The sequence below is a fragment of the Sparus aurata genome, chromosome 24, assembly GCF_900880675.1.
Source record: "Sparus aurata chromosome 24, fSpaAur1.1, whole genome shotgun sequence".
In the NCBI taxonomy this organism is placed as follows: Eukaryota; Metazoa; Chordata; class Actinopteri; order Spariformes; family Sparidae; genus Sparus; species Sparus aurata.
In genome coordinates, this window is record NC_044210.1 from 4,186,991 (window position 1) to 4,405,579 (window position 218,589).

At 43.0% G+C, this 218,589-nt stretch overlaps 12 protein-coding genes, 22 non-coding genes and 9 pseudogenes across 39 annotated transcripts; 33 read left to right on the top strand and 10 right to left on the bottom strand.

The window, feature by feature from the left end:
* Nucleotides 1-5,964: 5,964 nt before the first annotated feature.
* Nucleotides 5,965-6,091, top strand: LOC115577395 (uncharacterized; annotated as a pseudogene).
* Nucleotides 6,092-11,340: 5,249 nt separating this feature from the next.
* LOC115577393 (U2 spliceosomal RNA) lies at nucleotides 11,341-11,539 on the top strand. Its single transcript, XR_003983107.1, has one exon. It is a non-coding gene; the product is annotated as a U2 spliceosomal RNA (small nuclear RNA).
* A 337-nt stretch (nucleotides 11,540-11,876) lies between these two features.
* On the top strand, nucleotides 11,877-12,007 carry LOC115577416 (uncharacterized; annotated as a pseudogene).
* Nucleotides 12,008-13,389: 1,382 nt separating this feature from the next.
* Nucleotides 13,390-14,803, top strand: LOC115576792 (uncharacterized). Its single transcript, XM_030409359.1, has one exon. It carries the CDS (start codon nucleotides 13,578-13,580, stop codon nucleotides 14,367-14,369), a length of 792 nt encoding a protein of 263 aa, XP_030265219.1. The 5' UTR covers nucleotides 13,390-13,577; the 3' UTR covers nucleotides 14,370-14,803.
* A 2,753-nt stretch (nucleotides 14,804-17,556) lies between these two features.
* LOC115577388 (U2 spliceosomal RNA) lies at nucleotides 17,557-17,756 on the top strand. Its single transcript, XR_003983105.1, has one exon. It is a non-coding gene; the product is annotated as a U2 spliceosomal RNA (small nuclear RNA).
* A 337-nt stretch (nucleotides 17,757-18,093) lies between these two features.
* LOC115577399 (U5 spliceosomal RNA) lies at nucleotides 18,094-18,208 on the top strand. Its single transcript, XR_003983110.1, has one exon. It is a non-coding gene; the product is annotated as a U5 spliceosomal RNA (small nuclear RNA).
* A 178-nt stretch (nucleotides 18,209-18,386) lies between these two features.
* LOC115577379 (U2 spliceosomal RNA) lies at nucleotides 18,387-18,577 on the top strand. Its single transcript, XR_003983099.1, has one exon. It is a non-coding gene; the product is annotated as a U2 spliceosomal RNA (small nuclear RNA).
* Nucleotides 18,578-18,914: 337 nt separating this feature from the next.
* LOC115577400 (U5 spliceosomal RNA) lies at nucleotides 18,915-19,029 on the top strand. The gene has a single exon (XR_003983111.1). It is a non-coding gene; the product is annotated as a U5 spliceosomal RNA (small nuclear RNA).
* Nucleotides 19,030-19,206: 177 nt separating this feature from the next.
* LOC115577376 (U2 spliceosomal RNA) lies at nucleotides 19,207-19,397 on the top strand. The gene has a single exon (XR_003983096.1). It is a non-coding gene; the product is annotated as a U2 spliceosomal RNA (small nuclear RNA).
* A 337-nt stretch (nucleotides 19,398-19,734) lies between these two features.
* On the top strand, nucleotides 19,735-19,849 carry LOC115577402 (U5 spliceosomal RNA). The gene has a single exon (XR_003983112.1). It is a non-coding gene; the product is annotated as a U5 spliceosomal RNA (small nuclear RNA).
* Nucleotides 19,850-25,710: 5,861 nt separating this feature from the next.
* On the top strand, nucleotides 25,711-25,886 carry LOC115577387 (uncharacterized; annotated as a pseudogene).
* Nucleotides 25,887-26,223: 337 nt separating this feature from the next.
* On the top strand, nucleotides 26,224-26,338 carry LOC115577404 (U5 spliceosomal RNA). The gene has a single exon (XR_003983114.1). It is a non-coding gene; the product is annotated as a U5 spliceosomal RNA (small nuclear RNA).
* Nucleotides 26,339-26,515: 177 nt separating this feature from the next.
* LOC115577381 (U2 spliceosomal RNA) lies at nucleotides 26,516-26,706 on the top strand. The gene has a single exon (XR_003983101.1). It is a non-coding gene; the product is annotated as a U2 spliceosomal RNA (small nuclear RNA).
* Nucleotides 26,707-27,043: 337 nt separating this feature from the next.
* Nucleotides 27,044-27,158, top strand: LOC115577405 (U5 spliceosomal RNA). The gene has a single exon (XR_003983115.1). It is a non-coding gene; the product is annotated as a U5 spliceosomal RNA (small nuclear RNA).
* A 5,858-nt stretch (nucleotides 27,159-33,016) lies between these two features.
* Nucleotides 33,017-33,194, top strand: LOC115577386 (uncharacterized; annotated as a pseudogene).
* Nucleotides 33,195-33,531: 337 nt separating this feature from the next.
* Nucleotides 33,532-33,646, top strand: LOC115577406 (U5 spliceosomal RNA). The gene has a single exon (XR_003983116.1). It is a non-coding gene; the product is annotated as a U5 spliceosomal RNA (small nuclear RNA).
* A 177-nt stretch (nucleotides 33,647-33,823) lies between these two features.
* On the top strand, nucleotides 33,824-34,014 carry LOC115577377 (U2 spliceosomal RNA). Its single transcript, XR_003983097.1, has one exon. It is a non-coding gene; the product is annotated as a U2 spliceosomal RNA (small nuclear RNA).
* Nucleotides 34,015-34,351: 337 nt separating this feature from the next.
* On the top strand, nucleotides 34,352-34,466 carry LOC115577407 (U5 spliceosomal RNA). Its single transcript, XR_003983117.1, has one exon. It is a non-coding gene; the product is annotated as a U5 spliceosomal RNA (small nuclear RNA).
* Nucleotides 34,467-34,643: 177 nt separating this feature from the next.
* LOC115577384 (U2 spliceosomal RNA) lies at nucleotides 34,644-34,834 on the top strand. Its single transcript, XR_003983104.1, has one exon. It is a non-coding gene; the product is annotated as a U2 spliceosomal RNA (small nuclear RNA).
* A 337-nt stretch (nucleotides 34,835-35,171) lies between these two features.
* On the top strand, nucleotides 35,172-35,286 carry LOC115577408 (U5 spliceosomal RNA). The gene has a single exon (XR_003983118.1). It is a non-coding gene; the product is annotated as a U5 spliceosomal RNA (small nuclear RNA).
* A 177-nt stretch (nucleotides 35,287-35,463) lies between these two features.
* On the top strand, nucleotides 35,464-35,654 carry LOC115577383 (U2 spliceosomal RNA). Its single transcript, XR_003983103.1, has one exon. It is a non-coding gene; the product is annotated as a U2 spliceosomal RNA (small nuclear RNA).
* Nucleotides 35,655-35,991: 337 nt separating this feature from the next.
* Nucleotides 35,992-36,106, top strand: LOC115577409 (U5 spliceosomal RNA). The gene has a single exon (XR_003983119.1). It is a non-coding gene; the product is annotated as a U5 spliceosomal RNA (small nuclear RNA).
* A 177-nt stretch (nucleotides 36,107-36,283) lies between these two features.
* LOC115577382 (U2 spliceosomal RNA) lies at nucleotides 36,284-36,474 on the top strand. Its single transcript, XR_003983102.1, has one exon. It is a non-coding gene; the product is annotated as a U2 spliceosomal RNA (small nuclear RNA).
* A 337-nt stretch (nucleotides 36,475-36,811) lies between these two features.
* LOC115577410 (U5 spliceosomal RNA) lies at nucleotides 36,812-36,926 on the top strand. The gene has a single exon (XR_003983120.1). It is a non-coding gene; the product is annotated as a U5 spliceosomal RNA (small nuclear RNA).
* A 5,853-nt stretch (nucleotides 36,927-42,779) lies between these two features.
* LOC115577385 (uncharacterized) lies at nucleotides 42,780-42,957 on the top strand (annotated as a pseudogene).
* A 337-nt stretch (nucleotides 42,958-43,294) lies between these two features.
* Nucleotides 43,295-43,409, top strand: LOC115577411 (U5 spliceosomal RNA). Its single transcript, XR_003983121.1, has one exon. It is a non-coding gene; the product is annotated as a U5 spliceosomal RNA (small nuclear RNA).
* Nucleotides 43,410-43,586: 177 nt separating this feature from the next.
* Nucleotides 43,587-43,777, top strand: LOC115577378 (U2 spliceosomal RNA). The gene has a single exon (XR_003983098.1). It is a non-coding gene; the product is annotated as a U2 spliceosomal RNA (small nuclear RNA).
* A 337-nt stretch (nucleotides 43,778-44,114) lies between these two features.
* On the top strand, nucleotides 44,115-44,229 carry LOC115577412 (U5 spliceosomal RNA). Its single transcript, XR_003983122.1, has one exon. It is a non-coding gene; the product is annotated as a U5 spliceosomal RNA (small nuclear RNA).
* A 10,397-nt stretch (nucleotides 44,230-54,626) lies between these two features.
* LOC115577389 (uncharacterized) lies at nucleotides 54,627-54,802 on the bottom strand (annotated as a pseudogene).
* A 2,875-nt stretch (nucleotides 54,803-57,677) lies between these two features.
* Nucleotides 57,678-57,785, bottom strand: LOC115577396 (uncharacterized; annotated as a pseudogene).
* A 354-nt stretch (nucleotides 57,786-58,139) lies between these two features.
* On the bottom strand, nucleotides 58,140-73,470 carry LOC115577370 (uncharacterized; annotated as a pseudogene).
* A 5,608-nt stretch (nucleotides 73,471-79,078) lies between these two features.
* Nucleotides 79,079-107,922, bottom strand: LOC115576970 (proline-rich protein 12-like). 2 transcript variants are annotated; one of them, XM_030409699.1, is made up of 16 exons: nucleotides 107,412-107,922; nucleotides 101,878-102,035; nucleotides 100,124-100,285; nucleotides 95,507-99,864; nucleotides 94,717-94,929; nucleotides 93,622-93,696; nucleotides 91,269-92,088; nucleotides 89,975-90,579; nucleotides 89,772-89,888; nucleotides 87,360-87,493; nucleotides 86,192-87,195; nucleotides 85,979-86,098; nucleotides 85,197-85,294; nucleotides 84,835-84,966; nucleotides 81,426-81,521; nucleotides 79,079-80,039 (listed from the first exon to the last, which is right to left on the bottom strand). In XM_030409699.1, exons 1-16 carry the CDS (start codon nucleotides 107,492-107,494, stop codon nucleotides 79,905-79,907), a joined length of 8,310 nt encoding a protein of 2,769 aa, XP_030265559.1. In that variant the 5' UTR covers nucleotides 107,495-107,922; the 3' UTR covers nucleotides 79,079-79,904. The 2 variants fall into 2 exon arrangements, with proteins under 2 accessions (XP_030265559.1, XP_030265558.1); XM_030409698.1 differs by having other exon boundaries at nucleotides 95,507-99,903.
* A 487-nt stretch (nucleotides 107,923-108,409) lies between these two features.
* prrg2 (proline rich Gla (G-carboxyglutamic acid) 2) lies at nucleotides 108,410-114,863 on the bottom strand. Of its 3 annotated transcripts, none has more exons than XM_030409408.1 (7): nucleotides 114,845-114,863; nucleotides 114,513-114,613; nucleotides 111,453-111,625; nucleotides 111,029-111,062; nucleotides 110,410-110,542; nucleotides 109,023-109,166; nucleotides 108,410-108,796 (listed from the first exon to the last, which is right to left on the bottom strand). In XM_030409408.1, exons 2-7 carry the CDS (start codon nucleotides 114,595-114,597, stop codon nucleotides 108,754-108,756), a joined length of 612 nt encoding a protein of 203 aa, XP_030265268.1. In that variant the 5' UTR covers nucleotides 114,598-114,613; nucleotides 114,845-114,863; the 3' UTR covers nucleotides 108,410-108,753. The 3 variants fall into 3 exon arrangements, with proteins under 3 accessions (XP_030265268.1, XP_030265269.1, XP_030265267.1); XM_030409409.1 differs by lacking the exon at nucleotides 114,845-114,863 and adding an exon at nucleotides 114,692-114,806 and having other exon boundaries at nucleotides 110,419-110,542; XM_030409407.1 differs by lacking the exon at nucleotides 114,845-114,863 and adding an exon at nucleotides 114,692-114,806.
* Nucleotides 114,864-121,304: 6,441 nt separating this feature from the next.
* Nucleotides 121,305-137,810, top strand: dhrsx (dehydrogenase/reductase (SDR family) X-linked). The gene is made up of 7 exons (XM_030409745.1): nucleotides 121,305-121,457; nucleotides 130,106-130,213; nucleotides 131,275-131,346; nucleotides 134,174-134,275; nucleotides 134,433-134,640; nucleotides 136,161-136,368; nucleotides 137,256-137,810. The coding sequence occupies exons 1-7, from the start codon at nucleotides 121,358-121,360 to the stop codon at nucleotides 137,430-137,432; spliced, it is 975 nt and encodes a 324-aa protein (XP_030265605.1). The 5' UTR covers nucleotides 121,305-121,357; the 3' UTR covers nucleotides 137,433-137,810.
* LOC115576999 (zinc finger BED domain-containing protein 1-like) lies at nucleotides 121,321-129,298 on the top strand. The gene is made up of 2 exons (XM_030409742.1): nucleotides 121,321-121,457; nucleotides 125,919-129,298. Exon 2 carries the CDS (start codon nucleotides 125,968-125,970, stop codon nucleotides 128,014-128,016), a length of 2,049 nt encoding a protein of 682 aa, XP_030265602.1. The 5' UTR covers nucleotides 121,321-121,457; nucleotides 125,919-125,967; the 3' UTR covers nucleotides 128,017-129,298.
* A 3,982-nt stretch (nucleotides 137,811-141,792) lies between the features above and the next one.
* Nucleotides 141,793-154,835, bottom strand: LOC115577000 (ETS translocation variant 5-like; annotated as a pseudogene). The gene is made up of 13 exons (XR_003982992.1): nucleotides 154,705-154,835; nucleotides 151,732-151,797; nucleotides 151,519-151,603; nucleotides 150,850-150,897; nucleotides 150,677-150,727; nucleotides 147,469-147,577; nucleotides 147,084-147,356; nucleotides 146,719-146,995; nucleotides 145,682-145,747; nucleotides 145,493-145,555; nucleotides 144,873-145,024; nucleotides 144,312-144,413; nucleotides 141,793-143,096 (listed from the first exon to the last, which is right to left on the bottom strand). The product of XR_003982992.1 is annotated as an ETS translocation variant 5-like (transcript).
* Nucleotides 154,836-161,299: 6,464 nt separating this feature from the next.
* Nucleotides 161,300-164,380, bottom strand: LOC115577371 (gamma-crystallin B-like). Its single transcript, XM_030410410.1, has 3 exons — nucleotides 164,363-164,380; nucleotides 163,605-163,847; nucleotides 161,300-161,572 (listed from the first exon to the last, which is right to left on the bottom strand). The coding sequence occupies exons 1-3, from the start codon at nucleotides 164,378-164,380 to the stop codon at nucleotides 161,300-161,302; spliced, it is 534 nt and encodes a 177-aa protein (XP_030266270.1).
* A 4,869-nt stretch (nucleotides 164,381-169,249) lies between these two features.
* On the bottom strand, nucleotides 169,250-170,834 carry LOC115576757 (gamma-crystallin M3-like). Its single transcript, XM_030409321.1, has 3 exons — nucleotides 170,789-170,834; nucleotides 170,415-170,663; nucleotides 169,250-169,575 (listed from the first exon to the last, which is right to left on the bottom strand). The coding sequence occupies exons 1-3, from the start codon at nucleotides 170,801-170,803 to the stop codon at nucleotides 169,300-169,302; spliced, it is 540 nt and encodes a 179-aa protein (XP_030265181.1). The 5' UTR covers nucleotides 170,804-170,834; the 3' UTR covers nucleotides 169,250-169,299.
* Nucleotides 170,835-171,418: 584 nt separating this feature from the next.
* LOC115576756 (gamma-crystallin M3-like) lies at nucleotides 171,419-172,496 on the top strand. Of its 2 annotated transcripts, none has more exons than XM_030409319.1 (3): nucleotides 171,419-171,443; nucleotides 171,687-171,953; nucleotides 172,174-172,496. In XM_030409319.1, the coding sequence occupies exons 1-3, from the start codon at nucleotides 171,435-171,437 to the stop codon at nucleotides 172,450-172,452; spliced, it is 555 nt and encodes a 184-aa protein (XP_030265179.1). In that variant the 5' UTR covers nucleotides 171,419-171,434; the 3' UTR covers nucleotides 172,453-172,496. The 2 variants fall into 2 exon arrangements, with proteins under 2 accessions (XP_030265179.1, XP_030265180.1); XM_030409320.1 differs by lacking the exon at nucleotides 171,419-171,443 and adding an exon at nucleotides 171,544-171,561.
* Nucleotides 172,497-174,755: 2,259 nt separating this feature from the next.
* On the top strand, nucleotides 174,756-176,393 carry LOC115577372 (gamma-crystallin M3-like). The gene is made up of 3 exons (XM_030410411.1): nucleotides 174,756-174,767; nucleotides 175,418-175,660; nucleotides 176,118-176,393. The coding sequence occupies exons 1-3, from the start codon at nucleotides 174,756-174,758 to the stop codon at nucleotides 176,391-176,393; spliced, it is 531 nt and encodes a 176-aa protein (XP_030266271.1).
* Nucleotides 176,394-179,185: 2,792 nt separating this feature from the next.
* On the top strand, nucleotides 179,186-180,109 carry LOC115576754 (gamma-crystallin M2-like). Its single transcript, XM_030409317.1, has 3 exons — nucleotides 179,186-179,247; nucleotides 179,429-179,671; nucleotides 179,778-180,109. The coding sequence occupies exons 1-3, from the start codon at nucleotides 179,239-179,241 to the stop codon at nucleotides 180,045-180,047; spliced, it is 522 nt and encodes a 173-aa protein (XP_030265177.1). The 5' UTR covers nucleotides 179,186-179,238; the 3' UTR covers nucleotides 180,048-180,109.
* A 301-nt stretch (nucleotides 180,110-180,410) lies between these two features.
* LOC115576755 (gamma-crystallin M2-like) lies at nucleotides 180,411-182,055 on the bottom strand. The gene is made up of 3 exons (XM_030409318.1): nucleotides 182,047-182,055; nucleotides 181,689-181,931; nucleotides 180,411-180,748 (listed from the first exon to the last, which is right to left on the bottom strand). The coding sequence occupies exons 1-3, from the start codon at nucleotides 182,053-182,055 to the stop codon at nucleotides 180,473-180,475; spliced, it is 528 nt and encodes a 175-aa protein (XP_030265178.1). The 3' UTR covers nucleotides 180,411-180,472.
* Nucleotides 182,056-194,092: 12,037 nt separating this feature from the next.
* LOC115576847 (DNA-binding protein SATB2-like) lies at nucleotides 194,093-209,802 on the bottom strand. Its single transcript, XM_030409432.1, has 11 exons — nucleotides 209,598-209,802; nucleotides 205,612-205,797; nucleotides 201,817-201,943; nucleotides 201,388-201,511; nucleotides 199,987-200,124; nucleotides 197,798-197,838; nucleotides 197,128-197,605; nucleotides 196,828-197,028; nucleotides 196,357-196,509; nucleotides 195,906-196,097; nucleotides 194,093-194,943 (listed from the first exon to the last, which is right to left on the bottom strand). The coding sequence occupies exons 1-11, from the start codon at nucleotides 209,800-209,802 to the stop codon at nucleotides 194,341-194,343; spliced, it is 2,448 nt and encodes an 815-aa protein (XP_030265292.1). The 3' UTR covers nucleotides 194,093-194,340.
* Nucleotides 209,803-218,589: the final 8,787 nt, after the last annotated feature.

The window sequence follows — 218,589 nt, forward strand, 5'->3', positions numbered from 1 at the left end:
CCTTGCGGTACACCACAGGCAATTGAGGTTGTAGATGAGCAATAATTACCTGGAGTGACCGAGAAGGTTCTGTCTAAAAGGTAAGAATAAAACCAGCTAAAAGCAGTATCCTTGATGCCGACCCAGGTTTTCAGGCGGTCTAATAAAATGGTATGATCAACAGTGTCGAATGCTGCACTTACATCTAAAAGGATTAAAATTGCGCTATCTCCCCTGTCTGCTGCTAAAAGAAGGTCGTTGGATACCTTGAGGAGGGCAGTTTCTGTACTGTGTAGAGCTCTAAAACCTGACTGGAACTTCTCAAAGGTGTTGTTTTGAGACATGAAGGCTAAAAGTTGCGTAGAAACGACTTTCTCTAAAACCTTGGATAAATACGGAAGCTTTGAGATTGGCCTAAAATTATTAAGAGCAGAAGGGTCGAGGTTTGGTTTCTTTAAAAGAGGTTGGACCACAGCATGTTTAAAAGAGTGTGGGAAAGTGCCACTTTTTAGGGAGCTATTAATAATCAATAAAATACTGGGTCCAACAGTGTCGATAACCTCTTTAAGAAACTGGTGGGGATAAAATCAAGGCTGCACGTAGCTGGTTTCATTTGCGATATGAGTTTCTTTAAAAAGGGCAGTGAGACTGGTTCAAAGCAGCTAAAATAACTATGGATAACCCTGCTGGTCTGTAAAATTTGGTCTGGGGGGGAGATGTTTTGCCTGATATCATTGATTCTATTTCTAAAATAATTTAAAAAGTCCTCACACCTTTCTTGAGCGGCATCAAAGGGGAGAGTGGAGGTGGGGGAGGTTCCGTCATAGAGGTACCGATTCTATGACTTTAAATAAGATTCTGGGGTTGGAGTGATTTGCTAAAATTTGTTTAGAAAAGAATGACGTTCATGCTTCTTTAACTGCTTATTGATAATTTGTCATGGCTTCTTTCCAGGTCTGATAAAACACATGCAAGCCAGTCTTATTCCATTTTCTTTCATTTTTCCTGCAGTCTCTTCTCATTGCTTGAGTGTGGCTATTTAGCCAGGGTTGCAGTGCTCTACTGTTTTTTTTGTTTTTGTAGGGGGCGATGATGTCGAGTGCAGACAGACAGGAGCTGTTAAAAAAGGAGACCAGCTCCTCTGTGTTAAAATCAGGGTTAAAAGCAGTCAAAGCAGCACTAAAAAGCTCTGAAAACTTGCTGGCTGAACTGGTGTTAAAAACCCGGCCACGCACTGGTGCGCTGTGGATAAAAGGAGTTTGTGATAAAATGAAATTAAATAAAACAGCTTTATGATCCGACACACAAATATCCTTAACCTGTTCGCACCCACCTATTTTCAGTAACTTCACCTATTTAGCATACCCAAATGGAAAAGCTGATAACACAAGAACTACAAGTCCGAGATGGATGTATGATACGCCATTTGAAAGCTGACAACCTCTAGTTTCTGTGAATGTGTTTATTTAGCATGTACCATACACACAACCAAAATGACATCAGTTCAAACATGGCTCTAAAACATTTTTTTTGTCTTCGAAAATAATAGGTCATATTTGAATAACAATAACTAGGATGTGCTTTATGTAAGGCATATGGCAATATAGCACATACCTTCCTCATCTTGTCAACTACACCTGGGTGAAATTTTAGACTTCTAGGCCTACCCTTATGGGAGTTATGGAGGTTTTAGTTTGTGGTGTCACTGGCATCCACGAACCTCTCCAAAACGTCTCCAAATGGCCAAATTGTGCCAAATGCTTTTACTCACTTCTGTGACACTGGAAACATTACTGAAGCATTCTGGTGACTATAAAACCGTTCTCCATGATTCAAAACATAATTTATTCACACATTCATTTGATGGGTGGTTGGAGGGGTTTCCACACGCTTCTAGGTGGCCATATTGAGATATTGTCATGTGACAAGACACTACAGAATAGTTACCATTATACAAAAATGACAGACTATACTGAACTGAATTTCAAACAAGGATTGTATTATCTATCAATACACTATTACTGTATGTATAACTGTGCCAATATCAACAAAATATCAGTGTTTGCCATCAAAGTCCCAAGCACTGCGTCGGTGAAAAACAGTCTGAAAAACTGCAGTGGACTGGTTGCCACTCTGGTCTCCTGCTGTGGTCCGGGCTGTCTCACCGGCATGAAGGCAACTTGAGCAGGCTCAACGTCGTCATCCCCCACATCATGCCACTGTTGTTCCTCCGTGTGGGAGCTATGTGCTCTGGAGGATCCTCCTCTTCTGCCCCTCCCCCGGGCACGTCTGGCAGCACGGGAACGTCCAGCAGTTGCTGTAGAAGCTGCAGCTTCCCCTGAGCCAGAGGGGGCAGTAAAAGATGCAGCGGGGGAGGTAGCACTGGTGGATGCAGACGATCGTTGCCGCATCTGCCGACCACCTTCAGCAGGAGATGGGGTTTGGCGTCTGCGTGTCCTACTTTGAGGCTCCCAATCCACGTCACTGTCAGACTGTGACCTACAAAACACAATGCAATGCACAAATGTTACCAAATATAATGAAAAAATATATAAATGCATTTCAATGGGGTGTTATTTACATAGGAAACAAATAAACACGGATATGATATTATATATTACACAAAAACATCAGGGAAATAACTGTACATAAACAGAATAATTGAATTGGGGGAATATTCCCAGTGTTTGGTCAGTGAAAAAGATCTAGTTCAATTTGTTTACAAGCTTGAGAAGAAAAATCTAAATAAAAGGGAATTAGAGGATAGTCTGTCCCGGGGGGTGGGGGAAGAGAGAGACACGGACGGACGGACGCTCATCGCCGTCAGCCGGGGGACGGACGCTCGTCACCGTCACGCGCGGAGTATAGCGCCGCTGACCTAGCGGTATAGCAGGGTAGCGCCGCTGTTCCACCGTCTGGGGAGAACCCTGCTTAGGCGGGAGGCAAAAACGCTTGGGCGCCGCGCCTAAGCCGTATAATGGCAGGGAAAACCCTGACATTATAGAATAGGATTACAAGGATTACATAACTTTAGTTGAGTAGTTGAGTAGCTAGCTAGCTAGCTAGGCTTAGCAAGGCTAATTAGGCCCTGGGGCGCTAACCATTTAGCATCATTTATGACATGCTAATGTATACTGTACGGTCACTGTAATCATACAAAAAACCCCACCCACTAACTTTCTTTCAAATTTCACTCATGGCTAAATAAATAAATAAAACATGATCAAAGATAACGTTACTCACCGATCTAAGATGTCGTCAAGTCCCTGAGCGAACATCTCCTCTCTCTCAGAGTCATACTCACTGTCTTGACTCTCATCAGATGATGCTATAGTCCATTCCTGGTCATCTTCTCGAATATATTTGGATTTCTTCCTGGCTTTCGCCATTGTAAACTCTGAAAATGCCTACGAAGAAATGTAAATGTTTGCTGCGTCTCTTCACCGTGCGTCTGCTGCGTGAAGTCCGCCCACGAGTCGCCAGACGCACGGAAACCCCTCGGCTCATAAATACCTGACCTGGGCACGCCTGCCCTCATTAGAAAGGTAAAATAATTGGCTAGAAGCCTGAGTTATTGACATGTCGATAGCCAATACGCTATTCCTATACTAAGGCAGCGAAAAACAGTAAACAAAGTATATTGGTCCTTCAAACAGGCAGCGCTCGATCTACTTCAGGGGCTCTGCTGGGGTGAAAACTGAACAGAAAAAGATGGGGACACTTTTATTTTGTAGCTAGCAAAGTGATGAAAACAAGCATACCCAACATCACCATACAGGAACTAGAAAACATTTCGGTGCGGCCGGTAAAGTATGAACTTTATATGCCGGACAAAGTTGGCAGACGGTAAACAAATGGACTTTACAGGACGATATTCACAAGCTGGAATAATTTTATGAAAAACCATTTTGATGCTTTTGATCAGTGGATTCTTACGGACAACTGGAAAATAGATAATTGAGGAATGGACACATATTACGGCTTTATGGCCGCTTCAAAGGTAGGGAGTCGCCGTGTGTTTCTTGTGTCTCACGTTTACCATGCTGGTGAATATCAATGATTTATGGTTTGGTGCTCATGATTTCTGCAAAATCAACTGGATGAATGAATTGCGGAGATTCTCCTCTTTCTAACGACGTATAGTATGTCCATATTGATGAAAGTTGAAGCGGGATACGTCACTGCGCAGTGTAGACATACAGTCATTTATCTGAAATCGCCCGTCGGCGGGCGGGTGGGTGCGGAGAGGTTAATAGTTAGATTATCTGGGCTGAGGCCATTGGACAGAACCAGATCCAGAATGTGACCCTTTGAGTGAGTGGGTTCTTGAACTGCTTGGGTGAGGTTGAACGACTCCAGAATATCTATAAAATCTGAGGTGAAAGATTGAGGGGGACAACAAACATGAATGTTAAAATCACCAAGAATAAGAATTTTGTCGTACCTTGTCATAAAATGGGATAAAAGCTCTGCAAACTCTTGGATAAAAGCAGAGTTTGGTTTAGGCGGTCTGTAAATTACTAAAATAAATAGTGGAACCTTTGCGTGAACCATAAAACCAAGATGTTCAAAAGAAGTAAAACTACCATGTACGACAGGCGTGCAATTAAAATCTTTTCTGTAAATGACAGCAACCCCCCCTCCCCTGCCTGACAGCCGGGGTTGGTGGAGATGTGTAAAATCAGGGGGGGGTTGCTTCAATAAGAGGACTAAGATCTCCCTGGGACAGCCAAGTTTCTGTGAGAATAAAAATATCTAGATTATTGGCAGTTATAAAATCATGGCATAGAAAGGTTTTGTTGTTGAGGGATCTGATGTTTAAAAGTCCAAAATTTACAGGGTTACAGCTGGGAGCAGGAGGGGACAAAGGTTGTAGAGGGACTTGAATTTGGTTATTGTGATTGACAGCAGATGGGTGTGGTCTTGAACGTGTTGCAGACGGTCTATGATAATGAATGATGGAGGTTATAAATGACGGTGTATAAGTCCTGTTTGTGAGAGAGGGGAGTGCTGCTGGTGATGAGATTGAGTGCTGAGGTAGTCAATGTAAAGAAGAGTTTAAAATAGAGTAAAACAAGTTGTCTGTTAAAACGGGTTTGGGCTTAGCCCCGAGCCTTTGCCAGGAGTCATCTGGGGTAGAGGTCGGAGGAGGGGGCGAATCAGCAGGACTTAGGCGAGTGGTGACAGTGAACTCTGGAGGAGCGGCAACTTCAGCAGAGGCAACAGGGAGGCTGGCGTCGGGTTCATGGGTGCAAGTTGTGTTGGTTATTGCTGCGCCGAAGGTGATGGTGTCCAGGAGTTGTTCTGCTTCCTGGATCTGGTATAAGGTGGAAATTCGTCCTTCCAGTTCAGTGATCTTCTCGGCCAAGCGGGAGCAGCTGACACAAATGGGTGAAGAGGTGAGTGGGGCCATCGGGAGTAGACGGGGTGGCTGGGGAGCAGAAGTGAGAAAGGAGGCCAGTACAAGGCTAACAATGTAGGAAGGATGGGTGACGAGTGGAGCATTAACGTTAGCTGCAGACCGGCAGAGCACAGGCACTTACACGCATGGGCTCCGACCCGGAGCCCACAGCGCTTGATATGGCGTTAGCAGACATTACGGGACCAGAGAAAGGACATCAGGAGGCAAACAACTTACCGACACGGATCCAACAAGTGGACCCGCTGCGGAGATTAGGCTTCGGTTTGAGTGGGAAGTTGGAGGCGTCCTCACAGTCCTCACAGTCTGAGTGGTAGTGGTAGGCTGTTAGGATCAATGCTAAAAACAAACCGGCTTTAGCTAGGTCGCTTGTTAGCCTCCAGGCTGAGCCTCGTGCATGTGTGAAAGTCAATAAAGCCCCCCTTGACCACACCCGGGGCCAAGCCGTGGAGCGCTTGGGAGGAGCCGCTAAGCAGAGGCCACTCCACTGCGCAATGCGAACGGCACACCACAACAGGTATGAAGAGTGGCGGGAGGTGGGCTCTGGCAGCAGACCACTGGGGCTCATCGCTTCTCGGCCTTTTGGCTAAGATCAAGTGTAGTATAGGTTTTTGCCTTTTATCATGTCTCATTCATTTTAAAGCAATCATATGTATGGTTTTTATCTGTAAATAACTTTTTACTGTATCATACTTGTTTATTTATTTTGAATTGTTTTTACAGATAAAAGTGATATATGTGGTGATGCAAATGACATGTTGATTTAAGATGTTCTTAATTGCTTTTAAAGGACACATTGTGATGATGACTTGAAAAATGTAAAATGATTACTGAGTCAATAAATTTTTTCGTAAGAAAAAAAAATAGGTTTTTGCCGGAGTTGTGCGGTGTATGGGGCCCGGTCACAGATCAGCCAATTTTTACGGCTGGCTGGCGATCCGGTCTCAGTGATGGCAAGCAGCTCTACATCTCAGGCAGCCATGGCGGCTGGCCTGCGAAACTCCATACGCTTTGTGTGGAAAGAGAGAGAAGCGGCCGTCGGAAAGCGGGAGTGGTTCGTCAGGACCATGTTGATCGGAGCTCTCAAGATGGACCCCGGCCAGGTGTTTTGTCTGCAATGGAACGGTTCTGAAGGTTCGTACGATCTGACAGTGCACAGCCAGGCTCTCTATGACCGTGTGCTGGGGACGTGCAAGGAGAAGGCAGAGTTAGCGCAATTTTCATCTTTTCGTGTCGAGCCACTCTGTAAGAGGAACATTCGAATCATTACTGTGCATGTTTATAACCCATATGTTGGGGACGAGGCCGTGGCGATGTTCCTGAGCAGGTATGGCATGGTGGACAAGACAGCCAAGTACCTGAAGGACAGTTATGGTATATGGTCGGGGCGGCGACAATTCAGGGTTCATCTCGGGGATGATCCAGATAGCAGCGATGGTCTTCAGCATCCTCCTGCCTATTTTTATATCGGGGCGGACAGGGGTTTTTTGTTTTATTCAGGGCAGCCGAGTTTTTGCAGACAATGCCACAGCTTCGGACATTTAGCAGCTGGGTGTGCCTGGGTTCGCTGTCGGAACTGTGGGGGTCCTGGACACGGCGCCGCCTCTTGTGCTGCACCACGGGCCTGCCATGGGTGTGGGGCAGAAGGGCACCTCCTCAAAGAATGCCCTTCTCGCGTTCGCACGTATGCGGATGCGGCGGGGGTGGTGCAGGCACCGAGCCTCCGGCCACTGCAGGAGGTATTGGAGGAGATTCGGGTGACGGCAGGAGTCCCCCCGACTGAGGTGGCGGCCACGATTCCGGAAAAAGGCCCAGCGACCGAGATTGCTCCGGTTGGGGGGGCCGAGGCAGCAGCGGAAGGCTCAATTGCTCTCGGGGAACCAAGTGTGGATGCTGACCTTCTAGTAAGCTTGGGGGACTCCTTGCCTCTGGTTGGGTCCTGGGCAGACTATGGGATGCAATCGGAGGAAGAGCCGGTGGTAGAGACTGGGTCAGGAGGAGGGAGAAGACGGAAGGCATCCTCGGGAGGAGAGTTGATGGAGTCGTCAGCAGAAGTCGGTCGGCTGGAGCCGATGGTGCAGGTCCGCAGGAGGAAGAAGAAGAGGAAGGAGAACCGGGATGGCAGTCGAACGGCGGCTGCGGGAGCCCCTTTGACACTAACAGGCCGCTATGATGCCCTCTGTGGGAGCCAGGAGGAGGAGGGGTCCAGCGGAGGGGTGGCTGAAGGGGTAGGTGTGCCTGGCCTCATCACTGGGGACCGACACATGGGCCAGGATGCTGAGGTGATGGGGGCTGGTCACGTCATTGGTTCCGCCGGCTTTAGTTGGGCTGATGACTCCGGCTTGGCGCAGCGGCCTGTGGACCTGGAGCCGGTGTCGCCCCTGAGCCCTGCCCGCTCTTTCCATGGGGCCGGATCGCCCAGCAGTGTTGCTTACCTCCCAGAGAGTGAGCCCTCTGACCCGGAAGGCTCTCCGGGGGCCGAGACTGAAGGGACTGGGCGGGAGTCAGGAGGGGTTTTACCCAGCTGATGAGCTTGTTTTCAGTTCTGACTGTGAACGTAAGGGGTATGAGGGATCGGGGGAAGAGGACTAGTGTATTTCAATACTTGTCCCAGATTTCTTTCCAGGTTTGTTTTCTGCAAGAAGTACATCTAAAAGATGGTGGGGATGCACAGGTTTTTTCAGGGGAATGGAACAGGGGGGAGTCCAGGTGGGGGGTCAGGGGGGTGCATTCATCTGGGATTGGGGTTTTATTTGGGTGCCGGGATTTCCACCTTTCGGGTTGTTTTTCGGTAGTACAAGGGAGGGTCCTTGTGGTGGATGCAGAGTGGAGGGGAGTTCATCTTCGTTTCATAAATGTTTATGCCCCAGACGAGCCGCAGGGACGTAAGGACCTCTTTTTGGCCTTGACGGACATTTGTGTTTCTAACAGGATAGTGGTCTTGGGGGGGGGGACTTTAATGTGTCTTTTGAGGGCAAAGGGGATTTTAGTTTGCCATATCTGAGGGAGGTGGTGCAAGGGTTTATGTTTCGGGATGGGTTCAGGGCAGTGGACACTACGGGGGATGGGATTACATGGTCCAATTCTCGGGGCTCCCGCAGCCGCATCGATTTTATTTTTGTTCCAGTCAACGCCAATGTTCGGAGTGCTGTGGTGTCACCAGTGTGGTTTTCGGACCACAGTCAGCTCTTGGTTACTTTTACAGTTGCAGTGCCCCATTTTGGGCGGGGGTTCTGGAAATTGAACAGCAAAGTGCTAGGGGAGGCGGCTTTCCAAAAATGTTTTATTGCTCACTATGAGGTGTGGGTTCTGTTGAAGCCTTATTTCGGGTCAGTGGTGGAGTGGTGGGAGTGTGTAAAGCGCAACACACGGGTCTTGACAGTTTCACACTGCGCGGCCAAGGCACGGGCAGGTAGAGAGGAGTTTTTTGGGCTGCAACGCTCTCTACAGAATCTGGTGGTGGCAGAGAATAACGGGGAGGGAGTTGATAGGGAGGGGATGGAGGCTGTGAAGAAGCAGCTTGGCCATTATTTCAGGGAGAAGGCTAGGGATTTCTTATTTCGGTGTCAGAGGGAATGTTTCGAGTTCGGAGAGGTTTGCAGCGCATACTTTTTCAAACAGGTCAAGGCAGCCCGGACCAAAGTGTGTATTCCACATTTGCGTGGGAGGGATGGGGGTCTCATTTCTGATCCAGAGGGGATGGTAGAGGTAGCCTCCGGTTTCTTTGAGGAGGCGTTTGGGGAGCGTACAGTGGATGATTCTGGCGCAGGCCGTTTTCTGGGGGGTTTGAGGGGTAGAGTGCCAGGGGTGGTGGCGGAGAATCTGGAACGCCCAGTGACCATGGCTGAGGTAGAGAGTGCCATGATGGGGTTGCCAGCCGGAAAGGTGCCTGGTATTGATGGGCTGCCGACAGAGTTTTATGTTGCGTTCTGGGGGGTTCTGGGGAGGGATTTTTTGGGTGTTGTTAACTCAGTCTTGGATGGAGGCCTCTAGGATCAACAATGAGGGAGGGGGTCCTTACTCTTCTGTACAAGAAGGGGGATAGGGACGTCCTGGGGAATTACAGGCCAATTACTCTGCTCTGTGCAGACTACAAGATCCTGGCTAGGGTTTTGGCTTGTAGGCTTCGGGAGGCCCTTCCTCATGTGGTACATGAGGATCAGACATGTGGAGTAGAAGGAAGGAGAATACAGTGGAATTTAGGGTTGGTAAGGGATTGTATTCACTGGGTGGGGGAGCGTCGGGTGCCTATGATGTTGGTGGCTTTAGATATGGAGAAAGCTTTTGACAGGGTGAACCATAGGTTCCTGTTTTCGACTATGGACAGAATGGGTTTTGGGCCTTGTTTCTTGAGGTGGTTGGGGATTATGTACACAGATGTGGGGAGTAGGGTTATTGTAAATGGACACATGGGCAGGTTGGTTCTGCAGCGGACAGGGGTTAGGCAAGGATGCCCTCTGTCACCCCTACTGTTTGTGCTCTATATAGAGCCGCTGGGTGCAGCAATAAGAGCAGACCCAGGGGTAGTGGGGCTGCGCCTGCCTGGTGGGGATGTAGAAGATTTCAAAATCTCTCAGTATGCAGATGACATGACTCTATTTTTGACAACTGACGGTTCCGTGTCACGATTGGTGCATATCCTGGAGGACTTTTCTAATGCATCCGGGGCTAGGGTGAATTTGGGGAAATCCTCAATTAAATACTTTGGGCCATGGGCGGGGAGGAAGGGGGGCCTGGGTGGGCTGTCTCAGTGCCAGGGCCCGATGAGGGTCCTGGGGGTGGATTTCGAGGGGGAGGATAGTGGACGGCTGAATTGGGGTAAGCGCCTGGCAGCAGCTCGTGCGCGTATGGGGCTCTGGAAGGCCCGGCACCTGTCCTTGAGCGGTAGGGTGCTAGTGATTAAGGCAGACATTTTGCCGTCTTTTATTTATTTAGCTTCCCTTTGCCCCCCGAGTATAGGAGAGGGCTGGTGCGGGACATTTTCTCCTTTGTGTGGGGGTGGTACGAGTATGTAAGGAGAGATTGGATGTGTCAGGATGTGAGGGTGGGGGGAAAGGGGGTCCCGGATGTCCCACTTAAGTTGGATGTGCTTTTCTTTTCTTTCTTGTGCAACAGTGTACGTGACTCTACGAGTCATCGCTTTCATTTGCTTTTGTTGTTTTGGTTGTCTTTTCCTCTGAGAAGGCTGATAGTGTGGAACAATCTGAGGCCGAAGGGAGATGTTCTGCCTCAGCACTACAAGCAGGTGGTGAACTGGGCTAAACGCCATAAGGAGTGCCAAGAGGGGACATTGTGCCTCAACCATCGGAGCCTCTATAAGGCTTTGGCGGAGAAGCGGGGGCCTGTGGGGGTGTATGGGGTCGGTCCAGAGGGATGGAGTTTTATTCAGCAAAAGGATTGCCAAATAGACTAAGGGACACAAACTGGCTGTGCCTCCACAGGAGAATGCCGGTTAGGGAGGTCCTGCATAGGCACGGGCTGTCAAGGTTACGCTCGTGCCCGAGGACAGGTTGTGGGTTGGATGAGACTATCCATCATGTCTTTTGGGGTTGCAGGTTTGCCAGGGGGGTGTGGGGCGATTTGAAAATATTTTTCCCAAAGTTGGGGTTTCCGTCATACGACATGTTGATGTTGGGTTTGGGTTTGAGGGGGAGGGGAAGGGAAGGGTTTCTGTTATGGTTATTGCTGTCTGTGGGGAAGGCCGCATTATGGGACGCACGAGCGGTGCTGATAAAAAGCAATGTGAACTGGGGGGTCAGTGGAGTGGTGGCAAAGATAAGGGAGGAGGTAGGGCGGATGAGGAGAATGGAGGAGGACAAGTATGGGTATCATGCAGCAAGAGAGCGCTGGAAAACTTTATTTTTCTAATCAGCAGGTTTGAGGGTCATGTATTGCCTGTTGTATGGTGTGTAATGTATATGTCGCACAGATGTAATGATGTGATTTGTGTTTTTGTGGTTGAATAAACAAGGAAAAAAAAATAAAAAATCTGTTCTTATCAGTTTAATATCTGATATGTCCTCTATATGGGGACTACATATTAAATGGATTTTTAGCCTCGGGAGCTGAAACAGGGCCTTGCTCCGTTCACTCCACGCATCGACCCGGTATTGCAGCGCCGCCGGGAACGGTGCACCCCTCTCCTGCCTTGTTGAAAATCAATCACTCGTGCAGACCAAAGGCCTTGTGACGGCCAACTTGGCACCGGCCCAAGAGACTGGGCTCGTGGCAAAATTCCCGGGTGGCACACTGGCGTCGCTCCTGGAGCCACCGAGAGTTGTGTGACATTTGGCTGCCTGCGCCCGACGAGCAGGCTTTCCTCTCTCCACAAAGCGGTCGCGGACAGCCCGGGGTAATGTGGGGACGGGCGGGGGGAATGGGTGTGGCCACGGATCACGACGAGCCAAGTGAGGCTCACCGTGAGAGCAGTGCCTGGGGCCACGGCGGTCTTGCCCGCTGTCGAGGAGAGGAGCTGTACTTACTCGGGTTTCTCTTCATAACGCACAAGTCTTTCGCCTTTTACTAAAGACTTCCGTGGAGAGGAACACCAATGAGTTGAAGATAGAAGAGAGAAAATGCATTGTTTTGTACTTTGCTTCTTTGCACATTGTTTACTGTTCATTCTTGCATATTTGCACAGTGTTGGTTTTATTTTAGATACACCTGAGGCCAGTCAAGGTAAGTAAACTTTCAGTACTTTTACTTTTAGTTCCCTTATTCTTGACTGGTTTCTAGTGGTTCTTTTAGTGGTTTTAGTATTATTTATGGTTCTCTTAGCTGTAATTTATTGTATTTTACTCATTTTTATTGTTTGAAGTGTGGTGTCTCCAGCCATGTCGGCTGCCCGTGCCGGCATGCGGAGGCACCACAGTGTGCGGTTTCTGTTCAGAGAGCTGGATGGTAAGCTAGTGGAGATGTCCAGACTGGATTTCTCCAGAAAGCTCATCCAGAAGGCCCTTGGCTTTACACCTAACGAGTTAAATTGTGTACTGACTCTGCCCTTCAACAAGGGTTTTGACATTAGTTTTGTTACCGCAGCTGTGTTCCAAGATTTTTGGCAACGGTTTGAAAAGGTTAAGACCCAGTTTTCAGCATTTAATGTGGAGAAACTGACTGACAACTCCCTGAAAGTGGTTGTTGTTAGAATGTTCAATGAAATGGTGAATGCTGAAGATATCTGTATGTGGCTGGGTAGATACTGCACTGTGAAGGGCCAGGCTACCAAGGTGAGAGATGAAGACGGAATTTGGAACTGTGCATGGAGGGTCCCCATTCAACAATGGCAGGACCCTCATGGTTACCAAGGCCTGTGTCATCTCCCATCAATGATAGTCCTTGGTGAGAACAGGGGCTACATCCACTACCAGGGCATGCCCAAGCTCTGCCGCAAGTGTGGCGAGCATGGGCACCTGGCAGAGGCTTGCAAAAACACAGTCTGTGGTAAATGCAGAGAAATTGGGCACTCCTTTGAGGAATGTCCCAATGGCAGAAGGTGCAATCTATGTGGAGATTCAAACCACCTCTTCAGAGATTGCCCAAAGTCTTTTGCCAACAAACTGAAGGCCCAAAAAAGGACAGAAACTGAAATTGTAAATGGTAAAATTGCACAAGAAAATGGCCGAAAGGCAACAGGTGAAGTGTTAATTGAAGAGGAGGGGCTGGGAAATTCAAATCTCCCGCCAAAATCCGTGGTTGGAGGAGAGGAGCCCGGTGAGGCGGGACAAGGGGAGGGGCCTGGCTCCAACCCAGCAGAGGGCGACGCTGAGGGAGAGGGTGGAAGCCAGGCAGCAGGTGGAGCTGGACCAGAAACCTGTGTGTCAGACATGAGTGCCACCGATTCAACGGCTAGTCTGATCACAGTCGATGAAGAAGAAGAAGAAGAAGAAGGAGCAGGGTCCAGCGACACCTCCCTCCCCAATACCCAGCCCAACCTCAAGAGAACTGCATCTGAACTGTCCAGCTCGGAGGCTGATGCAGCCTCAGAGAAGAAGGGAAGGGCCGAGCTTGTTTCAAACAGTTCCTCTGTGGGGCAGCTCGGAGCCTTCCCTTCCAGTTCACCCAATCAGTGCTCTTTTCTTGGTATAGCACTACAGTCAACTCCATTGGAAAAGCGTGCAGACATTGCTTTCCGGAGGAAAGAATCTCAGGCCTCACCCCCAGATTGCATTGGGATAGTGAAATGAGATGCTTTTACATATCTGAAAATCTGGTAGTTGCTAAAAGACATATGTGCAATCACAAAAGCTGTGATTTTACTGTTGCTTTTACTAATGTACTCTGTTTCTTCATTCCACTCAAGCTGCTATCAATCGATCCCAGAGTACCTGTGTCTTTTAAAATGTTGATGGTCTATGATTTTATAAGCACTGTTTTTACAGATATGAGTATGGTACAGGAGGCACTGACCCTTTTAACCAACCACTGCTCTTTCCTCTTTCTTGTGCAGGAGCGGGAGCCAGTGAGTCCGGTGCGAGGGCTCGCTGTTGGCGATCCCTCGATGCCTAGGCACTTTGCAAACCATCCCGCTCTCCCAAACGGACTACGGGCCCTGTCCTGGCTGGTGGCTCATGAGGTCCTCCCGGTCAGGACCGCTATGCACTCCCGGGGCATGTCATCATCCGCCACCTGCCCCCGACCGGGTTGTGGCGCGCCTGAGTCGGTGAGGCACTTGCTCTGGGAGTGCAGCGCTGCCGTTGACCTGTGGGCAATGGCCGGCTCCCAACAATTCCCGTGCTTGCCAGCAGGGGAGGTCCCCGAGGCACAAGTAGTGCCCTACGGGGTGAGCCGGAGGAAAACGACGACAGACAAATTCTCACACCACTGGCTCACCCCCGCCGCCGCAAAGACGCCATTGGACCTCCACAAACCTGCTGGCAAGAAGGCGTATGCAGATCCCCCAAGTGGCTACGTCCCGAATGGCCGCAGCGACGGCTGCCTGAGCCGTCGCTGCAGGCGGCAGGCCAGGACGTAGCCACAAGAAGAATCGCCTCTGCGCCCATTCGGAGGTGGGAGCCGGAGCCACACAGGAAAGGTCATGGCAGCGGCGGCCTGATCCTCCGCAAACGAAAGGAGCAAGAGGTGGAGGACCTCCTCTGAGTGCCACCGGCCGGTCCCCGGGGCCTGATGGGAGAGTGGGATGAGTTCCCTCGATAGGGACTCTCCCCGCTTCTGCACAGCAAAGACTTGAGAGATTTAAAAATGCCCTCCATTTTAAAAGACATGCACATGGACTCGCACATTTACACTAAATCACACAATGGACTGTTGACACCAAGAGGAGCACTTTCTTTTAACATGTCTTATTCATTTTAAAAGCAATGATATGTGTTGTTTTTATCTGTAAATACCTTTTTAATGTATCTAATAGTTGTTTTTATTGTAAATGGTTTTAAAGATGAAAATATACATGTACTTTTACAGTTGCAGCGCCCCATTTTGGGCGGGGGTTCTGGAAATTGAACAGCAAAGTGCTAGGGGAGGCGGCTTTCCAAAAATGTTTTATTGCTCACTATGAGGTGTGGGTTCTGTTGAAGCCTTATTTCGGGTCAGTGGTGGAGTGGTGGGAGTGTGTAAAGCGCAACACACGGGTCTTGACAGTTTCACAATGCGCGGCCAAGGCACGGGCAGGTAGAGAGGAGTTTTTTGGGCTGCAACGCTCTCTACAGAATCTGGTGGTGGCAGAGAATAACGGGGAGGGAGTTGATAGGGAGGGGATGGAGGCTGTGAAGAAGCAGCTTGGCCATTATTTCAGGGAGAAGGCTAGGGATTTCTTATTTCGGTGTCAGAGGGAATGTTTCGAGTTCGGAGGGGTTTGCAGCGCATACTTTTTCAAACAGGTCAAGGCAGCCCGGACCAAAGTGTGTATTCCACATTTGCGTGGGAGGGATGGGGGTCTCATTTCCGATCCAGAGGGGATGGTAGAGGTAGCCTCCGGTTTCTTTGAGGAGGCGTTTGGGGAGCGTACAGTGGATGATTCTGGCGCAGGCCGTTTTCTGGGGGGTTTGAGGGGTAGAGTGCCAGGGGTGGTGGCGGAGAATCTGGAACGCCCAGTGACCATGGCTGAGGTAGAGAGTGCCATGATGGGGTTGCCAGCCGGAAAGGTGCCTGGTATTGATGGGCTGCCGACAGAGTTTTATGTTGCGTTCTGGGGGGTTCTGGGGAGGGATTTTTTGGGTGTTGTTAACTCAGTCTTGGATGGAGGGCTTCTAGGATCAACAATGAGGGAGGGGGTCCTTACTCTTCTGTACAAGAAGGGGGATAGGGACGTCCTGGGGAATTACAGGCCAATTACTCTGCTCTGTGCAGACTACAAGATCCTGGCTAGGGTTTTGGCTTGTAGGCTTCGGGAGGCCCTTCCTCATGTGGTACATGAGGATCAGACATGTGGAGTAGAAGGAAGGAGAATACAGTGGAATTTAGGGTTGGTAAGGGATTGTATTCACTGGGTGGGGGAGCGTCGGGTGCCTATGATGTTGGTGGCTTTAGATATGGAGAAAGCTTTTGACAGGGTGAACCATAGGTTCCTGTTTTCGACTATGGACAGAATGGGTTTTGGGCCTTGTTTCTTGAGGTGGTTGGGGATTATGTACACAGATGTGGGGAGTAGGGTTATTGTAAATGGACACATGGGCAGGTTGGTTCTGCAGCGGACAGGGGTTAGGCAAGGATGCCCTCTGTCACCCCTACTGTTTGTGCTCTATATAGAGCCGCTGGGTGCAGCAATAAGAGCAGACCCAGGGGTAGTGGGGCTGCGCCTGCCTGGTGGGGATGTAGAAGATTTGAAAATCTCTCAGTATGCAGATGACATGACTCTATTTTTGACAACTGACGGTTCCGTGTCACGATTGGTGCATATCCTGGAGGACTTTTCTAATGCATCCGGGGCTAGGGTGAATTTGGGGAAATCCTCAATTAAATACTTTGGGCCATGGGCGGGGAGGAAGGGGGGCCTGGGTGGGCTGTCTCAGTGCCAGGGCCCGATGAGGGTCCTGGGGGTGGATTTCGAGGGGGAGGATAGTGGACGGCTGAATTGGGGTAAGCGCCTGGCAGCAGCTCGTGCGCGTATGGGGCTCTGGAAGGCCCGGCACCTGTCCTTGAGCGGTAGGGTGCTAGTGATTAAGGCAGACATTTTGCCGTCTTTTATTTATTTAGCTTCCCTTTGCCCCCCGAGTATAGGAGAGGGCTGGTGCGGGACATTTTCTCCTTTGTGTGGGGGGGGTACGAGTATGTAAGGAGAGATTGGATGTGTCAGGATGTGAGGGTGGGGGGAAAGGGGGTCCCGGATGTCCCACTTAAGTTGGATGTGCTTTTCTTTTCTTTCTTGTGCAACAGTGTACGTGACTCTACGAGTCATCGCTTTCATTTGCTTTTGTTGTTTTGGTTGTCTTTTCCTCTGAGAAGGCTGATAGTGTGGAACAATCTGAGGCCGAAGGGAGATGTTCTGCCTCAGCACTACAAGCAGGTGGTGAACTGGGCTAAACGCCATAAGGAGTGCCAAGAGGGGACATTGTGCCTCAACCATCGGAGCCTCTATAAGGCTTTGGTGGAGAAGCGGGGGCCTGTGGGGGTGTATGGGGTCGGTCCAGAGGGATGGAGTTTTATTCAGCAAAAGGATTGCCAAATAGACTAAGGGACACAAACTGGCTGTGCCTCCACAGGAGAATGCCGGTTAGGGAGGTCCTGCATAGGCACGGGCTGTCAAGGTTACGCTCGTGCCCGAGGACAGGTTGTGGGTTGGATGAGACTATCCATCATGTCTTTTGGGGTTGCAGGTTTGCCAGGGGGGTGTGGGGCGATTTGAAAATATTTTTCCCAAAGTTGGGGTTTCCGTCATACGACATGTTGATGTTGGGTTTGGGTTTGAGGGGGAGGGGAAGGGAAGGGTTTCTGTTATGGTTATTGCTGTCTGTGGGGAAGGCCGCATTATGGGACGCACGAGCGGCGCTGATAAAAAGCAATGTGAACTGGGGGGTCAGTGGAGTGGTGGCAAAGATAATGGAGGAGGTAGGGCGGATGAGGAGAATGGAGGAGGACAAGTATGGGTATCATGCAGCAAGAGAGCGCTGGAAAACTTTATTTTTCTAATCAGAAGGTTTGAGGGTCATGTATTGCCTGTTGTATGGTGTGTAATGTATATGTCGCACAGATGTTATGATGTGATTTGTGTTTTTGTGGTTGAATAAACAAGGAAAAAAAAATAAAAAAATCTGTTCTTATCAGTTTAATATCTGATATGTCCTCTATATGGGGACTACATATTAAATGGATTTTTAGCCTCGGGAGCTGAAACAGGGGCTTGCTCCGTTCACTCCACGCATCGACCCGGTATTGCAGCGCCGCCGGGAACGGTGCACCCCTCTCCTGCCTTGTTGAAAATCAATCACTCGTGAAGACCAAAGGCCTTGTGACGGCCAACTTGGCACTGGCCCAAGAGACTGGGCTCGTGGCTAAATTCCCGGGTGGCACACTGGCGTCGCTCCTGGAGCCACCGAGAGTTGTGTGACATTTGGCTGCCTGCGCCCGACGAGCAGGCTTTCCTCTCTCCACAAAGCGGTCGCGGACAGCCCGGGGTAATGTGGGGACGGGCGGGGGGAATGGGTGTGGCCGCGGATCACGACGAGCCAAGTGAGGCTCACCGTGAGAGCAGTGCCTGGGGCCACGGCGGTCTTGCCCGCTGTCGAGGAGAGGAGCTGTACTTACTCGGGTTTCTCTTCATAACGCACAAGTCTTTCGCCTTTTACTAAAGACTTCCGTGGAGAGGAACACCAATGAGTTGAAGATATTTTTGGCAGGCTTTGCCGTTTGGCTGAGCCTCGTGCATGTGTGAAAGTCAATAAAGCCCCCCTTGACCACACCCGGGGCCAAGCCGTGGAGCGCTTGGGAGGAGCCGCTAAGCAGAGGCCACTCCACTGCGGCAATGCGAACGGCACACCACAACAGGTATGAAGAGTGGCGGGAGGTGGGCTCTGGCAGCAGACCACTGGGGCTCATCGCTTCTCGGCCTTTTGGCTAAGATCAAGTGTAGTATCTGTTCTTATCAGTTTAATATCTGATATGTCCTCTATATGGGGACTACATATTAAATGGATTTTTAGCCACGGGAGCTGAAACAGGGGCTTGCTCCGTTCACTCCACGCATCGACCCGGTATTGCAGCGCCGCCGGGAACGGTGCACCCCTCTCCTGCCTTGTTGAAAATCAATCACTCGTGCAGACCAAAGGCCTTGTGACGGCCAACTTGGCACCGGCCCAAGAGACTGGGCTCGTGGCAAAATTCCCGGGTGGCACACTGGCGTCGCTCCTGGAGCCACCGAGAGTTGTGTGACATTTGGCTGCCTGCGCCCGACGAGCAGGCTTTCCTCTCTCCACAAAGCGGTCGCGGACAGCCCGGGGTAATGTGGGGACGGGCGGGGGGAATGGGTGTGGCCACGGATCACGACGAGCCAAGTGAGGCTCACCGTGAGAGCAGTGCCTGGGGCCACGGCGGTCTTGCCCGCTGTCGAGGAGAGGAGCTGTACTTACTCGGGTTTCTCTTCATAACGCACAAGTCTTTCGCCTTTTACTAAAGACTTCCGTGGAGAGGAACACCAATGAGTTGAAGATATTTTTGGCAGGCTTTGCCGTTTGGCTGAGCCTCGTGCATGTGTGAAAGTCAATAAAGCCCCCCTTGACCACACCCGGGGCCAAGCCGTGGAGCGCTTGGGAGGAGCCGCTGAGCAGAGGCCACTCCACTGCGCAATGCGAACGGCACACCACAACAGGTATGAAGAGTGGCGGGAGGTGGGCTCTGGCAGCAGACCACTGGGGCTCATCGCTTCTCGGCCTTTTGGCTAAGATCAAGTGTAGTATCTGTTCTTATCAGTTTAATATCTGATATGTCCTCTATATGGGGACTACATATTAAATGGATTTTTAGCCTCGGGAGCTGAAACAGGGGCTTGCTCCGTTCACTCCACGCATCGACCCGGTATTGCAGCGCCGCCGGGAACGGTGCACCCCTCTCCTGCCTTGTTGAAAATCAATCACTCGTGCAGACCAAAGGCCTTGTGACGGCCAACTTGGCACCGGCCCAAGAGACTGGGCTCGTGGCAAAATTCCCGGGTGGCACACTGGCGTCGCTCCTGGAGCCACCGAGAGTTGTGTGACATTTGGCTGCCTGCGCCCGACGAGCAGGCTTTCCTCTCTCCACAAAGCGGTCGCGGACAGCCCGGGGTAATGTGGGGACGGGCGGGGGGAATGGGTGTGGCCGCGGATCACGACGAGCCAAGTGAGGCTCACCGTGAGAGCAGTGCCTGGGGCCACGGCGGTCTTGCCCGCTGTCGAGGAGAGGAGCTGTACTTACTCGGGTTTCTCTTCATAACGCACAAGTCTTTCGCCTTTTACTAAAGACTTCCGTGGAGAGGAACACCAATGAGTTGAAGATATTTTTGGCAGGCTTTGCCGTTTGGCTGAGCCTCGTGCATGTGTGAAAGTCAATAAAGCCCCCCTTGACCACACCCGGGGCCAAGCCGTGGAGCGCTTGGGAGGAGCCGCTAAGCAGAGGCCACTCCACTGCGCAATGCGAACGGCACACCACAACAGGTATGAAGAGTGGCGGGAGGTGGGCTCTGGCAGCAGACCACTGGGGCTCATCGCTTCTCGGCCTTTTGGCTCAGACAGCGATCACTCCCTGTTTGCAGGTTTGCTTCCTTTTTTGTGGATTTAAGCCGTAGCACCTTGGGAGATATTGTTTTTGTGTTGTATTTTGCGTTTTGCACTTTTCTGTCATTGTTTGTTTTGCGTATTTGCACATAGGCTAGTGGAAACGTCAGAAAACCAGCCGGGGTAAGTAGGCTTTTAGTACTTTTACTTTTAGTCCTCTTATCTTTACTGGTTTTTTAGTGTTTTTACTAGATTTTAGTCTTAATTTATTTAATTTATTGTATTTATTTCTTTTATCGTAGTGTGGTGTCTCCAGCCATGTCGGCTGCCCGTGCCGGCTTGCGGAGACACCACAGTGTACGTTTCACTTTTAAAGAAAAGGATGGAAAGCTCCTGGAGATGTCCCGACTGGACTTCTCCAGGAAGCTAATTCAAAAGGCCCTTGGATTTTCCCCCAAGGAGCTGAACTGCGTTTTGACTCTGCCCTTCAACAAGGGATTTGATATAAGTTTTGTTACTGCAGCTGTGCTACATGAGTTCTGGCAACGTTTTGAAAATGTTAAGACCCAGTTTTCGGCATTCAATGTGGAGAAACTGACTGACAACTCCATGAAAGTGGTTGTTGTTAGAATGTTCAATGAAATGGTGAATGCGGAGGATATTTGTATGTGGCTGGGTAGATTTTGCACTGTGAAGGGCCAGGCTACCAAGGTGAGAGATGAAGACGGCATCTGGAACTGTGCCTGGAGGGTCCCCATTCAGCAATGGCAGGACCCCCAGGGGTACCAGGGCCTGAGGCATCTCCCATCCATGGTAGTCCTCGGTGAGAACAGGGGCTACATCCACTACCAGGGCATGCCCAAGCTCTGCCGCAAGTGTGGTGAGCATGGACACCTGGCAGAGGCTTGCCAGAACACAGTTTGCGGTAAATGTAGAGAAATTGGGCATTCCTTTGAAGAATGTCCCAATGGCAGAAAGTGCAACCTCTGTGGAGATTCTAACCATCTCTTCAGAGATTGCCCTAGGTCTTTTGCCAACAAATTGAAAGCCCAGAGAAAACAAGAAAGCGATATTGAAAAAGAAAATACCCCAAAAGAAAATGGCCGAAATGTAACTGACGAGGTGCTAATTGAAGAGGAGGGGCTGGGAAATTCAAATCTCCCGCCAAAACCCGTGGTTGGAGGAGAGGAGCCCGGTGAGGCGGGACAAGGGGAGGGGCCTGGCTTCAACCCAGCAGAGGGCGATGCTGAGAAAAAGGGTGAAAGCCAGGCAGCAGGTGAAGCTGGAAAAAAAATCTCTGTATCAGACTCAAGTGCCACGGATTCAACGGCTAGTCTGATAACAGTCAATGATGAAGAAGAAAAGGCAGAGTCCAGCAACACCTCCCTCCCCAATGCCCAGCCCAACCTCAAGAGAACTGTATCTGAACTGTCCAGCTCTGAGGCTGATGCAGTCTCAGAGAAGAAGGGAAGGGCCGAGCTTGTCTCATACAGTCCCCCTGTGGAGCAGCTCGGAGCCTTCCCCTCCAGTTCACCCAATCAGTGCTCTTTTCTTGGTATAGCGCTACAGTCAACTCCACTGGAAAAGCGTGCAGACATTGCTTTCCGGAGGAAAGAATCTCAGGCCTCACCCCCCGATTGCATGGGGATAGTGAAATGAGATCCTTTTACATTTCTTAAAGGCCGGTAGTTTCTTAACAGTAGCCTTTTAACAATACTATAAATGTCATACCTGTTGCTTTTATCAATTATACTCATGGCCCTCAACATCTCCACCCTCAATGTGAGAAGTGTGAGGTCGGGAGTTAGAGCCCAGACTGTTTTATCCGCCCTAAGTTCTTTTAAGTCAGATGTGTTTTTATTACAAGAATGTAGTCTTCCCTTTTTAAAACATTACAGAAACTGGGAAACAAAGTGGCCTTTCGGTCAATCCATATGGAGTGGCTCAAACCAAAACAAAGCAGACGGAGTAGCCATTTTAATTAAAAACCCCTTAGTAGTGGTGAAGGGCAGCACCGTGGTGAGAGACGGACGGGCAATTTTAGCACACTTGACATATATAGGGCAGGATTTTAATTTACTGAACATATACGGTTTTAACGACAAAAACGATAGGTATGACCTTTTAAAAGAACTGCAGTCCCACATGCTCGGCAGGGTTCCTTTAGTGGTGGGAGGGGATTTTAATTGTGTTTTATCCAGAGCAGATAGGCGGGGAGCAGGGGATGATTTTAAAGTAGACAAAACATCAGTTTTATTGCAAGACATGTGCAAAGATTTTAGGCTACAGGACTGTTTTAAAATCATGCATCCTAGAGAGGAGGGCTTCACCTGGTTCAGTGGTGATGGCACCAAAGCCTCTCGCATCGACTATGTTTTTACACGGGACTGCCCACCAACCGATGCTAGATTGACCCCTGTTTTCTTTTCCGACCACGCTATGCTTTCATGCACCCTGACACTATCTTCGGGTGTGACTGTAGGAAGTGGTCTGTGGAAGCTAAACTGCTCCCTGTTAGAGGACAGGGAGACAGTCAGACAATACAGGGAGCAGTATAGCCAATGGCAGACCCTTCGAGACTTTTTCCACTCACGTGCACACTGGTGGGAGTGGGTAAAGACAAAGACGAAAGATTTTTTTAGGCAGGCAGGAAGTAAGAAGAAGGCAAAAGAGAAACGATGCATGTTGGGACTGCAGAAAAGACTACAAAGGTATTTTAAACTGATGAACCAGGGCTTTGATTTTAACGAAGATATTGTAAAAGTTAAAAAGGAAATGTCGCAAATACAAGTTATTAAGAGTCTAGGCATAATTTTAAGAAGCAAGGAAAGAGAGATTGAAGAGGGAGAAAAATGCACACGATACTTTTTTAAGAAAATAACTAGTAAAGGAAGGGTTTTAACAAAATTGACAAAAGACGATGGGACTTTTACTGCAAACACAAAAGAACTAAATGAAATGGTGGAATCATTTTACAGAAAGTTATATACAGAAAAAGAAATAGAAAATGAAATCACAGAGCAAGTCTTAAAACATGTTGAAAAAACAGTGGATGATAGTGTGCTTTTAACACAAGATTTTACCCTTTTAGAACTACATAAATGCTTAAAAAATTTTAAGAAAGGGAAGTCCCCCGGTCACGATGGACTTCCCTTGGAATTTTATTTAACCTTTTGGGACATCCTTGCGACAGATTTACTGACTCTTTTTAACGACTTTGACCAGATAGACCTTTTACCGGACAGTTTTAGAGTAGGGATAGTCACTTTGATCCACAAAAAAGATGACCAGACTGACCTGAAAAACTGGAGACCAATAACGCTTTTAAACGCTGACTGCAAACTTTTTAGCAAACTTTTAGCAACTCGTTTATCTCTGGTTTTAGGGGAGGTGATCCACCCGGATCAAGCCTGTGCCATCCCGGGGAGGAAGATCACCGACAGCCTCGTACTGATCAGAGACACCATCTGTTATGCGAGAGACAGAGATATTCGGCTTGTATTGCTAAATTTAGACTTTGAAAAAGCTTTTGATCGGGTCTCGCACCAGTACCTATTTCAGGTACTGCAAAAAATGGGGTTTCCTCAGAGGGTCATAGCGTGGGTGGGATTGCTCTACCAGAGTATCAGGAGCAAAATCCTTGTAAATGGGCAACTCACAAATGCAGTAAATATCTGCTGCGGTGTCCGTCAGGGTTGTCCGTTATCTGCCCTCCTCTACGTCATATGTGTAGAACCATTGGCACAGATCTTGAGAAGGGACAAATGGATCAATGGGGTGTCAATTCCAGGGAGTGGGGGCATGGTCACAAAATGCCTTTTATACATGGACGACATTAAACATTTTATGTACTGACATTTTATCTGTAAACAGGACCATGGACTTGACTGACTGGTACGGACGGGCCTCTGGAGCCAGACTAAACCGCGAAAAGACACAAGCGAAGTTTTACGGACCGTGGACAGAGACCGAGACCACAGGACTCCCACTGACTGTGACACAGACTGACATGAAAGTACTCGGGGTAAAATTTGACGGGGAAGGGGGTGGGAAGAACAATTGGCCAGACGTGATAGGGAAAGTTAGGAAAAGACTGGGATACTGGAGGCTAAGGGGACTGACGACGGAAGGCAAGGTTTTAATCATCAAAGCTGTGATTTTACCCTTGTTTTTACTCATCAGTGCTGTTTTTACCCCGCCTCGTAGAGTGCTTTTAGACCTAGACAGAGCCATTTTTTACTTCCTGTGGGGGTCCAAATGGGAACGAGTGACAAGAAACGAAATGAAGAAGCCAAAATTGAAAGGAGGAAGAGGCGTTCCAAACTTCCACTTGTTTTTATCAAGCAAGTACACTGCACTGCACCTTACATACGCCACAGCCCCATCCAGAGATCACAAAACATCTGCCATGGCACGATTCTGGATGGGGTCTTACCTCCGAAAACTGAAACTTTTACCGATCAACCTCCGAGTACCTGTGTCTTTTAAACTGCCTTCGGCCTATGATTTTATCCGCAAGTTCTTAATAGATTTTAAATTGGAACGGGAGGAGCTGACACTTTTAACTAACCACCGCTCTCTTCTCTCTCTTGTGCAGGAGCGGGAGCCAGTGAGTCCGGTGCGTGGGCTCGCATTTGGCGAGCCCTCAACAGTATGGCACAATGTTAACCATCCCGCTCTCCCCAACAGACTTCGGGACCTGTCCTGGATGGTAGCTCACGAGGTCCTCCCGGTCAGGACCGTTATGCACTCCCGGGGCATGTCACCATCCGCCACGTGCCCCCGGCCGGGCTGTGGCGCGCCCGAGTCGGTGAGGCACTTGCTCTGGGAGTGCAGCGCTGCTGTTGACCTGTGGGCAATGGCCGGCTCCCAACAATTCCCGTACTTGCCAGCGGGGGAGGTCCTAGACGCACAGCTCGTCCTCTACGGGGTGAGCCAGAAAAAAAGAACAAAAGGGGAATTCTCCCAGCTCTGGCTCACCCTGGCCGCCATAAAAGACGCCATATGGACCTCCAGAAACCTGCTGGTAAGACGGCGCATGCAGATCCCCCCCGTGGCTACGATCCGAATGGCCGCAGCGACGGTTGAGGCAGCCGTCGCTGCAGGCGGCAGGCCTAGGTCGTAGCCACAAAGAAGACTCGCCTCTGCGCCTATTCGGAGGTGGGAGCCGGAGCCACACAGGAAAGGTCAACGCAGCGGCGGCCTGACCCTCCGTACACAGAGGGAGCAAGAGGCGGAGGGCCTCCTCTGAGTGCCACCAGCGGGTTCCTGGGGCCTGATGGGAGAGTGGGATGATTTCTCCTGATAGGGACTCACCCCGCTCCTGCACAAAAGAGACCAGAGAGTTTTTTTTTTTTTTAAATGCCCTCCCTTTTTAAAAGACACGCTTATGGACTCACACACTTATACTGATTAACACAATGAACTTTTAATTGCACAGGGAGCATTTTCTTTTATCATGTCTCATTCATTTTAAAGCAATCATATGTGTGGTTTTTATCTGTAAATAACTTTTTACTGTATCATACTTGTTTATTTATTTCGAATTGTTTTTACAGATAAAAGTGATATATGTGGTGATGCAAATGACATGTTGATTTAAGATGTTTTTAAGTGCTTTTGAAGGACACATTGTGATGATGATTTGAAAAGTGTAAAATGACTATTGTGACAATAAATTTTTTCGTAAGAAAAAATCTGTTCTTATCAGTTTAATATCTGATATGTCCTCTATATGGGGACTACATATTAAATGGATTTTTAGCCTCGGGAGCTGAAACAGGGGCTTGCTCCGTTCACTCCACGCATCGACCCGGTATTGCAGCGCCGCCGGGAACGGTGCACCCCTCTCCTGCCTTGTTGAAAATCAATCACTCGTGCAGACCAAAGGCCTTGTGACGGCCAACTTGGCACCGGCCCAAGAGACTGGGCTCGTGGCAAAATTCCCGGGTGGCACACTGGCGTCGCTCCTGGAGCCACCGAGAGTTGTGTGACATTTGGCTGCCTGCGCCCGACGAGCAGGCTTTCCTCTCTCCACAAAGCGGTCGCGGACAGCCCGGGGTAATGTGGGGACGGGCGGGGGGAATGGGTGTGGCCACGGATCACGACGAGCCAAGTGAGGCTCACCGTGAGAGCAGTGCCTGGGGCCACGGCGGTCTTGCCCGCTGTCGAGGAGAGGAGCTGTACTTACTCGGGTTTCTCTTCATAACGCACAAGTCTTTCGCCTTTTACTAAAGACTTCCGTGGAGAGGAACACCAATGAGTTGAAGATATTTTTGGCAGGCTTTGCCGTTTGGCTGAGCCTCGTGCATGTGTGAAAGTCAATAAAGCCCCCCTTGACCACACCCGGGGCCAAGCCGTGGAGCGCTTGGGAGGAGCCGCTAAGCAGAGGCCACTCCACTGCGCAATGCGAACGGCACACCACAACAGGTATGAAGAGTGGCGGGAGGTGGGCTCTGGCAGCAGACCACTGGGGCTCATCGCTTCTCGGCCTTTTGGCTAAGATCAAGTGTAGTATCTGTTCTTATCAGTTTAATATCTGATATGTCCTCTATATGGGGACTACATATTAAATGGATTTTTAGCCACGGGAGCTGAAACAGGGGCTTGCTCCGTTCACTCCACGCATCGACCCGGTATTGCAGCGCCGCCGGGAACGGTGCACCCCTCTCCTGCCTTGTTGAAAATCAATCACTCGTGCAGACCAAAGGCCTTGTGACGGCCAACTTGGCACCGGCCCAAGAGACTGGGCTCGTGGCAAAATTCCCGGGTGGCACACTGGCGTCGCTCCTGGAGCCACCGAGAGTTGTGTGACATTTGGCTGCCTGCGCCCGACGAGCAGGCTTTCCTCTCTCCACAAAGCGGTCGCGGACAGCCCGGGGTAATGTGGGGACGGGCGGGGGGAATGGGTGTGGCCACGGATCACGACGAGCCAAGTGAGGCTCACCGTGAGAGCAGTGCCTGGGGCCACGGCGGTCTTGCCCGCTGTCGAGGAGAGGAGCTGTACTTACTCGGGTTTCTCTTCATAACGCACAAGTCTTTCGCCTTTTACTAAAGACTTCCGTGGAGAGGAACACCAATGAGTTGAAGATATTTTTGGCAGGCTTTGCCGTTTGGCTGAGCCTCGTGCATGTGTGAAAGTCAATAAAGCCCCCCTTGACCACACCCGGGGCCAAGCCGTGGAGCGCTTGGGAGGAGCCGCTGAAGCAGAGGCCACTCCACTGCGCAATGCGAACGGCACACCACAACAGGTATGAAGAGTGGCGGGAGGTGGGCTCTGGCAGCAGACCACTGGGGCTCATCGCTTCTCGGCCTTTTGGCTCAGACAGCGATCACTCCCTGTTTGCAGGTTTGCTTCCTTTTTTGTGGATTTAAGCCGTAGCACCTTGGGAGATATTGTTTTTGTGTTGTATTTTGCGTTTTGCACATTTCTGTCATTGTTTGTTTTGCGTATTTGCACATAGGCTAGTGGAAACGTCAGAAAACCAGCCGGGGTAAGTAGGCTTTTAGTACTTTTACTTTTAGTCCTCTTATCTTTACTGGTTTTTTAGTGTTTTTACTAGATTTTAGTCTTAATTTATTTAATTTATTGTATTTATTTCTTTTATCGTTTAAGTGTGGTGTCTCCAGCCATGTCGGCTGCCCGTGCCGGCTTGCGGAGACACCACAGTGTACGTTTCACTTTTAAAGAAAAGGATGGAAAGCTCCTGGAGATGTCCCGACTGGACTTCTCCAGGAAGCTAATTCAAAAGGCCCTTGGATTTTCCCCCAAGGAGCTGAACTGCGTTTTGACTCTGCCCTTCAACAAGGGATTTGATATAAGTTTTGTTACTGCAGCTGTGCTACATGAGTTCTGGCAACGTTTTGAAAATGTTAAGACCCAGTTTTCGGCATTCAATGTGGAGAAACTGACTGACAACTCCATGAAAGTGGTTGTTGTTAGAATGTTCAATGAAATGGTGAATGCGGAGGATATTTGTATGTGGCTGGGTAGATTTTGCACTGTGAAGGGCCAGGCTACCAAGGTGAGAGATGAAGACGGCATCTGGAACTGTGCCTGGAGGGTCCCCATTCAGCAATGGCAGGACCCCCAGGGGTACCAGGGCCTGAGGCATCTCCCATCCATGGTAGTCCTCGGTGAGAACAGGGGCTACATCCACTACCAGGGCATGCCCAAGCTCTGCCGCAAGTGTGGTGAGCATGGACACCTGGCAGAGGCTTGCCAGAACACAGTTTGCGGTAAATGTAGAGAAATTGGGCATTCCTTTGAAGAATGTCCCAATGGCAGAAAGTGCAACCTCTGTGGAGATTCTAACCATCTCTTCAGAGATTGCCCTAGGTCTTTTGCCAACAAATTGAAAGCCCAGAGAAAACAAGAAAGCGATATTGAAAAAGAAAATACCCCAAAAGAAAATGGCCGAAATGTAACTGACGAGGTGCTAATTGAAGAGGAGGGGCTGGGAAATTCAAATCTCCCGCCAAAACCCGTGGTTGGAGGAGAGGAGCCCGGTGAGGCGGGACAAGGGGAGGGGCCTGGCTTCAACCCAGCAGAGGGCGATGCTGAGAAAAAGGGTGAAAGCCAGGCAGCAGGTGAAGCTGGAAAAAAAATCTCTGTATCAGACTCAAGTGCCACGGATTCAACGGCTAGTCTGATAACAGTCAATGATGAAGAAGAAAAGGCAGAGTCCAGCAACACCTCCCTCCCCAATGCCCAGCCCAACCTCAAGAGAACTGTATCTGAACTGTCCAGCTCTGAGGCTGATGCAGTCTCAGAGAAGAAGGGAAGGGCCGAGCTTGTCTCATACAGTCCCCCTGTGGAGCAGCTCGGAGCCTTCCCCTCCAGTTCACCCAATCAGTGCTCTTTTCTTGGTATAGCGCTACAGTCAACTCCACTGGAAAAGCGTGCAGACATTGCTTTCCGGAGGAAAGAATCTCAGGCCTCACCCCCCGATTGCATGGGGATAGTGAAATGAGATCCTTTTACATTTCTTAAAGGCCGGTAGTTTCTTAACAGTAGCCTTTTAACAATACTATAAATGTCATACCTGTTGCTTTTATCAATTATACTCATGGCCCTCAACATCTCCACCCTCAATGTGAGAAGTGTGAGGTCGGGAGTTAGAGCCCAGACTGTTTTATCCGCCCTAAGTGCTTTTAAGTCAGATGTGTTTTTATTACAAGAATGTAGTCTTCCCTTTTTAAAACATTACAGAAACTGGGAAACAAAGTGGCCTTTCGGTCAATCCATATGGAGTGGCTCAAACCAAAACAAAGCAGACGGAGTAGCCATTTTAATTAAAAACCCCTTAGTAGTGGTGAAGGGCAGCACCGTGGTGAGAGACGGACGGGCAATTTTAGCACACTTGACATATATAGGGCAGGATTTTAATTTACTGAACATATACGGTTTTAACGACAAAAACGATAGGTATGACCTTTTAAAAGAACTGCAGTCCCACATGCTCGGCAGGGTTCCTTTAGTGGTGGGAGGGGATTTTAATTGTGTTTTATCCAGAGCAGATAGGCGGGGAGCAGGGGATGATTTTAAGGTAGACAAAACATCAGTTTTATTGCAAGACATGTGCAAAGATTTTAGGCTACAGGACTGTTTTAAAATCATGCATCCTAGAGAGGAGGGCTTCACCTGGTTCAGTGGTGATGGCACCAAAGCCTCTCGCATCGACTATGTTTTTACACGGGACTGCCCACCAACCGATGCTAGATTGACCCCTGTTTTCTTTTCCGACCACGCTATGCTTTCATGCACCCTGACACTATCTTCGGGTGTGACTGTAGGAAGTGGTCTGTGGAAGCTAAACTGCTCCCTGTTAGAGGACAGGGAGACAGTCAGACAATACAGGGAGCAGTATAGCCAATGGCAGACCCTTCGAGACTTTTTCCACTCACGTGCACACTGGTGGGAGTGGGTAAAGACAAAGACGAAAGATTTTTTTAGGCAGGCAGGAAGTAAGAAGAAGGCAAAAGAGAAACGATGCATGTTGGGACTGCAGAAAAGACTACAAAGGTATTTTAAACTGATGAACCAGGGCTTTGATTTTAACGAAGATATTGTAAAGTTAAAAAGGAAATGTCGCAAATACAAGTTATTAAGAGTCTAGGCATAATTTTAAGAAGCAAGGAAAGAGAGATTGAAGAGGGAGAAAAATGCACACGATACTTTTTTAAGAAAATAACTAGTAAAGGAAGGGTTTTAACAAAATTGACAAAAGACGATGGGACTTTTACTGCAAACACAAAAGAACTAAATGAAATGGTGGAATCATTTTACAGAAAGTTATATACAGAAAAAGAAATAGAAAATGAAATCACAGAGCAAGTCTTAAAACATGTTGAAAAAACAGTGGATGATAGTGTGCTTTTAACACAAGATTTTACCCTTTTAGAACTACATAAATGCTTAAAAAATTTTAAGAAAGGGAAGTCCCCCGGTCACGATGGACTTCCCTTGGAATTTTATTTAACCTTTTGGGACATCCTTGCGACAGATTTACTGACTCTTTTTAACGACTTTGACCAGATAGACCTTTTACCGGACAGTTTTAGAGTAGGGATAGTCACTTTGATCCACAAAAAAGATGACCAGACTGACCTGAAAAACTGGAGACCAATAACGCTTTTAAACGCTGACTGCAAACTTTTTAGCAAACTTTTAGCAACTCGTTTATCTCTGGTTTTAGGGGAGGTGATCCACCCGGATCAAGCCTGTGCCATCCCGGGGAGGAAGATCACCGACAGCCTCGTACTGATCAGAGACACCATCTGTTATGCGAGAGACAGAGATATTCGGCTTGTATTGCTAAATTTAGACTTTGAAAAAGCTTTTGATCGGGTCTCGCACCAGTACCTATTTCAGGTACTGCAAAAAATGGGGTTTCCTCAGAGGGTCATAGCGTGGGTGGGATTGCTCTACCAGAGTATCAGGAGCAAAATCCTTGTAAATGGGCAACTCACAAATGCAGTAAATATCTGCTGCGGTGTCCGTCAGGGTTGTCCGTTATCTGCCCTCCTCTACGTCATATGTGTAGAACCATTGGCACAGATCTTGAGAAGGGACAAATGGATCAATGGGGTGTCAATTCCAGGGAGTGGGGGCATGGTCACAAAATGCCTTTTATACATGGACGACATAAACATTTTATGTACTGACATTTTATCTGTAAACAGGACCATGGACTTGACTGACTGGTACGGACGGGCCTCTGGAGCCAGACTAAACCGCGAAAAGACACAAGCGAAGTTTTACGGACCGTGGACAGAGACCGAGACCACAGGACTCCCACTGACTGTGACACAGACTGACATGAAAGTACTCGGGGTAAAATTTGACGGGGAAGGGGGTGGGAAGAACAATTGGCCAGACGTGATAGGGAAAGTTAGGAAAAGACTGGGATACTGGAGGCTAAGGGGACTGACGACGGAAGGCAAGGTTTTAATCATCAAAGCTGTGATTTTACCCTTGTTTTTACTCATCAGTGCTGTTTTTACCCCGCCTCGTAGAGTGCTTTTAGACCTAGACAGAGCCATTTTTTACTTCCTGTGGGGGTCCAAATGGGAACGAGTGACAAGAAACGAAATGAAGAAGCCAAAATTGAAAGGAGGAAGAGGCGTTCCAAACTTCCACTTGTTTTTATCAAGCAAGTACACTGCACTGCACCTTACATACGCCACAGCCCCATCCAGAGATCACAAAACATCTGCCATGGCACGATTCTGGATGGGGTCTTACCTCCGAAAACTGAAACTTTTACCGATCAACCTCCGAGTACCTGTGTCTTTTAAACTGCCTTCGGCCTATGATTTTATCCGCAAGTTCTTAATAGATTTTAAATTGGAACGGGAGGAGCTGACACTTTTAACTAACCACCGCTCTCTTCTCTCTCTTGTGCAGGAGCGGGAGCCAGTGAGTCCGGTGCGTGGGCTCGCATTTGGCGAGCCCTCAACAGTATGGCACAATGTTAACCATCCCGCTCTCCCCAACAGACTTCGGGACCTGTCCTGGATGGTAGCTCACGAGGTCCTCCCGGTCAGGACCGTTATGCACTCCCGGGGCATGTCACCATCCGCCACGTGCCCCCGGCCGGGCTGTGGCGCGCCCGAGTCGGTGAGGCACTTGCTCTGGGAGTGCAGCGCTGCTGTTGACCTGTGGGCAATGGCCGGCTCCCAACAATTCCCGTACTTGCCAGCGGGGGAGGTCCTAGACGCACAGCTCGTCCTCTACGGGGTGAGCCAGAAAAAAAGAACAAAAGGGGAATTCTCCCAGCTCTGGCTCACCCTGGCCGCCATAAAAGACGCCATATGGACCTCCAGAAACCTGCTGGTAAGACGGCGCATGCAGATCCCCCCCGTGGCTACGATCCGAATGGCCGCAGCGACGGTTGAGGCAGCCGTCGCTGCAGGCGGCAGGCCTAGGTCGTAGCCACAAAGAAGACTCGCCTCTGCGCCTATTCGGAGGTGGGAGCCGGAGCCACACAGGAAAGGTCAACGCAGCGGCGGCCTGACCCTCCGTACACAGAGGGAGCAAGAGGCGGAGGGCCTCCTCTGAGTGCCACCAGCGGGTTCCCGGGGCCTGATGGGAGAGTGGGATGATTTCTCCTGATTGGGACTCACCCCGCTCCTGCACAAAAGAGACCAGAGAGTTTTTTTTTAAATGCCCTCCCTTTTTAAAAGACACGCTTATGGACTCACACACTTAAACTGATTAACACAATGAACTTTTAATTGCACAGGGAGCATTTTCTTTTATCATGTCTCATTCATTTTAAAGCAATCATATGTGTGGTTTTTATCTGTAAATAACTTTTTACTGTATCATACTTGTTTATTTATTTCGAATTGTTTTTACAGATAAAAGTGATATATGTGGTGATGCAAATGACATGTTGATTTAAGATGTTTTTAAGTGCTTTTGAAGGACACATTGTGATGATGATTTGAAAAGTGTAAAATGACTATTGTGACAATAAATTTTTTCGTAAGAAAAAAAATCTGTTCTTATCAGTTTAATATCTGATATGTCCTCTATATGGGGACTACATATTAAATGGATTTTTAGCCTCGGGAGCTGAAACAGGGGCTTGCTCCGTTCACTCCACGCATCGACCCGGTATTGCAGCGCCGCCGGGAACGGTGCACCCCTCTCCTGCCTTGTTGAAAATCAATCACTCGTGCAGACCAAAGGCCTTGTGACGGCCAACTTGGCACCGGCCCAAGAGACTGGGCTCGTGGCAAAATTCCCGGGTGGCACACTGGCGTCGCTCCTGGAGCCACCGAGAGTTGTGTGACATTTGGCTGCCTGCGCCCGACGAGCAGGCTTTCCTCTCTCCACAAAGCGGTCGCGGACAGCCCGGGGTAATGTGGGGACGGGCGGGGGGAATGGGTGTGGCCACGGATCACGACGAGCCAAGTGAGGCTCACCGTGAGAGCAGTGCCTGGGGCCACGGCGGTCTTGCCCGCTGTCGAGGAGAGGAGCTGTACTTACTCGGGTTTCTCTTCATAACGCACAAGTCTTTCGCCTTTTACTAAAGACTTCCGTGGAGAGGAACACCAATGAGTTGAAGATATTTTTGGCAGGCTTTGCCGTTTGGCTGAGCCTCGTGCATGTGTGAAAGTCAATAAAGCCCCCCTTGACCACACCCGGGGCCAAGCCGTGGAGCGCTTGGGAGGAGCCGCTGAGCAGAGGCCACTCCACTGCGCAATGCGAACGGCACACCACAACAGGTATGAAGAGTGGCGGGAGGTGGGCTCTGGCAGCAGACCACTGGGGCTCATCGCTTCTCGGCCTTTTGGCTAAGATCAAGTGTAGTATCTGTTCTTATCAGTTTAATATCTGATATGTCCTCTATATGGGGACTACATATTAAATGGATTTTTAGCCTCGGGAGCTGAAACAGGGGCTTGCTCCGTTCACTCCACGCATCGACCCGGTATTGCAGCGCCGCCGGGAACGGTGCACCCCTCTCCTGCCTTGTTGAAAATCAATCACTCGTGCAGACCAAAGGCCTTGTGACGGCCAACTTGGCACCGGCCCAAGAGACTGGGCTCGTGGCAAAATTCCCGGGTGGCACACTGGCGTCGCTCCTGGAGCCACCGAGAGTTGTGTGACATTTGGCTGCCTGCGCCCGACGAGCAGGCTTTCCTCTCTCCACAAAGCGGTCGCGGACAGCCCGGGGTAATGTGGGGACGGGCGGGGGGAATGGGTGTGGCCACGGATCACGACGAGCCAAGTGAGGCTCACCGTGAGAGCAGTGCCTGGGGCCACGGCGGTCTTGCCCGCTGTCGAGGAGAGGAGCTGTACTTACTCGGGTTTCTCTTCATAACGCACAAGTCTTTCGCCTTTTACTAAAGACTTCCGTGGAGAGGAACACCAATGAGTTGAAGATATTTTTGGCAGGCTTTGCCGTTTGGCTGAGCCTCGTGCATGTGTGAAAGTCAATAAAGCCCCCCTTGACCACACCCGGGGCCAAGCCGTGGAGCGCTTGGGAGGAGCCGCTAAGCAGAGGCCACTCCACTGCGCAATGCGAACGGCACACCACAACAGGTATGAAGAGTGGCGGGAGGTGGGCTCTGGCAGCAGACCACTGGGGCTCATCGCTTCTCGGCCTTTTGGCTAAGATCAAGTGTAGTATCTGTTCTTATCAGTTTAATATCTGATATGTCCTCTATATGGGGACTACATATTAAATGGATTTTTAGCCACGGGAGCTGAAACAGGGGCTTGCTCCGTTCACTACACGCATCGACCCGGTATTGCAGCGCCGCCGGGAACGGTGCACCCCTCTCCTGCCTTGTTGAAAATCAATCACTCGTGCAGACCAAAGGCCTTGTGACGGCCAACTTGGCACCGGCCCAAGAGACTGGGCTCGTGGCAAAATTCCCGGGTGGCACACTGGCGTCGCTCCTGGAGCCACCGAGAGTTGTGTGACATTTGGCTGCCTGCGCCCGACGAGCAGGCTTTCCTCTCTCCACAAAGCGGTCGCGGACAGCCCGGGGTAATGTGGGGACGGGCGGGGGGAATGGGTGTGGCCACGGATCACGACGAGCCAAGTGAGGCTCACCGTGAGAGCAGTGCCTGGGGCCACGGCGGTCTTGCCCGCTGTCGAGGAGAGGAGCTGTACTTACTCGGGTTTCTCTTCATAACGCACAAGTCTTTCGCCTTTTACTAAAGACTTCCGTGGAGAGGAACACCAATGAGTTGAAGATATTTTTGGCAGGCTTTGCCGTTTGGCTGAGCCTCGTGCATGTGTGAAAGTCAATAAAGCCCCCCTTGACCACACCCGGGGCCAAGCCGTGGAGCGCTTGGGAGGAGCCGCTAAGCAGAGGCCACTCCACTGCGCAATGCGAACGGCACACCACAACAGGTATGAAGAGTGGCGGGAGGTGGGCTCTGGCAGCAGACCACTGGGGCTCATCGCTTCTCGGCCTTTTGGCTAAGATCAAGTGTAGTATCTGTTCTTATCAGTTTAATATCTGATATGTCCTCTATATGGGGACTACATATTAAATGGATTTTTAGCCTCGGGAGCTGAAACAGGGGCTTGCTCCGTTCACTACACGCATCGACCCGGTATTGCAGCGCCGCCGGGAACGGTGCACCCCTCTCCTGCCTTGTTGAAAATCAATCACTCGTGCAGACCAAAGGCCTTGTGACGGCCAACTTGGCACCGGCCCAAGAGACTGGGCTCGTGGCAAAATTCCCGGGTGGCACACTGGCGTCGCTCCTGGAGCCACCGAGAGTTGTGTGACATTTGGCTGCCTGCGCCCGACGAGCAGGCTTTCCTCTCTCCACAAAGCGGTCGCGGACAGCCCGGGGTAATGTGGGGACGGGCGGGGGGAATGGGTGTGGCCACGGATCACGACGAGCCAAGTGAGGCTCACCGTGAGAGCAGTGCCTGGGGCCACGGCGGTCTTGCCCGCTGTCGAGGAGAGGAGCTGTACTTACTCGGGTTTCTCTTCATAACGCACAAGTCTTTCGCCTTTTACTAAAGACTTCCGTGGAGAGGAACACCAATGAGTTGAAGATATTTTTGGCAGGCTTTGCCGTTTGGCTGAGCCTCGTGCATGTGTGAAAGTCAATAAAGCCCCCCTTGACCACACCCGGGGCCAAGCCGTGGAGCGCTTGGGAGGAGCCGCTAAGCAGAGGCCACTCCACTGCGCAATGCGAACGGCACACCACAACAGGTATGAAGAGTGGCGGGAGGTGGGCTCTGGCAGCAGACCACTGGGGCTCATCGCTTCTCGGCCTTTTGGCTAAGATCAAGTGTAGTATCTGTTCTTATCAGTTTAATATCTGATATGTCCTCTATATGGGGACTACATATTAAATGGATTTTTAGCCACGGGAGCTGAAACAGGGGCTTGCTCCGTTCACTCCACGCATCGACCCGGTATTGCAGCGCCGCCGGGAACGGTGCACCCCTCTCCTGCCTTGTTGAAAATCAATCACTCGTGCAGACCAAAGGCCTTGTGACGGCCAACTTGGCACCGGCCCAAGAGACTGGGCTCGTGGCAAAATTCCCGGGTGGCACACTGGCGTCGCTCCTGGAGCCACCGAGAGTTGTGTGACATTTGGCTGCCTGCGCCCGACGAGCAGGCTTTCCTCTCTCCACAAAGCGGTCGCGGACAGCCCGGGGTAATGTGGGGACGGGCGGGGGGAATGGGTGTGGCCACGGATCACGACGAGCCAAGTGAGGCTCACCGTGAGAGCAGTGCCTGGGGCCACGGCGGTCTTGCCCGCTGTCGAGGAGAGGAGCTGTACTTACTCGGGTTTCTCTTCATAACGCACAAGTCTTTCGCCTTTTACTAAAGACTTCCGTGGAGAGGAACACCAATGAGTTGAAGATATTTTTGGCAGGCTTTGCCGTTTGGCTGAGCCTCGTGCATGTGTGAAAGTCAATAAAGCCCCCCTTGACCACACCCGGGGCCAAGCCGTGGAGCGCTTGGGAGGAGCCGCTAAGCAGAGGCCACTCCACTGCGCAATGCGAACGGCACACCACAACAGGTATGAAGAGTGGCGGGAGGTGGGCTCTGGCAGCAGACCACTGGGGCTCATCGCTTCTCGGCCTTTTGGCTCAGACAGCGATCACTCCCTGTTTGCAGGTTTGCTTCCTTTTTTGTGGATTTAAGCCGTAGCACCTCGGGAGATATTGTTTTTGTGTTGTATTTTGCGTTTTGCACATTTCTGTCATTGTTTGTTTGCGTATTTGCACATAGGCTAGTGGAAACATCAGAAAACCAGCCGGGGTAAGTAGGCTTTTAGTACTTTTACTTTTAGTCCTCTTATCTTTACTGGTTTTTTAGTGTTTTTACTAGATTTTAGTCTTAATTTATTTAATTTATTGTATTTATTTCTTTTATCGTAGTGTGGTGTCTCCAGCCATGTCGGCTGCCCGTGCCGGCTTGCGGAGACACCACAGTGTACGTTTCACTTTTAAAGAAAAGGATGGAAAGCTCCTGGAGATGTCCCGACTGGACTTCTCCAGGAAGCTAATTCAAAAGGCCCTTGGATTTTCCCCCAAGGAGCTGAACTGCGTTTTGACTCTGCCCTTCAACAAGGGATTTGATATAAGTTTTGTTACTGCAGCTGTGCTACATGAGTTCTGGCAACGTTTTGAAAATGTTAAGACCCAGTTTTCGGCATTCAATGTGGAGAAACTGACTGACAACTCCATGAAAGTGGTTGTTGTTAGAATGTTCAATGAAATGGTGAATGCGGAGGATATTTGTATGTGGCTGGGTAGATTTTGCACTGTGAAGGGCCAGGCTACCAAGGTGAGAGATGAAGACGGCATCTGGAACTGTGCCTGGAGGGTCCCCATTCAGCAATGGCAGGACCCCCAGGGGTACCAGGGCCTGAGGCATCTCCCATCCATGGTAGTCCTCGGTGAGAACAGGGGCTACATCCACTACCAGGGCATGCCCAAGCTCTGCCGCAAGTGTGGTGAGCATGGACACCTGGCAGAGGCTTGCCAGAACACAGTTTGCGGTAAATGTAGAGAAATTGGGCATTCCTTTGAAGAATGTCCCAATGGCAGAAAGTGCAACCTCTGTGGAGATTCTAACCATCTCTTCAGAGATTGCCCTAGGTCTTTTGCCAACAAATTGAAAGCCCAGAGAAAACAAGAAAGCGATATTGAAAAAGAAAATACCCCAAAAGAAAATGGCCGAAATGTAACTGACGAGGTGCTAATTGAAGAGGAGGGGCTGGGAAATTCAAATCTCCCGCCAAAACCCGTGGTTGGAGGAGAGGAGCCCGGTGAGGCGGGACAAGGGGAGGGGCCTGGCTTCAACCCAGCAGAGGGCGATGCTGAGAAAAAGGGTGAAAGCCAGGCAGCAGGTGAAGCTGGAAAAAAAATCTCTGTATCAGACTCAAGTGCCACGGATTCAACGGCTAGTCTGATAACAGTCAATGATGAAGAAGAAAAGGCAGAGTCCAGCAACACCTCCCTCCCCAATGCCCAGCCCAACCTCAAGAGAACTGTATCTGAACTGTCCAGCTCTGAGGCTGATGCAGTCTCAGAGAAGAAGGGAAGGGCCGAGCTTGTCTCATACAGCCCCCCTGTGGAGCAGCTCGGAGCCTTCCCTTCCAGTTCACCCAATCAGTGCTCTTTTCTTGGTATAGCGCTACAGTCAACTCCACTGGAAAAGCGTGCAGACATTGCTTTCCGGAGGAAAGAATCTCAGGCCTCACCCCCCGATTGCATGGGGATAGTGAAATGAGATCCTTTTACATTTCTTAAAGGCCGGTAGTTTCTTAACAGTAGCCTTTTAACAATACTATAAATGTCATACCTGTTGCTTTTATCAATTATACTCATGACCCTCAACATCTCCACCCTCAATGTGAGAAGTGTGAGGTCGGGAGTTAGAGCCCAGACTGTTTTATCCGCCCTAAGTTCTTTTAAGTCAGATGTGTTTTTATTACAAGAATGTAGTCTGCCCTTTTTAAACAATTATGGAAACTGGGAAACAAAGTGGCCTTTCGGTAAATCCCTATGGAGCGGCTCAAACCAAAATCAAGCTGACGGAGTAGCCATTTTAATTAAAAACCCCTTAGTAGCGGTGAAGGGCAGCACTGTGGTGAGAGACGGACGGGCAATTTTAGCGCATTTGACATATATGGGGCAGGATTTTAACGTACTGAACATATACGGTTTTAACGACAAAAATGATAGATATGACCTTTTAAAAGAACTGCAGTCCCACATGCTAGGCAGGGTTCCTTTAGTGGTGGGAGGGGATTTTAATTGTGTTTTATCCAGAGCAGATAGGCGGGGAGCAGGGGATGATTTTAAGGTAGACAAAACATCAGTTTTATTGCAAGACATGTGCAAAGATTTTAGGCTACAGGACTGTTTTAAAATCATGCATCCTAGAGAGGAGGGCTTCACCTGGTTCAGTGGTGATGGCACCAAAGCCTCTCGCATCGACTATGTTTTTACACGGGACTGCCCACCAACCGATGCTAGATTGACCCCTGTTTTCTTTTCCGACCACGCTATGCTTTCATGCACCCTGACACTATCTTCGGGTGTGACTGTAGGAAGTGGTCTGTGGAAGCTAAACTGCTCCCTGTTAGAGGACAGGGAGACAGTCAGACAATACAGGGAGCAGTATAGCCAATGGCAGACCCTTCGAGACTTTTTCCACTCACGTGCACACTGGTGGGAGTGGGTAAAGACAAAGACGAAAGATTTTTTTAGGCAGGCAGGAAGTAAGAAGAAGGCAAAAGAGAAACGATGCATGTTGGGACTGCAGAAAAGACTACAAAGGTATTTTAAACTGATGAACCAGGGCTTTGATTTTAACGAAGATATTGTAAAAGTTAAAAAGGAAATGTCGCAAATACAAGTTATTAAGAGTCTAGGCATAATTTTAAGAAGCAAGGAAAGAGAGATTGAAGAGGGAGAAAAATGCACACGATACTTTTTTAAGAAAATAACTAGTAAAGGAAGGGTTTTAACAAAATTGACAAAAGACGATGGGACTTTTACTGCAAACACAAAAGAACTAAATGAAATGGTGGAATCATTTTACAGAAAGTTATATACAGAAAAAGAAATAGAAAATGAAATCACAGAGCAAGTCTTAAAACATGTTGAAAAAACAGTGGATGATAGTGTGCTTTTAACCCAAGATTTTACCCTTTTAGAACTACATAAATGCTTAAAAAATTTTAAGAAAGGGAAGTCCCCCGGTCACGATGGACTTCCCTTGGAATTTTATTTGACCTTTTGGGACATCCTTGCGACAGATTTACTGACTCTTTTTAACGACTTTGACCAGATAGACCTTTTACCGGACAGTTTTAGGGTAGGGATAGTCACTTTGATCCACAAAAAAGATGACCAGACTGACCTGAAAAACTGGAGACCAATAACGCTTTTAAACGCTGACTGCAAACTTTTTAGCAAACTTTTAGCAACTCGTTTATCTCTGGTTTTAGGGGAGGTGATCCACCCGGATCAAGCCTGTGCCATCCCGGGGAGGAAGATCACCGACAGCCTCGTACTGATCAGAGACACCATCTGTTATGCGAGAGACAGAGATATTCGGCTTGTATTGCTAAATTTAGACTTTGAAAAAGCTTTTGATCGGGTCTCGCACCAGTACCTATTTCAGGTACTGCAAAAAATGGGGTTTCCTCAGAGGGTCATAGCGTGGGTGGGATTGCTCTACCAGAGTATCAGGAGCAAAATCCTTGTAAATGGGCAACTCACAAATGCAGTAAATATCTGCTGCGGTGTCCGTCAGGGTTGTCCGTTATCTGCCCTCCTCTACGTCATATGTGTAGAACCATTGGCACAGATCTTGAGAAGGGACAAATGGATCAATGGGGTGTCAATTCCAGGGAGTGGGGGCATGGTCACAAAATGCCTTTTATACATGGACGACATTAACATTTTATGTACTGACATTTTATCTGTAAACAGGACCATGGACTTGACTGACTGGTACGGACGGGCCTCTGGAGCCAGACTAAACCGCGAAAAGACACAAGCGAAGTTTTACGGACCGTGGACAGAGACCGAGACCACAGGACTCCCACTGACTGTGACACAGACTGACATGAAAGTACTCGGGGTAAAATTTGACGGGGAAGGGGGTGGGAAGAACAATTGGCCAGACGTGATAGGGAAAGTTAGGAAAAGACTGGGATACTGGAGGCTAAGGGGACTGACGACGGAAGGCAAGGTTTTAATCATCAAAGCTGTGATTTTACCCTTGTTTTTACTCATCAGTGCTGTTTTTACCCCGCCTCGTAGAGTGCTTTTAGACCTAGACAGAGCCATTTTTTACTTCCTGTGGGGGTCCAAATGGGAACGAGTGACAAGAAACGAAATGAAGAAGCCAAAATTGAAAGGAGGAAGAGGCGTTCCAAACTTCCACTTGTTTTTATCAAGCAAGTACACTGCACTGCACCTTACATACGCCACAGCCCCATCCAGAGATCACAAAACATCTGCCATGGCACGATTCTGGATGGGGTCTTACCTCCGAAAACTGAAACTTTTACCGATCAACCTCCGAGTACCTGTGTCTTTTAAACTGCCTTCGGCCTATGATTTTATCCGCAAGTTCTTAATAGATTTTAAATTGGAACAGGAGGAGCTGACACTTTTAACTAACCACCGCTCTCTTCTCTCTCTTGTGCAGGAGCGAGAGCCAGTGAGTCCGGTGCGTGGGCTCGCATTTGGCGAGCCCTCAACAGTATGGCACAATGTTAACCATCCCGCTCTCCCCAACAGACTTCGGGACCTGTCCTGGATGGTAGCTCACGAGGTCCTCCCGGTCAGGACCGTTATGCACTCCCGGGGCATGTCACCATCCGCCACCTGCCCCCGGCCGGGCTGTGGCGCGCCCGAGTCGGTGAGGCACTTGCTCTGGGAGTGCAGCGCTGCTGTTGACCTGTGGGCAATGGCCGGCTCCCAACAATTCCCGTACTTGCCAGCGGGGGAGGTCCTAGACGCACAGCTCGTCCTCTACGGGGTGAGCCAGAAAAAAAGAACAAAAGGGGAATTCTCCCAGCTCTGGCTCACCCTGGCCGCCATAAAAGACGCCATATGGACCTCCAGAAACCTGCTGGCAAGACGGCGCATGCAGATCCCCCCCGTGGCTACGATCCGAATGGCCGCAGCGACGGTTGAGGCAGCCGTCGCTGCAGGCGGCAGGCCTAGGTCGTAGCCACAAAGAAGACTCGCCTCTGCGCCTATTCGGAGGTGGGAGCCGGAGCCACACAGGAAAGGTCAACGCAGCGGCGGCCTGACCCTCCGTACACAGAGGGAGCAAGAGGCGGAGGGCCTCCTCTGAGTGCCACCAGCGGGTTCCTGGGGCCTGATGGGAGAGTGGGATGATTTCTCCTGATAGGGACTCACCCCGCTCCTGCACAAAAGAGACCAGAGAGTTTTTTTTAAATGCCCTCCCTTTTTAAAAGACACGCTTATGGACTCACACACTTAAACTGATTAACACAATGAACTTTTAATTGCACAGGGAGCATTTTCTTTTATCATGTCTCATTCATTTTAAAGCAATCATATGTGTGGTTTTTATCTGTAAATAACTTTTTACTGTATCATACTTGTTTATTTATTTCGAATTGTTTTTACAGATAAAAGTGATATATGTGGTGATGCAAATGACATGTTGATTTAAGATGTTTTTAAGTGCTTTTGAAGGACACATTGTGACGATGACTTGAAAAATGTAAAATGATTACTGAGTCAATAAATTTTTTCGTAAGAAAAAAAATCTGTTCTTATCAGTTTAATATCTGATATGTCCTCTATATGGGGACTACATATTAAATGGATTTTTAGCCTCGGGAGCTGAAACAGGGGCTTGCTCCGTTCACTCCACGCATCGACCCGGTATTGCAGCGCCGCCGGGAACGGTGCACCCCTCTCCTGCCTTGTTGAAAATCAATCACTCGTGCAGACCAAAGGCCTTGTGACGGCCAACTTGGCACCGGCCCAAGAGACTGGGCTCGTGGCAAAATTCCCGGGTGGCACACTGGCGTCGCTCCTGGAGCCACCGAGAGTTGTGTGACATTTGGCTGCCTGCGCCCGACGAGCAGGCTTTCCTCTCTCCACAAAGCGGTCGCGGACAGCCCGGGGTAATGTGGGGACGGGCGGGGGGAATGGGTGTGGCCACGGATCACGACGAGCCAAGTGAGGCTCACCGTGAGAGCAGTGCCTGGGGCCACGGCGGTCTTGCCCGCTGTCGAGGAGAGGAGCTGTACTTACTCGGGTTTCTCTTCATAACGCACAAGTCTTTCGCCTTTTACTAAAGACTTCCGTGGAGAGGAACACCAATGAGTTGAAGATATTTTTGGCAGGCTTTGCCGTTTGGCTGAGCCTCGTGCATGTGTGAAAGTCAATAAAGCCCCCCTTGACCACACCCGGGGCCAAGCCGTGGAGCGCTTGGGAGGAGCCGCTAAGCAGAGGCCACTCCACTGCGCAATGCGAACGGCACACCACAACAGGTATGAAGAGTGGCGGGAGGTGGGCTCTGGCAGCAGACCACTGGGGCTCATCGCTTCTCGGCCTTTTGGCTAAGATCAAGTGTAGTATCTGTTCTTATCAGTTTAATATCTGATATGTCCTCTATATGGGGACTACATATTAAATGGATTTTTAGCCTCGGGAGCTGAAACAGGGGCTTGCTCCGTTCACTCCACGCATCGACCCGGTATTGCAGCGCCGCCGGGAACGGTGCACCCCTCTCCTGCCTTGTTGAAAATCAATCACTCGTGCAGACCAAAGGCCTTGTGACGGCCAACTTGGCACCGGCCCAAGAGACTGGGCTCGTGGCAAAATTCCCGGGTGGCACACTGGCGTCGCTCCTGGAGCCACCGAGAGTTGTGTGACATTTGGCTGCCTGCGCCCGACGAGCAGGCTTTCCTCTCTCCACAAAGCGGTCGCGGACAGCCCGGGGTAATGTGGGGACGGGCGGGGGGAATGGGTGTGGCCGCGGATCACGACGAGCCAAGTGAGGCTCACCGTGAGAGCAGTGCCTGGGGCCACGGCGGTCTTGCCCGCTGTCGAGGAGAGGAGCTGTACTTACTCGGGTTTCTCTTCATAACGCACAAGTCTTTCGCCTTTTACTAAAGACTTCCGTGGAGAGGAACACCAATGAGTTGAAGATATTTTTGGCAGGCTTTGCCGTTTGGCTGAGCCTCGTGCATGTGTGAAAGTCAATAAAGCCCCCCTTGACCACACCTGGGGCCAAGCCGTGGAGCGCTTGGGAGGAGCCGCTAAGCAGAGGCCACTCCACTGCGCAATGCGAACGGCACACCACAACAGGTATGAAGAGTGGCGGGAGGTGGGCTCTGGCAGCAGACCACTGGGGCTCATCGCTTCTCGGCCTTTTGGCTAAGATCAAGCACCAAGTCAGATACCGAGGACAACAAAAGGAACGACAAGCAGAACGAAGACGAAATGGCAGCCACTGGCCCCACGGCTCCCAGTGACCAGCCAATTCCTAAAGCGGGGCTGAGGTTCACGCTACGCTTCCAGGTATCGTCATCAGATGTGCAAGTTCCATCAAGAGCCGACTACTGCAGGAGTGTCATCATGGGGCAGCTTCGCCTGAAGGTGGACGAGGTCATGTGCATCCAGTGGAACCAGCAGGAGAGAGCTTTCGACGTCACCATGAGGAGTGAGGACGTCTTCACACGCGTCACTGAGGCATGTAGGAGAGAGTCTGGGCTGGATGCTCTGGCAGGCTTCAAAATCACTAACCTGGACAGGCCCAACTTCAGGGTTGTCACAGTACACATGTACAACCCCTTTGTGCCGGATCAAGAACTGTCATCCTTCTTGGGGAAATATGGAGAGGTGGTGTCAGCAGCGAGGTATGTGAACGACCCTTTGGGGTTTTGGACTGGAAGGCGCCAGTTCCAAGTACTCCTCCACTCAGACCCGGATGGGCCCGGTGGCCTGAAGCACCCACCTGCCTCCTTTAGCCTCGGTGGCGATCGGGGCTATCTGTATTACCCGCGGCAACCAGCATTCTGCCGCAAGTGCAGGCAGTCAGGGCACACAGAGGCAGGCTGCACAGGGGCCGGCTGCCACCTCTGCGGACAGGGAGGTCACGAGGCCAAAAACTGCGCCTCACCTAGAACATGTCATGGATGCGGCGGGCCCGATCACTTGTACCGGAGCTGTCCCAGCCGCAGGAAGACCTTTGCGGAAGTAGCTAAACTCCCAGGGAGATTCACCATAAACATGGAACAGGGGAAAGGAGGCAATCCGGCAGGTGCTGTGGCTAAGGAAAGCTATGTGGGACAGGGCAGAGATGCGCAGCCTCCCCTCGATAACATAGAGGGAGCTCTCCCCACCCCTGCCCCCGGTGTGCCCTCCTCTAAGCCCAAGGACGGGGCTCGGAGGGGCTCACAGGTGTTTGGGGCAGAGTCCTCACCCGAGAGTGGACAAAGCAGTGTGGGGGGGCTTAGCAAAAAGGCAAAGGGTGAGGGGAAAGGGAAGACGGGGTTGCTTCTAGAGGAAAGGATAGGTGAGGGTGTGGGAGAGCAAAAAGGAAGGCCTGCAGAGGATACAGCTGCAGCAATAGACGGAGGGCTACAGGGACAGGAGACGGGAGAGGCAGGGCAGGAGGCGGTGAACGCAGTGTTGGACCAGATGAGGGAGTTCTCGGAAGAACTGCTTCCTGCGGGCAAGGGGCTAGAGTTTGACTTGTCACCAGACCTGCTCATGCTGTCAACTCCAGCAACGGACAACGCTTATGAGGGACCCAGCAGGCCACCAACATCGCCAAACCACGTGCCGTTTTCCTGGGCCGAGCAGGTGGACAGTGACGACCCCTACTCGTAGTAGGGACTGCTGAGTTTGTGAACACCTCTACCCTTGCCCATGTCTTCCTTTAAAGTACTTTCCATTAATGTGAGAGGGCTAAGAGACTCAGTCAAAAGAAGAGTTGTTTTTGATTTCATAAGGTCTCTGCATGTTTCTGTCCGTTTTCTGCAAGAGGTTCATTTAAAAGACAAGGGGGATGTTGGGATTTTCACGAGGGAATGGACAAATGGGGACTCAGTTTGGTGTGTGGGGGGGGTCCATTCTACAGGGGTTGGGATCCTTTTTGGGCAAAGGGAGATCGTGGTAGAGGAGGTCTTTGTTGTTGTTCAGGGGAGGGTGGTCGGCTGCGATGTTGCATGGGGTGCAAGCAAAATGAGGGTATTTGCAATTTATGGCTCGCACACTTCAGCTGGCAGGCAAGAGATGTTTGCCCTGCTGGAGCCCCATCTTGGAACAAATAGGCAGGTAATTGTGGGGGGGGATTTTAACGTAGAGTTGGGCAAGGGGCTAGATGCTAGCGATTCCTTTATTTCCAGGCTTATGTCCAGACACAACCTGGTAGACGGGGGGAAGATGGCAAGGCCAATGATTAGGGGTCCCACATGGCACAATTCGCGGGGATCAGCCAGCCGCTTGGATTATGTTTTCTTTACAAAGTCCTTTAGTTTGACAGCAGGTAGAGTGCTCCCAGTTTTCTTTTCAGATCATGACGGCCTGCTTTTTGAAGTGCGCTCATGTGCGCCCATCTTTGGGACAGGTTTCTGGCGCCTGAATAGTAGCATTCTAGGAGAGGACTCATTTACTCAGGCTTTTCAAGTGTTTTTCCATGGCCTTTTAGGACTCAGACCAATGTGTTCAGGAGTGATAGAGTGGTGGGAGGTCGCAAAGGAACGGATAAAGGGTTTTTGTCTAATTTATTGCAAAAAGAAGGCGTGGTTGGCGAAGAGAGGGGTGCTCCGACTCCAGCGCCTTCTCGAGCTCGAGTATTCCAGAGGAAACTGTGGTGGCATGGTAAACCAGAGGGCGTGTGACACCCTGAAGGAACAGCTCAGGGTTGTCTTTGAGGGCAGGGCCCGAGCATACCTGATTAGAGCACGCCGGGATTTTCTCGAGAAGCATGAGACATGCTCCTCTGCTTTTTTCAGCTCCATACGGGCAGACAGGAGAAAACAGGTAATGACCGGGATAACGGACAAGCAGGACAGGGTAGTGTCAGAGGCTGGAGAGATGGTGCGTGTTGCCACGGACTATTTCCGTGGAATCTTTACGGAGAAAGAGATAGATGTAGAGGGAGGGGAGGTCTTTCTGGACTTACTCACCCAGCGGGTGCCGGCAGACATAGCTCAGGCTTTAGATGCCCCACTCACCCTCGCGGAATTAGAGGGCGCCCTTTGCAGAATGAACAGACGGAAAGTGCCTGGCATCGACGGCCTGCCGGCAGAGTTTTATCTCAAGTTTTGGGACATACTCGGGCCGGTAATACTAGAGGTGTTGTCAGCAATACTCTGCACAGGCACAATGGGAGAGTCTTTGGCCACCGGAGTTATCTCCCTTCTGTTTAAAAAAGGAGAACATACCGACTTAAACAACTGGCGGCCGCTGACTATGCTGTGCGTGGACTACAAACTCCTGGTAAAGGTCTTAGCGGATCGCCTAGGCTTAGCTCTCCCACACGTGGTCCACGTGGACCAGACATGCGGGGTAGCGGGGCGCTCCTTGAGATGGAATCTCCAACTCATAAGGGATGCTATTGCTTGGGTGGAGGACAGGCACCTGCCCCTGATGGTGGTTGGCCTCGACCAGGCAAAGGCCTTCGACAGGGTCCACTGGGGTTTTATGTTCAGGGTTTTGGATAGACTGGGTTTCAGTCGTGTTTTTGTCGGGTGGTTGCGTTTGCTATATACTGGTGTGGGTAGCATGGTGTCAGTTAATGGCCACCTAGGGGATTTTTTTAGGCTGCACTCAGGGGTGAGACAGGGGTGCCCACTCTCACCACTGCTCTACATCCTGTATATGGAGCCCCTCGCTGCAGCCATTCGGGCTGATCAAAGAGTGAAAGGCCTCCTGGTCCCCGGCAGCGGAGGTTTGCGGGTCAAGCTGTCCCAGTACGCAGACGACACCACACTGCTGCTGGAGAGCGATGCTTGCCTGATGCGTTCATTGGAGATCTTCCAGGACTTTGGTCGGGTGTCTGGAGCAAAACTTAATCTTTCCAAGTCGTCAGTCAAGTTTTTTGGTTGCTGGAAAGAAAGGACGGATGTCCCAGGAGGACTGTCTTTGTGCAGGGGACCGCTGACGCTACTTGGGGTTAGGTTTGGGCCAGTCCACAATGCCACAGCCAATTGGACCGCACGTTTGGTGGCTGTCCAGAGAAAGCTGACGCTCTAGAAGAGCAGGTGCCTTGCCCTTATAAGGAGGGTACTTGTTCTGAAGGTAGACATCCTGCCTTGCCTGTTATATTTGGCCTACATATACCCAATGCCAGTCAGTATGAGGAGGCCTCTTATGCGCCTTGTGTTCGGTTTCCTATGGGGCGGGGGATACGAGTATGTGGCAAGGTCTCTCATGCTGGCTGGGGTTTAAGCAGGGGGGAGAGATGTGCCACACCTCCCACTGAAGTTGGACTGCATTTTTGTTTCTTTCTTGTGCAAGGAATTATCCGCTCCAGTTGTGCATCTCTCAGGCCATTTTCTCAGGCTTTACTTCTCTTACCAGGCCAGGAGGCTGATGGTCTGGAGCAATCTAGCGCCCCGGGTGGAGCAGCAGCCATGGCACTACCACCATGCAGCAAGATGGCTGAAGGCTCATCCAGAGGCAACTGAGTCAGCTGTGAGAATAAACCACAAGGCCCTTTATAAAGTAGTTAGCCAGAGAGTGGTCGCGCCTCCACTGGTGGGTACCCCCGCAAGCATGTGGAGGGAGATTCAACCAAAGGGGCTGGAAAACAGACTAAAAGACTTAAACTGGATGTGCCTCCATAAATGCCTGCCAGTACGCGAAACAATGTATCGGCATGGGCTGACAAAATCCCCTGTGTGTCCTAGGAAGGGCTGTTCTGGGGAGGAGACGGTTTAGCATGTCATGTGGGACTGTCCTTTTGCAGAGGGTGTATGGGCCAAAGTGGGACAATGGCTAGGGCAGATGGCCCCGGGGTATAACCTGACATGGGATAAGGTTGAAAGAGGGTTAGGGTCAGGGGCAGGGAAGGTGGCTTCCCCCACATGGATAATAGTCAGCATGAAAAAGCGATTTTTGTGGTTGGCTAGGCAGGAATTGACAAAAAGGAGGAAAAACAGGGAAAGGAGTGTGGAAGGGCTGGTGAGGAGGGTGCAAATGGAGGTCAAAGGGAGAAGAGAAAGGGACATCCGCAAGTTGGGGAAGCACGCCGCCCTGGAAAGGTGGAAAGGTGCGTGTGAGTGGGCTGTGGTAGGTAGGTAGAAAGTAATATTTTCCTCCTTGAGTATTTCCTTGCCAGGAAAGCACAGACTTAAGTTGGCCTCCCAACAGGATTGATGTGAGGTTGCCTGGTATCAGTGTTCTGCGTAACAGATGGTGTCTCGGATCAGTACCAAGCTTGTCGGTGATCTTCCTCCCCGGGATGGCACAGGCTTGATCCGGGTGGATCACCTCCCCTAAAACCAGAGATAAACGAGTTGCCAAAAGTTTGCTAAAAAGTTTGCAGTCAGCGTTTAAAAGCGTTATCGGTCTCCAGTTTTTCAGGTCAGTCTGGTCGTCTTTTTTGTGAATCAAAGTGACTATCCCTACTCTAAAACTGTCCGGTAACAGGTTTAGCTGGTCAAAGTCATTAAAAAGAGTCAGGAAGTCGATCGCAAGGATGTCCCAAAAGGTCAGATAAAATTCTAGGGGAAGTCCATCATGACCTGGGGACTTCCCCTTCTTAAAATCTTTCAAGCATTTATCTAGTTCTAAAAGGGTAAAATCTTGGGTTAAAAGCACAATATCATCCACCGTTTTATCAATGTGTTTTAAAACCTGCTCTAAGATGTCTATTTCTATTTCTTTTTCTTCATATAGTTTGCTGTAAAATGATTCCACTGTTTCATTTAGTTCTTTGGTGTCAGCAGTAAAAGCCCCATCTTCTTTTTTTAAATTTATTAAAACCCTTCCTTGTTATTTTCTTAAAAAAGTAGCATGTGCATTTTTCTCCCTCTTCAATCTCTCTTTCCTTGCTTCTTAAAGTTATGCCTGGACTCTTAATCTCTTGTATTAGCGACATTTCCTTTTTGACTTTTACAATATCTTCGTTAAAATCAAAGCCCTGGTTTAATACCTTTGTAGTCTTTTATGTAGTCCCAACATGCATCGTTTATCTTTTGCCTCCTTCTTACTTCCTGCCTGCCTAAAAAATCTTTCGTCTTCGTCTTTACCCATTCCCACCAGTGTGCACGTGAGTGGAAAAAGTCTCGAAGGGTCTGCCATTGGCTATACTGCTCCCTGTATTGTCTGACTATCTCCCTGTCCTCTAACAGGGAGCAGTTTAGCTTCCACAGACCACTTCCTACAGTCACACCCGAAGAAAGTGTCAGGGTGCATGAAAGCATAGCGTGGTCGGAAAAGAAAACGGGTCAATCTAGCAACGGTTGGTGTGTAAAAACATAGTCGATGCGAGAGGCTTTGGTGCCATCACCACTGAACCAGGTGAAGCCCTCCTCTCTCAGGTGCATGATTTTAAAACAGTCCTGTAGCCTAAAATCTTTGCACATGTCTTGCAATAAAACTGGTGTTTTGTCTACTTTAAAATCATCCCCTGCTCCCCGCCTATCTGCTCTGGATAAAACACAATTAAAATCCCCTCCCACCGCTAAAGGAACCCTGCCTAGCATGTGGGACTGCAGTTCTTTTAAAAGGTCATATCTATCATTTTTCGTTAAAACCATATATGTTCAGTACGTTAAAATCCTCCCCCATATATGTCAAATGTGCTAAAATTGCCCGTCCGTCTCTCACCACAGTGCTACCCTTCACCACTACTAAGGGGTTTTTAATTAAAATGGCTACTCCGTCTGCTTTATTTTGGTTTGAGCCACTCCATATGGATTGACTGAAAGGCCACTTTGTTTCCCATTTTCTATAATTTGTTAAAAAGAGCAGACTACATTCTTGTAATAAAAAAACATCCGACTTAAAAGAACTTAGGGCGGATAAAACAGTCTGGGCTCTAACTCCCGACCTCACACTTCTCACATTGAGGGTGGAGATGTTGAGGGTCATGAGTATGATTGATAAAAAAAACAGGTATGACATTTTATAGTATTGTTAAAAGGCTACTGTTAACCGGTTAGGCGCCGGGTTTTATTTTAAAAAATACTAGATTTTGACATCTAAATTTCAGAAGGCTCTGGCTTGAATGTAGTTTGAGATAGAGACAAAGTGTAAATGAGACAAATATTGAGAATGACCTAAAGTTTATGAAGGGAGTAATTTATCCCATCTAATTTGCCTATTATGACGTCATATGGTGGCGGCCATATTGGATTATGTCATTTCCATGAAATACCTGGTATTTTGAAAAAATAAATTGAAGCCAACAGTCGTAAACTAGAACTATTAGTACACCACAAAACTCATGTAAACAGTATGCGTTTTTTTTTTCCCACCATCCCCCCCCATTGGAGGACACTTTTTTTTCTTCCCTTTTTCTTGTTTTCTCTTCTCTTCTTCTTTATTATTATTATTATTATTATTATTATTATTATTATATGATAATAATAACAGTAGGCGTCTTTTAGCTGCAGAGGCCTTATCTGTGCCCATCTATCCAGATAAAAGTTTGTAATATTTGTAGAGTGTGGAGCCTCTCATTGCAAGGCACAGAGACAATAAGAACTACTATATATATATATATATATATATATATATATATATATATATATATATATAGTTACATTTACATCATACCATTCATGAAACCGTGAACTTGGAATTAGTTCATGTCAGCCTGTCACCACGATATCCAATTTGCTCATCAAAGGGCTTTATGCATATGCTTCATCTCTCAAGTAAGCCCAGCCACCATTACCATCATCATCATTTCCAGCCCTGTTCTGCCTTCCCCTGTTGCCCCTACGACACCCATCAGCCTTTCTACGAACACTTTGCCCACGTCTCCCCCTGCTATCTCCTCTAGTGTTGTGAGAAGAGTTGGACTCGTGTGTGCTTTGTGCTTCGTGAACACTGCTGCAGCGCATAGCTGCACCGCTGCCGCGGACGGAGGCTACGTGACCGTCGCGGTGGAAAGAGTGAACACTAACGCTGACACCCAGCGCTATTCTCACCACCACCGCTACTTCTACCACATCCATTCGCTTCCCTACTGATACTACGAGTTCGTGTATCATTTCCATTCCCACCTATTGGGCAAAAGATCGTGTGTTAGTGCTTGTGCGTTTTCCTCGCTCTGCGCGGCACCGCCATTGCTATGCAAAGACGCACCGCGACTAGCAAGCTCACTAATCAACCGACCGTCATCTCCCAAAGCTAGATTTTCCACTTCAGAATCAGAATCACCGAATAGGAGCTCAATCACTTCCCTAAGTGTCAACTTTTTGCATGCCATTGTCGTTTATTTCGTCTCAATAACTTCTGAATCCAGCAATACCCCTTCTGCAAAATGGCTTCCTGGCGCACTGTCTCCGCTCTCTCACCCCACAGTTTGCATGGGACTTCCTCGAACATTTTGCATTGAAGGAAGACGTTTTTATGAGCTAAGGTCTAAGTATAGGATGTCTGCCAACTAGTGGTGGGGAGTATGAACGACATGTAACACTCTATTGGGAGAAAACAGCTGTTTTGTTCAGTACCGCGGTGTGTCGCAAATTTGCGACTCTGGCGCCTAAAGGGTTAAGAAACTACCAGACTTTGAGAAATGTAAAAGGATCTCATTTCACTATCCCCATGAGGCCTGAGATTCTTTTCTCCGGAAAGCAATGTCTGCACGCTTTTCCAATGGAGTTGACTGTAGCGCTATACCAAGAAAAGAGCACTGATTGGGTGAACTGGAAGGGAAGGCTCTGAGCTGCTCCACAGGGGGACTGTATGAGACAGGCTCGGCCCTTCCCTTCTTCTCTGAGGCTGCATCAGGCTGCATCAGCCTCAGAGCTGGACAGTTCAGATGTAGTTCTCTTGAGGTTGGGCTGGGCATTGGGGAGGGAGGTGTTGCTGGACTCTGCTTTTTCCTCTTCATCATCGACTGTGATCAGACTGGCCGTTGAATCAGTGGCGCTCGAGTCTGATACAGAGGTTTTTTGTCCAGCTCCACCTGCTGCCTGGCTTTTACCATTTCCCTCAGCAGCGCCCTCTGCTTGGTTGAAGCCAGGCCCCTCCCCTTGTCCCACCTCACCGGGCTCCTCTCCACCAACCACGGATTTTGGCGGGAGATTTGAATTTCCCAGCCCCTCCTCTTCAATTAGCACCTCGTCAGTTACTTTACGGCCATTTTCTTGTGGGGTATTTTCTTTTTCGATATCATTTTCTTGTTTTTCTCTGGGCTTTCAGTTTGTTGGCAAAAGACCTTGGGCAATCTCTGAAGACGTGGTTTGACTCTCCACAGCGATTGCACTTTCTGCCATCGAGACATTCTTCAAAGGAATGCCCAATTTCTCTACATTCACCGTAAAGTCTGTTCTGGCAAGCCTCTGCCAGGTTTCCATGCTCACCACACTTGCGGCAGAGCTTGGGCATGCCATGGTAGTGGATGTAGCCACTGTTCTCACCAAGGACTACCATGGATGGGAGATGCCCCAGGCCTTGGTACCCCTGGCGGTCCTGCCATTGCTGAATTGGGACCCTCCAGGCACAGTTCCAAATGCCGTCTTCATCTCTCACCTTGTTAGCCTGGCAATTCACAGTGCAAAATCTACCCAGCCACATACAAATATCCTCTGCATTCACCATTTCAATGAACATTCTAACAACAACCACTTTCATAGAGTTGTCAGTCAGTTTCTCCACGTTGAATGTCGAAAACTTGGTCTTAACACTTTCAAAACGTTGCTAGAACTCATGTAGCACAGCTGCAGTAACAAAACTTATATCAAATCCCTTGTTGAAGGGCAGAGTCAAAACGCAGTTCAGCTCCATGGGGGAATATCCAAGGGCCTTTTGAATTAGCTTCCTGGAGAAGTCTAGTCTGGACATCTCCAGGAGCTTTCCATCCTTTTCTTTAAAAGTGAAAAGTACACTGTGGTGTCTCCGCATGCCGGCACGGGCAGCCAACATGGCTGGAGACACCACACTTCAACGATAAAAGAAATAAATACGATAAATTAGATAAATTAAGACTAAAAGGTAGTAAAAACACTAAAAATCAGTAAAAGATAAGTGGACTAAAAGTACTAAAATCCTACTTATCCCGGCTGGTTTTCAGATGTTTCCACTAGCGTACGTGCAAATACGCAAACAAACAATGACAGAAATGTGCAAAGGCAATAAACAACACAAAACAACTTCTCCCGAAGTGTCTCACGGTGAGCCTCACTTGGCTCGTTGTGATCCGTGGCCACACCCATTCCCCTGCCCTTCCCCACATTACCCCGGGCTGTACGGACCGCTTTGTGGAGAGAGGAAAGCCTGCTCGTTGGGCGCAGGCAGCCAAATGTCACAAACTCTCGGTGGCTCCAGGAGCGATGCCAGTGTGCCACCCGGGAATTTTGCCACGAGCCCAGTCTCTTGGGTCTGTGCCAAGTTGGCCGTCACAAGGCCTTTGGTTTGCATGAGTGATTGATTTTCAACAAGGCAGGAGAGGGGTGCATCGTTCCCGGCAGCGCTGCAATACCGGGTCGATGTGTGGAGTGAACGGAGCAAGCCCCTGTTTCAGCTCCCAAGGCTAAAAATCCATTTAATATGTTGTCCCCATATAGAGGACATATCAGATATTAAACTGATGAGAACAGATTTTTTCTTACGAAAAAATGTATTGACACAGTAATCATTTTACACTTTTCAAGTCATCATCACGATTTTGTCTTTAAAAAGCACTTAAAAACAATTTAAATCAGCATGTCATTTGCATCACTACATATATATTTTTTTTAATCTGTAAAAACAATTCAAAATAAATAAACAAATATGAGATACAGTTAAAAGGAATTTACAGATAAAAACAACACATATGGTTGCTTTAAAAAGAATAAGATGTTAAAAGAAAGTACTCCTTGTGCTATTAAAAGTCCATTGTGTTAATCAGTATAAGTGTGTGAGTCCGTAAGCGTGTCTTTTAAAAAGGGAGGGCATTTAAAAAAACTCTCTGGTCTCTTTTGTGCAGGAGCGGGGTGAGTCCCTATCAAGAGAACTCATCCCACTCTCCCATCAGGCCCCGTGAACCTGCTGGTGGCACTCAGAGGAGGCCCTCCGCCTCTTGCTCCTTTTTTGCGGAGGGTCAGGCCGCCGCTGCCTTGACCTTTCCTGTGTGGCTCCGGCTCCCACCTCCGAATATGTGCAGAGGCGAGTCTTCTTTGTTGCTACGTCCTAGGGCCTGCCACCTGCAGCGACGTCGCTTAACCGTCGCTGCGGCCATTCGGAGCATAGCCACGGGGGGGATCTGCATGCGCCGTCTTGCCAGCAGGTTTCTGGAGGTCCATAGGGCGTCTTTTATGGCGGCCAGGGTGAGCCAGAGCTGGGAGAATTCCTCTTTTGTTCTTTTCCTCTGGCTCACCCCGTAGAGCACAAGCTGTGCATGTAGGACCTCCCCCGCAGGCAAGTACAGGAATTGCTGGGAGCCGGCCAATGCCCACAGGTCAACAGCAGCGCTGCACTCCCAGAGCAAGTGCCTCACCGACTCGGGCGCGCCACAACCCGGCCGGGGGCAGGTGGCGGATGATGACATGCCCCGGGAGTGCATAACGGTCCTGACTGGGAGGACCTCGTGAGCTACCATCCAGGACAGGTCCCGGAGTCTGTTGGGGAGAGCGGGATGGTTAACATTGTGCCAGACTGTTGAGGGCTCGCCAAATGCGAGCCCACGCACCGGATTCACTGGTTCCTGCTCCTGCACAAAAGAGAGCAGAGAGTGGTGATTAATTAAAAGTGTCAGCTCCTCCTGTTCCAATTTAAAATCTATCAAAAACTTGCGGATAAAATCGTAGGCCGTTGGCAGTTTAAAAGACACGGGTACTCGGAGATCGATGGGTAAAAGTTTCAGTGTTTGGAGGTAAGACCCCATCCAGAATCGTGCCATGGCAGATGTCTTGTGATCTCTGGATGGGGCTGTGTCGTATGTAAGGTGCAGTGTGGCTTTTTCTAAGTCTAAATTTAGCAATACAAGCCGAATATCTGTCTCTCGCATCACAGATGGTGGCTCTGATCAGTACGAGGTTGTCGGTGATCTTCCTCCCCGGGATGGCACAGGCTTGATCCGGGTGGATCACCTCCCCTAAAACAAGAGATAAATGAGTTGCTAAAAGTTTGCTAAAAAGTTTGCAGTCAGCGTTTAAAAGCGTTATCGGTCTCTAGTTTTTCAGGTCAGTCTGGTCGTCTTTTTTGTGAATCAAAGTGACTATCCCTACTCTAAAACTGTCCAGTAACAGGTCTAGCTGGTCAAAGTCGTTAAAAAGAGTCAGTAAGTCGGTCGCAAGGATGTCCCAAAAGGTCAGATAAAATTCCAGGGGAAGTCCATCATGACCTGGGGACTTCCCCCTCTTACAGTTTTTTTAAACACGTATCCAACTCTAAAAGGGTAAAATCTTGGGGTAAAAGCACACTTTCCTCCACCGTTTTATCAATGTGTTTTAAAACCTGCTCTGAGATGTCTATTTCTATTTCTTTTTCTGCATATAATTTGCTGTAAAATAGTTCCACTGTGTCTTTTAATTCTTTTGTGTTAGCAGTAAAAACCCCATCTTCAAACCCCAAACCCTTCCTTTGCTTGTTATTTTCTTTTTTTTTTTTTAAATATCGTGTGCACTTTTCTCCTTCTTCAATCTCTCTTTCCTTGCTTCTTAAAATTATACCTCGACTCTTAATATCTTCCATTTCCGGCATTTCCTTTTTGACTTTTACAACATCTTTGTTAAAATCAAAGCCCTGGTGTACTAGATTAACATATCTCTGGAGTCTTTTCTGCAGTCCAAACATGCATCGTTTTTCTTTAGCTTTTTTCTTACTTCCTGCCTGCCTAAAAAAATATTTTGTCTTGGTCTTCACCCATTCCCACCATTGTGCACGTGAGTGGTAAAAGTCTTGAAGGGTCTGCCATTGGCTATACTGCTCCCTGTACTATCTAACTATTTCCATGTCCTGTCCTCTAACAGGGAACAGTTTAGCTTCCACAGACCACTTCCTACAGTCACACCCGAAGAGAGTGTCAGGGTGCATGAAAGCATAGCGTGGTCGGAAAAGAAAACAGGGGTCAATCTAGCATCGGTTGGTGGGCAGTCCCATGTAAAGACATAGTCGATGCGGGAGGCTTTGGTGCCATCACCACTAAACCAGGTGAAGCCCTCCTCTCTAGGATGCATGATTTTAAAACAGTCTTGTAGCATAAAATCTTTACACGTCTTGCAATAAAACTGATGTTTTGTCTACTTTAAAATTATCCCCTGCTTCCCGCCTGTCTGCTCTGGATAAAACACAATTACAATCCCCACCCACCACTAAAGGAACCCTGCTTAGCATTTGGGACTGCAGTTCTTTTAAAAGGTCATACCCATCATTTTTGTCATTAAAACCATAATTTAGTAGGTTAAAATCCTGCCCCATATGTGTCAAGTGTGCTAAAACTGCCCGTCTGTCTCTCACCACAGTGCTGCCCTTCACCACTACTAGAAGGTTTTTGATCAGATGCTGTTCTTGCGGTTGGGCTGGGAGGCTAAAAAAAAAACATTTAATATGTTGTCCCCATATAGAGGACATATCAGATATTAAACTGATAAGAACAGATTTTCTTCTTACGAAAAAATTTATTGTCACAATAATCATTACTTTAACACTTTTCAATCATCACAATAATCACATACGATTCTTTCAAAGCACGTAAAAACAATTAAAATCAACATGTCATTAGCAACAATACATTATTTTTTATCAGTAAAAAATGTTCACAAAAAAAACAAGTATTAGATACATAAGGTATTTACATATAAAAACGGCTATGATTGCTTTAAAATGCACAAGACATGTTACACCAAAGTGCTCGTGTTATGCAAAGTCCATTGTGTGAATCAGTAAACGTGTGCGAGTTCATGAGCATGTGTTTTAAAATGGAGGGCATTTAAATTCTCTCAAGTCTTTATTGTGCAGGAGCGGGGTAAGTCCCTTTCAAAGGAACTCATCCCACTCTCCGATCAGGCCCCCGGGGACCCGCTGGTGGAGCTCAGAGGAGGCCCTCCACCTCTTGCTCCTTCCCACCTTCCTGACCTGGAGGGTCAGGCCGCCGCTGCCTTGACCTTTTCTGTGTGGCTCTAGCTCCCACCTCTGAATGAGCGCAGAGGCGATTCTTCGTGTGGCTACGTCCTGGGCCTGCCGCCTGCAGTGACGGCTGCCTGAACCGTCACTGAGGCCATTCGGATCGTAGCCAAGGGGGGGATCTGCATGCGCCTTCTTGCCAGCAGGTTTCTGGAGGTCCAATGGCGTCTTTTATGGCGGCCAGGGTGAACCAGAGCTGGGAGAATTCCTCTGTTGTTGTTTTCCTCTGGCTCACCCCGTAGAGCACTACTTGTGCCTCTGGGACCTCCCCTGCTGGCAAGTACGGGAACTGCTGGGAGCTGGCCATTGCCCACAGGTCAACGGCAGCACTGCACTCCCAGAGCAAGTGCCTCACCGACTCGGGCGCGCCACAACCCGGTCGGGGGCAGGTGGCGGATGATGACATGCCCGGGAGTACATAGCGAACCTGACCAGGAGGACCTCATGAGCTACCATCAAGGACGGGGCCCGTAGTCCGTTTGGGAGAGAGGGATGGTTCACATCGTGCCAAAGCACAGAGGGATCGCCAACTGCGAGCCCTCGCACCAGACTCACTGGCTCCCGCTCCTGCACAAGAGAGAGAAAAGAGATGTGGTTGGTTAAAAGTGTCAGCTCCTCCTGTTCCACATTAACATCTATTAAAACTAGGCCGTCAGCATTGTAAAGACACAGGTACCCTGGGATCGATCAGTAGCAGCTTGAGTGGAATGCAACAGCCTCAAAGAAGGGAAGGCTGCAACAGCCTCAGAGCTGGACAGTTCAGATGCAGTTCTCTTGAGGTTGGGCTGGGTATTGGGGAGGGAGGTGTCGCTGGACTCTGCTTCTTCCTGTTCATCATCAACTGTGATCAGGTTAGCTGTTGAGTGTTCAGATTGGACTTCTCCAGGAAGCTTATCCAAAAGGCCCTTGGCCCCCCCAAGGAGCTAAATTGTGTACTGACTCTGTCCTTCAACACGGGATGCGATATCAGTTTTGTTACCACGGCTGTGTTAGAGGAATTTTGGCAACGCTTTGAAAAGGTTAAGACCCAGTTTTCAGCATTCAATGTGGAGAAACTGACTGACAACTCCATGAAAGTGGTGGTCGTTAGAATGTTCAATTAAATGGTGAATGCTAAAGATAGTTGTATGTGGCTGGGTAGATATTGCACTGTGAAGGGCCAGGATACCAAGGTGAGAGATGAAGATGGCATCTGGAACTGTGCCTGGAGGGTCCCCATTCAGTAATTATCAGGGCCTGTGTCATCTCCCATTCATGATAGTCCTTGGTGAGAACAGGGGCTACATTCACTACCAGGGCATGCCCAAGCTCTTCCGCAAGTGTGGCGAGCATGGACACCTGGCAGAGGCTTGCCAAAACACTGTTTGCAGTAAATGTAGAGAAATTGGGCATTCCTTTGAAGAATGTCCCAATTGCAGAAAGTGCAATCTCTGTGGAGAGTCAAACCACCTCTTCAGAGATTGCCCAATGTCTTTTGCCAATAAACTGAAAGCCCAGAGAAAGCAAGAAAGCGAAATAGAAAAAGAAAATACCCCCCAGGAAAATGGCCGAAAAGTAACAATCGAGGGCAGGGAAATTCAAATCTCCCGCTAAAATCTGTGGTTGGTGGAGAGGAGCCCGGTGAGGCGGGACAAGGGGAGGGGCCTGGCTTCAACCCAGCAGAGGGTGCTGCTGAGGGAGATGGGGAAAGCCAGGCAGCAGGTGGAGCTGGACAAGAAATCACTGTATCAAGCCCAAGCGCCACTGACTCAACGGCTAGCCTGATCACAGTTGATGATGAACAGGAAGAAACAGAGTCCAGCGACACCTCCCTCCCCAATACCCAGCCCAGCCTCAAGAGAACTGCATCTGAACTATCCAGCTTTGAGGCTGATGCAGCCTCGGAGAAGAAGGGAAGGGCCGAACTTGTCTCATACAGTTCCCCCATGCAGCAGCTCGGAGCCTTCCCTTCCAGTTCACTCAATCAATGCTCATTTCTCGGTATAGCACTACAGTCAACTCCATTGGAAAAACGTGCATACATGGCTTTCCGGAGGAAAGAATTTCAGGCCTCACCCCCCGATTGCGTGAAATGAGATCCTTTTACATCAATTTCTGGTAGTTTTTAACTGTAGTCTTTTAATTATTCTTTAAAATGTCATACCTGTTTTTTTTACCCATCATTCTCATGACCCTCAACATCTCCACCCTCAATGTGAGAAGTGTGTGGTCGGTAGTCAGAGCCCAGACTGTTTTATCCACCCTAAGTTCTTTTAAGTCAGATGTGTTTTTATTGCAAGAATGTAGTCTGCCCTTTTTAAAAAAAAAAAAAATGTGGAAAGTGGGAAGAAAAGGGGCCACTTGGTCATTCCATATGGAGTGGCTCAAACCACAACAAAGCTGATGGAGTTGCCATTTAGTGGTGGTGGCGTAGTGGTGAAGGGCAGCACTGTGGTGAGAGACGGATGGGTAGTTTTAGCACACTTGACACATATGGGGCAGGATTTTAACCTACTAAACATTTACGGTTTTAATGACAAAAATGATAGGTATGACCTTTTAAAAAGAACTGTAGTCCCACATGCTAAGCAGGGTTCCTTTAGTGGTGGGAGGGGATTTTAATTGTGTTTTATCCAGAGCAGACAGGCGGGGAGCAGGGGATAATTTTAAAGTAGATAAAACATTGGTTTTATTGCAAAACATCTGTAAGGATTTTAGGCTACAAGACTGTTTTAAAATCATGCATCCCAGAGAGGAGGGCTTCACCTGGTTTACTGGTGATGGCACCAAAGCCTCTTGCATCGACTATGTCTTTACATGGGACTGCCCACCAACCGGAAGTGGTCTGTGGAAGCTACACTGCTCCCTGTTAGATGACAGGGAAATAGCTAGACAATACAGGGAGCAGTATAGCCAGTGGCAGACCCTTCAAGACTCTTTCCACTCACGTGCACACTGGTGGGAGTGGGTGAAGACAAAGACAAAAGATTTTATAGGCAGGCAGGAAGCAAGAAAAAATCAAAAGAAAAACGATGCATGTTGGGACTGCAGAAAAAACTGCAGAGATATTTTAAACTAGTAAACCAGGGCTTTGATTTTAACGAAGATGTTTTAAAAGTCAAAAAGGAAATGTTGCAAATAGAAGATATAAAGAGTCGAGGTATCATTGTCAGAAGCAAGGAAAGAGAAATTGAAGAAGGGGAGAAGTGCACACGCTACTTTTTCAAGAAAATAACTAGCAAAGGAAGGGTTTTAACAAAATTGAAAAAAGATGGCTTTTTTACTGCCAACACAAAAGAACTAAATTAAACAGTGGAACTATTTTACAGCAAATTATATAGAGAAAAAGAAATAGAAAATGACATCACAGAGCAGGTTTTAAAACAGGTTGATAAAAAGTGGAGGAAAGTGTGCTTTTAACCCAAGATTTGACCCTTTTAGAGTCAGATAAATGTTTGAAAAATTTAAGAAGGGGAAGTCCCCAGGTCATGATGGACTTTCCCTGGAATTTTATCTGACCTTTTGGGACATCCAACACCTTACTAACTGTTTTTAACAACTTTGACCAGCTAGACCTGTTACCGGAGAGTTTTAGAGTAGGGATAGTCACTTTAATTCATACAAAAGACGACCAGACTGAACTGAAAAACTGGAGACCGATTGCTAAATTTAGACTGGGGTCTCGCACCAGTACCTATTTCAGGTATTGCAGAGAAAATTGGGTTTCCCCAGAGGGTCATAGCGTGGGTGGGATTGCTCTACAACAGTACTAAGAGCAAAATCCTCGTAAATGGGCAACTCACCAATGCAGTGAATATATGCTGCGGTGTCCGTCAGGGTTGTCCGTTATCTGCCCTCCTCTATGTCATATGCGTAGAACCATTGGCACAGATCTTGAGAAGGGACCAATGGATCAATGGGGTGTCAATTCCACTGAGTGGGGGCATGGTCACTAAATGCCTTTTATACATGGACGACGTTAACATTTATGTACAGACCTTTTATCTGTGAACAGGACAATGGACTTGACGCACTGGTACAGACGGGCCTCTAGAGCCAGACTGAACTGCGACAAGACGCAAGCAAAGTTTAGAAACACTCGGTGTAAAAATTTTATTGGGAAGGGGGTGGGAGGAGCAATTGGCCTGACGTGATAGGGAAAGCTCGGAAGAGATTGGGATACTGGAGGCTAAGGGGACTGACGATGGAAGGCAACGTTTTAATCATCAAAGCTTTGATTTTACCCTTGTTTTTACTCATCAGCTCTGTTTTTATCCCGCCTCGTAGAGTGCTTTTAGATCTGCATTGAGACATTTTCTACTTGCTGTGGCGGTCCAAATGGGAGCGAGTGACCAGAAAAGTGATGAAGATGCCAAAAACAAAAAGAAAAGATGTTCCGAACTTCCACTTGTTTTTACCCAGAAAATACACTACACTGTACCAGACATACGCCACAGTCCCATCCAGAGATCATAAGACATCTGCCATGGCACAATTCTGGATGGGGTGTCACCCCAGAACACAAGTTTTTACAGACCGATCTCAGAGTACCCAATTGCCTGTTTAGCAGTAGTCTTTTAATTATTTATTCTTTAAAATGTTAATACCGTTTTTTTACATATACTGTATATATACTCATGACCCTCAACATCCCCACTCTCAATGTGAGAAGTGTGAGGGCGGGAGTCAGATATGTTTTTATTACAGGAGTGTAATATGCCCGTTTTTAAAAACTACAGAGAATGGGAAGCAACCACAACAAAGCAGATGGAGTGGCCATTTTAAATCAAAAACCCCTTACTAGTGGTGAGGGACAGATGGGTAGTTTTAGCACACTTGACATACATCGGGCAGAATTTGTTAACAACATATACAGTTTTAACGAGAAAAATGACAGGTATGACCTTTTAGAAGAACTGCTGTCCCACATGCTAGGTTGGGTTCTTTTAGTTTTAGGAGGGGATTTTAATTGTGTTTTATCCAGAACGGCTAGGTGAGGGAAGCAGGGGATAATTTTAAAGTAGATGAAACATTGGTTTTACTGCAAGACATATGCAAGGATTTCAAGCTACAAGACTGTTTTAAAACCATGCATCCCAGAGAGGAGGGCTTTACCTGGTTTAGTGGTGTTAGCACCAAAGCCTCTCACATTGACCATGTCATCTGTAATGTCAAAAAGTGAGCCATAAACCTCAGCGTAATCATAGACTTAGACCTGAATTTCAGCAGCTATACTAAGACAATTACAAAGTCAGCCTACTATCACCATAAAAATATATGCAGATTTAAAATGTCTCGGCACAATTTGGAAAAACTTGCCCGTGCATTTAACTTCAGCATACTCAACTACTGCAATGGTGTCTTTACAGGACTCTCTTTAAAAAAACATCAGACAGCTGCAGCTGATTCAGGACGCTGCTGCTCGAGTCCTAAGAAGGACCAAAAAAGTAGATGACATCACTCCAGCTCTTAGATCTTTACACTGGCTTCCTGTCTGGAAAGAAAAATTAATAAATAGATATCAAAATCCTGCTGTTGGTTTATAAAGCACTAAATGGTTTAAGGCCAAAATACATACCTGATCTGCTGCCACACTATGAACCATCCAGACCTCTGAGATCACCAGGTACAGAAATGCTTTCATTCCCTAGGGTCAGGCCTAAACATGGAGAAGCAGCGTTCAGTTATTATACGCCACATATTATTGGGAATCTGGCCTGACTATGTGACCTGTCTTTACACAATATTAGGAAATAAGTATGATATCATATTGAATAAGCACACACACATAGCCATATAGAGATGCCAAGTCTATCCAGAGTTGCTAAAAGTTGCACAATTATCCAGGTAAAACATAGGAACACAGAGTACAAAAACAAAAGACCATCGTGACCTTTTGGTGTTTTTTCCAGACTATCACTGCGCAACTGTATAACCAGATGGACAGAATTAGAGGTATAAAATGTTTGGTCAGTCCAGAAATAAACAAACCCACTTTCTGCGAGCCTCATCTCTGTGTGATTCTTCTGAGAGTTTTTTCTACAGCAATATCTAGAACAAACTCCCTGAAAACTGCAGGTCTGCTCCAACTCTCACCTCTTTTCAATCAAGACTGAAGACCTTTCTATTTGCCACTGCTTTTCATTGAAGCAATTTTAAAGCTTTGAACTGCACTTTTACTTTTTAGTCTTCACTCTCTTAAATCTTTTCTATTTTAGCCTACTTCCCTATTTCTTAACTTGTTTTAATGTTTTGTTTCTTGATGTCTTCTTGATTTCTTCTTGCATTTTAAATGCAATCTTAAATTTTTTTTAATGTTATTTGTATGCTCCTGTAAAGCACTTTGAGTTGCCTTGTGTCTGAATCGTGCTATACAAATAATAATAATAAGAATAAGAATAAGAAGAAGAAGAAGAAGAAGAAGAAGAAGAAGAAGAAGAATAAGAAGAATAATAGCAACATGTCACTAGTAACAATACGTTAGTTTCATCTGTAAAACTATTCACCATAAAAACCACCATAAGTTATCCTAAAAAATTTATTTACAGATAACAGATTGTTGCATAAAAATACATAAGAAATATCAAAACAAAGTGCTCTTTTGTGGCATTAAAAGTCCATTCTGTGAATCAGTGCATGAGCATGTCTTTTAAAAAGGAAGGCATTTAAAAATTTTGCAAGTCTTTATTGTGCAGGAGCTGGGTAAGTCCCTATCAGGGGAAATCAAAATCCTGCTGTTGGTTTGTAAAGCACTGAATGGTTTCGGACCAAAATACAAATCTGATCTGCGACTACACTATGAACCATCCAGACCTCTGAGATCATCGGGTACAGGTCTGTTTTCAGTCCATGGACTCAGAACTAAACATGGAGAAGCAGTATGGGGCACTGATTCTAAAGTTGTGGATGCTAAAATAAACAGCAACTTTTCCCCACATTTAGCAACAAACCATGTTTAAAAAGCTAAAGGTAGCTAAAGGTAGTAGAGGTAAATATCAAAAAGTTCACAATGTTAAATCTAAATTAAAAATCTATATCTAAATGTTAAATATCAAATCTAAAAGTTAAATGTTAAATCTTGATGTTAAATTTAAATATAAATGTTACATTTAAATGTGAACATTAAATCTAAATGTTAAATTTAAATATAAAAGTTAATCTAAATGTCACGGGTGAAACTATATATTTAGCTAATATGCAAATCTACACTGCCTGGAAGTACCAAAATAAAAGCTCATTGACGTGAACAAGCGCTAGCCATGGTCTTCTTCGGGTAATCAGACAGAGTGATTGCGCTGCACTGTCACGTCTCCAACTTGAAACATTGGTAGGGCGTTTTTGGCGGCAATACAGTGTTTCAGCAATGCGTCTGCAACGACAGTGACAGTAGCCCTTTTCACAGAGTTGCTGCAGCAGTATACGTCATGATGATGGCATCTGTGTGTGTTTTCAAGGTGTTTCCCCAGGTGTCTACCTGTAAAATCTAAACATGTACCTGCTGACTATAAGCATGACTTTATAAGCATATGGATGCCGTCCTACCGATTCTCACATTTCTGCATGAAAAACTGCGTCTCACCAAAAACTTTTAACTCACCAAGTGTTTGTGTTGAAAAAAAATCACTGCGACTTCAGTCCTCCAGACCGACACAACCCGACACACAGCGTCCAGTTTACTGATGGCGATTATGCACCATCAGACCTCCCTCTCCGCAGCGCCTGATTTCTGTGTGAATTAATAATTGAGATTTTTTAGTCAGAATTAACATTGAAATTATATTTTTACAAGAGGTAAATATCACAAAGTTTACAAATATTGCTTTAAATCTGGTCAAAAGTAACATAAAAATTCACATGTTTTTTAAACATGGTTTGTTGCTAAATGTGGAGAAAAGTTGCTGTTTATTTTAGCATGCACAATTTACAATCGGCGCCCCAAAAAGCAGCGTTTAGTTTTTATGTGCCACATATCTGGGACAAACTCCCTGAAAAGTGCAGGTCTGCTTCAACTCTCACCTCTTTTAAATCAAGACTGAAGACTGTCCTGTTTGCCACTGCTTTTCATTGAAGCAATTTTAAAGCTTTGGACTGCACTTTGACTTTTATTTTCTAGTCTTGACTCTTTTAAACCTTTTCTATTTCAGACTCTTCCCTATTTCTTAACTTGTTTTAATGTTTTGTTTCTTGATGTCTTCTTACTTGTTTTTAAATGTATTTTAAATGCCATTTTTAATTTATTTTGATGTTAACTGTATGCTCCTCTAAAGCACTTTGAGTTGCCTTGTGTCTGAATTGTGCTATACAAATAAACTTGACTTGCCTCGAGGTTGGGCTGGGTATTGGGGAGGGAGGTGTCACTGGACTCTCCTTATTCCCGCTCCTCCCCGTCTGTAACAAGGCTGTCAGTTGAGTCGGTGTTTGTCTGACACTGACTTCCTGTCCAGCTCCACCTGTTGCCTAGCTTTCCCCAACTCTCTCAGCAGCGCCCTCTGCTGGGTTGAAGCAAGTCCCCTCCCCTTGTCCTGCCTGAACAGGCTCATCTCCTCCAACCAGGGATTTTGGTGGGAGATTTGAATTTCCCAGCCCCTCCTCCTCAATTAGCACTTCAGCTGTTACCTTTCAGCCATTTTCCTGCAAGATTTTTCAATTTCAGTTTCATGTTGTCTTTGGCCTTTTGGTTTGTTGGCAAATTACATTGGGCAATCTCTAAAGAGGTGATTTGACTCTCCACAGAAATGGCACTTTCTGCCATTGGGACATTCCTCAAAGGAATGCCCAATTTTTCTGCATTTACCACAAACTATGTTTTGGCCAGCCTCCGCCAGGTGTCCATGCTCACCACACTTGCAGCAGAGCTTGGGCATGCCCTGGTAGTGAATGTTCTCACCAAGAACTACCATGGATGGGAGATGCCTCAGGCCTTCGTACCCTTGGAGGTCCTGCCATTGTTGAATGTGGACCCTACAAGCACTGTTCCAGATGCTGTCTTCATCCCTTACCTTGGTAGTCTGGCCCTTCACAGTGCAGCATCCACCCAGCCACATACAGATAGCTTCAGTATTCACCATTTCATTGAACATCCTAACAATCACCACTTTCAGTGAGTTGTCACTCAGTTTCTTCACAATGAATGCTGAAAACTGGGTCTTACCTCCAGGAGCTTTCCATCTCTTTCTTTAAACTGGAAACGCACACAGTGGTGCCTCTGCATGGCTGGCACAGGCAGTCAACAAGGCTGGAGACACTAAACTTCAATGATAAAATACAACAAGTTTAATAAATATAGACTAAAAGGCCTTAAAAATACTAAAAAAAAACAGTTAAGAATGAGAGAATTACAAGTAAAAGCACTAAAAGATTACTTACCTTGAATGGTTTTCAGATGTCTCTACCAACCACAGTGAAATGTGCAAAAATGACAAAGAGTAACACAAAATATGCTAACAAGCAAACACAGAACAATTTTTCCCCAGGTGCAAAAGCTTATTTACACATTCAGGGAATAATCCTGTTTGCAGGGAATGATCACAGTTTTAGACAAAAGTCTCCAGTCCTCTGCTGCCTCAGCCCACCTCCTGGCACCCTTCATACTTGTTGTGGTGTACCATTCCCATTGCGCAGTGGAGTGGCTTCTGCTTAGCGACTCCTCCCAAGCGCTCCATGGCTTGGCCTTGGCTTTAATTGATTTTCACACATGCAGGAGGCTCAACCAAAAATATCTTCAACTCAAGCCTTCCTCCACAGGGGGCTTTAGAAAAAGGCGAAAGACTTGTGCATTACAAGCAGATTTGTTTCTTTTAAAAAGAGTTTATTGATACAATTCTCAATGTTTTACACTTTTTCATATCACAGTTCACAATGCATTTCGATCTAAAGCCCTTAAAACAATTGAAATCAACATGTCACTAGTAACAATACATTAGTTTCATCTATAAAACCATTCACCATAAAAACCACCCTTAGATATCTTAAAAGGTATTTACACGTAAAAAAAAAAACACAGATTGATGCTTTAAAATACACAAGACATGTTTAAACACAGTGCTCTTTTGTGGCATTAAAAGTCCATTCTGTGAATCAGTGTAAATGTATAAGTCCATAAGCATGTCTTTTAAAAGGGACAGCATTTAAAATCTCTCAGGGGAACTCATCCGACTTTCCTATCAGACCCCTGGGGACCCACTGGTAATGCTCAGAGGAGACCCTCAACCTCTTGCTCCTTCCCACCTCACACCTGGAGGATCAGGCCGCCGCTGCCTTTACCTTTGTGTGTGGCTCCAGTTCCCACCACCGAATGAGCTCAGAGGCTACGCCCCGGGCCTGCCGTCCGCAGCGATGGCAACCTGGACTGTCACTGAGGTCATTCGGATCGTAGCCACGGGGGGTATCTGCATGCACTTTTTTGCCAGCCGGTTTCTGGAGGTCCCTATGGCATCTTTCATGGTGGCCAGGGTGAGCCAGAGCTTGGAGAATTCCTCAGTTGTTCTTTTCCTCCGGCACCCTGATAAGCACTAGTTCTGTGTCTAGGACCTCCCCCTCGCCAATTGCGAGCCCACGTACTAGACTCACTGGCTCCTGCTCCTGCACAAGAGAGAGAAGAGAGCGGTGGTAAGTTAAAAGTGACAGCTCCCCCTGTTCCAAGTCAAAATCTATTAAAAACTTGCGAATAAAATAGGCAGTTTAAAAGACACAGGTACTCTAAGATCAGTTGGTGAAAACTTTAGTGTTCTGAGTCAAGACCCCATCCAGAATCGTGCCATGGTAGATGTCTTGTGATCATTGGATGGGGCTATGGTGTATGTCAGGTGCAGTCTTAGTGTATTTGCTGCCTAAAAACAAGTGGAAGTCTGGAACATCTTTCCCTCCTTTTGTTTTTGGCATTTTCATTGCTTTTCTTCTCACTCGCTTCCACAGAAAATAAAAAATGGCTTGATCGAGATCTAAAAGCACTCTATGAGATAAAGACAGAACTGATTAGTAAAAACAAGGGTAACATCACAGCTTTTAAGATTAAAACCAGTCCCCAGTCCCCTTAACCTCCAGTATACAAATCTCTTCCTAGCATTCCCTATCACGTCAGGCCAATTACTCCTCCAACCCCCTTCCCTGTCAAATTTTACCCCAGGGATTTTCATGTCAGTCTGTGTCACAGTCAGAGGGTGTCCTGTGGTCTCAGTCTGTAACACTTAGCTTGAGTCTTGATGCGGTTCAGTCTGGCTCCAGAGGCTCGTCTGCACCAGTCCTTCAAGTCCATGGTTCTGTTAACAGCTAAAAGGTCTGTACATAAAATGTTAACATCGTCCATGTATAAAAGGCATTTTGTGACAATGCCCCCACTCCCTGGAATTGACACCCCACTGATCCATTTGTCCCTTCTCAAGATCTGTGCCAATGGTTCTACACAGATGACATAGAAGAGGGCAGATAACAGACAACCCTGACGGACGCTGCAGCATATATTTGCTGCTTTGGTGAGTTGCCCATTTACAAGGATTTTGCTCCTAATACTCTGGTAGAGCAATCCCACCCATGCTATGACCCTCTGAGGAAACCCCATTTTTTGCAGTACCTGAAATAGGTACTGGTGCGAGACCCGATCAAAAGCTTTTTCGAAGTCTAATTTTAGCAATGAAAGCCGAATATTTCTGTCTATCGCATAACAGATGGTGTCTCTGATCAGTACGAGGCTGTCGGTGAGCTTCCTCCACGGGATGGCACAGGATTGATCCATGTGGGTCACCTCCCCTAAAATCAAAGTTAACTAAAGAAGTTGATTAAAGTTTGCTAAAAAGTTTGCAGTCAAAGTTTGAAAGCGTTATTGATCACCAGTTTTTCAGGTCAGCTCTCAGGTCTAGTTGATCAAAGTCATAAAAACAGTTAGTAGGTCATGTACAGGGGTGGAAAGTAACGAGTTACATTTACTCTTGTTACTGTAATTGAGTAGTTTTTTGTGTACTTGTACTTTTTTGAGTCATTTTTAAAATAAGTAATTTTACTTTTAAGTACATACTGTTGGAAGTAATTTACTTCATTACATTTGAAATAGCTTCCGTTACAAAGTAAAACAAAATAAAAATAGTTGAAGTAGCACTGCGTCTGCGTGCCAGTAACTAACTGTCCATCTGGACAACTGCAGCGCCAGAAGGTCAGAAACGTCGAGACGTTGGTGCCACAGCACAGAGGAGCTAGCTAAAAGATGATGGAGACGAGTGTGTGGATGGAGACAAGGGTATCTTTGGAAAAGGGTCGAATTTGGGACACAGAGACACACACGGAGAACGTGAAGCCAATCCCTGGCCATACTTAAAGGACTTCGAGTTCAAGTCCGCGAATGACAACAATTTCATCATGCAGTGTAAACGTTGTATGCCGAAAGAGACACAGCTATCCCACTACAAAAACTCTGCTTCCAACCTGCGCAAGCATGTACAGGTAAGATAACCTCATGTGAAGCTAAATAACGTTACATGCAATTAATCGCTTTACTTAATCATGGTATGCTAACATCTGTGTTAGCAGCCAGCTTTATAGTGCTAGTTAACATGAGCTAACTTGGTAGTAAACTAGCAAACTTCATTATCAAATCTGACTCAATCCCTAATTTCACACAAAATTATGCTAATATTACTATGATATGCGTTGAAAATTGCTTATGAGTGCATTACACATTTAAAAATGCACCAAAAAGTTATTAAGTTTTGGCTAATAAAAAGTCTTCTAGTGTTGGTCCCTGGTGATCTGGGACCACACTTAAAGTCTGCCAGTTACCCATCCATGAAGTCTACTCCTTCTACTTGACTCTTTGAAAAATATGAATTAATCTATTAATATAAAAAATATTTTAACCGCATGTTTAATGAAAACAAGGTGTTGATTATTTATATGATGATGTTTGTTTTTTGTTCAGAGAGGAAACATCCATCAAACATGAAAGTCTACACTGACCTCATGGCAGCACGGAAGCGGACCCTAGAACCAGAAAAAAACCCAAGCAAGCAAAATATCTGACTTGGTGGCAGTGGGTGGAATCAAACGTGTGCCGCAAGCAAAAGTTGAAAAGGTTCTGATTAACTTCATTTGTGATTGCCTCAGTTCTTATACAGTGAGATCTGAATGAAAGCTCAGGTATGAATCAAGTCATGAGTCACTTTGCAAAATTTGGATTTATTTGCGCAGTTTTTGATACATGTGTATCTCTGTACACCTGATTATGAGACAGGTGCGTCGGTGCAACTTGAACCTGAAAACCAGCTCCTGTTTAAACTAAACAGCAAGTTCATTGAGTAATTAAGGAGGAACTGTAATCTGGATCTGTGATGTATGTGTTATTCTTTTATAAAAAAGTGAGTTTGAGCTTTGCGTTTTTGTACTTTTTTATTGCATGGGGACTAAGTAACTTTTACTCTGAGTACATTTTAAATGAGCTACTTTTTTACTTTTACTTGAGTAGATTTTTACACCAGTACTTTTACTTTTACTAGAGTAAAATTTCATCAAGGTAATAGTACTTTTACTTGAGAAGATTTTTTTGGTACTCTTTCCACCCCTGGTCATGTGCAAGTATATCCCAAAAGGTCAGATCAAATTCCAGGGGAAGTCCATCTTTTCCTGAGGCAAGAGAAAGCCTCAAATGATGCCGATGGCCAGCCGCGTCCGGAGCTAGCGGAGCTAGCTGCTGCAGCCCAGGAGTTAGCTAACGAGTCTGAGCTGGAGTCTGAAAAGCTGGCGAGTCTCGATAACCGAATACAGGAGGTGTAACGTTAGAGTGCTAGCTCTGAGTATGACCGCCGCCTCTCGCTCTTTGAGCAGAAATGTATGAAAATGCAGTTGGAGTATGAAGCACTTCGCCTGAAAGTAACCGACCTGGAGGCTCGCTCCCGGCGGCGGAATATCAAAAATCATTTGCTTGCCCGGGAAAATCGAGAACGGACATCCGACGGAGTTTGTGGCAAAGTTCATCCATGAGCTGCAGGGCGTCAATAGCTTTTCCAAGCCGCTGGAAGTGGACCGGGCTCATCGGCTGGGAAAACGGCTCTCCGAGAACGACATGTGCCTGCGCGTAATGATAGCATGGATTCATCATTTCTAACTGAAGGAAAAAATACAACAACTGGCTCGCCAGCAGTTTCCTCTGCGCTACAATGGTAAAGCGGTTCACTTCTTTCCTGATTACCCGGTGGAGGTGATGAAGCAACGTCAGGCATTTGATCCCGTCTGCAAGCGACTCCGAGATTGCAGGTTTGAGGAGCGGCTTCATCTACCGGCTGCTGGTCTCCAGTGGCACCATGGACAAAGTTTTTTTGTCCCCGCCGGATGCTGAGGCTTTTGCAGAGACTCTGTCTTGAATATCCGCCGACATGGCGTATTTCGGTATGTGATTTTTACGTTGTTTGTATATCAACCGGGACATTTTTATGACAGTTTTTTAAGTTATGTGCGTATGTATGTTAACATATATATTTCTCGCTGTTGATTTTCACAAGAACTTGTCCTCATTATAGAAGAGGGCACAAGGTCCCGGTGTTAACTTAGTGGCCGGTTAGCTGTTCCTGTATGGTCCGGCAGCCCCTAAAAGAGTTTGGAGGGTCTGTAATCTCACTTTATTTGGGAAAGTGGAAGGGAGGGAGGAGGTAGGAGGGTGGTGTTCTTGTTCATTTACATGTGTTCCTCTTGTCTTTAGCATTATTTTATTAGGGCATTGTGTTTGTACACTGCTACTATGCAAAATCCATATTAGGGGTGTAATGATTCATTTTAACAACGATTCAATTCGTATCATGATTTGTGGTTGCCGATACAATTCAAGGCCGATCTTGGTTCATTTAGAACGATATGATCCTATACGATTCAGTGACTTGAAATCGATTCAGAAACTTTTTAACCAAAAATTCAACCAGTGTGACTGTGAAACTCGGTACCTTATCACCTCTGCTGTGGCTGTTTCACTTATGGATTTTCTTTCTCTTTCGGTGAAGGAATCACCAAACAGTGCATCTAAGGCTTTCTTCTTACAAGGAGGCGACTCATTTGAAGCTGCAATATGATAAAAAATTTATTTCAAAATATAGTCATGTTTTTCATTTCTCATTAATACAAAACAACAACAATCTTTTGTTGGTATTACATGAAACACACCTGTGGTCTCTTCCTGGGATGATGACATCTTTGTGCTTGAGCCTCCCTCATCTTCCTCCTGATTTCCCATTGCTGGTATCTATGGAAGTAATAATGTGTGAACTGTTCAAATTTCTGCTCTGTAAGACTGCACACAGAAATTTAGAGGAGAGAGGATAAAGAACAGATGAGAGTTGAGAGAGGACAAATGAAAGGGGAGAAGAAAACAGCGCAAAGGGGAGAGGGCAGAGGAGAGAAGAGTTACCTGTTGTGCCTTAAAAACCAGTTTTGCGTAGACCTGTTCTCCGCCTCTTTTTCCAGGTAGGGCAGTTCTTTAAATCGCGGGTACAACGCTGATGCTGTTTAAGGAACAGGAGTATTGCATTGCGTTATTAAATTAAGTTGACCTGATTAAACTTTTGTTTTTTTGTTTTTTTTTTATGAAATGTGGCACAGCAATGAGGTAAAGCCACCATGAACTAAGTATTTTATTGCAGATAGCTTGTTTACTTTTCCATATGAAAAAGCTCAACTTCAAACTAGAACACTCAAAGGTTTGGCATTTACAAATTAATACAGTCTAATTACCAAGGTTGATTTTAATTAAGAGTCCAAATTATTTACCTATGTTGAGAGCATCTTGGGTGCCTCTGTAGCATGTGGAGAAGTCATTGGCCATCACCATTTTAATCTCTGCAAGTCGTCTTCGCATGGCTGTTGGTGTTTCAGCAGTTTTGCTTGAAGAGGAGCAATTACAGAGAGAGTTGGCCGGTCTTCTTCACACATCACAGTGGTTGCCATTTTGACAGGACCCATCAACTGAACAATGTCCTCCATGTTGGCAATATCACTCTCACTCAGCGTGCCTACATCTAAATGCCCCTTTCGCAGATCCTTGGACATCAGAGTTGCCACTATAGCGGGCTGCTGTTCCAAAAAACGTTCAAGCATGTCGAATGAACTGTTCCATCTGGTCATAATGTCTTGGGTCAGTTTATGATGTGGTAAATCCATCAGGTTTTGTTTTTCCCATAGGACGTGACATGCAATAGGGCTGCGGTGAGAATATCCAACAATTTTTCACACTTTCGCCAACAACCTGGAAGCATGGTCCACCCCCAAACCCTTCTGTGAGGCTAGGTTGAGCATATGTGCGATGCAGGTAATAATCGGACTGAACTGGGCTTCTGCACAGGCCACGATCATGTTCCTGGCGTTATCTGTGATGATTGCAGGATTCTTGTCTGAGATTTTCCACTCCGTGCAGGCTTCACGCAGTAACATGCCAATATTTTTACCAGTATGGGCTTTGTTTAAAACTCTGTTTTGCAGAACAAATGTCTTTACGTTCCACTCCGGATCAATGTAATTAGAGGTAATTGTCACATACCCTTGATTTGAGCATGATGTCCAGCCATCCGTCGTCATCGCCACCAGTTCAGCTTCAGGAAGCAACAGCTTCACATCATTCTTAATACTTTCGTACAATGCAGGAATAACCGTTTCTGAGAAGTGTTGGTCGGCTCAGTATCTGGTACCGTGGCTCCAATGTTTGAATCATTTCACAGAACCCCGGATTTTCAACCACACTGTAGGGTCGCATGTCTTTACAGATAAACTTGGCAATTGTTCCTGTGATGTTTTTCACCCGAGCTGAGTTTCGGCCCGGTTTTGGAATTGAACTGTATAAAAAATTTTCTCTGAAGATTGCTCCCCTTCTTTTGAGGATGTTCAGTCATTCATTTGGAACCCAGAAATTTCCACCCACATTATATGAAGCTAATATTTCATTATTATTAAAAGAAGGTATGGATGTAACTGAGCCTTCATCTTTTCGTCCTATCGCACTATTGAACTTGGGTATGACATTTTTTACAAAGTTATTAGCAAATAGGTTAAATAAATATATGTCGTCCATTATTCACACTGATCAAACTGGCTTTGTCCCTAATAGATTTTCTTTTTTTGATGTCAGAAGATTGATGAATATAATGTTGTTACGGCTTCCTCTGATAACTTAAACACCATGGCTCAAAAGGGGTTGGAGGAAGTAACATACTGAATGCCACACACAATGTCCACAATTAAACCAACTTTATTATTTTACTGTGTTCAAAGAAAACCCAGGAACAAACCAAAAGGGGGACTGGAGACCCCGGCAAAAAGAAACCAAAAAGTGGGAAGGTGCGGGACCAGCTGCGCAGTGAGCAAACAAACTGCACAGAATCTTTCCCCCCATTTCCTCTTTATGTGACCGATGTAAATCTGTAGAGGGCTCTCTGACTCACCTCTTTTGGACATGTCCGAAAATGTATAATTTTTGGTGTAACATATTTAAATGCTTTTCTGACATGTACAGCTTTGTGTTTGGACCTGATTGTATTATTTTGGGTTTCTCCTTCTCTACTTAAACATAGAGTTTCGGTGCAAAGCACAATTATGTATGGAATGTTAATGGCAAAGAAAATGATTAGAAAACTCTGGAAGTCAGATACTGTGCCCAAGTTTACTATCTGGTTAAGTGAGCTCATTGGTATGTTGCATGTGGAGAAGGTTCGATATAATTTTCGGATATATGGCTGCCATTTCTGGCTCACCTTGATTTTTATTTATTTTTATTTAACCTTTATTTAACCAGGAAAAGACTTATTGAGATTAAAAATCTCTTTAACAAGAACGTCCTGGCCAAGACAGGCAGCAGAATAGTCATACATACACACAAACACAAGGTGGACTCAACATTAACAACACTGAGAATCCAAAACAGAAACATTTCAAGGTCAGCTAAAATAATAAAAGCCTCAGGCAAAACATCTACAGGTAGATGTTTCTGCCTCCAGGTCATCCAATTTCCCCTTAAAAGTGCTCTATGAGACCAACTCATTTTGTTTCAAAGTTTTCTGTAACATGTTCCGGGCAGAGGGAGCAGCAAACCTAAATGCTGTCTTTCCCAGTTCAGTTCTGGCTTTTGGGACTGACAGCAAGAACAAATCCCGAGACCGAAGATTGTAAGTCCCAGCATTACTTTGGTTAATGTAGGAAAAAAGATAAGAAGGAAGTAAACCTAAGATTGCCTTGTAAATGAGAATACACAGGTGTATCAGTCTACATATTGATAGGGAGGACCATCCGACCCATTCATATAGTGTACAGTGATGAGTCAGTGCTTTAAAACCAGTGATGAACCTCAGAGCTCCATGATACACAGTGTCAAGTGCATGTAAGCTTTGAGACGAGGCATGCATATATACAACATCACTGTAGTCCAGAACAGACATAAAAGTGGCAGCAACCACTTTAAAAACCCAGTTTCAGTTTCAGTCTTTTCACCAGCTGCTGAATATGATTTGCGAAAGAGAGGGATTCATCAATTAATATACCAAGATATCTGTAATTGGAAACACACTCAATCTTCAAACCCTGAGAAGAGAGGATTGAGGGCAGATTTTGTGGCTTTGATTTAGTATTAGAGAACAGCATGACTTTAGTTTTGTCAGCATTTAAAACAAGTTTTAAATTACACAAATGTTCTTGATCCGTGTTAAAAGCAAGTTGTAACTGGCCCCAGGACCAGGCACGTGCACACATAAGGCCAAAGGGGTGCTTGAGCCCCTGCCCTTTTTGCCTCGTATTATAAAGTGCCCTTTTTTTGTATGTTTTTATTGAATAAATAAATTCCTGTTGTGCATAGGGATGTAAAAAAAAACAAAAAAACAGCGGTATAAAAACGCCACGGTTATCTACCATACGAATTTCGTATGTAATAGGGTGTTGGGAGTGTGTTGAGCCTCAAGCCGCTTCTCTGTATGCTGCTCAGCTCTGTCTCTCACAGAGGGGAGAGAGAGAGAGAGACAGGGAGAGAGAGAGAGAGAGAGAGAGAGAAGGAGAGAAGTAGAGAGAGAGAGAAGGAGATGCTATCTCCACCACGCACGTAGATGAGACGTGACAGTAGAGCGACTTGAACCTTTGTTAGTTATAAAACCATTAACATAACTTCCTTGTGGCTGCTAACAAGTCGCCTTCCACTTATTCAACGTGCTTAAATATGAGTCATATTTCAGATGAGCACCCATTTGTGCTTGTTAAGCTAATTGCTTGTTAATGAGAGTTAAGAATAATCTGACAGCTGTCCATCTTGCCACAAATCTTAAAGTTCTTTCAGATATTGAGTTTACTGCGACTTTGCTGTTGTAAACATGCTGTTCCTAACTTACAGTAGCAGTCACAGTAGTCATTTCTTGGTTTTGTCACATTTTTAGATGTGTAGCATGCATAAACTACAAACCTAGCCAGAAACCTCAGCGTAGTCATGGACATTTTAAATGCAATTTTGTTTTTCTTTTAATGTTATTTGAGTTGCCTTGTGTCTGAATTGTGCTATACAAATAAATTGCTATCATTCTATTCCCTCTTGTTCAAGTAACACACATGCACAGACTGAACTTTCTCCCCCTTAAAATCCTCTCAACATTGCCTGATAAGAAAACACATGCAGACCGCAATGAATTATGACATGACACAATTAGGGGTGTAACGATTCATCTACTACATCGATGAATTGATTTATATTCCTACGGTCCGACTACATCAATCTGTGCTCGGTTATGTCAGTAATATCAGTGACCACCATTGTAATATACAGCCCTGTTATTTATCATATATAGTTTTTCCTTTACATGTTGTACAGCTGTACATTTTCCAACAGGGAAGGGAACCCTGTCATTGTATTTCATTTATTTTGTGTTTTTAATTCTGATCACAGTCTGTTTTAATGGATTTCACATGTGGCTTTCGCCTACAACTAAACATTGAGCCCACTTCATAGAAAAATACTGTGAGATATATCGTGTACTGCCATTCAGCCTGAAATAATTGAAATACGAATCTTTGTCCCTATCACCCAGCAATACAGTGAAATGTCATTTTTGACCCTAAGACATCAGGAGGGTTTTTTACACTTCAGACTTCATAGCAGCTCCTTTCTCTTCCACTGTGTGCCCTTGACTGAAGCAAACAAGCATAACAGATATGACACACTGTGCTAAAGCCTTGTTAGCACATTTAAACAAAAAACAAGATGTTCTGTGTAACTGGACTTTGTGATGATAAGGATTTGCATTGAGTTGGCCCATTATGATTTCAGGATTGTAGGTACAATGATACAGGGGAGATGTTTTTGTCAGTTTTTGCAAAGCCAGGGTTTCAAAAACCAAACTGAACTTGTAGTTTTGAATGCTTCAAACACTGAAAAAATTTAAGTCTTAATCTATAAAATGGAGTGTTGTGGATGAATAGAGGAGTCTCACAGCCGGAGGAAAGAAGCTTCTCTGTAGTCTGGTGGTATGGCAGCAGATACTTCATCTTTTCCCACATGACTGGGGTGAACAGACTGAGCCTGGGGTCGGCACTGTCTTGAAGTATCCTTTCGGTTCAATGCAGAAATCAAACTTCACTAATATTACTGATGCCCTGTGTATGTGTGTGCAGACAGGTATTCCTTTTTCACTTCTCTTAACAGAGCTCAAAACTAGTTCAAAGAAACCTAAAAGTAATTCAATCAACAAAACTTAAATTTCATTGAGCAGTCCTGCATTATATGGCAAAAGAAGCCACAACCTGAACCTACCCAATGGATCTTGTATCGGCTTAAATCACTTGCTTGTTTGTTGTGAAATGACTCAACCTTTCGGTGGTTCGTCTTCACGTTTGTCATTTGAAGTTTTATTTCATTATGTCAAATACAGGAATTTCATGTACAGAAGAGCAACTGGGAACAAGAGAATGAAACAGCTGTACACTATTTACACAGCAAAACAACTAAATTGCTCTGCAGGAATATCCTCTGAGAGGTCAAATAATAGGAAATATCCATCTACAACAAACAGATAAAAATGACTCACATTAAACACTGACATTTATGCTTTTGGATCACTTCTTTTAAGAGAGTTGCACTTTCTTTTTTCTCTCCTTGTCTATACAGGCATTAAATCCTCTCTCTTATTGTTTTTTTAACACAGACAGAACACAGCTTAGTTTTAAATACTTTTTTTTTCCAGAATCAACTTTATGACTGAGGCAGGTTGAAACAAGACACTACCATGGTCCTTTTAAACCTCACTGATGTCTCACTCAACTGTAGTTTTACCCCTTCAGTCTGACAGAATCAAATAATGCAGGGGGGCCATTTTATGTCTAGCCCTTTAAAAATGTTTTTATGTTGTTAAGGTTTTTCAATCTTTAAAAATAAATTATACAAACCACAGTTGTCAATACATACTTGAATTGGATTACTAAAAATCTCTAGTTGTGTAGATCAAATTATCTTCTTTGACTTTTGAGGAAAATCCATCACAGGTTTTTTGAAATCAAGAGGTACTTAAATAAAACAAATACTTTAAAATTTTAACCTCCCACGGTTGTTCTTGCTATCAGCATCCATATTGTTTTGGTAGTACAATGTTTCACAAACTCGGGATGCCTCCACCCAGGATGTGTGAGTTTGACAGCTGGGGCTGTTGTAATCCTTCAGGCCTTGGCACTAAGGCTTAGTAGTTCCATGAAGGAGTTATAGAGGCTCTCCAACCAGCCCTGGTTGGCCATGCACTGCTGCACCACCTCCTCCTGGCCAGGATCCTCCGCTGCTTGCTCAATACTGTGCGTCTGATCAGGAAACAAGTCAGTTACATACAGTCGAAAGAAAACACAAGAAGTCGGGCACAGCTGGAAATTATCCAAATAGCTGGAAAACTGAAATAATCACTCTCACAGTAGTTGACACTGTGCACTGTGCAATACAAACTCTATACATAACTAATTTCTAATTTTTGATTTGCACTATCTGTACAATTTTGAATACCCATATGTATTATTTGTTAATAAAAATACACTGCCACACTGTTTATAATTGTATGCAAGTCTGTTCTAGCTCTTCACTTTTTATTACATTGTTTATTTTTTACTATTATTATTGTTTTTGTGAAAAAAAGAATTGTCCTCGTTTGCAGGGCAAATAAAGGAATTCTGATTCTGATTCTAGAAATGAATCCAACAGTTGCTGAGGAACAGTTAAGGGTGGAGGGTCAATGCTAGCTGCAAATGCTATGCAACCTGCAAACCAGGTGTCTCTACCTCTCATGATGCAAACCTAACCTCTCAGTCAGGTAACAATCCTTTTCCCTCATTAACGATCCTAGGGTGAGCTAGCGTGTTGTTGATAACATTGTTGACAATAATCAGGATTAAGAAGATGACAAATTGATATTGTGTTAATAATAGGCATATAACTTTTAAATAATCCAGCACCTTTTAATTTCTTTCTTTCTTTGTTTCTGTTCTTGCTTTGTTATAATGGGTGGCGGAAATGTGCTTAAACACTGGTTGCCAACCGCTATTCAATGGAAAAAGAAGAAAAAGCTGCAGTAACAGTTAGCTCTTAGCTAGCTAGTTTGTGGCATGGCTCTGCGACTCATTGATTTACTACTGCTGAGCAAAATCATGTTGAAATGACATTACAGTAGGGTTACATAGACTCTCTATCCACCTCCCTACACTTGTAAAACAAATGTTATTAATTTGATGGAAGACAGACAGAACACACAATAGACAAAATTAAGATTAATTTGACTGAGAGCTTTTTTTTTTTCAACATTTCCATATATATCATGATAATATTATTATCGTGAATTCTTATGGATGCAATTATCATCCAGTGCGAACTTAATATTGTGACAGCCCTAGTAAGAACATAGTTTAAGTTGTTACTACATGCTATTTGGATGGGTCATGTGATGGGATATGATATCTTAGTCACTTCAAAACAATTATTAACTTCTATGGCACCACAACAGGTAAGACCCAAAAACCTCATCTACTCTTTTCAGTGGATGTTTGTATTCTCTGAATGATATTCAAAATGTGTAAATATGTCAGCTTAAGCAGCTTTAGTATAATATAAGTCCATTACAGACAAAAAATACAGACAGGACATTGGAGCAAAGTTCAAAATAAAAAACTAATTCATTTTAGCATTAATGCAGCTATCCTTACCTCCTTCTTGCAATGCAGGAAGGTGTGATACTTGAAGTGGTGAAGGGAATGATACAAACTGTAGATCCGGCAAGTTTCAATTGACAGCTTCAGATCCTGAAAAATATGAGAGTGAGAGAGAAAAAAGATAGAGGATTTTTTTTTTTCCAACATTTCCTTTCCCTCATGAATGATTCCCCAACATTTATAAAGCACATTACTCAAGGAAACTGAGAGCAAATTCAAAAACATTTGATCATTCCTTATACGTAACAAGTATTAACTGAGTTATCTAGAGGACTTTGTCAGAGATGACAAAATGCTTTAAAATATATATTTTTGAATTAGCAAGGTAAACATTGCACTGTATGACTAAAATGTATTATCTGCAATAAAAAAATTGTACTGTAAATTAAAAATGTTCTACGTTGTCTAAAGTTAATGGTGTATTTAATGTGTAATCTTTTCCCATTGAATATCGCTAAGATGTATATCCACAGTTCATTCATCTTATATAACAGGAGACAGGAGCTTGTTGGGGGGATAATTCCAGTACCCAAATGGTATTTATCTGAATGTAGCTATTTCACCCAATCGGTGGCAGCAGAGAGCTTATAGCTCCCGGTGCATCTGACATTAAATTAACCTGAATAAGAGTTTGGAAAGAGTCATCCCACACTGTGTCCCGATGAACTTCAGAGGGCAGCTTCAGAGATGAGATAGAAGCTACATTTTTGGTAAGCCCTTACAGGTAAGCCTTATCATCTAAGTTTATGGTGGTGCTATGTTAATTTGCATTGTACCAATCAAATAACAATAAAATAGATTTTATATTGTATTACTATGATATGTATTGATGTATTGTAATGCTGACTTCTATTCCATCAATCAGATTTCTTCATACTTTTCTGTTCCACCAATCCTTCATCTTGACACAGTAAGTTAAAAAAAATTTAATATCATAAAGAATGTGCAGTTATCAAAGTACCTTAACTAGACATCTATCATAGCAAAAGTTCATTCAGCTCAGCAAATACAAATACATTCCATTTATTTTAATTAATTTAAATACACTGGTGTGATACCTCAGTACATTTCTTTGCTTGTATCAGACACAAGTTGCTGTGACTCTTTTGTCTATGTAAATGTTTTAAATCCTCTCCCCCTGTTTGGAGGTACGTCGCATTTAATCCTGGTGATCAAATGTGAGCCAGCCAGGAAGTACAAAGATGTGTGTCCACTGAAAAGGGAGCATGTATTTCCTATATATTCATTACTCTAAGGTCCATAACTGTTTAAACCCAGAAAGACTTTTAAAAGTAAAAAGTAGTGTAAAAGAACGTGATGCAGTGTTTCTTTTCTTTTTTGTCTTTATGTTCTCCACAAGTATTTGATTCACCTGCTGCCACTGGACATTATATGTCGGATACATGAGCCAGTTTAGTAATGTTAGCCATCATCATATTATATCAGTAACATTCTGTCAGCAACAGCCTGACCACAGGTGAGCTGCAGATTGTTACAGATTAAAACTGTGGGTTCACGATTTGAGTAAAGTTAAGTTTTTGAGGTCAAATAAAGGTTGTAAGCACTCTGTTAAGAAGCACCTTTTTTTAAATAAACTCAAGAGTTGTCTCATCAAATCAACTGGCTGAGAACAAGAAAAGCATTAGAGTTGAGTTTTGAAGGTGGTTTATAGAGTAGCACAATACCTACATGTTATTCTCAATTTATTTTCTTGTAACGTTTATTATGAAGATCTGCATGTTATATAAGCAAACACATGTTGAATGAAGTAAACATTTTGCAGAGTAAAGCTGTGTGTGTGTATGTCTTTGCACGTATGTATGTTTCTGCCTGTTAAAAGGCTGGTTTTTCCTGAAACTGTCACCAATTGCTGGCTCATGGGGGGATGTTGGGTTTAATCAAAGAGTATGGTTTAGACCTGCTCAATTTGTAACGTGTCATGAGAGGACTTTTCTTCAAATCGAGTCATTGGATGGAATTCAAGTTGATAAACATCTTGGCCCGTATTCACAGAGAATCTTAAGGCTAAAAGGGAGGAGCAACTCCTAAAAATAATGGGCGTGTCAGTCGTAACTTTAGGACTCCTAATTTTTGAAAATAAGAGTTATTCACAAAACATTTTAGGCCTAAAAGTAGCACCTTAATCTGGGAGACCTTAGAAGTAGTCCAGAGGACTCCTAACCCGCTAAGACCGAGTCACAGCCGAATGTTTTGGAGATGCTAAATGACAGGGAATTATTAAAACGATATCGGATGGACCGCAAAGGGATTGAAGTTGTGGTTGAGTTGGTGAGGGACGCAATAACGTCCCCAACCAACCGAAACAATCCAATAACGCAAGAGTTAAAATGTTTGGCAACACTCCAGTATTTGGCTACGGGGAAAATGCAGCTCTGCAACGCGGGTGATTTAGGGATATCACAGCCATCAGTAAGCCGCTCTATCTATCAAACCATCAACGCGCTCTGTAGACCCCATATAATCCATCAGTTTATCCGGTTTCCTTTAGACAATCGCCAACAACAAAGAATCAAAGCCAAATTCATGGAAATTGCAGGTATACCCGGTGTGATCGGTGCCATTGATGGGATTCATATTAAAATAATTGCACCTTCTCAGGATGAAGACGTCTTTGTCAATTGGAAAAAGTTGCATTCCATCAATACACAGATTGTCTTTGACGCACGTTACAATATACTGGACATTGTTGTGAAATGGCCCGGATTAACACACGATTCCCGAATTTTAATGGAGAGTGGTTTGACACAGCTTTTCGAGCAAATGCCGCTTTTATTGACAATTCCTGTTTTTCATCGCAATCTTCTAATTTTTATTTGGCCAAAGCATTTTTGTTGGGGGGGGAGGGGTTTGCCCTTTATTCTCCTCATAAATACATTTCTTTGTCCAATATCTTTTCATAGGCTTTGTCATGGGCTTGTAGGCAACTTCCTTATTTTCACTTCATGCATTGCGTAGCCTAAATTACTTTTCAATGGGCTGCCCTGTCACTCAACAACCAATCACCGTTGTCACCGCTTCTAAGTGCGTCCTTATAAATTGACATCATCCATAGCAACAGAGAGTTACTTCTAGTTTAGCAGTTCACTGTTTTCATAAGTAAAAGTAGGTCTCAGCTGCTTTGTGAATTACTTTTAAGAAACGACTCCTACATCAAAACTTTTAGTCCAATTTAGGAGTACTCCTAACGTTAAGATAAAAGTCTTTGTGAATACGGGCCCTGGTCACTATCAATCTCCGAAACGATCTTAATATAGATGTGGTCTTTTAAACATGTTTATGTCTACCAAGGACTGATTAATCTCAACCCAGTACGATACCCAGTGTATAATGGTAGAAAAAGTGATGTAACAGCTATGCTGTAGCTGAGCTGACCTGACCTGACCTGTTGCTTAGGAATACTCCTCTTGACCCAGTTGAGGGTTTTGCGATTGTATCCCTCCCCGCCAAGGTGAACTTTGACAGCTCCGGATTCCAGCGTATCTGCCGTCAATCGGGGAAATATATGTAAAGCCTCCTGGAGAAGGGGAAGCAAATGCGGTCAAAGGCATGGAATACAGCTCAAGTTCAGTTTACAGATACAGATGTAATGTGATTGGTGCGAAGAAGCTCCTTGTTTAATTATCTGACTTCTCTATTTGTTTTAAACCTACACCAAGTTACTTCCTCTAAATAGTCATCAACATACAGTCATTTCTATCACTCTGCTTGCATGGTAAAACAAACTAGAAAGATCTGCAGTTTTACCTGGTGCTGAGCACTCATGTTGACCCTCCTCAGTAACCTCCTCTTCTGTTCACTGAGCAGGCTATCAATTCTCCTCATGGGTGGGAGGTACAACTCGTCTGAGGAGTAGTTGAACACTTGTTAACATTTAAGTCTCACATTTACTCACTGTAATTGTGAGATACCTGCAAAGGATGTTCAGGATCATGAAGTGGAGAAATTATAAATATTGTCAGATTCCCTAAGTTTATGAAATTTGACACTGGGAACACAGCATGAGAACATTAACTTAGCTTTTAAGTTTCCCACCTCAGCATGATGTCAGAAAAAATGGTGGCAGTGTGAATATAACCTATTGGTCCACTCTTCAATTCAAAGCATTGTATATTGTATTACTGACAACAACAGCGGGAGTAAAGCTGTTGTTGTGCCTTCCTTTCATGTGAGCACAAGTCAAATCCCCAAGTATCTTCCAAAGTGACTGAAGATAGGAAAGTGGTCATGACTCATTGAATGTGCCATGCAAGAAGCCAACCTGCTCAACAGGACAGATTCAGTGTGCTGCCCAAGGACGCTTCGACAGGTAGACTGCCGGCCCGACTAGTGCTGGGTGTTGACATTCTTTTAATGTGCATGTTAACACTGATTTAAGGTTGAGAAAATGCATACTCTGAACATTCTGACATTTTACAGCATGCCTTTGAAAACAGTTTTATGAAAACACCAATATAGTCCTCGAAAGTGTGGTAATCTGCTAACACACCTACAAAGGCCACTCTTTTAGTGAGTATCTGAGTGCTCACCATCAGTGTCCTGCAGTGCCTGGATCATATCAGGGTCAAGTGCTGTGCTGACCAACATTTCCACATAGCTCCTAAACATCTCCCTCATTGCTCGGCTGTCAGCCCCACCCTGCACAGGCCCTAAAACAGAAACAAGTCAAAATAATATTATGTGTTATGTTCATATGTTTTACCAATTATACAAATATAAAGAGGTACACATGAACAGCTGACCGTCCTCATCACTGGGTGGGGAGGAATCAGATTCGTCGGAGGAGGACTGCACCACCTTCAGCCATTTCATTCTCTTTTTGGGAGGAGGCTCCACATTGTCCTGTGAGGTCTTGGCTCTGGTCTGACACTCCATCTTCTTCTCTCTTCTTCTTTTATCCTCCTTCAACCCAGCAATCTCCATTGTGTCATCTCTCCTTCCACGCACATTCTCCTGATCCCTTTGTTTCTCCTTCTCCTTCTCATTCTCTCTTCTCTCTTTTTCTTTCTGCACTCTCCCTCTCTCTTCATCCCTCTCCTTCTGTTCGCGGTCTTTCTGTTCTTGTGCCTCTCTCTGCTCCCTTTCTCTCTTTTCCCTCTCTTTGTCTCTTTTCTCTCTCTCTAGGTTGTCGGTTTCTTTGTGCTCTCTCTCCTTCCGCTCCCTCTCTCTTTGTTCTCTCTCATGTCTTTCCCTCTCTTTTAGTTCTCTCTCGTGTCTCTCCCTTTCTCTCCTTTCTCTTTCCTGTTTCTCCCTCTCTTTCCGCTCCTTATCCTGTTTCTCCTTCTCTTTCTGCTCCCTGTTCCTTCGCTCCGTCTCTTTCAGCTCTCTCTCTCTTTGCTCTCTCTCATATTCCCCTTTCTCCCTTTCCTTCGGCCCTTTCTCCCCTCTTTCACTTCCCTTCTCGTTCTCCCTTTCCATTTCTCTCTCACTTTCTCTATTCCCCCTCTCATTTTCATCTCTGTCCTCCTTTTCCCGCTCCACCTTCTTTATTTCCTTTCTGTTCCTCTCTTTCTGCTCCTGCTCTTGTTTCTCCCTTTCTTTCCTCTCTTTCTCTAATCTCTCTCTCCTCTGTCTTTCCTTATACTCCTTTTCTACTTTTTCCCTATTTTCCCTCTCTCGTTGTTCCTTTTCTCTTTGCTCTTTCAGCTCTCTCTCTTTCTGTCTCTCCCTGTCTCTGTCGTCTCTCTCCACTTGAGGTGGGGTTCGATTGTGATTGGTGGGCAGCTGTTTCGGTAAAGACTGGCGCCTGTCAATCAATCAGTGAAAAAACAAAAGACAAAGTGCATTAAGCTCCAATTTTTGAAGGCCAAGGACGCTTGTCAGTTAACTGAAATGATTCCCAAATCAGTAGCTGACAGCCATATTAAATTTTTCAAATGGTTGACAAGACAATCTCACTCATAGCCTTACCTCAGAGTCAGACCAGCTCTATGCCATGGCTTTCGAGAACACACTCTGACATAATCTTTTTTGTTGACGTTCTCCAAAAACTTCACATACAAACGCTGGTAGCGCATTTTAGCATCACCGAAGTAGCCCAGATACTGAGGGAAGAGACATGAAGAGTGACAATTTAGTAAACATAATTATTCTTGGTGAAAAAAACTATATGTTAGACAGTGCATTCATTAAACTAGACAGTCTTAAATGTCCTTAATTTCAATAAGAGAGAACTGTCCTAATTAGGAGAATTTAACAAGTGTACAACTTGATGCAAGAGGAGCACTCACTGATATCAAGCAGACTGCCTGATATCAATCCAAACACAAAGTTAAAGTTGTGATGTGACACTGATGAAGTGATGTAGTGAAGTGTTGTGGTTGAGAACTTGAGTTCATGACTGAAATTCTTTTGGTTTGGTTATGGTTTCAGATATTGATGATTTCACTCTGGTAGTGATTTATGGGTTTTTGTGGATGAATCTGAGGTAAGGGCCAACGAAGCTACCCCTTTTAGAAGCAGAGGCTCCTTCAAGGACAGAGCGGGACTCCCTCAGGAGATGATTTTATAAAAAATCCCTGAGGTACGATAAGTCTCGCACCACCTATTACATCCTATTTTGTTGTTATCTGGATAATTATAGGAGTGATAGAGTGACGGTTTGGTGATTAGAGAGCCAGGCTGGAAGTTTCCTTAAAGCAAGTCATGGTTCAACTTGTGTGTAAATGGTTTAGAGAGTTTTAGCCCTTGTTCAGAAGTATTTGACAGGTCACTTCATTAATCTGATCAGGGGATTACTTTAAGGCAATACCATTTCCCTTCGTTTCAACATTGTCATACTGCAACACATACTACAAAACTTATCAAACGTTCAAATGACATGACATTCATATCTTTTAAACTTTTTAAAATATTGGGCTTTTGCTGCAAAATCTTTCCCATTCATTCTTATGGAGAAATCTTCAAATCCTCCTCAAACCCCCTCCATAGACTGAGCTACAGACACCATTTAAACTTTAAACAAGACCTTCAATTATTAAACTTGTACTCAGCATTTACTCTTTTTTAAATATTGCAGTTTTAGTTTTATTTATTTTCTTTACATATAGACACTTTTGTCCAAAGCGACTTCATTCATACATACATTATAAGTATGTAATATATAATATATACACAAACTTCCAACAGCTTTTTTGACCTTGTTGCATTGAGCAAACATGGTGGGTGGAAAGGAGGTCCTAAGGAATAAAGTTGACCACCTGCCTGTTGTATTGCTTTTTTATAAATATCTGACGGTGTTGACAAAAACAAAAAACAAAACAAGATTAAATATTGTAGAAAATTAACTGCTTCTAGTTTTAAATATGTTTTACATGCTACTCTTTATCTGGAATATGTGTTAAACATTTAACATTATTTTTTCACAGTTTTTTATCAAAATTAAATGTTAATTCTCTTGTTTTGGGACAACATCTTTTGTGGGAACTGGGCTGACACATAATCATAGAAGTTATTCAATTATGTTAATAATTTTTCATGGGACAGGTTTTTGCAGATTTTTAAGAATCAGTGAGCTACTGTCAGTTCATAAGACTGGCTAATGTGCATTTATTTACAGCTACAGTAAGTTCATAAAACTGGCTCTGACTCTATACAGAGTCTGTTCTACTGCGGAACACTGCCGAGATGCCATTGACGATGGCACCGAACCCCTAACTGCTGGCGCCTCATTCGGGGTGCGCTTGCTCACTCTGTCGCCTCTCCATTAATGCATGTGTATAGGTCCTCTCTCCTGGCAAAACAGTTACTGAAAATAGAAAAACGGCATTTCAGCCAGAGGACATATTATACACACCTAAAATATAAAATACTTTGTGTAGCCGAAGATCCTTTACCTTGATGCTACCGTGTGGATATACGTATAAATGTGGGCTCCAATTCAGGTCTGGAACCAGGCTCCAACAATGGTCAGTTTGGACCTGTTTTCTAATTTAGACATCATTTTACATCAAAAAGTAGCAGTGGACATGATACAAGTACAGACTTAAAGATGCAATTCAATTAGACAAAACAATAAATATTAACAGGAAGTTTAGGTTTCTCATGTAGGTTCCAGAGCTTTAACTCCAAACCTTCTATAAGCAGGTAGGGAGCCTCTACTCCATCTCTTTTTTGCCATCTTGTGCCTTTATTAGCCAGCTTACAGTGAAGGTATACACAGGAAATGAGTGGACATAGAGACAGTGGAAAAATGGGAATTGTGGTTTTTTTTTTTAACCCTTAACCATCAAGCTACTGGACACCTCGAATGCATGTCACAATTAAGATGCAAAGTAATGATATTTAGTATTCATTGACCCTGTGGGGGTCCTGAAAACTCACATTACTTGTTGCACAGAACTGCCTTTGACCATCCTTGATCTCTGGGCTGAATTTCTGGAGCAAGGCTTTCTGCACCCTCCAGATTGGTGGGGGCTCTCTTCCCGTCTGCAAGGCCATCTGGTGACAGAAACAGACAGTGAATATCATTAATAGTAAGTTATAATTCACCACACATACTTGCTGGGAGCTGTAGGCGTACTCACCTTAAGAGTCCCGATGTCCTCAGTTCGAACCACAAACTCGTCCCGTTCACGAAAGATTCCCTCGCCTCCACTCTCACTGTCCTCCTCTTCACTCTCACCGGCTATAGCAGCGTCAGCCTGTTTCTTTGCCAGGTGGAGGGAGGTAAGTCGCTGAGATGCTGGGGCCTCTTCTGGGGTTGGAGGTGATGGTGGTGGAGAGGACGATGAAGAGGGTGAGGAAGAGGAGGGTGAGAAGGGGGAAGGCTGCCCAACATCAGGTTCCTGGTCCTGATCAGAGGATGATGGAGGGGGTGTGGTGGAAGGAGGAGGGATGGACTGGCCCAGGGGAAGATTGGAGAGAGGTGAGGACGGGACAGCTGGAGGGGAAGTGGATGGGGGTGGAGAGGTGCCTGCTGTTGGAGCCCGCTGGAAGGAGTGCTGCTGCTGCTCAGAAGGAGGATAAGTTGGATTTTCCATTTCCTCTTCCTGACGGAATGGCATTGGGGAGGGTACAGAGAGACACAGGGGAGGGAGGGGTGAGGGTGCAGAGTAGGAGGGTGGTGAGGGGGAGATGGACAATGATGGGGATGGATGTTCAGGAGCAAGCACAGATCCTGATGGAGAATCTGAAAAACAATGTAGCAAGAGCAAATAAGAACATTACACTCTAACTGCCCTCGACAGTCTATCTATCTGAAGGGAGTAACAAGAACATGTCGCAGATCACAACCATCATTGCTTTCTGCAGGCAGAGGTAGGAATTTCTAACAAAGCAACAACACAATCTTTCGCCTGTCTCCCACTAATGAACACAGCCAGTGGATTTAACTTTTCTTTTTTTAAACTATGCAATCAAGGTCCATTAAATAGCTTTCTCTTGGTCCTCATCAGTGAATTTGGTTGTTTGCATTAAGTTGGTTCAGATGTCATCACACCCCAAGAGAACATTTGCATGACATCTTTACACAGAGACAGAGGTTCCATCTCAGCCCATACACAACCACTTACTACGTGACAGATCTTTCACAGTAACATCATTACACATTCTCGCAGGCGACTCCACCTGAGTGACTCCCTTTGCTGATGAAGGCCATGAGAAAGAGTTGAAAGCTCGGAAAAAAGCAGATGAGTGGACCATGAATTAAGATTATGTTGTCAAATCACTATTTCCAAGTTCAAGAAATACATTTTTTTTGAGTAGAGCGAATGTTGACTGTCAGTTAACAGTGCCTAGTTCCGTTTTGAAGAAAGTTAAGAGTGGAAGACATTAGAAAACAGACAGATAATCAGACAACATTTATTAAGATTAATTTACCTGAAACCTCGGAAACCTCCAAAATCTGCATTTCAGTCATCCTTTCCTCTTTCTCTTCCTCTTCCTCCTGTTCATCCAGGAGTCTTTGTAGACTGTGTGAATGTCTTATTAAATCTTTATTATTTACAGTCGTTCCTTCTCCATCCTCCTCTTCTACTCCTCCTTGCTCAACCTCCCTCTCCACTGCTTCTTCTCTATTTGACTGTGGGGAGTCTAACTGTTGGTCCCTCTTGTCCTGTATGTGTTGCTCATTGTATGTTAGGGCCTCCTCTTTTCCATTCTCTGTACTGGGAATGAGGGGAGGAATGGCAGGAAGTGGGGGGGTAAGAGGTGGTGGAGTAGGGGTAGACAAGGTGGGTGGGGCTTTCACCATGGCAGAAGCCATGGCAGCAGCCAACGTGTGTGGGGTGTCATAGAGGGCAGAGATGGCAGATGAGATGCTCTTCTGCAGGTCCTGATTCTTACTGACCGAGTCCTCCTCATCAGAGGAGAAGGAGGGCAGCGTTTCCAGGTTCCCTTTAAGCTCCTCATCCAGAGGCTTGCAGGGACTCGGACAGCTGCTGAGTGCCAAGTCTGCCCCCTCACCCTGCCCTCCCTCACTGAATGTTCCTGTAGGCGGCAGTGGAGGAGTCTGTGGTAGGGGAGGATGAGGCGAAGTTAAGGGCCTGATCTCCCCCTTAAGAGAGAAACAGGAGTTTAGTGCTTCTTGTTCACCTCCATCATGTCCATGCTCGAAGCCCGTCTGTTTTTTGCCTGTCTTCAGGAAGTCCAAAAATGAGGTTATGAAGCCAGGTTTTAAGTCGAAAGCCTTCTCATCAGCCTGCAAAAGAGCAGAGTCTCATTACTGATGAAACAAACAATTCTCTGTGACTTCATCAATATGAGAGAACCCTTCACATATACACATTTATTGTATGTATAAAAATATAGATTTTTTGCTATTTTAAACTAAATGCCTGAAGTGACCAAATGATTAATCACATTTATGTTCCAAGAATATACCCACTAGAACCTGCCACACTGTTCATCCTAAAAACAACATGAAAACTACTTATTTTCTTCAAAAACGTCTGTAATTTTTTCATAAAGTTTTAATTATTTATGAAAATATATAAATAAGCGTGAAATAAGAAATTGAAAAGATTAAATCAACAGAAAGAAAAAGACGAACACAGAAAAATTCTGACGTTGGTAGAGGTACATCAGGACAAATAAGTACAAAATGGCAGGAAGTGATGATGCAACAGTGTCAGATTCATTCTACTTTTTACCACTGAGGATGACATATTGATTGATTGATATTGGTCTTATTGTCCTTCCAAAGGATGCCGTGCACACCCTGACTCCCTCCCCTGGCATTAATTAAATCCCTGAAAACTTGTTCCCTGAAAAATATTCCTCACATTTCATTACACATTAGGTAACTTTTTCCATGAAAAAATCCCTGTGAGGCTTTAAAGTGGCTCAGGTCTACAACTTTGCCTTGTTAAGTATGCAAGAGTCTATACATATGCAAACTGACTGTGAATATAGCCCTGTTCCCATTCCACAGCAAGTAGAATGTACATTTTGGAAAGTATGGAAATTCAGAATGCAAAATACAGATAATTAGCTACATCTGCATACCCGACATCTTCTGAAAACAGCAAGATGGAATGCCACCACGCAAGATGACAGGATTGGTTACTTAGTGTTGTGACATATGAAACCCTGGCTGTATGACTCTTTTTTTTTTTTTTTTTGTTTTGTTTATTGGCTGTCAATGGTACACTTAATTTTTAAAGCAGAAATGCTCAGCCATGGAGTTGATTGGTTATTTTGCTCATGATGTGTCTCGCATAATTTCAAAAGCACCATTTGGACAGGTTAACAAGGTTAAAGACTTGATTTTCGTTGGAGCGGGTCTATAGCAATAGGTAATGAAGCTTTACAGACAGCAGGTGGCAGCAGGGTTCCTGCACTGAAAAATGAAGTAACCATGGCAACGGCTGTCCTGGAAACAACCACCTCTCTCCTCTCTCTGATGTCAGTCAGACAGGGCTGGCTGTCACTCAACCATAACCCCCTTCTCTCTAAGCCTCAAATCACAAAAACATAACAGAACATTTTAATACTGTGATTTTTCCCCTGGAAACTACAATACCTTAGAATTTCTTACGTTTGCATATACAAGGTTAAAATGCTACCTTTTCATACATTTATTGGCATAAGTTCCTTTAGGTACCTTATCTGTAAATAAGATAGGCAATGTGTAGCTTTCTCCGCCAGAGGGTTGAAATTGAACGGATGATGTATGAATTATATATGAAGTACCTAGTGTTGCTCGTTTTTGCAATGGTGTGAAGCAACTTACTGAACCAGAGAGTTTCTGCATAGAAGCCCAGGCTTCGGGATTCAGTGGATCATCAAAGTCTTTCTTCCATACCATCTGTGTTCACATCAGAGAAAACTGCTTTCAAAAATATATTGAGTGAAGGTTAGGTCAAGCTCTTTAGACATGGTTAGTTATAACATTTACTTTATCTTTACATGAACAACAATAAAACATCATCCCTTTGAGGATGCTCACAAATGCCAATTATTGTAAAGATAACACAAGATAACAGATTTATCTATCCCGATTAGGCCTGTAGTGTATACCAGTTTGACTTGATTTGGAAACATATGGTGTCACTTCACTTCACAATCAAAATATTGCAGATGTCTTACTGTTGCCAAGACTAGCTTACATTTCACCATAACATGAAATACAAAGTTGAAGTTGTCATCCACAGGTCCTCTGCAACATTCTTCATTTCATCTTTTGTTCTTACACATCTTGACATAAAGAAGTAAGTGACAGGCCTTGACAAACAGTAAGATGTGAGCAACCTGTGTGATACTACATAATCACACGTATGTAAGACTTCTGATTAACATGGGTGTCAATTATTCTGAATTGAATTTTTATTCAATATAATCTGCCTCCCTATATAGGTTTTCTTTGCATTTGTTTTCATTTAAAGAATTTTCATGAGACAAAAATATAACATCAAAGAAATTAAGAAATACGTATTTAGTCTGACAAACTGTCACAGAACAGCAATTCATACAGGTTGTTACCTTGTTGGATAAAAAAAAAATAAAAAATAAAAAAGGCTGGGAAAAACATACTTATTACATATTTATATATACATATATATATATCTTTTTTTTTTTTTTTTACAAATGTCTCTTTTAGGCTATAATTTACCCTTAAATTTCTCTTCAAACAACCATTTGTCAGAAATAAACTTATAAAGGAGCTTAGCCAGTGCAACTAATGAGCAGAACTTAACATTCACATGATAAGACTCATTGTAACTTATCAGCCAAAGGAGATCACAACTAGACCAAGCACTGAAATATCTGGGTAAAAATACAGAGATTTGATTAATTGTGCCAGGTGATTCTTGCGTGTGCTTTTTACCTCTGCAGCTTTCTCCTGATGCTTTAGCAGCTTGATGTGAGTTTGGCTCAGATCATTTCTGCTGATGTCCACAATGTTGCTGGGTCCAGGACTAGGGCCCAAAGATGGTGCAGACCCAACTGATCCATCTGAAAAAGCTGGCTCGATGCTGGATAGTGAATCTGTCCTCAACAGGGACTCTGATGGAAGCATGTCGGGAATGGGCAGTTTGATCTGAGATGTAATAGAAAAGGTAGATGGTTTAAGACATTTGGCTGGATTTACACCAATGAGCCACAACATTAAAACCGCTGACAGTGATGTAAATAACCGTCTCGTTATAATGTGATGTTCTGCTGAGCAATCATCCATGTGGATGCCACATGACATGCAACACTGTTGTGGACCAAATACAATCCCCAAGTTGCACCCCAGCAGGACAGTGTGAGCTGACATATCACAAAAGCTGCTCTGGATTGACTTAAGTAACAGCCCATCCCCCCACATACAGGACCCACAGGATTCACTACAAAAGTCCTTCTGCCAGACTCCCTAGTACACCTCCAAGGTCTTACGCCTGTGCCTTGACGGGTCATAGATATATTTACACAAAAGTTTCCACATGATTTGAGACATAATTTTTTCCTCTGTTTGATTTTGTTGCCCCTGAGGGATTGATGTATATAAAATCTATTTAGATCTACCTTTCAGCTTTTGTTATGATTTAAGTTACAAAATGTATATATAATTTAAGATTTAAAAACTACAACTATAAACAAAAACACCGAAATAATTTCAAGTCCACTTTTACCTTCATAGGTCTGATTGGATCTTGCTGTGGCTGCTGGGATAGCTGTTGTTGTGGCTCATGGTGATGATGTTGCTGCTCTTGATGATGCGGTAGGGGGTGAGGACAGGAAACATGCAGCTGATGTTGATGCAGGTGATGTTGTTGTTGTGGTGCTTGATGGTGATCTGCCTGCTGTCTGTTATGTTGGTGTGGATGCTGTTGGTAAGGCTGCTGTTGGCTGCACTGTTGCTGTTGATGCAGCTGTTGAAGATGATATGGGAGGCCTGCTTTGTTCATGTCTTGATGCATTTCCACAAGCCCTTGCTCCTTTCTGCCTCGACCACGACCCCGTCCACGACCCCGCCTACTTTCTCCAGCCACTGATCCCACAAGCCCCCTACAGTAAGGAGGCTCTGGAAGAGGACGTATGCGTGGTCTACCTCGCGGGCGAGGAGGGCCTTCACGTTTTGGTTTAGTTGGTTTCCTGCCTCTTTTCTTGGGGCCACCATTGGAGGGCGGTTGTGAAGAGTGTCCAAGAGAAGGGTAGTTGGAGGAGTGGCAGAAGTCCATGTCACTAATTAGTGGACTGAGCCCACTTACTCCTGATACCCCACCAGCCTTTCTACAACTAGAAACCAAGTCAGGGAGCAGATCAGGATGTCGACGACTGTTGAGGCGGATATCAGCTGGCACATCAGCTTTATCCTCATCGTCTTCAAATTCATACTCCTGTGCATAGTTTTTCTTAGTTTGAGGTTGTGGCTCACGCCGCTGTTTGAGCAGGTGAAATGAGCTTGTCTTCAGCAGTTTCTTGGGTCGAGAGGAACAGAAGATAGGTGACGTCAGACCAGGAGTGCTGCAACTTCCACCGACTCCCACAGCTCCAATTATCTTGTTGACTGAGCCATCCCCTAGAACTGTTGAACTCAATCCTATTGCCAGAGTTTGGGATTGGATGAGGCCAAGCTGGTCAGTATTCACAGTGGAGGGAAGCTTGTGGGTCTTCAGAGAGTCAAGGTCTGAGTGCAGATTATTATTTCCTGTTTCAGGAAGGCTGTTGCAGTACTGTCCATAGCCTTGATCATTGTGATGACCAACTATATCATAGCTCTCTCGAGCTACTCCTGTTTTTAAGGTTTTCATACCCTCTTGCCCCTGCCCATGATGCTGGGTAAGGCTTTCTTGAGCAGCCTGTCCAGCCCCAGAATCCCCAGCACAACTTGACTTGTAACCAGCTGAACAAAAAATGTCTTCCATCTCAGGAAAGAAAGGACGATCTTCATCTTGCAGGAGAGAGTCTGGAAAGCAGATGGATGTTAGAGGTGCAAAACGCTGTGGATGCTGAGCATGATGTTGTACTTCTTTACCCACTGGGTCAAACTGGTGTTGTTTGAGCTGGTCTATCTGGGAGTGTGACAGTTGGGTTACAGGCTCTCTTTGTTGGGGCTGTTGTTGGGGTGTTGCCATATTTGCTGCCATCCGGTGGGAGAGTGGATGAGCTAACTGAGAGTGTGACAGCTGATGATGAGTGCGTGCTTGTGGTTGGTGGTGGGCCTGGCGCTGGCTGAGGTGGTGCAGGTGTGCAGGGGTGGACAAGCCTAAATCTGGTTCAGAAAGGAAGTCGTGGATATCTGAAGTTGTTTGTTGGGGATGGTGGTGAGGTGTGAGTCTGTGCTGCTGCTCATGTCTGTCTCCACCAACTCCCTCCCCTCCTGTTACTGGCACCCCAACTCCAGTTCTGTCCAGAGATCTTCTATTGTCTCTGCTGTTCGTTCGGGAAAGAGATTGTTCCAGCATCTCAAGCGGAGATACCGAGTTCTGACCTGCTTGGGTTCCATCTCTTTGCTGACCTCCAAGGCTGTATTGGATATCCATACCCTGAGTTTGGAGCTGGAGTTGCAACTGTGAGGACTCGTTACTCTGCTGTCTCAAAGGATGCTGCTGTTGCTGTGAAGGGGGTTGATGGGGGTCAATCTTTGTGCGGTTGGTACAGAGGACAGACTCCGGCATTTGTGTTTGCTGGGGAGGGTCTGAGGGCGAATCCATCAGAGAGAGGGAGATATGGTTTTGTTGAGCATGCTGCACATCTGGTGTGTTACACAAGTAGGCATTGTCGTTTGCATCTGACGGTTTCTTCAGCTCCATATGAGGCTGGCTGTGTGAGTGTGAATGGGGATGATTATGCTGAGAGTGTTGAGTGTGCCGACAGTGCTGTGAGATTTGGGAGTGCTGAGAGTGCTGCTGACAGTGTGAGGACACATGTGAGGTATGATGGGAATGTTGAGAATGTGGGTGCTGTGTGTAGCGGTCCCCACTTCCATAATGGACCACAGAGTCTAGGGACTCATGCTGTTGCTGATGGGAGAGGGAAAAGGAGTCACTCACCCCACCTACCCCTCCAGCAGTGGACTTTGATATGTTCAACTTTGACTCTGTCTGCTGTTGTTTCTTCTGTGAAATTTCCAACGGACTGTTTAAGCCAATTGCTGCATCATCAATTGCCGTTCCATTGCCAGAACTGCTGGTGGTGCTACTGGTACGAATGACACTTTGAAGGTGGTAGCGGTCTTCCGAGATCTTGCTCATTTCATAAGTCATCCCCTTGCTTTCCCCATCCCTAGCCTGTGCGAGTGATTGGGTTAGTTGCTGAGAAGGTGGGTGATGCTGGGATGCATGGGGAGTGGAGCTCTGGGTATGTAATAAGTGGTGGATAAGGAAATCATCATCATCTTCTTCCTCACCTTGGGATTGTTCAACTTTTGTTTTTGGCTGGGGTGGCGTTGAGTGGTAGGGCTGGCTCTGTGCTTGCTGTGTACCACTGAAAACTTGTGGTGAGGACATAAAAGAAGGAGAGAGCATGGAGGACATGTATTTTGTTGCACCTGAGCCTCCAGGGGACTGTGCATGGCAGGCAGAATCAGGAGAGTGTAATCCAGGGCAGCTGATTGTAGAATTGATGGAGGGTGATGGACAAGACTCAGGCAGATGGTAAGAGTTGTTGCCTCCATTACCAACAGCAGCAGCCCTGCTCCCTGTTCCTGCAGAAGCAACTCCACTGCCAAGTACAGCCGCTCCTGGAATGGGTCCACATCCTGTTGATCCTCCAGCACCCCCATACCCTAAGGAAGGGCTGCCTTCTCTTCTAAGAGAAGCTGAGCCAAAGCTTGATTCACCAAAGACTATCTCTGCAGAAAATGAGCGTCCCCCAGAGCCTGTATCAGGGAAAGCCTCCCCTCCAGCGCCCGTTGCTCCAGAGCTCAGGTCTTGGGCATGAGGTGAGTTGAAGCTTCCATAAGACTGGGCCATGTGTATAGGTGGAGGCTGGCTGGGAGAGTGGGACTGGGCATGTTGCTGGGGAGGGGTCTGGTCTGGTAGGCCTGTGCTAGATTTGGCCACCGATGGAGAGCCATAGGTAGAGAGGCAATGTTTGGGTGTTGGCTGTTGAACATGGGTGGATGACACCACTGGCAGAGGAGGTGTCGCTGTTGCTGACTGAGGTGGGGGCTGCTGATGAGAGGGAGCAGACAGGGAGCCAGTGCTCGTCTTGGAGGATGAAGAGGAGGTAGAGGAGGCTGATGGTGGAGTGTGTGGGGTACGGGAAGAGGATGATGCTGAGCCCGAAGAAGAGTAGCCACTACTGGAGCCAGAACTCTTGGCTCCCTTGGGGCCAGATGAGGAGGAAGTGGAGGAGCTGGAGGGTGAGGATGTGTAAGGAGTTTGTATGATGGGTTGATATGTCTTCGACTCTATCCGTGGTGAGGGCTTGGAGTCAGAGATTGGGCTCTGCTCCTCTATTGGACTGCAGGGCACTCCAGAATGCCGATGGTGGCTGGCTATCTGCTGGTAGCACGGTGATCCACCGCAGCTTACATATTGCTGTGGGGGGAGTGGTGCGGACTGAGCTGGGGACGAGCGCTGGTAATGCTTAATCACACTGTCCTGCCGGGAAACTGCCAACTCTGGAGGAGGCTGGGGCAGCGGAGGTGGAGGGGGCAGAGGGGCTGCCGTAGGTGGTAGGGCTGATGCGGAAGAGAACATGGAGGCGTTATAGAGTTGGGAGGACTGGTTGTGTAGCTGGGAGGACAACAGATTGAACTGGGGAGGTGGTAGGTGGCAACTGGAGGAGGAGGAAGTGGCTTGGGTCTGAGAAGCACTCTGGGAAGACAACAAGCGATCAAAGCCCAAGCTGGACTGGGAGGGTGTTTTGATATGCAGAAGAGGATCATGGGGTGATAGCAAACCATTGGAAGTTGGACTAAATGTAGACGTGTCTTGAAGGGATAATGAGGGAGTGAAAGATCGTCCAGAGAAGGAGCCAGGATGCTGGTATGCAGAAAGGGCTGAGGAGGAGGGGAAAGAGCTGGAACTCGGAAGGGCCCCTGAAATAAAAAGCTCAGCTGGGGCCGGGGTATGCATTGCTACAAGACACAAGGTAATGAGCACAGTGTTGGTCAATGCAAGTCACTTTTCAAATTTGACAAAACAGCAAATTTTGAGTTTGGCACTGGAAAGTTATTTTGCAAATCCGATTATTTTATAGGAATTACAGTAATTCAATTGTTAAAAGTACAAACACAAGTTTAGTTTGTTTAATTTTAGTGTTGTTAGTGTTAGCTGTGACAACAGGCTGACACTTACCAGTTTGCCAAGAGGCAGTGCGAAATTGAGAGAGAAGGGATGAAGCAGAGGGTGGGGGCTGTGGACCTCTGGACTCAAGAGCTGAAATCAGATTCATGACGGAGGGGTCAGGACCCGAGGGGCTGGCATGGTGGAGGCTGGCATCAAAGAGCCCTGACAGGCCTGGCAACAAACGATAACCCTTACTAAATTCATACAAATCACATCAGAGATCATAAAATTGTCAAATAAACAGTTTGATAAAAGTTTTTCTTTCAATTTGTTTTTCTTTTTATTGTTTAAGTGTTCTACTTATATTTTTGGATATGACAGAGTCAGAAACTCTAAGAAATGATATATCACTGTTGCAAAATAAAACAGAATACACCCCAGCAAAACAGACCACAGAGATTTGCACACAAAGAAGTCGCCATCCTGCTTTGACTGTAAATTTGTGGCGCCATCCTCCTCCTTTGCACCATTGAGCCAATAATATAATTTTTCTGTCTGGACATGCAACTAGTCTCCCCTCTAATTTGGTGAACCAAACAACCACATTATTGGAGCCGTTATTAGGGCTGTAACGATACACCAAACACACGATTCGGTTTATATCACGATTTTTGACCCACGGTTCGATACAAACCTCGATTTTTTAATATATTTTTGTTTAAATTGAACATTTTATTTATGTAAGAATTGAATAACTTCTGTATATGATTCTCGTCTGATAATATCAGAGGCGCAGTATAGGCAAACTGAACCAGTGTGAATGGATGAGCCGGCTGCGTACATGGAGAGCGTGTCCATCGTACTGTCTGTTAACTACACAGGTCCCTCACTCAACTAAATAAAGAGAAATGTCCCACAAAGCAACGTTACAGAACCAAACTAAGGTAACATAGTAACTCTAACTGTCTTTGGCAACAAGGAAAATAATACTGCAACTGTACGTGTAGAGGTGTCCGTCCTCCCGCCTGTCCTACCGTCTCCTCGTCACATTTCTGCCCTAAAAACAGCGTCTGTCACCAGCAAAAACCTTAAACTCACAGAGTGTTTGTGATGAAAAAAAATCACCGGACCGAGACTTCAGTAAACTTTCCCCCAGAAAACAGCCTCTGTCCTCGCAAGTGACAGAGTCATGTATGATGATGTAAGTATGTAATTTAGAGCGAAAAACCTAACTTCGTCACTTTCCAGGATGTTTCGTGGGTCAGGATCTCAATCACGACACATTAAAACAGCATCCATATGATCATAACTTATCCGTGGTCTTAGATTGACAGGGGGGACACCGGCGAAACACCTTGAAAACACACAGATGTTATCGCCATGACGTGTACCGTCACTCCTCTTTAGGAGCCACAGCCCCGGCCTTCTGTGTGAATTAAACAGCGGTTCGTCTTTACTCCAGCGGTGCTTCGCTCTGTGTGAACAACCACCGCGGAGAAGTGGTTAACCACTGCTGTGGTGTTAATGTGGCGTCGCTGTGTAAAAGGAGATACTTATAGCTCATAGGGCTGGATCTGGACTGGAAGTTGTGTCGCGATTCTGCCTTCTCACACAGACAGGTTCGTGGATCTGAGTGTCATGATTTCAGTTTCGATATATCGTTACAGCCCTAGTCGTTATACATAATTTTTCTGATTATCGGTATCTGTGCCTTTTGTGATTGCAGATAACAATAAATGTATCTAAAAATGCAATAATTCAGCTCCGACCCAGCCTCCTTTCTGTCAATAGTCATATGTACTTACAATCCAATGAGACCTTACCAAGCGTGTGTCCAGCGCCACCCCAGGCGCCACCCTGTCTGGAACCTCCTGTGTGATGGTTGGTTGCATAGCCCTGGAGGGAGTGTGGGGTGCCATAGGCTTGCCGGTGGAGCAGTTCTGAGTCTGGGTGGGATGACCTGGAGCTCCCATACATAACGCTGAGGAACACAAGGTTATTAGATTTGACTCTATAAGGAAACTTATTGACAACACGTCCCTTTATACCTGACAGGTCAGACTGTTGGGCCTACAGTTTGGGAGTTCGTTTACCTATTTAAAGCAAATGCCAGCTTCCAGTCTTTACTGCAAAGCATTTTCTGAAACCTACCACAAGAAGTGTGATATGGTTATGAAACAGACTCCATTTAATTCTCTCATCATTCTGCACTGTGAGGCTCAAAATCAAAGTTAAGTCTTTTATGGATACACTGTCATATTGGGGATGGTCTGTATTGTTAACGTTCACATGGCCGCCTCATCCATCCATAACTACAATCCATTCTTCTTGACATAAATACATAATAATTCATATCACATCATTTTGGCAAATAGTAAACGATGGAGAGATAATTATTTATGTATTAAAAAATAATATCTAATTTACATTAGATCACCTGGGGAATGCCATACTTGAAATGATAGTCCATTAGTCAATTAGTCTCACAGAAGGTACTAAACTGCAGGGTTTGGGGTAACTTGTTCCAAATGCAGTAATATGTTTCATTTAGCGTAAGAAGAAGAAGCGTTAGAATAATAAAGGAGTCACTAATAATCTTCCAGTAATATATTATACAGTTAAGTCACGTAATGATTTACAGTCTCCTTTACAAACCAATGTGAAGCATTTTATTTTAGTTTAATTGTACAATATTAAATAGACAGCATGTAGGTTCAAAAGCCTTTTATTTAACACAGTGGTTCTTAACCTTTTCACAACCTGTCCCACCTCAGAAAATATCTGACTCTCCAAGTACCATCATTATGACCCATGTAGAAAATCAGTAGTAGAATTAGTCAACCCTGTTCAGCTAAATGTAGTTCAAACAGGAGTCAAAGTTATTCTCAATAGGTATAGGCTATTATTTATTGTTGAGTTGTCAGCCACAATCACACTGTGCACAGGAGTAGCTCTAGAACTGGTACTTCAACTATAACGTGATATTTGTGCCACATTTGTGAAGGAGAAACGGGAGATTTTGAGCACAGAAAAATATATCTTGCAAGCACATACATTATATTTTGAAGAGAAATTATGCAAGAGCAAAACAGAATTTCATTTCAGCAAACAAAAATATAGTTTGCGCTCAATAAATGAATGGAGCAAGAGTTCGAGAGCGCAGAGGTTTTTATTATTATTGTGCGTAAAAGCTAATAGATAAAAGCAAGCATGCAAATACATTTATTGAGCACAATTTTTTTTTTTTTTTCACCAGTGGTACGCATACCATAATTTGAGAAAGGTAGCATTAGACTCAGCCACAAACACTACAATTGGAGTCTACGGAGCTCAGCATCTGAAACAGTGCATCGTTGATTTTTACAAGTCAGGAAAGTCACTAAGAGCCATTTCAAAGCAGTTATAGGTCCCAAGATCAACTGTGCAAACAACTGTTTGTAAGTATAAAGCGCATGGCACAGTTGTGTCACTGCCACGATCAGAAAGAGAATGCAAACTATCACCTGCTGCTGAGAGAAAACTGGTCTGGATGGTCAAGAGTCAACCAAAAACCTCCAAAAAGCAAGCCTGCAATGAATTACAAGCTGGAGGACAGGTGTCAGTGTACACAGTCAAATGTGTTTTGCCATGCACTGAGAAGCTGCTGTGCAAGAAAGAAGCCCTTACTCCAACTGCAACACCTTAAAGCTTGTTTGCTGTTTTGCTGCCAGTGGATCATCTCCAGCATTATCTCCAAATCTTCTGGAAAACCTAAATTATCAGCCACTCTTGGGTCTTAGATGCAGTTGGGTGTTCCAACAAGACATCCATCCATCCATTATCTGAAAGCGCTTATCCTTTTCAGGGTCACGGGGGAACTGGAGCTGATCCCAGCTGACATTGGGCAGGGTACACCCTAGATAAGTCGTCAGTTCATCAGAGGGATGACATATAGAGACAAACGACCATACACGCTCACATTCAAACCTACAGACAATTTACAGTAACAGTTTAACCTAATGACAGCTTTTTTTGCATGTCTTTGGACAATTATCCCAAAAACACATCAAAAGTGTTGAAGGACTGGCCAAATCAGGCTACAATGAAGGTTATGGAACAGCCATCCCAAGGTCCTGACTTGAACCCAGTTGAGAGCACGTGAACTGTGCTGTGCCAGGAAGATAACAAATTTGCTGAACAGAGAGCTGAACACCAATTCTGATAAGTGGAGTGGTTAAAAATTAAGCTTGTGGGTGGCTATCAGGAGTGCCTAATTGAGGTGAAAATTAGTCATTTGACATTTAGTCAAATATTAGGATTACTGCATGTATATTTTTGAGCTAGCAGATTTGGTCACAATTTCGGAAGACCCATTTATTATTATTCATTATTCAACCAAACTATATTAAGATTTTTTGTGAAAAAGTAATATGTGTTCCATCTAGTTCATTACAGAGAAAAATAGACTTGTAGTAATCATTGGAACTCAAGACTGCTGTGATATACATATATAAAAGTCGATGTGAACTTGACCATTACCGTGACTATATACTGTATTGGGGCATAGACTCATGACCACCAGCATTTTTCCAGATCTAGGATCCACATCATATTGTACTCACTTATAAATATCAGCCACCTATATACGCCTGATTATTTTCATCATGATCCATGCATTTAACTGAAATACAGAAAAACAACCTATCTCACAAAGTTTAAGAAGGGTAGCAAAAATCCTGAATTCTTCCCTTTATCCCGAACAGCTCAGGGTTAGGTTAATGGGGGTTTTGCAGAAATCCTTCCAGTAGTTTTTGTGCAATCTTGATGGAAAAACAACCAACCAACTTACCAATAAAGGACACAGGAGAAAACATAACCGGCTTGGCAGAGATAAACATAGCAAGTTTAACAAAGTTAGGGACTTACATTTGCTACTCTAGAAACTATTTCATATTGAGGAAGACGACTTTCTTCTCTCACACGTACAACTTACTCCACAATAGATCTTTTTTCTCATGTCTTCTGTCTTGTGTTTTATTCAGGGGAACCACCTACAATTGATTACATAGTTTGAACTTACAAAGCACAAAAGAGAACAGTAATAAAGGGATTTGGGGTATTTATTGAGGGTTGTATTGATGACGTTAGAATAACCCAGAACGTCTTTCAAGCTTTTGTAAGAGGGTGTTTTATTCAGCACAGCTCTGTGATTTAAAAAGATGAGAGGGATGAATTACTGAAGTCACAGAATGTTGGAAATGTACTTTTATCTGAATGGTCTCTGAGAAGATACAGCAAGACATGTGGTAATTTTAATATTTAGATCTAAAAGCCAAACCGATTACTGCATGTATTCTTTAGGATTTAGGTTTATTTTCAGTCATATTTTCTTTAAGAAATGTCAACTTAAATATATAGACAATTGTAATTGTCATTTGAGTCTTTGTACAATAACTCACTGTATTGTTCTGTATTGTCCCTCTCAAAGGAAAGTAGAGTAAACTAAGGTACTTTTCATTCAGAAGAAGGCTTTGTGCTTGTTCCCTGGACAGTTCAGACTTTCCTCGGCTCATTTCAAGCACCAAATGGTTCCCTTAGTTTGCTTGTTTTACTCCAAACTTTTCCTCAATGTGGTCCTCAACCAATAAAGGTGTTCCTGGTTTGATTCCGCAATCAAGGGGGCACGTTTATTACTTGATATACCCATGTTTCAAATCAGATGCTTTGATTTCAGTCATTAACCAGGGAATTCTGTCACGTATGTTACTAAAACACCAAATCTACTATTGTTTTCTTCATGAACAACACTAGGATTTCCACGACTCATTCCATAATTTCTTCCTTCGTGCTGAATGTAGTAAAACAATTACTAATGATTAGTCAAAAAAAAACAGGAAATGCCACTGACGATTCTATTAATGGTTTAGTCATACATCCCATAAAAGTCCAAAGCATGCTCTTAAATTTGGGTATTGCTGTGTTTTTTAGTCATTGTTGTTAATTGAATACCTTTGTTTTATGGTGTCTGTTGGTCAGACATAAGCAAATTAGAAATTTGGACATAAGACTGGTTAATATTTGTGAATCTGTTGGTCCATACATCTTGTGTTTTAATACATTTTGGAGTTTTTGGCAGAATACCTGGATCAAATCTACCTGCCACTTCATGGTCGTTAATTTAAAAATCAACAATAGCCTATGCACCTTTTGACAACATTACCTGAACCAGAGCAGGACAATCTGCTGCTACTTTGAACATGTCTACTGTTTGTAGTTTAAAGAGAAGCATCATCCATACAATTCAATACACTGTGTCAGAGATGGAACTCTATCAGCTGGGGTACCGTGGAGATCTGATGTGGTTGCCAAGACGACCGCATACAGGGAGCCGAGCTCAGAGGAGCTAGCCAACTTTAGCATGTCTCGCAGGCCACAATTCCGACACACTGACGCTCAACCCGCTGTCTTTCATGTATTAACAGTGGCTGCCTGGATACAGTGAGTGAGTTGGTCATCATTTTGGAGTCTGCTGGCATGTTACAGCGCGTCACCTGTTACCTGTCCTACTGAGTAATGAGGCTGTTTGCTAACGTTCGTCGTGTTGCAGGTTTGATTTGAATACACTTGAACCAGCCGCAGCACAGACCAGCCACTGTCTGACACGTGACCGTCCTGTACAGTAGTGTTTACCGAGGCAGCCTGTGTGTCCTCTGAGCCCAACAAGTTCAGCTCAGCCTCAGACATGTGTCTCAATTCTGAATGAAGCTGCTGGTGCCGTGCTTAGCCGCGGTTACAGTTTGCACTGTTATTTCACCATCTCAAACGAAGACTTCTAAATAGGCTAAGCAACAACCACAAGTCTTATTTCGCGCATTATTTATTTTGCAGAGTTTTCTTTTCCCGTTAAATGGAGTGCAGGTCGTTTTTTTTTTTTACACCCCCCCCTCCTCTCTGCTAGGTGACAGGCAGCAGCCCATTGCATCGCAATGCTTTAATTTGTAGGATAGTCAATTAGTGTTGCACAGATCAGGCTTTCCCCTGTCGTGCATGTATTAAGTCTAAAGAAGACGAAGCTGCAGTGGAGGCTGGAACCTAGAAGTGATCTTTCACGGGGGTTTAATTATTTTTTTTAAAAATGTATGTTATAACAGGCTCAGCTTGCATCAACCCATCCCCCTGGTTTCCCCCCATGTACTGTCTCCATGCCACTAATAACCTTCCATCGCACTCCATGCATGTGTGGAAGGTGGTCACAGTGAGGCAGCATCCCGCAGCCCCGGCTGAATGCAGAGGTTCGGGCAGAGCTTGTGCCATTGTTATCTCCACTTCCAGCTCCCCGGTGCATCCAGAGGAGCATGCTCTGCGCGCCGAGGCTTACCTTGCTTTGGCCGATCTGTCGTAATTCCATCCCGTCCCAGCCCCGAGATCCCCGAAGCCTGCAGCGGGATAATTCCTCTCCATGAAATAAAGGGCTGGGTGAAGATGGGCAGATAGCGAGGGGGGGAGGGGAGGGAGTAACGTCTTCTCCGCGCTGGCTTCTGTTTATTTCTCCGCCTGACGAGCCTGTAGACTGTGGAAGGAGGAGGAGGAGGAGGAGGGGGTCACAGCAGCCAGGAGAACCTCCTCCCTCGTCTCCTCTACCCCTGTACTTCACTGTCTATTGTCTCCCGTGACACGCTGTGGATCCGCGGAACAGATGCTCATCATTCTCAGGCAGCTTTAATAAGCTCATCATAATTCATATTAATCCAGCCCCTACTACTGCGCCGCCGCCGCTGCTGCTGCTGCTGCTCACTCACTACACACTCAGGCTATTTTTGTTCATTTCGTTCACAAGACGCCATTTTTAGGAGGAATGACTGGGCTCGTGTTCATCCTATCCTTCCCTCCCTCGCGCGCGCGTGCACGTGCGCAAACACACGGTGCCATGCACAGCAGCGCAGTGTGGTGTAGCAGTGTTTTGTAGTACTGTGGTGTAGAACTGAGGTGTAGCAGTGTGACTGTGGTGTAGAACTGAGGTGTAGCAGTGTGTTGTAGTACTGTGGTGTAGAACTGAGGTGTAGCAGTGTGTTGTAGTACTGAGGTGTAGCAGTGTGTTGTAGTACTGTGGTGTAGCAGTGTGTTGTAGTACTGTGGTGTAGCAGTGTGGTGAAGAACTGAGAACTGAGGTGTAGCAGTGTGGTGTATCAGAGAGTCTGGTGCAGGAGCTCAGGTTCCGTGTCCAGCTGTGGTGCTATAACAAACAGCTGTGATGACTAACATACACATAAGTTGCAACATGTGAAGAACGTGTTGACATGTCGACACAATCGCACCTGTGTACTACAATTGTCTCAATTGCTCAACAGTTACAACGGATGAACAAAGTGTCTCGAGTCACCTGGAAGCGCTTTTGTGGTTTATTATATAAAACATAACACAAAACAATATTCTCTGTGAATCGATGGCCTTTTGCTATGCGCAAAAGTACCCTACAAACAAAACACAGCTGTGTGTACAGTACAACGAAACATCATACCCACCCCCTGCTGGATCCACTTTAAGGCATCACACCTGCACCAGCGCCAGCCAACATGCAGATCATACTGTCAGGGGTGTCGATATGTGACTGTGTTGTGACTTCACTCATACAAACAGTGTCTCAAAAAAACACAATATTTTAAAGTGCACTCAAACCATCAATTCCCATCACCCATACAGAGGAGCCTCTGCCAGCCCTCTCAATTGTTGTCTCCTGGATCAGCAATCTCTGATGGCACCCCCCTGTGGTCAAAGAGAGCAGAGATCTGTGTGAGGTTTATTGTATAATGATTCATGAGGATCCAACAGTCTCTGTTTCTGTTCCTAGTCTTCAAAAAGGGAACTGCAGCATACTGTGAGATTAGATGATGGTGTAATGGAATACACATGAAGAAAATAAAGTCCTCTAAATTACAATATCAGAAGCAGTATAATTACAAACACACTTAATCATTTCTGACAGGCTTACCCTGAATATGGAGGTGGTGGGGCATCGTGCTGCCCACTGTGGGCCAGAACCTCATTGTAGCTGGGTAGACCTGGCGCGATGATCCCACCCAGGGGCACTGTCTCCGGGGCTGGCTGCCCATCTACTACCATTCTAACCGGAGCTCTGGATCATCACACAGCACATTAAACAGAAAATGACCTCAATTGAATTAAACAATACAAGTTGCTAAAATTTGCTCAGTAGATTTGATGGATGATTTGATACGTTAGAATTCCTGTTTTTATTTATTTTTTTCAAAAAATTTCTTTCAAATTTCATTCAAAGGGTTCAAATTGTCACTGATGGTGGTGCTCAAGAAATGGTTACAGGGTCTGAAATTAGGATTCTTAAGACTCTCAATGAACTATGAAATGAAACACAATGGTCATGTGACCAAACCAGCATTTGCTGTGCATTCTGTTTTAGACTGCTATCATTTACTGTCATAGCATTTTAAGGACTGAGTTTTCATTTAAATTCCTAAAATGGTTATACTTTGAAAGGTAATAATAACTAGCAATTACGTTTGTTTGATTTTTGGCTTCTTTTCACTTGCAGCCAGCATTTGTTAGCCCAAAATGTAATATTGACTGAATACAGAATTTGAAATAGGTTGCATGGATGAATACATTACAACCATAGAATGAAGGTATAGTTTAAAAGCTAAATCGACATTTAAAAAAAATGTATTTATAAGAATTGATCTTAACAAGAAACAACACCAGGTCATTCTTATTGCTGTTAATCATTTTAGAGTTTCTCTTCTCTTCAACACTGACAGCTATGCTATTGTGGGACTTACACTTTTAAATGTCCTGACAACTGTCACTTACGTCACAACTGTCTCTGTCAGCGCATTTCTTTTGCTGTATGAAGCAATATATATTTCAGACGCGCACGTGAATGCTCTTTGAATACCATTTTGCACTTCCTGGAGCCAGTTTCGATCCTGCATTTTATTTCGATTGTCCATATTGAAGGCTCATTTCAATCAATTTTCAATTTAATATCAAAATCATGACATCCCTCCCAAGTACAACTACTCGAAAAATAAACCTACAAAAGGTTGAAGGTGTCTGTAAGACATGGGACCTTTGTGTAGGACACTGACATCGGTGATTTCTCAAATCTAAGATTAAGATGATCCTTAGGGACTATGAATTTGTTCAGTAAATTTAATATAAATGTGATTTTCATTTCGATTCTGAATGTTGGTGGTGCTAGACAGAAGGTCAGGGGAGTCACTGAAGCAGAGAAATCATTATTTGCTGGCCATGAATAACTTTACCAAATTTCATGGCAGCAGTATTAAAATGCAGTGGTTTGAGCTGGCTACAAGGACTAATGGATCAATCAATCAACGCACTGGGCTGACCTCCGTCCACCCTTGTTCTTGGCTTTGTAGCAGTAGATTCCCAGCACAGTTGCGATAACAGCAGACACTACGACAGCCAGGATCCCTGCCACCAGCGCTGACACATCCACTCTTGGTGCCGACTCTGCATAGACAAACATCACTGACATTAAACCATTGTCTCTTAAACAGTTCTCCTACTGTCAGTCAACTAATCATTACAGTGATGTCTTCAGTCATTACTGCCTTCTGTTGGTCTAATTGGCCTTCGTCATCAGTGATTCTCCATGCAATCAACTGTTGCTGTAATTTCTATACAGTTTTGAAACACACAACAGGTTTTTCTGTAATAATGAATGTATTCTGACTACACTCAGCAACCAAATATTCTCTTGGGGCTTGTGTTGTAGAAGTCAGTAGCATCCCCAAATGAGTTTCCCTTTAAGCAAGCAGATATATTATAATATTAGCAATACAGAAATAATGATTAAATGATCAGCATGAACTGTATTTATAATGTTTTATTGTTGCACATTACTGTACTACATTACTACAAATGACTATATTCTGTTGAATGACCCTAACACCAAGGCCTGCAATCATGGATAATATCAATCTGTGAAAGGGTTACCTTGACTGTTGACATATTTGCTCCAAAATAATTCCTAAAAATGGAAACAAAAGAGAATTTCATGCATAAGTTTAATTAAAATAGGGGAAAGGGGGGAAAAAACAAGAGGCAGCCGACGCGTCATGGTTTTGATTTGTGGTCGGTTAGTTCCTGTTTTATTTTATTGCAGTTAAATCCTCTCGCATTTGTGTCTTTTTTGTGTAATTCTGACACCACAGGATCACAGGACATTTCATTTTAGCCATTGTGAACATACCCGAAGAGTCCTCTTTCGCAAAATGCTCTCTGAAATATGTTTGGATGAAAAAATCTGTTGTTGATTGGTTCTCTAAATCTGAATGTGTACATTGAAAAAAAAAACCCTGGAGAATTCTACATTCAAATGAGTGTGCAGAATAGCAAGAGTGAATGCCAGCAGCATTACCGTCTGATAGTCGTCCTCAAACACCTCTCTGGCCTCCTCATAGCTGCACATCTCTTCCACACACTCCCTCTCCAGATTGTCACGCACCACTAACTCAAAGTCCCAGCTGTTATAAAGCAGCGAGCGGGAAAGGAAGGAGGTCGCTGACTTATCATCCACCAACATTGGATCTCCTAAATACACAGGCCATATACATTGATCAGCCACAACATTTAAACCACTGACAGGTGAAGTGAATAACATTGATAGTCTTAAACAATACATTGATCTGATGGGAACCTGGTTCCCTGTATTCATTTGGAAACCACGTCACCTGCACCATGCACCTAAACACCAATGTGGATAATGTATGTTGTACTTGTTTCAATTAATGTATTAATGTACTGTGTGCATTTTAAAGCCTGATCTAATTCGTCAGTGCCACAGAGTGCCATGCTGTTTGCCATGCAAAACTCACTATGCACACCAAAGTGAATTAATGTACTACATTAAATAGTCACTTACAAATCCATTTCCCCACATTTGAATACAATTTTAAACACCTAACGATAAGGGTACATTCATTAACATTAGCTAATGTAGTACACATTAACTTAACACTCAATTAATAGTTAAGTGATGTGACAATTAATCATTTACTAATTGTTTTCATGCTGTATTTTTATTCAATAGTTTAATAATATTAACAACAATAACAAGGACACATTAATTAACATTGATTAATGGGGTAAAAACATCAACTCACAGACAATTAAAAGTTGACTTATTTGTCAAATGTATTCATTGATAGTCTGGATGATATGCGAAAAAAACCTTCACTTTTTCAATAGCATTTAACTTGGTACACTTGTACAGTTTGGGGTCGTGAACATTTTCAACAATAGAGCCATGGCAAAAACGCCACGTGGCGGCCTTGGAAGCCATTCTACTTTCCACCATAACTAAATTATGAATTTTGCATCTAATCTGCAGAACCAAACATGATACCACAGAAAAAGTTATGTGTACCCCTATGTTTTGATGGTCAAGGATTACAATGATACCATATATTACATTATACATTGTTCAGGTTAATATGTAATGATGAATTCTGTTACACTTCTAGAATGAAACTAGAGACCATCTTGCGATGGGAACACATCACGATGCTCATTAACATGTTGACCCAAGAGTACTCAGTCGTCATTACGACATCATTACATAAGCTCTCAGTAATCATGGGTCAGACCAATCCATCTTAACTCAGCTTTCATCTTGATCTCAATTACATAGTGTTAGTAATATAGGTAATGTTCAGTTTGTTGTTAGATTTCTGTTCACTTAGTGCTGGTAAATTTATTGGGGGAACAGCCCCACCAGCTGGTGAGTTATAGCAATTGACGTCACGTAGTAATGTTCAGAGTGTTGGTCAAGGGACAGTTGTGCTGTGCAATATTTCCATTAGAAGTTAAATGTGTGTGATTGAAACAGTAACAGCGCCAATACAATTTGGAGCTTAGATGCTAGCCATGTAATAATATGCTAATCTGGGTGAACCCAGTGGCCAACCACAAACTAGTGTTCAGGCTGAGCCTATTTCTGTTCTCTCCGTTACACCTGTAGAATTTCATCACTGCATCTTGCACAGTTATGGTGCTATGATACTGACAATGACAGTACATTTAATACTTAAATTAATAATCAATATGAATTATTGATTAATTCATAAAGGTCATAAAGATGTTGATCTTGCTAGCACCAATTAATATTGTTAATACTGTTTTTTGTTTTTAAACACTCGTGTTTTCTGATTGCACATTAATGAAGTAATGTATCTATTTGTGTCTATGGAAGATGAATATATATGAATGCAAAATATGATATTGAAACCGGTTCTCAAGCTGTGGCATCGCTCTGTCCTTTTTCTCTTTTAAGACAACCCTCTGATCTAGGACTGTGTTGGATGGATTCAGTGGTGTTAAATAGGCACCCCCTATTGATTCAAGCCCATGACACCTTTGATGGGCTCAATAGAAGAACCAGTGCCCTGGTACTACCCACACTGTCCTCCACTCAATGAGATAATTAACATGATGGTAGTAAAACAAATACACTTTTTTTTCCCTGTTGCACTAATAGTTGTGATAAGGGGAAACAATATTTCACACCTCTGTATGTTTTTAACATATTGTGGAAGTGACAATTAAATTGAACTCAGACCTAATATTCTGTCAGGAGTTACTGTGTCACAAGAGGTATATGCAAACTAGCATATCCATCGAGTGTGCACTTAACAGGCTTAACAGGCTATTGTAAGGCTCATGACAGGCTGTAACATGTACATTGTAATGTACATTATGAACATAAACACGAAAATGCTGGATTACGTTTCCGTCTCCGCCAGTGAGGGAGTAAGTGCACGCTCGGCGGATTGACTAGTTTGGTCTAGCTACCGGAAGACACGGATGTCAACAAACAGGTAAGTAGCTCCTTGCACAAACACACTGTTTTAACTACTCCTTTTTTATTCATTTTGAGTCATACACGCTACAGTGCTGTGTGCTAAGGTGTCTGCTGATGTTGCATAACTTTTGGTGTGAGATGTGGAGCATGTTAAGATGCTTAAAACCCAGTGTAAAGTTCTGACCCCATGCTGTTAGCTGTCAATGCTAAGTCTCTGTTCACGGAGCTCTGTAATGGTTGGACCAAATGTGTTCGCGTCTTCGGTACTGGCAAGTCAAGGGTAGCTTGAGCAATGAAGCTGCATGTTTAAATCGACCGAAGTTCTCCTTTAAAGTGGTAGTATATGCTGTAGGGAACAATTTGCCTTTAAATAAAAATGAATAAAGTATTACATACATTTATTTTAAATAACGTGTACCATAAATTAAATATGTTGAGATTTTTTTGTATTGTTTTTTTTTTATACACTGAAAATGTTCAAAAAGTTTAGAAGTGTTTAAGTTAAATAAACGTGGTTTATTAAATATGTGTGCACTGGAACAAATAGATGTCTCTTTTTGTTATTTTGTGTTTTATGCTTTAGATGTAAACTAATGAGTGCAGTCTATTGTGGTTTACCTTGAGTGTGTCTGAAGGCAACGGAGCAGTGGGCAAGCTGCAGCAGGGATAGTAGGGAAATCCACACCGCTGACAAGGCTGCCATGGAGGCCAAATACTACCTGGAAAAGGACAAGGAAGGAAAATTATTCCAACATGAACATCTGACTCTCACCTGTCCAACACTGTTGCTTCCTTACTTGTATGCAGGTTGCTATGGCTGTCAAAACTCTCCTGGACAAAAAAACATGTATTCCTCTAGATTTTCAGCAACATGAAGGCACCAGTCTTACTTCAAACTAAACGTATGTATGCTGTGTTTTAAGTTGAAACCGACAATCCACATCACAAACCTGTTGGACAGCATACCAGCCAGAGGGAGGATCCTCCAAAAACCTGTCTGTCTGCCTGGCTGTGTACTCACAGCACACTGGCTCTGTTTACCTGGTCTGCTCAGGTGTGAGTAGAGAGAGAGAGAGAGAGAGAGAGAGAAGAGAGAGAGAGAGAGTTGCCACATTATTTTGCATTGCACGCATTGCAATTGGCTATAGATTGGCAATAGACTACAGAAGTAGTTAGGTATGTCTGTTAGTTGTTTCACATACTCGGTCATGTACTCATCAGTCCACAGGTTGGTATTATCGAGGTGTCAAAGGTAGACTTGCCCCTGTGGACATTGGTCTCCCCAGGAAGACCTTATGAGGAAAAATTAATTTTAAAATATAAATATAGATATACATATACATATATATATATATATATATATATATATATATATATATATATAGATATATATATATATATATATAGATAGATATATATATATATATATATATATGAAGCATTTATCTACATTTGTAGCACTGGACACCTAAAATACAATTAATGGCAAAATAAATGTTTGCAAACGACAGTCAAACATATTTAGCAGTCAAGGCAGCTCTTGTATGGTCATTCTACTGAGGACAGTAAGGTCGAGAACTACTTCCTGTTTTGAGCTCCAACAAACGGAAGTGAACCCTGTATTTTCACAACCCTGAATGATCAAACATTTGGCACTGGCCTGGTGATGGCACAGGACAATTAAAAGTTGGTTCTCTCAAACTAATCAAAACAGGCTTGTCATGGCCTCCAAAATTGGACATAGCAAAACTACTGGAGCGTGGCCATTACATAGCTGAATAACGTCCTGCTTAAATCATTCACTACTGGATAGTCAGTCAGTTGTGTGTTATCAGACGGACGAAAGGAAGAGCCGTCAGTATACAAGATCAGAACAGAATTGGTACTAAGTATGTTAAACTTCAAACTCTACGTGAGGGAGAAATGTGGCTGGATTTAGAGGTGATGAGCGTTTTACAGTGATGTGTGGCCTTGACAAAATGATCGTTCGTAACCTGAACAACGTGCAGCTGTCACGTGTTATGTAGCAGAAGTGTTAGCACTGAATGTAGAACATGTACAACACAGTCAGTGGCCAGTACAACAGGAGCAGATCTATCTATCATGATTGCAGCTGTAGCTACTGACCTGAGACACCCTGGCATGCCCAGAAGAAGAACAGGAGAAAGCTTGGACGAGTAGTACGCCACAGGTAGGTCAAACAATCTATGTCTTTGTGGAGTCGGGTAGGCTCAAAGCCAGGGCGGCTTGTAAAGTGGCCTCCAGATCCTGGAAGGCAGTGTGCATGTTTTCATTTCACAGCACAACAGAGGGGTTGGGACTTGCTGGTCAGAAGTTTCACTCTCTCAGGAGACAACAGTCGCTGACCGTCTCTGAACACGACCCAGATAGGTGACCTCAGGTGGACAATACTGCAATTTCTGCAAAGAAGCTTTGTGGCTGTTCTCAGACAGTCTTTTCAGCAACAAAACAGAGTCAGTGTGGCAGGCCTCCTTAGATGGAGATGCTATCAACAAATCATCCTCGTACTCCAACCAAGCCCTTCCACCAGAGAAGATCAAATCCTGCAGATCGCATCTCACTGATGCTGCGTATACTGTGGGACTCTCAACGTAACCCTGTTGCAAGCGGGTTCAGGTCAGCTGTCGGCCTTTAAATGGCTATCTGGATGCAACAGGATTTAAAGGAAAAGTTTTTGCTTTCTTTTCCCTTCTTCAAGGGTGGTGCCCCGAGGTGAACCAATGAAAATTGGATCTTATTATGTATCATAATTAATAGTTATCCCTGATAGTCAGTTGTTATTATTGATAGCCAAATTTAACCCAAAACTTCCTTTTAATGTTGCATGAGCATTGTGCCTCATGTGATGCAGTGTACAACACGTTTCACTTTTTTTTTCACTCATTTGGTTTTAAGCAGTTTAAAACCCACAGTCATGATATGCCATTTTTTCTTGGTTATTTGTTGCAGCTAAATGTGGACACACAAGCGCTTGTAGAGCAGGCACGCTAGCAGCAAATCAACACAGCACCTTCTTTCTTGTTAAATGCCAGTTGGCAAACCGATTTGAGGTGCATTACCACCCAGTTCAAATTCAAACGTCACATGAAAAGGACAATAAATTACACCACAAAACCCCTGTGGCTAATTACATCAACCCCTGGTTCTCTCTGAATGAAGCCATGGAGTTTAATGTTGACATGACAGCCTACAAGTGGAAATTTTGGCTGACAAGTGGACCACGTGACTAAACTACCAGGTAAAAAGTATATATATAAAATGATCCTACTATATTGTGTGGGTGTCATACATGTGAATGCTTTCCTTCCTGCAGCTGCAGATAACATGAAGACTTAGTTTCACATAATTGATCCCAAATTTCACTGACTCTGAAATATCAAGCTTATCATTGGTTTACAAGGTCCATATGTGAAACACACCCTGAAGGAAGAAAATGAACCCCCTCCCCACATGCATGAATGTACATCTGTGTTACAGCATGTTGAGACAAATGAGAATAATTAATGCTGAAACAGGAGCCTATTATATCAGTGGAATAAAGTTCAGTACACGTCATTCTGCACTTTCCATGTCTGCAAGCTGCAAAGATTCACGTGATCTTAATTTGTTATCTGCCCATCTCTGTGGTGGTTTGTACAGAAGGCCATATGTGTTTCCCAGGAATTTGAGGGTGTCAGAGGAATTTTATGTTTTTATAAACTTACACAAAAGGGCTATTGAAAGGCTGATTTTTCTGAGTATTTTCTGACAGATTTTTCTAGAGTCTGAAAAAACGTTTATGCGACAAAATGTATTCAGAATTTGGTAGGATTTCAATGAAACTCTGGAAAAAAACATAATTAGCCTCTAAACTAAAATGCTGCTATATATATGTTATCCAGAAAAAAAATCAAATATTTAACTTTCATAGAAAATTTCTATGATGGCTGGTCACATTTTCTGAGTGAGGGGGCACTTGTTTGGACCTCAGTATTTCAGTGGTAGCTTAAGACCTCCATCAGTAGGATCACAAACAAAACAGAAGTCTAGACTCAAGGCCCCAAAATACTAGGAATGAACCATATGGATTTTAATTCAGCCGATACGATATGTGATATCTTATAAGTCTAATCAAATCTTATTTCGGACATTTAACTGAAAACCCATTCAAAAAACTCACAGACTTTGAGACGAGGGAACAGAGTCCAAAAATCCAAACTGATTTCTGGGTTTTAGGACCCATTACTACATCACTGTATTGGCTGATTACAAACAAACTTTAAAGATGTATACAGCCACCTGTACTGGCATATTGGCTGTGTTATGTTTGTTAAATCAATGTTTCAAAAGAAAATGTATTTTCTGAGTTGGACCAGACTGCTCTCCTGGGCCTGTGAAGCTGTGGCCTTTGCCAGCCTGTGTGTTAACCTCGCTGGGGTGTAAGACGATCTTTTGGGTCATATAGATATTAAGCATGATCTAGTGATATCAAACTGCAACAACTGCTTTCTTTCTTTCTTTCTTTCAATCTTTCTTTCTTTTTTTCTTTCGTTCTTTCTGTCCTCTCTTTTGTTGTTAGGAAATTTTGAGTAACCAGTGGTTTATACTAATTATCTCACAAAAACTGTGGTTAGTTGTAAAGCAGAGTGGAGCAGATAGGTCAGGAAATTCCTAATTCCATATTTGGTTATTCATATGGAGTTTCCCACACCATGACAAAAAGACCAAGCCTGACTGAAAATTCCAGTTCCAGTCCTTTTTCAGAGCATCAATGTTATGGTCAAATTACACATACTCAGGAGTTTAAAGTGGGGAAAAACATTGATCAAAGATTCCCAAAGCCCAAGATGACAACCTTAAATGTCTTGTTTTGCCCATAACCCGAAGTTTTTTGTTGCACTCTCCAAGAGGAGGAAGGAAACAAGAAAAAATCACATCCAAGAAGTTAGAACCAGAGACTTTTGACGTTTTCTCTTCAAAACTGACTCAAGACAATTAATCAATTATCAAAATAGATGGCTGTCATTGAAATAAATGAAAACTAATAGATTCATCTATTAGTCACCGTAACTCTGAAAGATGCCTGTCATATTCCACCTCTACTTTCTAAAACCCTTGAGTGCAAAAGTAGGTAGCTGTTCTCTTATTCAGATGAGCTGCGATTAAAAGTGCTCTTTTTCACAGAACTTTAACAAAGTCCAGAAGCCTGTGACCTTTATGATGCATACTAGAGACAAATATTGATGTATTTTTCTGCCTATCAAAGATGCATCATATTGATAGTATTAGCACATGTTTTTTTTATATATAGAACATAATGCTGAAAAGATGCCTGGCGTAATTAATAATGCCATTTTGTCCTGGCAATTTGTTGCAGCTAAATGTGGGCACCCAAGCACGTATAGAGCAGACACGCTAGCAGCAAATCAACATAGTAGCTTCTTCTTGGCGCACAGGTGGTCAAGTGGTTAGAGCGCATGCCATAAAACGCAGCTGACCCCAGTTTGATTCCGGCCAGAGGTCCTTTGCTGCATGTCACCTCCCCCTCTCTCTCCCATGTTTCCTCTCTGTCTACTGCTAATAAAGGTGTCTATGCCACGAAAAATCTTAAAAAAAAAACATAGTAGCTTCTTTGTTGTTTAATAGCAAACTGATTTGAGGTGCATTACCACCAATTTCACATTCAATCGTCACACAAAAAGGTCTATAAGTTACACCACAAAACCCCTGTGGCTAATTGCATCAACATACATTTTGGCTTCCCTGTATGTCCCTCATAATCTCTTGTAGATTACCCTGTGAATATCAGTGTCATTACTTAGACACAAGACTCAAGTTGCTGGGATATCTAAAATCGTTGACAGGTGGACCACATGACTAAACTTCAAGGTATAAATGTAAATATAAAACTATAAAATGATCCTGCTATATTGTGTGGGTGTCAGACAAGTAAATGCTTCATGCAGCTGCAGATAATATAAAGACTTAGTTTCACATAATTGATCCCAAATTTCACTGATTCTGAAATATCAAGCTTATCATTGGTTTACATGGTCCAAATGTGAAACACACCCTGAAAGAAGAAAATGAACCCCCTCCCCACATGCATGAATATGCCTCTGTGTTACAGCATGTTGAGACAAATGATAATAGTTAACGCTGACACAGGAGCCTATTATATCAAAGTGGAATAAAGTTCAGTACACGTCATTCTGCACTTTCCATGTCTGCAAGCTGCAAAGATCATGTCATTTAATTTTGTAATCTGCCCATCTCTGTGGTGGTTTGTATTTCCCAAGAATTTGACGGTATTTAGCAAAATAAGTGAATAAGAGATCAAATGTATTCAGAATTTGGTAGGATTTCAATGAAACTCTAGAATAAAACACAATTAGCCTCTAAACTAAAATGCTGCTATATATCTATATATATTATCCAGAAAAAAAATCTAATATTTTACTTTCATAGAAAATTTCTATGATAAAATTAAAATTAAATTTTCTGAGTGAGGGGGCACTTGTTTGGACCTCAGTATTTCAGTGGTAGCTTAAGACCTCCATCAGCAGGATCGCAAATAAAACAGAAGTATAGACTCAAGGCCCCAAAACACTAGGAATGGATTTTATGGATTTTATTTCAGTTGACATGATATATGATAATTACCTGCTGATCATTGCTAATAATTCAACCAATAATTTCACTTTTTTGTAAATTTAAAACAATGTAAAAGTAAAAGTTATAATTCATAAATCCAATAAAAAATGTGGTGTAAAAAGTAGAAGCATAAATGAAATCTCTAGCAGTAAAAGCTAATGTCAGGCTATAAACAGACTATATCACGGGCACATGACTTAAACATCCCCAACACTAAGTGTCTTACTACTCAATTACTATAAAGGTTTTCTACAAACTGATCGGTGTACAAGTTGTAAACTTAGAGTTAGTAGTAGTTTGTAACTAAAGTTGGATCATACAGATATTAAGCAAGATCCAGTGATATCAAACTTCAACAACTGCTTTCTTTCTTTCTTTCTTTCTTTCTTTCTTTCTTTTGTTTTTGGAAATTCGATTTGAAAACTTTTAACCAATGACTCACGGTGTCTCTCTATTAGAAAGCTTTATGCAGTCTGCCTATCTATTTCAGAGGTATTTCATGAGGTGGCACCATAGAACAACATGTTTTTATAATCTACATTGTGCAAATTAAAGGGTTTAATAATTGAGTTAAGGAACGACACACGATACAATACCGTTATAAAATGGCAGTGGGGTCAAAAGAAAAGCCTAAAATTACATATAGTGTTTTAACAGTTAATCTCTAACCCTTTCAGGTATCTTGTGACGCAGTTTTCTTGGGGGCGGAACCACGAACACTACTAATACCATGCAGACTCCGAGCCCGGAAGGATTTCCGTGAAGCACCGTTGGACTCGGAAGCTGTCGGTCGGAAGACGGATTCAGCGATGTGGCTGATCTCAGTGTTGCTGCCTCTCGCCAGGCTCTACTTATGCGGAATCAAAGTTCTTCTCTATCAGACGTTCAACAGATCGTTCACACTGCCAGGTCTGTTCTGTTTTGCACTGTATTTACTGCATGTCTGTCACAATCTGATAATAACCTGTCCTCGTTAAAGGTAGCTTCAAGCACCTGTTCACACAAGGTTCTGTTTGCATGCCGAACTCCTTAGATAATGTGAGCGTTTTCAAAAATATGATGCTACTTATCGACATAGGAAGCTCGGTGATGGAACCTGAGTTACAAGCTTTTAATAACAGCGTCTTCCGGTCAGTTCAGCATACATGTTATACATCCAGTACGTGCAGTTCACAGTGTAAGGAGTGTTTCTCTCTACATAGCCTAGCATAAGCCTCCATCAAAATAAGGACAGGTGACCTGGTGAACCCGGTCTGAAAGATGTGGCGTCATGCTGCCGGAAGGATTACATGTATGTAGAACTGACTAGAAGATAGAACGAAAGTAATGCTGTTTTTTTTTTGTTTTTTGTTTTTTTCTCGTTTGTTTGTTAATTTAAATGAGCTGAAGCTTAACATTAGCCTTACAGTTTAGAGTTTCAGTATAACTAGTATTGCTACAGGTATGCTACTTAATGTCACCACTTGACATCATGTGATTCTAAAACCCAAAGTGTGATCCTCTACAATTCAAAGACCTCTTACACTCTGGCCTAACTTGTATAATCCAGGTGAAAACTACGAAGGGATAAGGCTTGGCACATAATATCCACTGAGCCCGGGACAGAGTCAAGTTTGGGGGCCGAATTCCATACAGATAATATGGGGGTTAAAAATGCTAATATTGCTTTCAGTTGATATTGGCCCATCACAGATAGGCCTGTATCAGACATATATGTATGTCTGGTGTGTGCATATATGAAAACGTTTGGTTGAGAGATTACAATGCAGACCAAAGGTGCTTTCATTTATAATTATTAAATTCCCAGGGGGAGTTTATTCAGCCTCTCCTACGTAAACGTCATTGTAAATGTATGCAAAATGACACATAAACTAAGTGTTGAGAAAGATGCCATGAGACCTAATTCGTTATAGATAGTGATGGTATAGTGACAAACAAAACAGTTAGCAACTAATTTGTTAATTTTTAATGACATCTTGCATAGCATTAGTCCTTAATTAACAGAGATTTGTTGAATGATATCAGATTGTATCATGTCAATGTCATCATACTGAAATTTGATGCATAGTAATGGTTGAACAACAAGACATTTTATCTGCTTATTAACCAGGTGTGACATTATTTGACTTTTTCATACGATCTAAAATATGAATGATTATGATTATTAGCCTAATGATTTCTTTGCAGGACTGTAAATGCTCAATAAGAATCTGTCTAACCATCATCCTATCAAGTGACTGTTTTTTTTTCTATCAAACTATCAATTGACTGATCGATAAATGAGATTTTAAAAAATTAAGAAAAAGGATAAATATATACATTACCTGCTTTATCATAAACACTTATCAAAACTCTTTGCTCTGCTCATACTTCACAAACTGGAGTGATTTTGAGTGCTCATTCATAATCTAAAACCATAAAACAAAATGACAAATTCTGTTAAAGCATGTGACCTTGGAGTGAGTAAGAACTACACTACACAAAGAGGTGATTGTGTCTCCAGACAGGCCAGTGATTTATACTCATAATCTCACAAAAAATGCAGTAAGTTGGTAAAGCAGATAGGTCAGGAATGACAAAAAGACCAGGCCTGACTGAAAAATTCCAGTTTCCAGTCCTTTTTTAGGACATCAATGTTATGGTCAAATTACACACACTCAGGAGTTTAAAGTGGTGATTCCCAAAGTCCAAGTTGACAACCTCAAATGTCTTGTTTTGTCAACCAAGAGTTTTTTGTTGCACTGTCATAGAGGAGAGAAGAAACCAGAAAAAAATCACATCCAAGAAGCTAGAACCAGAGACTTTTGACGTATTCTCTTCAAAACAGACTCAAACCGATTAATCAATTATCAAAATAGATGGCTGTCAATGAAATAGTTGACAGCTAACAGATTCATCGATTAGTCACTGTAACTCTGAAAGATACTTGTCATATTCTTCCTCTATGTTCTAAATATGGAAGCGAATCTGTTTCTTAAATGCAAATTAAAATGGATTAATAGAAATGCTTTTTCATTTTTAAAATATACTAGCTGCAAGAAAATGAAAATGCAATTTGGATGATTTATTACTCATTTTATTTATGAGTCACATAATGCAGCTATGACCTTGAAATGAAAAAGCATTTCTGCAAATTTTGGTAACTTTGCTGGGGCATCTTTTGAAAATTAAATCTTAAATGTAATTTTCTTTATCATTTTAATTAAGTTACAAAATGAGCAGTCTTGAAGAAGAAAATGAAAATGCAATTTGGATGATTTATTACTCATTTTATTTATGAGTCAAAAAATGCAGCTATATTTTGAAAATGAAAAAGCATTTCTATTAATCCATTTTAATTTGAATTATGGAACAGATTCGCTTCCATATCTAAAACCCTGGGTGCAAAAGTAGGTAGCTGTTCTCTTTAACACATTAACAAAATCTAGAAGCCTGTGACCTTTATGATGCATATACAGACACATACTGATGTATTTTTCTGCCTATCAAAGATTCATTATATGGATAGTATTGGCATATGTTTTTTTTTTTATAGAACATAATGCTAATAAATATTAATTGAATTCCCAGTGAAGTTTACTGTTTAAGAGCACTAATGTCCTTTTTGGACGATAAAGTTTATCCTCCTGGAGCAGCTGACAGTGTTTCCAGGCGATAGTGTATTTAGCCCTTAGGGCTAACGTTAGCAAGCATACTGCTGTTGACACAAATTTAAAATCTTACAAGACAAGGGTTGACTTTGCTCACTACTCATTCAGACTTGTTTAACATTCTGCTTTTGTTTTTTCTCAATGCAACTCGTTACAACAGCAAGTTTGTTGCACCACGCTAAACTCTATTTTGTTCACAGCTGTTTCCCCATGAGATCACGTGAGCTAGTGCTGCAACTAACAACTATTTCGAGTCAATTAATCTATAGATTATTGAAACAAATAATTGACTATTTGGATTATGAATAGCTAAATTACTATGACTCTCATTTAGCTTTCAGCTTTTAAATTTAGCATGAAGTTGTTTTTAGGCATGTGCTTTCTAACAATAAAGAAATGATAGATGAATACTTCATTCAAAAATATCAGTGTCAGGCAAAAGAGGAACATTAACATCCTCTTCAGATGCTCCCATGGCAGGCAGGGTCAGCTTTGTTGCAGTTCAAAACATTTTTGGCCAAGATAAGAGTGAGTGTTCAGTGTTTAGTGTTAACAGTTTAGATGACTTTGATTGTGAAGGTGTCGCCATGTTGCCATATTGTTAACTTCACTTCACTCTAGTAAGCGATGCCTACAGCCAGAGCCTGCATGAAGTTCACCCAATGATGTCAACAACTAATCGATAATTACATTTGTTGGCAACTGTTTTGATCATCGACTTTGACAACTGCGTTGATTATTCGATGCAGTCTTAATGTGAACCCAGCTTCAGACTGCAGTGCCATGAAGCCAGATCCTAACACCACAGATGTGTTCACTGTTTATTCAAAATAAATCAAAATCAAAAATGTTGTGTGACTAAAATGCACCAAATACGGACTTTTTGGGTCCTCAGCAACAAACCTTTCATGTGTGGAGTAGATCAGAAGAATGGTTCTAGTAATGCGCAAATAAAAGAGACAGAGATTTCTTGCTTTAAAATTCAAGATGCACCCTCTTTGCGTTCGTTATCTACTGCTTATAAATCTGTGAGCTGTATGCACATGTGTCTGGTTTTACAAAGTATTAAATGTGAGTGTATTCTTTAAAAATACACACTTTTTCTACATTTTAAAACATACTGAGCAGAAAGGTAGACTAGGTCAGAGTTGAAGCAGGATGCAGTTCCATCACATTTAATAAGACTTCACAGTAAATCGTTTTAGTGATCACTCTTATATCCAAAGTGGGTTAAGTTATTAGTTAAACTCTGGCACTATAATACCATGTAACATTATAGCTGAATGTGGTTCAACAGACCACACTTGACAACACCTACCTTGTGATGTTGGGTTTGGTCAGAGGTTTGAGAGACCTGTAACTTTCAACTTGTAGAGGCTAGAGCAGCAATATTTTCCTTCTTCCAAAATCTCATATAAAAGATAATTGACTTTACCGAGGGGACATTCTTGGCCATCCATCTATCATGTTGATAACTTTTCAGTCAGAAAATGTGGAAGGGTGTATGGGAAATCTCACTGAATGCCATTTGCATTTTTAAACAGGGGTTTTTGGGATCAGGTCAGCAGCATACGTAAAAGTAATCTAATTCCCTGCCTCAACCTGGTTTCAATCTTGTGCTCATGTAAACATAGCTGAAAGATCACGATCCTATATAAGTTTAGCTTCACAAATAGTTAATGTTTTAATCCTCAAATGTATATTTCACTATTCTTGTTAGGTACTCAGTTAATGAAGGCATCCAAGTGGATTTCTAACTGAAGGAACCAATGGAGGGTAAAGGTTCAGGACCTTCATGCTCCGGCCTCAATCTGGTCGCACACCCACGGGCAAAAAGCAAAGTCTGGAAATACTTTGGCTTTGACACAGATGCAGATGGCTGCATATTGCACTGGAAACGGATATACTGTCGTGTTTGCATGAGTCAGATTGCTTACTCTGGAAACACCTCTAATCTGTCATACCACCTTGAAAAGAACCACCCTGTAGAGTTTAGTGAGTTTGTGAAGAGTAACACAGATCAGATGCGCGAGGCATTTGCAACAGCATTCTCCAGGATAAAGAATGAGCCTTCAGGTCTACATGTTCAGCAACAATCCCAGGACTCAAACTTAAGACAGAGCTTAGACTATGAAAACAGACGACACAATGATCTGACTGCTGCTATCATCAACTTCATCTGTGAGGGCTTGTACCCTGTATCTGTAGTTGAAGAGCCAACTTTCAAGACCTTAATGACCACCGTTGATCCTGGGTACTGTCCACCAAGCAAAAGCGACCTGATAGTGAAAATGCTGCCTCAGATGTATTGCCGTACCCGAGACATGGTCTTCAGTGAGCTCGCTGGAGTTGTGAACTGTGGTGTTACTACTGACCTTTGGCAAAGCCAAACCCAGAATAGAACATATATTTCACTCTCTATGCATTCAGTTAATTACAGCAGTACAACTGGCTTCTCGATGACCAACAAGTGCCTTAAAACTTTTGAGGTGCAAGAGGACAACACAGCAGAGAACATCACCAGAGCGATGTATGAAACCTTCGTTGAGTGGGGGATTACTCAAAAAGTAAGTGGTGCCACCACAAATGGTTCAGTGGACATTGTTAAAGCATGCTCACTCCTAGATCTGTCTGTGGAAATGCCTTGCCTTGGTCATACCATCAACCGTGCAATGGATGAAGCCTTCCAGCTGCCACGTGTCGAAAGCTTTTTGGGATGTTGCCGCAAAATAGTTGACCATTTCAGAGAACCAGCAATGTATCTGCTGAAGGAAAAACAGAAGCAGCATGGTCTTGCCCAGTGTGCACTCATCACAGACAGGGGTAGATCTTGGTTGGCCACATTGGCAATGTTACAAAGACTGAAGGAGCAACAGATTGCTGTAACTGAAACACTTAGAGAGAGTTCCAACAACCATCAGTTCACCTTTGATGGTCCTGACTGGACCTTGTTGGAGGGCTTGGCTGAAGTCCTCCAGCCTTTTAAAGTTGTCGCTAACATGATAACTTCTTGCAGGTACCCAACCATTAGCATGGTTAGGCCTGTGCTTCATATGCTGTTGAACAACACCCTCAAGGTCAAGGAAGGGGACCTCAAAGAGATCAGCATGACCAAAGAGGTCATCTCAAAGGTCCTATCAAGCACCTATTCACACAATTCACAACTATCACAAGAAATTTCAACATTCCTCAACATTGCTACCTTTCTGGATCCTCGGTACAAGAAGTTGCCCTTCCTGTCCACTCAGGAACGCTCCAAAGTTGAGAACAACATAATCGAGGAGGCAAAAGCAATCCTTGAGAAGCAGATTGCAGAGCGACCATGCCTAGATGATTTCTCCTTGGTATCTGACGAGCCACCTAGCAAGAAGCAGACACCTCTAAGAGAATCCTCAGTGAGCTGCGTATCCCAAGATAACCCTTTGGCTGCTATATTTTGTCAGTCTGATGCAGACCAAAGCCAGGAGGAGCTGCATGCACAAGTGTTAGAGGAGTTGAGCAACTACAAATCACAGCGAGTCCTAGGCCTGAATGAAGACCCTTTACTGTGGTGGTCGAGTCATGCACCATTGTTCCCCACCCTCCCCAAGGTGCTCCAGAAGTATTGGTGTGTTCCCGCCATGAGTGTCCCTTGTCATAGGTTGTTCAGCTCCTCTGGGACTGTTTTATGTGGGAAAAGGAATCGCCTAACTCCAGTTTTAGTAGATCAGCAGGTCTTCCTGTATGAGAACTCACGAGGCTACTATGAGCCTGAACCCTGTGAGGATGATTTGGAAAATGTTTGGGAAGGAAACTGTCTGGGTCAGCCACTTGAATGACTGTGTGTTTAAATATGCAAAAGGTAAAACATCTTTGACTTGAGTCCCTGCCATACTGTGTTGCCTTCATTGAAAAATGTAATCAGGCAGTATGAGTTGTATGAAAATGTCTTGATCCTATTATAAGATTCTTTCTTTGACTTTTGGCCTTAAGTCAGTATGAAAAGATTTTGGCATTTTAAAATGCATATTTGTGTTTTTGAGGTTATCAGTCACATGTCTGGGCATTGCCATTCATAGTTAAAGCCAGGAGAAATTTAGCCGAGGTGGCATGGAAGCAGGAAAAACATTGTGCCTGTCCAATGTTAAAAAAAAACATGCATACCATACAGATATTCATGTTCGCCAAATGAATGCCAATTCTGACTTTTCTTCTAGTGAGCTGAAATGTAGTTTTGTCAGTGAAATGTCTCAACAGCTATTGGACAGATTGCTATGAAATTTGTGTTAGACATTTATTGTGCCAAGAATATAAATCCTGATCATTGACCATCTGACACTGCATCTAGTGCAATCATCAAGTCAAAGTTAGATTTTTTTCCAGTGCTTTGTAGGGTTATCAGATGTCTGTCAGTTGGCATAGGGCTGTAAACTATCTGTCTCGTAACATTTCTGGAAATAAGACAACCTGAGGAAATTGGTGAGCTTTAAAGGTGTTGTTTGAGTTTTTCTAGTTTGAGCAGAGGTAGACTAGCTTTTTTTCTTTGCTTCCAGTCTTAATGTTTTGCTAGGCTAACCTCTTCCTTAATTGTACTTCCTTGTACTTCAAACACAAAAATTAGAATAAGTCAGAAATCTTCCCAATCTTCTCAGTCACAGAAAGAAAGAACTTGAAGTTGGAAGATGTGTATTAAAGCCTGTAAGTAAACTATACAAATGACTTGTATATTTATTTAAATAAGAGAAATCCTTTAATTGCTATGGTGTACATCATATTTTTCCGTCAGCAGTCGACAAAATCTGTACAGAAAATGTAACTGAAATTAACATTAGAGCAGAGATAGCGATAACATTTTCATATTTGTATCCAACAAATGCGTAAACTAAAAGCAGTTTTGTGATGATGGAACAGTAAGATTGTATGTTGTCTCTATCTATGCCTCCTACAAACATCTACCTAGTATCTTGTAAGCTCTGTTGTGTCTGTGATTTTGTTTGGGATGTGCTATATATGTAAATATCTACTGTATATTGATATCAAAGCATAACAATTAACAATCTTTAAGCACATACTGTCATGTAAAAGAGCATTGGTAAAGTAAAAAATATGTTTTCAACATTAGCGGAGTGTTTTGATGTCAAATGTTTCCATTTTTATAGCAGCACTGATACACTTTTATAATTGTTCATCTTCAACAGGGACAAACAGTTTCAAATGTATAAGATGATTCTTGCCTTTATCAAGATGAAGACTGCCCTAACATAGTCCACATAGTTTACACAACTGTTTTGGTTCATGTGACAAAGTCATTTGATGCCTGGCATTTAGACTGCTCTGGACCCGTTGGATATCCATTCTGTCACTGAAAAAGGCCCTGTGACAGTATCTTATCTGACACATGAACTGCTGCAGAGAAGTCCAAGTCAGGAAGTGGATCAATGGCTAAATCCCAGTGTCTATACTTCTTTTAGAGTGTTCTTAGGGTGCAGACTTCACCAAGTTTTTAATGATTTAAAAACTCTTGGGTCTTGGCATTCATGTAGATGCTGCTTTGACATGCGGATCAAGTATAACCCCTCATGGTAACGGTATTCCTCAATGGCTGTGTTATTCACTTCACCTGTCGTGGTTTTAATGTTTTAGTGACTGGTGTGTATATAGCCTTGAAGTATCATACCATCGCAGAATTGACATGACAGTAAATGTGTCACAGCATGTACGGCTGAAGTCTGCAAATGTTCAGCCCGCAAAGTCCAGAGGTTGGACATTTGGATTCAGCCAATGAGACTAAGTAAACTGGCCGTGATGTTGCTGCATTTAACCCTGCAAGTGATTTACACAGAAAATAACACATTAATGTGGTTCCAAAACAAGTGGAAGTGGATTGCATATTGTTCTCATGTGGTCCCCTCTCTCCCTCCTACACAGTCTTGCCAAAGCAAAATGGAAGGGTTGCCATTGTGACTGGGGGTACCAGAGGAATGGGTTTTGAGACAGCGAGACACCTGGCAAGCCTGGGCATGCATGTTGTCATAGGTAGGCTACTGTCTAATCATATGCCTGAAGCCAGATTTTATACTGGACCTTGCTTCTCCCTCCAAATTAATACATCTCTCTGCAGTCCAGCTTTAACGGAGCAATTTATAAGATGTGGTCAGAATTTTAGGTTAAAATATTAAAATTCAAAATGATCTTACATCATCAGAGTGTGAAGAAACAATAGTGTTGATGTCATGTCAAACACGTCTGTGTACTGTGTTGCAGAAATGTCTACTGAAATTAGACCATTTCCATTCAGGGCGTTTATCAGACGCTTTTTTCCAAAGTGACTTACAGAAATCCATACATACATTCATACACTGATGGTGGTGGCTGCCATGCAAGATGCCAACCAGCACTTTAGGAGAAGTTTGGTTCCAGTATCTTGCCCAAGGAATTTTCTCTTATCCTAATTGTCCACTGAAATTAAATGAAGCAAAGACTGTTAACAGAAGACACTGGTTGTGCTCAATAATGTTATATGATCCCGTTTTGATTTGAAGACACACAACATAAGGGGCCCAAGATAGATTTCCAACCATCTCTGCCATGCTATCGTCACAACCATGTTTTGGGGGCTTTATGAGATTTTAGCTTCTAGATGCTCCTGATTGTTGTCTTACGTAAGTTAATGACTAAGCTTCACATGGCTTTCAAATTTGTGGTTCATTTTCCAAAGATTGGACTCATTGTTGAGCTGGTGCACATTTTGTGGTGTGTCTAAGAGACCCATAAGTGTGAAAGATCTGTCACTTTGCACCTCAACCCTAATCTGACCAAATTCTATTGAACTGAATAAAGTGATAATCTTACATTCCAGTCAGCACCAACAGCATGAACTATCCCCAGTTTTCAGATGCTTTGCGATTATATGTTCTGTCATTTTAGTTAATGCAGTGTTCTGTTGTCAACATGATTAAATAATAAAGCTCAAATTTATCATGTTTTATAATTGGACATAAGTTTGAGGATACATTGCTGTAGGTGGTAAGGTTTGTTGCAATGGATATCTGTTGGACATCTGCCCACCAAGCCTCTCTGATATCCATTATCCCCAGCTGGGAACGAGGAAGAAGAGGGCAAAGCAGCTGTCAGGAAGATTGAAGAAGAGGAAGGCAGCAAGGGGAAAGGTAATCATCTGTCTGTCTCCATCTCTTGTCTTTGGTCATATCTGTCATTTAAGCGTTTCTTCAGCAGGTATAAAGAAGTCAGGTATAAAATGCAAAATGACACACCAATGGTTCTGTAAGGTGAGTAACTGGTATAACTGTCAACATAAATACTGGGGTAAAAAGCAAGTTTATATGTTTATTATATTTTGTGACTAAAATCCTTCCCGGTGTACACAGTCCAAATGATTGCCTCCATTAAAAAACCTTCAGGCTCAAATACAAAATGGAGTAATAGAGTATCAGCGTGCCTTAAGATAGAAATACATAAAAGTACCCCAAAATTGTACTTGTAATTGCAGTTGTTGGATACATGATAACACTAATTTATCCTTAATGAATAGCAAATGTATACTATGTTTTTTTATTGCACTGTTAAAAAACAGTGAAATATTGTGTAGTTTATCTATAAACATTATTTGGATGGTCATTATAAAGTCGTAACTGATGTTAATAAACCATTACAATGTCTAATAAATGGTTTGTTACCAGTGCAGTAACTATTAAGTTTTATCAACTATACATTTACCATTTATTAATAATAGTTTGTGTGTTAGCAAATACAGAAATGCAAAAAATAACTGATAACATCACCAGGATGAAGATTTGTGTTGCAGGTTTCATTATAAATGAATATGTAAAATAACTGCAGGACATGGCTGTAAACACAAAGGTTCATGTGTGTGAGTTAATTTGGCTTAACTTTAAATTTGGTTGTCCAAAGCTCAAATGAGCTTTGTACTTTTGTTCTTCCCCTGAGGACTTCGTAAATAGTCAGTCTGTATCAGCAGAGATCTAACCTATTAAGTTTCATTCCAAATACCAATTGCAAAATATGGAATTTGTCCAAAGTCGCATGATCTGAACCTGAGCGCCCAATGTCTGCACAGTGCTGGTGAAAGCAGCTTTAAATGGGACTCAAATGAGAAGTGTCCTGAAAATTGGAAAAAACTTCTAGTCAAGTGAATTTCCTTCTCAACACAGGTGAGAGTGCTGCATGGACAGACCAGTGTAATGACAGCCATCATGCCATCTCCACACAAAGAGCTCTTTGTTTCAGTGCGACTGGGTGACAAACAGCGCTAATTAGTCCAGAGATGTGGTGGATTCTAAGTAGGCTTTCTCATGTTTGTCTTCACTTGTCAGGCATCTCAATTAGTGTGATGCACAATATTCTGCAATGGAGGAGTTTAATTGATTTAATAGGTGCTCGAGAGGTCAGTAAAGCCACAGGCAGCAGCAAGTGATTCATGTATAACATTCCTGCATTTGCTGGGAAATAAGACTGTACCAGGATTTAGCGAACACGTTCTAGTTCAAGGCTGTTCAGAGCTTTAATCCCACATTCAGTACAGATTTACTATGCCAGTTTAACCCTTAACGTTCCATTGTAGTTGAAATCAATATTCAAGTGTTTTTTTTTTCACTTTTTGCTTCATATCTCAACATCAAAAATAAATGTCCTTCGTGGTATTTTAAGAATTTGTTGAAAAACAAGTACAGAAAAATCCGTCAAAAATACCTCAGTATAACTTGTACAAAACGCAACTTTATAATCTTGCTGAAGCACAACTTTATTAACTGATTTGGGTGAAAAGTGCCCATATTTCACCAAGCAAATAATTCTGGTTTTCCTCCAGCTGCTCTGCATGAACACACACTAAAGTAACTGCTAACTACCTGTTACCACCAGCCTCCCAACGAACACTTCGGACTAGGGCCATATGCATTAGCTTATTGTAGACACCAAACAATATCCACATCAAGTCTCAGGAAATATATAAATATGACAGAGCAAATAGCACTCCACTCGGTGTTCAATGGGAACATTAAAGAGGCAATATGTAATAATTTTACTTTTTTTTTTTTATGGCTTTTTTTTTTTTTCATTGATAGTACAGCTGAAGATATGACAGGAAACGGGGAGAGAGAGAGGGGGAATGACACGCAGCAAAGGGACCCAGGCCAGGAGTCAAACCCGGGCCCGCTGCAGAGCCTCGGCACATGGGATGCGCGCTCTACCAACTGAGCTAAACCGCGCCCCGAATATGTAATAATTTTACACTAAAATGATCCTACGACGGTTGACGGTTTGGACGTTATGATATCTTTGTATTGTGTTACCACAATATCTACTGAACTTAGCATGCAAACCAGCAAGCCCCAAAGTATCCCGGTCCAAATCGCCCATGCGTACAGTGTAAACACCAACAGCCCCCTGGTCCCGAGCTCTCAGTCAGACACTAGCTGCATGGCTAACTAAGTTAAGTAGCTAATGGCAGCTACAGTGAGGAGCAGTTAGCTGAGTCTCTGGTGATATACTGTAACCTAGTTGTTTTGAGTACTTGACTTGAAAAGTGGCTAATTCTTACATATCACACCTTTAAATTCCCTTTAGCTCTTTAGAGACTCTTAACTCCTTTGTTTTTACAGGTTGGAGTTTACCACAGAGGCGCATTTGGAAGCTAATCAACCAGACTTTTTTATGGATTGCTCCCATTTTCCTCAGAGTAGCAACAACAAAACAAGTTTATTCCTTCATGTAGTCTTTCATGGAGATGATAGGAACCTCTTTATTGTGTAGTGTGATGCTTAATGCAAAAAAAGGTCATGTTTGGAACGCACAATATCTGGTTTTGTATCCTTTTCTGCATGAGGCGCAGGATTCCTTTTTGAATATTAATACCTGATTAATATGCTTTGTATTGCCTTTATAATATTTTATCTCTGTATTTCTTCGTCAGGCTCTGTAAAGTCTGTGCTTACGTGTTTTTCTTTCTGTTGACAGCTGAGTTTGTCTACCTGGACCTGACCTCAATGAAATCAGTGCGACAGTTTGTTAAGATGTTCAAGAACAGAGGCCTCCCTCTCCATGTTCTGGTGAACAATGGTAGGCTGCTCAGATTGTCTCTGTAAAGGCATGACAAGTCATACTGGCAATACATTTTTAAAGTCTAGGTGTTTGTCAAACAGTTCTTAGGTTGAGTGATTGCAAGTGCATCGTAGACTTAAAGCATACTTGTGTCTTCTGTCATCCTCTCATGCAGCTGGCACAATGCTGGTTCCTGAGAGACAGACAGAGGACGGCTTCGAGTTCCACTTCGCGCTCAACTACCTCGGCCACTTCCTGCTGACCAACCTGCTGCTGGACCTGCTGAAGAGGTCAGGAAGACACGGCTCCTGCTCCAGGATCGTCAACATGTCCTCTGCTACACACTATGCAGGAGTGCTGGACCTGGATGATTTAAACAGGAGGTAAGAGGAAAAATAAAATCCTAAAACTCTTGATGTCACATCAGTTAAAACAACTAAAATACTATTTTAAACTAGCTGCAGGGATTTAATAGCTGAAGAAGCTTTCCATACAGTATAAAGCTGCTTCTGATAACTGATACAGTGAGAATCACTCATATTATTTTTACTGATAACTACTGACATTCCCGCCTTAACCACATTAAACATTAATGCTTTTATGCTGATTTAAATGCAGGTTGACTAATTAGGAGAGTCATTTTTTTACATTTGGAATAGCTACTTTGGTTTATGGCCAAACGTTTGCTTTATTACAATTTGCTCAGCATCAGCAAAACCGAGGAGCTGAGCCGTTTTTTGAAACCTGATTTAAAAAATGACAATGTACCAAATAACTAACATAAAAGTCAGTCTCCACTGTACAATGTTTTATCATGCTAATTAGCAAATGTTAGCATGCTGACATGCTTAACTAAGGTGGTGAAAATTATAAACATTATACCTGTTTAACATCAGCATATTAGCATTGTCATTGTGAGCATGTTAGCATGCCGACGTTAGCATTTAGCTCAAACCACCACTATGTCTCAGTACAAACCTCACAGAGCTGCTAGCAGTGCTGTATAGCCTACTCCTATTTTAGTTAAATCTGTCCCACAAAGGCAGCGGCCGTGATGACGTATCCAAAGGTAGCACCGACAAGTTCTATGGTTTCATTCATATTGAAATTATTATATTGAAATGAATACGGAAATAAGATTTAAAAGAAGCATACAGTAACTGGAGAGTTAACTAAATAACTGAAATATGAAAGCTCCAAATAATTAAAACATTTAAAAACTTCTTTTTTGAAGTTTTATTATTTTTTTTTCCATAGATCAATGGAAGCATTTCTTAAATCTTGGCTATGGCCATGTGTACCAGTGCACCCAGGATGTGTCATTTGCTGAAATCCTAAATCAGCATGAAACAAGATAAAACACTACAATCTGGTGCTTGTGCAGCTATGTGGATGCAAGTTCTTTACTGATTTTCTTAGTATGATATAAAAAGATTCAATTCTTTTATCTCCCAATCATTTGTTCAGGTTTTTGTTCACACTAAATTAGCTATGTACATTATATCTATCCTCTGAGGTAATACTGTGGTCTAATGCAGTTGTAAATGGTTCATTTATGGTTTTTCATAACAATATTCCCTCTCAGAAAGAGGACTCCTTCCTCCAGGGGCTTCACTGTGGTGCAGCCTGACTGCACTCCGAGATCTGATCGATAGCATTGTCTCATCTCAGGAAGAGAACACGAGTGTTGTCTCTGCTGAATGTGGGGAACATTTTGAAGGGAATGTATGGAGTTTTAAAAAAAAAAATATTGTCTGGACTCTCAAACCAACATAGTCAACCCACAGCTCTGAGCTATAATCAACCTTCATGGCTCAGTCTGAAGTTGACAAATCTGTATGTCACACTGAGAATTTGTGCATGCTTTAATGATAGTGTCGTCCCCTCCCCTCCCTGTCTCTAGGAAATACTACAGTTCCCATGGTGCCTACTCCCAAAGCAAACTGGCTCTGGTCCTCTTCACCTACTACCTGCAGGAGCAGCTGATGGCCGGTGGTTTCCCAGTGATAGTTAACGCCGTGGACCCCGGCATGGTGGACACAGCGCTGTACGACAACCTGTGGACCCTCGCACAGGCAATGAAGAAACCTGTGGCCAAGATACTGTTCAGGGTACGTACATTTTAATGGCACGATAATGCCATGTGTAATATATCTTAAGGCTCGTGGATGTGGCCAAAACATATGTTTGTTTTGTTGAAGTGTTTTCCCCTGCAAAATGCAAGAATACAAAAGACTGCTTTCAGTATTTTAAACATTTCCATGTGCACATTAATGTCACTGCAGCAAATATCATGGCACATTTATGCAGCAGATCTAAAATCTGTTATTATAAAGGGTAGAAGAAACTCTTCAGAGAAAACACAATTAAACTTTTAGCTTCTGAAGTACATTTTTTGTAGTTGGCTCTAATGGAGCTCTAGCTTCTTCAGGAGTGACCTTTCGATTACCAGACGACCCGCTCTACCTCCTGAGCTACAGCTGCTCTAGAACATAGAGCATTAACATTACTGTAAATCTCCAGTGTCGGGAGATTTAAACAATCCATTAATGTAAACTGCTGTGCCTTGTGAGTAAATGTGCACTTTGTCTCTAATAATGGAGGGACTTACTGATTCTGCTGTTGAGGCATCAATGCAGCTAATATCATTAATATTTTCTTCATTGAAGCTGTATTATTTCACCCACCTGCATCCCATCCACTAATAATCGGAATACCCAATACGCAAAACAAGGTTGTTTTGCTGTTTAAATAGCAATGCGCCAGTAGCAGGCCCATGGAATGGGTGATTCCACACATTCTTTCACAACTTTCGCCTTTATTTGCCCCCAGATTATGTGCATGGAAACACGCTCCATAAATCATTTAAATAGGGCCTATAGACTATATGTGACTACCAGGTGAACAACAAGCACCTCAGATTTCTGAGGAACTCAACTCATTCAGAGACCTCTTTGTTGTATCACAAAATCGTTGATGGTCTTTCTCTTCCCGCCAGACTCCAGCGGAGGGAGCGTCCATATCTGTCTATGCAGCAGCTGCCTCTGAGATGGAGGGGGTGGGGGGCTGTTACCTGTACAACGGCGAGAAGAGGGAGTCCTCCGACTCTTCCTATGACTGTGAGCTACAAATGAAGCTGTGGAAGAAGAGCTGTGAGTTGGCGGGCCTTCCGTAGGCCTGACTATGACCCTTCACACAGGACAGCTCCACATCAGCCAGCGTCACCTGAGAGATGGTTCCTGCAGCTTACTGATGGTATAGAACCACTGCCGGACTTTATATCGTGCCAACACTTGGACATCTAGAATTTTATCTGTATCTGTATCTCTGTGCTCACAGCATATTCTCTGGCATAAATCATGAGAGCCTGTTGTTCACTGTAATTATAAGCACAAGAAAATGCTTAACGTCCTGCCAAATGCACATTTAGTGTCTGTTTACTGTATTTGACTCTCTAGCAGATCAGCTCTTGAAAACTAAAACGTACAGAGTTCTCCATGTGCCAGATGCACTTGTGTTTACGGGCCAAGTTTTTCTAGTAGAGTTGCGGTATAACAATGACAGACAATCTGTTCACCAGAGCAACCTCACTGCCTTACCAGTGCCTATTTTAGCCTACAAACGGAGGCTGTATTGATTTATTATTAGTATTATTTTTTTTTTTGATTCTGGCACAGTCGCCACTTATGTTACCATATGTGTGATATAATATGATATGTCAGTATTTAAATAGTATAGAGTTAGTATCTTGAATTGAGATTTTGTTCAAAAAAGAACAGACCCGGACAGACTGAATCTACTGAAAAAAAGACAAAAATGATTTGTAGTCCACAAAAGTTTTTGAAGCTTCACAGAAGAACAGTGTTGCAGTGTTCTGCTAAACCCCACAAAATGAACTTCACTCTGAATGAAAATTCATTCATTCAAATGAATCGGCATTTAAAATGCAATATTGAGTGCAAATAGTTTTTAGTAATTGACGAGCCCCCGCATACCACTGGCTCTAGTTTTAGTTTACATTCCAAAAGGGTTGCTCTTGTTCTTAATTCTGTGAACTCTATTTTAGTATTGTGCTTCAATGGTTGTTTGAATCTGTGAAATACAGTCAATAACAACAGTATTATTTATGTGATATGCCGTGAAGATTGTAGAAGACTTTCCAAAGTCATCGTGCCCTCCTTCACCTGTGCAGCAGTTATCGATCGTGTCTTACTTTCTTCATATATGATGCCGTCTGTAATCTCCTCCGCCCTGTCCTTGTTATCCCACTCTTCCTCCTGCATGCACTACAGTCAGACACTGTGTTTCCATCTTTTCCACTGGTCTGATTTATTGATTTTATTTTGCACACAAATATTTACAATGATTATTTCATCAGTGTTTTTTAATTTATAGATATTCAGTAGTATGTTTACATGTATCATATCAACCCATCCTCACTTGTGGCAAAAATATGTTGATCACTAATAAACAAATTGCCTGAAGTGTTTCTGAATTGCCAGCTTTTTTTCTATATGTTTTATATTTCTTTTTAATTTAGTCATTGTCATTGATATATTTCAGTAACTAGTATTCTTTCCTTGTTTTTTAAATATTTTGTCTTATTTTGGATTTTAAGCATGCGTCTTCTCTTGGCTTCCATACATCAGAGGTGAGGTGAAGAGAAACCCTCTACTTTGTGACGAAGAGCAGCTCTGGTATCCTAAGCAGATCATGAGCTATTGTCCTTTTTAACAAGGTACGGTATAAAGAACCAGGGCATTAAAGTCCAGGATTAGATGGAAATCAGGACAAAGTGATTAGAAGCAAACTGAATTTGGTCTACATGGACACTTCATGAGGTGTCAGCTCTGACAAGCGTTCATTAACTGAATTACCAAATACACAACAATTACCAAAAAGAGATTCCAAGTGACACATCTGATTTCTAAATAATAAAGCAGTAAACTATATGGTGATTACTGCAATATAAATAACACCAAACGTAGCACAGGCAAGATTCTTTATATGGCACCATTCAGACACCACAGAGACAGAATGCATTAAAATACACAAATATTATAAGGCATTGAGAATTTTTTTTTTATAGTTTTGATCTGCAATGTACACATCATTTGCAATGAATGCAACAGGAGAAATAAGACCATGACTATGACTAACGTAACAGGTGTGAAGAAACAACAGTGATGATGTTCTGTCATAGACGGACTGGGCAGGCTAAAAGTCCAACCAGGCTTCTCTTCTCTTTACAAAATACCTGTAAAAAACATTCTTATTTTTTCTACATACCATATCTGCCTCTGGTGTTGCCTGGTGAACAACAAACCAGTCAAGGGTCCACCTGGTTGTCCCTCACGTGTAGACCACTAGATGCATGCTGTTTCACGTCAAACAGTTCACCATGGGCTACAGAAAAAGTGCGCCGGCAGACATTATCTACACTTTTTCCAGCCATGTTTTCTTTTTCTCATTCGAGTCTGTATTTTTGCAGCCTTTTCTTTTTCTCTCGGGGGAGTAACGTTACTGCTCGTGGTGGAAGGCGTACCGTCTGCAGTGTCCTGTGAACCTGTGTCGTTGTGAGCCATGCTGGATTGTTTTGCCAGTTGCCTCAGTCTCTTGTCTTCCGGTATCTTCTTGCAAGCGACAGTACCTCGACCAATGAGAAGAGCGGATTCTGCATTGTTATTCTCGTGTGTGAGTGTGCTGTCGGCTCATTGGTCACAGAGCAGGAGAGGGCTGGCAGTAAGATTACCGTATATTTTCATATAAAACGCCCTGTCATTCATTGATTCCATTGACATTTTAAAGACCAATTTGATTCTCACGGAAATACGGGACAAAGTGCGTCCCTTTTAAGCTCAATACGGGACGCGTAACTTTGTTTCTAAATACGGGACGATTCCGTTTTTCAAGGGACGGTTGGCAACCCTACTTGAACTTGAACTTGACACGGAAACATGCTATCAGTTCAGGGCTGTGTGCACTACAACCAAACTCTTCCAAAACCAACCGGAGCTGGGTTTGAACTAGAACTTGAACTTGAAACCCTCTGCTTTAGTGCCATCTAGTGGGCGAACACACAACACACACATAGAGAGCCGCATGGCATCTTCCACTCAGCTTTGCGCTCTCTCTGCAGCGCTCTCTCGTTTGTGCTCCCTGCCGTTTTGTTGGCAGTTTTGGCAGCAGCGCGCCAGCTACCTACACATAGGTACTGAGCTGTGTGTCAGTCAAAAACTAATTAGCCAATGGGAACGCTCCGCTGAAAAAGCCCGCCCACATGAGAGGTTTGTGCCAAAACTGCTAACAAAAAGTCAGGGAGCGCAAACGAGACAGAGCTGCAGAGCTGAGAGTCAGCACAAAAGTCTGAGCGGAGAGAGAGAAGCAGAAAATAATGCATTATTAGAAGAGTAAAAGACCAATACTTTTCACTATTTGACCAATAATTTGATTGCAAGTTATGAGTTTTGTTTTTGAAATTAGTTTTGTGTTCTCTCAAATTCCTATTATTGTTTGACATTTAAGAAGTTTTGTTTGTTTCTTTTGGCACAAACTTATTCCATAACAATGAGTGAGAAAGACTCACATCCACGTTGAAAGATTGTCAAACTGGCTCCTCAAAACATACTCTATATGACCAAAAGTATCACTCCTGTCAAACCCAACCGGAGTGCACAGAGCCCTCACCTGACAGCATGTTTCCATGTCAAGTTCAAGTTCAAGTTACATTATTAGTACCCAGAGGTAGATTTTGTTTGCAGTACAGTCCTCATGCACACATATGAAGAAAAAAAAAACATAGAGGCACATATCACACATCATCCAATTTAGGACAGTGGAAATTAAAAAATGGCAAATTAAAAAGTTCTTACAGGTCCGAGCAAAGATTACAAATGTCGCTCCCTTCATCAGTTAGTAATTTGAATGTTGGTTAAATTACAGTGTTGAAAATGTTTCTATTTTTCCCATATATGCATATTTAGCTTAGTCTATTTATTATTGTTACACTTTCTCTTTCCCCCCTTTTCTGCTTCTGAACACACACACACACAAACACAAACCACCTGTCAACGTACAATGTGTCTTGCTTGTTTGTTTAATGGTCTAGTCGGTTGTGCCGTCTCCACTGCTACCAGCATCTTTTTTCTCATAGAGTTGCTCCGAGCATGTCTCTCACTCATCTTGTGTTGCATCACTACATAATAAAACAAAGTAGATTAGATTGGAACTAGAAATATCAGGCTACCACCTTTATTTTATGTGTTTACTTTCTGTCCTTTTCTTTCCGGTATAGACTTAGGGATCCATGTTGAACTTGAAGTATCTCGGTCATAAATAACTAAAATATACTTTACATATATATATATATATATATACACACACACACATTTAAAACATTTTTGGGGAGGACAACACAATGTGGAAAAAAATAAATGCAATTCAAATGTTTAAATGTCCTCCACATAGAGGTCATTAATGTTTTTGTCCACTCCTAACGTTGTGCGTATACTCTTGAAATGATCTGTGAGGCTAAATAAAAGAGTAGAATAGTTTATTGTATCAGTAAAGATCAACAAAAGGCACACATACTGAGGGTAGACACACACCAGCGTCAGTGTCTTTCTCCAGCCTCATACCATCATGTGATCATATAGCAAAATATACCATTACATCCATATCTATCTGCAGGACTCAAAGGGTATAAGTCATTCAACCTTGGATAGGCTGAAAATCAATGCAGTAGATTAGCAGACTAAATTCTGCAGCTCAAGATACAACATAAAGCACAAGCAGCCTTTAGAAAAAATAGATTCATATATAATTAGACACCTTTTCTACACATTGAAGCAAATCAACCATACAAAATGCAGAAAGCTATCTCAATAGTACAATAACTGGTGAGCCGCTTGTAAGAAAGTCCATGCTTATTATTAGCTTCATAGTGGCGATGTTACACAATCAAAAATAGGAGTAGTACTTTTATCATAAAACAGTTTAGGAAAAAACTTACAAGTCCATATAATGCCAAAATATTAGCTTTGAAAACAAGAAAATACACAAAAGACATGTACACATGTTTATAGGTGGACCATAACGTCTGGAAAATAACACGAGTCCCTTTCAAGCAGTAAAAGGCTTATCCAAAAAAACAATTATAAGTAAATTAGTAAAGGAGTGCCATGGCTTTGAGATACTTTTTGGTTGAAATACTGATCCCAGAGTTCACATCTGCGAGGACTACAGTGACGGCAAATGCTACTAAATTATATCCGCGCTTTAGGGTTTCACCGTGAAAAACAACGTGCGATCTTGAGACAAAATTTCAAGAGGTCGGAGGGCGGTGGGTGGGCAGAACTGGTCTCAAGTCATCACGACAAACAAAATCCAAATTACAGCGAGAATCGTTTTGCACAAACGACTGCATTTTTGTTCCAATTAACACTCTCAGAGGTCCTTGAATTTTCAGCTTCAAGCACGATCATCACGTTGAAATTGAAAAATCAAGCAAAAAAAAATAAAAAATTGTCAGAAGAGACATTTAGGTTTGATTAAAAAAAGCTCGGATAAATTATTCTCGCAGGTATACATCTTGTAGGAGCACAGTCTAGTACGGGTAGCTGTCTGGGAAAGCCAGCCCCTGGATGCACTGCTCCCCTCCTTCAGGTAGGTAGGGACCCTCCTCCTCAAAGCTGGGCAGGGGGAAGCTGTCCTCCTCGCTGGGAGGCCGGATGGCGTCCGGGTTGGCCTTCAGACTCAGCCTCTGGTTGTCTGGGAAAGCCATGGAGAAAAGCGCCTCAGGGTTGCATACAAATTTGTAGACATACCTTTCCCCGGCCACCTGTAGAAAAAGGGGGGAAGTTAATGAAGTTTGTTGGACGATAAAAGCTGATCATTTGACCTTTCTTCACAAATTTCAATGAATTATAGATTTTAAAGAAAAACTAATATTCTGTTATTAACTAATAGATATGTCCTGATAAAATAGTAAAGAGTAGTAGAGTAGTTTTTTTTGGGATTGTCTTAACTCAAATAGGGTAATTTTAAGAGGACTCACAGTGGACTGTTTAAACTTTAAAGCATACATTTAAATTGCTAGCATTAAAAGGCTAATGTTGGGCTACGTTGTGCTTTTTTATTTTTTACTCAAATACATATACTTTCACACTTTAGACGTGTTCTATGTGTTTTCATGGCATTCAAGCTGAAGATTTTGGCACTTGATAATTATTAACAATGTTTGCCTCCCAGTAATCTTTATGCCACTCCGGTTGTAAGCATGGCAACGTCCCCCTTCTAGGATCTCATGTGCACAGCCTCTATTGAGTTATTTAAGTTGTCTGGTACAAATGTTTCATAATCAAAATATCCACAGGGTATCATGGGGACTAGTAAAGAGGTGGCTAGATCGTAGCCATCACATGTTCTTAACTGGCAGTAATGTGACAGTGCATATCACAACATGCGATTGAACTAATTACTCTTAACATTACTTTTTCCAATGGGACACTGGCTTGAGGAATCTCCTAACTAACTATCATATGAGTCAACCAAAGAAAAGGTCCAGTCCCAAAGGTTGAAAGTCTCTAGCCCCACCATCAGGCCAAAAGTCACATAACTACTCAGTCAACAATCCTGTACAATGTAAAGTGTGAGATTATTACCCACATGTATCTACTATAGACAGTGCATTATTTCAGTAGCGGACTTTTGTGTGATTTTTGTGACGTTGTAATGGCACCAAAAATACTCCACTTGGGGATTTCACGGCAATCCCTGTTCATAAACAAAAAAGAAACCAAGAATCCGAGGCAGCTCACTGGTTGACAGGACTAGTGGTTGTGTAGGTGAGTGAAAAGAAAATTAAATAATATATTCCCTCTTAATAAGCACTGTCATTTTAGGCGATCGCCACAATGTGCAGCAAAAGTGCAAATTTGGCATGTCCATATTAGCAGATTATACAATCGCAAAGGGTAAAAAGAAAAAAAACACACACTTCATTAACACGCAAAAGAGCACTAGAGTTGAAAAGTGAAAGATGACCTGCCTTTACCTTCTGCATGATGCCCTTTTCATAGTAGTATCTCAGTGAACGGCTCAGCTTGTCGTAGTTCATGGCTGGTCGATTCTTTTGGATCCCCCAGAGACGAGCCACCTGGAGACAAGACAGGAGATTAAAAAAACACATCAGCAAAACAACTGGACTGATGCTAAGGTTTGTCTTTTTTTACATTAGACAGATAATTCTTTCCCCCTCTGATAGAATACTGACCTGATCCATATGGCCTGCAGCTACATCAAAATTAATTCCCACACTTTATACATGTGTTCATTAGAAGTTTTTTTTAATATATCTTTGTTTTGGATCGTGTTATACTCACTAACAGGATTAACGTATATTTCTAATCTGTTCAATTAAACACAGGCAAGGATTCGTCTATCCATCCTTACCATTTTTTCCTCACTCATTTAGTAAAGTCCTTACATTTTTGTATTTTTAACACATAAAAAGGTCATTAAGCCAAATCTATTTCCTATTCAGCATTCATAGTGTGTTTGAAATTTTTACAAGAAGCTTTCTAAAATGGAGCCATTTTGTTGGGCGATGAATTACCTCTTCAGGGTCGACGAGTTTAAACTCCATGTTTCGTCCCGTCCAGACGATCAGATGTGCGTTGGCCGGATTGTCCAACAGTGTGAGCAGGAACTGCCAGAGCTGCAGGGAGCCACGGCGCTGGTATGGCAAACCCTCCTGCTTCACTTTACCTGCATACAGGGTCAAATAGGACACAATGAGTATGGCTCAATCCCATTTCCAATTTTCATTCCTACCCATCATTTTCAAGTGTCCCTTAGCCCCTGAGCAGAGAGTGAAATCTCGCTCTGTGAATTCAGCCAACCCCCCTTCAAAAACCACCACATTTCCAATATGGCGTCTTCAGCTGTGGCGATATCTCTTATGTAAATGTGACTATGGTATAACCTGGCAATCTCAATGCCATTTGCCATTTATCTATAGAGATAACAAAAAAAGAAAGCACGAACGCTCACGCTTCATTACCTTTAGAGGCTAAAATTAGCAACCTGTGCTCCCTGCTAGTCTGCACTGATATTAGCGCTGTCATATCTCATCAAAACCCAGAGATATCAGGAAACTTGTTTGAAAGAAATTACAAAAATACACTGAAATGACAGTTTTCATTCTTCAGTCCGGAGGGCCAATGTCAGTCTTACCTTCTAGTGTTTCTGGCACAACACAAGTGTCATCATAGTGAAAACGTGGCTCATGACCAAACCCTGTTGGGCAAAAAAAATAATAATTACAAATCTAGAATACATAAAAGTCCATTTTGGCTGAGAACCAGGCTCAAGCACCATGGCAGAAACGTATTTCATAGCAAACGGAAACAAACACAAACTCACCAACATTGTTCTTCTGGTACAAAACTGAAGACTTTCCAAATGATGACGACTGGCACGTTTGAACATCTGGACAATACAAGGCAAGTCATCATGAGCAAATTGAAAGCCGACTGGAAGTCTTTGGAGTCTCTGAATGCCCACCACTAAATATATATGGGTCATTCCATTACCAGCTCCCAGTTCATGTCATGGATTGTCTTGAAAAGAATTATGTTGAAACTTCTATTAAATTCATTAGACCAGGCAAAATCCTATAGCTGTATCCAAATACTTTTTAAGTTAAGTTTAAAATTACGAAATAGTGTACGTGTAATGCGCTAAGACAAATATGTTGTCCAGTCACAATGAACAATATGACATCATCTAGTATTCAACAGACCAAACCATTACAAGCTATAAAATGCAAATTTCCAAAGCCCAATGAAAAACTGGCTCACACTGAATGTGATATTACAGCCAGTTAAAGTCCAAAAAAACGGCCAATTGAAAAAAAACAACCAATCCAGGATGAGGGAGTAATATAACATCTTTCATTTTTGAAAAATATAAATAAAATGAATAACAACAAATAATCCTTCTTGTGAAAATCTAAAGTCAAAATAACCAAAAGTGTTGATTTCTTTTATGCTAGAACTACATTAATACTACACAGAACCAAAATTCAGTTGCAAAAGAGTGAAAAATAATATATTTTTGAAAATGACAGATTCTTTGTTTAGGTAAAAAATGACTTCCTGTTATGAACATAAAAGGTTCTCTTGTTGATGTTTAGGACAAATGTCAGTGATAATTGGTTAGGTTTAGATACATGTACATGAAATCACTAACATGCAGAAGTTTAGCTCAAAGGGCCAAACTTGAAAAATTCATGAGCTATAGAGTTTTGCAGGGTCCCATGAATTTTATAGAACTTTCAACATGATTTATTCAAGAATATCTGTGACATGACCTTGGAAAAGTTCTGGATTTTGGGTTAGTTTGCATGGAATGACAGATATGCCATTAAATCATTTTCCAAAATGTAATAATCAACACACCTGAGTCGAAGCCAAAGTCTCTCGGCTCTTGTTTGATTGTGACATGGTTGAAGGCAGTTTGGGGCGGGGCCACACCTGGCCCGGTTGACCCTGGTTCTGGGTATCGCGGGTCCACCAAATCCTGTTTGAAACCTCGGGGGCCATGGGAAACCAGGGGCTCTGAAAGGTGTCGCTGGTACGGTGGTCGTCCATCACAGCTCAAGGGCTGGTACGGTCTGTTCACCGCTTTCTCCTGAAGGGGAAAGACACACAGGGCTCCGACAGCTGCCGCTGAAACCTGAAATGTGGAGGAACACGAGTTGAGGGTTTGAAGTGACTTGGTTTCGGTTACAACATATGAACAAAATGTATGAGTCAGAACTCACCTTGGTTCTGAGTTAAAAGACGCACTGGGGCAGCTGATGGAGGGACGTGGCAGAGCAAAGTGCTGGCTTTGGTTGGCCTGTGGGATGTTGTGGTGATGGGAGGGGCTCAGGGCAGGAATGTGGCTTGGGGGGCAGTTATTGGTCAGCTGAGGAGCAGGAGGTTGCAAATCCCTCTTCACAGGTTGAGGTCCAGTGGGATGGGTGGAGCCACACTGTACTGGCGTGGAGGCTGGATTCAGAGCTTTAAGCCCAGCTGGCTTGGTGTCACAGGCACTGAGGAGAGGAAACAAGAAGGAAGTGTCAGGTTTCCGTGTTAACTGTCTCAAACATAATCTTATTGTGACGGATATATCAAGCACTTGTCTTAAAACATTGATTTTTGTACCTGTAACTATAAAGGCACATGTCAGCTTGGAGCTTTCTGCAGGGAGACAACTCTTTAGATGGACTGGACTCTCGCTTCACTTTGCTGATAGGCAGTCCATGAAGCATCACTGCAAACACACAGACAGACAAGACAGACACACAAATAATCATCATACTGCAAGAATTTTTAACTGTTAACATATTTTCTCAAACCAAGAATGGGATGTCGTTAATTTTTGAATTGACGCCAACCCCGCTGTGTCCTTTAAAGTCATTATAATCAAACCTCTTCTTCAAAAGCCTACACTTGATCTGGTGGTAATAGCCTACAATAGGCCCACATCTAACCATCCCTTTTTTTTCCCCAAGAGAGAAGAGAAAACAGTTGCTAGTCGGCTATGTGACTTTTTACATGACAATGGCTTGTATGGGGATTTCCAATCAGGTTTTCAGAGTGCATCATATAACCAAAGCAGCATTGGATAAAGGTGGTCCGCCTAATTGCATCTGACAAGGGATTTGTCTCTGTGTCTCGTAAGATCTTAGTGCGACAGTTGACACCTTTAGGGAATATCATTAGAAAACACTAATCAGTCAAGCTAAACTTCCGGCATCTTAATAACATTAAAACCTTGATGACTGGCAATTTTGCTGGCAATTCTGCAAATGAACTCATTATCTAATCATAGAACTTCTCTGGGCAGCATTACTCTGGCATCCAGAACCACGTTAAGAAATCTGGGAGTTATCTTTGATCAGAATGTGCCCTTAGACTCCCACATAAAACACTTTTCAAAGACTGCCCTCTTTCACCTATGGAACATTGCAAAAATCAGACAGACACTGTCCCAAAAGGATGCAGTGGGATTTGTCCATGATTTTGTCACTTCAAGGCTGGATTACTGCACTTCCATTTTATGCCTCAGTAAGTCTCTAAAGACTCTTCAGCTGATCCAGAATGCTGCTGCGCATGTACTGACAAGAACTAATATTAGAGATCATATTTCTCCCATCTTCGCCTCTCAGCCCTGGCTTCCTGTAAAATCAAGAATAGAATTTAAAATCCTCCTCCCCACATACAAAGCCCTTAATGACCAGGCACTGTATCCTAAAGAGCTCATACTACCTAATTACCCCACTAGAATACTGTGATCCCAGGATGCAGGGTTACTTGTGGTTCTTCAAGTCTCCAAAGTAGAATGGGAGGTGGAGCCTTTAGCTATCAAGCTCCTCTCCTTTTGAACACTCTCTATCTTTACACACTTTGCACATATTCAATTGTCGACAGAGACGAGAAAAAAAGAGCGATTCTCCCTTCTTCGCCATTTCCCTTATCAGAAAAAACAACGTCTAATTCAGAATGTTATTTTTTTTTGACAGATTCAAAACAAATGTAACGTCTTCTGGATGTAGTCTAGACAATGTATATAACCTGCTGCTCTCTACTGAACGCATATTTTCTAGTAGGTTTACCCGAGTTTAAAAACCCTGCTAGACACCCTGATTTCAGTGTAAAAGTGGTATTAGATAGAGATTCTGTTGAAAAGATTTCTAAATGTTTACTAGTATTTTTGTAGTATTTATACTAGGGGGGGAAAAAAGCTAAACAGACAATGTTTAATGTAATACGTTCTGAACCCTCTACACGTCTGTGGGTCTCAGCCATAAGCCCAAGGGATCCAACTCAACATATCAGCCACAACACTACAAGGAAGGACAAACAGGTGAATTGAGTAACATGTTGTCACATTACAATGTTCTGCTGGGATCCCCTGGGTGCTGGCATTGATGTGGACGCCACTCGACACACACCAACTGCCCAAACACTGGTGCCTCAGCAAGAGAAGGTGCCCCGAGTAGAGATGCACAGACCAACCGCTAGGGACCAGAACTCAGAGGCTCTGTTGCCTGAACCAAAGCAGCAAACGTTTCAACGCTGTGCACTCGAGGTGGACTTCCATTTTTACCCTTCACAATAAGAGCCATGCATAAATGCTTATCAGGAGGAACTTCCCTGTCAGAAAGCCTGTCCACATCCCAGGCAGATGACTGCAGCGCTGATTTTTCATGACTATTTCTTCCTTCCTTATTGCGGTCCTGTTTTCGCGTCCGTGAGGATTATGTACTGAGTACTGTACATAATGAGCATGTTAAGGGTCATTGTAGAACGGATATAGGAAGTGGTTAAACTTTATAGCTTTATCAGTTTAGATTGCAGAGTTGTTTCTCGCTCTAACGTGCAAGTCTTTTCTTCTGTAGTAATCCAACGGTTCACTCATATATTGTGTAACTGGGGTAATCATTTATAACTCCTCTTATGTTATCATTTCAGTTGATATCACAGCCTGTGATTTGCTCTCAGTGTCTGCATATTCAAATTCAAGAAATAAAGCCTCTTGTGAACATAATACCTCTTCTCTGGAGCCTGATACTGTGACTGGAGTTGAGTCCATATCTGGTGCCTCAACCAGCTATTTATTGCCCTCCGTTTCCCTTACTTCGACCATTTCACAAACACGTCACTAAATAATATAGCTTAATAACATGCATAACATGTAGCATAACATGTTAGATGAAGTGGAATATACTGCGTTTCATGTTATTTGTACAAAGATGCCATGTCCAGTGACATAAGTTTTTGGAGAAAATGTGAGAATTAGGCATAAGTTTATTAATATTGAACGTGTCATCAGTCCAAATTGCATCAAATTCACCTTCTCCTCAGCCATCCTTCTCTATTGTTACCAGGCTGCGTGTGTGATGATACACACAGACTGATTTTATTTCTCCTTGTAATAAGAAAACTATCCAGTCTGATCCCAATGTTGCCAAGACACAGAGTTAGAGCACTTTCAAGCACTTAAACTAAAATCCAAGCACTTTTCAGACCTTGAAAACACAACATTGAAATTCAAGCACTTTCAAGGATTTCAAGCACCCGTACGAACCCTGATATTTACATGTCAATGTTTTATCATATTATTATTTTTTATTAACATACAAATGTGTGTGTAGGCTGTCAATTATACCTGATTTTGGATATACTGTATCAGGCTTTGGCGATACACAATCATTTTTAATTGGGTGTTGGTGTTGGTCTTTTTATGGGATTTATTCACACACTGTTTAAAACAATGCCATTATGAGATCAAGGCATAAATAATGAATGTATATTCTCCCCTGAGTGCTCTCAGGCTAAACATTTTAGAGAGGAAAAAGCTACTTACAGCTATTGGACTGGAAATCTGGAACAAACTGCTCATCATCAGGAACCTGAGCTGTTAGAGGGGAAAAGACGGGATATTAAAAGACTCGTCTAATCAAATTTCACCCTTGGATATCTTGAAACAGTAAATTAGTGAATGTTAAATTCCCTGTGGAATTGGTTTCCCGAACTCACCTTCTGCGATCCATATTTCCTGGAGCTGGCTCAGATCTTGAAAGAGCTCTGCAAGACAGTTATGATATTAGATTTAATGAAATTTGGACAGTTATGATATTAGATTCAAATAGACGTAAGGAGATTTGATATGTATTAACATGGCTTTCCAAAGTGAAGTAATGTGACACTTAAACAGAATTACCACATTGACGCTCAGACACCAATTTATGTTTTCTTCTAACTGCACACTTTTTCTCAGGCAAATTGTAGCATTTGCTGTGGACATCACCAGTGTTTCATACAGATACAAATTTCAGAAAATAAGTAGAATGGACACTCTTCACAGCAGACATTTTGACTGTCAAAGCAGGGAAAGCACAGGTAGAATTTGATACATCATTGACGAGGTGAGCTATTTTCATGTTGATGGTATTATAAACACTCACTCACTGGCATGTCTTTCTAGAACACTTAATTGAATGGAGCCATTGTTAATTTTAATTGTCACACCTGTGCTTTTCCTGCTTTTCCAAGTCAAAATGTCTCTTGTGAAAAGGGTCGTGGATCCGATCCGTCTCTTTTACCCGCCTCATCTACCAAACGGAACATTTCACAACAGTCCATTTTATACGTGTATATACGGCCTAGTTTCAAAAGTCGCAGTCAAAGATGCTATGATGAGCTTACCTTCTGTGTCCTGAGCCAGCTCTGTGTCCATGAACTTCCTCTTCCTCTCACTGAGACATCGCTCTGCTTCTCCTATGTGACATTTCTGCAAGTTCAACAATAAAACCTGTTCAGTGAACATGAATTTGTAAACTGAAATGTAATCAATCCTTGGTCTGCCTCTTACGCAGGACGCTTAATGTATGAAAGTGAATTTAAATGTTTCCAACTCACACTCTCAGGGACCCCAAAAGGGACTTGCTGATCGTAAAAGCCATCCATGTTGCAGGAGTCTTCACCCTGGAAGAAAGAGGGGTGGGACAACAGGTTAGGAGAACCTTTCTCCTTACCTCCATGACCCCACAGCAGAGATGGTGACATGAGCATGCGACCTGGACAGAGACTTGAGTCTTGACTGGGAATTGCATGCCTTGATACTCGACCTCGCGTTCTGGGACTCATGAACAATGTTTGTTTTCAGTCTGACGGACTATTACTCCCCCCAGTTTCACAAGCACGCAGCCACAGATGATGACTTATACTGCAGCTACAACAAAGCTCAAAAACAGCACCATGGCTAGCACACCAGATGTCATTTGTCATCACCTTTGGCAATGAAGGCTTCACACAAGGCCCAAACAAAAGACTCGCCAAATGGAACGCCTGCAGAATCAGAATAAAGGATGCTAGATTGACCACTTAAACTTTATTAGGGACCTGAAAACATACCTGAATAGGTCAGTTAGTCAATTGTGAAAGTTAGCATCTATGGGCGGTTGGCAAACATGTTTAGCTCAGCATAATAAGCTAACTAAAGCTAGCTTGTTTGATCAGGTTGCTTTGCTGAATATTTGGAAAAGATGAGCGTTTGCTGACCACACTTGTTCACATAGCGCTGGCTTTGCCGTGCCTGTCAGGTAATTTGATAGCCCATGTTCTGCTGCCACCATCTGCTTGCTAAGAAGGTAAGTAGGACCTCAATACTGGCTTGTAGCAGAATGCTTAAATTTTAATGCAGATTACAGTTATGAACTCTAAAGGAAAGCATTCATTGTGTGTTTTTTCATATTGAAATATAATCAGCCCGTTAAAGTGATCATATACCATGCTAATAGATAAAGGAGCGATAATAACGCAGTTTCTTTGTATAGGTATTTGGTGTTCTCAGCAGACTGGCTGACATACAGCAAAAGATAGAATTCTCATTAAAGCTATAAAAGACTTGAGACTAGACTCTGACTTGCACCTCAGAGGCTTTAGACTTGACTTGTGAGCATCCGTGCCCTGCAGTCATGTTGACAGTGGCCATATAAGCTCTGTTGTCTATGATAGCCTAATGCCGAAGAGGCGCCGTCAACTTTGCCGTCCAACACTGAGAGAGGTGTGTGCGTCAATAAAGGTCATATCTTAAAGCTGCCCTGTGGAAACAATGCTACCGTAGAGGACAACAAGCGTGTAAGGCACTGCAGATGGATAAATGTTCTGTTTCTGAATAAAAGTGGAATTTACATAATGAAAAAGAAGCCATGCACAGTTACATAGATCACTGAGAATGCTCTACACAGAGAGATTCGCTTTGCACTCCAATCGTTGACGGCTGAATCATAATCGAATCAATAGTGAGGCCAGTGAAGAGTCACACCTTTACTAATCATTAATGCGCAGAGTACATTTTTGATGCAGTCTCTCAAGAACTGAGAAAACAGGTTTCACCAATCGGTCAAATCTGACATAGTGCACAGATGAAGAATAGGTCGAAAGGTGCATGCTATTATATGCTTTGAATATTTTGTATACTCTACATTACAGAAAACACAAGAGTGTGTTTTCAGATTTCTTTTTGTTTTTAATCTTAAAGCAGCTCAATGGTACTTTAATTCATGTTGATTCTAGCGGCCCCTGTGGACAAAGACTGTATAAGCACCACTGCCTCCTGTGAGAAAGATGTTGATCTGGCTAGTGTGGTCATTTGCTTAGGCGAGTGAAAGAAATAGTTGATGGACTTTTAAGCGCAATCTTTCTTTTTCAAACAAAGCTGTTTGCTGGATGTATAGAAATGAGGTAAAAATTTAAAATTGTAATGACAATGACACAATGTAAACTTTGTTTCAGCATTGTATCCTACAGACAGACTTCCAAGAGCGGCTTCTTCTCTTAGGCCGCGAGACTCCTCAATTCCCCCTCAGCACACCACCGCTATAAAAAATACATTACATTTTTATGACTTATTTGACTTGCTGACAAAAACGATGATCTTCCCACTGATGGTCTCTCATAAAGAGGCATCAGGATTAAACACAGCCTTGTTCACAACCAGTTTAAAATTCCTTTGAGCATGTTTAAGTTGGTCACGTAAAAAAAAAAAAAACTTAAAAAAACAAAAAAACGTCCAAGTAGATTCTAGGGGGTTAAAATTTTGGGAACACTGTTTTAGTCCTTTAAATTATGTTCCGGCAATATTTGAATTCATCTGCTTTACTTATTCCTGCAAAGTCGGGCAAACTAAATCCACTGCAATAAACTGAAGATGTTAGATTAAATGACATCAAGGCAGTTCTCTCATGACACGGGGAAGTCATGTTTGGGTTCTCCTTTCTTGAAGTCAGTGGGCAACAAACAACACCTCCGCTAGAGCAACTGACATCTGACTGATATCTGGTTAGAATACTGACAACATCAACACTGATTAAATCAAACATCCTGACTGGTTCCTACCGAGTGGTGTTTTCCAACCGGATGGTGCTGATAATAAAGCAAACACGTCAATAAAATAAAAAAAACAAAAACGGACTGGTGAGTGGAGTTCGGCCTGACGCACAGGAGGAACAGCACGTCTGCGGCGATCTGCTTGTTTTTCTCAATGAAGTGTAACTCGATCCCGGCGTGTGGTGGTGGTGGTGGGGGCAGCTCACCGTTTACACATAATGCCAACAGAGCTCCCGGAACAGATTTACGACTCTAACAGGCCGCACGGGCAGCTGCTGCAGACGGGGGGGAACGCCGCTCTGCAAAAGCGGACAAGATGCGGGAACACGGGGCGAAAACGTTCCGTTTGATTTTCAGAAAATGGCGTTCGTCTCCGTATCAGCTCTCCTCGGTGCCCGCAGCGAACCGCGACGATGCGATTTTATGTAACAAAGTACAGGAAAGCCAGCCCACGCATGTACGCTGCTTTATAAAATGATAGAATATGAACGCAGGACTCACTTGACAGGTGAAGTTTCTCGGCAGTGCGTAAAAAAAAAACTGAGCTCGACGGAGATGTCTTCCCCTACATCGCCCGCACCTCCTCACCTCAAAACTCGACTGTGGATTTTTCTCAATGAACAGCTTTGATCACAGGAGATGTGGCGAGCCCCCTGCCGCCTCTGCCATTGGCTCGAGCGCGAAGTCAGTCAAGGGGCGAGCCAATCGCCTTCGACACTGGTCCGCCGTCCGTGCCTTGTTTTTTTTTAATGAATGGCTGCGTTTCATTCATGGATCCACAGAGCTCTTAAAAGGCCAGAGCCGCCATTCCATTTAATAATTCAGTCAATAAGAGAAGAAATAAATAGAGAAATAATGTGTGGTCTAAATGTATGACTCAATAAAATTATCTTAAAAAAGAGTTCATTTTTTTCCCAGTTAATATATCATTACCTATATTATATTATGTTATATTCCGCGACCCCTTGCAATAGGGATAAAGCGGTTACAGACGATGATGATATTATATCATATTATATTATACCATGCAAAATATAACTTATATGTTAAATTATGATACATTTATTTATTACTTACGCCATTTCTTCATGAAAACCAAAGTTACATTTTCATCGTAGATTTCCAAATATGTACTTGTTGTATGATTTGGCTTACTTAACATAACAATGAGCACTGTGACGTCAATAACTAAAGTGTAGTTACGTAGTATGTCCACCACTACTGCTATTTTTTTTACAATAATATTTCTTCCTTTTATCTAAACTCATAATAAATAAGACTTATTAGTTAATTAATCCATAAATCAAACATTAGAAAATGAATCAACAGTTATTTGATTTAGTGAACATAACGGATTAATATTTAGGTCATTTATCGAGCAAAGGGCAGCTTTTGGGGACCAAATCAGGAAAAAACTACTGCACACTGTACAACAACGCCTATGTACTTATGTATCTATATGACATATAACATATATGACATATATTTTGTTTTCTTCTATTTCTTTGTAGCCTTGACTCACACACATTTTTTTGCCTAATTCTATGTCCATTCCATTTTTTAGGGACAGGCTCTAGAAGACATATTAAGTTCCAGCCAGTTTTGCATATGATATTCCTCTCCATGAATTTCATGTGGATATGTACTCTTCATTAGACCCTGTTTCCCTGTGGCCCTCCATCTTCAAGAGTGTATTTATTTCATTTTCTTCCCCACAGGTAATTCTTCATCATACAGTCATGTAACGTTATATTTTGTCTCTATCAGCTTCTTCATAGCCATAGATTTGTATATTGTTTGCCTAATTCTGGGTCCTTTTTTGATGGTTGAAGACACAGGTTCTTGACGATACACTAACCAAATGTATCTAATTTTGAACATGCACATTTTGATTGCTATATGAATATTTTTTCCTATCATGATTAAAGAAAAAAAAAAAGATGTAATGTTTTTTTGTTCACCCACAGTACCATGTAGTCAGCCTACATATTTGTCTGATTCAGGAATGTATTTTATCAGTGACGTGACTTTATTGGTCCAGGTGTGTTTCACAGAATTTTGAGCAATGTCTGAATGCAATGTGACCTGATTGGTCCACATGGGTGTACAAACCTTTTTTTAAGATGGTCCCCCTGGTTTGCAGAGTTAAGCTATGACTTTACAAACACATGACTTGTCAGTTGCAATGATGGTCCTGGACCAACATCAATCTTGAGTTTCTAGGAACAACACCAACAGAGTGATATCAAATGACCAGTGAGAGAACCCTCATTCAGGCCTCAAGCTGAAACGCTAAGCCTGTTAAAGTTGTTCAATATGGTAGTGTTGCTGCAGCTTTTTGACCTTTTTTGCTGGGGTGTAGAAATACTGTACCACCTCTCCTGAGACACAGCCGCAGTTTTCTATAATGCGTTTGATAGATTTAATGGACGATCACACATGACTGCTTCAGGGTCCATTCATCTCACTGGGTGGCAGAGCAGTTTGTCCACTTTTAAATCCCCTTTGATCCCTTTACACCTCATTACCATAACTGCACTGAGATCACAGAGTGTCACGTGGCCTATTCCTTTAGAGACCAGAAGTGAAGTTTTCATACAGTACCTCTTTGATACAGTATTTGGAGGCTCTCTTATAATGGTATACATTTCTACAGCATCCAAAACGCAAATCAACACTTTGATCCAACAATGGCAGCAGCAGCAGCAGCAGCCCTGACACAATGCACAGTTGGAGGAAACAATTATGCAAACATATTTGTGGTGCGATAGTGCCGTTACATAGCAAAGTTGGCCACATACACTTGGCCCACAAAAACTGATGAATTATAGTTTATATTCTTTATATTCTGCTCTGTTTTTAGGGTGACTTTAACATCTGTCTAGGGACTACAGATGAAAATAGCCTCTTGGCTAATTCTGGCGCATTTACAGCAATGTTATTAATGTGCACTGTCCCTGTTTTCAAATAAACTTATATAATTCAAAGGTGGTCCAGAAGTGGGAGCCAGAGCATGGGTGCCCATGACCTAAGCCTGTCATGCTATAGTCATGGGCATCCATGTCCTGTCCAACAATTCATCGCTGTATAGAGGCCATGTTTATGTGGCTGTGTCCAGTCACTGGGTCATACAGAACAGAAATGGATCATGTTAATAAAATCATAAAAATAAGATAAAAAATAATAATTTGGGGTGTCAAGACAAAAAGAAACATAAGGGTGACTGAAATGATGATTGCATCAGTTGGTGAGTTGGTCTTGTATTTAGCAGAAGTTTCTCAAGGCAGCATAAAGATATAACCACATAGCAAGTTTGGTGACACACTCAGCCCACAAACACATGAATTATAACATAATTCACTGGTGTATGTGGGCCAAGTGTATGTGGCTTTGTGGCCCGTCACTTGGCTAGCCTAACTTTGCTATGTCTCTACGATGTCTTGAGAGCGTTCTTCCGAGTTCAGCATTCACTAAATAACAATTTCCTAATTTGAGCCACCCTTACTGCCTTTCTTTGTCCAGCTGTGTTTTGTTGTGACCAAAACAGTTACTTTCAGCCAAATCATGATTTGCATCTAACCCTGATCAACTATTTGTGCCTAAACCTACCCAGAGCACAAGCACAACAAGTTTCTAAATGTCCATGGTTTGCAGAAACATGCGTTGCCAACATTTATTCTGGTGAATGGGTAGGAAACAATGGTGCAAGCAAATGTAATTGTGGTGCAATACCGTATAACACCCTCAATCTTTAATGTGCTTACAGAGGCCAGAATAAGGCCTTCTAAAGTCATACAGGTAGCTGAACCGAGGCTTATGTCATTGACACCCCTGTTCTGGCAACAAGATCTGGTCAACTAAGTCATTGCTGTATGTTGGTGAGTGTATGTGGCTATGTGGCCCGTCACTGGGCCAGACCAACTTTGCTATTGTATCTCTATGCTGTCTTGAAAGTGCATGGTGTAACACTTACTAAATAAAGAGCTGATTCTTTCTTCTTCTTCATCTTAACACACAGAAACCTGTCCACCTGCCCACCCTACAAGCCAATGGAGCATAATTTAAAACATTTTCATCAAATCTATTCGGAAACTGGTCATATTACAAAAAGTATGACAGTGTTTCCAGAGCAACAGCGATGTAATTAAAAGGTTTTCCAAACTGGAATCAAAGACGAACAACCTCACAAATGGAGCGTTTGTTGAATAAGGTGTGAGGAAAGGTTAATGTAGATTTTCTCAGTACAAAGAAGCATCTTTGAGTTGGTTAATCAAAGACAACTCTCAATGCGGAACACTAATTTCTTGTATTAACCAAAAATGTTAAACTTTGAGACATGACATTGGAAGGACCATTGGGAATTATTGCTTCTCAAAGTGAAAATCCCGCCTTACAGCATATGAATCGAGACTGACTGACTTGTTCAGGCGGATGGTTTTTTTTTTGTTTTTTTTTTACAGTGCACAGTGATTGTTTGTGTTCTGCTTAGAAACTGCTCGATCAGCATTGGGGGATGCCAGAACAGTTTTGTGCGTGATAAAAGTCCCAGTTCACACATGAGCTGAGCTCAGCAGCTCTGTTACTTATTTGCAGCCTCTCCTGTTTGCTCGACAGTCACGTGCCTACAACTGTGTTCCTAATACAACAGTGTTTTTTTATTATTCTGATCTGGCAGGTCAACAAGCAGTGATATCAAACATATCCTGTGTCAGGAAATGAAGAGTGCAGTCTTATCGTTTCTTATCAAATGTGTCTGCAGATGGTGTTTATGACATTATTTCCTTTGGCCTCTAATTGTAGGTCTGTTATCTTGTTCTTTTTTTAAAATCATAGTGCTTACTATGCTATATCTAACTATTATGTATTGCAAAGTTTTACACAGCAATATTGGAATGTTACAATGCATTGTGTGAACAAGCGATAAGGCAGACGAAGAAAGGGAAAACCAAATGCATAAGGAGGGGTAAAAACTGATATATGATATCTTTTAGGGATAAAAGATACGAGTTTAGCTGCAAAGCTACTGTAGGATTATAAGATAATATATCTTAATCTAACAGACACAAAGACATAACTTTTACTCAAAGTTATGCTATCGACACTCAATACTCTATACTAAGCCATAGTTATTGACTGAGTCCTTTAAGATACTGTAGAAGTATCTTTGTTTCATCCCAAACTTTTTTTAATCTACTTCTGGATTTCCTGAAATAAAGCTACTACCAGCCCAGCCACAGTCTGTTCACCCTGCTGCTGTCCGGCAAAAGATACAGAAGTATCCACCAGACCACAGAGCAGCTTCTTTCCTAAGGCTGTGCTGCCTGAACTTATTCTCAACATGCCACCGTGAATAGTTTATTTCTCTGATATGATAATCATTTATTAATTAGTTTGTATACTTTTTGCCTTGTGTGTATATGTAACCTAGGGACTTCCAGTAGCAATTTCATTAAGTAGTACTGAATCTTGAATACAATCAGCTCTCCTGACCTGCCCTGTGTAACACAGCTTCAGCACCACTAGGTGGCTCTTATGCCTACATCTTGCATCCTTTGTACCCCAATAGTTAAATGACTCCTGTACTCATGGAAATCATTTTTGTTTCAAGAAGCCTTTGATTAATATTGATTAAATTTCATTACTTTTTCTCAAATGTTTTGAGACAGTTTGAGACAATAATGACTACCATGTGCAGCACAGACACTTGACCTGCCTCCTTGTTACTAGTTAGTAACAACTTAATTAGATCTGTGATTTAAGTTGTCAGTTATATTGTTAATTCAGGAGAGCCTTTGTGTGAAAAACCAGTAATGAATGAGTGTCACTTTCCAGTGGTGGACTGACTCAAATACTGTACCTTAAACTGTACGTTATAATTAAAGAGAAACGTGCTTGATATTCCACTACATTTATTTGACAGCAGTAGTTCCTCTTTTTTATTTATTTATCAAGATTTGCAGAAAAAAATCACGAGTTAATAAAGTATGATTCGCCGTTATAAACTACACTACCATATAAACTACTAATGTGCTTCAATAATACAATGCTGCTGACATTTTAATGTAGCAGTGATACTAATCCAGTATATGAGTAAATGTATATATGATAGAGTGATTTTACATATTGATGTACTTTTAAAGAACTTGTATTTTTCTATTACAATTTAATCCTTCCTCCAGCATTATCAATAATACACCATCAAGTCTGCAGGTCTGAATTTTGTTTTTTTGTTTTTTTGTTTTTGGTTTGGAAATCAATTTATTAATCAATTAAAAATAAAAACCCATTTCATAATTCTGTTTACAAGGAATCATCCAACTACATATTCACTATGTTCACTGTAGAGGAAATCAGTCTCCCTGTAGTTGAATCGGTTCAAACTACACTTTATTGAACACACTAACAAAGCGTCTGTGACAAAATAAACACACACTCAGATGTGATTAGAAAAAAAGACTTGTAGTGCTTTTCACCTTAGGCCTGTATATAATGGACCAGTAATGGAAAATACGCAAATATAGAGCAAATAGGTCTGAATGTTAATAAGTAATAAATAATGAGGGTCAGTGGTTTCACCCTCTCTGATAACAGCAAAAGTTGATAGATCATCTGTATTTGAAAATCTGCAGCCCCTGATGTGGTGGTTATTATAAAGCGTTACAAAGTCTTCTAAAATTGGCTTATTTTCATGAAATATGCAGTATTCATGGTCCCTGGAGGATGGATTGTATATGGATCAATTGCATGTTTTTGGTGAGTTCCTGAACTTTAGTCTAGTGCCAATAGCTGGCCAATTTCTATATGTAATGAAGAAATACCTAAATTGAATGGATACAGTGTCATGAAATGTAATGTTCCCCAGAGGATGAGTCTTTAACAACTACACTGCTATGACTATGTTAAAAAATCATAAAATCATCATCATAAAATGTTACAGGATCTCCCTCTATGTCAGTTTCTTTATGTCATTTTGACAGTAAATGAAAACACGCAAATTCTGTAGCAGTTTGCGTAGTTTTATTTGCAGGTGAGTGACATTCACGATAGTGGGTGGAGGAAGGGAATAAACAGGACGTGATATGGTTTAACATGCAATCTAGAAGTCTGCAACACGTCTCAGGGAACCTACATATGGTTGGAGGGCCCCCCAGTCTGCGTGCCTTCTGTACTCGCCCTTCTCCAGCAGGTACTGGCGTCCCCTGTAGTTGGGATGCTCGTAGAAGACCCAGATGCCTTCTTGAACTTGAGCTGAGTGAACTTCATGGAAGCGCCAGCGGTCCAGCAGGTTGGGCAGGTCATCACTGAACTCCATCATCTGACCGCTGAAGTCTGGATGCTCATAGATGCGGATTCTATGCCTGCTGGGATGCTTGAATTTTGAACAATCAAAATATGAGATGTTAATAAGTTAATTTATTAACCTACAACTGGCGCTGGAATGCAGGTGTTTAAATCTTTGGACAGAGCCAGAATAGCTGTTTCGCCCTTCTCCAGTATTTTATGATAATTTAAGCTAACTAGGTCTATCTCTGGCCTCAGCATCATATTTATCGAACTCGCATAGATCACCAGTTTATCCATGAAAATCAATAATAAGCATATGTGTCTGTGTTTTGTTCAGTGCTCATGTTTTAATTTACTTTATACTCAACAACTTTTAACATTCTATTGTTTCATTTATGCGGAATGTTCTGCCAATCTTATCATAATGTCATGCTAAGGTAAACACTTGGGAATGTATTTCTGGAAGATACCTTTGTGTTTCGGTAATGTAATTTGTCCTAGCTTACACCAGGCTACACTTCAACAGGCAATAGTCAACAATTTAGCTTTAACTTAGACAGAAGTACGGTAAATGCTATACTAATAAATGCGATACTAATAGTGTATATAGCCCCATAAACCTCTCTTTCACTCTGCTATTGACTCTGCCACTGGGATGCATTTGTTCAAGACAAATTAAGGTCAAAATATGGCAAAAGAAAGTGGTGGTAACGATTGAAACTCTACAATGTAAAGATAAAAGAACCTCACTGATAGAGGTGTCACAGAAGGGGAAGAGGGTGACTGAAAGAAGCCAAGGTAAAGCACTATGGTGCTGTGTCTAAGTCTGTCACCCCGTTGATATGTCCATCACATACACTAGAATTGAGATGGTTGTCTGCTCAATCAGTAAGTAACAAAACCTGCCAACTTATGAATAGAACAGAGTGGTTTACTCTTTTCAAAGAAATACTGAGGGTCAACAGTCAACCTTTGGGAAACAGGCTATAAAGATCTGGGTTCTTACATTAAATCTAAATCGCACAAGTGATTTACCAGCACTTGTTAACATAATATTACTAATATTACTTTTGTGTTATTTACACAGCTCACATGAAGAGAAATGTGCTGCATATTAAGATGAAACAAAAAAAAGTTAACCACCACTCTGACTTTCAGTAACATCACTTAATATCTATATTGCTGCATCAGTTTGTTTCCAGCTCACAGTTTGTATGTCACTATCATTGCTATGCTATTTGCTGGCCTAGGGAAGAGCACAACAGACAGCATACGGGGCTAGCTACCGAGGATAAGAAGTTTAACTCAGACAGGTAACACAGCAAGGTTTACATCATGTTCTCAAGTCCCCCCACCTCCTCTTACACAAGTGATCCAATAAACTCGTATAAGTCGTGATAGTGCAACAGATAACCAAGTTTTATAGACTAAAACATGGATGTTTTGTGACAGTTGAAATGTTTAATAAAACACCTTTTTGTCTCTAATACAGTTACAACGCTACAATTACTTTCAAAGACAGCTGGTTTCACTACATCACCTGATTTGCAAAACCATCACGCCAGGCTTCAAGATATGCACTTGTGATCTAACTCACAGTGGTTGAACCAATCAGAGTCCTATGAGCTTGGGCATATGGGTATTATTTTGAAGTGGCGACTAGTGAGAGATGTGATTTTTTTTGTTGAAGAAGCTTAGCTTAAATGCTGCTATAGCATGGGTCAAATAAACTGGAGAGTATATTTAATTGAAAGAAGAGCACAGAACGGTGCTGAAGGCTTTTCTTAAAAGGGAAGATATTACGCTCTCCTTTTGACTGGTTTCCAATCAGTTTCCAGTGGCACCTTCCAAGATATTTCTCAGTACGTATCATCTGTTGCCCCACGTTATTATCATTACTGCGTTGAACAAGAACATCATTTGAACCAGGGCATGAACCCAGACATTTCGGATACACATACACTTCACAAACGAGCAAAAAGTCTACAGGCTCTGTTTGAAATAGTGTTCATATTCAGCTGTGAAAAAGCAAGAATGAAATTAACATTCATTCAAATTACAGTGAAGTAAACATTAATATCTGCTGAGCTGGAGTTCGAATCCTGGCTCTGCCTTACATGTCTGATGAGGCGACAGGACCGGATGGTGTCACTGAAGCCGTTCCAGCTCTGGTAGTTAGGGTACTCCCCTCTCATAAGGATGTACTGGTAACCCGTGTAGTGGGGTCTCTCATAGATGACCCAGGCCCCACTATCCACACGGACAGAGTTGCAGCGGCTGATATGGGAGCTGAGCTCAGGACAGTCACTGCTGCATTCATAATAATGACCCTGGAAGTTCTTGTCCTCATAGAAGAAGATCTGCAAATAGAACTCTGCGTTAGACTACTGCAACTGCTTTTATTGTTACTTCTTTTGCTAACCCCATCTAATATTTCAACCACTGCTGTGAAATAAATCATTACTACCAATGTTGTTAATACCATTATTACTACTATACAGTCTACTTATACCATCGCTGCACTACCCCAGTTTAACACTTGGGTCTTCTAGTTTTACAGCCATAATTACTACTGCTAATGTTAATCACCACTGTAATCACCAAAATATTTATATAATACAAATAAGCAGAAGCATAATACATCAACAAGTTAAATGTGACAAGAAAAATTATTGAAGCAATACTAAACTCAAACTGAATGCATGTATATATAGTTCTTTGAATTGCATATACTACCACTGGCAGCTAAATTACTTCACATTTAAACTGAATACCAGTAGTGGTATTCAGGTTTTTCAGGGACATTTGCAAAAAGTTCATCAGATAACATGAAGTGCATCATGATATTAATGTGCTGAACAGATACAGTACTCACTTTTCCTGCATGCTCCATGATGACCTAATGTTCCTCCTCACCCAATAAAATTAAAGCTCCTCATTCACGCTGCATTACTGATGGTCCATGTTCATATAAAGGCTGATGAAATGCAGTGGCAGTAGAATTATTGTCATTCAAATGAGCTCACCATTAACTTTGGCACATTAGCTGATGCTGCAATTGTATTAAAGTACATTGCTTTTAAATGTGCTGTTTGATTGCTCCTGTGATGAGGCTAAAATTTGGACTGGATCCTGTTCGACTCTAGAAAAAGACCTGGTTGGGCTAACATTTAATGCATTAAATAATTTCTCTAATTGGAATTGTTTCTCAATGTTATAATTTCCTACTTTGACATTGGTTATTATGTACATGATATATAATATTTGTGTTTTTGGCCTATGCTTTTACTCACTGATGACTGTAATTTTGTATCACCAGTTGACAAATCCTTTTTAAATTAGATTGTTGTGATACAATCTTGGTTTGTTTTGTAGTTTCAACTAGTCATATTCATGTTATGCATATGTCTTTATACTTTTGCTGATACAAAGACCACCTTCTGTAACGGGAGGCACAGAGACAGGACCCAAAGAGCAGGACGCAGAGCTCAGAGAAGGTGTCTTTAATCAAAAAGGGGTTCGGTACACGGGTTATCAGTCCAGACAGGCAAACAATACAAGAGGGTCAGGCAGAGGCAGCGTCGGAGAAACCAGGCAGAAGTCCAAAAAACCAGAAAGATACAATCACTAGGAGCTCGGAGAAAAAGGCTGGAACGCTAGACAAAACTAAGACGAACTGGCACAGGAGGTGGGGGAGACAGGCTACTTAAGCACACAGGTGAGACAAAGAGACACAGGTGAAGCACATCAGGGCGGGGCAGGTAATCACACAGGAGGGAAGGACACAAGGACGGGAGGTGATGACCTGGAACAGAGACAACAGTGAGAACCAAAATACAATACAAGAAGCACAGGAGAGAAACTGGCAAGGTAAAAGGGGAACACTTAGCTGGGCGACGTGACACCTTCAACCTCAAGGATAATATTATCAAGTTGTCTTCAAAATAAAAATCAAACAAACCTATAAACAGATTTGTGTTTCATTTCAAGGTATAGTCAGATACATATATATCTGACTATACCGACTATAATCTTTGATACATATATATATATCAAAGATTATTTGACATATTTTTTAGGGATATGTTAAAAAGAAAAAATCCAATCGCTGCAACACAGAGATATGGACTGCAGTCGTGGGACTTCAAGGTATAGTCAGATACATATATATCTGACAATACTGACTATAATCTTTGATATATGTATATATATATATATATATACATATATATATATATATATATATTAAAGATTATTTGACATATTTTCTAGAGATATGTTAAAAAGAAAAAATCCAATCGCTGCAACACAGAAATATGGACTGCAGTCGTGGGACTTAATTGATTTGCTGAAACTCAGGACTTGGCTTAACTAGACACAAGCTGTGACATGACTTGACTTTCCCAAGCAGAAATTGACCAAGATCAAATGACTTGTGTCACGTGTCTGATGCAACATGTCAAACATTTCAAGTCAGACTGAACTCTAGTCTCAATCACACCGGACCTCCTGCTCCACATTCACCTGATGATGTACAAACAAATAAAACAAAAAGCACCATGAATAGTGCAATTATAGAGCAATATATATAGCAATTATATACATATATAATACCTGTGAATACTTTTTACACAATATGTTTCCTTTAAATACAACATGAACATGAAATATGTAGTACTAAATATATTTTACAGTGTTTAAAAGTATTTATCCAATAGTTATTCCATAGGTTTGGTGTATAATACACTAAGCAGCCACTTCCAGTATTCTCTTTATACAGAATAAAAACAATAAAACTAAGAACAGGGTTTGCCTTGTGTGAGCTGGATTATTCAGCTATCAGCACATCAAATATTTATCACATTGTTCTAAAGCAGTGAATCCTGTTTCCCCTAAACAATGCAAATGCAAAGTGGAACGCATCCCAAAGCCACTGAATGCAGCAAAGCTTGCTGACAAAAACAAAGCCACTGCAGTACATCTGGTTTGATATGAAGTGCTTTGAGCTGAGTCAGTGACAAAGCAGGAAGGCAGGAAGGCACCAGAGAATTTATAGGAGAGGGATACACACACTGCATAACTAATTCATATTAAACAATGTGCATGTTTGACCTTGGAAACAGTAGTTTCACTTGCCTCTCTTGTTGAAATGATATTATTCTCAACTGGGCTGATCTGGATCCATCCAGTAAAAATAAACCCTCAAAATAAATGAAGAAATGCATCATTTGTAATGGCCCTTGAGAAATACAAAGTAAAACAACCCTTTTTGGCTGAAATTGCTGATAAATTCAAATGTTTTTAAGAAGCAGCATTATAGAAACAACCCAGAATTCAATATCATTTCACATTTAGGATCCTGCCAGTTTATTAATAGACTGCTAAACAGCTTTAAAACGATTTTCACCCTCTTTGACAACGTCTATATCAACAATCATGTGTCCTTCTCAGCTCCCCTGCTTTTTGGTGTCCCTCAGAGGTCAATCCTTTGACCACTTCTTTGTGTTGTACATGCTTCCTCTGGGTCATCTGGGTCCTGGCTGCATTCAAGGGGAAACATAATACCATTAAGCTGATGATACACAGATCGATTTCTTTGGTAAACCTGAATCAACCAATCCTCCCTTCATGATTGCTTTGCCGTCATCGAAAATTAATTTCTCTTAATTTCCTGCACCTAAACCGTGACAAAAAAGACATTCTATTGACTGGTCCTGACAACTTTTCATTGCGGTCGATCAGTTTTTCTAAATCTACCGCTAAGAATCCTGGTATAATTTTTGATCGGTAATGATTTTTGCACATCATGTTGTAAGCTCGTCCAATCCTGTTTCCTCCTGCTAAGAAATGTCCCAAAATTCAAATTTATCTTGTCTTCTGCATCTCTCAAACAATCAAGACACACTTTAATTTTCTCATCTGTTCAACTATTATTATTGTTTGTCCATTCAATGCTGCTGATTTTTCCCAACACTTTCATATTATGAAGTTTAAAGACCATTGTGGCGCCACCTGTGTCCTCTAGGTTTTCTTCCATTTTTGCAGCACCTGTACCTGATTGGACAAACTTCCATTGAGTTTACCGAGGGGCAAGCCCCAGTGTGGCAACCAGTGGGGCTGAAAATGAAGCCAAAAAATTTAAAAAACGCAGTTCATGCGAACAACACTGGGGGTGAATTTTATGTAGAATAATTTTTTTAAATATATTAAGGCTTAAAGCTTTTAACACTTTTAATGACAGCTAGCTAGCTTTAACTTGGCTAATTAAAATGACCCTTAGAACCCTTTCTAATCATAGAATAAGAGCATACACACATTGTGAACCCGCCTATGTAGACGCACCTTACTATCTGAATAATTCACCCTTTGAATAGCAGGACACACAGTGCACCTTTGACTTAAGACTAGCTTTTAGTTGGTCTATGAGTTGCTTTCTGCTGCCTCAATATAGCAGTCTGTCATCAGTGTTGCCTGATCACACCTCCCTTTCAAGCCCAGGGGCACACAGTGGGGCACAAGTCCATTGTTATTTACAGTACACAACATTGGGAATGAAAAGGACAACTGTGTTGGTCTGAAACCAGAAATGATGCTTGCGCTGTGCGATGCTTTTATTCAGCAATGTAGAGTTGCGTAGAGTCATGCTAGCAACTTAATGTCTCACAGCAATTCATCTACCTTTGCTGTGCTGCCACATCCTCACTGTTGAATGAAAGCCCACAGTCTTCACAATGCAGGCATCATCAAGGTCATAAATGTTTTCTCACCATGTTTGAGGCTGATCGGGTAACAGGAGGATTACCTAATTGTTTAAAAAAGTAATTCCCTTCTGCCACTAGGGTGCCCTATAATTGTAATTGACTGTTGGCATGTTTGGTGCTCTGGTCCTGATAATGATAGACTTGTTCAAGAAGAACTGACCCTGGCTTGGCCTAAATCTTCATAATCAGATGAATCAGATCAAAATCTTTCCATTTCCATGCAAACTGGAGACAAATCTAACAATACATTGTGCGGCGATTGCTGCTGATGGATTCTGCACAGGCCTTGCTGATCTCTATGCCAAGCCAGAGAAAAGTACTCAAGTGACACTGCTTAAGGAGTCTCAGTTTGAGTGTGCAGACTGTAAATGCATAATGTAGCCCATGTGTTATAAACTTGGGACATGAATTTTAGAGGTATTGGTGTTACCCTGTTACTTTTAATGTTTAATTTGGCCATTAAAATAAAATCTTTAATTATTTATGGCAAGTCCCTTAACTTCATAGAAGTGCAAAGAGTGAAGAGTACGTTGTAGGGTGTGGTTACCTTGTGATTAAAAAATTGCTACGATGGTGTCGGGTGATCCAATTAGTTTCATCCAGAGATAAGTTACTGTTTCAAATTTTGTAAGTGTGGCACCACTGGATATTTTATTTAATGAGATGTCAGCTGCACTCCTGTTTTAATGGAAAACAGGTTCACAACCTTCCTGTTTTTCTTTTGTTTGTTCTGTCAGCTTGATTTCCTAAAAGCAAAACTTTTCAGACCTCGCTCTCTAATACTGAATGTCAGCACTTCCATAAAAGCCCCAGCAAGGACAGATTTTTTTAAGCAGTTCCCGGGGACAAATCTCTCATATCTTTCACAACAAAGGACAAATGCAAGTCAGTTTTGGTAACATGCTGGGATGTAGAGAAACTAAACAGCTATACAGGACCAACCAGCAGGAGTCACAAGCTGAATTATTTTACACTGGAATGACAGGCAGGAGTCAGAACCGTTGGATTTCTGCTTGTTTTATTTTTTTCACTTAGTACATTGGAATTTGAGTTAACAGTCCATGATGCGCCTGATGGAGCTGAACCTTGTCATGTCACTCATCCCCATATCTCTGAGGTTCCTGTACTCTCCTGGCCTGAGGTACATCATCCTGCCTCTATAGTTGGGCTGCTCGAACATCAGCCAGTGGCCGTCCATCACATTGCAGGACTGGCAGTCGGACATGCGGAAACGATCCATCATATTGTCACAGTCGTCCATCAGCTCGTGCATCTGGCCTCCAAAGTTCTCCCTCTCATAGATCCTCATTCGGAAAGGTCCCCTGTGCTGTGGATGAAGACACATCAAGAAAATGACTTTAGACCGCTGAAGAAAAATTTTAATCCTTCAACCCATCCTTTAGATATACACTTAACAGCTATAGTTTTGAGCTTGCTTAATGGGAGTGGTGTGCCATTATTAATTGTGTCATTATCTCAAGAAACCAACCTTTTGTTATTTCAGGACAGTAATTTTGTTATCACAAGAAAACAATTAAAATGATAAGATGCTAATTAACTTGTGATCTTGACATAATGGTTACAAAAACGTAATTGCAACCACAGCTGTTCTTGTCCTCCACACTGGTCATTTAAAAGCAGTTGAAACATTAAAATTGTAAAAGCTGAGTATTGTTTTCTCATTGATGTTTCTATCATGTGTTTTATAAAATGGGTGTGCACATACCACTGAAAGTCTGTGCAGAGTTGCTGCAGCATGTGAAAAAATTAGATTTGTGAGAAAATAAACTGCAGGCCCACTTACTGTCTTATCTTACTATCTTTTTTTAGGGAGCTCACAGACTTCCTAAGCGAGTGGAACCTGCTATGGAGTTATAACATAATCTGGATTTGCAACTGAGGTTACTCCACTATACCTGACCAGCTTCCACTTGTTGAGGAAGGCTGTAGGATACATTCTAGAAAGCAGACAGTGAGGTTAGGGATGAAAATCCTCAGTTTGCAAACCATACAAATAAAAAAGCTCTCTGATCTGTGTATAGTCTAAAGTTTTGGAGTCAGCTTTTGGACTCCTTCTAGTATTGCCTAGAACTGCATCAGTGGCAAGGAATTCCTGGTGTGTCTGGGCCTCACTGCAGCTGAGCGCAAAAAAACATGTCCACCTACCGTGGGGATCATGCGGCTGGACCTGATGCAGTCGCTCATACTCATTCCCATCAGGTGCTGGTTGTCTGGATACTCGCCCCTCCTCACCAGCATCTGATGGCCCATGAAGTTGGGCTTCTCGTACACCATGAAAAGGCCGCTTTCAACCCTGCAGGAGTTACACCTGCTCAGGTAGGAGGTGAGCTCGGGGCAGTCATTGCTGGTCTCATAGGAGCGACCCTGGAAGTTGCGGTCCTCGTAGAATATGATCTGCAAAGAACAATGCAAACTCAAAGAAATATCTTACACGAAAATTTTTACTTTTAGAATTTGTCTGTGAATGTTTACTTTTTAAGTGTTATTGTGCCATAAATGATTTGGAAAGTTTCACTTACCCTCCCCATGGTCATGATATTTGTGAGCTAATCTCAGATGTACAGCTTCAACATCGACCCTTTTCCCTTTTTATACATTACACAGCCACAGTATTTCCACATGGATTGTGCTGAAACCTTTGAGTCATCACTCTATATTGTGGCACAGTGCAGCACTAGAGGGTGGCAGACTTTACTATATGTCAGAATCTGCAATAGTTATTGTTAACTGAATATTGAGGTTGTATGCTTGGTTCCAGAGACTTCCAATATTTCATTCATATCTCCTCTGTAGAAATATATGTGGTATGATCATCAGATATGAAGATGCAATTTTATGGCTGAAATGTATTCAACAAATAGAATGGATGCACTCCATAAAACTTTCTCTGACCTTGTATCTTTGAAAAGGTAATATTTATATATTATGCCATTTAAGATATGTTTTGCTTCTGTTACGAAAAAAAAAAAAAACCTGATGCAAAAACCTACATGCAACATACAAAATTAACTACAAAGGTGTACTGTAGAAGGTGAATGCAGGCCCACGTGAAACTCTTGATGAGTCATGATGTTTCACACAAAGGTGTGCAAGGTGGTCTGTGGCTCATTCTATATAAAAGTCGAGCGGGGTTGGCATCGTTTGTGAAAAACTACAACCGTCACCATGGGCAGGGTACTGTTAATCATATATTTGTATAATGTTGACAAATCTGGAGCAATAGAAGCAGCAATTAACTAACTGATAAAAGATACAGTACGATGCAAATTGCTGTGCAAGAATTCTCAATATGGTTAGAAATGTATTGTTCCACAGTAACAAAATGTCTATTCCAACCAAATAATACATCTTCAGAGAGTCATATTCTTGAGTATATCATCTAATGACTGTACATTTCATGTATGTCCTTTGCTACAGATTATATTCTATGAGGAGAGGAACTTCCAGGGTCGCTCCTATGACTGCAGCAGTGACTGCTCTGACATCCATATGCACCTGAGCCGCTGCAACTCCTGCAGGGTGGACAGCGGGTGCTTCGTGGTGTATGACCGCCCCAACTTCATGGGTAATCAGGTCTTCTTGAAGAGAGGGGAGTACTCTGATTTTCAGCGCATGGGAAGCATGATGGGAATGATGGGCCCGGCAATGATGGATAGCATTCGCTCTTGTCGCATGGTCCCCATGGTAAGACATTTCATTAAGTGCTTTTCTGGCCTTATCACTGCAACTTATTGCAATCTGTGGATGTCCTTAGTTTGAATTAGCCAGCCAGTTGGTGCCGTTCTGTTTCCTGGATTTCATACAGGATTTGATGGACTGGTGAACCATGCCTCCAGAACAGGCTCCAGAGAAAGAAAGGTAGTTAAATGGACTAGAGGACTAATATCTTGTCTTTTTAAAACAGCACAGGGGACAGTTCAGGATGAGGATCTACGAGAGGGAGAACTTTGGAGGCCAATCGCACGAGCTGATGGACGACTGCGAGTCTCTCCAGGACCGTTATCATATGTCTGACTGCCAGTCCTGCAACGTGATGGACGGCCACTGGCTGATGTTCGAGCAGGCCAACTACAGGGGTCGGATGATTTATGTGAGGCCAGGAGAGTACAGGAGTCTCAGGGAAATGGGGATGATGAACCAGACAAGAATCAGCTCCATCAGACGCATCATGGAGATGTGCTGATCTTCAGAGGGAACTGTGGCGCAAAAATAAAAAATATTTCTCTGTATTGGTGTTTAGCGGTTTTCTTAATATGGTGTAAAACAACTGGCTTTGCAACGTAACAGTGGTGCAAGGGGCAAAACTTGCCCCCACCCCCCAGAGGTCAGAGGGTGACACTGACATGATGATTCCTAAATAGCGTCAGTGATTGATTTATCCTATCTGACCTGATATACTGGTGCATTCATTGTTTTTGTGATAACAAAGGCATCCTTCTACATTATAAATCCTTGCCATAACTCTATGTTTAATTATGTAGTATTATGTATATATCATGTAAACCTCAGGGTCATCATCACATCTCAATTTTGAATACTTCAGTGGTTCCCAAGACATGTTCCCCTTAATTATTGCAACCACTTATATCAGTACTGTGAAGTTGAGGTGAACACAAAAATGACATCTGTGTCTTCCCAGTCACGGACCCCTTGCAGAATATACTGTATAACATTCTGTTACATAATAACCTGGGCCCCCATTAATGTGTGGGGCAGCCCGTAGTGCCATCAATACACAAGTCACCAGCAGTTGCGGCATGGCCACTGTTAGGTGCTCTAGCCTCACCCTCTGTGGTTTCTCCGGTGGTGGAGGGTGTGTCAGAGTCTCTCGCTTGATAAGTTACAAAACGATCCATATTAGATCGCAAATGTGTCCCGGGGATCATATTACACATAACTTGCCAATATGTTTCAAAAAGATGTAGTTAGCTAACTAGTACTCCATTGTGGATAAGTGCCTCACAGGATGTTTGCATAGCATGCTTACACAATTGGCCAAGGCAGCATGGATATACTTCCATGACTGACGTGTTTGTATTGTATCTTAGACAAATTTGTCTTTGCTAATTACACACTGGATTTATGTTTATATGCATTGTCAGACACATTTAAATTAATACATGTTGCAGTATGCATACAATTATGCAGTATGCAAAAATATATATAATTGGAGGCTATATTGAGGATTTTTTTTTATATATTTCACCTACCTACAATCTACAAAGTAGAGTACTGGTAGAATATAATGTTTGGATGGCACTGAGTGAACATAACAAATGCACACTGGGGTTTTGTTTCGATCTCCAGTACTGATACTTAAAGCTAGTGTAGGTGGGTGGCACTTTAGGAGCCGCTAGCAATTTATTTGAGACTTACTGTTAAAGTCTCAAAAATGCTAAAAATGTTAAGTGTGTCTGAAGTGGAATGTCAAAAGATTTTAGTCCTTCAACAGCATGAATGTTCTCAGGAATCTGCATATAAGATTACTTGCATAAAAAAAACTGAGACCGTCCAAGATTAAAAGATTAAATTGAAAGAATTTCCCAATTTGGGATTAAAATAGTATATATATAAAAAAAGATTTCATCCTCTGGCGAGCATGAATGTGCAAATTGCATTTTGGGCAGATGCTGACAGAGGACAAGCAGGACAGAACGTACTGAGATTCTTCTTTTGGGCATCACAATGTATCATGTTGCAGTGTTGGATGAACATAGCTCCTTACTTTGCAGACACAGACCACACCATCAGTACTACTCTCTTTGTGCAAAATCTTTCGGCATGACTATAAAGTTGGTGGTAATTAGAATGATGGAGCAAACATTTCTCCTAGCGAGGTACGCTGTATTCACTTTTGTGTCAGAACCATGTAAATGTTTTGGTTTGTGACATAATTAGGTAAGTCAATTAATAAGAAATGCTATCTTGGAAAAAGTATGGAAATGTATTAAAGTGAGCAAATTGAGGAAATACCATCTTTTACACAGAAATATTGATAAATGAGTTAACGTCACCCTTCATAAGCTGCTGTTCATACCAGGTCAAGTCTGTAGCAGCACACTCCTGACTGTATTCAACTGAGCAAAGGTGTGTTTTTTTTTAATTTCCTATTCATTTGTAAGAGGTGGATTTGTTATTTATCCTTCACGTTTTAATTATTTCAGCTTTAAATCAAAGTATTCAATTTAATCTCGCACCTGTCGAAATGCCAACTTGTCATACACTCTTCTATATACATCAGCATGACCTACATGAAAATAAAGCTGCAATAACTGGGGTTTGCTTTGTTACCGTGAAGTCTGCACCACTGCAGTTTAATCGAAGTGGGTTCACACTTTTGATGTATAATACAGTAGGGACTAAAATGCTGATGGGCTGACTCAGTTATTTTTTTTTACAAACGAGGGGCAGATTCTTTTGATGTCACATGATGCATAAAAGGCAGCGCGCCAGTGAGAAGAACAACAGAAATCAAATAGCGTGATCATGAGCGGAAAGGTAATGAAGGGCACAGATCACTGCACCGGCCAGTTCAGGAGACAGAAACTAACTGATGCACATACTGCCTCAAGCTTAAAGCTGCTGTAAGTGTTACTTAATCTTAATAAAATAACTATTAAATAGCTGTGTGTGCCAACAGTAATCACTGTTCTAGAGTGTTTTGTTAGTAACTCGTGTCTCTCCTCCCCCCTGCTCATGCAGTAAAAGAGAAAAGACATTTTCTAGTATCCCTGCCCACTTTATCCAATCAGGAAAGAGAACTCCATAAAGAGGCGGTCCTGTCTGCTTGGGGAATACTCTGAAGCAAGATCCTCCTGTTCTGGTACCTATACTGGTTATGGCGGGGGAAACTGCCAATTCCAGCACTCCCAGCGACGGCTTATACTAACGCTTGAAGAAATGAAAGAGGCAAAGAGAGCTGCCTCGAAAGAAAGAATGGAGAAAATGGAATAGCTAAAATGATGACAACGCTTACAGCAGCTTTTATTAATCTTATATACTCAATGTGTATCAAAATACTGTAGCCCATGAGTTCTTTCATGCAACAGAGTGTCATTTGTGATGAGATATCACAGAACTCTCTTGAACGTTTAGCTCTGGGTCTGTTGGAAATGTTGAACCCCAACACATTGTGTCTTTCTCTCTAGATCATCTTTTTCGAGGGAAGAAACTTCCAGGGCAGCTCGTATGAGTGCGTCAGCGACTGCTCTGAAATCGCCTCTCACCTGAGCCGATGCAGCTCCTGCAGGGTGGAGAGCGGGACATTCATGGTCTACGACCGTCCCAACTTCACGGGCCAGCAGTACCTCCTGACCACAGGAGAGTACCCCGAGTATCAGAACACCATCGGCTTCAATGATTGCATCCAGTCGTGCCGCATTGTCCCTGCGGTAAATATGTGCATGATATCATCAAACAAGGAAAGAGAAAGGCAGTCAGTAGTTGCGTGATAGGTGGTGGTGGTGTGTATGTGTGTGTGTGTGTGTGTGTGTGTGTGTGTGTGTGTGTGCATCCCAACTTTGTTTTGACTTGTGGTTGTTGCTTGTTAGCTAGCAACGAAGAGTATCATAGCAATCAAACATCTATATTCATATATTTGTGATCAGGACAACTTTTGAAATGTAGTGGAAACAGATTAAGACATAACTAATATTTGGCTTTACATTTGATGTAGCATTCCTCAATAGAGTTAACTTATAGTTACATCATATTTCCTAGCAGAACATTCATTTTCCTTTTGGTAGGCTTGTTGCCTTAACACACCGTAAGTCAAAATTTGAACAGCACCATGACTATTGTTAGATTCATGCATATTATATATGCATTTTTTTAAATTTCGTTAAACAGCACAAGGGACCCTTTAAGATGAGGATCTACGAGAGACCCGACTTTGAAGGGCAGATGCATGAGCTGACTGATGACTGCAACTCCATTCAAGATCAATATCACATGTCTGACATGCGGTCCTGCAATGTGATGGAAGGCTACTGGTTAATGTTTGAGCTGCCCCACTTTGCGGGCAAGATGTTTTATCTGAGACCAGGAAAGTACAGCAACCTCCGAGAGATAAGCAGTGATGACATGAGGTTCAATTCAATCAAACGCATCACAGAAACTGACTAACAACTGACGTATAGCTGATAAGTTTTGCAGATGCTTCGTTTGATCAATATCAACAAGTTGTCAAAGTGGGGGGCAAAAGAAGGAGCCTTGTTTTCATCCTGAAATTGTGATTTGTGCACTGTTTGCATGTAGTTCCAGGTGTACTGTGCGATCCAGCCACACTGAATTTACCTCTTTAACTGTGTGATTCGCACAATAAAATGATTTGCTGCATGTTTGTGTGAATTTTTCAGAACACAATTTTGACAGCCGACTGTTTCACCCAATCAGTGGTATTTCATTTTGTAAATAAATTATCATGTGATGGGGACCAAATGCCTGAATCAACTAAAACAAAATGCTTAAAATAAGGACGTAGCTGTGGTGTATTTTAGCCAAATAAAAATGGAAGTGCAAACCATTTATAGAAAATTTGCAGTGATCCAGATGTGAATGTATAAGTCAAATATGACCATACAGGACAGCAGATGACTTGAGGGAACACTTAAAATTCCAACCTAATATAGCTCTATATGCAGTCTAGGTTAATGAATGACAGTGGTGGAACCCATCACCTCCATCTCCTTTACACTTTCCATTTTACTAGATACCAGCGATAAAATGTGACCTTGAAGACAATGACATATATTCAAGTCTGAAATAAGTGAAGGTACTTTAAGTATTGAAGTGATATTACAAATTGCACAGTGTAATTGTCATGATTTGGGGTATTCCGGTGGCTTTTCTGTGCTTGGTGTGTTTTTTTCCTTTTGCCTGTGTGTTTCAGAGTGTCTTTCCTGGAGGGCTGGATTTTTCTGTCTCCACGCACCTGCAGCCAATCTCATCAACTCCAGCGTAAAATGCTCTGGGCTTCTCTGCATTTGTTGCCAGATTGCTTTGCCTCTGCTACGCGGTAGATCAGACCTTTGACATCTAGATTAAATCTTCATGCTAATGTTTTTGCTCACCTATGAACATAACCCGGTCTCTCCTCGTCTTCTCCAGTGTGGACATCCTCCTCGAGCTCCAACCTCACCAGCCTCCAGCCTACCACCACTTGTCTCTTGACCTCAAGTAGCCCCTCTGCTCTCGAAGCCTCCCTGTACTCAGCTCCTGCCAGCTTTTCACCTGCTCCATTACCTTACCTTTTGTCAATAAATTCCTTTAAACCTTCCCCAGTCTGGTGGTCCGCTCTTGGGTCCCGCAAAACATGCACAGCAATGGCTTTAAACAATGACGCCTTCTGCTTATATGGTTCCAATCAAAACCTTGCTTTCAGCATGCCATCCTGTTTGCAACCAGGAAGACGCATTGTTCTCCCTGTTTGCTATCCCCAGGTAATGGTGGAATAACTCTACACTGCAAAATAAAAATAACCCCACGGGTGGAGGAGGTAAGGAAGGCATAAAGGGAGAGTAAAACAAGAGTGAAAAAACCTGCCTTCTAATTAATACAGTTGTGATTTTGGGCAAGATACTGGTCCCAGTGGCCCTTCCATCAGCGTATGAGTGCATATGAATGGCAATCACTTCTGAGCAGGTGAAGCCTTGCGTGGTAATCTTTGCCACCAGTGTATGAATGTGTGTGCGAATGGTTGAAAACGTGTTGTAAAGCACATTGAGTGGCCGCTAAAACTATACAGGTGCTATATATCTATAAGTATAAGTATTAATGGGGAATATTACAGCATTGTAAGAGCTCTGACAGTATGACAAAACAAACGGCAACCAGTCTGTGGCTTACACACCTCGGCCAGCCCCCATTATATAAATTGTTTTACATTTTTTTACATTTACCTAATTGTATAGATAGTTTAACTAAATATAAAAAAACAATAATTGCTATAAACCTTTGGCAGTTATACTTCAAATTGGCTTTAGTGGATAGAGTTCAGTACACTCTTGCACACTGCACGCTATAAATGTATGGGTAAATGTGTGCATGCATCTGAATGGGTAAGTTCATGTAATGGCACCAGTGATTCCCAGATGTCCCAGGTGTGGAACACAGATTTCACTTATGACTATGTAAGTGATTTAACTGGCTTTTTGAAGCACGTTGTACAATGCATCACGTGCTGTTGAAAAAACATTCTAGAACATAGTCTACAGAGAATATAACTACATAGGCCAATTCAAGGCAAACAAAGGCAAAACTGAAAAAGAACCATTGGCTACGCACAACAATCTGTTTGCTGACATGTTTAAAGAAAGCGTCTGAATTGCGAATCATATAAAAGCCCCTGCTGCGCACAGAGGCAAAGCACTGGTTGTGCTCACAGTTTTTCTGAAAGGAGCAGCACGTTGAAAAGTAAACCCAGCATTTACAACGTTGAATTCAAAATATTGTACTACAGTTCTGTAAAATGTGGCCTTTGAACTTGTTACAGCAGCGTGTACAGTTTCAAAATAATCTGCATTAACCGCTAAAATATGTTTTACATGTATAATATTGTGTTCTATTGTACAAACACACAGATGTATGTAAATTGAGGATGAAAAAATAAACTTTGTACTAACAAATATGAGATTTGACATTTTACTTTTTTCAGTTTTCATAATTCCATATAGTAGCTTTCCATTCAAATCTGAATGTATGCTCTGAGTTTTATTGATGTCATGTCATATTTATTATTCTTTTTTTATTCTGAGCGTTCCATTGTCAACCAGAGCTCATTCAAAAGCGAGCCTCTGCTCAAAGAAAAACAGCTGATTTGGTTGATAGACCACACAAAATATTGTTCTGTGAAAAAGAGCTGACGAGTCTGGTCATTGTTCTGAATTACAATGACACAGGTCATCCATGGGTTATAAAGGCAACGTGGAACCCACAGCTGATGTTAGTGTGACGAAGGTTAGCCAACACAATGGGGAAGGTAAGGCGATTTATTCTAATGTGTGTCTTTAGTGCTTCTGCATACCTACGTGGATTATTGACCCGAAACCGGTTAACTGGACACCTTTTAATCATTTGGTATAGTGTGCATAGATCTCTTAACCTCTTAGCTCACCATTATCTACACATTTTTTTAAAAATCCCTTGATTGATCTTTCCAGATAATTTTCTACGAGGACAGGAACTTCCAGGGTCGCTCCTATGAGTGCAGCAGTGAATGCTCTGACCTGCATTCCCACTTCAACCGCTGCAACTCCATTCGAGTGGACAGTGGTGACTGGATGGTCTATGAGAGACCCAACTACATGGGCTACCAGTACTTCTTGAGGAGGGGTGATTATCCAGACTATCAGCGTTGGATGGGATTCAATGACTGTGTGCGGTCCTGCCGTATGATCCCTGCGGTAAGCCCTAGTGGGGATGTTTATGCAAGCGTCACCGTACAATATGTTTCTTTTGATAATGCCTAACTTCTCTAGAGGCTAATGAATCACCTCGTCTTTTCTGCAGCACCAAGGCTCCCACAGAATGATGATCTACGAACGCCCAGAGTTTGGAGGACAGATGATGGAGCTGACTGACGACTGCCCTTCCCTGTACGAACGCTTCCATTACAACGACATCTACTCCTGCAATGTGACGGACGGTCACTGGATCTTTTACGAGCATCCACATTACAGGGGACGCCAGTACCTGATGCGCCCAGGTGAATACAGGAGGTTTAATGAGTGGGGAAGCATGAGTCCCAGGGTGGGATCCATCAGACGTGTCACTATGTAAATAAGTGGATGTCAAGACACTGTTTAAGTACTGCCAATAAATCTATCCAATGAACACCGTTATTTCAACTGCTTCTTTTGTTTTCTTGAGAATGTTAAGGGGATCTGTGGATTTCCACAAGTAGAAATTAAGTCTCATTTCTTGTGTTTTAAGAGAGCTGTACACAATTCCATTCCACGCTTCACTTCATTCCATTCCCATTGTACGCAACAACATTCTCTAGACCATTGCTATAAGCTGCACTATTATTTTTTGAATGGATCAAACGTTACAGGAAAGGGACTAGAACACATGCTGAAAAGCAAACAAATCCATGATTGAAACACACTATCTGTATATGTTTTGGATACAGACACACACATGTGCACAGTATTAGCCAGCATGTTTATTGGGAACAGAGAAAGAAAGGAGGTTGGAAAAAACTTCTAGTTGAAGTCAGTGATTCGCCTGAGCGAGCCGATCCTTGGACTAGCGCCACCCCAGTCGCTGTACCTGCGGTATTCGCCGGGTCTCAGGTAGTAGGGTCTTCCCCTGTAGTTGGGCTGGTCGTACAGCAGCCAGTGGCCGTCAACTACATTGCACGAGTTAATGTCAGACATACGGAAACGGTCCTGGACGTTGGGGCAATCATCGCTCACCTCCTGCATTTGGCCGCTCATGTCTGGACGTTCATACAGTCTAATTTTGTAAGAGCCACGGTGCTGCAGGAAGAGGAACATTTACAAGTCAGACAGTTTATCTGCTTTACAGTAGTACTTTTTGGTCATTGTGAACATAAATAACAGTCTATGAATAGTCCTGCAGTGTTAGCCTGCATCTGTAGAATACTATTTGTAGGTCAACATAAGCAAACAATGATTTGCAAAAGAAGTCTTAACCAGAATTTCCTCCTCAACCTAAAGATTTTCTAAGCCGCATGTATACCACAGTACCAGATGGGTGTTAAACCAACAGTCCCTGAGCCATCCTGTTGTGCTTAATGTGAACTTCTCTTCTACCGGAGCTCAGAGGGATGTTTTTGCTCTGGGGAATTTCTATCCAACATGAGTTGTTGAAGATTTATGGTTCAAGGAGTCCCTAAAACTAGTCATAAGACAATTTTTCTGTTAGCTGTCGATGCCTTACATTTAATAATGTTCTCTTGTATCAGTTTGTTTAGCCTAGCAAAGCAATTTTCAAATAATTATATTAGATCAGAGGGACTTTTTTTATTAGTATTAGTTCATTTTCAATTTGATTTAGGGCCTCCATTAATTTGTGTCAGAACTAACAGAAATTATACTACATAGATATTCAGTATGTTTATGTGAACCTACTTATGTATCTGTTTGCATCTATTTCTTCTATTTGTTCATTGTTTTGGGGTATTCTTGCAGACACTTTCTTTTGCTTAGTGTTAAAAACAGCTAGTAGTAGGCTCAAAGATTAAGATTTGTTCTATTGATTTTTGTTTTACTTGTTTTTTCAATTTCACTGCATTATAATTTATTCAGTTTGATGCAATTATTAAATGGCAAATTTGGCTTATTTCCATGACATAAGGCTTCCATACTGCAAAAATCAGAGTGTCATTTTGATCAATAATTTTATCCTAATGAATTGCCTTGATCCCTCATTCCTAGCCTGCCATCTCAGGCTTACCATTGGAATCATGCGGCAGGAGCGGATGCAGTCATTTATGCCAATCATGCGCTGGTTGTCAGAGTACTCCCCCCTGCGGAGGAAGTACTGGTGGCCCAGGTAGTGGGGTCTCTCATACACCATGAAGCAACCGCTTTCCACCCGGATGGAGTTGCATCGGTTGAAGTAGGGGTGAAGGTCAGCACAGTCGCTCATGCACTCATGGTGCCGACCTTGAAAATTTCTGTCCTCGTAGAATATGATCTGCAAACGTTTGTTAAGGCACGGATCAATTATCAACTCCCACGATGTAAAAAAAAAAAAATAGACACTTATGGTTTCATTTAGTATTTTTAGCAACAACACATTAAAAGCTTACCTTTCCCATTGTTATATTAGTGGGGGCCAGACTGCGAGTCAATAGACACTGTCTGTGCCGCAGTCCTTTTATATTAAGTAGCTGTGTGATGGCACAGCATAAAGCATTGTCATCCAAATAGGTTTTATAAACACAAATCTGTTTATGTATAGCGACGCACCAATGTGATGAGTTATTGTTGTCCAGTTTTTACATGTTCATCACTATTGATCAAAACACTGCAGTGTTTCTGTGACCCCGGGGTCACTGCTCGCATTTTTAGCAAAACAACAGGCACTTTTTCTGCTCTTTTCAGTCACCATCCCACCATTTATGAGAATATTAACCATTACCAAAAACTGTGCTTCATATTATTATCATATATAATTATTTCAAATAAAACACCCACACAAAATTATACAATTGACAACTGAAAATTAATTAAGAGAAGTAGAGAAGAAGAGAAGAAGCTTATGATCCTCATTTGGCGACCCCTGGTGGCCAGAGAGTCCAAAGCAGTTACATTAATGTACTACATACCTCAAACTGGTTGTGTTTTTGTACATTCTATGTTTTGTTTTTTTTCAACAGTGACCTGATACAATGTGTCTGGTCTTGATTACATGACAAAGAAATCCACCTTGTCGTAGTGTTTTTCTTTTTTTTAAGCAGTGTGAGCAGGTCAAACACTTGAGACTGAAATGTCTCATCAGTATCTAAGGAGTTTCATTTAGTACGCATTCATGTTTCCTTTTCAGGTCAGACTTTCAATCTGTCCTCTTGGGTTTTTGACCAAATCCTTTCAAAGCTAATTACATTCCAATTGGCCTCAGCTGACACAATTAAGAGCCATTTCAATTTGGCAACACACTTCTTTGATAGGCTTTTAGATGAAGAAAAAGATAAACATATAGAGGGAGTTAACAGTGTATGGCCTCCATTTGTTGATCTGTCAGCTGATATCTTTGTCAGAACCATAGAAATACATATATAATAGTGTAAATTATTGATGTGGCACATGTAAGCTTTGTTCTAACAAAGTCCGAAATGAATTCTCATAAACTTCTATAATAAGTGTGCAACCAGAATGCTACACACTCATACTGGTTTATTTGCTAAATGTCTGTTTAATATTGGATTGAAACCAAATCAAAACTTGAAAGTGCCCTTTTCCTGAGTTGACATTTTTCTTGACTGTTTCAGTTATAATGATGCAGCATGCAGCAGGAGGCAAATGTTCAGAGATCTTAATAATGCTTAATCAATGACAGTGAGGGTTAGATTAAAATGGTGCAGAGGTGAGGTGTTTTCAGGGGCCACAGAATCTACTGATGATGTGACAAGAATTTGGGGGGGTTAACAGTGCAATATTACACACATCTCATGAGTCAAAATGTTTTCTTAACACCTCCAAACTCCTAAATACAGAATTAAAGTCACTGTAAACAGTGTAAAGCTCATTATGCACAGACAGCTGACACAGAGACACACAGCTCTTTTATAAACCTCAATCCAAAGTCATGAGATTCAATCTTTTGTCATTCTAATGAGCAGGCATTTGGTGCTTTTGCCACCCTGCCAAGGTCTTGATCCCATTCATACACATAAAAACCCTGATTCATCAGTGCCCATGCTCCATAGCCTAGCCTTGCACATGATTGACCCACCATTCTCCATATACCATAGGATGCCCACATGAAAACATGTTTCAGTAATGTTTAGTGTTTCCAATTCCCTCATTTTAACTCTCAGAGATAAGGAGTTCACTTTAGACAACGTATAAAAAAAGACATTTGCATTGTGTCACAGCATTATATCTACCGTTATTTAAAAACCGCTCAGGTCCAGATTTTTAGTAATGAAATTCATTAATACAATCCTCCTTCCAAAAAAAAGTTATGACGCTGTGTAAAACATAAAAAACAAGATTCACCCTGATTCACCCCAAGAAGGTGACATGTAGACTTGGATCATTCGTCTACTGCAAACACGGTGTATCATCTGAAACGTGTAAGTGCTAGCCTACGTGCCCATTATCCACCTAGCGTGGCTGCACTCACTTTACAAAACCTGGATAACTAATAATTAAATAAATAGCCATATGTGCTATTTGACTATCCAAGTATTAGGTCATGGTCAAATGTATTTTTATAGCACACTTAAAGCTGTAGTCAGTCAGTCAGTAACTTTTTTTTTTTTGTTATATTTGTTAAAATTGTCATTATGATCTGTCAGTAGAATAAAATACAGATCGCCTGTGTAAAAATCCACTGTATGTGGCTCCACCCAGTGGCCGTAATTTGATTTACAAGAATCCACCGCTCCCAAATCAACAGAACCAATCAGGACCAAGGGGGGAGTCTGAGAAGTGTCAATCATGCCTGTGCATAAGCTGCTGGCAGCCCCCCTCCCTCACACAGTGCATGCTTGGCAGTGACCCTCCCAGCATATACACCCAAGCTGCTGTCCTGGACCCATGTTTTAAAAGCTTGTTATTCCTTGATGCCGACGAGGCATACATGACGGTGTCAGATCTGGCTGACAGTTTATCTCCAGCAGAAGCTACTGCTGTCCAGGAACAGTGGAGAAGACAGTAAGCTTGGCCTGAGTCAGGGTTGTGTGACCTACTCAGCCTTCCCGTTAAGGGCTGTGGCCTTGTGGGCCACCTGTGAGTGTGACAGTGCAAGAAAGCATGTTACAACAAGTGATGGTAGCCAGCATGGAAGTATCTAAATAAGCTCAGGGGGCTCTAGGCGACCGCCTAGCCAAGAGTGGGAATTCTGCATGGGTGATGCTACCTTCTGAGTTAGCCTAAAAAAAAAAGCACTGTCCTGAAGCACTGTAGTGGTTTCACAGAGTATAGATACACCTGAAGTACACTCCTACTTAAATAATGAGGTTAATGGCTGCATAAATTTCAATAAGGCCAAAATAACACATGCTATTACAGCCAGAAAAGCTCAGAAGTCAGGCTTATGCCACTTCTTTTTATAAACTCTCTATGCCTCGAATCTGGCCTAAAAGTAATTTGGGATCAAACCAGAGAATCCCCAATTGTGGCTGTACTTATTTATTAGTTTCCGCTCCAGGTGACATTTTAAATAAAACATGGCTCGTGGGGGAGAATGACAAAGACTGAGGGGATGACAAGTCCAGCTATTCATTTCGGATGAGGGATCATGAATTATTTGAAAGGAAGATAACACAAATTTTGCATTAGATTCACAGCTCAGTGCACCTGCAGATTCTCACCCCAACACACACATACACATTCCCCCCCCCCCCCCCCCCCCCCGACACCCTGTTGTTTGTGTATCTGAATGTAGGTCAGAAATGTGTGCATATGTGTTTTACTGTTCATGTGCATGTTTATTGTATGTGGCAGCAACTAACACACAGTGCGCTATGGGGGTCTCCTGACACAACTATAAATATGAATTTGCACGCAAACACACATATTTCACTTGGCTGATGGACAGCGTCTGCTGCTCTGGGAGCCAAATATCATTACGACACACTAAGTGACTTAACTCTAATTAGAGCAAAGAATCACATTGACGCCGCTCTGTGATATAGACTATAGACCTAGTTGCTCTGTACTAAAACCTCTCTTATTGTGTCGGGATTCACTTTATTAGCATCAAAGTTGGCAGAGGTTATGTTCAGATCCTTTACTATGGTTTGCTAGAGACTTGGAGGTGCAGCTGTACCATTCGTCAGGGAGGTTCATTCTAAAATTGCGATTTTAAAAAAAGAAATCTTTAATCTATGCTGTGTGCCAACTTAATTTACTCTGACACAGTGACATACATTTTTACATATCTGAACAAATATTTCAAGTGTTCCCTTTATTACGACACCTTGATTATTCAAATAGACCTTGTAGTTGCAGAGATACACTCTGTTAATTATAGAGCAAAGACACAAAATAGAGGCTAGTTCTTAACAGGTTAAACTTTCTAACAATCATATTCTCTCCATCTGGATGAAACCATCTTGGATTGCTATTTTGCAACATGAAATTTTGAAACCCCACCTGCCCACTCCTCACTCATCCTGCTCCCCCTACACAGCGCCATGCTTTACCCATGGCAGGAGTTATGTCCTTGTCCTTGTTTTCTCCTCCTTTCATCACTTCATCCCTTACTGTGTTTGTGCTGAACAGATGTCAGCGCTGGGTAACGTTGTCTCCAGAGGGGCTGCCAGCAGCATATTGGTTTATAATTAATGAAATTAAGGCCTCTCTGTCTGCTGAAAAGGTTTCAGTCCCAGTGTAGGGTATACTGCCTGCCAGGAAGACGGACAACTTGAGAGATTGAAGAGGACAGACCTGGAGAGACAGGTGAAGTTGGATCATTGTCAATCTACTGTAAGGCCATCATGGATTCAGAATTTTTATCTTCTCAACCATTTTGTCTTACCTTAAAGTTGGTATCTAGCCAACACTCCACATATGTCTACTGTCTTACCAGCTGGACACAGACCACATAGTAGAACCACATTCCAATCAGTAGGGATACTTTATAAACAAACCCTGAAAACATTAGATAAAGAATCTAACTCTAACTCATACCATACCACTACCAATTTTGACTAAATAGGATTTCTGACACACGCTCAATAAATGTATTAAACAAAATCTAAATTCATCTACTAGAACAACTTCAAGTGGGGATTTTCAAACACTATATAGAAAAAGTATTTATGTGCAGTCAGCCCTTTCATATCGAGCAGCACATACTTGAAATACCATACCCACATAACAAAGGAAAATCACATCTCTCAACTTGTAGCGTTACTTAAGAAGACCTGAAAGTATGTTAATTAGGGTGCTAGATATAACTATATAAATTATAATTATAAATAATATCAGATTTATTAGATACCTCAGGGTTTTTGGTCTCAATAAGGACACACACCACAGAATGTTGAAAGAATAGGTTTAAATCAAAATCACATAATGTCAAACTCCAAATTTAAATTTCAGTCATTAATGCTTTAACAAAATTTCAGGACAAAATAAATTCCGTTAACGAAATCAAAACACTGCGTGTGTTCAGTCCAGGTGGTGCTACCGGGAGATGAGGGGGAAGGTAGAGTCCAAACTGGGAGAAGTTGTGATTTCCCAGGTTTATGAAAGGGTGAGGGGCTGTGGGATAGTGTGGAATAGACACAGTGGTGAATGCAAAGATAGTAGCAGTCTCTGGCAGACAACTGTACAAGTCCCTCCAATCCGAGTCCGAAGCGAGTAGCAAGTCATTTGGTCCAAGTCTCAAGCAAGTCTCAAGTTTTTCTGTTGTGGGCAAGTCAAGTCAAGTCGAGTCACAAGGTTATGTCAAGTCGAGTCGAGTCGAGTCACAAGGTTGTCAAGTCAAGTCAAGTCAAGTCACAGTAGCCCATATCAACGTTCGCGACAGTGGTGAGTGAAATTGTTTGTCTTATTAGCAACAATGTTCAAAACACGATCGACCGACATATCACCAACACACACACATGCACGCTCACACACTTCGAATAGTGTTAGCTTGGTTTCACTTACTCTGCTTCATGCGCTGTCTTTAAGTGGCGGATAAAGTTTGACGTCGTTCCCTCTTTGTTGTTGATTTTAGCGTCGCATATCTTGCATTGAGCGTTCCTCCTTTTTCCATCGGAGTGGAAGTTTTTATATGCAAACTGCACTAGTTTTGGAACTGCAGCAGAACTGGCTACATCAGGCTCGGGGGCAGTCGCCATTATTAGCTAGCTAGCTAGAAACAACCGCACTGTGTTGTGTGTGCACACTGATCAGAGTGTTTGGCTGCTTGCGTGCTTGTGCTCTCGCTTCACATGCCTGTCTACAATCAATCAATCAATAAAAGTGTGAACCTATAGCGTGGCGTTCACGACTGCTCTGGTGAGTGGCGTAACGTTGACGCTCACGACCGCCCTGCCGGTCATTTTAGAATGATATCCCATGGAAAAAAAACATAGCCTACATGAAAAAACAACATGCTACAAGTCGTCCGAGTCAGCTTGTCTCAAGTCGAGTCGAGTCTGAAGTCATTGTCTTCCAAGTCAAGTCGAGTCTCAAGTTTTTACCCTTAAGTCCGAGTCGAGTTGCAAGTCGTCAAATTTGCAACTCGAGTCCGACTCGAGTCGAGTCTCTATGACTCGAGTCCAATTGTCTGGTCTCTGGGCAAAAGGAAATAATGAGATTCTCAAGGAGCAATGATCCACAGTTAAAATCCGGAGCTGTCGTTCACATTTATCATGAGCAAAGAAGGTAAAGTTGTCCAAACAGGTAAAGTTGTCCTGATTCAGGAGGACATGGTCCGTCGGCTTTCCTCGGTTTCTTGTGCGTTTCTCCCAAAACTCACCCCTTTTCTTCCTCTCCCACACTCTCCGGTTCTTTTCTGGTTGGCCTGTTTCTCACAGGTGTGTCCCAATCATATGGATTCTACCACACCCCCTTTTCCACAGCCCCTCCTCTCCCTCACAGCAGAGATTGCTGTGAGGTTTAAGTTTAGGCACCATAACTTCTTGGTTAGGTCTAGGAAATTATCATACTTTGATTTAAACTAAATGTGTTCAGTCTGTACTCACACGTACGTGGCGTAATTCCATCACTCATGTCATTTACCTATGTTAACTTAACTTACATAACATAATTTAAAAACAACTACAAACTACTCTTGACTGCTGTTCTGAAAAAGGATGCAAGCCCGGCACTGTGGAAGCACAGCAGAAGTGGCATCTGTACACATCTTCTGTTGCAGACTGTAAAGTCTTTTTCCAGACTTTGGTCTGTACCAAAACGTATTGTTTCGAAATTGAGCACTTTCCAATTTCTACCTTCTAAACAATCAAACTAAGTCTTTAAATCAATCCAAACTACTTCATATTCTGCTGAGGTGAAAGTAAAGAGAGCACACGCAAATATTTATTCTAATTTTGCATCATCTTTGGCCCTGCTATGCTAGCTAAAATAGGATAAATTGCTACAAAAAAACAACAACTTGTCAACAAGATAGCTTGTGTGGATAAAGATATCAGTCATGGATTTGTGGAGTGAAATGTTGGCCAAAACTACAGCCTCTAAAACATCACAAATACACACGCATGGCAACGTGTTGGCTTCAGTTATTACCGCGTGCTGTGTTCAGTGGTGTGTAAAGTGCTGCCGCTGCGAATATTAGCCTGTTTATCAGAGTGTATATTATCGTGCTGCACTACAGAAGCTGGGGGAACAGAGTATGAGCGTGGATGAGCGTGCCAGCAGGATCACAGGTGTGTTTGCGAGTTCCACAGAGAGTCTCCTTTCCCCCCCATAACCCCCATGATCCCACCCTGAGTGTCCTGGGTAATATCAACCCATAGAGCACCTGCGTCCTTATCCCACAACACACACACACACAGACACACACACCTCTAATGGCCCCATATCAGCCTGCCATACGGCTCTAATAGCCAGCTGTGTGAGCAGAAATCCAGTGGACCATACCAACATTCACTGATGCAGTTGTAATATTAATAGATGTAAGTTAACTATGATGAACTCAGTGAAAACTAAAAATAAAAAAGGCCATTTCTGTAACCCCCCCCCCAGCATCCTCCTGTAAAATTCAGTTACTTTTCCGTGCCGTTCCATAACATCAACTGCTTCTCATCCTGTTTTCCTCCCCGTATCATATTCACAAAATCAATCTCAGCTTTCAGTTAATGGAAAACTCTTTTTTAGCCTTTTGATCAGTCAACCCTAACAAACAAAAGGAATAGAATGTATTGAGGAATGGACAAGGGTTGTGTCTCACTGTTACAACTCTTTGCCTTCTCCTTCACTTGCCATACTGGCAAATCTGAATGAATTATTCTTTTTCTCTTATGGTTGATATTAAAGGAGAACTTCGGTCGATTTAAACATGCAGCTTCATTGCTCAAGCTACGCTTGACTTGCCAGTACTGAAGACGCGAACACATTTGGTCCAACCATTACAGAGCTCCGTGAACGGAGATTTAGCGTTTACAGCTAACAGCATGGGGTCAGAACTTTACACTGTGTTTTAAGCGTCTTAACATGCTCCACATCTCACACCAAAAGTTATGCAACATCAGCAGACACCTTACAACACAGCACTGTAGCGTGTATGACTCAAACTGAATAAAAAAGTAGTTAAAACAGTGTGTTTGTGCAAGGAGCTACATATCGGTTTGTTGACATCCGTGTGTTCCGGTAGCTAGACTAAACTAGTCAATCCGTCGAGCGTGCGCTCAACAGGCTTAACAGGCTTTTGTAAGGCTCATGGCTCATGACAGGCTGTAACATGGACATGTACATTATGAACAGAAACACGAAAATGCTGGAATATGTTTCCATCTCCGCCAGTGAGGGAGTAAGCGCACGCTCGACAGATCGACTAGTTTGGTCTAGCTACCGGAAGACGCGGATGTCAACAAACAGGTAAGTGGCTGCTTGCACAAACACACTGTTTTAACTACTTTTTTATTCAGTTTGAGTCATACACGCTACAGTGCTGTGTTGTAAGGTGTCTGCTGATGTTGCATAACTTTTGGTGTGAGATGTGGAGCATGTTAAGACGCTTAAAACACAGTGTAAAGTTCTGACCCCATGCTGTTAGCTGTAAACGTTAATCTCCGTTCACGGAGCTCTGTAATGGTTGGACCAAATGTGTTCGCGTCTTCGGTACTGGCAAGTCAAGGGTAGCTTGAGCGATGAAGCTGCATGTTTAAATCGACCAAAGTTCTCCTTTAAATGAACTGATTAGCGGAGAATCCAAGAGGTTAAACTTATTGTCATTTTTCAGACGGTGGCTGGGTGGGTGTTGTCTTTTAGTGTTTTTTGGGCTCTGTGCAGACATTACACTTCACCGATGTCGCTGATGCTCTGTAGATGGTACTAGTGATGTCCCGGGTGGTTTTAATCACCCACTGTAGAGACTTTATGTCCCAGGCCATGCACAAGAACCATGCCGGTTTGTGATGCCTTCAGTCAGGATGCTCTTTATTGCTCCTCTGTGAAAGTCTAGCTCTGGGAGCTAACCTTGGTTAGTTTCCTTCCTTTTCTTTGCTGGTTAACAAGGGAGGTGATATGTAGGTTCTCGACAATGGTAAGTCCAAGGAACCTATAAGTGGTCACCTGTAGGGTGTGTGTCTTTGCCTCCTTTGAGTAGTGTTACTTTACTGGGTAATGGGTAAAATTGTGTTTAATGCTGAGCTGAAGTCAACAAACAGAATTCTGATGATCTGTTGGTTCTGAAAGCAGACTGGTGAGGGTCCAGGCTGACAGGGAAACCGTCTTTTGCTGTTTTTTCCACCAGCACTTTTGGCCAGCAAATCTGCACAGCACACAACGACATTTCCTGTAGTTTTGCTTCATAATAAAAGCTTTGACATCACTAAATAATGGGAGGCTTTTATTGTGAAGAAGTTGTAGGAAAAGAAACATGTTTGTAACTGAATTAGCAGTGATTCTTCGATAGTACTTCGGGGATCAGGGATTAGTACTGCTGCTTCTCTTTGCCTCCTTGAATCCAGCTTTCAGTCACGCTCTGGCAGTAGTCTGCTTCCTCGCCACCTGATTTAAAAGCCAGCTGTAGCCAGTTTTAGCTGCAAGGAATATTTGTATCCACATGGTCCAGGATATTTGGTGGACATCTGAACATAGTGGTGTAATTTAGGTCAAACAATTCCGAGATCTGCTTGATTGAAATCACTGGCTACAGAGTATTTCTTGGGTTTGCATCTGGCACGGCAAAAATAAAAACACTGGTGAATTCTTTTGGCAGAAAAAATGGTTGACAATAGAAAAAAACATTGGGTGAAGACTGTCCATCAATTTTAGCTGCGTTTAAGCACCAAGTATTATTAACGAAGACACAGAGCCCTTCTCCTTTCCAAGCTCGATCTGGGATGTACGGGGTTGAAAATTGTGCTCCAGTCATGGACCTATACAGACCTATAAAAAGTAGAACATTCATTCATCAATATTTATGATACAATTTTATGATGAGTACAAGTTTTCAACTTTATGATAAAGTTGAATATTTCAACCAAGAACCTGTACATTTCAATAGACTCCAATTTCTGTGGTGAGCGGTGGATGGTTCTTAAGTAATAAGAGCAACACTGAGTGATCAGTGTGTAGATGTATGTATCATATCTAAGGAGAAAATTAGTTGAGTGGTTTGGACAAAGTTTATTAACACGCTGTAGCTGAATGAACTTGCAGGCAACAGACTTCAAACTGTGGCATTTGTCCTCTCTGGCCTTGTCCACATGTATAGGGGTATTTTATGAAACAATACGTTTTAAAACAAAAACAATCTCTGCCCAGACAAGCACTTTAGCACCGTTTATCACACCTGAAAATGCATATCACATGATCGTAAATGTACATTAGGAATGTGTGCGCTGGTGTAAACAGGAAGCAGATTGTACATTTTGGTTTGTTGCCCGGTTACAAAAAAATACTACAGTGTGACTGCTCTTCACAGAATCCTCCAAAACAGTGATATTAAAACATTGTCAGCAGTCATTTTTGTCTCTCTTTCTATTACCGTAGTAAAGTAAACATCCGTTCTTTCAATGTGCAAAATCAAAAACTCCAATATGACATAAAACACAAAGGTCAAAATGCATAGAAAAAGCTATGTTTGAAGAAATACCTGTGCACGTGTGGACAGGTCATTGTATGTGAGCAACTCCACCAATTCTATCAATTAAAGCGTGTTTAAAGGGCTTGGGGAGTTCTTTTGCATACTGTATGCCTCCAGTTGTGTCACAGAATGGCTAAGTTGCATTGTGGGTAATGGAGGCTGGCTTCCTCTGGAGCCTTTAGTCTTTATACTGCTTTTTCCACATTTGCAGTAGTTCTTTTCAAGACCTGTAAGCACACTTCAACGTTGCAAACAGGTGGAGTTATCCTTTAATTGTTCCTCAAAAGTTTATGTTCTGTATCTAAAAAAAAGCCAAGAAGACACACAAAAAAAGCAAACCAAATAAACGAACAAAGCCTGAAGCCAAAGGCGTCACTGGAAGTATTTTTGGTCACAAACTCATTGTTTTACATGTCAAATTCCACTAGAGAATTGACATGTGTTGGTGATAGATGACTAATGGCACCAACCAAAACCGGTGTTAATTGAATCAACTGAAATGTTCTGGCCACAAGGGGGCGACGCTGATACTAGATTTTAAACTGTTGCACATTTTTCCTGTTGCACACTCATGTAGGCTACCAAGTTTAATCTTCATAAAAGCAACATAATTGCAGGAATATCATGTTATGTTGTTACTGTAGCGCCCCCTGGCAATAGATTTGATTTAACATTATGCAGGCCATGCCCTAAGACTTTTGATAACCAATTACAGACCAACATATGAGCGCATACATTTTTTAAAGCTCATCTGTTCTGGTGTGTTATGCACCAAATTTGGTGAAGATTGGAAACAAAATGTGCCAATAGAGGACACGACAGGTTTACCACAAAATTGAATACCGTCGAAAATGTTGCCAGGTCCAAATGGGTGTGGCTTATATAATTCACTCAGGCTCATGCAGGGAACCAACTCTACAATATTGTTTCTTATACCCCAAAGGGCTCATGAGTTATTAGCCAAAACACTTCTGGCTGCCCACAATAACACAATTACATTTGGACTATACTGCCATTTTAACACCAACATACCATAAAGGAAAACCGCCAAACTCATCTGAATATCAAACACATGTAAACATACTAAACAAAAATGTACACAAACAAACGTAAAACCCCTTGTTAACTTAAAAAATGGCTGTGGTACAAAAAAGATTGCTCAAAGCACTCCTGCAGCAGAATCACTTCCCCTCCATCCATGCATATGATCAGTATATATTTGTTAAAATACCGTATTGCTTTTGGCATATTATTTAGATGATGACTGTGTAGGAAGCTGTGTAAATTAAAAAAAAACAAAAAACAGGAAACTCGAATTTGTGTTTCAGCATAGTATTGTGGTGATTATCAGAAAATGAGAAAAAAAAACAATAAGCTGAAATACTGACAAATAATCTAATTCAATGTTTTTTCTTCAGGTGGTATTAAAAAGCTTGCCAAAGATTGTCTAAGGGCAGAGTCAAACCAATAACACTGGTAGTATCTAAAATGAATGGCAATGCCTTCCGATCCATTTACAGTCAAGTCTTACATGATGAAAATAATGATGATGTAAATATCTGCACTTCTTCACAGGTTATGTGTGTGGGCTTCTGTGTCTGACGGTGTCCTTTTCTTCCCTGGAATGTTTCCCTCTGTTCTCGTCGACTCATTATATCTGCTGTCATCTCTGTTGCTCCACAGAGTGGGGGCTGTCCACACTGCTGTTAGGGGACAGGGAAGAAGTTTCGTGTCCTGAGGTTTTTCCATCATCTCTTTCGTCTTTCTCTATCTCTATTTCCACACCTTCTTCTCCAATTCTTCCCTCTGTTCTGATCCCATCCTCACTCCACTCCTCAGATGCAGACAGACCATCCTCCCCTCGACTCTCCACCATGCCGACGCCTCTCTCACTGGGACAGGAGCTCTCTTGGTCGTCCTCCATGAGGTCAGGCTCTCTGGCATGGCTGTGATGCTTGACGTTGTAGCGCTGGTTCTGGAAGAACTTTACGATGGTGGGCTTTGGTAAATCCAGCTGGGCTGATAGGGTGTGGATGGCCTCCTGGTCTGGGTAAAGCCCCACATCGCCAATGAAGCTCTGCAGTGTTACCATGGCCTCATGGGAAATCCGCGTCCGCGAACGAGCCTTCTTTGGTCCTCCCCCTCCAAGGCCAGGGCTCATCCCACACTGGGCCCGATCTTCTGAGCCATGTACTGGGATGGGCTGTGGGTCCTCATGAATCGGAGACAGAGTTGTCAGAGGCGGCAGGGGTTGTCTGTGGATTGCCTTATGAGAAAGGGAAAGTAAAAGAATGAAAGAAGACCCTGATGAAAACAGTGATGGATTCAAATTTTCTCAGTTCTTAGTAGGTACAGTATTTTCAATCACAGCTACTAGTTTGTGTGGTGGTGTGACAACTCCACTCCCAGCCAATCAAAGGCCAGTAACAGAAGGCCAAGAGAGACGGTCATAAATTAAAAAAAACCCAAGAACTCTGATTTACCGTCTGGAGACTGTCATTTGTTTGACTGAATGTGTTTAATATCAGGTAAAACTAACTCTTTATCGCCACAAGAATGGGTGAACCAATCAGCTTCTCTGCATGCCCCTCTGCAGTGTCATGTATGCAGATTTGGAGTACAAGCAGAAGCTAACCGCCCAGCCCACATCATCGCCTACATGCATGCGAAACTCTCAACTACACACAGCTAAAGTTTATTAACAGGGCGGGGTGGTCAGCACACCCAAACACAGCAATCCAACACCCTAAATCTGTGGCCCGTCAAAATGTAAGGACCTAAGTAATGATAATGGCAATTCCTTTTTCTCTGCTTCAAAAATTACAGGGTATATTCTGAATAATTTTGAGGTTAGGGCCAGACTTGGGAACATTGTGGTTATGGGTGGGATGGAGGAGTTTTTAGCAGGAAATGTGTGGGCTAGTCATTTGCCACTTCTATTTTCAATTACTTATGGGACACATGTATGACAGAGGAGGGCTGCTCAGAGCATTAGGTGGTGGATAAGAGAAGGGGGGGGGCGACAGGAAACTTTTTCTAAACTCAAAACTAAGCAATCGCATTCTGTTTCCACATTTTCTCACTCGGAAATACACTGTGTGTCTTTGGCTTGCTCATGGTCTAGTGGTTGTCTGTAAATCTAAAAAGAAGAATCTGTAACCACATTAATCATTGTAGTGGGAGGAAAAACAAAGGTTCTGACCCTGCCCACTGGCTGCATGTTTGTACCTGCTGGTCTGAGATGTGCATGACGGTGTGAAGCCTTTCACTGTGCTGCTGCCTCGACTCTTCTTCATAGGCCCGGTCTCTGTTAGCCTGCGGTTGCTTCAGGAACCTCCTGATGGTGCACAGGTTCTCCCACAGCGTGCGGTTCTCAGGGCTTGGGCTCTCTTTCCACCTGAGTAGCTCACATAGCCAACCCTGGAGGAGAGACAGGGAGGGAAAGAGTCAGCTCTCTCCTCCAATGACACACAGCTTTGACCTACTGTGCTGAATAAACACCACCACTGTGACACCACGGTTGGTTATGATTATCCCACTGTTACATCACAGTTGGATGTGACTGTTCCACTGTGACATCAAAGTTGTACTGTTTAATCCGCTATTACATTCGGTTGGTTTTGATTGCTCACATTGTCTGAGCACACATCTACTATTATGTTTTACTTGAATGACCAACCTGACTCTTGTTGGCGGCCACCTTGGCGAACAGAGCCTGGGAGACCTTTGCCCTCTTCATTTCCTGTTGAATCTCCTCATAGATCCCCGATGTGATGTTCACCAGCAAGTCCATGTTCAGCGCCGGCTCCGTACCGGACACGATGCAGGTTGTCTTCACAGAGCAGGACACGGAGACACAGATAAAACAGTAAAGCCGACTATGTGGCCTCTTTGACAAAGAATTTACATAAAAAACCTCAGAAAAGATTGCTACAAAGTATTGTTAATTAATTGAAAATATATAATGTAAAATAAGGGATTGCATAAGTATCAGTCAGTAGTCCCATTAACCTTTCCCTTTGAATGCAGGGTTTTGTTTTGAGTTCTGTTTGAAAGTTTCAGATGCGGCGAGCGGTGAAATATCTCAATGTCCAATTGTAGAGCTGATATTAAACTGAATAACTGAACAGTCCTGCGAGTGTGTGCGTACCTGTGTGTGTCTGTTTGTGTTAGTGTTGGAGACAAGGTTGTGGTTGGTGATAGTGCTCCTCTCTCTCTCCTCCTGGTAGATATGGTCTCGCTTCGCCTCTGACAGGTTGAGGAAGTTTTGCATGGCCTTCAGATTGACCAGCAGGGACTGGGAGGCTGAGCGAGGATCCTCTTCCTTACGGAGGATTTCTGACAGCAACCCCTGCAACCACATAAACGCAAACACGCGATTACTCACAAGGGGGTGAATATTAATGCATCACATCTGGCAAACTGTCAGATCCTTGCATTTCAAGTTTACCTGTGTGCGATTAAAAGCCACACGGGCAAACACGGCCTGGGAAACACTGGCCCTCTTCAACTCGTTCCTGACTTGCTGGTAGATGTCAAAGGAGACTTCGGCCCCTGAGCAGTTGAGGCTGGGCTCGGAAGCAGCCGTGGAGCCCTTGAAGGTCAGAGAGGTGGGCAGGTGGTTGAAGAACTGGTGGTTGATTCCCTGTGGGTGCTGGTGGGTGAGGAGGCGACCGACAGCTAGCTGCTGGTTAATGAGATGGGCCATGGCGAGCTGCTGATGCACAAGCTGAGGGGAGAGGAGTCCGCTGTGGCCCTGGAGAGGTGGAGCCTGGGGACGAAGTGGAGGGCTTGGATGGTGCTGATTGGCAGGGTGAGGCTGGGTTGAGGTCTCAGTGTCCCTGAGGATACTCTTGACAGACAGAGCTTGAGGGGTGCCTAAAGAGCCCAAATGGGGAGGAGAGGGTAAGTGAGAGGGAGGAGGCTGGCTGAGGAATCTCTTGTCCAAAACCCTCTCCACTTTGTCAACACACAGAGACTCTAAAACTCTGAGCTCACATGTTTCCTAAACGACTCTGTAAGGACACTCCCACACAGACTTTAAAAGCCTGCAGCTCCCCTCCAGTTAGTTAGAGCTGAAGAAGCCTCTTGGATGAGAGGTGAAACGTCCAGTTGCCAACGATACAGCACTTAGAATTACCATGACCTGGATGGCTGAAAACTTTCATCAACATTAACCAACGTTTACGAGTTAGAAACAGAGCATCACTAAGGATGTGTGGAAACATAAGGAAACACATTCTCAGATAACTTAAGATTGCTTCCTCATTATTACTACATTTAACAACCAGCCTCTCTCAAGTCATATCTTGGTTTGGGGTGTGTGTATGTGTGTACATGCGTGTTGGGGATTTGCTGCTGTTTTCCATTAGGAGTTAAGAGCATTTAGCTTTGCCATGTATATTAAGATTGACATTAATGCAAGCCATGTGTGACAGTTCTGTCCTGAGAACTGTCACAGACAGACGTCTCATGCAGCCAATTAGACACGTACAGGCGGACACATGTCCCCTGTACAGAGGGTGTACAGAAGAATGGAGAAACTTAGTCACAAAATCAAAAGGCAGCCAAGTAGGTGAGCCGCATTAAGTAGAGTTGTGATTCGCAGGAAATGTTTAACAGCTCTGGCAGTAGTCACCTTGAAGAATTGTGAAAGCAACAAGTGGTAAGTAATGTATAAACAGCTGAACAGTGGACAGTCAAGGAGCAGGAGAGTTGATCTCCAAAAGTGTCAACTTTTAAAGCAGGATACATTTAATTATTATTATTTGAAAATTGTATTTATTTTATTGACTGTCACATACTGCTACTTCTTACTGTCAGTAGGTGTCATAATTACAATTACTACTAATTGGCCATTTGATGGTACACACAATCTGCCCAGGAACACACCATCGTGTTTTCTTTACTGTGCATATGACAATAAACACATTGAATCTTGAATCAAGGTTTTGTCTGAGCACATTTGAGGTGGATTTGGTCAACCTCGTTGGAGGAAACTGGAACTTTTGTCATACATGTGAAGTTTGGGGCAGATTGTGTAATGTGTATCTGAGTTACAACAACTTCCTGTTTCATGAGGAAGCATCCAAATTCACCACAGCGCAATGACGATGACTGTTCATTGCCATGCATCCTAATGCTGGGACTCCAGCCGATAAAACGTGGGGAGGCTGGGGCAGACTGGTATAGTTGAGATGCAAACATTCCTTGTGTGAAACACGAAACACGTTGGGGGGTTTAGTCACACGCTATGATGAAAATTCAGAAGTGTTTCAATTTAGCATAGCAAAGGTCTCTAGATTGCACTTACCAAGCTTGAGGTGAGTGCCAGTTTGCCACACCCGTGCCTGGCACCTATATCAGATGTACATTCCCAAAGTTTTAACAATTTCTAAGAGTTTTCTAGCACATTTAGTGCCCCAAAATGTGATTGAGTTAGGCAAATAACAATTAGTAGAAAATAAAAAATAGAATAAAGACCAGAATATTCTTTTGGAATACGATTGGGTCCCCCTAATGAAATGCATTGTTGCGAACTGCATAAACTCACAGACACTGAAGAATTTAAAGCTATCACCAAAGTGAAGCAGCACCTGTGACAAACTGTGTTTACATGCCAGATTTCTGTGATAAATGGGGTTTACATGTGTGGCACAATAGTCTGATCAAACAGTTTATCATCCCTTTGTGCATTGTCTGAGATGTGGTCATGAAGTTATTTTCGACTTTTCACTCTAAGCCAGAAACCAATAGTTTGGCTCTAGACAGCCTTGAGGTTTTGAGACATCAGTAACGTTTGGGATATTTTTGTTTCCAGCTGTATACAATGGAGGTGAGTGTTAGGGCAATGAGTATCTGTTGCCCCCAGCTTTTGCGATGTATCCCTCAACGGTGGCATTAGTCAGCCCTTGTCAGCAGCTTTTTGGCCAACTGAGCATGCTGACTTGGCGGCAGAACCCATCGGTGAGAGAAATCCCTTTAATTTGGCGCTTGAGGTAAACCGATAAGTCCACCAGAAGGGAGATAAGAAAGGAAAGGGAATGCCCCATGACCCTGATTCTGTAGTATCCATGACTTCTCCCAAAACGTTTTCTCCTTTTTTAACCTCAGCAGTAGTTTTTAAAACGCTGCTTTATCAACATTTTTTTTCTGAGTTAAACTGTGGTCTGATTAGTCTTTGCATTCTACTTTATTCTCGATTGATTTGTCCAGGCAGGGGGTGACCAACCACTCTGTGAATACATAAAACTATGCAGCGCCTTGCTCAATGGTTGTCTTCAGAAAAGGGAAAGTTTTACTGTTTTACTTCGGGAAAATGTGCGAGTGAGGTGTAAGAGTTACCTTTGATGCATTTGTACTTCTTGTACCACCGTCCAAACTCCTGGCATTTAGAGATGGAAATGCTGGAATAGTTGGGACTTTTCACTATCGATGCGATCATACTCTGACAAAAACAAAAAAAAAAAGTTTGAGAAAAAGGTTGTAGTTAACACACAAATCTGTGAACCATCTTATTGTTTTTAATAGTTAGATAGTTTGAGAATTAAGTCAGCTTTTTTAACTGAGAATTGTGACTTTATGCTTTACTTTTTAAAACTAATCTTTCTAATGATTCAAGAGTCAGTTTCTGAAAAGCCTGTGTTTAGTCTTGGGAGTGGCAGTGGTGCAAGACTGGGTGATAAGTTTTTGCTCCAGAAATCCTCCTACGGCCACCTCTAAAGAGCAGGACACGGACAGACTCTAAATAAGCTGTGAAAGCTCAACATGGGAAATGCTGAGGATTAAAACTCACATGAGTCAGGCTTGCAAACACACACCACCCACACACTTCCCCAATCACTAATTACATCATGACTAAGTCATGTGTATAAATCACAAGTCCAAATGACAAACTCATGTCTAATGACTGCAGGGTGTGTGAGCAGGATAATTGTGGTGTGCGTGTTTGCATCCGTTCCCATGAGATGGTATCTATACTTGTGTGTGTGTGTGTGTGTGTGTGTGTGTGTGTGTGTGTGTGAGTGAGCTAAAGAGATATTACAAGTGCATTAAGCACACATCTATAAGTGTGAAACCACTGGATATTTTTGATGAGGTCCCATAACATCTCAACATTTCTAAGCATTATACCACTTGAAACGTACTTTTCTTGACCCTAACCAAGTGTGCCTGAAACGAAATTTGACCTTCTAACATAAAGAAATCGTACTTGGGGGGGCTGCGGCTCAGGGTTAGAGCCAGCATCTTGTTATAGGAAGGTCGCTGGTTTGATTCCCCTGGTTTGCACGTCGAAGTGTCCTTGGGCAAGATACTGAACCCGAAACTGCTCTTGATGTGCTGGTCGGCACCTTGCATGGCAGCCACCGCCGTCAGTGTTCGAATGTATGTATGAATTACTGTCACATTGATCAATCCAAATTCTCATCAGCTCACAGACATAGTGAGCATGTGTCAACTGTCGTGTGTTTATCCTGTCCCGCCAAATAAATGAATTTCACCAGAAAGAGTTTCCCTTTGGGGATAGTAGCCTAACATGATTTCTCTTTGCAGCCTTTTCAGAGAGCTTAAAAGTCTCCATGTTCCTGTCAAAATCATTTCCAAACACACCAGACACACATGGCCTGACTAGTGGCAGGATTCTTCCAGGAGAGGACCTTTCAGACAGGTAAGGTGCTCCGAACTGGCCACAGTGCTGTCGAGCACTTACCTGGGAGAGAGGACACTCCTCGGCCAGCATGCTCTGGTTGGCCTCTCTCAGGAGCTCTTTGAGGGCGTCCCTCACTGTGCTGTGGGTCCACTGCTTTGACGGCAGCTCCTCAAACTGTGCAAAGCTGCACATGCGAAAAAAAACTTAGTGATTAGACATTGAATTGCACTTTAATTCACTTGAGCAGAGTTGAAGGAGGATGCATATTGGTCAAATCAACTTCAGTTCAGGGCTCCTCATCTTGAAAATGGAAAATCCCTGGCAAAAACCAGCCGCTTTTTGGGTTTAGCGTGGACACAAAAGAAATGTTCATGACTCTGTATTATATTAAACATAACAACTAGCAGCTTGGCTGATCCCATATCATTTGATCTTACTAAATGTCAAATCAAGGGGGGGGGGGGGGGGGGGAACACACACACGAGTGACCTGTGCAGTAGGATCCGCAGTGTGACCATGTGGTAAACGTCCAGCAGCATGTCAGCCACTGTTGCCTCCGGAGCGTCTGTTAGGTAGTGGATTGGCATCGGGTTCCACCGGCCCACTTTAATGATTCCTGGAGTAAAAACAAACAGAGGACAAAAATTACACAGTTGAAGCACTCGTTCACTTTCTGTTTGAAAGTCTTGACTTTAAGGTGAGAACTTCGCATTGGTTGATAGAATTTTTCGTGCTCTTGTCCGTGTCAACCTAACCCGTTCCTGTTCTGTTGTATGTGTTGTGTGTTGGGGGAGGTCGCCTTGTCTTGGAGCATCATCTTGAACCTCATGGGGTACATCCCATTTCCCTTATTTGTCGTTTCCTTGCTCCTTGACCCTTGCTGAATGCCCTTCTTGTATGCCATCTTGCCATGCCAAAGCTCTTATTTGTGCTCAGAGAAGTGAGGACCGAGTGTGATGTGTGAAGACACAGGAATTTAGACAGTCTCACCTCAGCAAACTTCGTTACAGGATGCTCATTTAATAATTTAATCTGTTTTAAAATTAACATATAACAGATCATTGCCAACACGTTCATATGGTTTGCTATTGGTTCTGGTTGCCAAAAACAGCTGTTGCTTTGGTTAAATCTGTCGGAGATTTCCCTCATTTGCATAGTTAATAACTTGCTGTAGCCGACCAGGAGGGACCCCCGCTACTCTGAAGGGTGAAGGGTCATTGGAAATACATTTTACTGACTGATTTTTTTAGTATTTGCCTTTACTTCTGATTTCAAATATTCATATTTAAAACCAGTGTAGAGGCATACATTCTTTTGATGTGCACATATTTTGTTAATTTAACTGTGGTGTATTTTGTTTGTTTGTTTTGTAAAGTGCTAACTGTCAGCATTATTATTACTATTATTATTAACCTTAATTCATTTAGGGGGGTTGCTGAAAGCCATACATTCTTTGTCTTTTTCACATTCACAACTGGAAGCTGTCCAGTTAAACCACACTCTGGTCTGCTGGATACTGAGCAGCTCCACTGGAGCGGTCTGGTTTAGGGGCCTTGCTCAAGGACGCCTCAGTGGTGGTAATTAAGGTGGCACAAGCACTGGCGTTCACTTTCCCTTACAGGTGAACAAAAGGCCCACAAACAACTTTCGTCTGTTCTACACATGCGATGTGATGTTGTCAAGTCATTATTTCACAATCAGAATATCAATAGCCTCTTCTTCATGAGCATGTGCTTGGTAAAGTGCTTAGTTCTGTGTTATTACTAAAATATATAGATAATTTTATATTCCCTGCAGACTAAATTCATCAAAAGTCTCTCCAGCTCTTAAAGCCAAGTCAGTGTTCAATAGAAACAGATGCGTGAAGACCGGGTCCTTCGAAGGATGCAGACCCTGAATTGAGACACAGCACATGACTGGAAGTGCTAATCTAAACAGGCCTCCGTATCCCTACCGCTGAAACTCTAACCCAAACAGGTGATCTGCGAGTGGGGAAATACAGCGCGAGGGGATACAGAGGGATACGGAGGGATAACGGAGGTTCTACGAATGAGAAAATGTAGTGCCAAAAGAAAGGGCAGTCTGACAGCGATGTAAAGCGGTGTGAATTTTCTCTGTCCAACGTACACTTGAACTGATGCTGATTTTTTTAGGTGGGCCTTGTTTTAGGTGGTTAAAATTTGCTTTACATCTGAGCACCGTTCACTGCAGTACAAAGCTGAGCATCTGGGCTGGAGCGGCTCTCTACTTCTCCAAACTGAGGCTGCGCTGATCGGTGATTACGGTAGGAAACAGATCGACTATAGATATGTACTTTATATGACACCACTTCAAAAAACTTAAAACCTTAAAATAATAAAAGCTGTTCTCTTGGCAACCTGCTGCTTTATACATGATGGTTAATACTTGTCAACACCTGGTCACAGATTGGAATTTCCAGACATGACATGATATTATAAAAATGGTTCCATTTAATTTTCGTTCTGTATTTCCCTCAAACAGCAGCAGAGCTGCAAGAGCAGATGACGCTGTGATGTGTGTATAACAAGTACTGGCATCATCTGAGTGAAATAATGCATAAATCCTGTCTGTAATATTAAAATCTAAGACCTGATCTAAGGTCTGATTTTAGTCATAAATATTGACTAACCAGAGGAGAATAACACATCTGTCACACACACACACACACACACACACACACACACTAAACTGTATATAGAGATAAACATACACACACATATAAATGCAAGCTTCCGAAAAAAGGACCATGAGTCAAAAATATATTATCAGCAATCCACCTCAGCCAGAGCAGTAACCAAACTCCAAATAAGAAATCTACTTTATAAATTAGGCATATTGTGAAAGTGAATTCAAGAAAAAATCTCTATGCCAGTTAAGAGTTAAAAGTACTCATCCAGCAGAGTTATACAAGTTGCAATTCAAACGCTGAAGAAAATAGAAGAGTCTCTGTGTAATTTTGGTTGTGACCACACTGGGGGGAAAAAATGCCTGACTCCAGCCAAAAATTATTTATTTGAAAAGAAAAGGCTTATTTCTGAGAACAAAACCTAGCCATTTGGGAGAGGCGAGGGGGGTCGCAGGGCGTCGGCTACATGGTTAGATTGCCCTGTGTTTACGGGATACACCAGGAATGTCAAACTGCCCTAGTCTCTCTCTCTTTTTGTGTGTGTGTGTGTGGGTGTGTGTGTGTGTGTGTGTGAATGCTTTTGTTTCATGGTTGACTGAATGTAGCCTGCATGCTTGTTTCAACCCCAAAATGATGAGAAAAATGTAAGATGCCGGTCTAAGACACACAGATACAGACTTAGTGTTTGGTCTAACCGATCCAAATATCGATAGTATCGATACCAAGGTGAGTATTCGTATCGGATCGATACTAGCGTGATGAGATCGATATTTTTGTTGTAGTTTCTCTTCAATAAATTCAGCCAAACACTCGTATTTCTTCACAGAGTTTGTGTGAGTGCAGCGCTCCTCTTCACCTCTCTCACTCTGCCCACTCAGGTTCACTGTAACTGGAACTCAAAAATATAAACTTATGTTTATATATATATATATTTATACCTCAAGAATATAATATCTCTTTTGTGTATCTGTTGAAGGAACATTAGTAATCCTATTTAGGCTACATGCGGATAGCTTATAGATTTAAATATTTAAATATAATTTTCTTATTTGGCTAAAATCTTTGTCCTGTGTTTCATCATATGTCATCATAATCATGGTCAACTAATGAAAGGCAAAAGTACAAAATCATTCATTGATCAGGAATTTCCAAGTAAAAAGTATCAGTATCGGTATCGGTATTGGCATCGGCAATACTGGCCCTGTATTTACTTGGTTTCGGATCAATACCAAAATTTGCAGTATCGCCCACCCCTACCGTTCTGTCAGGTGGTGTAAGAAATAGCATCATGAGAGAGAGTTGGAGAAAGCAGAGAGATTCATCTTTAAATACCTTTAGTGTGGGTCATCTTTTAGTTTTTGGTACTCGTTGTATGCCTCCGTATGTATGTGTCAATCTTTACTCACAGGTGCGCACTTTATGCCATCAAGTCTGTTTTATAGATCCCAATTTTTTCGAGAGCAGTGGCGTACACACATTTCAATCCATCACAACAGGACTAAATCCTACTGTTTCCTGCAGATCCAGGCATTAATTTTTGGGGAGAGTCCCATTAGTTCAAAAAGAATCTCAGATGAACAGAAAAGTGATGAAGACATGTGTGAACACACACCTGCACACACCCGGAGTCTACTTACCACTTGCCTGTACAGCTGAGCTGTGGGAGTATCCCAGAGCAACCAGTGCCGTCTCTACCAGCTGTGTGAAGGGGACATCTTTACGAACCAACACAAACTCAGCATGATTGTTGCCGTGGCCTTCACAGTCAGCAATTGTGCCAGCATCTTCATGCTCCACCACACAGTAGACTGGGATCATCAAACCTGGCAGACAAACACAGAGAGATGTAAAGGAAAAGAGAGTTGAGCCCAATTGGAATTAGCGACTGTCCAGGTCTTTGGAGTAGAGCAGGGTTCATGTGACCTGGGTCCTGCTGGTGTTAGGTGAACCCTGGAGGTTTCTTTACATTTTGCCAGCCCAATATTATATTAGATAGTTGGGTCATCTCTAGGATTTCCTTGACCGTGGAAAGCAGGGGTTAGTCTCTCAGTGGATTTGCAATGGTTTTGCATTCAATGGTGCAAAGCAACATAATTTCAGAACCCATGTTCTGCACAGCATTACAACTATTGTAAGGCTCATTTCTAACATGACAGACTGTAACCATTTTTCTCACAAAATGTTCGTGATGGGTATGTGGACACTAAAGTTGTTGTTTACCTATCGATGACAAATCCACAGAGAAACGAGCATCCACTTTCAAGGGTCACAGAATTGCTGGAGATTAGATTTCCTAAATATAAGATTTCTTGTATTAGACTTTTTAACTTTTGGATATTTTAGGTTTGCACAGTTTGACCAGGCAATACCACCCAGATAGCAGACATACTTTTTGTTGACATTGGAGGGACAAATGGAAGGGACATCGGGAAGATGCACTAGTGGGAGGGTTTACTAATTGGGTAGATGTCGCCGTACCATCGGCATTTGGTGGAAAATGCTCTCCAGATTGGCTAATGATCAAACCTGCACTACCCAGCCGCTCTACATTCTCTTCTACAGAAGAGACACACAAGAGAACAGCACAAGCTGGAAGCAGCAGAGGCTGATTGAGGCAGCACACCGCCTGGACAGCCTGTAAGAGGGAGGGAAGCAAGAAAACAACACCACGCTTTCGGAAAGACCAGTAAAATGAGGCCACATTGTTCACTTCTTACATCACCTTAAGATTTCAGTCACCAATTAATAGATGTGAATAAAAAATGCTCTGTTTCGTGGTGAGTTTTAGATGCATTTCGTTTTACCTGCTAACCCCTGGGCGTCGTCCATTGTGCTCCAGGCACTGTGGTTTTTTAATGCTTTGCAGGGCGGCATGCTGACCCAGAGCTGACCTAGATGAGACGTTTGAAATGAGCACAGAAATACGCCTATTAACCCGATGCTTGTCAGACGACGTGAATATAATGTTGTAATGTGAAAGAAGGTCTGCACCAAGGGATCAAAACCACCCTGAACATCATTGGTACCCATTTCAGGGGCATCATGGATTCTGTAAAGTGAGACGTCCGCACAGAGCCCAAAGGATACTAAATGACAACATCCTCCCAAACCAGCCTCCTTTTCACTCTGCTGCTTTCTGGCAAAAACATACACAAGTATCTGCTGCCGTCCCACCCGAATACAGAAAAGTGTCTTTCCTCAGGCGATGAGCTTCCAAACTCATTCTTAACACTCTGCCACGAGTAGGATATTTTTCTGACCTTATTTTCTTTTTTTTAAGCTGATTAAGACAACTTCTCAATCCACACCTAGTGTTTCCTATCCCCATGTTATTACTGTTGGTGCAGCTGTCAGAGTCACAGCGTTGTCATTATAAAGTCTTGTATTGCTTATTGAATATTACGTTAATTCTTAATCTTCAAACAAATCTTGGAGGAGGAACTTTGTTGGAGTATTTTTTCGCCTTCCTTTTTTTCATCCACGTTTCAGCATTGTGAATAGGATATGTGTTGATACAGTATAGCTGCCTTCTTGGTGGTCTCTGTGCAACATTTTGGACAGTTGTCCATATAAATAGAAGTCCATGTAAGATTGCACAACTGTATTTGTGTTTCCACCGCATATTAAAACCCACAAGGATTAAGACTTCCACAGCTCTTTGGGGCTTTTAGCCACTGGTGGACATAACATCTATATCATTTCACGCTCAGTGTCATAATTCTAGCAACTTGCTGTTTGTTGGCCTACACTCATACTGGGCAAGAATCTCTGCCAAGCCTGGATCCATTCACACCCATCGAGTCCGCAGTTTAGTCCCACGGGAACTGTTAATGAACGAGCTATCAATTCTACTGCAGCGACAGATCAGGCAGAGCCAAACCACAGCAGCATCAGGCACGCTATCAGCCAATAAGCCAACCACTCAGTGCAGGGGTGGAGGGAGGCAACCCAGCCAAATAACTCTGTGTGTGTGTGTGTGCGTGCGCTCTTACAATGTTTGTGTGATGGTGCATGATCATGTTTTCAACTGCATGAGAGAATGACGGGCATCTGTGCCGTGAGTGGTCTGTTGTGACATGCTACTTTGTGATAGTGTACCAATGCAAAATGTGTGGTGTATGAGTGTGTGTGTGTGTGTGTGGCCACCCCATCATCAGACGGTAGACACCAACATCACCATTTGGCCTAGGTTGATTTTATTTATGCTAACACGCGAGAGGGACGGCAAAAAGCAAAATGAGGGAAAACTCACACTTTACATACAAACATGTAAAGTGTTGTGTGTTCAGAGATAGTCCATTTATCATTTATAATAAAAAAAAATTGTGAAGATGTAGCTTCTATGCGTCTTATTTGGCATGGGATTTGCGATATTGACTCGAGGTACATGAGAGTGTGTTGGCAACACTGTATCACATCAATAATAAAGAAAAATGTTAAAAGATAATACTATTGCTTAACTTACCATTTCAGTATTGAGGTACAATTACATTCATAATATTCCATAGACATGCTAACCTAAAAATATGTTTTGGGGAATATTGAAGATACACTGACTGAGATTACAACATGATTGAGAATAAATTACTGTAAAATTTAATTTGTGGATATTTCTTAGATTCAACACAGGAGTAAGATATGCTTTTGTTTTGGGACAAAAAAACAAAAACCTTAGATCTGGGGTTTGCTTCTCGACAACCGCTGTGCAGCCAAGTAACACAAGGTGAAATATAAGCTTAACTTGCTATAACTCACTTCAGCACTCACATTTGACAATCTGTCACAGTAGGTTTAGTCTTTTGTACACCTAATTTTTTTCAGAAATGTTCTCGGACAAGGTAATATACTAAAATTGTATTCGTGTTGGGTTCAATCCAACATGTTATCTCTCCCAACTTGTCAAACATAGCAGCTTGGTCAGTGGCTTTCAGACTATGACACTCCACCATCAGTTTTGAACTTGAAGGACTATGTGGACTGTCGTTTACACTTTCAAAATAAAATCTGCTGACAAACATCATATACCATGACATATTATGGCTTATGGAATGTTTTTAAAGTCACAATGTGGTCAAGTTTAGGCACATAAACTACTTGGTTTAGCAAAACATCATTTGTTTAAGATAACTACATTCAGTCTCGCAACACAGGTGATGTAGCTACATCCCTAGTGTAATGTGAGTGACACAAGTTACTCTTGACTTTACTTACAAATCCGGGAAAACAGACCTTTCTTGCTCTTTATTCTAGGGTTACCTACAGTGTCAGATTTAGAAGTGTAGGCCGTCTGACCAGCCTGCTGTATTTGACGCATTAGGAGTAAGAACAGGCTGGTTAAGTCACCTTCACTAACTTCCTTCCACACTCTCGGAGGTATCATGTGTTTTTCCTGTGCCTCCTTGGAAGTTATAGCTGCAAGTGACAGAATCAACTACACCATTATCTTTAAAATTACAGATTTCTCTGGGTTCAAACATTGTTGGAAACATTTAGGAGAATGTGAGAATGTAATTCAACTCTGTACATTTTTTTTTTTCATTTTTAGACACACCAATCTAGAAATGTTACCTAAATTATAGTTCAAATGTATAAAAGCAAGTGTATTTCTGTATCAGAGCAGTACCTGTGTGCGCTAATGGCCCACCTCCAAGTTGTGTACCATTCTGCCTGGTTCGCAGAGCTGCTGGGCTGCCGTTGACTTCCACGCGGCTTAGCTTGCAAGGCGGTGGGCCACTGGAGGCAGGACTCTCTCCTACTTTCTCTGGACTGGCACTGTCCCAGAGGCTGGGGCTCTCTCTTCCCCCGCCTGCACCTCTGCATAGTTCCATGCCCCCTGAAAACTCCAGGAAGAACACCCAGCACAGTGTGTGAAGCTGGGAGAAAAACAGATGGACTTGCATTAGCGCTGCCAGGTCAGGTCATACCGAGCAAGTGAAAATAGATGAACACGTGTCTTTCAAAAAGGTGTGACTGCCTACAATCAGCTACTATATGTACACTTCATCCTCCCCCTTCCATTGCATTCATGGAGTTGGCAGGTAGGAAAAGGAAAGTGAAAGTGGGAGACAAAAAGAATCCCCCCAAGTGTTTTAAAGTTTTCATATGATATATTATGATTAGATGTGAGACTGGTATCAGTTCTGTGCTCAGCATAAAAAGGAATAAGTCTATTGGGCCGAGACCCATCCTCCATTCAAGTTTCTCTAAAAAAATATATTGTTACACAAGATGACTTTATCACTAGAAGCAATGCAAGAAGGCGCACAAAATACCTGACATAGGGAGGATATTCATTTATAGGTGCTTAACAGTTCCCAGTTCATGTCATGTTGTCAGTTTGCCCCTCCAAGCTTTTTGTTGGCCTCTCAGTGATCCTTTGTACGTGTATTTGAAGCTTCACCAATCGGAAATCTTTTCACTGGATTGGGTTGAAATTTGTCCTGACCATCAACACAACCATAGAGATCACTTCCAACATGTATTCACTAAAATAGTTTTGCAGAAAGTGTAAAGTTATTAAATGACTAACGGGAAGTCATTTGTTATCCAAACAAAGACAAAGACAAAGAGAGAATTCATATCTCTGCTACTTTTCACTTTCCTGCAACTTAATTTTGCTTCTGTGTATTATTAGTGCATTTCTATCAAATCTAGAAGTTATTTGGTCCTGCATAAAAAATAATTGACATTTACATTTAGGGCATTAAGCTTTTGTCCAAAGTGACTTACAGCAATTCATACACACATAGACGGATGGCTGTGGCTAAAGAACATTCAAATTAATTGAAAAACTCTTCATTTCCATCGCAGCTCTTTTCTCAACTCATCACTTACTTTTTATATTTTGTAATTTTATCAGTTATCAGGCTGTGAACACAGAGCTGTCTGAAAATGACAGACTTCATTTCCATTGCAAAATTCAATAGCTTATTAGAAAATTAGATTTATTACAAATTATTGGTCCCTTCCAGTCCCAGGACTGTGTGAACAGAAAGGGTGAACAGATGGTTCACAAATTAAAATTAAACCTCCATCACACAAGGAAACAAGTTTTTATAGTTAAATGCTCTAAAGTGGTTGTCAAATAATTTGAAGCGACATTAAATTAGTTATCTTATTTTATTTTTTTAAATCAAGACACTTTAAGAGTTGCAATGCGAAACAAAGTGAAAGTCTCACTACCTGAACATTAGAGAAAATACATTTCTGCTCTATAAAACTGTCAACTGGCACATTTGAATAAATAAAAACAAATCAATTCAAACATGAATTACAATTTAAAAAAAAACATTCCAAAGCATCACCTTTAGATGAAAAAACAATGTAGCTTCCGGAAATTCTCTACATTACATGCATTAAGTTGACTTTTCAGTACGTGCTCACTCACTTTTTAAATAGTCACTGTGCTTGATGGGGAATAAACTCCATCCACTGACCAAAAAAGAAAAAAAAAAAAAAAAAGGCAAATCCAACCTGAGAAAAAATGACAGCAAAAAAAACAAACAGCAGACCAGTAGAAAGAGTGAGGAGCTATAAAGACAAGGAGAGTGATGAGGGCAGATTGCTGCTGCCTGCTGGGTAAAGAGCAGTAACATTTCTGTGGAGAGAGGGGGAGGAGGGAGAGTGGGAGGGAGGGATGGAGGGAGTGAACCCTGGAGAGGGACTGACATTATGTTGATGTTTATATAGATGCATGCATCACTATCGTGTATCTTTTAAAGCTCCCCAGCAGAGTACATAGTTTAAAATCCTAAAAAAGAAATAGGACCTTTATCTCTCATTCTTGTATACATTCTGTACTGATGTCTTTCTTTATCTTTCATCTTTTGCTGTCTTTAACTTTTATCCCCAGTTTTGCTTGTGTTACTGTTCTGATTTTTTTTTTTTGCGTGGATGTTAAAGCATGGCAATGGTTAATTGGACAGGGAAAACAGGCTATTTTCATGAACCATTAAAAAAAATAAGAGTGACATAAGTAGATTGCATACCTTTGCCAAGGCACAAGAATCCCCATTAATTCATTCAAGCCTAATCCAAAAGATCCAATAATCCAAGATTGAGATTTTCATTTGGATAGGCATTCAATTTTACACACTCATAGATACCAAATGTGTGTGTGTGTGTGTTTTAATCAGATCCATGCTATTAACAAAAACACCCTATCTTGCAATATTTAAGATGAAATATATTTGAAAAAATTGGGAATGGTTGTCCCTTTATCAGGATTTGCACCAACGGTTAATGGGGTCTATTCCATATCCATCCTCCATTCAAGTTTTGTGGAGATCTATTTGGTTGCTTTTGCGTAATCCTGCTGACAACCAACCAATAAATCAATAGATATATAGGTGAAAACAGCTTGGTGGAGGTAAAATATAAATTTTACGATAGTTTATAATAATAGCTTTCCTTTAAAGATTGTATTTTGTCTTCTCCCATTTATTGAAATTACAATTACATTTTGAGTCACTTATGTCCAGGAATATGCAAGTAAATCCAATATTTTCATGGTTTTATGGTAAGTAACTAAGAATATGTTACTTAAAAGGCCACAATTGTCAGAAGATAATGCTGCCTTTACCTGTCTGGATGCCTTAAGCATACACACAGCAGATAATCTGGGGAAAGTAGTCTGGATAACGGTTTACAGATCTGGGTTTGCCATGAGAACATGATCGGTCCAGTCAATTTACTCTACAATATATCACTGTTGACTGAAAGCTGGTGAAGACGGGAGTTTTCCTTATTTTTTGAGTGTTTAACGAAGAAGAAGAAGATTAGGTCAAAAGGTGAAACAGAGAAAAAAACAGGACACAGGGAGAGTGAGAGGGGACAACATACAGCACAAGGGCCACAGGTTGGAATCATACTTGTGCAACTGCACTGAGGTCACAGCCTCTGTATGTTGGGTACACACACACACACACACACCCACACACACACACACACACACACACACACACGGTGTATTAACACAGCCAATTCAATTCTCTGGATTTGAGGCATACTCTGACATCTTATGGACGGAAACTGTAACTACAGTCTCTACAGTCAATGAGATGTATGATCATATTTCTGAAATTGTTCAATACTCACACAGGGCCAAACTCTGATTAGAGGTTAGAGGTCCCACTTGACTGACATATCAGTGTATATCCAGGGGTTCCAGGTTTGGAAACGGTTACTTTAACAATGTATTCTGATAAAGTTACTAATTACCTGTTAAAATTGGTAGTGAGAGAAAAGGAATATCAACAAGATGACCTTTATTTGATCTGAATATCTGTGTATTTGGATTCACTCAAGACCAGAGTGATGTGTGAGACTCATGGAGTGTTGTCATGTGTGTACGTGTGCATGGTTACAAAGTAGTATATCATTCTTCACTTGTAATCCAGTTACTAATCCCCATTTTTACTGAATGTATCTCTAATCTAACGACATTGTTTTACTGTAATTTCATACTGTTTACATTGTTTATATGTGGCGGACCCTGCCGCCTTTCTAGTTTAAATTAGTGTTCTGGGACTTTATTTTCCTCTGAGAACAGCTTGTTTACATACTTTACAAGTTTACAATACAAGTTTGTATTACTACCTCATTAATATTGTGAATACTGATGTCTTAGTTTGAATTCCACTTTTCTATTTGAATTTTGCAGTGTAGTAGTGCATTACACTCGTCTGAATTTTTTATTCCCAATAAATAAGAATTTCATTCTTTCGATAACAACAAATAGGCTACATAAAAAAATGTGTTGTTATCAAATATGTTGTCAAATTTATCATGAAAGGTAGTTTTGGTGCTTGAACAGTTGGCTTTTTTTTTAAATGATGCAAAATATATTTACCAGCAGGAAACACAAATGTCAACAATGTATACTTACATTTTATGTATTTGCATGAAGACCTGTGTCTGTAAAGTGTGACTTCTTTGTGACGACTGACTCTTCTTTGGTAAAAACAAACATTTGACACAGAATGTTTACAAAACCAGATAAATTAATATGAATATTTCGTCTTGATAAGTTGTAATATTATTATCTAAACCAAAATGTTGCCTAAGTATTATTACTCATTATCATTTCAGTATCATTATCACTATCATTTTATATGATCGTATACATTTAAAAACCCAGTTTGCACAGTTTAGTTAACTTTTAATCCAACAGTTCACAGATCTGCACACTTGTCAACAAACATAGACATTAAGGCACCTTTAGGTGTAAAGGTGTAACTGGGGCTACATATCCTGTAGGGCCTGTATGAGGATGCATACAACTACATACGACTACATGCTTTCACAAAGACAAGCTTTGTTATAGTGACAAATGAAACATTCAAGATGGAGGATACTTTAGGTGGAGTCAGAGGTGCAGGTTTCTAGAAGAGGACTCAGTTTGGACTTTAGTTGGAGGACATGGGTTGCAGCAATCTGTCAGAATCCACAGGTGGAGGTTGCAGTGGATGTTGCTGGCAGAGGCTTAAGGTGGAGGCTTGTGTCTGTCTGCACAAATCTGATGGAGACTGTTGTTTTTCAGCAGAGGGTGGAGGTGGAGGCTTCAGTGGTCTTCCAAAATCTGTAGGTGGAGGAAGACAAAAGGTTACTGGCAGAGACTGTCAGCAGAAGATGGAAGACACTTTAGGTGGAGGTTTTGGCTGTAGTTGCCTACAAGAATCTGCAGGTGGAGGTGGTGGCTGCAGGTTACTGGTGGAGACTTTAGGTGGAGGCTTGTTGCTCGTTGACCCAAACTGACAGATGGAGGCAGCAGATTCTTTAAGCTGATGATGATGGTCTTCCAGAATATGTAGGTGGAGGAAGCAACAGGTTACTGGCAGAGACTGTGAGCAAAAGGATGGAAGGTGCATTAGGTGGAGGTTCTGGCAGCACTTTCCAGGAATCTGCAGGTGGAGGTGGCAGCTGCAGGTTTCTGGAAGAGGTGGATGTTTCTGTCGGTTGACATTGAAGTGGCATTTCTCTGCTAGAATCTGCAGGTGGAGCTGGTGGCTGCAGGTTCCTGGCAGAGGCTTTAGGTGGAGGCTTGTGTTTGTCCGCACCATTCTACTGGTGGAGGCAGAGGTTCTGATTTTTAGCTAAGGATGGAGCTGGAGGTAGGGGCCTCAATGGTCATCCGGAATCTGTTGGTGGGGGAAACAACAGGTTACTGGCAGAGGATGTAGGCTGAAGCTAGGAGACGCTTTAGGTGGAGGTTTTAGCTGCTTTTCAGCCAAAGTCTTTAGGTGGAGCCGGTGGCTGCAGGTTGATGGTGGAGATTCAGTGGAGGCTTGTGTTGCTCCTGTTGGCAAAAATTGACAGGTGGAGGCAGCAGATTTTCACCCTAACCCTAACCCAGCAGAGGTGGAGGTTGAGGCGCCATCTGTCTTCCAGAATCTGTAGGTGGAGGAAACAACAGGTTACTGGCAGAGGCTGTAGGTGGACTTGTTGCAATTCTCTGCTAGAATCTGCAGGTGGAGCTGCTGGCTGCAGGTTACTGGCAGAGGCAGTAGGTGGAGGCAGGAGCTGGAAGCAGCTGCAATTGGATAAATCAGGTTGTAGCTGACTACAAGAATTTACAGGTGGAGGTGGCAATGGATGTTCTTGGCTGGAGATTCGGGTGGAGCAAGTCTTTGCAGCTGTCTGCTGTCTGCAGGTGGAGGCCAGAGCAGCAGGTGGCTGACGTAGTAAGAAGGCACGGTTTAGATTTAAAAGCGGCTGGAGGAGACTTGTAGGTGGAGGATGGAGCCTCTCACTCCAGGTGGCTCTCAGAGGTCGGGTCTTGGCAGGTGGCGTAGATGGTGTTCGAGGTGGAGACGCTCTCAGGTCAGTCGGACTTCTTGGCTCTTTTAGGTGGAGGCTGTCCAGGGCTCAGTTCTCCCAGAGTGTCTACATCATAGAGGGGAGGAGACTCAGCGGAGACTCAGAGTGCTGGGGCCAGGGGGGCTAAATTCACCTGGAGGAGGTGAGCAGCACACGAGAGGATGTCAGGCTGGTCAACTTGTCACATATCAACACAATACTTTCACACTCTGACAATACAAACATCTCCATCAGAGGTGATCGTTGCGTTTTCCTCCAGATGTCTAACCCGCTCCTTCCTGCAGCATGGACACTTGCTCCAGGACCCGTGTGCCCGGCGTGCAGAGCTTCTCCTGCAGCTGCCATAGCAGTGGTCACGCAGGTGGACGGGAGGGTCACACTGCAACAACACACACACACACACATTCACATGTCACAGTGAAGCTCTGCAGGTGCAGTCATAGCAACAGGTAGCATTGAAAAGACCAGATCTTATTTCTGTAACTGTCTTTTAAAAATAACATTCCTTTTTACGAGCATAGAGGCCTGTTCATCTTTTCAACCAGTGGAGCCGTAAATCTATTTTCTGAAACAAGATAAAAGTGATCTTTTCAAGGCTCCAGAGCAACAGTGAGCAGCTGGGCCATTAAAATACTCAGATACTTTTACTTGTAATAGAGTATTTTTGCAGGATCCTCCTGTGCTGAAGTAGGACTGAAGGGACTGACTAGCTCACCTGTCCACCACTGCCTCCCACTACATGATGTACAACATGTCTGCTTCGGTCTGAACAGCTGCTTCATTTCCAAACACTTTAATAACCTTTGTTCTTTTCTCTACACTTTATTAGTTTGTGTACCTGAGTCTATTGCCTGTACCATGAGACGCGTTGCAGTGTTCATCTCAGAGCCTGACGACTTTCATCTGTGAGGCCTCAAAACACACAGAAAACACCATCAGACTGTCAAAGTGTTCAAGTCTCACATTTTCCATGTTGGAGGTCGGTTGTGTGTCGTTTGTCAGTCTCAGCGGGTCATTCGTTGCCATCAGCGGTGAAAAAGACTTCAGTAGAAACAAAAATCTACAGAAGTTGACGAGTCAAATCGGTAAAATCTATTAATTTATTATTTTGACATAGAAACATTTCACACTCCTTTATTAAGTTGTTGTTGTTGTTTTCTTTTTTACTAAATCTATATCTCAAGTTCGGAGACTCTCCGCTTGTATGGACATTATTTAATTAATATCACAAACAGCGCAACAAGTCATCTTTGTGTATTTTATGGAGCCACACACACACACACACACACACACACACACACACACACACACACACACACACACACACAGAATCCTCGGTTGAGTTTGGCCTCTTTCACTTTGCTTTACATTTACGCAGTGTTTGAGTGTTTGGATTTTTCTCTCAGTCTTTATCTCAGGGTGCCTTCATGGACATCAATCTACAGATATCACAGAGAGCACAAGTCTGACGATGATTGTCAGCATTGACAAAGCAGGTTTTGCAAGCATCACCTCAGTGAACTGCACAAAATAGTATTTAGATGAAGGTTTAAAAAAATAGAATCCAACTGTTATTACTATCTGTTTTCCACTGGGCCACATGTCAGAATTGTGTGAATTAAAGCTTCAGTATGAATGTGTCATCATGCAGCAAATAAGTATAAAGAAACTCCACGTGTGGTTCCCTATGCTACACACAAACAAACACAAACTCTACAAACTAATGAATGCACATATTCTCAGGTCACAGAAATGAACTTTGTCATACAATGTGACTTATCGTCTTTTTACATCAAACTACAAATTCACACAAATCACACAAATATGAAGAGAGTTCTTATTTTGTATTATTTGTCAGAGATGAGAGGGAGTCCTGTGTCTGTTGACTCTGACCGACATGTTCAATGCTCTGTTACTGTGTACTGCAGAGCATAGATGAGCATGTATGCTCTGTATCGCCCAAATAGTATAGTGTCCTAAAGACAAACTTTCTAAATATTTAGAAAATATTGTCCGACAAAATTATAATCTGTCATATTTGTCCGACAAATTATAATCTGTCATTTATATTTCAAAAGTCTGACAGCGTGTGACATCTTCAGTCAAATAAATACTGCGTTAATTACGATGAAGTGTATCAAATCAAATCCAAATCAATTTTATTTATACAGCCCAAAATCACAATCACATAGTCTTGGGATGAAGAAACACTCAGGAAGAGCCACGGAGGAGGGATCCCTCTCCAGGGACGGACACACATGCAATAGATGTCACATGTGAGTGAGCAGGCCGAGGCATTGCCAAGGGGTAGTATTTAGATAAAGGTATTTTATTTGCAGCTCATGAGAGGAGCTGACTGTCATGATTGAATCTTTAAGCCGTAAGTCCAACTGCTGCTGTCAGCAGTATTTATCATTATGCATCCATTGAACCTGATTGGATCACTGGATGATTTTAAATCAGTTTTTACTTTATTTTTGTGGAGACTTTTAATCACTTCAGGATTTACAATGTGTCGAGATTTGTTCCAAGGGCGTCAGAAAGATATTATAAATAGGAGTTGTGGGAGCCATCAGTCTAACTTCAACACTCCACACTGGGTGGCAGGAGATAGGAGCCCTGGAGCTTTCCAGTGTCCTCTGGGAGCTGGATCTCTGTAAGACACAATTCTGGAACACAGGACCAACTCCTGCCAAAAGCATGTGACACTACCTTTAGATCAGGCAATGCTCAGGCCTATAGGTCATCCAGGGCTAACCTGAAGAAGGGCATCAAAAAGGCCAAGCACAGCCAAAAGC

What these genes read in the sequence shown, in the direction of transcription:
- LOC115576754 (XM_030409317.1), top strand. An exon ending in CCTGCCGTATGATCCCTGCG is followed by an intron (nt 179,672 to 179,777) that starts GTAAGCCCTAGT and finishes TCTTTTCTGCAG; the next exon opens with CACCAAGGCTCCCACAGAAT.
- prrg2 (XM_030409408.1), bottom strand. Translation starts at nt 114,597, where the DNA reads ATGGCAGCCTTGTCAGCGGTGTGGATTTCCCTACTATCCCTGCTGCAG. An exon ending in CAAATATGTCAACAGTCAAG is followed by an intron (nt 110,543 to 111,028) that starts GTAACCCTTTCA and finishes TTGTCTATGCAG; the next exon opens with AGTCGGCACCAAGAGTGGAT. An exon ending in CCACCACCTCCATATTCAGG is followed by an intron (nt 108,797 to 109,022) that starts GTAAGCCTGTCA and finishes CTTTGACCACAG; the next exon opens with GGGGGTGCCATCAGAGATTG.
- LOC115576756 (XM_030409319.1), top strand. An exon ending in CTTGTCGCATGGTCCCCATG is followed by an intron (nt 171,954 to 172,173) that starts GTAAGACATTTC and finishes TTTTTAAAACAG; the next exon opens with CACAGGGGACAGTTCAGGAT.
- LOC115576792 (XM_030409359.1), top strand. Translation starts at nt 13,578, where the DNA reads ATGAGATGCTTTTACATATCTGAAAATCTGGTAGTTGCTAAAAGACAT.
- LOC115577371 (XM_030410410.1), bottom strand. An exon ending in CCTGTCGCCTCATCAGACAT is followed by an intron (nt 161,573 to 163,604) that starts GTAAGGCAGAGC and finishes TCAAAATTCAAG; the next exon opens with CATCCCAGCAGGCATAGAAT.
- LOC115576755 (XM_030409318.1), bottom strand. An exon ending in CCTGCCGCATGATTCCAATG is followed by an intron (nt 180,749 to 181,688) that starts GTAAGCCTGAGA and finishes CTCTTCCTGCAG; the next exon opens with CACCGTGGCTCTTACAAAAT.
- LOC115576970 (XM_030409698.1), bottom strand. Translation starts at nt 107,494, where the DNA reads ATGGAGAGGAATTATCCCGCTGCAGGCTTCGGGGATCTCGGGGCTGGG. An exon ending in ATCAGGAGAAAGCTGCAGAG is followed by an intron (nt 93,697 to 94,716) that starts GTAAAAAGCACA and finishes ATGTGAACACAG; the next exon opens with ATGGTATGGAAGAAAGACTT. An exon ending in AGGACATCGGGACTCTTAAG is followed by an intron (nt 89,889 to 89,974) that starts GTGAGTACGCCT and finishes TTCTGTCACCAG; the next exon opens with ATGGCCTTGCAGACGGGAAG.
- LOC115576847 (XM_030409432.1), bottom strand. Translation starts at nt 209,802, where the DNA reads ATGGAACTATGCAGAGGTGCAGGCGGGGGAAGAGAGAGCCCCAGCCTC. An exon ending in TGGCTTTTAATCGCACACAG is followed by an intron (nt 197,029 to 197,127) that starts GTAAACTTGAAA and finishes ATGTGGTTGCAG; the next exon opens with GGGTTGCTGTCAGAAATCCT. An exon ending in TGCACATCTCAGACCAGCAG is followed by an intron (nt 194,944 to 195,905) that starts GTACAAACATGC and finishes CTTTCTCATAAG; the next exon opens with GCAATCCACAGACAACCCCT.
- LOC115576757 (XM_030409321.1), bottom strand. An exon ending in CCAGCCGCATGATCCCCACG is followed by an intron (nt 169,576 to 170,414) that starts GTAGGTGGACAT and finishes CTTCATCCACAG; the next exon opens with CACAGGGGACCTTTCCGAAT.
- dhrsx (XM_030409745.1), top strand. Translation starts at nt 121,358, where the DNA reads ATGTGGCTGATCTCAGTGTTGCTGCCTCTCGCCAGGCTCTACTTATGC. An exon ending in GGGCATGCATGTTGTCATAG is followed by an intron (nt 130,214 to 131,274) that starts GTAGGCTACTGT and finishes CATTATCCCCAG; the next exon opens with CTGGGAACGAGGAAGAAGAG. An exon ending in CCATGTTCTGGTGAACAATG is followed by an intron (nt 134,276 to 134,432) that starts GTAGGCTGCTCA and finishes CCTCTCATGCAG; the next exon opens with CTGGCACAATGCTGGTTCCT.
- LOC115576999 (XM_030409742.1), top strand. Translation starts at nt 125,968, where the DNA reads ATGGAGGGTAAAGGTTCAGGACCTTCATGCTCCGGCCTCAATCTGGTC.
- LOC115577372 (XM_030410411.1), top strand. An exon ending in CGTGCCGCATTGTCCCTGCG is followed by an intron (nt 175,661 to 176,117) that starts GTAAATATGTGC and finishes TTCGTTAAACAG; the next exon opens with CACAAGGGACCCTTTAAGAT.